The sequence below is a fragment of the Orcinus orca genome, chromosome 20, assembly GCF_937001465.1.
Source record: "Orcinus orca chromosome 20, mOrcOrc1.1, whole genome shotgun sequence".
NCBI lineage: Eukaryota > Metazoa > Chordata > Mammalia > Artiodactyla > Delphinidae > Orcinus > Orcinus orca.
Window position 1 is genome coordinate 50690121 of NC_064578.1, and position 223935 is coordinate 50914055.

At 50.9% G+C, this 223935-nt stretch overlaps 8 protein-coding genes across 26 annotated transcripts; 3 read left to right on the plus strand and 5 right to left on the minus strand.

Moving 5' to 3' along the window:
- The first annotated feature begins 2948 nt into the window (after positions 1-2948).
- Positions 2949-13946, plus strand: C5AR1 (complement C5a receptor 1). The gene is made up of 2 exons (XM_012533572.3): positions 2949-3069; positions 12173-13946. The coding sequence occupies exons 1-2, from the start codon at positions 3067-3069 to the stop codon at positions 13220-13222; spliced, it is 1053 nt and encodes a 350-aa protein (XP_012389026.1). The 5' UTR covers positions 2949-3066; the 3' UTR covers positions 13223-13946.
- Positions 13947-17259: 3313 nt separating this feature from the next.
- On the plus strand, positions 17260-29866 carry C5AR2 (complement C5a receptor 2). 3 transcript variants are annotated; one of them, XM_049703328.1, is made up of 2 exons: positions 17260-17301; positions 27331-29866. In XM_049703328.1, exon 2 carries the CDS (start codon positions 27346-27348, stop codon positions 28357-28359), a length of 1014 nt encoding a protein of 337 aa, XP_049559285.1. In that variant the 5' UTR covers positions 17260-17301; positions 27331-27345; the 3' UTR covers positions 28360-29866. The 3 variants fall into 3 exon arrangements, with proteins under 3 accessions (XP_049559285.1, XP_033286517.1, XP_004271165.1); XM_033430626.2 differs by lacking the exon at positions 17260-17301 and adding an exon at positions 22264-22673; XM_004271117.4 differs by lacking the exon at positions 17260-17301 and adding an exon at positions 24943-25646.
- Positions 29867-31781: 1915 nt separating this feature from the next.
- Positions 31782-63825, plus strand: DHX34 (DExH-box helicase 34). Of its 2 annotated transcripts, XM_049703122.1 has the most exons (18): positions 31853-31905; positions 33087-33342; positions 34721-35703; positions 38125-38436; positions 39893-40147; positions 43048-43150; positions 44122-44339; positions 47525-47699; positions 49040-49233; positions 49945-50046; positions 51813-52055; positions 52316-52489; positions 52849-52966; positions 54172-54278; positions 56555-56836; positions 57625-57801; positions 58017-58155; positions 58885-63825. In XM_049703122.1, the coding sequence occupies exons 3-18, from the start codon at positions 34999-35001 to the stop codon at positions 59016-59018; spliced, it is 3438 nt and encodes a 1145-aa protein (XP_049559079.1). In that variant the 5' UTR covers positions 31853-31905; positions 33087-33342; positions 34721-34998; the 3' UTR covers positions 59019-63825. The 2 variants fall into 2 exon arrangements, with proteins under 2 accessions (XP_004271164.2, XP_049559079.1); XM_004271116.4 differs by lacking the exon at positions 33087-33342 and having other exon boundaries at positions 31782-31905.
- Positions 63826-69589: 5764 nt separating this feature from the next.
- Positions 69590-82907, minus strand: MEIS3 (Meis homeobox 3). Of its 13 annotated transcripts, none has more exons than XM_049703124.1 (13): positions 81842-82907; positions 80115-80427; positions 79826-80007; positions 79447-79606; positions 79301-79351; positions 78084-78134; positions 77754-77903; positions 74858-74969; positions 74523-74695; positions 73512-73588; positions 73214-73272; positions 73024-73110; positions 69590-72671 (listed from the first exon to the last, which is right to left on the minus strand). In XM_049703124.1, the coding sequence occupies exons 2-13, from the start codon at positions 80169-80171 to the stop codon at positions 72622-72624; spliced, it is 1209 nt and encodes a 402-aa protein (XP_049559081.1). In that variant the 5' UTR covers positions 80172-80427; positions 81842-82907; the 3' UTR covers positions 69590-72621. The 13 variants fall into 13 exon arrangements, with proteins under 13 accessions (XP_049559081.1, XP_033286513.2, XP_049559082.1 ...); XM_033430622.2 differs by lacking the exon at positions 80115-80427 and having other exon boundaries at positions 69590-70002; positions 72602-72671; positions 73024-73107; ... (1 more) ...; positions 77754-77852; positions 81842-82903; XM_049703125.1 differs by lacking the exon at positions 81842-82907 and having other exon boundaries at positions 69590-71727; positions 72602-72671; positions 80115-81818.
- A 6790-nt stretch (positions 82908-89697) lies between these two features.
- Positions 89698-125748, minus strand: SLC8A2 (solute carrier family 8 member A2). 3 transcript variants are annotated; one of them, XM_004271112.4, is made up of 10 exons: positions 125531-125748; positions 120467-121160; positions 115296-115960; positions 109081-109503; positions 104416-104519; positions 104250-104267; positions 102822-102946; positions 102420-102519; positions 98066-98344; positions 89698-96189 (listed from the first exon to the last, which is right to left on the minus strand). In XM_004271112.4, the coding sequence occupies exons 2-10, from the start codon at positions 121142-121144 to the stop codon at positions 95813-95815; spliced, it is 2769 nt and encodes a 922-aa protein (XP_004271160.1). In that variant the 5' UTR covers positions 121145-121160; positions 125531-125748; the 3' UTR covers positions 89698-95812. The 3 variants fall into 3 exon arrangements, with proteins under 3 accessions (XP_004271160.1, XP_033286509.1, XP_049558838.1); XM_033430618.2 differs by lacking the exon at positions 98066-98344 and having other exon boundaries at positions 94734-96189; positions 125531-125729; XM_049702881.1 differs by lacking the exons at positions 109081-109503; positions 115296-115960; positions 120467-121160; positions 125531-125748 and adding an exon at positions 105869-106370 and having other exon boundaries at positions 94734-96189.
- A 2001-nt stretch (positions 125749-127749) lies between these two features.
- KPTN (kaptin, actin binding protein) lies at positions 127750-137458 on the minus strand. The gene is made up of 12 exons (XM_004271111.4): positions 134696-137458; positions 134222-134304; positions 134034-134118; positions 133886-133940; positions 132565-132640; positions 132371-132444; positions 132049-132158; positions 131871-131948; positions 131006-131081; positions 130137-130272; positions 129868-130050; positions 127750-128151 (listed from the first exon to the last, which is right to left on the minus strand). Exons 1-12 carry the CDS (start codon positions 134916-134918, stop codon positions 128023-128025), a joined length of 1308 nt encoding a protein of 435 aa, XP_004271159.1. The 5' UTR covers positions 134919-137458; the 3' UTR covers positions 127750-128022.
- A 151-nt stretch (positions 137459-137609) lies between these two features.
- NAPA (NSF attachment protein alpha) lies at positions 137610-163763 on the minus strand. Of its 2 annotated transcripts, none has more exons than XM_004271110.2 (11): positions 163522-163763; positions 152709-152788; positions 149593-149709; positions 144176-144222; positions 142638-142715; positions 142388-142443; positions 142216-142300; positions 141270-141374; positions 140027-140095; positions 139539-139589; positions 137610-138369 (listed from the first exon to the last, which is right to left on the minus strand). In XM_004271110.2, the coding sequence occupies exons 1-11, from the start codon at positions 163617-163619 to the stop codon at positions 138268-138270; spliced, it is 888 nt and encodes a 295-aa protein (XP_004271158.1). In that variant the 5' UTR covers positions 163620-163763; the 3' UTR covers positions 137610-138267. The 2 variants fall into 2 exon arrangements, with proteins under 2 accessions (XP_004271158.1, XP_049558839.1); XM_049702882.1 differs by lacking the exon at positions 163522-163763 and adding an exon at positions 158857-158997.
- Positions 163764-168960: 5197 nt separating this feature from the next.
- ZNF541 (zinc finger protein 541) lies at positions 168961-206356 on the minus strand. Its single transcript, XM_033430617.2, has 16 exons — positions 205254-206356; positions 194609-195013; positions 189826-190069; positions 186295-188167; positions 184467-184525; positions 184101-184260; positions 183776-183943; positions 182571-182895; positions 176752-176815; positions 175994-176136; positions 175485-175588; positions 174175-174250; positions 173532-173620; positions 170130-170270; positions 169772-169947; positions 168961-169654 (listed from the first exon to the last, which is right to left on the minus strand). The coding sequence occupies exons 2-16, from the start codon at positions 194913-194915 to the stop codon at positions 169492-169494; spliced, it is 4092 nt and encodes a 1363-aa protein (XP_033286508.1). The 5' UTR covers positions 194916-195013; positions 205254-206356; the 3' UTR covers positions 168961-169491.
- Between the last annotated feature and the right edge of the window lie 17579 nt (positions 206357-223935).

Here is a 223935-nt window from a genome sequence, read left to right on the forward strand (position 1 = left end):
TTTAATATGTAACAATAACAATAATATATAGTTGACCCTTGAACAACATGGGTTTGAACTGGGCAGATCCACTTACATGCGGGTTTTTTCCCAATAGATATAGTACCTGTACTTTCATTTTACAGATTTTTAAATTAACTAAGTGTGTGGAAAAGTTTGTGTTCGATTAGAGATCACAATATGTGGAATCAAAAGAACTAAAGTTTGAGTCCTGATTCTATCCAAACTGTTTCCACTTCCTGCCCTTGGGTGAGTCATTTATCAATTCCTTTTTGTTTTTGAGACAGAGAGAGCAGTACTAGGATTTTCGACCACATGGGGGTCAGTGCCCCTAACCTCCACTTTCTTCGGGCGTCAACTGTAATTAATAATATATTATACTTAACACAATTTCTCCAAAATTTTATTATTTGAACATGTAATACAATATAAAAATTGTTGAGATGTTTTACAATCTTTGTTTTTTTTTCCAGTAAGTCTTGGAAATCTGGTGTGTGTGTTATACTCAGGGAGGGCACATCTCAAGTGGGACTCACCACATTTCCGTTACTCAGTAGCTGCATGTGGCTGGTGGCTGCTGTATTGAGCCGCCCAGGTCGGGTCTTGAGGAAGAGGATGAAGAGACACCAGCATAAAGGTTGCTAATACTGAGAACGATATATGTACCCCCTCTGCCCTGCAAGTCCATTTCTAGAGAGTTATCTGCAATAAGTCCTCGTACACAGGCACCAGGATGTATGTGCAAGGGTGCTCATGGTGATATGGACAAAAATATTGGAAACAACCTAAAGTTCCACCAATATGGAAGTGATCAAATAAACAGGTTTCAAACTAACAGTGGACTTACGATGCTGTTACAAAAACACGAGGGGCTTAAATGTACTTACAAAAACATTGTTCTGAAAAAATAGTGATAAAAACACATTATTGGAACAATTGATGAAATGTGAATGAGGATGGTGCCTTACATAAGGTGTTGTATCACATTTCCTTTCTGCTTTTACTATCCCAGCCACTTCCTTTTAAATTTGAAATTACATCAACATAAAAAGTTATAAGAATTATTCTGAGAGGCAGTTCATAACTTCGCTAAAGGTCCAGGACATAGAAAATGTTAAGAACTCAAGATTTGAAGGCAATGCACAACTTTGGTCCAAAAATCTTAAAAAAATCAAGCGGGTGTGACCTTGCCTCCTGAGTCTCCCACAGCTCAGGGACCCTCTTTTTTTTTAATTAATTAATTTTTGGCTGCATTGGGTCTTCATTGCTGAGTCCCGGTTTTCTCTACTTGGGGGCGAGCAGGGGCTATTCTTTGTTGTGGTTCGTGGGCTTCTCGTTGCGGTGGCTTATCTTTGTTGCGAAGCACAGGCTCTAGGCGCGTGGGCTCAGTAGTTGTGGCGCTCAGGCTTAGTCACTCCGCGGCATGTGGGATCTTCCCGGACCACGGCTGGAACCTGTGTGCCCTGCATTGGCAGGCGGATTCTTAACCACTGCGCCACCAGGGAAGTGCCTCAGACGCCCTCTTGAGGTCAGAGTTGGTATAACAACCACGCATTCCTACCAGCACCAAATCGCCACAACTAGACCTTCAAAATCCTCCCCGAGGCACGTCCACAACACATGGCTTCATTTAGTAGAACAGAAACTTGCCGAACATCGTGCACTCACATATCCATTCCCAAACACAAACACCACATTTGTAAACGTCTGGGTGAATACACTCCAAACTGCTAATAGGAGTTTCAGAAGGTTAGCAGTCAGGGGATTTTTCCATGCTTTTTTTGGGGGGTGGGGGTGAGGAGGGCATTTCTGGATTGTTCAAATGTTTACAAGGTGCATGGATCATCTTTGCAATAAAAAGAAAGCTAGATCTTCACAAACTGAAGCTTGCTGGAGAAAAATACTATTTGTGGAGGAATGATGTGGGTGGTCTACAGGAGAGTTGCAGACAAGCATGGGAAAAATGAACCTGTTTCTGCACCCGTCGTAATAATCATGCTCATTGTGGTAGACTGAAGAATGGTTCCCAGTGATGTCTGCATCCTAATTCCTGGAACCCAGGGTGTGACTTTATATAGGAAAAAGGACTTTGCAGATAAATTAAGGATCTTGAAATGGGAGATTATCCTGGATTATCTAGGGGGTCCTTAAATGTAATCACAAGGGTCCTTAAATGAGGGAGGCAGAGGGAGATTTGAGACACACAGTAGGAGGGCAGCAGATGTGACCGTAGAGGCAGAGATTGGAGTGATGTGGCCACAAGCCAAGGAATGCTGGCGGAGACCAGAGCTGGAAGAGGCAGGAACAGATTCTGCTCTGGAGCCTATAGAGGAAGTGTGGCCTTGGCGACACTTTGATTTCGGATTTCTGGCCTCTAGAACTGTGAAAGGATACATTTTTGTTGTTTTATGGCGATTTGTTACAGCAGCAATAAGAAACTAAATCAGGTAGAATCCTTCCCTGCCCCAGACTCCAGCGTGTTTCCACAAGAACCCAGAATGGGGCTGGAAAGGATGGTGGTGGCTCTGGGTGTGTGTGTGCCAACTTCAAAACTCTAGGGAGGAAGACGGAACAGTCCCCAAGTGCTGGGCCACCTCCACAGACCTGCTTTGCCTCTCTGGGCCTCAATGGAACCTGGTTGGGAGGCTGGGTCTCACAATCCCTGTTTCCCAGGTTTAAGCCAGTTGGACCCCTGAGATTTTCCACTGCTATCTGGGGCCATAGAAGGAAAGGAAGATATCATCTCAAATGGGGCAAACCAAGGCCTGGAGAGGGGCTGAGCCTAAATGGAGCGTGGGTCTCTTTCCTCTGGCTTCCTCCCTCCTGGGACCTGGAACTTCCTCAGGTTTCGGAGCCCCTGCCTCCTTCCTGTGGCTGGGAGGAGGTGATCAGGTCTCTCTGGGTGTGTGCCCCACGGAAGGAGCCCTAGACCAATGAGAACTCCAGAGGGGAAAGATGGGTCATTTCCTCTCCGCCTCTCTGCAGAGTCACTTGGGGCTTTAAAAACCACAACCCTCAGGCAGGAGGGAAACTTTGATCAGCGGAGAACCTGGGAGAAACCTGAATATGGTGAGTCTTGGTGGGGGGAGTGGGGGGCAGACACCCTCTACCCTTCTGGGCTCCGTCTGCTCTCCCCACTCGCCCCTTCTTGCTACCTCTCCCCCTTTCCTTCCCCCTCCTCCTGGTCCTGGATCTCCAGCCCCCAGCCCCCTCCTTCTCCCCTCTCCCTCATCTCAGACTCTCCCACTCCAGGTCTGAGAGGCAGTTAAAAGTTAGATTGTCAAGGGATTATAGGGCCCACGATTAGCTTCGACTTTTTCTTTTTCTTTCTGTTAAATAGCTCCAAACCCCTAAAGGGTATTCCGTGAAACTCCCTTCCCTCCCCAGAGCTTCAGATTCATTGTAGCTTCCCCCAGAGGCAACGGTGGGCACCAGTTTGTGGTGGATCCTTCTGGAAACAGTCTACAGGTGCTCCAGGGCAGCGTAGGGAACGAAGTAAGGAGCAGTTTGACACGAGGGTCATACTGAAATGGGGTTCAAACCCTGCCTTTCCTGTGTAATAGCGGACGAGACCCGTCTTTCTGAACCTCCTTCTCTTTACCGCGAAGATGGGGATAGTAACCCTACAGAGTGGAATCTACATCGTAGGGTCGTGGAGAGAATTAAATGAGATAATACACAGAAAGCTCTTACAGCAGTGCCTGGCATACAGTTGGCCCTCAATGCTTGTGACATGTCTATCCTTTCTCCCCCACCCACTCTATAAAGGGGAGTCTCTCTCTTTTTTTTTTTTTAAAGGGCTTCAAATGCTTGGCTTTTTAAAATTAATTAATTAATTTATTTTTGGCTGTGTTGGGTCTTCATTTCCGTGCGAGGGCTTTCTCTAGTTGTGGCAAGCGGGGGCCACTCTTCACGGCGGTGCGCGGGCCTCTCACTATCTCGGCCTCTCTTGTTGCGGAGCACAGGCTCCAGACGCGCAGGCTCAGTAGTTGTGGCTCACGGGCTTAGTTGCTCCGCGGCATGTGGGATCTTCCCAGACCAGGGCTCGAACCCGTGTCCCCTGCATTAGCCGGCAGATTCTCAACAACTGCGCCACCAGGGAAGCCCAAGGGAAGTCTCTTTTACACATTGTCCTACGTCTTTTCTTTTTCTTTCATGAATAACATATTATATTATTGCCCAGCATTTATTGAGCGCCTACTGCATGCCAGGCACTGTGCTAGGCACTTGACACTTATGAATTTTGACTTAAACCGTCTGTGAGGAAAGTATCATCCCCATGTACTTCAGGGAAATTGCCTCTTTCCTTTTATCAGCTGTGTGATATGCCAGTGGGAGTTTCCATCTCTTATCAAAGGAGATTTAGGCTGTCCAATACTTTGTCTTTAAAACCAAAATTAGGGAATTCCCTGGTGGTCCAGTGATTAAAACTCGGTGCTTTCACCGCCAAGGGCCGGTGTTAGATCCCTGGTCAGGGAGCTAAGATCCCACAAACCACGTGGCAAAACCAAACCAAACCAAAACGAAACCCAAATTATATCTTTGGACCCACATCTGGGTTTCCAGAACTGCAAATGCTGAATCCAAGGCATGGGCAATTTTTACTTTAACAGATATTGACAAAACTTGTACCAATTTACATTCCTCATCTACAGAGCATGAGAGTATCTACTTGTCTAGACCCCCATCTGCATAGTTATATGGAATTTTTAATTTTTGCCAACCTGAAAGGCAGTTCATTGCATCCTCAGAGGATCTGAAGGCTTGTCTTTTTCTCGTGGCTTTTAAAATGCAAGTGCTTATGTTTCTTCGTGCTCAGGGATGCTGAGTCACAAAGATTGCAAACTCAAGAAGGTAAATCTGAGTCGAGATGCTCGCCTCCACCCTTGTATCCCATGTCTCAGAGGACGCTGTAATGGTTTCAAGTGGTTCTGTGGGTGGATTGTTTAAAGACGTGTGTCCATGTAGGAACAGGGAGAGGGATATTCCGGAAAAAAAAGAAAACTGTGCCTTCTTCGTATTTACTAGCTCTGACAGCATTCCTAAGTGAGTCTGTTGTTTCCACCGTAATGGAGGGGACAGTTGGCAGGACTTTCCTGCTGTGAGGATGGCGAGACTGAAGCCCAGTGAGGGAGGGAAGGGGCTGGGGCAGAGTTTACCACCCACCAGCTGCTTGACTGTAGTCATGTCATGCCTCCTTTTTAAAAAAAATATTTATTTATTATTTATTTATTTAGCTGTGCTGGGTCTTATTTGTGTAATGCATGCAGGATCTAGTTCCCTGACCGGGAATCGAACCCAGGCACCCTGCATTGGGAGCGTGGAGTCTTAACCACGGGACCACCAGGGAAGTCCCCTGTCATGCCTCTTAAGTCTTTCCACTTTTCTTCCTCCCCTGGGCATCACCCCCATCCAAGCCACCATCTTCGCTGGCCTGGGTCCCTGCCCCTGCCTCCTCTCTGGTCCTCTTGCCTCTAGTCTTACCTCCTCACAGCAGCCAGAGGGATCTTTCTAAAGAGAAACTCTCATCTAGTCCCTCCTCAGTTCCAAGACCATCCATGGCTCCCCATTACCCCAGGATAAATACATATCCTTTAACATGGCATCTGTGGCTCCTCCCACCTCGTCTTGGCTACCTGCCAGCCACACTGATGTTCGTTCATTCTTCTGGTGTGTGGACACTCCTCCCTGTTACCTTGTGGCCTTTTGCCTTGAATGCATGCCCCTCACTCCCAATACACTTGAGATCTGGTAGCCTCTCAGAGAGGGCTCTGGAGTTGGACTCCCAGAAGTTCTCTCCTACCTCTGCCACTTGCTAACTGCGAGGACTAGGAAAGGTCTCTTAAGCTCTGTAGCCTCAGTTTTCTCATCTGTAAAATGGGTGTTGCAATGGCAACAATGCTCATAGGGTCGTCCTGTGGATTAAAAGAGATGATACATGGGACTTCCCTGGCGGTCCAGTGGTTAAGACTCCACGCTTCCACTGCAAGGTGCGCAGGTTCAATTCCTAGTTGGGGAACTAAGAACCCGCATGCCACATGGCCTAAATAAATAAATAAATAAGCGAGCTGATACGTGAAAAGGACTTAGAACAGAGCTTGGCAATTCTGAGTTCTTTCCTCGTAAGCATCTTCTTCACCTTGTTCTCCTCCTATTCATTCATGACTCCTCACTGCCACCACCCTAGTGCAAGCCACCACCATCCCTCACCGCAGCTAGACAATCCCAGCCTCCTCTTCTTAGCTTCTGATCAGGAGGCATTTCTCCACACAACAGACAAGGGCTCTTGAAATGAGCCTGTGAACTTAGGAACAATAAGAGTACCCTGCCTTTGGGGTTGTTGTGGCATAAATACTGTGTTTAGGGAATTGACGAACTAACACCTGGGAAGCATGGAGAACAGCGCCCAGCACTTAGGAATCACTTAGGAGCCCCAGACCTGTGCTGTCCGAGACGGTAGTCACCAGCCACATGTGGCTGGTCATTTAATTAAAATGACAGAAAAGTAAAAGTTCAGTTCCCAGACACATCTGCCACATTTCATGCACTCAACAGCCACAGGTTGGAAGGTGCACATCTTGGAAGGTGCACATCTGGAATATTTCCATCAGTACGGAAAATTCTGTTGAACGGTGCTGTGGTTTTATTTCACCAAGACCCTTCTCCTGGTCCCACACCAGGCTGGATTCTCTATGGAACACACTCAGTTACCATCCCTGGGGATTCATTTCTCTCTCCCAGTAGACCATAACCTCTCCAAGGGCAGGTGCCAGGTATGTCAGGAACAAATCCCCTAGCCTGTTAATATTTGTGCAATGAAGAAATATCATTAGAATCTTTCCTAGACTCCTAGAATGGTAGAACCATGAATTCTTCTGTATAGTCTATATAACATCCATTTTGGGGGGAAAGGACGGTGCATTCACTGGTATGGCTCTACATATAAGAAGAACAAAAGCATGTATGGTAAAATCTTCCTTCCAATGCTTGCCTCCAACCCACTACTTCCCCTCCCCAGGGGGAACCACTGTTACAGATTTCCTGTCTGCTTCTGGAACTAGTCTGTGCATACACAAGCAAACACACACACACACATACACACACGGAGAGATAGAATGATAGAGACAGAGGGGAGGGAGCAGGGGGGAAGGAAGGGAGAGAGAGAAAAACTGAGAGAGTGAGAGAGAGAGAGAGGTTCCTCTTTTGTAGGTAGCATGCTTCACACATCGTTCGGTTCTTACTTTTTCTATTTCACCCTAGATCTTGGAGCTCTTTCCACACACATCCTTACGTAAACTTCCTCATTCTTTCGGCGGTTGCATAGTGCTACTTTGCCTGGATTTGCCGTCATTCATTTAGTCAGTCCCCTCTTGCTGGATGCGTCAGCTATTTCTAGTCTTTGTAGTTATGCTGCGATGGCAAACCTTTGCAAGCCTTTTTTATCCGGAGCATCCTAGAAATCACAAAGGGTTAGAGTTAGCATCTTTTTTCTGCACTCGTGAAGTCAGTGAGAGGAAGGGGCCTCGTGAGTTCATTCCAGAAAAGGAATTTTGTCAGCTGATGAGAGGGATAACGGTGAGCGTGAGAGCAGGGGGTGGGGAGGCTCCCCTTTTCGAGGTCTGGCTTATTCTGCAGCTAAGCATGGCCGAGAGCTTGTGAAACGAGCAGGGACAAAAGTTAGCTTCATGTATCATGTCTGAGGTGGACCTTTAAAATATTTAACATCCTGCTAAGGGGCAGAGCCCCCCCTGAGCAGGGTCTGGGGCCTCTTACCATGCCCGGCATTAACCCTGTAGTGATCCGAGCATGGGAACTGGGGGTGGGGGTCCCAAAGTAGAAAGATGGGAGGCCAGGGTTCTGGGAGTGGGGATGGTACAGGTGGGTGGCTCAGGGCAGGGGCTCGTTATCAATGGAAACAATTCAACAATTTTAACTTTTTTGAAACATTTTCACACTTATAGAAAAATTACAAGAATAATACAAAGAACTTCCGTATACTCTTTATCCAGATTCTCCAAGTTTGCTTTGTCCATCTATCATCTATCTATCTATCATCTATCTATCTATCATCTATCTATCATCTATCTATCTATCATCTACTGTCTTTTTTTCCTGAACCAGTTGAGAGTAAGTTGCAGGCATCATGTCCTTTGCCCCCCCAATGTCTCGGTGTCTCCTTCTCAAGAACAAGGACATTCATTTACACGAGCACAGCACAATGATCAATGTCAGGAAATTTACTGTTTGGTGAGATACTATTATCTATATGCAAATGGTGCGATACTAGATCATATTCAAACTTGCTCAATTGTCCAAATAATGCCCTTTAGAGTGAATTTGTTTTTCCTGCTCCAGACTCTGGTCCAGGATGTCACATGACATTGGGTTGTCCTGGCTCTTTCGTCCCCATTCATCTCTTGTCTTTATGACACTGGTATTTTAATTTTAATTGAGTATAATTCACGTAATGTACAATTCACCATTTTATTTATGTATTTATTTATATTAATTTTTATTGGAGTATGGTTGCTTTGCAATGTTGCGTTAGCCTCTACTGCACAACGAAATGAATCAGCCACACACACTAATTCACCATTTTAAAGTGTACCATTCAGTGACATTTAGTACATTCAAGATGTTGTCCCATCACTATCTGTATCTATTTCCAGAACCTTTTAACCGCCCTCAAAAGAAGCCCCGTACCCATTAAGCACTCCCTCCCTGATTCCCTTTCCCCAGTCCCTGGCAATGACTAGCACGTTCCCCGTCTCTATGGATTTGCTTATTCCGGACACCTCATGTAAATGGAAGCATATGATACGTGACCTTTTGTGTCTGACTTCTTCCGCTCAGCATAATGTTTACAAGCTTCATCCACGTTGTAGCTTGCATCAATGCTTCCTCCCTTTTTATGGCTAAATAACATTCCACGGCATGGGTATAGCATACCCGGTTCATCCACTCATCAGCTGACACTGACATTTTCCCTCTGAATAATTGAATCACTGCTATGGCTCTACCAGCAAGTACCCTGGACCATCAGCCCTATTGACCCAGTTGACCTTGGGGTAACATAAAGGAACTAGAAATAAAAAACAGTTGTTCAGAGAAAGATCTGAGCTCTTCAGTAATTGTAAGATCGATAAATAATAAGAGCATTACCATTTCTCGTCTCCCTAGAGTGTACCAGGCATTTTGCCAGGTGCTTAAACATTTTTCATCTTATTTAATCCACGAGCTGGGTGTTTAGTGGGTATCAACCTCAGCCTGCAAATTTAGGTGTCCTAAAAATCCAGCTCTTATTATTATTTTTTATTTATTTACCTTTTTTGCGGTACGCGGGCCTCTCACTGTTGTGGCCTCTCCCGCTGCGGAGCACAGGCTCCGGACGCGCAGGCTCAGCGGCCATGGCTCACGGGCCCAGCCGCTCCGCGGCATGTGGGATCCTCCCAGACCGGGGCACGAACCCGTGTACCCTGCATCGGCAGGCGGACTCTCAACCACTGCGCCACCAGGGAAGCCCTATCCGGTCCATCTTTAAATCTCCCAGGTTGTCTCTAAAGTATCTTCTTTCCCATATGATTATTCCAATTGGATCCAACCAAGGTCTCCATTTTGCCTTTGCTTGATATGCTTCTTAAACCTCTTTTAATCCATGACACTTCCCGTTCCTTCCCCTGCCCCCTTCTTTTAATCTTTTGGCCGCACTGCACGACATGTAGGATCTTATTTCCCCAACCAGGGATTGAACCTGTGCTCCCTGCATTGGCAGCACTGAGTCTTAGCCACTGGACCGCCGGGGAAGTCCCTCCCCTTCCGTTTTAAAAACGCCATTTATTTGTGAGAGTAACAAGACCATTTGTCCTGTAGCGTTTCCTGAGTTCCGATGGGGCTGATTTTGTCCCTGTGGTGTGAGTTAACGTGTTCCTCTTTCCTCTGCTTTTCCTGTAAACTGGTAGTTTTAGATCTAGAATCTTGATTAGATTGACCTTCTTCTTCTTTTTTTTTTTTTTTTGCAAAAATTACTTCATGGGTGGTGCCGTATCCTTTCTACTGCATCACATCAGATAGAGCAAAAGTCTACTTGTCTGTCTTCTCCAGGCGCTGAGGCTGAATGGAGGGTGTGCAGTGCCAGCTCAACCTGTTTATTATAAAGTTCCTGTCTGTTCTTCACCGGATGGTTTTATTAGGTGTTGTTGATTGTCATCCAGATCCATGTTTCCTCGTCTATCATTCCTTCTGCAAGTATTATTTTTAGATTCTTCTCTAAAGAAGGCCCTCCCACATTGACTCTTTTTAATCCCTGAAATAGACTCTGTACAGAAATGGCAGGATAAGTGCTTGATTCATTCCCTTTCCAGAATAAAAATATGACCAATGGGCTTATTTGCTTTTATTACCATTATGAACTCATAGATCTTTATTATTAATGTATTTTATTGCATCACAGTTATTGCTTATTATTACTGTTATTATTATATACGCAAATTGTACCATCTTTTGACTCGTGGGAGCTTTTTCAGGCTGTCTCTTTAATAAGTCCCTCTCATTATTTAACATTTTTTCTTACTTTCTAGTGTGAGATGTTCTGGGCTCATCTTGTATATTTTCTGTCCCAGAACAGGAAACAGCCTTTCTCCAAGGAGCCCTGGTTCCTCTGAATGCCAGGTGGTAATTAAAGACCAGAATCTGTGCACTAAGGTACCCTTTGTTCTTGAACTCATATCCTTCTCTATTCCTTTCATCCCTTCTGCCCTGCCTCTAGCAAGGTACATGTCTATTTCTTATTCTTATTTCTTCTTCTTCCTCTTGCTGCCCCTAAATATCTTCTCTCTGCTCTGAGACTGAGGTTTTGGAAGAACGATAGCTAAAACTGTAGGACGGCTATAGGAGTTAACCAGGAATGAAATGGAGGCATGAAGCAGTAATGGAACTTGCAGAGGGCCACGTAGGCTTCAAGTAGGACAGTCGGGGTTTGGATCCTAGTGTCGTGCCGAGCCACCCTGGTACCCAGGGCAGAAGGACACATGTGTGCCCCTATCTACACTTAGGAAAATATCCTTCCATAGTTTGAACCAAGTAGAAAAACTAAATAAAGCTTTACCAGCCCCCTTCCCAAAACAACCCCTCCTAAAACCCCATGACTATACGTAAAGCCCCACGTGGCTTGAATGTTTGCACGCCATTGTCCACCTGCAAAACCCCACCCAGCTGAGAATGAAAACTGTGGGCTGATCTGCAGGTTCCTCTTGCATAATAATGCAGGGCCATAAAACAAACAAACAACTGCAGCAGGTTGCCTTCATTTAAAATTAGAATTTTTTTGCACTGTGGTTTTTTTCTGCGGGTGGGGGGGTGCATTCACCTTGATTCTTTAAAATATTTCATTAAGATATTGTATATCTTCACTTTGCTGTACACCTGAAACTAACACAACATTGTTAAATTGCCTATACTCCAATGCAAATTTGAAAAAGAAGTAAATGAAAAATTAAATTTAGGGAATAGCTCAGGACTTGGGCTATCAGTTTTGGATTTATGTTCGTATGATTATTAGCTTATTCTCCTGTAAGGATTAAAGTGCAGAATTAACTTTAAAAAAAGATATTATGTATCTTGATGACTGATGCTCCCTGTCTACCCCTGATGCCTGAGTATATGAGGCCCTGTTGAAACACTGCTGACTCTGGGTAGCTGCTCCCAGGCAGAGCACAGAGCTGCCTCAGTGGGTGGGAGGCAGCAAAAGGGGGTGATACTGCTGGTGGTGGTGTTGGTGGGGGAACTACCCGCTCAGTAATATCATCTCAGTGTGTTGGTGACATTAAAGATGTCTAACAAGCAGTGTGTCATGGGTACTGGCCAGAGTCGATAGTGACCACAGTATTGTAGCAGGCCTAGGCTTTAACCATTCGGTTGCTAGACTCTGGGGAAGTCCAGGGACTTCAGGGGGAGGTGGCAGGATGGCACGGAGACCCATTAACGTGGAAGGGTTTTCACTATTTTAATAAGTGGTATGACACCCCAGCTGGCTCTCAGCCCCCAGCATCCCCATTTCCCCGGGAGAAACCTAAGACTTAAAGAAGTGGAGTGATGGGCTTTGAGTAGCTCTGATGGGCCCCCCCGCCACCTGTCTGCAGACTTATACCATCCCTGCTTCTCTGATTCCACCCAGGACTCCATGACTAATAGCACCTCTGATTACTACGATTATAGCAACTGGACCAATAATCCCGACATATTGGTGGATGACTCTTCCCAAAGTCGCAGGCTGCGTATTCCAGATGTGATCGCCCTGGTAATCTTTGCAGTCGTCTTCCTGGTGGGAGTGCCAGGCAACGCCCTGGTGGTCTGTGTGACGGGGTCCGAGGTTAAGCGAACCATCAATGCCATCTGGTTTTTCAACTTGGCGGTGGCTGACCTCCTCTCCTGTCTGGCGCTGCCTGTCTTGTTTGCATCCATTGTCCTGCACAACGAGTGGCCCTTCGGTGATGCTGCCTGTGGAATCCTGCCTTGTCTTATCCTGCTCAACATGTATGCCAGCATCTTGCTTCTGGCCACCATCAGCGCCGACCGCTTCTTGTTGGTGCTTAATCCCATCTGGTGCCAGAACTATCGAGGGGCCCGCATGGCCTGGGCGGCCTGCGGTGTGGCCTGGGCCTTGGCTCTGCTGCTGACCATACCTTCCTTTTTGTATCGTAAGGTCCATGTGGAACACTTCCCATACAAGATGACGTGTGTGCTTGACTATGGTAAGGACGGTTTACGTATAGAGAGGGCCGTGGCCATCATCCGGCTGGTCGTGGGCTTCCTGGGGCCGCTGGTCACACTTACAGTCTGTTACACCTTCCTTCTGATCCGGGCTTGGAGCCGCAGTGCCACCCGTTCCACCAAGACTCTCAAGGTGGTGGTGGCAGTGGTGACCAGCTTTTTTGTCTTTTGGCTGCCCTACCAGGTGACAGGGATGATGCTGTCTTTTTCCCACAAGACAAACTTCAAATTCGTGTCCAGTTTGGATGCCCTGTGTGTCTCCATAGCTTACATCAACTGCTGTATTAACCCCATCATCTACGTGGTCGCTGCCCAGGGCTTTCATACCCGGTTCCTCAAGTCCCTCCCCTCCAGGATCCGGGGTGTGTTGGCCGAAGAGTCCGTGGGCAGGGAGAGCAAGTCCAACACGTTCTCCACGGTGGACACCCCGGCCCTGAAGAGCCAGGAGGTGTAAGGGGAGGCCTCTCTGGCCCCCATCTTTCCGGCGCTCCACCAAACTTCCGGTCCATTCACTTTGCTTATTGGATCTTGGCGAGGTGGGTGGTGGTTGAGTGAATTCGCCTCCATTCCTTCCATCGTTCCCAGACTTGTCCTTCCTCTTCCAGGCGAACCCTTCTCATCACTCCTCATTTCCAAGATTAGCACGTCCTTCTAGGGACCCCCAACCTTTCTTTCCATCCAAGGACTTTGGAAAACAAACAGCAACCAATATACCTGGAGTCCTTCCATAGAACAACACGTTCGTGTGCAGAGAGTGTGAATACATTAGACACGTAGAACCCAGACAAACAGAAACGTTCAAACCTTGAAAAACAGAGTTCTATATTTATTTTATGGAGAGTTGGCAAAAAAAGAAAAATGTAACTGGCATCTCAGAAGTTATTCTTGTTTAGTACAAAGCAAAAGTCCATGGACCTATCTCAGCTTTTAGAATTGAGTTGATTTAAAGAAAAACAGTAAGTCAGTATGTTACTTCACTGGGTTAAAAAAAAAGTACTAAGTAAAAAGATGTTATATAGTTATGGCAAAAAGTAAGCAGTGAGGAAGACACCTAGGGTTGGGAAACATTGGTTGGGCCCCTCGAGGGAATGGGGTCCCAGGGGAATTTGCTGTCTTACATTGTCAACTGCTGTTTTGTTTGCGCTGAAAAAAAAATTAAACATTTTATTTTGACCTCATTTAAATTCTCATGCCGTTGGGTTGTAGGTAGTAAAACGGAGTGACCCTGGGTACCTCTGACCTGTTTCCTGCAATAGGCACATCTTGCAAAATGACATTACGATATCACAACCAAGATGACATGAATACGGTCGAGGCGCAGGTCATTTTCATCACTGCCAGGATCCCTCGTGACACCCCTTTCTAGCCACTCTCACTGCCTTCTACCCTCCCCAGCCTTGTCCCGAACCCTTGGCAACCACGAATCCTCTCTCCATCTCTGTGATTTGGTCCTTTCAAGAATGTTATATCGATAGACTCATACATATATAACATACAAAGCATGTAACCTTTGGACTTTCAAAAAAGCTAGTACACACTAGTTGAAAAATGAAAATAAAAAATAATAAATGTTGAAATATTGTGTTGTTTATAACTGACTTGGAAATATTCCTGCTTAGTGTTTTCTGTGTGTGTCTGTGTGTGTGTCCACATTGGCTAGAAATATTGTACAGACCAACAGAAATATGATTTGAGCCACGTAGGTAGTTTAAAACTTTTTACTAGCCACGTTAAAAATTTAAATGAAAAGGATGAAATAATAGTAATATATTTAATAATGTAATGCAATTATATGTTATATTAACAACAATGATATGAATGCTATATTAATTATATTATAATAATTTATTATGTACTATGTGATTATATGTTACATGAATATCTATGTAGTATATATTATATAATAATTTTGTTTATAATTATATAATATATAAATATGTAATATGACAAAATATATAACATATATCAATACTATATTAATGTATATATGTATGAATATATTATAGTAATATTAGTGCTATTAATATATTTATATATTACTATATATAGAGATATCTAATATAAATTGATAAAATAATAATATAATCAATAATATATTTTGCTTAACTCAATATATTGAAAATATTTTTATTTTGACATGTAATCAGTGTGAAAAATTATTATGAGGTCTTTTACATTCTTTTTTTAATTGAAGTATAGTTAATTTACAATGTTATGTTAGTTTCAAGTGAACAGCAAAGTGATACAGTTATACATATATTTTTTTCAGATTCTTTTCCATTATAGGTTATTACAAGATATTGAGTATAGTTCCCTCCTGTGCTATACAGCAGGTCCTTGTTGTTTATCTATTTTATGTATAGTAGTGTGTATATGTTAATCCCAAACTCCTAATTTATCTATCCCCTCACCCCGCTATCTCCTCTGGTAACCATAAGTTTGCTTTCTACGTCTGTGAGTATTTCTGTTTTGTAAATAAGTTCATTTGTATCATTTTTTTTAGATTCCACATATAAGTGATATCATATGGTATTCGTCTTTCTCTGACTTACTTCACTTAACATGATAATCTCTAGGTCCATCCATGTTGCTGCAAATGGCATCATTTCATTCTTTTTTATGGCTGAGTAATATTCTATTGTATATATGTACCACATCTTCTTCATCCATTCATCTGTCAGTGGACATTTAGGTGGCTTCCATGTCCTGGCTATTGTAAATAGTGCTGTTATGAACATTGGGGTGCATGTGTCTTTTCTAATTAGAGTTCTCTGTGGATATATGCCCGGGAGTGGGATTGCCGGGTCATGTGGTAACCCTATTTTGAGTTTTTTAAAGGAACCTCCATATTGTTCTCCATAGTGGCTGCTACATTTTACATTTTTTTTTTGATACTGTCTTCAGAATCCTGGGTGTGTTACAGTCACAGCATATCTCCATTCAGACTGGCACATTACAAGTGCCCAGGGAGCCACACAGAGCTGGTGGTCCCTGAATCCAACGACCACATAGATATCGACTCCCTCCTTTTTTCAAGAGCTGGCTGGGTCCAGGGAACAGCCTCCAGCATGGGGCGCTGGGCTGGGATTTTGCCTTATTCCGATGGGAAACATAGCTGAATCCTGCTACTACAGTGTTCTCATGTCTGCCTTGGGGACAACTTTTATTTAAAGATGCTGTCTGAGCACCTAGAGTGACAGGTGCTCTGCAGGACTTCCAGAAGAGGTTGTGTGTGGTTTTTGATAGTAAATGTTGGTACCTGTGCAGACCCTCTAGCAGCAAGATCATTGGGGGAAGACCTGAGCCCCAGCTGCCTTCAGGTCTGATACCCTCTGTAAAGATGCTGGCGATCCCTTCTGCCTGGTCAGCCCACATCCTTCCTTCCACCCTCCTCCCAGCTGCTTGGGCCTCCTCCCTGGCTGGTTCCAGGCCGGCTGATTATCCTCTCTCTCAGTGTGATCCTTCCCTGCCTCCTCTGCAGACTTTCTTCCTCTGCCCTGAAATGTTGGCTTTCTAGAGTTCTCTTGAACAGGCTTCCTATTTTGTGACTTCACCCAATACTTTCACAGTTCTCTCTCTCTCTTCAGGGTGTGGACTCCGTACCTACTTTGCCCAAAATGATCTCGGCATCTTCTCCCAAACCTCCCCCTCCCTTTGCATTCCCCAACCCAGGGGGTGCCCTACCGTCCATATAGTCACCCAAGCCTGCACTTGGGACCCATGCTGGACGCCACCCTCTTCCCACCCCATGCCTTTCATGGTCCAAACCCTCCATCCCCTCCCACTTGGATCCCTTCTCCTTCTCCTGTCTGGTCTCCCAGCTGCTTGGTCTGTTTTTAAAAGACCACCTCTATCGCTATTCTACCTTCCTTCAGGGTGCAGCCTCCTCCAGGAAGTCCTCCCTGACTTCCCACCCCTATGTTCCATCTCTGTTCCTGGCCATCCTCTGGCTTTCCTGGTTTGGGCAGTGGGCTGCAGGCAGTAAGGTCTTTCCTTCATGCTGATTTGGAAAGAAGATGCTTCCCAGAAGCTGGGTCCCACAGTGGTCTTCTAGAAACACTTGGAGGCCAACATGTGGGATCCAGGTGTCTTCTTCAAGGCATCCTCAGCCTGGTGTTGATCAGTGCTGCCCAGGAGGGAAGTGGGTTGAAGGGCCAGGCGATTGTGAAATCTGGAGCCTGGGAAATCTGCTAGGTCAACAAGTTCTAAAGAGGAAGTGGTGGGGAAAGGAAGGGAATGATGGGTTTGGCTGAGTTGGCGGTGTTCCTACCTCCGCACCCCCCGCCCCCCGCCAAGTCCCCTGTCACGGCCCCACCTGTTGCTCAGATCTGGCTCCCCAAGGCCTGGTGGGTCAGAGACTCCCGCCCTGCATCTGTGCCATGTGACCTTCCCAAGCACCCCATCTCCAACCTCCAGGATGGTATTACTCCAAATTCTTGTTGTCTGATCGGAATATAATGCAAACCACATGCATGATTTTACATTTTTCAGCAGACAAGCAAGAGACAAGCAAAGAGAAATAAAAAGAATCAGGTAAAATGAATTTTGGTGCTATATTTTATTGAACCAAATGTATTTCAAGCACTGTCATTTCAATGTGTGATTGGTATAAAAAGTTATTGAGAGATTTTGCATTCTTTTTTTTTTTCATGCCAAGTCTTCAAAATCTGGTGTGTATCACAGCATCTTTCATCTCAGATCCAGCTCATTGTTTTCTTCTGGTTCTTATGCAATATATTCTTTTAACTCTCTAATTATAATTTATTAATTATAATAAATCTTTTTTCTTTACCTCTTTGCGCTATTTCTGTTTTCACACAGATTTTTGGTTGTCTTGTTTATTTTCATCTCTGGTTTCAACTTAACATTTTTCCTCCTGTGTCTGCTTACCTTTTTTTTTAAAATTTAATTTAGTTTATTTTTTTATACATCAGGTTCTTATTAGTTATCCATTTTATACATATTAGTGTATACATGTCAATCCCAATCTCCCAATTCATCCCACCCCCACCCCTGTCACTTTCCCCGCTTGGTGTCCATACGTTTGTTCTCTACGTCTGTGTCTCAATTTCTACCCTGCAAACCAGTTCATCTGTATCATTTTTCTAGGTTCCACATATACGCGTTAATATACAATATTTGTTTTTCTATTTCTGGCTTACTTCACTCTGTATGATAGTCTCTAGATCCATCCACGTATCTACAAATGACCCAATTTCTTTCCTTTTTATGGCTGAGTAATATTCCATTGTATATATGTGCCACATCTTCTTTATCCATTTGTCTGTTGACGGGCATTTAGGTTGCTTCCATGACCTGGCTATTGTAAATAGTGCTGCAATGAACGTTGGGGTGCATGTGTCTTTTCGAATTATGGTTTTCTCTGGGTACGTGCCCAGTAGTGGGATTGCTGGGTCATATGGTAGTTCTATTTTTAGTTTTTTAGGAACCTCCATACTGTTCTCCATAGTGACAGTATCAATTTACATTCCCACCAACAGTGCAAGAGGGTTCCCTTTTCTCCACACCCTCTCCAGCATTTGTTGCTTGTAGATTTTCTGATGATGCCCATTCTAGCTGGTGTGAGGTGATACCTCATTGTAGTTGTGATTTGCATTTCTCTAATAATTAGTGATGTTGAGCAGCTTTTCATGTGCTTCTTGGCCATCTGTATGTCTTCTTTGGAGAAATGTCTATTTAGGTCTTCTGCCCATTTTTTGATTGGGTTGTTTGTTTTTTTAATATTGAGCTGCATGAGCGATCCAGCTCATTCTAAATGCTCAGTAGCCTCATGTGGCCAGTGGCTACCATATTGGACAGCTCAGGGCTAGAATATCTTGATTAACGTTCAGATCATCTACAAAATTGTAACATCTAACAGCTGGAGTTTTATTTATTTATTTATTTATTTATTTATTTATTTATTTATTGCAGTATGCGGGCCTCTCACTGTTGTGGCCTCTCCCGTTGTGGAGCACAGGCTCCGGACGCGCAGGCTCAGCGGCCATGGCTCACGGGCCCAGCGGCTCCGCGGCATGTGGGATCTTCCCGGACCGGGGCACGAACCCGTGTCCCCTGCATTGGCAGGCAGACTCTCAACCACTGTGCCACCAGGGAAGCCCTTATTATACTTCTAACACTCGAAGATTCTGGTGTGACATTCTAGAATCCTGTGATTCAAATAGTCTGTGGCTAATGTTGTAGGATCCCTTGGGTCAAATCACCTATGATTCCAACTTTCTGAAAGTCTGTGATGCCAACAATTCAGCCTTCAGAGTCTTTGAACTAGATCAGGCGTTAGCAAGCTCCAGCCTGCGGGCCAAATCCAGCCCACTGCTTGTTTTTGTGAATAAAGTTTTATTGGAACACAGCCATGCCATTCAATCTGTGGCTGCTTTCATTCTAGCAGAGAGATGAATGAACTCTTGACCAGTAAAAACTAAAACATTTACTCTCACTTCTCTCACCGAAAAAGTTTACTCTTGATCTAGATATTCAAAGATTCTAAGATGGATGGTGATTTTGTAGATGCTAATTTGTTGTACTTTGTACTTTACACAAGTTACAGGCACTCTTTTTTATGCATCAGATATCACGTAATAGTATGTATTGTTCAAAAGAGACTGGTTTCCCCATCTTGGCCACTCACTCTCTGGACTTCTAGAATTCCATTAGGCTGCACTCCATGAAATTACCAGGCTTCATCCTGTTTTAGGGTGAGGGGGTATAACGGTTTATTTATTACTTAAAAAAACTTGTAAGATACACATAACATAAAACTCACCATTAGTAGCATTTAGTATATCCACAATGTTGTGCAACTGTCACCACTATGTAACTAGTTCCAGAATATTTTCATCACCCCAAAATAAAGACCCCATTCCCATTAAGCAGTTAATTTCCATTCACATCCTCCCTTCCCCTCAGGCCCTGGCCATCATTAATCTGTTTTCTGTTGCCACGATTTGCCAGACTTCAACCTATTTTGACTCACAAAACTGGCAGTTTCATATGGGTCAATTTAATAACCTTCTAAGGATGTCCTCATTGTAAGTTTCTCCATTGTTGAGGGGCTGGTACTCAGTATCTCTCAGGGTATCTGTAAAACGAATCCCACTCCCCAAAAAGCCCCTCACTTGTTATAACAGCTGTGTCCCTGTCCCCGTTCACAGCATCCCTCAGATCCCCAGGTAAGATCCCCCAGCTCCAGAGACACCAGAAAGCCTTAGCTTCCCAGAATCTGAGAAACATATGCCCGAGACTCAGTGACCGAGGAGTTTAAGATCAAGTGATCTGAGAAACACATCCCTGTAAACTCAAGATCAGAGAAGGTCTGGGACTTCCCTGGCAGTCCAGTGGTTAAGACTTCGCCTTCCAATGCAGGGGGTGCAGGTTCGATCCCTGGACGGGGAGCTAAGATCCCACATGGCTTGCAGCCAAAAAACCAAAACATAAAACAGAAGCAATATTGAAACAAATTCTATAAAGACTTTAAAAATGGTCCAGATCAAAAAGATCAGAGAAAGTTTGAGCTGATAAAAGACAGTGCTTCACTCAACAACCCCCCCCGCCAATGCCTCCCCACCCAATGCTTCTCCCATGTTAGTTTCTCTTTCTGACCAGGGTGGGTTCCCACAGGGGCCTGGGGCTGGTGGGATGTGGGGATGAGGAGGCCCCCCCCCCCCCGAGAACATGGTGGAAGGGGGTGGTCTGGGGCCAGTTTCAGCCAAGACTGGGTCACGCAGAGACACCCCAGCCCACGCTGCGAGTTCTAGTCTCTTGGCACAAAAATAACTTCCTTTACCAACATGAGTTTATTCTCCAAACAACAACAAAAGAAATGATAAATAGGGCTTCCCTGGTGGCCCACTGTTTAAGAATCCTCCTGCCAATGCAGGGGATGTGGGTTCGAGCCCTGGTCCAGGAACATACCACATGCTGCGGAGCAGCTGAGCCTGTGTGCCACAACTACTGAGCCTGCGCTCTAGAGCCCGTGAGCCACAACTACTGAAGCCCGCGTGCCACAACTAGTGAAGCCCGCGTGCCTAGAGCCCGTGCTCTGCAGCAAGAGAAGCCACCACAATGAGAAGCCCACGCACCACAATGAAGAGTAGCTCCCGCTCGCCGCAACTAGAGAAAAGCCCACGCACAGCGACAAAGACCCAATGAAGGCAAAAATAAATAAATAAAATTAAAAAAATAAAAGAAATATATAAATGTGCCCCCTCAACCTCTAAAGCATACACACACAGTGGCGCAAACACCAAAAACCGCTGAATAAAGGGTTCCAAAGTTGGAATAAATAGGGCCACTTCCTCTTGCTAAGTCTGTCTTCCTAAAATGTAAGTTTAAAAAAATTGATAGCATATGCTTTTTATTACTGCTAATTTAACAAACATGTACACAGCATCTCCTGTGTGCCAGGCACTGTTGTGTGTGTTTTACTTTATTATTATTATTTTTAAAGGTGATTTTCCTTCTTTTTTTAAAATTTATTTTATTTTATTTATTTTTATTTTTGGCTGCGTTGGATCTTCGTTGCTGCGCGCGGGCTTTCTTTAGTTGCGGTGAGTGGGGGCTACTCTTGGTTGCGGTGTGCAGGTTTCTCATTGCGGTGGCTTCTCTTGTTGTGGAGCACGGGCTCCAGGCGAGTGGGCTTCAGTAGTTGTGGCACGCAGGCTCAGTAGTTGTGGCGCATGGGCTTAGTTACTCTGCGGCATGTGGGATCTTCCGGACCAGGGCTCGAACCCGCGTCCCCTGCATTGGCAGGCGGATTCTTAACCACTGTGCCACCAGGGAAGCCCTGTTGTGTGTATTTTAAATCTCTTTATCCATTTAATGCCCGTAGCTAAAACGTCTATTTCACAGATGAAGAAGTTGAGGCTCAGAAGGGTTGAGGCCCAGAAACTCATCAGTGGGAAACCTGGAATATGTATCTTCTCTCTGTGGCTCTCAAATCCATGTTCTCAGCCTCCGTGCTATGCTTGGAAGGAGGTTAGAAACCACTATGCCCAAAATCTTCACATTTTATTTATTATTATTATTTAAAAAATTTTTGGCCGCACCGCGCAGCTTGCAGGATCTTAGTTCCCTGACCCGGGATCGAACCCACGCCCTCAGCAGTGAAAGCGCAGAGTCCTAACCACTGGACCACCAGGGAATTCCCCAAATCTTCCCATTTCAAAGAGGGAAAACAGAGGCTCCACAGAATGGATAGGACTTGTTTGTGTTTTATCTGCCTCTGAAGCCTTAGGCCCTGTGCTGGGCACGCTTGGCCTTTTGGTGGAGGCTGTGACTCTGAGCTGTCTCTCTCAGAACATGTGAGGTGGGAGGAATATTGATCTGTCTTCAGGGCTCTGCAGAGGGCAGAAGGGAGGGGCTGGGTGCACAGCTGGAGTCTGGGGCGGGGATGGGGGTAGCAGACAGTGGGGACTTGGTGAGGAAGACCTCAGAGGGCCCTGGAGGGACAGTGAGTCTAGGCCAAGACCCCCAGGCCTTGAAGGTCACACCACATTGTAGATCTGGCTTCCAGGAAGCTGGTGACATTGAGATTGTTGTTGTTGACACTGGGTCAACCCTCCACCCACCCGAGCCCGCTCCAGTCTTGCCTGCTGCCCAGTAATTTTGGGATGTGTGAGTCATGGGAAGAATCCAGGACAAACACACCCTGGGAGTAGAAAAAGGCCATTCCTGTTTTTTGTTGCTTAAGAGCATTGGCTGGGACCTGTGAGGTGACGGTGCCCAGTGGAGTCCCCTAGGAACCCTGGCAAACGGGACCAGCTTGCAGGAATCCACTTACTGCCAGACTCGGGGGAGAGACTGCAGACTTCCCAGGTCCTGCTGTGGGCCTGGATCGTGCTCCCAAGTGGTGTTTGGCCAAACTGGGGACCATTCCTCAAGAGATGGTAAGGATGGAGGGAAGGAGGGAGGGAATGATGGCGTATGCGGGGGTCATTTCCCAATCCTGGCCTTTTATTTTTATTTAAAAATTTTTTTCATTTATTCATTTTTAATCCTGGCCTTTTAGACTCATTATTTTAGAATCTGGGAATCAGAACTAGAATTTCAGGAGTGGAATCTTATTGCCATCACACTGGAATCCACACCAGAATCCCAGACTCTTGGAATTTACTTGGGCAGTACAACAGGAAAAGCCTTTGTCAAATGGTCCCGTCCATGGCCACACTCAGGTGTGTAGGAAAACAGCCCTTCCCAAACCTGCAGCTTCTGGGGAATCCACCAAACATGCCCTTTGACTCAGCGATTCCCCTTCTTAAGAAAGATCCTTTAACTTCATTTTCACATAGAACACACACACAGAAAAGTATGCACATGAGACTTGAGCAGTTCTGCGTATCTCCACAAGCTGAGGACACCCAGGGAATCAGCATCCCGGTTAAAAATAGCCCGAGCGCAGCCCCAGAGTTCCCTCCGCCTGCCCTCACTCCCCATCCCCATCGAATTCTTTTGCCCATTTTTGAACTTGAGGAGAAAGGGATCATTCAGTAAATTCTCCTGTGCGTTTGCCTTTCTGTCCTCAACATCATATTTGTGAAGTCCATCCGCATTCTCGCATGTGGTTTGTTCATTCTCACTGTTATAGAATATTCCGCAATATGTTTATTCATTCTCCTGTGAGTGAATATTTGGATGGTGTCCCATCTTGGGCCACTGGGAACATTCTGGTACATGTTTTTTGGTGAGCATATGCATGCTTCTCTGGGAAGGGGAAAGTTTTCATATATTTGGCTTTAGTAGATGCTCCCCACGGTTTTCCAGGGCAGAAGTTCCAGCCACACTGGCTGATACACAAACACACGTGTGCTAAGAGCATGCACAAGGGCCCTTGTGATCGCAAGGAACTGAAAGAAATCTAAGTGACCCCTTTACTTCTCTGTGCCTCAGTTTCCCTCTTCATTCTTTTTTTTTTTTTTTTTTTTTGCGGGACGCGGGCCTCTCACTGTTGTAGCCTCTCCCGTTGTGGAGCACAGGCTCCGGACGCGCAGGCTCAGCGGCCATGGCTCACGGGCCCAGCCGCTCCGTGGCATGTGGGATCTTCCCGGACCGGGGCACGAACCCGTGTCCCCTGCATCGGCAGGCGAACTCTCAACCACTGCGCCACCAGGGAAGCCCCTAATGACAATATCTTTATTGTTAATTTTCTGGCTGTAAAATGAATTTATTGTTTAAAAATATTAGAAGTTTAGTTACGTACTTTTCTCACAAAATAGTATTTCGTGAATGTATTTTCATGTTAATACATACATCATTACATACTGCGTTAAAAATAAAAATAAAATGATGGTATTTTTTAGCTTCTTCCATTAAAGGCAAAGCTAACTCGTTTTTTCTTCCTTTCTTCCTTCCTTCCTCCCTCCCTCCCTCCCTCCCTTTCCTTCTTTTTTCTGTTGAAGTGTAGTTAACTTACAATGTCGTTTTAGTTTCAAGTGTACAGCAAAGTGAGTCAGTTATACATACATATATATATATTCTTTTCAGATTCTCCCTCTTCATTCTTTTACTCAACAAATAAATATCAACTAAGCACCTGCTGTGTGCCACATGCTACTCCAGGTGCCGGGGACACAGCAGAGCCCGAAGCAGGGAACAGGTGACGCTCTGGAAAATGAGCATAATAATTGTACTTACCTTATAGGGTTGTTCTAAGGGGAATGCCTGGTACATGATAGAAGCTTGATAAATGTCATCTATTATTTGAATGCTTATAAAATAATAATCATGGTAAGTGTTTTATCTATAGGCGTACATATAGAAATATAATTTATTTGGTGTATAAAATAAGAAGAAGATAATAATGCTACCCATGATGATACTTAAATGTCCTTTAGTCTAAGGCTAGTTAATAAGCACAAAACGCCCAGCCCGTGGATTGATTTTGAAGTTATTGTGAAGAAAGGAGTCGGGGTGTCCAGATGGGGAAACAGATCTAAGACATTAAATTGAAAAGATTAAGAGACGGCACAGGGGGTGTTGAACTTTCCCCGACTGAGGTGCTTACACACGAAAAACTCAGATTTGAACCGGATAAGCTGGAAAGGGCGGGGTCTCAGGGTGGAGGGAGAGGGTGTGTGTGTCTCTGTACCGGTGGCTAACACACATCTAATGCTCACAATGGACTGGGCGCCGTGCTCAGCTCTTCACGCCTATTAACTTGAATTCTCGTAACACCCTCCAAGGTGAGTATATTATTTTCATTTTGCAAATGAGGAAGCTGAGGCACAGAGAGGTTCAGTGGCTTGCCCAAGGCCACACAGCTGATGAGGGTTTGAATTTTTAAAACCTGCACACATTTTACTTTAGTGATGAAAATAATATGAAAGCGGAGTGCCAAATTCCAAACACACACACACACACACACACACAATGACTTGGCCCCTTAGCATCTGCTTGGCAGGGAGGAGTGCCCCAACTTCCTCTCTGCCCTTCCTGTTGTATCAACTCCAGCTGGCACTCTGGGCAGCGCAAGTCAGCCCCAAAGAATCAGCAGAGAGCTGCAGGGTCAGGTTACTATGACATCATGGGGACATCACATGGACCGGTCTACCATCTACCAAGTCCTTACTCTGTGCTACGTACTTTATACATATTAACTCTTCAAGGCCTCCCCAAACTGGTGAGGTAGGCTCACCTCCGTAACTCACTTCTCAGATGAGGAAACCTCGAGAGAGAAAGCCAACCGAAACTGCTCACCCAGAGTCACAGAGCCCAGTTCTGCTTAGGGTCACTGGCTGTCCTGCCTTCCGACTCTCCCAAACCTCAGATTTTTGGATGGTGATGTTCTAGGGCCCAGAGCTCCAGAGTGGGACTAACACAGCTTGAAACTCAGGTCTGTTACTTGCCTAGCTGAGTCATCCTCGGTAAGTTCCTTAATTTCTCTGTGCCTCTGTTTTCTCATCTGCAGAATGGGTATAGCAATGGTAGGAAAATTAGAGGTTTGTAATAAGGACTAAACGATATAACATTTAAAGGGGCTTGGAGCAAGGCCTGGCACATAACACAAAGTCTCAATAGATGGTGGCTTATAGTAATAATAATAATAATAATAATAACAGTAGTAATAGTTATGATTATCATTCCTATGATAGACAATGTCACTTCTCTGCCCAGCACCCTCCCATGGCTCCCATCTCGCAGAATAAAAGATACAGAACTTACAATACCTATGTGGCCGCTGATATCTCTGTTTTTACCTCCCATCTACTCCACACTGGTGCCCTTGCTCTTCCTCGAGCATGACCATCATGTGCCCACCTCAGGGCTTTTGCACTGGCTGTTCCCTCTGCCTGGAACTCTCTTCCCCCAGATCCCCACACAGCTCCCTCCCTCACCTCTTTTATGGCTTTGCTCAAATATCACCTTCTCAGAGAGGCCCTCCCTGACCCCTCATTTAAAATTCCAACATAGGAAATTAAAAATTCCCTGTGTGACTTTTGTTTTTCTTTTTGCCGTAGCACTGATCACCTTCTAAAATACTGTGTACTTTGCTTATTTATTCCTGGACTGTCTGACTCCTCCCACCAAGATGTCAGCTCCAAAGGGAGAGAGGTTTTTGTCTGTCTTGGCCCCCCGCTGTGCTTCTAGTGCCTGGACCAGCAACTGTGCTGGAAGGATGGCTGGATGAATGAATAAATGAATTATAGAAATGTCAAAATTTTATTCCTCTCGTTTTCCTAACACAGTCATTACTTTTAAAAATTGCTCTAGCAGGATTCTAGAAATGTTCTGTTCCCCCCTCTGGGTGCCAGTGACACAGATGTGTTGGGGTGCAACTCAGTGGGTGTACCTGCAGATGTGTACGCTTTGCCATCTGCATGCTTTAAAATGATCTAGTTTACATTAAAAAAAAGAAGATGACAACATTGCTTCAGAGGTACATTTTTGTTGCACCAAGATTCGAAAATCCAGATGAAGAAGAACCAAGACAAACACTTTTGCTGTGAAGACATATTGACCTTTTCCCATCCTGATGGCTATTCAGATTCCAATAGTTTAGATTCTAGAATTCCAGGTTACTAACGGGCTAGTGTTCTGACATTTTGATGCTCTAGAACTTCACTGTCCAATAAGGTAGCCACTAGCCACGTGTAGCTATTTAAATCGATTAAAATTAAATAAGATTGAAAATTCAGTTTCTCAGTCACACTGGCTGCCACTTCAGTACTCGGTAGCCACATGTGGCTGACAGTTACTGCACTGGTCAGTAGATACGGAACGTTGTAATATTTTAGAATTCCAAGATGCTAGCAAGCTGATATTCGAGAATTCCAAGATGCTAATAAGCTGATGCTAAGAAGTTGGGGTTCGAACACTGGAATATTTTAGAATTCCAAGATTCTAATGCGCTGGAGTTCTAACGTTGTTCTATTCTGGTTTCCAAGATGCTCATGGGCTGGGACCCCAGCCCAAGTCCCAGCCCATGAGCATCTTGGAATTCCAAGGATCTAGGATCCAGGATCGAGATGCTAGGATCCTAGCATCTAGGATTCCAAGGGCCTGAGAGTTTTTATCTCTGACGTTTCATGCCATTTCTCGCCTGTCCAGGTGTCTGGGGTTTGGATGGAGAACTCTTCTCTCGGCTACGAGTATGGGGATTACGGCGAGATTCCAGATCTCCCTGTGGACTGTGTTGATGACACCTGCGTCTCCATCGAACCCCTCCACGTGGCCCCACTCCTGCTGTATGCCGCCGTCTTCCTGGTGGGGTTGCCAGGCAATGCCATGGTGGCCTGGGTGACCTGGAAAGAGGCCCGCCGGAGGGTCGGTGCCACCTGGTTCCTCCACCTGGCTGTGGCGGACCTACTCTGCTGCTTGTCTCTCCCCATCCTAGCGGTGTCCGTCGCCCACGGGGGCCGTTGGCTGTATGGGGCCGTGGGCTGCCAGGCCCTGCCCGCCGTCATCCTGCTGTCCATGTACGCCAGCGTCCTCCTCCTGGCCACTCTAAGCGCTGACCTTTGCCTGCTGGCCTTTGGGCCCAGCTGGTGGGGTGGAGCTGGGAGGGCATGCAGGGTGCATGTAGCCTGTGGGGCATCCTGGACACTGGCCTTGCTGCTCACTGTGCCCTCAGCCATCTACCGCCGGCTGCGTCAGGAGTATTTCCCACACCGGCTGGAGTGCGTAGTGGACTACGGTGGCTCGACCGTGGCCGAGAACTCAGTGACCGCCACCCGGTTTATTTTCGGCTTCCTGGGGCCGCTGGTGGTCGTGGCCGGCTGCCATGGTGCCCTCCTGTGCTGTACTACCCGACGCCGCTGGCCACTGGGCATGGCCGTTGTGGTAGGGTTTTTTGTCTGCTGGACCCCCTACCACACACTGGGGCTGGTACTCACCTTGGCTGCCCCACACTCTGTGCTCTTGGCCCGGGCCCTGCGGGCTGAACCCTTGGTCGTGGGCCTAGCCCTTGCTCACAGCTGTCTCAATCCCATGCTTTTCCTGTATTTCGGGCGGTCTCAACTCCGAAAGTCTCTGCCAGCTTCATGTCGCTGGGCCCTGAAGGAGTCACAGAGCCATGATGAAAGTGTGGTCAGCAAGAAATCCACTGGCCGAGACCTGGTCTCAGAGGTGGAAGTGTAAGCTAGAGGGAAATTGGTTTGTATCCTCCTATTCCACTTTACAAGACTGGCTTCAGGCATAGCTGGATCCAGGGGCTTAAAGATATTGTCATTTATCCCTTGATTCATTCAACAAATATTCATTATGCCCCCTGCCATGTGCAGTGCAGATATAGGACATTTCCATCATTGCAGGAAATTCTATGGGACAGGGCTGCTCTAGCATCTCACCTGCTCAGATCTTTTAAATCACAGAGCAGTAACACCTTCATGTAGAGTCACTACTCCAGGATAGCACTTTACACATAGTTTCTACTTTAAGGTAATTCTTACAACACCCAGGCAGGCAGGGGGAGATGCTTCTTTTCATAAGCTGAGGCCCAGGGAGAAGAGGTCATTTGCCCAAGATCACACGGCAAGGAAGTTATAGAGTTGAGATTTGACCCCATGTTTACTTGACTCCAGTGCCCATGCTCTTGATCACCAAACTTTTCCTTCATTGCCTTGTTCAAATAATACTTCCTCCAGGAAGCTCTCCCTGATTCATTCCCCTCCCAGGGAGGAAGTAGTGTTCTGTTCTCCAAGTTTCTGGAACAAAAATTCCCAGCTAAACTGTAAATTTCCTAAGGACAACATCTGGGCCAATTTAATTTCTGTCTCTCCTCCACCCATCCCAAGCCTTAAAAAGAGACAAACTGTATTTGTCTACACCTTGTTTTTTTCCCACTAGATTGTGAGCTCTCCACTGGTGGGGATCTCTTTCTTTCTTTTTCTGCCCATTTTAATTTTTTAATTTTTATTTTTTTGTGGGGGGGATCTCTTTCTTGCTATCTTTTTTTTTCTTTATCTGATACAGAGACACTTAGTAGGTCCTCAACAAGACATACTTTATTTTTTGATATTTTATTCAGAACTCTCACACGTGAATTATTAAGACCAAGACTGCCTTGTAGAATGAATTATGTCCTGTGACAATTTATATAACTTCATGAAAAGTTGGGAGAAATCCTGCTGTTAATCCATTAAGGCCAGGTGCCATTTAGGAGAGTTCTTCTTTGATACATTTACAAAGAGTCTTTTCTGTTTTTTGAAATTTATTTTCCTTTCTTATTGCATCAGCCTTATTTTTTGTTAAGAAGAATCAATTTCATGAAAGCTTTCAGATGTATTTCTGTGGAATTTTCCATGGAACTCCCTTAATCATTCAAAATAATCCTGTGGGCTTCCCTGGTGGCACAGTGGTTAAGAATCTGCCTGCCAGTGCAGGAGACATGGGTTTGAGCCCTGGTCCGGGAAGATCCCACGTGCCGCGGAGCAACTAAGCCTGTGTGCCACAACTACTGAGCCTGTGCTCCAGAGCCCACAAGCCACAACTACTGAGTCCATGTGCCACAGCTACTGAAGCCCGTGTGCCTAGGGCCCATGCTCTGCAACAAGAGAAGCCACCGCAATGAGAAGCCTGTGCACCACAGTGAAGAGTAGCCCCCACTCGCCCCAACTAGAGAAAAGCGTGCGTGCAGCCACGAAGACCCAACACGGCCAAAAATAAATAAATAAATTTATTAAAAAAAAGAAAAATCCTGCTTTTTGTTTGTTGTAACTTCCCCCTTTTGTTCTCAAGTTTGTTCCTTTGTTTTTGTTTATTGTTAGCATGGATATATCGAGTTCCTTAGGTTTCCAAAGAACCAGGTCTTAATAGTTTTTCCAAGAACTAGTTTCAAGTTTGCTACTCAATCTCAGTGTTGGTAGTTTGTGATTTTCTTCCTGATTTCATATTTGTTGTTTACTTCTTCCCATTTTCCTTTTTTTAAAAAAAATTGTAGTTCTCTTTTGTACATTTTAAGCAGATGTTAGTCAATTTCTTCCTCTTCTTCTTTTGATAATGACACAAGAATTGGCCTACGTTCAAACTGTTTCCCAAGGGTTTGATAGTTACATGCAACTTCCCACTTGACATCCCAACTCAATGTACAGTAAATAACTCAATATGCTTGCAATGGAACTCTGGATTTTCTCTCTCGGCCATCCTCCTGCATCTTCCCCATCTCGGTTGATGGCAACTCTGTATTTCCAGGAGCTCAGGCCAAGAACTTTGGGGTCATCCTTGCCGTCTCTCTCTCACATTCCATGGCCAATCTGGCAGCCAATCCTGCAGATTCTATCTTAAAATATCCATCTTCTCTGCTAACGTCCTGGTCCAGCCATCTATTGCTTCCTCTCTGGTCCCCTTTTCTCATCTTGATTCGCTATAGTCTGTTCCCCACATGGGAGCCAGAGGATTCTGTTAAAATCTAAGTCATATGGAACTCTGCCCATGGAGCCCATCTCACTCAGATTGGAAGCCAAAGTCCTCACTTTGGTGTGTACGATCTATTCTTTTCCTCTCTCCCTACTATTCCCCGATCCTTCGTCCTGTCACACAAACCTGCTTGCTGGCCCTTGAACCCTCCAAATTTGTGGTCATCTCAGTCTTGGCCTCTGGGGCTTCCTCTACCTAGAACGTCCCCGCCCAGGGATCCCCATGGCTTGCAGCCCCACTATTTTCAGCTCTCTGCTCAAATGCTACTTTCTGGGAGATGTCTTCTCCGTCACTGGGCCAAAGAGCATCACTCCTTGCCCCTTCCCTGCTTTGTTTTTCTCCATAGAGGATGCAGTTCTTCTTGACGGTCTATTTATTTTAATCTATGTGTCTGTCTCCCCCACTGAACTATGAGCTCCTTTGTTTTGTTCATTTCTGTATCCTCAGTGCCTATAACTGATTCCAGAAATGAAGGCTGTACCTCCTTAACTGCAAAGTTATCCAAAGGTACGAGGAGAATGACAGGAAGGATATAAAAATAAAAATGAAAGATCTAACATTTATGAAGTGCCTATATGTACAGTAGTGAAAAAAGTTTATGTACCTTATGTATACTTTTGCATTTATTTTTACCAACAACCTTGAAAAGTAGGTATTATCCAGGCTCAGGGCTGCAATGACTGGCCCATGTAGGACTAAAGAGGACTGACTTTTCTCGTTCATTTAGTCATTCATTCAACAAACACTTAACGACTATCTAATCCCTGTGGTCGTCGCTGGAAAACATAGGACGTCTAAGACAGAAAGCTGGGAAGTTGAGTTGTATTATTCATTAGTGAGTTGATAGGGTGAATTATACATTGATAGAATTATGTATTAATAATTATGAATCATAATAAATAAATAACGGGACTGTTTTAATAGTGTCTGGGCTCCGGCCAGCTTCCTAGTTCGGCTAAAACCCCTGCGTCCGGGCGATCCCCAGATGCAATTTCTAGCACAACGTAGAGCAAGTCTCCACCGTCACGCCCCCACCGAACCCCTAGAGGGCGTAGCGTCACCCGAGGCTCCGCCCTAAGTGAGGCGGGGCCTGAGCGTGCTGTACGCAGGCGCAGAGTGAGTCTTGGGCGCTCGCAGCTGCTCACTGGTTCGAGTCTGCAGTGGGGCGGGGCTGGGCTGTGAGGATGGCGTGCGCAGGCGCAGGACCGGTTTCGGGAGCGTGAGGGATCCTGCGGACCGGAAGTTGAGGCGTTCGCGGCGGCGAACGAGGTGAGGGGGCGGGGCGGCTGCGCAGGGTGGTGGCGGCGGCGGCCGGAGTCCGATTGGGTCCGGGAACATCTTGGGAGCGAGCTGAGGGGGGAGGGAAATCCCGAGATGAGGCAGTGTGTTGGAGGAGGCCGAGCAGCCGGGAGACACAGACCGAGGTGGAGCCTGAGCGTTCCTGAGAGAACCTGAGGGTCAGAGAGCCTGAAAGAAATGGAGGCACGGAAGGAAGCTTCGAGAAACTGAGGGACCGAGAGACAGGGAGGTTGAGAGAGGAGGGAAGCCGAAAACCGGAGAGATCGAGGGCAAGAGGCTGATGGGTCCTACCGAGAGAGGCTTAGAGGGAGTACGAGAGAAACGCGATCGCACCGGGAACTTGGGAAATGGAGGGAAACGTAGAAAGATGAGAGTGGAAACTAAGGTTGCGAGAAAAGTGTGTATATGTGTGTATGATGTATATGTATGCATATAAATATATATGAGTGATTTAGAATAGTACCTGATACATGCGTCAGCCCTAAGTAAATGTTAGCTATTGTTAAAGCTTCAGACAACTGAGTGACAAAATTTTAGGGAGAAATGGAGAGAGATGAGAGAGTCACGATGGAGGAAGAGAGTGATGGAGAGAGACGAAAACGGAGAGTCGGAAAAAAAAATTCAAACAGAAAATGAGACAGTCGGATGGAAAACTGAAGTAGAGTGGCGTCGAATGGAGGAAGACAGCTGGAGAGAAAATCAGACTAAAGAACAGGATCCGAATGGGAGAGCATTAGATAAATGAAAAGAGATGGGACCAGGCAAGGAAAGGGAAGAGAGATGAGGGTGGTGAGCAGGATGGACCAAAAAAGACAAGAGACCTGAAGATGGAGAGCCAGACAGGAGAGAAATAGGGAAGCGGAGAAAACCTCTAAAAGCCTTAAGCCTAGGAAATACAGGCCAAGAGACCGAGAGATGGTCCGAGACACAGTTACAGAGAAACTAGTAGATCCAGGAAGTCGAAAAGGTAGTCTTAAGAGAATGGATTCCTTGAGAGTCATGAGGGTGCTCTCATTCCGGCCCACATGCAAGGACAGGCAGTTAGCAGTCTGGGAGGAACGCTCTCTTCCATCTAATTGTCCTTGTCTTCTTCTGAGAAACACTGGCTCAGCATCACAGCAGTCTTTCAAGGCCTTTTCCTTCCCTTCTAGAACAGGAATTCCTTCTGAAGGCGCTGAGGCATCACGCAGCCCAGGTGTTTACCAGGAAGTGATGTGCACTCCCCACACATCCCCACACATGGCTACTGCTCCTGTGGGAAACAGCTCTGCCAGTTCACAGGTTCTTCAGCTGAAAGCCTCACCTGGCTCTAATAACTGCCAGGGTTGGTCTGGGTCCCTCTGAGGCTACAGAGATGGAACCTCAGAACTCTTCTGTGATGGCCCTCAGAGACTGAAGGCAGAGTAGGTGAAAGCATTGCTAATGAACCAGGGTGTATTGTGGCCATTTGAGTGTCATTTTTTTCCAGGTTATATGCCCGTGGTTCCTCTCACTGGACTTGTATGCCAGTTACCCATTTAGCTTCTCTGTGCCAGGCTAGGTGATAAACATTGCAGTGTTTTGAGATGGGTATTGCCCCCATTTTATAGATGAAGAAAACCTCAAAGGGTTTAATTTGCCAGCGGTCACACATCTGATAAAGCTGCGATTCAAACCCAGATCTGTTTGACCATGAAGTCTTTACCGTGGAAGTCTCGGGACCCTTTTAAGATCATAAACTCTTTGAAGAATCTGAGTGATGGGCTTCGCTCCAGAAAATTGCACATACGCGGGGATGTGCTTTGTTAGTTAGGACTTACGCAGCTAAGAGTCAGAAACCAAACCTTAAGAAAAAGACATTTTCTTGTGTAGCCATGAAGTGGAGGGTTGGCGGGAACTAAGCCTCAGGCATTGAATGATGTTGCCAAGCTTCTCCCCGTCCCTCTTCCACTTCTCTCCTTGTAGTTGCTCGGTGACCATCCTTGTGTGTGCCTCACTGTGCCCACGTGCAGCATTTTCTGTGGGATAGATTTCTAGGAAAGACTATTTAAGAGCTACTACGAACAACTCCCTGTTTATATTGTCCTTGCTTAGCCACAGTAAATAAGCCTTTGTCTCCTAATAACATAGTGTAAATTCCAGGGAAAGGCCCTGATTGGCCCTCCTCAGGCCAATGTGTCCGCTCTTCAGACCAGTCACTGGTTAAAGGGGGAGTAGGGTACAGTGATTGGCCAGGCCTTTGTCACTTGCCCAACCAGTAGGAATTCTCTTCACTTAAAGGCAGTGGGAACCATGTGGATTCCAGGAAGGGCTGCTCTCCAAAGGAAAGTGCATAGGTTTTTCTGAAAAAAAAAAAAAAAAAGAAAAAGAATTGCCGGGCAGGCAAAAACAAAACATACATAATGCAACACTTGCAAAACTGTGCACTTGATTTCAAAGGGTTCCCAGGAGCCCTGAAACTCAGTGGACCACAACTCTCTCATGTTATCACCTCTCAGGACCACGTTCTGCTGTTGACTGGCCACATGACCTACATTCCTTCAGGTCAAACATTCCCTTCTCCGGGGATCCTTCCCTGACTCCCAAGCACAGTCAAGGAAGGCTCCCGCAACCCCCTGGGCTTCCTTTATCACAGCCTCCATCTCGGGATTGTCAGAGTCTGGCGAAATGACCCCCTGTGGGTACTCGGTGTGGTCCTATTCATTGCTGTCCCTCCCCCCATTCCAGTGCTTGCAAAACAGCAGGCTCTCAATAAATGTTTCTAAAAATGAATGAATGTCTTCTGTTCTCTCCCGCAAACATTCAGGGCCCGAAATCCCAGCATGAACTTGTGTCCATCCCAGAGATCACCACAGGAGTCATGAGGTGCCCTGTGTGTCACCAGCTTGACCCAGGCCGCAGGGCGTTTACTCTGCCAGCACCTGCCATGATCCTATCGCACCCCTGAGGAGGAAATTAGCTCTTTGAAGAGAAAGTGCTTCCTTATTGCAGGCACTGGCCTCTCACTGCAGGAGGTGGGGAATATCTGGTCTAGGTGATCAGAACTGAGGCCAGTTTTGTGACAACACTGGGATTAGCCACAGCATGCCGCCTCCCAGAACAAGGGAGGGCAGGGGTCCCCGAGACCGACCCCCGGCTCCCAGTCAGGAAGAGGGCCCGGAGAAATGGGACTGGAATTGTCCAGAGACACGTCGCCTCTTCGAGGACGCCTTCTTCGGTGATGAGGATTATATCCGGCAGGGTTCTGAGGAGTGCCAGAAGTTCTGGACCTTCTTTGAACGCTTGCAGAGATTCCAGAATCTCAAGACCACCAGGAAGGACGAGAAAGACTCTAGGCATCCCAAGCACAGCATCCCGGCACTGGCCGACCTACCTTGCGCTTATGACCCACGCTACCGCATCAACCTCTCCGTCCTTGGCCCCGACACTCGGCGCTCTCGGGGGCTAGGCAGGCGCCTGGCCCCGGAGAGAGTGTCTGAGTTCCGCCAAGCCCTGCTGCACTACCTGGACTTTGGCCAGAAGCAGGCGTTTGGGCGGCTGGCCAAACTGCAGCGTGAGCGCATGGCACTGCCTATCGCCCAGTATGGGGATCGCATCCTGCAGACGCTGAAGGAGCACCAGGTGGTGGTGGTGGCAGGTGACACGGGCTGCGGCAAGTCCACTCAGGTGCCCCAGTACCTGCTGGCCGCTGGCTTCAGCCACGTGGCATGCACCCAGCCCCGGCGAATCGCCTGCATCTCACTGGCGAAGCGGGTCGGCTTTGAGAGCCTCAGTCAGTATGGCTCACAGGTGAGTGGGACAGAACAGGTTTCCAGTTTTTCCCAGTGACCTCGCGGAATAAGTTGGTTGCCCTATGGCAGTATCGTTACGAAAACCCTTACCCTTTGACCCAGCGATGATTCTTGTAGAAATTTATCTATCGATTGGCCTGGAGATGGTCCAAATGACAAAGGCACTAACATTACCCAATATAGCACCTTAACAGTCAAAAATCGGAAATGCCTCCGTGTTCATCAGTCTTTTTCTAGGCAGTCACAAAAAAAGAATGAGGATGCTTCCTACTAATGAGTTCTAGGGTTCTAATCCTGGCTTGACCACTTAAAAATTTTTGTTTTTGAAGTTATCATACTCTCAACACAGAAGAATGCACGTATCATGCGTATATAACTCTGTGAATTTTCATAAGTTGACTGCATTTGTGTAACTAGCATTCAGGTAAAAAAGTCAAACTTACCAGCACCCCAGAAACCTCTTCGTTTCGCCTCCCAGTTACTGCCTTGAGGCCTCAAGAGTCATCACTATTCTTAGGGAGAGATCGTCATTTTAGTGCTAGATTATCAGACCGGTGTTGGTGATAGAATATCACAGATTATTTTCTCCTCTTTTTGTTACTGTTTTGAATATTTATTTATTTGTTTGTTTGTTTTGGCTATGCCGGGTCTTAGTTGCAGCACGCGGGATCTTTTAGTTGCAGCATGCGGACTTCTTAGTCACAGCATGCATGCGGGATCTAGTTCCCCGACCAGGAATTGCACCGGGGCCCTCTGCATTGGGAGCGCAGAGTCTTACCCACTGGACCACCAGGGAAGTCCCTCTTTTTCTTACTTTTTATAAATGGAATCAAAAAGTATGTTCTCTTGCTCACTATTGCCAGTTATGGCCTCTGTTGCTCAATATTAGTTTTGTGAGACTCACCTATAGTATCATCATGTAGATGTACACCATTCATTCACACTGTTGTATGGTATTCCATTGTGAAGGCACCACAGATATTGGTTCCTTTTACTGTTGATGGGCATTGCGGAGAGTTCTAGTTTTAGGCTCTTGTGAATGGTACCACTACGAACATTCTATAACATGCCTTTTGGTGTGTTTTGGTACATATTGCTGTTGGGTATATATCTAATAAGGGTAGGATCACTGGGTCATACCAATACTTGTTATGGTTAATCATTTTCATTTTAGATTTTCCAGTGGGTCTGTAGTGATATCACATTTTAATTTGCATTGTGAGTTTTGTTTTGTTTTGGCTGCGTTGGGTAGTAGTTGTGGCATGCAGGATCTTTGTTGAGGCATGCAGGATCTTTCCTTGTGGTGCGCGGGCTTCTCTCTAGTTGTGGCATGCAGGTTTTTCTCTCTGTAGTTGTGGCGAGAGGGCTTAGTTGCCCTGCGGCATGTGGGATCTTAGTTACCCGACCAGGGATCGAACCCGTGTCCCCTGCATTGGAAGGCGGATTCTTTACCCCTGGAGCACCAGGGAAGTCCCTGCATTGTGAGTTTTAATTTGTGTTTCCTTGATGACTAAGGACATTGAGTGCCTTTTCATGTATGTATTAGCCATTTGGAGATCCTCTTTTGTGAAGTGTCTGTTCAAGTCTTTTTCCCATTTCGCTTTTGTGTTTTCTGTGCTTTTGTTCTTGATTTATCTGTCTTTATAGCATCTGGACATGAGGCCTTTGTAGGATTTATGTATTGTAAATCTTGTCTTCTATTCTGTGAGTTTCCTTTCATTTTCTGAATGGTGTCTTTTGATGATGGTGTCTTTTCATTTAAATACAATACAGTCTGTCATTTTCTTTTTATGGTTGCCACCCTTTGGCTTCTGTGTAAGGAATTTTTGCATACTTTAAGGTCATGAAGATGTTCTGTTTTTTTCTAAAAACCTTTACATTTAGGACTGTAATTCATCTGAAATCTATGTGTGTATGATGTGAGGTAGGGGTTAAGATACATTTCCTCTCAATAACACTTTTTAGCGATTTTACTTTGGATGACTCGTGTCTGTTTCTCCATTTCTGAGGTGAGGGTAACACTAGTGCTTATACTGTGTGGTAGTTGTGAGGATGGAGTGAGTTGACATACATAAAGATTTAAAGTAGTTCCTGGTACATAGAAAGGACTCAAAGAAGGGTTAAGCATTACTATTGTAATTAATTAGTATCATACGTCAGGCTCTGTGCCAAGTGCTTTATGTGCATTAGCACATGTAATTCTCACCGCATCTAGGAGGAAGAAATACGCATCTGTGGGATGGAGTTGCCCAAGTCAACAGCACTAAGTGGCAGAGGTTGCATTTGAACCTAAGCCTGTTGGACTCCAGAGTCTGATGTGGGACATTTGCTCAGATTTTCAATTTGGGGAGGGCGAGGGGCTGTGGCCCAGGCCCAGGTCCTCTCCTGACCACACGTTCCCACTGCCCCCCACTCCCAGGTCGGCTACCAGATCCGTTTTGAGAGCACACGCTCGGCGGCCACCAAGATTGTGTTCCTGACAGTGGGGCTGCTCCTGAGGCAAATCCAGCGGGAGCCCCGCCTGCCGCAGTACCAGGTCCTGATCGTGGATGAGGTCCACGAGCGGCACCTCCACAACGACTTCCTCCTGGGTATCCTCCGGCGCCTGCTGCCCCAGCGACCTGACCTCAAGGTCATCCTCATGTCAGCCACCATCAACATCTCGCTCTTTTCCAGCTGCTTCGGCAGTGCCCCCGTGGTACAGGTGCCCGGGAGGCTCTTCCCCATCACGGTCAGTGCCCCCCTCGCCCCTCCCCAGACTTCCCACCTGGCCTCTGGCCACCCAGGACATGTCCCTTCTCTTCTCTTTTTCTCTGTTTCCCATCTCTTTGATTAATGATGTTCTCTCTCTCTCTCTTTTTTAAAGTTGCTGTTTTTGGAGCGTTTACAGTGTGCTGGATAGAGTGCTAAGTGCTTGTTAGAGGAGACCCCAAAATTTAAAGGCTCAAATAACATAGAAATAAATTTCTCTTATATAACCCAAGCCAGCCAGGTGTGGCTGGTCCAGGCTGATGGGCAGCTCTGTTCTACGTGGTCGTTCAGGGACCCAGGCTCCTCTTTTCTCATTGCTCTCCCATCTCACAGGGCAGGGTTTCTAGACTCAGTGCTTTGGACATTTGGGTCTGGGTAATTCTTGGCTGCCCTGTGCGTCACAGGGTGATTAGCAGTATCTCAGAAGTGGCAGAGCCAGGACTTGAATCCCACTCACAGACAGACATGTCCCTGTGCCCGATAGCTTCTGTTTGCCCTTCCAGATCTCCTTGTCCCTTCCCCACCTTCCTGTCTTCCCTGGGAGGCACAAACGGACCCCTTTCCCCTCTGCCTTCTGGTTGGCCAGTGGGAAAAGGAGAGTCAGCCCCTCCCCTGAGGTCTCCAGTGACCTGTGACCCTCACCCGAAGTCACAGCTCCTTTTCGAGATGTCTCTCCACACAGCTCTCTCCTTTATGTTTTGGTTTTTTTTTTTTTTTTTTTTTGCGGTACGCGGGCCTCTCACTGTTGTGGCCTCTCCTGTTGCGGAGCACAGGCTCCGGACACACAGGCTCAGCGGTCATGGCTCACGGGCCCAGCCGCTGCCCCGGACCGGGGCACAAACCTGTGTCCCCTGCATCGGCAGGAGGACTCTCAACCACTGCGCCACCAGGGAAGCCCTCCTTTATGGTTTTGATAACCACTACTTCCTCTTGTTTTGGGGCCCAAGAATTGATAAGAGCTCTGAGGTTCCTAGCCCCAGGAGATGCACTGTCCCTTGTGGTTTCTGGGTCTAAATGCCCATCAGTCTGTCTTCTAAGTAACCATTAGAAACAGTGAGGTTACTTTCAGAGAAGTGATTTCTAGTGTTTTAATCCCAACTCCACCCCTTAAAATTTTGTTCTTGTTGGAGTTATACTCCAGATACAAAAGAGTACCCATATCACAAGTGTACAGCTCAATTAATTTTCACAAATTAAATACCTGTATAGAGCCAGCACCCAGATTAAAAAACATGAACATTACCAGCACCCCAGAAACCTTCCAGTTACCTTGATACTTCGACCTTTTATTACATCCTCCTCAGATACCGTCTTTGAGTGTGCTGTCTGCTGCCTGACTGATCTGTGTCTTCTCTGTCAGCCTGTGGCCTCCTCGCCCCATTGCTTGGGAGCTGGAGTGACAAGGTATGCTCCTGCCTGGGGCTGTCTCCTCACAGGTTGTGTACCAGCCGCAGGAGGCCGAGCCTACAACATCCAAGTCGGAGAAGCTGGACCCGCGGCCCTTCCTCAGGGTGCTGGAGGCCATTGACAATAAGTACCCACCTGAGGAGCGGGGTGACCTCTTGGTCTTCCTCAGTGGCATGGCGGAGATCAGCGCCGTGCTCGAGGCAGCCCAGACCTACGCCAGCCACACCCAGCGCTGGGCGGTGCTGCCGCTGCACAGTGCCCTCTCTGTGGCCGACCAGGACAAGGTGGCGCATGCAGCCAGGCCACGTGGGGCAGATGGGGGTCTGGGGGGGCTGAGGGCAGCTAATGCAGGACAGATATGACCCCACAAGCCAGGGCTGTGGGCTGCAGAGGGGCTGCTCCCATCTTTGAGTTCCTGATGAGGTGGGAGGCATTGGAGCTGAGCTTTGGAGGACAAGGAGGGTTTGGTTTTTTTTTGTTTTTTTTTTTTTTTGCGGTACGCGGGCCTCTCACTGTTGTGGCCTCTCCCGTTGCGGAGCGCAGGCTCAGCGGCCATGGCTCACGGGCCCAGCCGCTCCGCGGCATGTGGGATCCTCCTGGACCGGGGCACGAACCCGTGTCCCCTGCATCGGCAGGCGGACTGTCAACCACTGCACCACCAGGGAAGCCCCAAACAAGGAGGGTTTTGAGTAGGAGAAGAGGGAGGAAGGCAGTCCAGGTTGGGGGAACCAGCTTGAGCAAAGGCCTGGAGGTGGAAACCTGAGTGGAGTGTGGGGAAAGGTGAAGAGACTGCCTGGTTGGAATGGAAGGGTGCTGGGAGAGAGGCCTTTGGGTCACTGTCTTAGTTATTGATTGCTGTATAACAAATTACCCCCAAACCTAGCAGCACGTTTACTGTTACATGCATTATCTCACATAGTTTCTGTAGATCAGAAATCTGGGAGGAGCTTAGCTGGATGGTTCTGGCTCAGGGTCTCTCATGAGGTTGCAGACAGATGTCAGCTGGGGATGCTCTCATCTGAAGGCTTGACTGGGGCTGGAGGATTATCTTCTCAGGTGGAGCTGGCTGTTGGCTGGGGGCCTCTCTAGGGGGCTGTTTGAGTGTCCTCATGATATGGTGGCTGGCTCTTCCCAAGAGACCAAAGTAGAAGCCACAGCATCTTTTATGACCTAGCTTTGGAAATCACAAACCATCATTTCTACAGTATCTCTTAGTGTTTTTTGGTTTTTGTTTTTAATTTCCAGATAGTAGATAGTTTTATTTTATTTATTTAATTTTAAATTTATTTATTTATTTTTGGCTGCGTTGGGTCTTCATTGCTGCGCACGGGCTTTCTCTAGCTGTGGCGAGTGGGGGCTACTGTTTGTTGCAGTGTGTGGGCTTCTCATTGTGGTGGCTTCTCGTTGTGGAGCATGGGCTGTAGGCACGTGGGCTTCAGTAGCTGTGGCTTGCGGGCTCTAGAGCACAGGCTCAGTAGTTGTGGCGCACAGGCTTAGTTGCTTCACGCCATGTGGGATCTTCCTGGACCAGGGCTCGAACCCGTGTCCCCTGCATTGGCAGGTGGTTTCTTAACCACTGCGCCACCAGGGAAGCCCTATCCCTTAGTTTTTTACCCGGTCTGCCCTGTTCAGGGGGAAGGTACTGGGTGAGGGTGTGGATCCCGGGAGTTGAGACTCCCCCAGGCTGTCCTGGAGGCTGACTACCATAGTCACCTCCAGAAGAATCCCTTCAGGTCAGACTTGGTTGTTTAGTGATTAAGGAAACAAGCTTTGAGCACCTCCTTAGTGCTCCCCTTGCTCCAAGGGGCCCCTTTGGGATACAGTGGGAGCTGAGATATGGTTCTTCCCCTCAAGCTGCTGGTCCACTGAGGGGGGATAGACAAGTAATTGACAATCCCACAAGTGGTAGAGGAGAACTCTGGATACTCTGAGAGCAGAGTCTTGGTGGATTCAGGAAAGGCTTCCTGGAGGAAGGGACTCTGTACGTGGAGACCTGAGAAAGCCCCATTCTAGGAAGGGGGTGAGGAGAAGCGAGTCCCAGCTGAAGCGTGTGGAGCACTGGTTTTGTGCTGGGCAGAGTCCTGAGCTCTGTGCACTCCTTGTCTCTAAGCTTCACAGCCGCCCTGTCTGCCAGGTCCTGTTGTCCCCATTCAATAGATACAGAAACTGAGGCGTAGGCACTTATGCAAAGTCACATAATTGGCAGAGCCAGGCTGTAGAACTTGGTAATTTGGTACCAGAGCCCATACTCTTAACCAGAGGTTGGCAGACTTTCTGTGAAGAGGGCAGATTTTTAGTTTTTATGGGCTCGATGGTCTCTGTCGTAACTACTCTACTATTACAGGTAGAAAGCAGCTGTAGACTGACCTGGTGAGGCTGTGTTCCATTAAAACTTGATTTACAAAAACAGGTGGCAGGGTGGATTTGGCCTGCAGGCTGCAGTTGCTGACAGCCACTCTTAACCACTGTGCTTGGCTGTCTCTTGGGTCCATGAGAAGGGCTTGTGCAAAGGGCCTGGGGTGAGAGAAAGATGGGACAGCTGGGAAACTGCACTCAAAGTGGCTGGGTCCAGACTGTGAAGGGGAAGTCAGGAGAGATGGGACTGGAGAGGTGGGCAGGGTTAGACCACCAGGGACCTTGAAGACCCATTGTGGTGGTGGGCTTTGTCCTGAGGGCACTGGAGGGGGGTCATGGGAAGGTTCTGAGCAAGGTGGTGGGCAGTGCCAGTTTGTGCTTTAGCAGATCCCTCTGCTGCATGTGAAGGCTGGATGGGAGGGGATGAGACTAGAGACCAGGGAGGAAGCTGGAGCGGGATTGGGGTGGGAAAGGAGGGGCGTGGAGCAGGGCAGGGGCTCTGGGTTTGGGGAGGAGGGAGTGAATTCATGAGATGTTCAAGATGATCTGGTGTGGCAGGGTGGGTGAGAAGGGAGGGAACACCCAGGACAGCCCAGGTTCTGGTCCTGGTGATGCAGTAGATGAGGAGCCATCTCTAAGATGGGGGCCCGAGTAGGGAAGGGTTCAGTAGAAGGTGCTGAGGCTGTTTTAGACATATCGCTGTGAGGTGCCCGTGGGACATCCAGGAGGCCACTGGACACATGGGTTAGTGAGTGCCGAGTTAGTTGTGCAGAGGGCCTGGGGTGAGAGAAAGACAAGGCACTGATGCCGCCTCTTCACTATACCCCAGGTGTTCGACGTGGCCCCACCTGGAGTCCGGAAGTGCATCCTCTCCACCAACATCGCTGAAACCTCAGTCACCATTGATGGGATCCGCTTTGTCGTAGATTCTGGTAAGTGCTGCCCCCCAGCTACCTCAAGGATCTGGTGAGAAGTGTGGGGTTTGGAGCTGTGCACATGTAGTGAGGGAACTCTGGACCACAGCAGGGAGGAGGTAGTGTTTAGGGCTGTGTAGCAGTGGCAGCATCTTAATCTTGCTCAGGCCTTCCTAGCTTGCTCCTGCCTCAGGGCCTTTGCACTTACTGTCGTCTCTGCAGAGAGCTGTTTCTCCCCAGATTTTTACACAGCTCACTCCCTCACCTTATTTCAGGACCTGCGCAAATGTCTCCCCATTAGAGAAGCCCACTTGTTCACTTTATCTAAGTGATCTCCTTTCACTGTCACTTCCCTTATGAGGCTTTATTTTTCTTCATAGTATGGGCATTATATTTTATATGTCTTGATCTATTTAAGATCAAGATCTGTTATTGTCTGTCTTCCCAACTAGACTGTTCTCTGGAAAGTCAGCATAGCCTAGTGGCGAGGAGGCACTGGGGCCAGCCTGCAGGTACACTGCCGGCTGTGTGACTCTCAGTGCATCAGTTTGCTCATTTGTAAAATGGCAATCATAACAGCACCTCCCTCAGGTGTTGAGGATTAAAGACGTTAATACATTTGGGGGCTGAGGCTGGAACCTGGCACAGGGTGAATGCTCAGTAAATGTCAGCAGTTATCTTATTGTATTGAATCTGATGCCACTGACGATAAAAGATTCCATAATTTTATGTTGGATGACTGAACCTCTGAGTAAGAAAAGGCTTGAGAAAATAAATGAAAAGATAAATGAATGAGGAAACTAAAGAATACATTAACAAAATGGTAGGGTGGGGCCAAGAGTAAGCTCTCAGTTAGTGTTACTGGAACAAAGGAGTAAGTGAGGGTGTCAGTGAGTGAACGGCTGGGTAGAGGGCCAGGCGCATGGAGGGCCCATGTGGCTCCTGCACACACATTCCCTTCCCTCCCTGCTACCCTCCTGCCCACCCAGGGAAGGTGAAGGAGATGAGCTATGACCCGCAGGCCAAACTGCAGCGGCTGCAGGAGTTCTGGATCAGTCAGGCCAGTGCTGAGCAGCGTAAGGGCCGGGCGGGCCGCACGGGCCCTGGTGTCTGCTTCCGCCTCTATGCCGAATCGGACTACGATGCCTTCGCCCCCTACCCTGTCCCGGAGATTCGGAGGGTCGCCCTGGATGCACTGGTGCTGCAGGTGAGGCAGGGGCTGGTAGGGGACTGCATCCTGAGTGCTGGTGCCAGAGAGGAACCCAGGAGGCATTTAGACATGGTTTCAGGGTCAGGAAGGGCAGGGCTGGCCAGGCCACTGAGTGGAACTCATTCCTTCCAAATGTCAGATCCCGTATTGAGGGGAGAACTGTTCCCCCAAATCCACAGGGTCATGGGAAGAACCTTGTGACTCAGTCACAATGCTTTCAGCTGTAACAGAAAACCCATCAAGAAGTGGCTTTTAAAACCGGGGTTTTGGGCTTCCCTGGTGGCGCAGTGGTTAAGAATCTGCCTGCCAATGCAGGAGACATGGGTTCGAGCCCTGGTCCAGGAAGATCCCATGTACCATGGAGCAACTAAGCCCGTAAGCCACAACTACTGAGCCCGTATGCCACAACTACTGAAACTTGTGCCCCTAGAGCCTGTGCTCCGCAACAAGAGAAGCCACTGCAGTGAGAAGCCCTCGCACCATAACGAAGAGTAGCCCCCGCTCGCTGCAACTAGAGAAAAGCCCGCGCACAGCAACAAAGACCCAACACAGCCAAAAATAAATAAGTAAATTTATTAAAACGAAAACAAACAAAAAAAACCGGGGTTTCTCAGTACATTTTATGTCATGGCTTAGATGTCATTTGCTTAGATTAGGCTGCTGTGACAAATAGACCCACTCACATAACAGCCAACACAGCAGAACGTTAGTCCTTGGGTTGGTGGGCAGCTTCCTTTATTCAGAGACCTGGGCCTTTTTCCTCTCACGGCTCCATCATCTCCCTGGGGCGTCTGCATCATGTGTGTCAGCCAGCGATGGGGAGAGAGCGTGGGACTTACGTTTGGGAGGGTGTGAGGGCCAGGTCCACAGTGTGCTTCCCTTCCACTCACCCTGGCGAGAGCTCGGTTCTGTGGCCACACCTCACTGCAGGGGAGGCTGGGAAGTGTAGTCTCTGTGCTCAGGAAGAAGCAGAAATTGAAAATGGGGAACAGCAGGTGGCATCTGCCTCAGGCTCACACGTGCCCAGGTGAGAGAGAGGCATGAACCAGCCCCCTTTCCTATGGGTGATGCACACTCATTGTTTCTATTCATTTGATTTCCTTTTAAAAAAATGCCAGTTGCGACCCATGTCATGGAGTTCCTGACTCACATAACCTGCTGTTTGAAAAATGCTGACTTGAACAATACAGAAAACGTACCGTTTCACATAACAGGAAACCTTGAGATAGGGAAATTCCAGGCTTGGTTATTTATTTATTTATCTATATCTATCTATCTATCTATCTATCTATCTATATATATATATATTTTTTTTTTTTTTTTTGGTTGTGCCAGGTCTTAGTTGCAGCACTTGGGATGTTTTTTTAGTCGCGGCATGGGAGATCTAGTTCCCCGACCAGGGATTGAACCCGGGCCCCCTGCACTGGGAGCGTGGAGTCTTACCCACTGGACCACCAGGGAAGTCCCCAGGCTTGGTTATTTAAATAGAATGGTGATGTCATAAAGGAACAGGGTTTTTTCTAGCTTTCCAGCCTCAGCTTATCAGCAGCTGTCCTAATAACGATGATGATGATGATGATAAAAAGCACTTACCTCGTACTTCCTGGGTGCTAGCTCTGTTCTAGGTGCCTGAGTTATGTATATGAGTTTTGCTCCTCACACAATCTCTGTGGTAGGTAAACTTATTCCAATTTGTGGATGAGAAACAGGATGCAGAGAGGTTAAGTAGCTTGATCCATGTGGTATGGCTGGTGAGTGGCAGAGCCCGGATTCCATCTGAGGCTGTCAGGCTCCAGAGTGTGCCTCATGAATGCCACCTGGCTCTGGTAGCCACGGGCAGCACCTCCTCCTCCTTTACTGCCTGGCTGCAGAGGCGATGAACTGCCCCTCTTTGTGGGTCTCTTTTTTTTTTTTTGGCCGCGCCGAGCAGCTTCCAGGATCTTACTTCCCCAAGCAGGGATTGAAGCCAGGCCCCCGGCAGTGAAAGTGCAGAGTCCCAACCACTGGCCTGCCAGGGACTTCCCAGTTTGTGGGTCTCATTTTTAAGGCCGTGGGAACCTTTTCCAGAAGCCCCCTGGCTGGTCTCCCATCCTGTCTTGTCAGCAGAACTAGGTCACGTGTTCACTCTGTGACCTGTAATTGTCCGGGGTGGCGGGGTGGCATTGCCCAACTGGATCAGAGCAGTGATTCGCAGTCTCAGCTACACTTTGGAATCACGAGAGTGCTTAAAAAAACAAAAAACAGCCGTGCCTTACCCCTCACCCAGAGCTTCTCATTGAAAGGTCTTTTAATGAGTATTAGTGATCTCCCAGACAACACCATAGCTTAGTGAGCAGGGAGGAAGGTGGTACCACTGGCTGCTGGGTGGATGCCAGAACCTCTGGTGCCCTCCAGATCAGGCCCAGGAGAGCAGGTCACCTTACCCAGAGACTTTGGCGGATCCCCTAGTCTCTCTGAGCCTTGTTCTCACTCTCTCATGGTCATGGGAGCCACCATGCCAGCCCTTCCTTCATCCACTCACCAGGGAGGTGCCGTTTCCCTATGCCATGCCAGGCCTGGTGATGATACATGTTTCACTGCTTTCTCCCCGTGACCTGCTACCCCTCTGGGCCTTTGAATCAGTCGGGATGCTTTGGTCAAAAGTGAGAGAAACCCAACTCAAACTGTTGTTAGCAGAAAAGGGGCTTTTATGGATTTGTGTGTCCATGTTGGGGGGAGGTCTAGCTTAGGAAAAATTAAGGATTTCTCCATCTGCTGTGAATGGGCTAATTTCCAGGCAGTGGAAAAACTAACCACAACAGCTCTGGGCTTCCATCCTGGCCCCTCACAACCAGAGAGGATGCTGGAGCTTCTCTCTCTCAGCTCCAGTCTGCAAAGTCCCAGGGAAGGATTCTGAATGGCCCAGCTCAGGTCATGTGCTCATTCCTTAGTCAGTTGCTCTGACCAGGGGCTGAGAAACCTCAGTTGGTCCAGCTTAGATCATTTGCTCACTCCATGGCCAGGGTGTGGAGAAGAGCTGCTAGGCAGACAGACAGATACTGGCCCTCCTTCCCTGCTTCTGTACAATGAACCTTGACATTGGGCATTTTAACGTATCACAAGTTTGTGATCCCTGAGTCCCCCGGTGTTCCACAGTGGCTCATGTGTTCCCCATTCCTGACAGGGTTTGGTTCTCATTCCAGATGAAGGGCATGAGTGTGGGGGACCCCCGAACCTTTCCCTTCATCGAGCCACCCCCACCAACCAGCTTGGAAACGGCCATCCGCTACCTCCGGGACCAGGGGGCCCTGGACAGCTCAGAGGCCCTCACCCCCATTGGGTCCCTGCTGGCCCAGCTGCCTGTGGACGTCGTGATTGGTGAGGACCCCCCCTTGGGGTGATCACATAGGGTCCTGGGAATGGGTGTGGGACACCACTTGCTCTGAGTGCCCGGGGTCAAGTCTGGTCCTTCTCTGGGCCCTGTCCATTCATTCTCAGGTCCTCTGGGTCAGGTCCTATTCTAGCGCCAGGGAGATAGCAGTAAACAAAACAGACATTTCCCTCCTCTGCACAGCCTGTCCCCAGCTCCACGTGGTACCCCCTCTATTGTGGTTGGATGTCAAAACCGCCTGCCTCTTCCTCTTGCCCATCCTGAGTCACCCCTGCCCCTGCCGAGGAACTTGCTGACCGAGGCATATTTGTCTTGCCCAATTCTCCTGACTTGAGACATTCTGTGTCTACCAACAACCCACGGCCCAGAGAATATTGCTCGCTGAGTTCTACCACCTGGGGCACCACTTCCCAGGGGAGCTTTCTGCCTGCGTCAATGTCGTTAAAGTCCCCATCATTGCGACACGCTGGAGCGTCAGTACGGGCAGCAGCCTGGATACCACCAACCCTGAGGGCCACCCACAGCCATGGAAATGGTTATTTTTGTTTATTTTAGAAGGAAACAGGGCTAGTGCAAGGAGAATCAGATCTGAGAAGAAAGAGAACAGTCTGTGAGCATTTGCTTTGTGTCAGTGGAAGACTTTGTGGCCCTTATTTCATCTTCACCTGGTGAGGGGAGGGCCTCTGGGCGCTCCTGTTGTACAGTTGAGGAAAACGAGGCTCAGAGAAAGGCTGTCACTCGCTCGCCAGGGAGGCACGCCCCAGCCAGGCTGGCACCGTGGGTCCCCAGGCCCTGCGGAGCAGGCGACACAGATGATGCAGTGCTGGGCAGTTCTGGGCCCCAGTGGGGCCCCGGTGGCTCAGTTACCGTTCTTCCTCTGAGCCAGGTGGAGCTCCCAGTGCTTCCCAGGTGAAGCACAGTTCATCCTCACAGCAGGTAGATGCTGCGGTTAACCCATTTCACAGATGGGGAAACAGAGACACAGAGAGGAGGAGGGGCTTGCCTGAGGTGACGGAGCTAAGGGGTTCTGGGACAGCCTTGTTTTACTGCCCTACTTTATCTTATGAGGCTACATGTGTAACAGGAACTTTCTGGAAAGGTAGGCAAGGGGAACAGTGAGGGTGAGTCAGATGTGTGACATGCAGGCCACTGACCTTGGGGCAGGTGGAAACAGTCTTCCATCACATTGGGATCCGATTCTGGGTTTGATTCTGTCCCTCTGGCTCCCGAGGCCCTTTGTGGGTGAGGTGGAGGGTGGGTCAGGGGCCCCAGAGGGCTGGGGACGCTGTCAGGCGCCCAGGAGGCTCAGCGCAGCGTCTGCCCCCAGGGAAGATGCTGATCCTGGGCTCCATGTTCCACCTGGCGGAGCCTGTGCTCACCATCGCCGCTGCCCTCAGCGTCCAGTCGCCCTTCACCCGCGGCGCCCAGAGCAACCCCGAGTGTGTGGCGGCGCGGCGACCCCTGGAGAGTGACCAGGGGGACCCCTTCACGCTCTTCAACGTCTTCAACACCTGGGTGCAGGTGAGGTTGACAGCAGGGTGCCCCCGTCTGGCTGTCGTTCTGCGCGGGGCCAGGGCCTCCCTGCGGCTGTGGCTCCTCCTTGTGCCCCCACCGCCACCCCAGGGACGACCACTGAGCCCTCCGCAGGCCGGGCCTGTCTGGGGAGGACCCTGACTCCACCACTCATGGGACCAGCACGTGCAGAGGCCCCTGCCTGAGGGGGAGCCTGAGGTTTCTAAAGCACTGACGAAAGCCAGTGCCATCTGGAGAAGGTTTAGATGCCTTAGGCTGGGGGCTATATCTTGAGCACACGTTCCCTGACCGGGCCGGGTCCTGTTCTGGGCAGTGCTGGGGACCCAGTGGTGACTAAAACTACCTGGCCCGGCCCTCCTGGGGCTCCCAGCTCAGTGCAGGAGAGAGACTGTCCCTGGACAGTGACCAGCCAGAATGGGCTGTGATGGGGAGTCCAAAGGGGCTGGGAGAGCCCAGAGAGGGTGTCTGACCCCATGTGGTGTCTGGGAGGGCTTCCTGTAGGAGGGGGCAGTGGGGCTGAGACCTGGAAGAAGGAGGAGAGCAGGTGGTGCTGAGGGAGGGCCGGCAGGCCTGCCTGCCATCCTCGCAGAGGCTGGTGTTTGGGCTCACACTGGGTTCGTCTGGGCAGTGGGTCGGCACCCCCATCCCTCCTCCCAGCTGGCCAGGCCCTGACCCTCTGGTGGCCGGACCTCCACCCAGGTGAAATCTGAACGGAGCAGAAACTCTCGCAGGTGGTGCCGCCACCGGGGCATAGAGGAGCATCGGCTGTATGAGATGGCCAACCTGCGGCGCCAGTTCAAGGTGAGGCCCGGGAGGAGGGGTGAGGGCCGGCCTGCCCAGGCAGACAGGGCCAGGAACAGACCTGGCGAGCGGGGGTGGGGGGCGCTGGAGTGGGGTGTGCATGACACCTTCTGCGGCACGGCTTCGCATCCTCTGACAGTCATCAGAGTCCCACCCTACACCCGCCTCCCCTACCGTCACATCACCAGGTGTGGAGTGCGGCCCGGGCAAAGGAGTAGAGATCCAGGAGGGTTTCCTGGAGGGGTGGACAGGGTCACAAGCCGCATCCTCACGAAAAGCCGCCTTCTCTGGAGTGGGGGAGCCGAGCTGGCCGAGTGCCAGCAGGCCGCACGGGGCACCAGATTTGGAGCCGGACATCCCAGCAGTGAATCTGAGCTCTGCCGCTTGCTAGCAGTGCAACCCTGGGGGAGTTACTGGGCCTCTCGGGGCCTCAGCTTCTCACTCTGAAAACAGGGAGGCCAAAAATAGCCCCTGCCTCACAGCGTTCCCATGAAGATTAAATGAGTTAATACACCTAGAGCATTTAGAAGGGCCCGACACCCAGGTGTTCCCATACAAGTGTTTGCAGTTTTCATCGTCATTATGAGGATGTGGTTCGGGCTTCCCTGGTGGTGCAGTGGTTGAGAGTCCGCCTGCCGATGCAGGGGCACGGGTTCGTGCCCCGGTCCGGGAAGATCCCAGACCGCGGAGCGGCTGGGCCCGTGAGCCATGGCCGCTGAGCCTGCGCGTCCGGAGCCTGTGCTCCACAACGGGAGAGGCCACAACAGTGAGAGGCCCGCGTACCGCAAAAAAAAAAAAAAAAATGAAAAAGAGGATGTGGTTCCACAGCTTGCTTGTGTTGTTAATATTCCACGGGCCTCTTTCCATTCGAGCACAGAAAGATCCAGTGCCGAGCACTTCTCCGCGGTCGTGTAGCGTGCCACGGAGCGAAAATAAAAGCCCCTGGGGTAACTGTTCCTCTCGGCTGCGGGAGGGCAGATTGCGGCCCAGAGTGGACGGTCAGCACCAAGGCCTCCCACGCAATCACGGGGGCTCCATGTTGGGGACCACCAACATCCCAGCTGTTCTCGGCATCTCTCAACATGTCTGACTTTCTAAAGAGCGACGGTCCAACCTTTGTTGAGCCCCAGATGCTGAGAAACTAATGAAAAATGTGGGTCCTTTTCTCGCTCTCACTCTGAGTCACATATGATATCCTATCTCTCCTCGTTGGTCGGGGCTCGATGAGAAACAGAAGGTCCAATGCAGTAGGTCCCTGGGAGACTGTTTCCAAAGGCGTAGGCAGTAGGTCTCTAATGTGCATTGGAATCACAGGGAGGGTCCGTGCTATCCAGATTCCTGAGATTCTGATTCAGTCATTCTGGGATGGGGCCCAGGTCTTGGCATTTCTGAGCGTACCCGGAGCCTGGTGACGACTGTGTGCAGAGGAGGCCCCGGGGAGGACCCTGGGTGGTGATGGCCCGGCCTCCTCTCCTCCCTCCTGGCGGCTGGCCCAGGTGTTCCGTTGGCCGATGACAGAGACGGCTCTTTCCTGGAGCAGTCGTGTGCCCGGCACCGTGCAAAGAGTTGTTCTCATACAGCCCTTTCAGCCCTAACAGCCCTAGCAGGGAGGCCCCAGGAAGGTCCCTGTTCTTCATTTGAGGAAAAGTGTGGCTCTAAGGGTGAGGTCTTGTGCCATCAGCAGCAGGCCCCAGACCAGAACGTGCTGCATCCAGAGCACGCTTGGCCTGCCCCGTGTCCCTCACTCGGGCCCCACCCGCCCCCAGGAGCTGTTGGAAGACCACGGGCTGCTGGCCAGGGCCCAGGCCTCGAAGCCGGGGGACAGCTACAGTCGGCTACGGCAGCGTCGGGAGCGCCAGGCGCTCTACCAGCTGAAGCGCCAGCATGAGCAGGGCCAGGGACGCAGGCGCAAGGTGCTGCGGCTCCAGGAGGACCAGGACGGCTGCTCCAGCGATGAGGACCGGGGCGGCGCAGCCTCGCAGGGGGGCGGTGACAACGTGGACATCCAGGTGAGGCGCCGTGGGGCTGACTGGTGCCTGGGGTGGGTGGGGATGGAGTTGATCAGAGCAGGGATGTGGGCTGCCCTGGGGGTCTTATGGGACATGGCCTTGCTCTGGGGTCTGAGAGGACACAGCCCTGCCCTCATTCAGTAGGCAGGTTTCCATGGACAGGGGTCTACAGAAACCCTTGGATCCACAGATTCCAGTACAAGCCCCTGGGGTGGTGGGGAGGGCCCTCAGGAACCCACCTTCCCCCGTGTTGCCACCAGGATGTGAAGTTCAAGCTCCGGCACAACCTGGAACAGCTGCAGGCGGCCGCCAGCTCAGCCCAGGCCCTGACTCGGGACCAGATGGCCCTGCTCAAGCTGGTGCTGGGCCGGGGCCTCTACCCACAGCTTGCCATCCCGGACCCGTTCAACAGTGGCCGCAAGGACTCGGACCAGGTGGGTCTCCTTCCCTCTCCCCGTCCCTGTGTGTGTTTTGTCGTCTGTCACCCCTTCCCAGCACCTGCTCTGTGCTGGGGATACAGCAGTGACTGAAACAGCCCTGGCCATGCCCTTGTGGGGCTGCAGTCTAGTGGCGGGGGCAGGGGATAGACTCGTTCCCAGACAGATGACCAGAGTGGTTGGGGTCGGGATGGGGACCCAGGGGCTGAGGGGGACCTGATTAGCCTTGGAGGAGGTCAGAGAGGGCTTCCTGGAGGAGGAGCCTTCTGAGTTGAGATGAGGAGGAGGGAACCTGGCAGCAGGAAGAGCAAGTCTGAGGGCCTCTGTCACCCAGCGCCCGCCTTTGGCTTCTCCAGATCTTCCACACCGAGACCAAGCAGGGCGCCGTGCTGCACCCCACCTGCATCTTCGCCAACAGCCCTGAGGTGCTGCACACACAGGAACAGGAGGCCAGGGGCAGCGATGGGAGCCGAGGTACCATGAGCCCAGTCGGGGGTTGGGGGAAGCCCTCCATCGGGGACGTGAGGGGCAGGACAGTGACCTCAGGGTGCCCCTCGCCGTCTGGGGTTACCCCCTCGCTCCTCCCCACATTCAGCTTCGCTGGGGCTTCTGACGTGGGACCTGCAGGTCCCAAGAGCCAGACCTGGCTGGTGGCCTTGGCAAGTCCACCCCTTGCTGAGCCTCGCCCTCCCCATGTGGTGCTGGCTGCCCTGAGCCCTGAGCCCGTCCCAAGGCCTGAGGTTTTAGCAATTAGAAGCAGCGCCTGCCGGTAGACCTGTCCCGGGAGCCCCGTGAACTTCAGGGCTTGGTCCTGCCTGGGGGGCTCCCCCAGCCCCAGCGTTCAGGCAGTTGGATCCGGTCTACCTTCTAGTGGGATCCAGGCCACAAAAGTCGCTTCAGCTGAGGCTGCACTCAGGCCAGGCCAGTCCCACCAGGGTGCCCTTCCCCAGGGGCAGGCCCTGCCCTCAGGAGCGGGCTTCACGTCCGCAACGTGAAGGTCTGGTTGTGTGCTCTGCCTGAGCGCTGAGACACAGCTCATCCTTCTGTTTGCAAAGAAAGTAACATACTGTGCTAAAATGGTGAACAGTAATCCCCAAAGGTAAGGTTTATGATTTTAAATACCAAAGATAGAATTTGAGGTCTTCTCTCTAATCTTTAAGTGCTGTAAGTTCCAAGTGAATTTACCCTCTTCCTATTACATTGTTTTACTCCTTTTTGGAAACATTTTGTAAGTTCCAGGCATTCTGCAAGTAGAGAGTGTGTGAGGAACCCTCCGTGTTCTTGCCTAGCTGTAGCTGTCACCATTTTTCCATCCTTGTTTATTCTGTCCCCTTGATTTTTTTTTTCTTTTTGCTGGAGCATGTTAAAGCAGGTCCCAGACATCTTACCCGTTAGTAATAATAATAAAAATCATATTCATAAGGATTGGTTTTTTGCATCACCACAATGCTGTCATCACCCTTAACAAAATTAACAATAGTTCTTAGTGTCACCGCATAGCCAAAATCACATCCAGCCCGGCAGAGTAGTTAAGAATAAGCCACAGGCATTTCACCATGACACACGTGAGCATGTTCTTTGTGTGGACGTGTGAATGGCCCGGGTGGGACAGGCAGCCACTGGGGGATGACGGGTGTGGGGTGTGGCGGGGAGCTGAGCTGTCCCCTCGACCCTTCCAGATGACAAGGACAAGATGAGCAGCAGGCACCAGCTCCTCACCTTCGTCTCCCTGCTGGAGACCAACAAACCGTACCTGGTGAACTGTGTCCGCATCCCCGCTCTGCAGGTGGGTCCTCGCCCCAGCCTCCCTGCCTCCCAACTCCCTGTGCCATGGCTGTGTCGCAGGGCAGGGGGCCCCAGGTGGGCCTGGAGGAGCTGCCCTCCCCCAGGCTGGCTGCTGTCATTCATGACTCACGGAGTGCCTGCCGGGTGCCAGGACCTCTGGAAGGTGCACAAGGCAAGACCCGGTTCCTGCTCCCCAGGAGCTCACATCTGGTGGGGGGAGGGTGGGCAGGAGCACTAAACGCAGTGCAGCACTAACTGATAGGGTAGAGGGCGATAAGCGTTTGGGGAAAATAAAAAGAACGGGTGAGGGGATTGGGGAGGGGTGGGTTGGGGGGCAGGGGAGGGGACAGGTTCTAGTATAGAATGAGGCGATCCGGGTGGGCCTTATTGAGAAGGTGCAGTCAAGTAAAGACCTGAGGGAGGGAGGAAGCCATAGGGATCTCTGTGGGAAGAGTGTCCTGGGCAGAGCGAAGAGCAAGTGCAAAGGCCCTGAGGCACCACGTGCCTGGTGTGGACAGGGAAGAGCTGGAGCAGAGTCAGTGAGGGGGAGCATGGCTGGAGAAGAGGTCAGGGAGGCAGGTGAGACTGGATCCCCCTCCCCGCCACCACCAGAGGGTTCTGAGCAGAGCCGGGACAGGGTCTGACACGGGGCAGAGGCCAGGAGCCCAGCAAGGAGGCGACTGAGGTCGTAGGGCAGAAGCGGATGGTGCTGGAGGCTGAGCATGTGCTCAGATTGCAGATATACGTGCGGATGTGTGTCTGCAGCCAGGAAGGGGGCTTCCTGACAGCAGTAGCTGCCACACCTGTGTGCCCACTGTGGCCACCCTGCGGTTCCAGGCCTGGCCACAAGTCTCACTTTCTAGGAGAGAAGATGGGGCTGGGTGCAGGGGGCAGTGAGGAGGAGGGCGTGTCCCTTGACTAAGCCACACAGTGAGCAAGTGGCTGAGCCTGAACTCAGGGTCACAGGCCACACCTGAGGCCTCCCCCCATCAGGTGGGTGTCCCCGTTACCCCGAGCCCCTCGCTTCCATCCCAGGGAACATAGAGGGAAGAGAGAAACCCTTCCTAGAGCCCTGGGAGATGTTGTTGACGCTGATTTCCACTGGCACCAAGAAAGCGAACTCTGATCTGCTCCGTTATGTCTTCGTTCAAACATGTACTGAGTGGCCACCTGGCACCAGCCGCCAAGTACTCTTCCGGGTGCTGGGAATGCAGTCGTGATCAGAATGGACAAGATTCCCTGTGTTCGCGGGGCTCATGTATAAGTGGGGGAGGCAGATGGTAAAGAGAAGCACAAATGTAAGAGACCCCACCGGATGCTGTACCAGTGCCGGAGGAGGAATGAAGTGGGGTGAGGGCCGGAGTGCTGGTGGTCAGCAGGACCTCGGGACAGAAACACGGCTTTGCTGGCTGAGATGCTGCCTGATATTCAATCCCCCCCGCCCTGCCCCTGCCCCGTAGTTTCTGGCGATGGAGACTTTCAAACGTGCACAAGAGTAGAATAGCACACTGGACTCTCATGTTCTATCACCAGCCCCGCAGACCCTCGGCCCGCGGCGAGCCCTGCCCTGTCCACTCACCCCCGCCCCATCCCACAGGATTTTCCCCAGAGAAAAGTTGAAAGAAGTGTAGAGGGAACACTCAACATTCCCACTCCCCAGTCCTGCAGCTAACATTCGGTCTTTGCTTTATCACCTCTCCACTCGTCAGTCTATTTTAACAGGTGGGCTTTCCTTTGAATTTCTTGATGCATTTTAAAGTAAGTTGCTGACATCAGTACCCTTCACCTGTAAGCACTCCAGCATGCTTCCTGTCAACTAACATTCAGTGTTTGTTTATATATTCTGAGGATAAAAGGTATAGAGAGTGACACGTACACATATTAAGCACGCCATCTGACAAGGTTGACAAAGACACACACGTGTAGCCCCAACCCTAGGAAGACAGAGACGGCCACTGGCCTCCAGCGCAGGCGGTGACTCCCCTGCCCCTGACTTCTTGGAACCTGCTCTGTATTTTACTCTTTAGTCTTCATTAGTCTCTTTCTCCGAGTAGAATTTCAGTTCCGTGGGGCGAGGACTGAGTCCATCTTGTTCACATTGTGTCTCTGGCACCCGGAAGAGTGTCTGGCACAGAGTAGGCGTGTGGTCAGTAGTTGTTGCAGGGCTGGGTGGGTGGGTGAGTGGGGGGTGGGCAGGAGCCCAGCCAGGCGGGGGGCCTCTCTGCGATGGCATCCTCCCCCTCCCGCCACTGCCTGTCCCCGCCCCTTCTCTTCCAGTCCCTCCTGCTGTTCAGCCGGTCCCTGGACACCAGTGGTGACTGTTGCCGTCTGGTGGCCGATGGCTGGCTGGAGCTCCAGCTGGTGGACAGTGAGAGCGCTGTCCGGCTCCTGGCGGCTTCCCTGCGGCTCCGGGCCCACTGGGAAAGCGCCCTGGACCGGCAGCTGGCCCACCAGGCCCGGTGGCGGCTGGAGGACAAAGACGACGAGGAGACAGACCCAGTCAACCGCAAGGAGGTGGCAGCCCTGAGCAGGGAGCTGCTGCAGTTCACGGCGTCCAAGGTACCCGCCTCCTGGGCACCTGCACCCCCTTGGCCAGAGGGGCCATCAGCCATAGGGATGAAAGCTCTGGAAGGCCTGGCTTCCAGCTCATCAATATGCACACATTTGGGGGTTTTCAAACCAGAGAGGTTGATGACAAGCCCAGCGTCACACAGCTGGTAAGGGGGGAGCCAGGGTTTGACCACAGGAGCCATGCCATTAACCCCTGCGGCCCTCATTCAACAGATGTTTATGAATACATGCTGCATGTATGGTGCAGGTTACCCCTCGTTAGCAGTTAAGGGCGTGCAGGGTGTGAGAGGGAAGCTGTAAGGTGTCTGTCTATTCGTGGAGGACAGATGGGAAGAATTCAGACGGAGCAGATTTGAAACTGATCCCCCACCTCTTTAAGTGGCGGGGGATTGAGAATTGCTCCTGAGTCTATTGCTATTACACGTGGATGGGGTGCGACCCAGTGGACCAGGGAAAGGGGAACAGGCTGACGTGCTGGAGGAGAAGGGGCAAGGTGGCCAGACTTGAAGGTCAGACTTAAGGTCTGGTTGTGTTCCCAGCAGTCATAAGGAGAGAAGGGCTCTGGGGAAGGCAGGTGAGATGGGGGATGGGGCATCAGGGAATGTTCTAGACAAGCCTGTGGTAATGAGCATCTGAAACCGTGTTGTGATTGGCTTAAGCAATTAGCCCCCATAACTGAGAAGCCCAGGGGTGGACTTTCGGCACGGCTGGATCCAGGTGCTCCGATCATGTCTGCCTGAGTCTCTCTCCCCTATTTCCTGTCTCTCTTTGTTCAGGTTTCCTACAGCCTCCGGCGGCTCACAGGGCTGGAAATCCAGAACCTCTATGTGGGACCCCAGACCATCACTGCTGCCCCCAGCCTCCCTGGCCTCTTTGGCTGCTCTACCCCGTCCCCCCATCCCACCAAAGGGGGCTACGCAGTCACTGACTTCCTCACCTACAGCTGCCTCACGGTGAGCACGGACCCCACCTTGGCCCCTCATCCTCCTGCCCCTGAAAATGTGACGTCAGTGATTCCCCCCACCCTCTGCCCCCAACTGCACTCCAGCTTAGTGCAGGGATGCAGTTTCAGAAAGGGGCCTGCCAGCCCCGAGGGGTTCTGGGAAGGTCCCAGGCTGGCGGCGGGGGGCGGGGGGGAGCCAGGCCTGACACAGCCTGCCTGTCGCAGAGTGACGCGGACCTGTACAGCGACTGTCTCCGCACCTTCTGGACCTGCCCCCACTGCGACCTGCACATGCCCTTCACGCCCTTGGAGCGCATCGCCCACGAGAGCACCTGCCCCGAGGCCCCACAGGACGGTCCCCCAGGTGAGGCTGGGGCAGTGGCGGCCGGGGCGCCTGTGTTTGCCCAGCTGTCCGTCCAGCCTGTGGTTGTTGACTGTGCGTCTGGGCACTTGCTCGACACTCTGGGGACTCACGACCTCAGCCGTCTGCTCTGGCTGGGGCCACGTGCGGACTCCGTCACAAGGACCCAGAGCCCGGGACCAGGAGGCCCTGCAGCCACCTCATTCTCAGGTCGTGGTGTCTGTCTCTCTTTGGTCTCTGTGTCTCCGCCTGTCTGGTTGGCCTCTGTGTTCCTGTCTGTTTCTCTGTCTCTCTCTTGCCGTGTCTCTTGTTCTTTCTCTGTCCCACAGCTCTCTCTGCCTTGGCCACGTCCATCCTGTTGTCATCCAGGGGACGCTGCAGTGGGCAGGCCCGGGCACAGAGTCTTCTGCGGTGCCCCATGCGCCACCCGCTGGTGCTTGCTGGGGAGATGGCTGTAGGGCCACGTGGTCCCACCCCAGGGCTCTGTTTGTCTCTTTCAGTCTCTGTGTCTCTGCTTGTGTCTTTCTCTGTGTCCCTTTCACCCCCTGGGACACAGAGTAAAGACTCGCCTCTGTGTGTGTATTGATCAAGGAGGGCTTCCTGGAGGACACAGAGCTGGAGTCCCCAGAGGCCAGGAGAGAGCCTAACCCCGCCAGGTTTCTGGGATTTGGGTAGGGGTGAGAGCATGCAATGGAGCGTCCCCCTCACAGCCTCCCATCTCCTCTCCCTTAGGGGCTGAGGAGGCTGCCCCCGAGCCCCTCCAGAAGGCATCCGCCCTGCAGAGGCCCTACCACTGCGAGGCCTGCCAGAAGGACTTTCTGTTCACACCCACGGAGGTGCTGCGGCACAGGAGGCAGCATGTGTGAGCCCAGCCTGTCCTGGACCAGGACCAGGGCCAGGGCCAGGGCTCCCGCCCAAGCCCCCAGCCTAGACGCGGAGCTGTGGTCTGGACCCAGCCCCGCTGGGAGGGAGCATAAATATGTGAATAAAGTCTCACCGATGGAACTTCCCTGGTGGCGCAGTGGTTAAGAATCCGCCTGCTGGGCTTCCCTGGTGGCGCAGTGGTTGAGAGTCCACCTGCCGATGCAGGGGACACGGGTTCGTGCCCCAGTCCGGGAAGATCCCACATGCCGCAGAGTGGCTAGGCCCGTGAGCCATGGCCGCTGAGCCTGCGCATCCAGAGCCTGTGCTCCGCAACGGGAGGGGCCACAACAGTGAGAGGCCCGCGTACCGCAAAAAAAAAAAAAAAAAAAAAAGAATCCGCCTGCCAATGCAGGGAACATGGTTTCGAGCCCTGGTCCAGGAAGATCCCACATGCCGCAGAGCAGCTAAGCCTGTGCAGCACAACTGCTGAGCCTACGCTCTAGAGCCTGCGAGCCACAACTACTGAGCCTGCGAGCCACAACTGCTGAGCCTGCGCTCTGGAGCCCGCGAGCCACAACTGCTGAAGCCCGTACGCCTAGAGCCTGAGCTCCGCAACAAGAGAAGCCACCGCAATGAGAAACCCGCGCACCACAATGAAGAGTAGCCCCCGCTCCCCGCAACTAGAGAAAGCCCACGCGCAGCAAGGAAGACCCAATGCAGCAAAAAAAAAAAAAAAAGTCTCACCGATGGGCTCAGATCTTTAAGCCTGCTCCTGCCCATCCAGAAAGTAGCAGCTGCCTCTTGTTGGTCCTCCTCATGGTCTGGCTCTCATCCCTCCTGCTGCAGCAGGCCATCTGAGATGTTTTGGGGTAGATCCGGGGAGCTAAGGCTGAGCAGGGACCTCAGATTCCAGGTACAGGATCTGATCGCCCCTGGCGACTGCTGTCTCCTGAGTCTGTACTCGTGGCCTCTGCTTTCCCTTGAACCTGAGAGACGCTGCATTGGCCCATGTACATGTGCCACTTTGAGAGTTGGACGGGGTGGGTTCAGTGTTCCTGTGGACCCACAGGCTGCCTGTTCACCAGGGTCGATCTGCTGCGGGGTCCATGGGCAGTCCTCAGCCGTCCCCTCTGGACTCCCTGGCCGCGTCTCCCCTACAGACATGAAAAAGATAGGGAACGCTGTGAACGATGATGATGCCAATGAATTCCATGACTCAGTTGAAATCTGGGTGACAACAGGATAGACGTGGCCAAGGCAGAGACAGCTGCGGGTTAGAGGAAAGAACAAGAGACATAGCAAGAGAGAAACAGAGAAAGGCACAGACTACCAAAGCTCAGTCAAGAAGAAACTGCACAACGCTATGAACTTATTAGGAAATGTAATTCTTAGTTACAAACACAGAGAACAGGCTAGGGTGGGTTCACTGGTGACCTCCAGTAGACGGGGAAGGAGCTCAACAATGGCTCATTCACAGTGTGGAAGGCGACACCTCTGGGCCAGCATTGCCCTAATGAAAAACTTGACTCAGACGACACACAGATGCAAAACTCCTTCCTAAAAGTTTAGCAACTCATATTCAGCAACATATGAAAAGAACGGTAGTACGTCATGGCCAAGGGGCATTTATCCTAGGAATACAAAGTAGGTTTAACATTCGAACGTGAATCAGTGTGATTCACCGTATTAAAAACAGAAAATGCGTTTGACAGATTTTAACAACACCTTGTGGCCTTGGGTAAACCCCCTTGACCTCTCTGCTCCAATATTTCTTTTCTCTGACAAATGAACACAGCTAAACTATTTTCCCCAGAGGTTTCATTTTGATATAGAAATCTTGGGTTTAACTTTATTTAATAATAAAATAAATATAAAAATAAGATAGAAATACAAATATAAAAATAAAATGTAAAATTACTAAACAATTAAAATCAATAAAATAATAAAGATTATTTAAAAGTGCAAGTAATAAAATGGTAATTGAACTTCATCAAAATTAATCTGTTTTGCAAAAGATACTAAGAAAAAGAACAATAAAAAAAAGAATGAAAATGAAAAGGCAAGTATAGACTTGGAGAAAATATTCACTATATATGTATATTTAACAAATACATATATAATAACTACATGTTACAAATATATAAACTATACAAGGAATTCTTTCAAATCAATGACAACTGCTTTATAAGAGGCAAAATACTGAATATAAACTACAAAAAGTAGATAAACGGTTAATAAGCCCATGAAAAAATACTGTCATGGGGATGCAATTAAAACTGCAATAAATATCACAATAAATATCATTAGATATTTATAAATATATGTAAATATCATTAGAATGGCTAACAAAAAATACTGACAATACTAATTCAACATGTGGCACAGTCAGAGCTCACGTATTGCTGGTGGGAGCATTCATCGGTAAAACGACTCTGGAAAAAAATTCAAAGAATCTGCTAAAATCGAACCTGGGCGCGTTCTGTGACCTGGCAGTTCCGCTTGTGGACACACACTCCACAGAAATGCACGTGTGTCCACCAAAAGCCAGGGTGTGTTAGCAGCATTATTCGTAACTGGAACCCAGCCAAATGCCTATTGACAGAAGAATAGTTAAATAATTGTGATGAATTCATGCAATAGAAGGACTAAGCCGCAGCTCCGGCAACATAATGGGGGTGGGGGCAGCATCAGCTGGGCTGCAGGGGGCTGCTCAGGGTTTGTTTCTTGGTCTGGACGCTGGTGGCGCAAGTATGTTTCATTTTCTGGGAAAACTCACCAAACTAATAATGATTTGTGCACTTTTCTGTATATTAAGCTTCAAGAGAAAGTTTTAAAAGGTTGTTGAATGAGTGCCTACCCACTTTGTATTTAGAAAGATCCTGCTAAATGGAAGTTGTACAAATTCCCCTCAAGGAAGATGAAAGTGCCCGTTTCCCCGACAGCCTCGCCAGCAGTGAGCATCATCTTTTTAACCTGGGTCAATCTGATGGGTGAAAAATAATGTCATAACGAGGGTTATTTAAGGCAGTTCAGAACAGCAAAGGCACAGCCCCACCTGGAATTTTTGTGCAGGTATTGGAACAGACATGTTTCCCCAGGTAATTAATGGATAGTAAGAGCTTCTGGAACTGTTAAGGGCCATAGAATTCACCCCTGAGGGGCTGTGACCTCTGGGCCCTCAATTATGACAGATGCCCTGATGGCTGTCTCTGGGCATTTAAAGTTTCCTCCCTTCTTCCACTTATTTCTCTGTTTTTAATACCTTTAGTTAGGAAGTCATTTTCAGGGGCCATAACAGAAAAGGGATAGAGATTTGACAACCAAAAAATGGAAATATTTTGAGAGGGTAGAGTAACCATAAAGCCAAAAGACAAGCAGCAAACTGGGAGAAGTGTCTGTAATATCTGTGATGAAGTTTAAGATCCAAAATATATAAAGAGCTGCTACAAACCAATAAGAAAATGATAAAGAGCCTAGGAAGGACACAGTCAAAAGATTTGAACCCACACAGAAGACGAAATAGAAATGACCTAGAATAATATGCTCAGACTCACTGGCAATCAGGGGAAATTAATGTAAATCAGTACAGCCTGTTTGGAAAGACATTTGGGAGAATCTATCAAATGACCTGTGAAAAATGCCGCTTCCCCTGGACCAGTGATTCCACCTTCAGGAATTTATCCTACAGATACACATATGTCTGGAAATGACGTGTGTAAGGATATTCACACCAGCTTTGTAGGAGCAAAATATGGGAAACAGCGTCAACATCTCTCCATATGGATCTGCTTAAATAAAACCCATCCATATAATTCACCACTTATGCAGCCATGCCAAACAACGAGCAGGCTCTGTATTGATACAAACAATATTTGCAAATTTTACTAAGTGAAAAAAAGCAAGTTGCAGAACCATGTGTGATATCCCAATTTTAAAAAAAATTGACATGTTTCCATATGCTCACATAATTGAATAGAATCACACACCAGATACAATAGATACGCAGCAAACTTGAATGATGGTCATCTCTGTGGAGGGAAGGGCAGGGGATAGGAGGGGTGGGGACAGAAGACAGGAAAGGGTGATTTTTCTTTTTAAATCAAGATTATTGAGGTCTAGTTTACATACAATAAAATGTCAATACATTTTGGCAAACACACCTGTGTAACCACCATCTCAATCAAGACAACATTTTCTTTCTTTTTTTTATTTCATTTTTAAAAAATTTTTATTTTATATTGGAATATAGTTGATTTACAATGTTGTGTTAGTTTCAGGTGTATGGCAAAGTGATTTAATTTTATATATATATATATATCTCCATTCTTTTTCAGATTCTTTTCCCATACAGGTTATTACAGAGTATTAAGTAGAGTGCCCTGTGCTATACAGTAGGTCCTTGTTGGTTATCGTTTTATATGTAGTAGTGTGTATATGTTAATCCCAACCTCCTAATTTATCCCTACCCCCCTCCCCTTTCTCCTTTGGTAACCGTAAGTTTGTTCTAGGTCTGTGAGTCTGTTTTGACACAGAACATTTTCAACACTGCAGAAAGTTTCATGGTTCCCCCCTCTTCGGGTCATTGCCCTAGCCCAGCCTCAGCCCCAGGCAATCACTGATCTGCTCTCTGTCACCATTTATTAGATTTCTCTTTTCTAGAATTTCACATAAATGGAATCATACAGCGTGTCCTTTTTGTGATAATCCAGTGTCTGAATATTCTACAGTCTCTTCATTCTCTAGATGTTTGGGTTGTTTCCAGTGGGGAGCTATTTGTGAAATAAAGTTGCTGTGAACATTCATGTATAAGGTTTTATGTGGATATGTTTTCAATTCTCTTGGGTAAATACCTAGGAGCAGAATTGCTGCCTTAGGTAGGTGTATGTTTATGTTTAAAAGAAACTGCTAAACAGTTTTCCAAAGTGGTTCATCCACTTTACCTTCCCGCTCACAATTCGAAGGTTCCGGTAGATCCACTTTGTGGTTTTTAATTTGCATTTCCCTGATGACTAATGAACTCGGGCATCTTTTCATGTTCTTATTGGCTATTTGGATGGTCTCTTTTGTGAAGCGTCCATTTAAGTGTTTGATCTATTTTCTGTTGAGTTGTCTTTTTCTTCCTGGTTTGTAGGAGTTCTTTATATATTCTGCATTCAAATGCTTGTTGAATGTCTGTACTACCAGTATCTTATTTGTGGCTTGCCTTCCTATTTTAATGATGTCTGCTGACGAACAGGAGTTATTCATCTTATACTTCAGTTTGTCCAGTTTTTCTGTACAATTAGTGTTGTTGTGTCCTGTTAAAGATATCTGACAACTATTTATTGAGCACATGCTATGTCCCGGGCATGACTGCTCTAGGCACTGGGAATGGAAAGTCCAAACTTCACTTCTAGGAGGCTTTCCTCCTAACACTTGCACACATGCGCAGACTGCATGTGGATATTCTGTGCTTCTGCTTGCTACAGCTAGTACCGTTTCTGCAGTACAGTTAGCAGAGGGGGATTTACTGTGATGATAGTGCCGCCGGGGCTTCAGCACCCTCACTTGTTCAGGCCTTTTACAAGACCCTGCACCTAATGTGTTGGTAGTTCTATAGTTTTTCCAAAAGAGGGCCCCTCGAGTACGATCCTCAGGCCCCACAAAACCTGGATCCACCCAATTATATCAGAAAATTGGAAGCCACAAAGACACTCATCAATTGGGTGATGGCTGAATAAGTTATGCCTCGGAGCTCTCCTTGGCTGTAGAAAAAGCAAGCTCTCCACGCAGCACAGAATCATGGTTAAGGGCATGGATTCAGGAGCCAGACAGCCTGGATTCAAATCCCAGCTCTGCTACATACTCATTGTGCAGCCTTGGGCAGGTTACCCAATCTCTCTGGGTGTCAGTTGCTCCATCTGCAAAATGGAGGGTAATGAGAGTTATCTATCTTGCTGGGTTGTTTCAAAGATTAAGTGAATCGATATACGTAAAGTGCTTAGAACGGTGCCTGGCACATAGTAGGCGTTATTTGAGTGTTTGCAGTTACACCATGAGCTGTGGGGGTGAGCAGTGATATCTTGAGATACCATGTAGAAATCTGATGGCACTCTCATCTCTAAAAAGTCTGGCCTTGGACTTCCCTGGTGGCGCAGTGGTTAAGAATCCGCCTGCCAATGCAGGGGACACGGGTTCGAGCCCTGGTCCGGGAAGATCCCACGTGCCGCGGAGCAACTAAGCCCGTGCGCCACAACTACTGAGCCTACGCTCTAGAGCTCACGAGCCACAACTACTGAGCCCGCGCGCCTAGAGCCCGTGCTCTGCAACAAGAGAAGCCACCGCAATGAGAAGCCGGCGCACCGCAATGAAGAGTAGCCCCTGCTCGCAGCGACTAGAGAAAAGCCCGCGCGCAGCAAGGAAGACCCAATGCAGCCAAAAATAAATAAATAAATAAATTTATTTTACAAAATAAAAACTAAAAAGTGTGGCCCTGTTTCCTCATATTCTTTCCCCATGTCCCTGCCTTGGCCTGTCACCCCTGAAACCCACAAGGGAAGCCTTCCTTGTCTCTCCCAGCTTTTGGTGCTTTGCTGGCGATCTTTGGCATTTCTTGGCTTGTAGATACATCACTGCAGTCCTCCGTCTTCACATGGCTGTCTTTTCCTTCTGGCATGTCTGGGCATGTCCAAATGTTCCCTTTTTTTAAAGAACATTTTTATAAGGAACATGTTTACAGTCATATTGGATTAGGGCCCACCCGATGACCTCATCTGAACTTGACCATCTGCTAAGACCCAAATGAGGTCACATTCACAGGTCCTGGAGTTTGGACTTCAGTATATCTCTTTGGGGGACAGAATTCCACTCATAACACCCCTCCTTTATTCCACCCTCCATGTGGCAGCCCGAGGGGCAAAGCACAAACCGACTCTGTCCTTTCTCTGCTCAAAGTTCTTCCAAGATAATGGGATATTATCAGCCCTAAAAAGAAATGAAGCACTGCCATGACACGGATGAACCTTGAAAATACTACGCTGAGTGAAGGAAGGCAGACACAAAAGACCTCGTATTGTATAATTCCGTGTATAAGAAACGTCCAGAACAGGCAAATCCACAGAGCCAGAAAGTGGATGGGTGGTTGCCTGGGGTTTCGGGTTGGGGAGGGGGAATCGGGAGTGACTTTTGGGTGTGATGGAAATGTTCTAGAATTGATTGTGGTGATGAATGCACAACTCTGTGAAGATAAGAAAGTCATTGAACTACACACTTTAAATTGGTGAATTTTATGGTATTTGAATTATATCTCAATAAAACTGCTATCAAACAACTTCCCTGGCTCCCCAGCGCCCTCTGGAGGGATCCCGGCCTCATTGCCCGGCCCCACGTTCTGATGCATCCGCGCGGGATGACCCCACACGGTTGTGGACACGTAACACAAGAGGCTGCAAAGCCACACACAGAAGACACTGCCATGGACACATATAAGGAGGCCCCCAGTTATAAAGACTCACTTTGCCACACGATCCCACCCAGACACACCCCCAGACCGTACCAGGTGGCCCAGTGGTCTCGCCCACCACCCCAGCCAGACACCAAGGTGGTGTCTGTCAGGGATTCTGTCAGCTGTTGAGTATGTTTATCTCAATTGGGCATTCCAGAATTGGGGAAGTTATCACAGGATGGATTCGGGGATGCCCTGGGCCCACGGTGAGACGGACCTGAGTGGAAAAAAAACAGTCATCTGATCTCCATGAGCACCCCGTCTGACTGGTTGGCCACATTGAAGTTTGGGGTCTTTGGGAATCAGCATGAGTTCAGAGCCGGTGTCTGGCAGTCCCCGAAAGGTCTGATTATTTCCTTTTTCCCAGTGCGCAGTGACCCTGGTCAAAGGCCGTAAGTCCCTTTGGGGAAGACCCGTAGAAAGATGAACAGTATGAATTTTGGGCAGTGTACTGGGGTCCTTCCTCGAGGCGACCCGGCCTCCCCTCATTCAAGGGGCCTTGGGTCTGTAACCTGGCTCAAGCCTGGGGATTGATGGAGGGCCCGTGACTCTCTGGTTTTAGGATTCAGGTTAGACTTTGGTTCACTAGACCCAGAACTCTTCCGCGTATGCAGACCAAGCTAGAACTTAGTGGAGAGGACATCTATTTCCCTCCTAGGAGCGCCATGATCAACTCCCAGCGCCTTGGTCTCTTCTGATTGTTGTTTGCGGGTCTGTCCTTTGTGGAGGCCACGCCCACCGCGTGGTGGTGGCCACGCCCACCTGGCCTTCGGCGGCTCAGTGTGCCGCGTCTTAGCCCCTGCCGACCCCGGATCGGATGATCTCACTGCACTTGTTTCCCAGTTCAGGGGCGGCCACCGTGAGGTCTGGTCTGCAGAGAAGAGCGGCCGTGGAGACACAACCAGGCTTTGGACATACGCAAGGTGGTCCCCAGTTATAAAGACCCACTGTCTTGTAGTCATGGACACGCACTCACACGGAGACATACAACCTATGAGGCACAGCGTGACAGCCACAGCCCTTCCTCGGTGACATAAGTCCCATTCAGTAGTAGGCTCGGCGGCGGACACACTCCTGGAGGTGGCCGCTACACCGATGCCCCTCCCCACAATGGCACGTCGACCCCAGCATCCTAAGTCCATGGCCTCAGCAGTCATGCAATTGTCACACACACGCACATGCACCAACCCCGGTGACCACCTGGCCCTGCCATTCAGCCCCACACGGGCCACCCTGCAGACCCATCAGAGTCCCCGCCTCTCTGCCCCTTCCACTCAGCAACACCAACCCACTGCACAGGCAGCCTCACAACTCCAGGTTCAGCTGGTTCCTCACCCCAGGAAGTGGGGGAGGTATTTTTAGTTACAATTAACCTCCCGCCCAGTTTCTCTCCTCCCCCAAGGCACAGCCAATTGATTTAATTAGAGAGGATTAAATGAGAGGTATTTTCAACCAGGTGGGGGAGGGGGAGAGGAGAGCTTCCCCTCCCCCACTTGCCAGTGTCCCTTTGCCAGCCAGGCCAGGTTGCAGGAATACAAAGCCCTCCCCTTGATGTAGACCTCAGGCCTTGGCCCAGCCCTGCCCCCTCCCCCATAACCCTCCCCCACCCGCCTTTAAAAGTGGGGAGAAGAGGTGTCGGAAGTCCTTCTTGCTGTATATCCCTCATCCATCCCACTTCAGTCCCCGGGAGTTTGGGGAGAGACAAACTGTAATCATAGTCACCAAAACAATTTGTAACTCAGAAAACAATCGGTGATATAGGCCCTTTAGAAATCATAGACTCTTAGAATTCTATTTTTAAAAATGAGGGGTTGTGAGGCAAGTGGTTAGCTCACAGCCTGCCTGGGTTCTAATGGGAACAGCCACTCTCCAGCTCTGTGACCCCGGGCGAACGATTTCACTTCTCTGGACCTCAGTTTCCTGATCTGGGAAATGTGGCCAGTGATCATACCTCCTCCTGGGGCTTAGTGGTAAGCGTTTACCAGATTGATAGGTATAAACCTCCTGGAACAGAGCCTGGCACAGCACGAACTAGAGAAAGGGTAAATAAATGTGTAAAAGAGGCACCTGTACTCCCATCCCTACCCTGCTCTGCTTTTTATGACACTGTCAGCTTCTAACAGACTAAATGATGTGCTCATTTATTTGGCCCATCGTGGGTCTTCCCCACTAGGACGTCAGCTCCCCCAGGGCAAGGTCTTGGGTTTGTTCACTCAAGTGCAGGGACGAGCAGAGGGTGCGTGTCCAGGGCATACCCGTGGCCAGGAGGAATGAATGACGAGGTGAAGGCGGCTGAGTCTCAGAACTATGGAATTTCTCCTCTGTTCTCCACCTGTTTCCCAGGCACCTGCTGGGTATAGGGTGCTTGCTGTCTGAGGCCCCAGGTCACCACAGTGACAGAGAGGGACAAACTCCTGCCTTCTGGAAGTGCTGAGGTTCCAGCCAACAATGAATAGGCAAATAAGTGATGGAAAGAATTCCAGGGAGGGGGTGATGGGGGACAGGGAATGAGGTGAGAGAGAGTGGTGGACAGAGCGGGGTGCTTTGGTTTGGCTGTTCCTGTCTTTGCAGAGGTGACCTCTGAGCCAGGAAGGTGTCCCAGGCAAAGGGAACAGCCAGGACGGACACCCCGAAGGGGGACTGAGCTGGTCATTTTCCACAAACAAGGTCAGCCTGCTGGGGTATGTTACCATGTAGCCCAGTCACTCCTGTTGTCCCCACTGCCTGCCAGCAGAGCCCCCTTGCTGACCTGTGGCTGGCCACAGATACACAAGAGAGCCCTTTTGAAGCCACAAGAACTGCCCAGCTCAGCCTACTACATCAACCTGTAGATTAATGTGCTAAAAATTAATTGGCCTTTTGAACCATGAAGCTTTGGTATGGTTTGTTACACAGCAATAGCTAACCGATACATACAGAGGGCCTGAGGAGAGAGCAGGATAAAAAGCATCAATTATTATTATAATTAGTGATTCATGAGCTTCAAACTGATGAGAATTTGAATCATGGAAGAGACCCACGAACTCAGATTGGTGGCCTTTTGTTTTTAAGACTTTATGCTTAAAAAAAAAGGTAGAAGACAACACAAGAGGGGAGTGGGGGAGGGGGAAAGAGGGTGGGCTGGGAGGATGAAGGGAACCTCTCTAAATGTTGGATCTGGGTGACCCTCCTTCCCTGATGGCCCCAGCCCACCCCCAATCCCTTCTCTGTCCTAGGGGTGTGGGGGGGTACCCAGCTGCCATCTTCTGAACTCCCAGGCCCAGGATCTCAGCTCAGGTTCCAGGCAGAGGTGAGGGCAGAAGTGGGGCACAGGGCCTGGAGGCCTTGTCTTTGTCCTTGAGAGACCCTCGAGTGGGTGCTCAGGCCCCTCATGTCCCGGCAGGGCCCCAGGGAGGTAGGCATTGAGTTGGGGGGGCCATAGGAGGTGGGGTCCTGAAGCCAGAGGGCCAGGCGTCGACCAGAAGCAGGTATGAACCTGGCAGTCACAGTCCAGAGGTTGGGGTCTGTGGAAAGGAGAGGAGAGGCCAAGTCAGGAGATGGAGAGGGCGTTTGGACCTACATCAGGCCTTCTGCGCTGTCCCCACCAGCCCCACAGTGAGAGGGACACAGAGAGAGAGACAGAGACAGAGGCAGAGAATCAGAACAGAAATGAAGGGAAAGAGACAGACAGAGAGGAAAAAAAGACAAGGAGACAGTCAAGACAAAGAAAGAGATAAAGATAAGGAGGGCTTCCCTGGTGGCGCAGTGGTTAAGAATCCACCTACCAATGCAGGAGACACGGGTTCGAGCCCTAGTCCGGGAAGATCCCACATACCGCGGGGCAACTAAGCCCGTGTGCCACAACTACTGAGCCTGTGCTCTAGAGCCTGTGAGCCACAACTGCTGAGCCCTCATGTCACAACTACTGAAGCCTGCGCACATAGAGCCTGTGCTCTGCAACGAGAAGCCACCACAATGAGAAGCCCATGCACCGCAACGAAGAGTAGCCCCCACTCGCTGCAACTAGAGAAAGTCAGCGTGCAGCAACAAAGACCCAACATAGCCAAAAATAAATAAATTTAAAAAAAAAAAGATAAGGCGAGAGGGACAGACAGAGCAGGATAGAGAAGAGACATGGAGATAATCAGAGATGGAGATGTGGAAAGAGAAAGAATGAGAGAGACAGAAATAAAGGGAGAGACAAAGAGGAAAAGGCAGGGATTGGGAGAGACAGAAAAGAGTGGGGAGAAAAGGCAGCTTGCTTGGGGAGCAGGATAAGAAGCTCCCTCCATCACTCTTGGTCCCAGAGGTCCCCTGACTCTGGACCAGGGCTCACCTGTCTGCAGTTGGTCAGGGCAGAGCTGAGACCCCCCAGGACCTGCCGGGCACTGAACAAACCTCTCCTCCCAGGCTCAGGCCTCCAGTGCTCTCCAAGCCTAAGCCCTTGCAGGTCTCCACTCTCATATCCCAGCCTTTCTGTGGGTCTTGATTTCATTACTCACCCATTTGACACACCAGCCTCAGCCCAGCCCAGTCCCTTTGTATGTACGTGTGTGTGTAGTGAGGGACTGTCTTATAGCCTTTGCATATACTGTTCCTTCCTCTCCTGTCTCACTCCTCTTATTCTCCTGGTCTCAGCTCCAAAGTGCCCTCCTCCAGGAAGTCCTCCCTGAACACCCCAGCCTAGGCCCGATGCCCCCTCTGGGTTCTTCCAGTTCTTGGGTTCCCTCCTCCCAGCCCTGCCTACTGTAGGTCATTACTGTCTGGGGACAGATCTGTCTCCCCCACTGGACTGTGAGCCTCATGGGCACAGGGCTGGGCTGTCATGGTCACTGCTGTGTCCCCATCACCACCCAGCACAGGGCTGGGCACACAGTTGCTCAGGGAATGTGTATGGAATGAATGAATGAACAGATGCCAAACCGAGGAGTTTGGACCTCATCCAATGGGCACTAGGGAGCCACAGAAGGGTTTTAATCCAAGGAGAGTCAAGATCTGATCTGTGGGGCTTCCCTGGTGGCGCAGTGGTTGAGAGTCCGCCTGCCGATGCAGGGGACACGGGTTCGTGCCCCGGTCCGGGAAGATCCCACATGCCGCAGAGTGGCTGGGCCTGTGAGCCATGGCCGCTGCTTTAGAAACTCCAGGCAGCCTCTCAACCCTGGGCGTTTGCACATGCTGTTCCCTCTGCTTTTCTAAGCTGAGTGAACCTGCACAAGTGAACTCTTCTCTCCGAGCCTCAGTTTTCTTATCTGTAAAATGAAAATAATAAGAGCTTCTCTCTTTTGGGGTTATTGTAAAGACTGAGAAGATACTCTAGACTTAAGACTTGGGAGAGTAAAAGAACGCACCCTGCTACCTTGCCCCCAACCTTCTGCCCAGTGGTCTCCTATTCATCCTTCAATGTCCTACCCAGAAGCCACTTCTTCTATAAAGTCTTCCCTGATATCTCAGAGATAGCTGATGATAGCTGTGTTTTATTGTTTGAACTGTTGGACTAGATTGCCATTGATTTCTAATGTCCACTTCCTCATGAGCCCAGAATCTTCTCAAGAGCTGGACCCTACCTGAGGCATGTCAATGTATGTTTGGAAATGTATGTAATACGTGGATGGGTGGATGAGTGGGTGGGTAGGTAGGTGCGTGAATGCATGGGTAAGTTGACAAGTGGGTGGACATGTGGGTGGGGGGATCAATGTGGAGGTGGGTGAATGAGTGGGTAGCTGTATCTTCTGATGGATGAAGGGTGGTGGATACACACATGGATGGATCCATGGGTAGGCAGGTAGGTAGGTAGGTGGATGAATGCATGAATAGGAGGGTGGTTGTGTGGGTGGATGGATCAGTTTGGAGGTGGATGGATGAGTGGATAGGTGGGTGGATAGATGAATGAATGAGTGGATGAATGTATGTTTGGATGGATGAGGGGGTTGGTGGATGATTGATGGATGGATAAATATATGTATGGGTGAATTGATGGATGGATGGATGAATTGGAGAACCCTCAGTTCAGAGACGCAGGCTGACCCTGCTCTGGGTGGGCTCACTGTTGGAGTCTGGAGGTCTTACGAGGGGTTGAGAATAGCACAATCTCCAACCTAGTGCCCCTAGACCTAGGACACTCACATCTCCCCTGACTCCAGCCTCTATAAATAATGCCACTCTCCTTCTAAGTTCAAACTCATCCCCATTGATCCTGGAAGACAAAAGAGGAGTGTTAGTGGTCTTCACCAGACACCCCCATATGCCCCACTCCCCCTTCCTTCCCCAGGGGACTCCTCTATCAGGACAAACTGAGTCATCCTTTAAGAGGCTGCTGGTCCTTTAAGGAAAAGTGGAGCTTTCCAATGGGTGGTTGAAGCCTGGAAGAAGCAAACTCTGGGAGGAAAGGTGGGGACCAGGAAATCTGCATTTGCATCTTCGACTCCCCTTTTAAGCAAATGAAGCAAGGTATTTTTCAAGAACTTAATCCCAGAAGGTGGAGCACATTGTTTGGAGGAGGGGCCTGGAGTGCTGGGGGTGTGGCTTAGTTAGGGGGCGGGGCTTACCTGGGGGCCTGACAGTCACTTGTGGCTGAGTCTCCGTGTAGGCCCCCATGGGCTGGCCCTCTGGGCTGAAGGCTGCACCCTGCCCTGCTAGGGGAGTTGACAGGTGCAGGCTGAGCCCCAGGATGCCCGGTTCAGGCTTTGATACTTCCCCGGGAACACCAGGCCCTCTCTTCCCACCTTCTCCCTGTACCTGTGCGGTTGGATTGATCGATCATTGGTTGCACGATGCGTCTCCGGGCATTAATGAACCTGGGAGGGGGCCATGGAAACGGAGGAGGGTGCAAAGAGGGAGTAGAAGAGAGGCAGAGATGAATACACAGGGACAGAGAGAGAGCAGGCAAGAGAGGACGGATACAGGGGCGGCAAAGCAGAGGCAGGACGAAGAGAGGCTCCGAGGGGCTTTGGGGCCTCCTTCAGCACCGCGGACAGCGCCCGGCCTCCCACCCCGGGCTGGCCCACGGAGCGCCCAGGCCTCCGGTGTCACTCACCAGTTGTTGACTTGTAGGATGGTGAGCCCCGTGTCCTGGGACAGCTGTTTCTTCTGCTCCTCTGAGGGGTACGGGTGCTGTGGCCACCAGCAAGAGTCACCCTGCTTGCCTGGTTGCCCTCTGATCCCCCAGGCCTGGCCTGCCCAGGTCCCAGGGAGCTGGTGAGCCCAGGCTGAGGCAAGGCCGGGAGAGCTGGCGGCGTGTCTGAGCTTCTCCGTGTTCCCCGGGGCCCAATGGAGGGAGGCAGAGCCAAGCTTCGGGCAATTACACCGGTGGGTGTCCCCCAACCTCTTCCAGCAATTAGAGGCTAATTGGCCAGCTCTCATCAGGGAGGTGGAGCTGGGGGAGGGGGGAACTGGGGGAACTCCACCTCCCTGGGGAAAGGAGGCAAAGCCCAGCACTCTCTGAGTCTGATAGGTCCTTGTGCATGTCTCTCCCTGTCACAATCTCTATCTTTCTCTGTGTCTGTCTGTCTGTCTCTCCCCCAATGTGACTCAGTCTCCCCCTGTGTCTCTCTTGCTCTGACTCAATGCTCTCCATAACTCCTCATCTCTATCTTTGTTTCGGCCTCTCCCTGTCTGTCCTCCTGTCTCCCTGAGGCAGGGTGGTTTGCTGATTAAGGCCAGACTGCCTGCATTTGAACCCACTTCTGGCTGTGAGACCTCTGGGCCTCAGTCTCCTCATCTGCGAAATGGAGCTAACATCGCTGTCCTCATGGGGTATGTTTGGCTGGATGGTGTGGATGACTGATGGGTGGGTGACTGGATGGGAGGGTCTGGGGTGGGGGAGAGGACTGAATGAGTCCAGAGCCCTTAGTGGCACCTGGCACACAGGTAGTGCTCATGGATGTTTGCTCTTGTCAATCCCCATCTGCTTGAGAGTTTCCCTCAATATTTCCCTGCTGCCTCAGTCTCCCGTCTCTGGGTCTCTCTCCGGGCCTCAGTTTCTGTGTAGCCATCCTTCTCCATCTCTCTCTCTGCCCACCCCGCACCAGGGCCCCAGGGCTCTCACCGAGAGGTGCTGGAACAACCAGGCTCTCATGATGTTGGTGGCCACCTTGGGGAAGATCCCTCTCTTCTTGTTCTGCCGGCGCTCGTGGTCCAGCTCTTCGTCCTCTCCCCCAGAACTGGGAGAGGCCACATTTGTGTCTAGTCCATCTCCTGAGCAGGGAGAGGCATGCTGTGCTGTGGACGGGAAAGGTGGGGGACCAGAGGGACCCAGAACTTTCCCCCAAGGCACCACTCCACACCCCAGTCATCCTTGCCCCTCTGGAAGTCCTACCTGCTGTCTAACTTCAATCCTCAGACTGACTCCCACCTTTCCCCTCCACCTCTCAAGCTTCTCACCTTGGTCACTGGAGTTGTCACCACTCTGGGAGGCCAGGCCCCCGCTGGATGGACCCGGGGTCCCCAAATGTACAGACCCGCTGTCTTCTTGGTCTCTAATCCATGTAGTATTCTGGAAAATAAGAGTTGGAAGTCAGTGCCAAGGCTTGGGGTATAATATACTACAGTGGCTAAGACCACGGGCTCTGGAGCTAGGAGCCCTGAGTGTGAAGACTGTGTCTGCCTCTTTCCTGGCTGTGTGTGACCTTGGGCAAGTCACTTCACCTCTCTGTGCCTCAGTTTCCTCCACTGCAAAAATGGAGGACAACCATCCTCACCCCCCTCACAGAGTGTGGTAAGGATTCAGTGAGTTAATTTACGTAAAGGCACACGGCAGTCACTCAGGAAAGATGAGCTTGTACAGATCTCTGGCACCTGATCAGAAATCCGGGGAAGCCAGCGCTCTTTCAAAATTCAAAACTTTTCATATCTTTAGGCAGTGCACACGCCACGTATTTCCTGACACCTCCACAGTGTCTGGGGCGTAACCTCGTCATCAAAGTCATTAACATTTCTGCAGCAAAATGGATGAATATTTAACTAAGTGGAATAAATAAAGGCTGTAAATAGCCTCTCAGTTCAGGTCAGATTTTGCTGCCAAATAAATCTGCACTAAACTTATGGGGAAAAAAACACCAACTTCTAGTTTTCAGAGACTTGGTGGTCTCCAAATTGCAGATCAGGGAGTCGGGGGTTGTATTTTCTTTATCCAAACTCCTACACACTTTGAGGAACTTGACAATGTGTTGAATTCACCCCCTGCCCCAGCTCTGTGTCCCAGGAAGCCTACCCACCTGCATAGATACATCATTTCTTTGTCATTTGGTTTAAGGTTCTTCAGTTGTTGGGAGGCAGACTGGGTGGAAGTGGGGATGGCAAGAGCCGCCTGCTGTTGCTGAGCCCTGGGGTACACCCCTGCCCCTGGTGAATGTCCTAGACCCTGCCCCCTGCTTTGTAATTAGTCCCTCACCCCTGCAAACGGATGCAGCATTTGTGTCCTTCCAGGGCTCAGCCTGCGACACGGCACCTTAGAGCAGCTTTCTCTGGGCTCAGAATATCTGTGTGCAATTTAGAGTTTGAGGGCTTTGGGGATGGGTTGTGTGCAAACGACAGAATCATGAGGTCTGAAGGCTTTTGAGCATTGCTGGAATTGTCACCCTGCCCTTCTGGCATTGGATCTGATCGGATGAGCGTCCATGCCAGTGTACCTGAAGCTGTCCTGAGACTGTCATGCAGCATGTGAGTGTGAATGTGCTTACGTCCGTGCCCGACAAGGCAAGGTTGTCCCTGGAGAAGAGGTGTCACGTGGGCAGAGCTGAGACACGCAGCCGTATTTGAGCGTGGTTGTATCACTCTCTCAACCGGCCAGGTGGCTATACCTGGCAAATGCAAGGCTACGTTTATTTTTCTAAGCTTGTGGCTGTAGTTCTAGGGGTTGGGGTCCTATTTGGGAGACAGTGTGTGGTTATCCTGAGTCCTGCATGAGTGGGCAGGCAGCTCCGTGATTCTTTGGCGGGGGATGATGGCCAGAGGAGTGTGTTGGCAGCTGTGTGAAGATACAGAATATGGCTACGCCTCCGAGGGAGTTGTAACTGGTCAGCACACGCACATGGTGGGCTACTGAGTGGGTGCATAATACGGGCTGTGGGGCAGAGGGTCCCTGAGGCTCATCTGTGACTGCTGTGTGCGCCTGCTCCAGTCTGCGTGGTTGTGGTATGGCCACGTGCCTGTATTTGGGTGTGGGTGTCATGTTGTATAATTGCTGCGTTGATAGCGTGACCACCTTGTGGGTATGGGCCTCACTGGGATCCGCACAGCTGTTGTGTGATTGTTGCCTGGGTGCCTAAGTCTATGAAACTATAGTCTGATTGTATCTGAGACTGAATGAATCTGGGGCCACGTGGCCATTGAGTGGCAAGGTGTGTGCCCACACCTACAGCAGTCCAATTGTTAAGAGGTTAGGGTAGGACTTCCCTGGTGGCGCAGTGGTGAAGAATCTGCCTGCCAATGCAGGGGACACGGGTTCAAGCCCTGGTCTGGGAAGATCCCACATGCCGTGGAGCAACTAAGCCCGTGCGCCACAACTACTGAAGCCCGCGCGCCTAGAGCCCGTGCTCCGCAACAAGAGAAGCCACTGCAGTGAGAAGCCCGTGCACTGCAAGGAAGAGTAGCTCCCGCTCGCCACAACTAGAGAAAGCCTGCATGCAGCAACGAAGACCCAATGCAGCCAAAAATAAAGAAATAAATTTATAAAAAAGAAAAAGAGGTTAGGGTAGCGCGTGTGTGTGTGTGTGTGTGTGTGTGTGTGTGCAGGCACCGTGGCTGCTCTGGGTCTAAGTGTGGCTGTAGCTGAGTTTATGTCGTAGGATCTGGGGCCATTTGGCTCCATCTCCAGCTGGGTGGCTGTTACGTTGTTGAGGTGTGTGTACTGCACACACACACACACACACACACACACTCTCTCTCTCTCTCTCTCTAGAACGGCAGTGTCTCAATCAGGCTGTGTGATCTATGATGCTATTATGCCATTGGGCTGTGAGTGTTTAAGTATGTGGCATATGCTATCACCTTACTGTGAGTGTAATGGGTTTTGTGGCTGTCTGTGAACCTATGTGGGTGTAGCCAAGTCTATGTGTGGCATCTGCAGCTGTTGGGGTGTGTATGCGTCCTGTCATCCAGCTGTATTGCAGTCTGTGTGGCTGTTGCATAGTTGGTGCCTGTCCTGTGGTCAGGCCATGTCTGACTGTGGCTGTCTCAGGCTGTGTGGTGTGTTGTGTGTGCCCTGATACTGGAACCCAGCTCTCTGGGCATGCCTTTGGTTTCAGGGCAATGCCTGTCACCCCATCCTGGGGCCCACCTGATCTGGGAGGCTCGGGCAGGAGGCCGGGTAGTCGTCGAGATCCTCCCTGCAGCCGCCGTCCCGATCCTCGATGACCAGGTCGATGGGCATCTTTCCCTTGAGGCAGGTGATGTAGCGGTGACAGAAGTTGTCGCACAGGTCGTGGACCTGAGGGGGCACCGGGGTACTGGGGGGGCCACCCGGGGGCCAGGGCTGGGGTGTATAGGGATGGGGGTGGCCTTCTGCTCCAACTCTGGTGGGGAGAGAGCCTGAAGGAGGGGTGGAGGGGGCAAGAAGGGAAGGGATGGGGGGCAAGTGAGGGCGTGAGGGGAAGTGAGGAGCACTCACCTTCTCCAGCTCCAGCAGGTGGAAACGGAGCACTTGAATGGCTTGTATCATCTGAAAACAGAGACACAAGAGGGGAGGGAGAGAGGGAGCGAGGGAGCGAGACAGAGAAGAAGGAAGAGGAGAAGGTGAAAAAAGAGAAGAAGGAGGAGGAGAAGAAGAGGAAGAAGGAGAAGGAGAAGAAGGAGAAGGAGGAGAAGAAGGAGGAGGAGGAGGAGGAGAAGGAGGAGAAGAAGGAGAAGGAGGAGAAGGAGAAGGAGGAGGAGGAGAAGGAGAAGAAGAAGGAGAAGGAGAAGGAGAAGAAGATGAAGGGGAGGAGGAAGAAGAAGAGAGAGAAACAGAAAAAGTGCATTGGATGACACAGAAAATAGAGTGCAAAGAGAGACAAAGACAAAACGACAGGGGCAGAGAGAAATAGAGAACAGAGATGGAGACCCAGAATTAAGGAACAAGGGAGTGTGAGATTGAGATCAGAGACAAAGAAAGAGAAGCAAGAGGTGCAAGAGACAGAAGAGGACCCATCACAAGGAGAGTGAGCTAAGGTATGCTCTAATAATAGCACCACATCCTTTGCCTGCTTGCCCTTGGATCCATTTCCCACCCTTCACCTGAAAACTACATTTCCCAGAGTCCTTTGCCAAAGGGTTCAGCCAATAGGAAGCTCTGGTGGGAGCTGGCAAGCAAAAGGAAGGGACAAGTCGGGGTATTTCTCCCTCTCTTTCCCTCTCCTCCTTCTCTTCCCTTTCTCCCTCTTCTCTCTCCTCTCCTCTCTCCTTTACAGCTAACTGCTTTTATTCATTTTGATGTGAGCCCTGTTCTGACTGATAGAACAGCAAACACTTAATGAGTCCCCATTCAGTGCCAGGCATTGTGCTATAGGCTTGACTCTCCTTAACTCATTATACACTCGCAACAGCCCTACAAGATAGAAATTATTACTAGCTACACTTGACAGATGAGGAAAACGGGGCCCAGGGAGCTGGAACTGCTTGCCCTGGTTCTTAGAACTAGTAAGTATAGAGCTGGGATTCGAACTCAGGCCATCGAGTCCCTGTTCTCAAACTCTAGGCTACACTGCATTGCAAATGGGCAACAATTATCACTATTTGAGGATGTGGGCCAGGCGGTCTCCTCTTTGCTCCCACAACCAATCCCAGGGCTATGGAGAGTGGAACAGGAGACCCCCTTGGAGGAGGAGTTGGGGAGGGCCCAGGTCTCACCAGATTGTCCAGCTCCGGGTTGGAGGAGAAGAGAGGCCTCTCGGAGCGGACCTGGGAGAAAGAGAGAGGCCAGGGAGGGCACATCCCGTCTCCTGCCACCCCACTTCACTGGTTCTCCTGGCGCACAGCGGATGGTGGGTGCCCACCTGCTTGGCAAAGGCTGCGATGTCCTCATTGAAGGAATCGGAGGAGCATACATCACTGCCTGGGGGTGTGCCCGGCCCAGTCCCAGCCCCATCACGGGGAGAACACGTGGCCAATTCACATTTCTCAAAGACCAGGGCCAGCAGCGGGAAGAGCGGGTGTCTGGGGAAAGCAGGGGGTGAGAGTTCACGAGGGGAGGGCAGGGGGGCTGGGAAATATGGCGCAACCGGGAGGTGGAGAGGAGACCCAGAGGGAAGAGGTGGAGAGATAGAGACAGAGTGAGACAGAGTCAGAGAAGAGAAACATATCCAGAGAGACAAAGAAACAGGGCGGGGGCACATCCCGAGACCCCATGGAGCCCTCAGCCTTGTCCCCACTCACCCGTAGATCTCATCCTTCTCCCTCCTCAGGCCATCACTATCCAAGCCCAGGGGCGGGGGCTGGGGAGGCCGGTGGGGGCCGTAGGGCCCGGGGGCTCTCGGTGCCGAGGGCACTGCCTCCGAGAAGCCAGCCAGGGCTGCAGTGCTGTCCACGATGCCGGGGTAGTGGGGCAGCTCATCGTACTGGGTGGGGGGAGGTGAGAGGGGAAGAGCCCCAGGGACGTGTCAGCACCAACAAGAAACCTCCCTACCCTCGCACCCAGGAAATGCCCCCTCCTTGCCCCAGTCACCTGCCCTACTGTCCCCAAGTGTCCCAGCCTTGCTCCCTTAGGCCCCCGATGTCCCATGGAGCTGTCTGGGTGGGACTGAAGGCCCTGTCCTCAAGCCTTCCTTTGGACCCATGGACTGTGAAAAATGTCCCGTCAGAGATTCCCAGTGTGTGGGCAGGAGGGTCCAGGGGAGAGAGACTGACCCAGGTCTTGGATCTGAGGGTCAGGGTTGGGGGGGGTCAGGGATTGGCTGGCTGGTAACTGCTAGCTTCTCACAGAGAGTTAGGGGAGAGAGATTCAGAGAGAGGGAGAGAGATGTGAGAGAAGAGAGAGACTGGGAGGGAGATGCAAGAGAAAGACAGAGGGAAGGAGAGATTAGAGGGAGGGAGAGAAATGGTGAGAGAGACAAAAAAGGTGGAGAAAGAGACAAGAGATAAAGAGAGATGTAGAGTCAGAGGGAAGAGCAGAGAGGGAGAGAGACACACACAGGGAGAAGATACAAGAGAAACAGGCAAAGGGAGACAGGGGGCAGAGAGAGAGAGAGAGAGAGAGAGAGAGAGAGAGAGAGAGAGAGGGAGGCAGAGACAGAGACAGAGAAGGGGAGAGAGAGGAGGGGAGAGGAGGGGAGAGAAATCGATTCTCGCTCCTGGGCACTGCCCATCAAAGCAGTTCATTGTTTGTACACAAATGTACGCATACAGTCTCCCCCGCTTCAATTTCATTTCACAGATGAATATGCACGTCTGAGTGCATCTTAACTTGTCACACTCCACTCCCCATGTGGACCCACCAGACACGCGCGCACACACACACAGCCAGAAGCCAGGCGCAGGAATGAATGAGTGGGTGAATGAATCAATGCGTGAGACATTTAGCACAGTGCCTGGCGCACATTCAATAAACACTTGTTGAACCAAAGTATAACCCGGCTCAACCACACCAACGCACTTGTGCCAACAGCCCCAAAGAGAAATCACGCGTGAGATTTCTGTGTCCTGTCATCACAGAAGCACATGCACCGGTGAAGCCAGGGGACCTTTATGTCACCCACGTCCAATCCTTTCCTCGGAGATGAAGAAACTGAGGTTCAAAGAGGCAAAGGGACTGGAGAGGGGGAGGTATCAGTGTTCCTGCCATAGCGGGTGTGTGCACGGAGGGCTCTGAGTGTGTGCACGGAGGGCTCTGAGTGTGTGTGTGTGTCTTTCCTTTTCTCCTAACTTCTCCTGAGCACTGAAGTTAAATCCAACTGCCCCCCCCACCGTCATCGCACATCTCAGGATGTCCTCGAATCCTGCGGTATTCCTGCCCCCCTCCACCCCCAAAGGTGCCTGCTCACCTCTTCGCCTGTCTCTCCAACCCCAGGACAGCGGAAGAGAATCCCTTGGCCCTGCCTGGTGAGACCCACCTCTCCCAGCACTGTCCCCACGCCTAACCCTCTGGAGGACATGGAACAAAAGTAGACCAGGGAGAAGAATAGGGGAGGGACGAAAAAGAAGGGGGGGGGTAGGATAAAGGGCCTGAGATGGAGGGGAGACCAGGGGCAGAGAGGGGAGACTGAGGGGCAGAGAGAGGGGAGACCCGGGGTTAGGAAGAGGGGAGATTCAGGGGCAGCGAGAGGGGAGGCAGAGAAAGAGATGGTGGAGAGAGCGGGATGGGCTGATGGGGGCCAGAGCTCCCCAGGGAGGAGATGGAAGGATGGGGGATGCGACCACCGGCCGGGGCACAGGATCGTCCGCCCTCAGACCTACCCTCCGGGCCATGGGCTGATGCCGGCGGCAGCTCCCGGGTCCCTCCAGGGCCTGGCCGGCGGGGAGGGCGCAGCCAGGGGCAGCGGCCCCAGATGGCCCGAGGGGCCGACGCCAGGGGGTGGGGCAGGAGGCTGGGTGCCCGGCCCCCCCACCCCCACCGCCGTCAGCGGCAGGCGCCGGGCCGTACGGAGGCTCCGAGCATGGACCCCCAGCCTCCTGCCCCCGCGGGGGTCACAGCTAGGGGCTCCTGCCAGCGAGGGCAGGGGCGAGAAGGCGGGGGAGGGCCGCCCGAGGCCCCCTCCCCGGGGCCCCCAGTCCCTCCCCCGGGTCCTGGGAGGATGGAACCAGCCCGAGATCCACAGACCGAGAGGCGGGGGAGAGGGGGGCGCGAGGGGGCCCGGCCCGGGGGGCGGGCGGCGGGCGACGGCTCCCAGCGCGGTGCGGGGTCCCGGCGTTGGCGGGCCGGAGGGATGCTGGCGGCTCCGTCTCTCCCTCTCTCCCCCTCTCCCCCTCTCCCGGTCTCTCCCTCTCTCTGTGGTCACATCCGGAAGTTCCACAGCGGAGATGCTTAACCCACTGTCCGCCGGCGGCTCGGCCGCCGGAGGGGCGGGGCGGGGCGGGGCGGGGCGGGGCGGGAGCGCCCGGAGCCCCTCCCCTCCCGTCGCCCTCCCCACTCCCGGGGGCTGCGGCCGCTCTCGGGGGCGGTTTTTTGGATGGGAGTCTCGCAGCTTCTGGTCTGCCTCGGTCCCCACCCCTCCTGCCTTCCTCTCTCCACGTCGCGCGCTCGGGTCTTCTCCGCCTGTCCCCCTCCCGGCCGCCCCAGGTCCCTGTCTCTCTCTCTCTCTCCCCCCTTTCCTCCTCCTTTCCACCCGACCCCGTCTCTCTCTCTCTCCATCTCCCTGCTTCCATTTTTTCGCTAGGTCTTCGAGTCTCTCTCTCTCCATTTCTTTCTCTCTTTTTCTCTCTGTCTCTGTGTCTCTCTCCCATCCTCTGCTCCCCACAGCTCTGCCCCTCTCCTGGCCGCCCACGCTCCCACTCAGGCCCTCTGATCAGTGCCTCTCCCCCTCCTCCTTCCCCTGTTCTCTCTCTCTCTCTCTCTCTCTGACTGGGAGACAGCTCAGAGGAGAACCAGAGGCTGGAAGTAACCAAACCCTATGATGTACTTTCTCTTCCTTCTCCAGCCCCGCCCCCCCCCAACTTCCCACCCCGGGAGACAGGGACACTTGTGCGCTTGCCTGAAGCCATCTGTGTGTGTGTGTGTGTGTGTGTCCCCAGCTGTGTCTGTCTGTGTGTCTGGTTGTTGGATCATGCCTGGTGTGGGTGTGTTGTTTCTGTTTCTGAATATAGTGGGTGTGTAAGTGGTGTGTGTGCGCACGCATGCGCGCACATGCCTGGAAATACCACTCTGCCCCTCTGCCAATGTTTCACCTTTGCCTTTTGGAAGTTTCTTAGCCTGAAACCCCCTCAACAGCTCTCAGGGAGTTTGTGATGGCATCTCCAAAATTGAGGGTAAACGATGTGCCTGGTTACACATCTGCTGGAGAGCAGGTTCACAGCTTTGACCTGATTCCCGGAGGAGCCTGGGACCCAGGCAGCCTTTGAAACTGGTGTTCTAATGAAAGAAAGATTTCCGCAACAAAAGTGTATTGAGTGCCTACTGTGTGTTGGGTGACGTTCTGGAGATGTAGCAGGGAACAAAAGACAACCGTTCCTGGTCTCCTGGTGCTCACATGCTACTGGGGATGGTGTGGGGGAGAGAGATTTGTCCGGTAAATAAATGTGTAAGTATAAAATCATGCCTGGAGGTGATAAGTGCTCTGAGACGAAGCAGAATAAGGACAGGGGGATGACAAAAGCTGGACAGGGCAAGTTCTCAGAGGAGGTGACATCTGAGCAGAGACCAGAAGGAGGGGAGGGAGGGAGCCACATGGATGTCTGGGGAAGATCATTCCAGGCAGAGGAGTGGCAGGTGCAAAGGCCCTGGGGCAGGAATGTTTTGGAGGCCAGCAAGGGCAGGAGAGGGCATGGGGCTGGGGGGACAGAGGTTGATACCCCTGGGATTCCTTCTCTCACTGGCTTTTCTACAGTAGTGTCTTTAGCCTCTGGTGGCCGCAGATTCCCGAGGGGATGTATAAGTGGGTATCAAGAGGCCTGGGAACTCCCTCAGGTTGCCTGGCAAATTATTGTCTTAGTGCTTTTGTGTTTTTTTTAGGGAGATGGCCCATAGTTTTCATCCTATGATCAAAAAGGATACTTGACCCCCCAAAAGTTACAAACCATCACCCCAGAGTAAGAGCTCCAGAGAGAAATGAGACAGAGATCCAGAGAGAAAGGGACAGAAATTGGAGGAGGGGGCAAAGACCCAGAGAAAGGAGGGCAGAGATGGGAGGGGGAGACAGAGTCGAGAGAGAGAGAGAGAGAGAGAGAGAGAGAGAGAGAGAGAGAGAGAGAGAGAGAGAGAGAGAGAGAGAGAGAGAGAGAGAGAGAGAGAGAGAGAGAGAGAGAGAGAGAGAGAGAGAGAGAGAGAGAGAGAGAGAGAGAGAGAGAGAGAGAGGGAGGGGAGGGAGGAGGGAGGGAGGGGGAGGGAGGGAGGGAGGGAGGGGGAGAGAGAGAGAGAGAGAGAGAGAGAGAAGGGGGTTGAGAGGGCAGGCTGCAAGCCGTACACCCACCCCTGCTGGGCTCTCTAAGGATATGTTTATGACCCTCATAAACAGCTCCACCTCACCCCACCCTGCTGCTCTTACCTCCTCCCAGCTTGTGGACCTTAAGCCAAACCACCCAGGCCAGGCAAGCGGGTGAGAGAGCTGCAGCTACAGCATGACGGACTGAGGTTAGGACAGCAGCGGCACTTCCCAGAGGGAGAGGGCAAGCTGGAGGGCTCTGGCTGAGGGCGAGGATGATGGCCCTGGTCCCCCTCAGGCCTGGGGAAGGCCGTTCCTTGTCCACCCAGGATTCAGCGTCACCTCCAGCCCACACCCCCATCTCTGTCTCTCCCTGGATCGCTTTCTCGACGGTCCTCACTCTCTCTGTCTCATCCAGGATCTCCATCCCTGTCTTTCTCTGTGTCCCTGACTCTTGTCCTCTGACCCCCCCTCGGCACACCACCAACCTTCCTTCCTGGCTATGCCTGGGTCTCCTCCAGGAATCTGGGGTCCAGACCCACCTCAGACCAATTCTTCCTTCCCTAAGCCTCAACCTCCCCGTCAGCTGGATGAGCCTTGGGCCTGAGGAGTGAGGAGTGATGGCGAAATGGTTAAACTGGTAGGTGCCAGGACTCTGGGCACCTTGTCTGAGTCCGGTGTCCTCAAGCCAAAGGGTGCTCCCCCTGAAACTTTCCCACGCACTGTCCCTCGGGTGACGCTGGCCCTTTAAGGCAGGCGGAGGGGCAGGGGAGAGCCTTTAATCACTGCCACACACACCCCGCCCCCCAGATAGGGGTTTTGGGGTTTTGGAGCAGAAAATTTATTTAAATAACTTTTTAATTAAAGAGGCAAAGCTTTTCTGGGTGCACCCCCTCCGCTCCCAGCCGAGGCTTAGGGTGCGGGAGCCACGGGTCTGGGCCCCCAGCCTCTCTTTGGGTCTTGGGGGATGTGTGTTGAGGTCCCCTGGCCCAAGCTGATTCTGAAAACAAGGAGGGTGGCCTGATCTGATGGGGGGGGGCAGGGGGCGGTAAGTGGATGGAGGGGAGGAACCAGCTGTGTCTTAACTGGGTGGCGGCCTTGGTGAAGCCAATGGGGGCAGGGCGGCTGGGGAAAGGCAGAAACAGTGGCGCAAAGAGGGAAAGAAGGAAAGGGGGTCAGACTGAGGCCCAGAGCGAGCCGGACAGAGGAGGGGGTCGGGGGGAGAGGGAGGGAGAGACAGAGGCAGAGAAGACAGGAGACAGAGACCAGAGTTACTCCTTGCATCACTCAGCCCCCAAACAAGGAGGAAGGGCTTGAACTCTTGGGCATAAATCTTTTTAATTAAAGAGAAGAGCAAGGGGAAAGCAGGAGTGTCTGTGAGAGAACCTGCTGGGGAAGGCAAGATACTGGAGGGAGGAGGCAGGAAGCTGGTTTTCTCACTCCTGCTGCCTCCATTCTGTCTGACACACACACAGACACACCCTGGCCCGTCTCTCTCAGACCTCAGGCCTCCTCTGCAGAGCTGGTTTCCCCCAGCCTGGCCACCAACCTCTCAGTGGCTGGGCGGGACCCTGTTGCTCTCTTCGGTCCCCCCACCGGAGCACGGGCCACGGGGGCTGTGCCCACCAGGCAGCGGCGACCCCCAGGGAACCCCAGGGGTCCCCAGGGTCTGTGCTCCGAGGCTGTGGGAGCCGAGGGAGCGAGCGAGGACCAGCTCAGGGCCCCCCATCTTCCCTCGTGGGCCTGCGAGCTCTCCACCTCAGTTTCCTCTCTTTCTCATCAGCTGCGTTCGCCTCGCCCTCCTCCCCTACTCCTAGTCTCTCTCCAAGGGTCTGTGTCTCATGGGTGGGGAAGGTGGATCCTACACGAGGGGGCCTCTGTGTCTCTGTTTCGGTCTTGGGTGTCTGTCTTTCCAGCTGTTTGCCTCATGTGTCTCTCCCTCTGTATTTTTGTCTCTCTATCTCCGTGTCTCTCTTTCCCTGGGCGATCTCTCTGTGTCTCTGTCTCCATCTCTCTCTCTCACTCCCAGTCTCTCCCCTTCTCTTTGTCTCAGGCCTCCCTCCCTCCCCCACCTCCAGTCCGTCCCTGGGGACCTGTGTCTCTGGGCCTTTGTCTCTCCACCTCTCTGCACCCCCATCCCTGTCCAAGCCCTCCTCCACCCGGCTGCCCAGGCCTTTCATAGATGCATCGCACCGAATCCCCAGTTCCTTCCCCTGTGCCTGGCCCGGCCCCAGGAGAAGGAAACGTTTATGCTGGTGGGCCCCCTCTCCTCCGCTCCCGGGCCCGGCCCTCCGCCTGCCGCCCAGGCCCATCCAGCACCAGAGCTGGTGACTCCGGAGGCTCATTTGTCACCCGCTGCCTGCCGCCCCACCAGGCAATCATACCATTAGCCATGGCTGGCCAGAGGCCACCGGGAGGACCGGGCCTGACGCGGGCGGAGGAGGGGCACAGGGCCGCACTCCCCACCCACTTCCCGTCTCTCTGGCCTCTCTCTCCTTTTTCTCTGCATCTGCCTCCCTGTCTCCTTTCTGGGTCTCCCCTCTTCACTCCTCTTGCTGCCTATCCCCGCACCCCCACCCCCATTCCTCTTTCGCTGTGTCCCTCCTTGTCTTGGGTGTGTGTGTGTCTGTCCATCCATCTGTCTGTCTCATGTGTCTCTCCCTCCATCTTTTTCTCTCTCTCTGTCTCCATCTCTCTCTCTCTCTGTCTCTCCCCCCTCCCCCTCCCCATCTCTCTCTATCTCTGGGGACCTCTTTCTCTCCTGTCTGTCTCTGTTGCCCTCCCCCCACCCGATGTTTTGTTCTGGACGCCCTCCCTCCCCTGCTCCCTCCTCTCCTGACCCCAGCTGCCCCTTTTCAATCCATCATCCTAGACGTTTCCTTCCCTCCCCACCCAGGGGGAGAAAATTGCTGGGAGAGGGCAGGGGGAGGAGGACGGGTGCCCTGGGAGGCCCGTCCCTTCTCCCCCCACCGCCAGCCCTGAGTGCCTGGAAGTCCTCCCTAGAGTCTGACTTCAGTCCTCAGGAAGACAGCAGGATGCAGACGAGGTGCCAGGAGCAAGCCCTCCCTGTTCCCTGGAGGGACAAGAAGCTCTGTGCTCCCAGGGGCGAGGCGGGGAGAAGGGGGCTGGGGGGCATGGGGCAAGCGGAGGGGGAGACCTGGGCACCGTTGTGCCTCCCCTCGTTCCTTGGTGCCCACAGATTTTCCCACGGGAACAGGGATGCCCCATTCACACCCCTCTGACCCAATAGCAGTCCCCATGCCGCCACCTGGGACGCCCCCCACTGAATGAAGCGGCCGGGGGTTAGTAAATAAACGCCCCAATTTCTTCACCCTGGGTTGGGCCCCCAAAGAGGGTTCTACAGAGGCCCCAGCAGACCTCGTTGTCTACAGGGGGTGACCTGTGTGTCAACACACCCCTTAATGGTTTCCTTCCCTGTCTCCCCTCCAGTGTTTCCTGGAATCGCCTTCCAAACAAGCCACTTGCTTTGGGCTGACTTCTCTGGAGCCCAGCCTGAGACGGCGGCCAGCCAGGGACATGGAGGATGGGCAGAAAGGGGGGCAAGGCGAGAAGAGACGCACCCCCCCCCGTGACGGTTAATTGTATATGTCCACTTGGCTAGGCTATGGTACCCAGTTGTTTGGTCAAACACCAGCCTAGATGTTGCTGTGAAGGTATTCTGCAGATGAGATTCACACTGAAATCAGTTGACTTTGAGTAAAGCAGGTTATCCTCCATAATGTGGGTGGGCCTCACCCAATCAGCTGAAGGTCTTAAAAGGAAAAGACTGAGGTTCCTTGAGAAAGGGAATTCTGCTTCCAGACTGCCTTCAGATTTTTTTTTTTTTTGGCGGTACGTGGGCCTCTCACTGTTGTGGCCTCTCCCATTGCGGAGCACAGGCTCTGGATGTGCAGGCTCAGCAGCTATGGCTCACGGGCCCAGCCGCTCCGTGGCATGTGGGATCTTCCCGGACCAGGGCACGAACCCGTGTCCCCTGCATCGGCAGGCGGACTCTCAACCACCGCGCCACCAGGGAAGCCCTGCCTTCAGATTTGAGCTGCAACCTCAGTGCTTCCCTGGGTTCCCAGTTTTGGACTTGCCAGACCCCACAATCACCTAAGCCAATTCTTTAAAATAAATCCTTTACTATCTGTCTATCTACCTATCTAACTATCTATACATCCTATTGGTTTCATTTCTCTGGGGAACCCTTACTAATATACTTCCAAAATCTAAATTGCTTAAAAAAAAAAAAAATCTAAATTGCTATGAGCATGTGAGGCATGACAAAGAAATAAAAAGAACATAAGTGTTCAAGATGTAGCATCCTTCGGGGCTTCCCTGGTGGTGCAGTGGTTAAGAATCCATCTGCCAATGCAGGGGACACAGGTTCGAGCCCTGGTCTGGGAAGATCCCACATGCCGCGGAGCAACTAAGCCCGTGCGCCACAACTACTGAGCTTGAGCTCTACAGCCCGTGAGCCACAACTACTGAGCCCAAGTGCCACAACTACTGAAGCCCACGCGCCCAGAGCCCGTGCTCCACAAGAGAAGCCACCGAACGAGAAGCCCGCGCACCGCAACGACGAGTAGCCCCCGCTCGTCACAACTAGAGAAAAGCCCGCGTGCAGCAATGGAGACCCAACGCAGCCAAGGAAAGAAAGAAAGAAAAAGATGTAGCGTCCTGCAGCAGATGAATGGATAAGCAAAATGTGGTATTTTCCTCCAGTGGAGTGTTATTCCTCCATAAAAAGGAATGAAGTTCTGCTCCATGCTACCGCATGGATGGACCTTGAAAACATTAGTCATGCTGAGTGAAAGAAGCCAGTCAAAAGGCACCGCACGTTGTAGGACGCCCGTTACGCGAAACGCCCGGAATGGGCAAAACCATAGAGACAGGAAGCAGGTTAGTGGCTGCCTGGGGGGGGGTGGGGTGCGAATGGGGCGTAACTCCTAACGGGTACGGGGTTTCCTTTAGGGGAGATGAAAAAGGTCTGGAACTAGACAGTGATGATGGTTGCGCCACATCGTGGTGGCACGAAATGCCTCTGAATTGTGCCCTTGAAAATGGTTAACATGGTACATTTTGTGTTATGTGTATTTTACCACAATTTAAAAAAAAGAGTTCAAGATGTAGCGATCCATAGAAACTCGAGACAAGAGGCGGTGGTGAATTAGCTCTAGAGATGGTGTGTTAATTTCCTGCTGCGATTGTAACAAATTAGTGCAGTCTCAGTGACTTAACACAAATTTATTCTCTCACGGTTCTGGAAGCTGAAAGTCCCAAATCAGTCCCAGTTGGCCAAAATCAAGGTGTCCGCAGGGCTGCAATCCCTCCAGAGGCACTAGGGGAGAATCAGTTCCTTGCCTCTTCCGGCTTCTGGGGGCTGTGGCATTCCTTGGCTTGTAGCCACATCGCTCCAATCTTCAAGGCCAGCATCCTCAAATCTCTGCCCCGTCTTCCCATGGCCTCCTCCTCTGCGTGTAGTATGATCTCCTCTTTGCCCCCCTCTTCTAAGGACCCATGTGATCCAGGATCATCTCCCCATCTGAAGATCATTAATGTAATCACACCTGCAAAATCCTGTTTTGTCATATGAGGGAACACATTCACAGTTTCTGGGAATTAGGCTGTGGATATCTTTGGGGGGCTATTATTCAGCCTACCATGAATGGCCACCAACTATTCCTCCCCTCCTTCTAGGGTGCCCTCTCCACCCACCAAGAGGTGGTGTCTATTACCCTGCCCCTTGAATCTTGTGACTTGCTTTGACCCACAGAACATGGCCGACGTGGCCTTACAGCTTCCACGGTGGCTCTCTTGGAACCCAGCCACCATGCTGCAAAGAAGTTGGTCTAGACAACTAGGGGAGGAAGGGGGGCTCCAGGGAGAAGTGAGGTGGCCCAGCCCACAGACAGCGCCCACTGCCAGCCATGAACGAGGGCACCTTGCACATCTGAGCCCCAGCCAAGCCCCAGGATGAATGCAGCCACACGATGACGTCAGCCAACACCACCATCAACACAGAGAATCGTTAAAATCATTGTTTTAACCCACCGAGTTTCAGGGTGGTTTGTTACTCAGAACTAGATAACTGATAACAGAGACACAGACACAGGGGCAGTGGGCAGGGGCCACTGACATTTGGAAACGGAGAGATAAGGTGTGGGGGGCGGAAGATACAGATCAAGGAAGCAAAGCAGAGAAACAGAGGTGGAAGGGTCAAAAAGAGACAGAGACCTCTGGAAAGAGACGGGTCAGGGGAGAGACAGCAGCGCACAGACAAGATGCAAAGAAAGAGAGAAACAGAAATTGTCAAGAAAGACAGGGGCTAAAGAAAAAGAAAAAAGAAAGAAAGACACGGGCTCCTGTCAGCCCCAGCTAAGCTTTCAGCTGACAGCCAGCATCAACTGTCAGCCACGTGAGTGAGTTATCTCACGAGTTAGTGAGTTGCCTTCAGATAACTGTAGGCTCATCCGACAGCTGATTGCAATCGTGAGAGACCCCAAGTCAACCCGTAGAGCCTAAGTCAACTGGAGCCAACCACATAACCATGAGAGACAATAACTTGTCATTTTAAGCCACTAGGTTTTGGATGGTTGTTTTGTAGCAACAGATACCCAGAACAGGATGCATGGAGTGTCACAGAAAGGCAAGCGAGGAAATCGGGGGAGGTTTTAAGCTGAAGATTTAGTTGGAGGAAATCGATTAAGAACTTGGGAAACTGTGAGAAAGATGAAGCAGAGGAAATGTGCATTTCAGAATTTGGGGAAGGTTAGAGGCTCAGGCCTGGATCCCAGAACAGATGATGCAGAGGATCTAGGGCCCCTTTGCATCCATTTCAGTGGTGGTTTCATCCAGTACCCACAATCTGATTGGTTTTTGGAGCACCAGCTCTGTGAGTTCCCTCAAACCTTTTTGCAGAAGAGACTGTTCACTGCCTGATAACCTCCAATTTCCCACGTTTCCTTACAAATTCTCTATGATTTTTAGCATAATGACTCAGAATTAAAACTACTTTTTCTCCAGCTCTTCTTGCAGCTCAGTGTGGCCAGATGATTCAGGTCTGGACACTGAGACGTAGCAGGAATCGTTAAGTGGAACTCCTGGGTCAAAGCCTTACAGAGGACGGTGGATCCGGGACCCGTCCTTCCCTCTCCATCCTTCTGGTTGGAGGATGATGACATGCAGGTGCACCATCCTGGACTAAACAGATGAGGGTCATATTCTAGCTACGTCAGAACAACAAGGTAGAAGCAGGTTCTGTACTGCCCCCCTGCAATCGGGGTGCTATGCCAGACGTGAACTGTTGCATAAGAAATAAACTCTTATCTTATTTAAACCACTATTATTTTGGATCCTTGTTATTCACATCTAAACCCACATCTAACTGCTATTAATAAAAATCTGATTAGGAAGCTCTTACGAGGACTTACATACACCCACCCTCTTCCGGTTCTGGAAATCACCCCCCTTCTATTGCCCAGCAGGCTAGGGGGAGTAAGAGCTCCCCTCCCACCTCTGCTAGCCCCAGGGTGCCCCACCATCCCTTGTCTGTTTCCCTGCACTCTGCACAGCCTCGTTAATATCCCCTTTTACACTTGCCTAAGTCACCCAGTTCGGTGCCATGAGTGTCCTGCTGTGCCTTGCTACAGAGTTCTTGCCCTCACCAGTCCCACTGTGATCACCACCTCTGGCACCCTGTTTGGCGTATGTCCTGCCACTACTGTGTAAGCCTTGGGAGAACAGGGCCCAGAGACATTGTGGTCACTGCAGTGTCCCCAGCACAGCGCCAGACACAGGGCGGGCACCCAATGGAAAAGTGAATTAAAGAAACCCAGGGTCTGGAGAGAGAGGAAGGAATTGGCTAATTCTTGTCCCCTGGGTTTGGTGACTTAGCAACTGGGACTCAGGTGGCAAAGCAGTTCATGGGGAATCTGCATTTCTCTGTCCTTCTGAGGCTGTCTGTTCCAGGAGTGTGTGTGTAAGTAAGTAAGGGGGAAATACTTGGAAAATATAACTATTCCCATCTGTTAAGCTCTTTCTATGTGCCAGGTGTTATTCTAAAAATATATATGTATATATTTAATACAACAATCCTGTGAAACAGGCACTATTAGTTCCTATTATTATTATTATCCCCATTTTCCAGATGAGGGAACTGAAGCACCCAGAAAGTAAATCTTTACGTTATGCTGCATCCCATGACAAATAATTCAAATCACTCCCAAGCCGCCCCTTGGATCGCCTTGCATCCCGGTGAGGATCATGGCATCTGGGGTGGGATGAAGGGGCATTTGTACCGTTCCTTGTCTCGTCCACATCCCAAGCTCTGGAGACGCCCTTCTTGGAAGCTGAGACCTCACTCCTCTCCCTGTCCCCAGACTCACACCTTTCCCCATTCACGTCTGGTAAAATACAAGTGTCCTGGTCCCGTTCTGCACCCTGGATGTCATCCTCTTCCATCTCTGTCCTTCCTCGCTGTGAGACTCGGGGCAAGTTGCTTCACCTCTCTGAGCCTCAGTTTCCTCACTGGTAGAAGGGGGGTACTCCGGGGACTGGCAGGGGACTGGACAAGGCTGTGCCCTGGGAAGCCCAGCACAGTGCCGGCATCGTGGGTGCTCCCTAACTGCTTCAGCCCCCTTGCATTCAGTGCCTTCCTGCTTCACACGTCTCCCCACCTTGCAGGAAAAGCCCTCTCAGGTCCCGTAGCTTCCTCCCTTTCTCTCAAGATTCTCCAAAGCGAGGTCTACGTGCTCTGACTCAGTTTCCCCAACTTCCACCCCCTCCTCACTCTATATCAGCCTGACTTCTGCCCCCACACCCTCCCCCTAACTGCTCACATCAAAACCTAAACCCAAGGGTAGCCCCTAAGTTCTCATCTTCCTCCACCTCTCCATGGCCTTGGGTCCTGTTGACCACACCTTCATTCTGGAAACTTCTCTCGGCTTCAGGTGCCCCAGTCTCCTGCCTTCCCACCCACTTCTCTGGCTCCTTCTCCATCGACAGGTCTCCCACCTTCCACGTGCCCCTTAGATATTGGGGCTCCTCAAGGCACTGCTTTCTTCTCACACTACCCACGCCCCGGGCAGCCCAACCCCTCCTGCGGCTCGGTGACACCTCACTGCCAACAAATCCCAAATCTCTCTCAAGTGCAGCCTCCTCTACTGAGCTCCGGGTGTCCCCTGGCTGTCTCCCCACCCTGACATCTCCTCTGGATGTCCCCCAGGCATCTCACGTTCGGCGTGTACTCACCTGAATCCAGCATATCCTTCAAACCTGTTCTTTCTACTTGCCCCCAACTTGGTCCCCCAAGACCTGGGGAGACCTCACTCTCTGGGCTGGAAACTGTCCACCCCCTCCCAGATCCACTCCCCACTCCCCACTCCCCACGTGCCCACACTCCATTCTTGCTTGCAGGATTCAACCACTTGTAAGACTATGAAAAAGTCATTAACTCACAAGGCTGCACACCTTTACATAGGCTGTTCCCTTTATCTGGACACACACACACACACCCCTCCTCTGAGACAGTTACCTGCTTTCTTTAGGAAACCCGCATCAACCCCGGCTCTCCTACTCAGGCGACTCAGGTCCTTCTCTTCTGCGTTCCCAGGATACCCTATGACGTGGCTGAGGGAATGGGGGCGTGGCTAGGGAAGCTACTGGGTGATGGATGAGGAGCTAGTGCAGCTCGTGGGTAATGAGTGGGGGTGTGGCTAAGGGGAACTGGGCTGATCTTCAGAGTGGCTGGTGCCTGCCGGTGTGTCCTGGCAGATGAGGGGAGAGGGGAGCATGGAAAAACCCAGATTATTTGGTGTATTTCACAGGTGCCCAAATCTCCATCAAAGACTTCATTAGCCCTCCCCTCGTGAATCCCAACTTCCCACGGGGAGGCTGTTTTTCCAGGCAGAATTTCAAAGTTTTATGGCAACTTTTACAGAAATCACAAAGGAAAGAGACAGCGACCGGTGCTGATGAGCTAGGAGTAGAGAAGGCAAGTGGGCAACAGGTCTGGGACGCTGGGGCTGATGCACAGCAGGACGATAGGACGCTAAAAACCTGTGGGAGGAAGAGTGCTACGGGGGTTGCGGGGTCATCCTCAGGGTCCCAAGAAGTGGGCAGCACTCCTCGCACCCCAAGTGTGTCCTTTGGGCAGGAAACATCAACAGTAAGAAAATGCACGTGGCCTACCAACAGATAGGTGGGCTCCAAAGTTAAAAATGCCCCCCCAGGCCCCCGGCCCCAGTCCCACCCTCCCACCCACCCCTGCTCCCCAGCAGGCAGAGATGTGGCAGCATTTGCTGGCTTGTAGCATTGGTCCTCTGGGACCCTCGGTCTCCTCTTCGAGGGTCCTGCCCGGATTGGCTGGCACTGAGGGCAAAATGAGCCTTCTAGATAGTCAGGGGAGATTGGCTGCACTCCCTTGGATTCCTGGCCTCCTCCCCAAAGCCAGTTCTCACGGCTGGGGGAGTCTGCTGCCCTCTCAGTGGAAAAGTCTGTCACCCTTTCCCCAAGTCATGCACCCTCCCACGTCCCCCCTCCCCCAAACACACTATGTACACACACAGCCCCACCCCCCTCCAAGGCGTGGCTGGGCTCTCAGAGGTACTGGAGGCAAGTGAGGGTGCTGGAAGGTGAGAAGTTACAGGTCCACAATGCACCTCCTCCAGCTCTGGAACCCCAAACTTTCCCCTCCCTTCTCCGAGCCTTGAGAATTAGTGTCCTCCCAAGGGCCTGAGTGGAGAAATCAGGGAAGGTGTGCCCCCCTGTGCACATACCCATCTGTTCCTCCCCCATCCCCCGAGGCCCACAGAGCTCCCTGAGGGTTGGGGGAAAGGGCTGAGATCTGTGACCTCCTGGGATGGATCAGCCCCCTTCAAGCCCCCCCCCCGCCCCCGCAGGGCTGAGTTCTGAGGCCCTGGGGCACAGGTCCGTGGAAGTGGTGAGGGGGTCCTCTAGAGGAAGGGGGACTTATGGCATGGAGCAAGGCTGGGTGTCTAGGGAGACACATGGGAGACTCTGTAGAGGATTGCGGATGAGGGAGGGTTCTCTGGGGAGGGGCCTCGAGGTGGAAATTGCTCCAGTAACAAAGCCAGTAACGAACAGGGACGGACTGGCTGGAGATGCACGTAACTGAGGGGGCTGTTCTTCGCAGGAGGACCTGGGGAGGCTCCCGAGGGGAAGGGAGGAGGCTGTAAGTGGGGACCGAGGAGAGGGGTAGATGGCTTCCCAGGAGGAAGGGAGGCCGAGTCCCAGGAGAGGAGGCGAATCTCTGGAGGACAGAGGAGAGCCAGTCCAGCACGGAGGCGGTGGTCTCGAGGGGCAGGCCGAGTCCCTGGGGAGGACCCTAGAAGCCCCGGATGTGGCAGTAAGCCTCCAGGCTGGCGAAGAGGATGTAGAGGAACCAGAGGCCCAGGAAGAGCGCGGTGGTGGCGAGCTTGGGGCCGCGCGGGCCGCCCAGCTCGCCGCCGATGTGCGGCCGGCGCCGGTACAGCAGCACGGCGATCCCCACGAAGGCGAAGACGGTGAAGAGCGTGACGGAGAAAGCCAGCGTGCCGGTGCGCACCTCGAAGGGGCGGCCCTGCACCGCCCAGTACACGGCGGCCACCGACCAGGCCACGCCCAGGCCCAGGAACACGTTCACGGCGTTGGAGCCCGTCACGTTGCCGATGGATGCGTCGGCGCACTGGTCCTGCAGCGCCGCCACCTTGCTGGCGAACGTGTCTGCAGGGGCAGAGACACCGCGGGTCAGGGGGGGCTCCGTGGGCCCCCCACGAGCATCCGCCTGGCTTCGTCAGTCACTTGCTCCCCAGAGACCCACCAGCACCCCGCTGGCCCAAGGATCCAGACTCCTCACCCCAGTGTCGCGCGGGTCTAGCCTCCCACTCCTGGAGTTCTGTGCCCTTGACCCCACCCAGGGGGCAAAGTCGATCGCCATCTCTGTGCCTGCTGGCTACAGGCCCCGCTGCCTGCTTTCTATAGAACGTGTCTACATCCACTGGGATCCACTACCTACTCTCTGGAACTCAGCGCCTCTCTATGGGACCCCCTGCCTGCTTTCTTTGGGATCTGCTGTCTACTTTCTAGGGAACCCACTGCCTGCTTTCTACGGAATTTGTCTGCGTCCGATGGGATCCACTACCTACTCTCTGGAACTCACCGCCTCCCTCAATGGGACCTGCTGCCTGCTTTCTATGGGACCCACTACATGGTTTCTATCAAGTCCTCACCTTATTTCTATGAGACCCCTATCCCATCACCTGTCTCTTCAATGCCCTGCCACCTTCTTTCTATGGAATCCATCGTCTGGTTTCTACCACTTCCCACCGCCTTAGTTCTATGGGACATCCCATTTGTTGCTTTGGGGGAGGATTCAGTTGACATGTTGAATCTATGGGCCCCCCTGCCTAGTTTCTATTATTCCCCACCATTGCTTATGTTCTATGGGGTCTGCTGCTTGCCCTCTACAAGACTTGCTGCCTGCTTTCTGTGGGACTCAGTCTGCTTTCTGTGGGACACACACCCCACCTGATTTTTGTGGAATCCACTCTATTCTATGGGGTTTGCTGCCTGCTTTTGCTGGGAATCACTAGCTGTTTCCCATGAACCCACTGCCTGTGTTTCTACAGGCGCAATTATCCCATTGCCACCTGGGTGGACAAAATAAATGTTAGGCCCCAGCCACGTGGCACCCCTTGCCCGCCCATCAGTTCCCCACTTGGCTTCTGTCAAGCATACGGCTTCGCTTCTCTGGCCTCCACCCATTCCTGAACATCTTGCCAAGACTGCAAGTCTCTGTTGCGGAGGGCAGGCTTCACAGACCCATTCACCAATGGTTGCTTTCTACAGGACCCATCACCTGCTGTCTGGGCCTACAGCGCCACCACCTGGCTGGTGAACACATTGATGTGGAAAAGCAAGGTGTCTGCCTCCACGTGTGGTCTCCTCCCTCCTACAGGAATTTCAGTCTCCTCCACCTGGTTTCTAAGGGACCCTCCCTCAGATTTGGGGGAAAGAGGGGGTCACGTACACTGTAGTCTCTGAGGCCTCACTATCTTATTTCCATGACATCTCCTCCAACATGTGGTTTCTACTCTGACTCTCCTCTTAGTTAAAGCTTTGAGATTCATTGGCCTGGTTCCTATCATGCCCAGCAACAAAGGTCTATGGAATCTTTCATCTGGTTGATTGGCAGGGGGAGGAAAGGGAAAATGAATATCTTGTTTCTGTGGAACTCACTGCATGGTTTCTATGAAGTTCCCACCTTATTTCTATGGGACCCTCCTTCCAACACCTGTCTCTTCAATGTCCTGCCACTTTCTTTCCCTGGAATCCATCGTCTGGTTTCTACCATTTCGCACCATCTTAATTCTATGGGACATTCCACCTGCTTGCTTTGGGGAGGATTCAATTCACATGTTGAATCCATGGGTTCCCTCCGCCTAGTTCCTATCATACCCGCCTGCCTATTTCCAAGGGACCCCACCATATGGGTTCTGTATGATTCCACCACCTTATTTCTGCAGGGCCTTTCTCTTAGGGTCCACCTGCCTGGCTTCTCTGAGACACTCCCCCAACAAGGGGTCTCCTGAGGGGTTACCGGGGATGGAGGTGCCCAGGGCCACGAAGACGACAGCGTTGACAGAGTCCTTGAGGCCAACGGTGCAGCCAAAGTGGGAGGCGAGGTCCCCAATGAGGGCGGTGAGCAGCCCGATGACCAGGATGCAGACACCGAAGCAGGCCCAGCCGTGGCAGTACTCGGTAGGGGGCACGCAGGCGAACAGAACCTTCCAGAACACCGTCAGGAAGTGCATGACGTAGTCAAAGCATGACGGCAGTCGCTCCTCCCGGGACCCGTCCTCCTCCTCCTCCTCGTCCCCTGTGGGCACACGACCCAGCTGGGGCACACACCCATGCCTCCTTCCTCGCCTACAGAGCCCCCCTTTTGTTCAACTTCTAGGCAGCCAGTCCCCAATGAATTGCTTTCCCAGAATCCCTTGCAGCTAAGAGAATGTACGGGCCCAGGTAAAAATATTCATTTTCTCAGAATCATTTGAAGCTAGAGGAGGCCATGTGCCCAGATAAAAATATGCAGTTTCCCAGGATCCCTTCTGCTAGGGGTGGCCATGTCCCTAGCTAAAGATATGCCTTTCCCAGAAGCCTTCACAGCTACTGACAGCCAGGTCTGCAGCTAGAAATATTCAGTTCCTCTGATTCATTGCAGCTGACAGTAGCCACATGCTCAGCTAAAGGTGCTCACTTTCCCAGAACCCCCTGAGGCTAGCAACAGCACTGTCCTCAGATAAAAATATTCACTTTCCCAGAATTCCATGCAGCCAACAGCAGTCAGGTCCTCCGCTAAATACGTGGTTTCCCAGAATACCTTGCAGCAGTGGTCGTGTGATCCAGTCTGGCCATGAGACATAAACAGAGGGTTTCTGGAAAGCTCTAGCTTTCCTGATAGGGGTACTGTTATAGATGTGTTTTCTGAGATTTGTAAAGGATGCATCATCCTTAGAGCTGATTGTGTCACCTACTGTGGCCGAATTTGACCCACTTCTGACCTGCAGTGACTTGTGTAATGGGAAAGTGCAAATGAAATGTCTTCCTACCTCACCTGAAACTCATAAGCAGAAAGCAAGGAATGAGAAGCAATGAACACACTTGCGTGTGCCGCGAATTACATCCGGAAGGATGCTGATTAGAAACATTGTCACCCCTGACCAGCTGCTCACAGCAAGTCAGGAAATAAGAGCCAGGCCAGCCACCAAATCATGAAGCCACTTTCCATGGTCCCACCCAACGGTTCCCTGGAATGTCAGGGAGCATAGGACAGCTGGTGACAGTGGAGGCAGAGAGAGACTGACGGATTTGGGGATTCGGGTCATACATCCCTTGCCCACTTTTCTAGCTCACTTAGCCACTTGGCTTCTTAAAGAAATAAATGGCTGAATTTGTAAATGCTTAACTAAGTGGTTTGTGAGGCTTCTCAGTTCTGCATGTTGCATCACAAAGAAAATGTTTTTGCTGCGACCCCAAGTAAAATGCAGTTGGAAACTAGAACTGGAAACTCAAACGCAACAGGCACTCTGCCCCTTCCTGCTTCCCTGCTTCCTTTCTTCCTGCCTGGAATATGGACACCTGGAGGTACAGCAGCCGTCCTGCAACCATGAGGACAACACCCGGGAATGGGAAAGAGAAATAAAGAAGGGGCCTGGGCCTTTAATGACACTACTGAGCTGCTGCTAACTCTTGATTGCCTCCTACAGACTTTTTTGTTCCGTGAGAAAAAATAAAGTCTGGTGTGCTTAAGCCACTTACGGTCAAGTTTTCTGTTGTTTGCCACTGAACGCATCCCTGATTGACCACACTGAGACATGGCGGAGGTCAGAGCAGGGAGGACACACTCTTGGGAGGGAGGGGGCTGCTATCACTCTGTCTCTTGGGGCTTCTCCCTGCCCTGCTCCAAATCCTGCCTTGGCTCCCACTGCCCTCAGATCCAGGCCCACACTCCTGAGCTTGGCATTCCAGTACCCACAGGCTCTGGCCTCTGCTGCCTTCTCCAGCCTCTCCCATCTAGAGGGAGCCTCACGGGTATGCCTGTGGTTCTGGAGCCGACTCTTTGGTGTCAAACCCTGTGTGATCTTGAATCAGTGTCCTAACCTGTCTGAGCCTCTGAATGTCTATTTGGGAAATGGGAATAATCATCAGACCTGCCTCAAGAGAGGGCTGTGATGACTACACGAGTCAGGCCATATAATGTGCTCTCTATGGGGCCTGGAACATCTCCACTGTGACTGTCATTGTTGCAGGCCCATTCCGGTGCCTGGGGGTGGGGGGGATTCAAAGATGCCTGAAACCAAGTCCAGCCTGCAAAGAACTTTCCATCGGGAGGTAAAGGAAATACAAAATCACCTCTAAGTGCAAGACGGGACACGATTCATCCCCTAAGGAAGCGAGAACCACCCTTCTTCAGCACCTCAGAAAGCTTTGTGCTCACGTGAGGACCCAAAAGGAACAAAGTACAAAATGACCAAGCCCCAACCCAGATACTCGGGATACGTTCATTAAATGAGTTCGTACAGGAAATGGGCTTCAAAGCTGCCTGACACTCAATCTGTCTTCATCGCTGTCATCATCGTGATTATTATTACTGTTATTATTACCATAATGGTTTTATCCTTCCTCTACTACTTCCTCTGATCTAATCGCTTGCTTTCTATAGACCCATGGCCTCCACGACCACCATCTCACACCCACAGTTTCAGTTTCATGCAACCCTCTTACCCTCACTAAGCCCCTAGAGGGACCTCTCTGGCTCCCCACTCTTCTTGAAGCTCAAATTCCTCACCACATCCTCTCAGACCCTGCATGACCCATCTCCTGCCAGTTTTGACAGCCCCAACTCACACCCCATCCCACCCTCTCCCTCTTCCTTCCACAGGCTCTCTCCACTTCCAGGAGTTCCCCTCATTCAAAACATACTCCATGAGGAAAACAAAGAAAAGAAAAGAAAAAAGCTCCGTGGCTCCCCGCTGCACCTAAAATGACACCCAAGCCCTCTCCTGTGGCCTCTAAGGCCTTTGGGGTCTGAACCCTGCTCATCTCTCATGCCTCATCCCATGCCTTTTCTTCATGCCTGAAACCAATCGCCCTCCCTAAATGTGCCATAATCTTGCACATTTCCAGACTCTGGTTTTCCCTCTGCCTGGCTCCCTCCTCCTGGCTAACTCTTATTCCTATTTGAAGACTCAGATCAGAAGACTCCTCCTCCAGGAAGCCCTCCCTGACCTTCATGTTGGGTCAGACACCCGATGTGGTCTCCCATAGCTCCCTGGGGACCCCGTCCCAGTCCTGCCCAATCTGGGTTGTCACTCTCTTGTGACAGGTTGTTTCCCCCACCGGACAGTGAGCTCTGTCAGGACAGGTCCCGAGCTGTCATGATCATTTCTTTGTCCCCAGCAATGGCCCTGTATAGGACCGGGTCCAGAGGATCCTTCAGAAGTAAATGTTGGAAGAATGTGGCTTCAGAGGGAGATGCCACTCCATTTCTATTAGGCCTACAATCTGGTGTCTCTAGGCCTGCTACCGGGTACTCTTCCATCCCTGATGCCTGGTTTCTTTTGATCCCACCGACCAGTTTCTTTCCACCCACAATTCCTCGTGTGTTTTCAGTTCCCACCAGCTTGGCCTCCCTGAAGGAAACCTGATGTTATTCAAGGGACAGAAGTCCTGAGTTCCACCCTGGTCCTTTCTGGATTCCCTGAGGGACTTCAGGCCAGTCCCTCTTATGTCTCTTGGCCTCAGTTTCCCCAATTCCTATCACAGATGGCCAGTGTTGACCTCCAAGATTGTCTGTGAATCCATGTCATCATATATCTGGCCACAGGGGGGCAGTGTGAGCCTGTCTGAGGCCTAAGGGGGTGAGAACCCGCTCAGGTGGGAGAGCTAGGTGCCCTGGAGACTGTCTCCATAGCAACAGAGGAACCCAGGCTGTGTGGAGAGGCCATGCCATTTAACCTGTTTCCACCCTCCAATTACCTGAGGCCAGGAGAAAGCCCGGGCTGGGATCCCACCGCTTCACAGCTCTCCACCTCCGCCCCTGTCTCCACCAACTTTCTGCGTCTCTGTGTCTACCTGCGTCTCTCTCTCTCTGGCCCTCTGCGTCTTCATTTTCTACACCCTTCATGCTTTCTCCGCATCTCTGTCCTTCTATGGGATTCTGTGTGCCTCTCTCTCCTATTTGTACACCTTCCCTATCTTTTCCTTTGTCTTTCTGTATCTGTTTCTTAGTCTTTTTCTTTGAGTATCTCTGTGCCTTTCCTGTCTTCTTTCTCTTCTCTATTGCTCTCTGTCCTTTTCTCCATGTCACTCTTTCCCTCTCCCTTTCAGTTCTCTTCCTCTGTCTCTCCATCCCTCTCTTCTTTCTTCCTCTCTCCTCCCTTCCCACTTACCTGCGCTCACCGTAATTGCCTCTAAAAACTGCTCTCTCCACGAATGGGTCCCAATCACCAAAGCCAAGTTCGTTTTCTTGATGAGTTTATCCACTGTGTTCTGGGGATGAGAGGGTGGGGAGAGACCATGGCCCATGATCACCCCAGGGCAGCTCCATGAGGGGTACTGGGGATGCGGGCTCACACCCCATGCTCAGGGGTCCTCAACCTTCCATATCCCAGTTCTAGCAAGAAGGGACAAGGGAAGCGTGTGCTGTCCATGGTGCTAATGGAGGGACACAGACGTGGCCTCGGACCTTGCTTGCCCTTCCCTTGTGACCCTCATGGTCGATCCCCTCCTGGACTCTCCCCAAGGAAATGACCCAGGCAAGACTCCAGGAAGGTGAGGTCCCAGAAAATCACCTTAAAATCATACGACTCCTCAATGATGACCTCCAGTCGACAGTTTTCCCCAAGAACCGGCTTGCCCATTTCTGCTATCCTCCGAGCCTCTTCCTCCTCAGCCGTCAGTTTCCTGTCCCCATCCCCTGCAGCATGAGGGATGGGAGTTAGACTCCAAGGAGACCTACCTACCTGGGCCTGCGATGCCTTTACTGCCTGTTCCCACTGATAAAGAAAACCCTGTCTTTCCCCAACCTGAGAGCCAGCTCCCATGGGCTGGTCCACGAAGTTCAGTTGGTGGGCTCTGAGGTTCATGTGGTGGGGGCTGTGTGACCTAAGACAATACCTTAGTCTCTCTGTGCCTCAGAGTTCATATCTGTAAAATGGGCACAATAACAGTACCTACCTCATAGGGTGGTTTCCTATTAACTCCTAGTTAAAGGAGTTAATTCATGTGAAGCGCTTAGAAGAGTGCCTGGCTCACAATAACCAAAAACGTTACTTTATTATTATCATTATCATATTATTATCATTACTATCACCACCCTGTGGAAGAGGCCTGGTCTTTATATTCAAGCTCTGAAAACATCCTAGAGTGTGTTTGAGGTGGTGAGGAGACAGGGGGATTCCCGATTTTGGTACAAATCTTGGACCCAGAACCATCTACAGTTGGCTCTGGGCTCATTGACCTCCCCAAAGTATGTTGATCCTTTGCTCCAAGCCCAGCAACAACCCAATCCTAACTCTCATAAGAAAGCCACCCGCCAACCAGGAACAGTCTCAGAAAACTATGCCTGAGTGAGAAATGACTTTTATTGTGTTAAGCTACAGAGATTTAGGGGCCTGTTTGTTATAGTAGCTTGTATCACTTACCTTGACTAATATAATCTTCAGTCTATCCTTAATCTTAACCCCAAACCCCAGTTCTGATCTCAGCTCCAAAACCACTCTGTCACTATCTCCAAGCCCCTGACCCTAGTCCCAACTCTCACCCCAATCTCTGACCTTGGCCCCAACTCTACCCTCAAATTCCTCAAACTCACCTCAAATTCCAACCTTAGCTTTGACCTAAATCTGACCCCAGTTCTAATCAGATCCCACCGCAAACCCAGAAGCCAATCTCCGTCTTAATGCTAGCTTTGACCCAGTTCCTAATACTGACCCCAAATCCCAACCCCAACCCAGTCCTAACCAACCTCAAACCTGATTCCCTCGGACCCACCAGAAACCCAAGCTGGGGACTTGCTGCCCCCCACCATCTTAACTACAACCAAACATGATCTGGGCCTTTAAACTCCTGTCACCCCCCATTCACACATGTTCCACCAAATTTATCGCACCTGCAACCTGCCTCAAACCTGACCTTGAGGAGGAACTTGAGGCACTGACCCCCCCCCAAGACCCTCCCTCCAGTGCCCCCCCCCAAAGGCTGGAAGTAACTCCACTCACCTTGACTGAGTAGCAGAGCTGGGGAGAGACAGAGACAGGGAGAGGGTGAGATCTTCCCTGGGAAGCTCAGGTCCACGAGCTTGAAGGATTGCCCACAACTGAGCCTCCAGGGGTCCCCCCGCCCTGGAGCCCTTACCTCTCCCACAGCCCACCCGTCGCCCCTCACCTGAAATCCCTCGCTTAAGCCACTGCGGCTGGCCCAGCTCGATGAAGAAATTATCCTTCTTCTCATATTCCTCATCATCAACTATCTTCACCTGAAGAGTTTTCCTGAGCAGAGAGGGAGAGCACGCAGCGTAAGACTCCCTCCCCCTGAATCACCAATAACTCGCACGTTAGCCACCCGGTTTCTTGAGCACTCGCTCCATCTCAGGCTCTGGAATCTCATTCAATGTTCACAACAACCCTTGGGGGGAAGGCTCTCTTATTATCCCCATTTTACAGAAACGAGCTCAGAAGCATCTGACGAAGCTGCGTTTGTATTCAGTATCAAGCTGAGGGATCCCGATAAAACCTAGGTTAGATTGGGTGCTTCCTCTGCTCGGAACGTTCACCTGGCTCCCATCTCACCCAGGATAAGAGCCAAAGACCCAAGAATGGCCCCCAAGAACCCCTGCCATCCGGCCCTTGTGCCCTTTCTGGCCTCCCAGCCCTCTCGCCCTCGCTCACTCCCTCCAGCAACGCTGGCCTCCTCGCTGTTCCTTGAACCTACCAGGCCTGCTTGTGCCTCAGGGCCTTTGCACCGGCTGTTCACTCGGTTTCCCCATGCTCACTCCCTCAGCTCCTCCAGCTCTCTGTTCAAACTTTACCTTCTTTCTCAATGAGACCCACTCCCACCGCATTCTTTAATATTGAAATCCATCCCTACCCCTACCCCAGCACGCTTGGCCCCCTTCCCCTGCTCTATGTCTTCCTTGTTCCAGATTATCTTCTAACACACCGTCTAATGTGTTTATTTTGTTTATTGTTTGCCATTTGCCTCTTCACATTAAAATGTAAGTTCCACCAGGGCAGTGATTTTTGTTCATTTATGTTCTTTGCTGTATCCCCAACGCCTAGAACAGGGCCTGGCATATAGTGTGCCCTCCACACTACACACTACACACAACAAACAGTTGTTCGCTCAAAATTTTCAGTCCGGGAGACCCTTGGCTTCCTGCTCCCTGTCCTGACCACATTCGGAGGTGCAACAGAGGGCTAATTGCTTTTCTCTGCATCCCTGCTGCCATGGTAACCAGGACGGTGGGCGGGGGAGAAACAGTCAAAAGTTATCCATCCCTTTCAGGCATACAACCGACCCCGCCTCGATTACGAAGACCCACAACCCCCCAAAGCCCACAGCTCTGCCACTAGCAGCTCTTTCAGCTGTAGGAACCACAAGGCCTGGCCCCAGAACCCAGAAACACAAACACCCAGCCCACGCAGTCACCCAGCAGAGGAAGCACAGCCGGTCACACCGCCCACACCCACGCACCATCATACCCCGCAGCCATTCCCTATGCAGTGGCAAAATCACATGGACCAGATGCCAACTAGCACGACACCCCCTCCGCAGCCTGGGTGACATCACCAACGTGTGAGACCCCTGCTGTGCTTCCATGTAGATTCTCCTTCCTTACATCTCACTCTTTATGCCTCTTGGTGTCTGTTTATTCCCTTCAACGTCTCTGTCTGCATCACAGTCTCTCAATCTTCCTTTGTCTCTCTGCCCATCTGTCAGCCTCTCTGTGTCTCTCTCTCCATCTCTCTGACCTTCTCTGTCTCAGTCTCTCCCCAGCTCTCTGCCTTTCTTTCTGTGTCCTCCTCTCCCCATCTCCGTCTGTCAGTGTCGGAGAGACTGAATGGAACACAATGGGATAGCCAAAGTCAACACCATCTAAGCAAAGGGGTCTCAATCAACAGACCTATCTCAACACACGCACGCACAGGACACAGTGACACCCATGCAAAGACAGACGCACACAAGACGGTCACGTGGAGACATACGCCTACTTCCACCTTCACCCACTCCCAGTCTCAAGATATTTAAAATTTTCTGTGGGTGGAAAACATGGGTGCCCCCCACCTCAGGAGTGGGCTGGGAGCTGTCCGCGGTGCTGAAACACCAGAGCAAGGAGGGGGTCTCCTGACACACAGACAGCTATTGACACGTTGACACACTGACAGGGTGATACACACACACCTCCGACGCTCACTCTCTCGCAGACATGCCGTGATCCTCTGACACGCAGTGACTGACACGCAGTGACACACGCGCCAACTGGCGCCCACACAAGTGTGCCCTCATGGGGCCCAAAAGGAGGAGAAACCCAACTAGCAAGGGACAGCAAGACAGACTCGAGCTACACAAGGGCAGGACCTCCTGAGATCAAAGGAAGCAGCCTTAGGAGTATGGGATTAACGGATACACACCATTAATATATAACATAGATAAACAACAAGGATTTACTGTAGAGCACAAGGAACTATATTCAATATCCTGTAATAATCTATAATGGAAAAGAATCTGAGAAAGAATATATATATATACATATACATGGACCTGAATCACTTAGCTGTACATCTGAAACTAACAACTATAGTTCAAATAAAAACGAATTAATTATTTTTTAAAAAGGAAACAGCCTTCCTCCCCAGCCTGACATTTTGTCGTCCTCACGCCTGCCCTCCTCGTTTCCTGGGCACTCCACTCTAATTTCAGACCCAGTCTCTTTCTTATCCCGTCTCCCATCCTCTCTTGCTGACCCAAACTCTTTTCCCTCTGTAGCATCAGAAGGACCTTTCCTTCCCTGAGTCCCACTGAGTTCCTCTCAGTGAGAAGAACGTCTCTCTTTATCTCCCCTGCGTCTCTCTTCCTTTTACTCTTCCTCCATCCCAGTCTCCCAATCCCGTGTTCCCTCTCTTGATGGGTCTCTGTCACTCAGTTTCTGGCTTCCTTGGTATCCATCTCTAAGTTTGTGTCTTTCTGTCTCTCTCGTGCTCTCTCTCTCTTCTCTGTTTCTCTCTCTGACACTCCCTTACTCTGGCTCTGTCTCTCTTTCGCTAGGTCTCTTCTGTCTCTGGGTGCCTCTCTGTCTGTCTCTCTCTCTTGCATATCTCCCCGACACCCCATCTCTGGGTGTCTCTCTTCCACCTCTGTGTTGATCCTGCCTGGGGCCAGCCCTCCAGCCCAGCTTCTTGGAAGCATCTCTAATTAGCGCCTGCCCGTCAGAGGAAGGATGTGTTTCCCTAAACGCTAATTTCCTGTTCTCCCTCTCCTGAAGCCACAGCTGGAAGCTTGGGCGGGGGTGGGGGACAGAGGGTGTCCCAGCCTGGGGAAGCCATGCGGGGGAGGAGAGGGCCTGTGGGTTTGTGGTGGCAGGCGGGAAGTTGGTTGGAAGCGATAGACTACAAGAAGGACTGGAACAAGTAGAAAGATAACGCCCTCCATCCCCTCGGCCTCTTGGGTGTGAGACATGGGGCCTGGAATGGTGCCCTCAGCCCCCAAGCTAAGTTCTCAACCCAAGTCAGACAGAGAGAGAGATGGAAAGGTATGGAGAGTTCGTGACTGAAATACAACCCGAGTCAGAGAGCTAGCTAGATACTGGGGACAGAGATCTAGAGATTAACAGAAACCCAGAGGGGAGGTGCCAGGAGCGAGAGACGCAGAGACGCAAACGGAGAGATGGAGAGATAGAGCAGTGAGAAGCAGAGCGGGAGGCCTAGCCACAGAAGTGGGGAGGGAAGAGGGAAGGGGAGCGCGGTGGGGGCTCTGCTAGGTGGGAGGAGCGTGGGCGGCAGGAGGAGAGAGACAGACTGGCGTGCGGGGGCGGAAGGGAGCGGGCAAAGGAAGGGAGACACCTTCTTTATCCCAGGCAGGCGGGGGGTGGGGGGCGGGGGGGGAGGAGGAGGGGGAGGGGATGTGAGGCTGCAGGCACACATGGGGGGAACTCGGGCATCTGTGTAAGGGGTGGCCGGGTGTCTGGGCGTGAGAACAGCCCTGACTCTGTGTCTTTGACTTTGTGTGTCCGTATGTGCCGGTGTGCGTGTTGGTTGTGTCTGTGTGTCTACATACTTATTCCTGTGTATCCAGCTCACCTCCCAAGATTCCACCCCACCCTCCCAAATCCCAGCCCTCCAGTTTCCCGTGTGTCTTCCTAGGCCCCCATATTCCTACTCGGCCTCTTCCCAAAGCCTCTCCCACATTCCTCTTAGGTCTCCTGCTATTTCCCCAGGTTCTTCCGCCTACCCAATAGCTTCACCCCTTCCCCCATCCACCTCCTCAGTCTCTGCCCCATCTCCTTAGACCCCCCCCCAATGTCCTTGTCCTTTTCCCTGAGTCCCTACCCAGACCCCACTCGCCCTCCATTTCCACAGACACCTTCCCACCTCGAAAGGAACCTCAGGCCACACTCCTCCATTCTACAAATTAAGCCTTCCACATTCCTCTCCCCAGGCCCCATTCTATTTCCTCTCCTCTCTCCTCACTTGGCCTTTCTTCCTGGTGTCCCACTCTCCTCTCCCCAAACCTGCCCAGTTCTCCCAAGCCCCGCCCACATCCAGTCCCAACACCTTGGCCACGCCCCGTCACTCCAGTCTCCTCCCTCCTCTCCCCTGTCTCACCTCTTCCCTGGGCCCTGCCCCACTTGCCCTGACCTCTCCGTTTCAAGAGCAAGGCTCCATCAAGGCCCCACCCCTTTCCAAGACCACGCCTCTCCTAGGTCCACCCGCTTCTCGACCTCGCCCATCCAGGCCCCGCCCCGCCCGAGCACAGTCCCATCCTGGTCCCGCCCCTCTCGCGGGCCGCGCTCGGTCTGCCCCGGCCGGCTGACTGCCGGACCGGCGCGCTCACATGGTCTCGTCGTCGCCGAACTCGAGCTCGCCGCACGCGTCCTCGTAGTGCACGCCGCCGCCGCGCGCCGTCCCGTCCACTGTGCGGTAGGGGAGGCGCACGGTGCCGCGCGCGCCCGAGCTGCGCACGACGCGCACGTCCACGGTGCCCATGCACTCGCTCACGTGCAGCAGGCGGTCCTGGAAGGAGAAGATGCCCGCGTGGTCGTCGTCCAGGATGGTGACGGTGGCCAGCAGAGGCGCCACCAGCCGCCCCTTGGGCCGCCCGCCGCCGTCAGGCTCGAACATGCCCTGCGCGTCGCCCACGCGCAGGTTCAGCAGCCGCACGAAGAAGTGCTCGTCCTCCTCGAAGATGTCGTCGTCGATGATGCCGATACGCAGCTCCTTCAGTGTCTCGCCCGGCTTGAACACCAGCGTGCCCTCGCTACGGTGGAGGAGAGGGGAAAGAAAGGGGTGAAGGTCGCTCAAAGGCTGTGGGGGAGGTGGGAGGAGTCAGGGGGGCCTCCTAGAGAGAACTTACAAATATAATGGTGGACAGGCATTAAACAAGTAATACTGAGGGGGAATGAGGGTGGGCTTCTCCGGGGCAGGAGATGCAGAGGGAGAACAAGACAGAGTTGGTCCCTCCCAACATCATCATCTGATGATGAAGGTCAGATCAGGGCAGGCTTCATGGGAGAAGATTTAGTGGGCAGGAGAGCTCCAGGCAGAGGGAACAGCACATGCAAAGTCCCAGGGTGGAGAGGGAGCCTGAGTGGTCCACAGCCATGCTTCTCCAACCTCCAGGTGCACACGAATTCCCTGGGGCATCTTGTTAAAAAACCAGATTCTGGTTCAGTAGCACCAGGGTTTCAAGACTCTGCAGTTTTAGTTAGCGCCCAAGGGATGTGAATGGTTCTGGTACATGGACCACGCTTTCAGTAGCAGGGACATAAGGCCCAGAATTGACCTTGCCATGCTTCTCATAAAAAACATTCTGTGCTCCCAGGTATCCCCAAGAGAAAGTCCACACTCCTTAACTTGGCATCATTCAGTCATTCAACATACACTCCCAGAGTAACTGCTGGGCAATGCTGGGAACATGGGAACAGCCCCACGGCAGAGTTGTATCACAGTGACAATTACACATCTAGGGATTTAATTACAGTTCATTCATCCAACAAACGTGTATTGTGCATCTGCTGTGTGCCAGGCACTGTTCTTAGTGTTGGGGAAACAGCAGCAAACCAGATCAGAGAAAAATCCTTGCCCTGGTGGAGCTTCTGTTCCAGTGCAGGAGACGAATAATAAAACATATAATGTCAGGTGGTGATGATGCTCTGGAGAAAATGGAGGAAGGAGGGTAGAGAGTGAGGAGAAGGGGCTGTGTTAGCGTGGCCAGGGAAAGCTTTTCTGAGGAGGTGACATCTGAGCAGAGGCCTGAGGGAGGGAGCCACGTGGAGGATATCTGGGGAAGAGTATTCCTGTAAAGGGAACAGCCAGTGCAAATGTCCTGAGGCAGGAGTGAGCCTGGAGTGTTTGAGGAACACCAGGGAGGCCAGTGTGGCTGCAGCTGAGGGAGCAGGGGGAACAGGGGCAGATGTCATGGGGCCTTGGTGGGCCATGGTGAGGACTTTGGCCTTTACTCCAAGTGAGATGGGAACCCTGGGAGGCCTCCGAGCAGAGGAGGGACGTGAACTGGCTTAGGTTTAAAAGAGCGTCAGTTGTGTGACTCTCTAAAGCACATGCAAGATGTTCTATTATGGGGTGGGGGAGGGAATGAGGCAGGGCCTGAGACAGGGTGAAACTTTGAGGGAACAGGGAATGAGTGGGCTCCTCCTGGCAGGGCTGCAGACATCAGAATGACTCTGGGATGTTAACAGATGTCAAAAGTCTATAATATCCCCCCCATCCCTCTGTGGGAGGGGAAGAGGGACCCCAAGATTCTGGCAGAGGTAGAACTGGATGACAAGATCTGGATGGAGGGAACAAGGCCTCCCTGTTGGGGCAGCCGTCAGCCTAGGGGCGCTATCCATGGTGGCTAAGGCACCCGGCTGGGTGGGCCGACCTGTGCCAGCTGTGGGATCTCCAGGCAGTTAGGATTCTGCAACCCTCTAAGCCTCGGTTTCCTCATCTGTAAAATGGAGGTAATAACCCTGTCTACCTCATGGTAGTGTTATAAGGATTGAGTTAATACAGGGGAAACACTCAACAAAAGTTAGCTAGTGATATTTGCACTAGCGAACTAGTGAATCCTAAAGTAATGGCGTGTTAGAAGTGGACACTTAAGGGATAGTAGAATGTTGGGCTTTTAGCACTATCTTTACGAAACGGTTAACCTGGACATCACCAGTAATGGGACACGTGGGCGTCATGTGCCTCCCGGCACTATGCACCGAGGAGGGCACAGCATCACCTCCACGGAGTCCTGCCAAAGTGCATCACCTGAATCTAACCATGAGAAAATATTAGGTGAACCCAAATTGAGGCTTGTTCTAGTAAGCGGTCTAACGTCTTCAAAAGTGTCAGGGTCATGAAAGTCATGCAAAGGCTGAGGGATCGATCCAGACTGAAGAAGGTGAAAGAGACATGACGACCAAATGCACCATGTGGTTCCAGATTGGATGGGACGAGAGGGAGTGAAGACACAGCCATGAAAGGTGAGACAGGGACAACCGGGGAAATGCAAACATAGACTGTAGATGGGATCATAATATTGATTCAGTATCAAATGTCCTAAGTGTGATCATCGTACTGTGATGATGGAGGAGAATATCATTATTCTTAGCAGATGCACACTTATGTTTATGGGTGAATGGCCATGCTGCCTGCAACTCTAGTAGGGTGCCACAGTTATTAATATTATTATATATTTTTCTAAAACAAACTTATGGTTACCAAAGGGGAAAGGTGGGGGGGAAGGACAAATTAGGAGTTTGGGATTAATATACACTACTATATATAAAGTAGATAATCAACAAGGACCTACTGTATAGCACAGGGAACTCAATATTCTGTCATCACCTATATAGGAAAAGAATCTGAAAAAGAATGGATATATGTATATGTATAACTGAATCACTTTGCTGTACACCCAAAACTAACACAACATTGTAAATCAACTATACTCCAATATAAAATAAAAATTAAAAAATAGAGTAGCATCTCAATAAACATATTATTATATATTAAAGAGAGAGAGTGAATGCACACAGGACAAAATAGGAACAATTGGTGAATCTGGGTGGAGGTTACATGAGGGCTCGCCAGACTATATTTGCAGCCCTTCTGTAGGTGTGAAATTTTTCAAAATAAAAAGTTGGGGAGAATCCGCCTGCCAATGCAGGGGACACGGATTCGAGCCCTGGTCCGGGAAGATCCCACATGCCGCGAAGCAACTAAGCCCGTGCTCCACAACAAGAGAAGCCACCGCAACGAGAAGTCCACGCGCTGCAATGAAGAGTAGCCCTGCTCGCCGCAACTAGAGAAAGCCCGCGCACGGCAACGAAGACCCAATGCAGCCAATAAATAAATAAGTAAATGAAGAAAAAAGAAAGTTGGGGAGAAAAAGAACATGCGGATTTTAGAAACCAGATATCAGAATCATAGAAGGCTAGGTTCACAGGACTCATATTCTAATACTGGGTGCACAAAATCTGAGAAAATGAAAATCTTAGAACCATCAGATCAGAGACTGGTTGGGGTACAGATTAGAATATCAAAATGTGGGAAACCTGGAATCTTAGAATTTTAGACCCTTAGCATGTTAGGATTATAGGGGCTTAAATCTCAGAGTCTTGGAAGAGCTGTGCGGTTTGGGGGCCTCAGAGATCATTATTAATTTGGAGAAACTAAGACCCCCACAGGACCACCATAGCCTAGTGATACCTGTGGGCAAATTAGAAAACGGCTCCCCTTCTTCAAGACACTATTTCCATGAATCTGGAAATTGTCATAATAGACATAGAAATCTACAATGTCCACTATACGAATAGCGCTTTCTTAGATGTGCTGCTCTTGTGCAGTGCACAACCTCAACAACTGTACGTGACAGCCCTGTCTGCCCAGACTGAGGCAGGAACTTACACAAAGAACAGGGGGCAGGGCTAAGCTTGTACTGGAGCCCAGGTGTCCTCCCTCCCAGTCCTGGACCTAAGCTGCCTTGATAAACGATGCCAGGCCTGTGAATATCAACTGCGTTGGGAGAACAGGGATGGGTAGGAAGGTGTCAACTCTTCCTGGCTCTTTGGTTCCACCACTGAACAGCATTTACTCCTTCACTTCAAACATCTTCATGATGTCATTGGCAGGTGAGAAGGGAGCCTCTGATCCCAGCAGGTGACACGTGTACTCACTTCCTTCTGCAAAGGCTTGGGGCTTTGATGGGGGCAATGCAGACCCAGAGGTGTGGGTAGGAGGGGAATGGTGGATAGACTGAGTCACAGCAGGCCCCCAAGTAGTGGATACCTTTTCTTCAGTCGAAGGAGCCTGGAGATGTAGGATGGGCAGAGAGGATGGGGGGAGGAGGTCATGGGTGACCAAAGGGATCCCATGCTACAGGATGATGGAACAAAGATCCATGAACAGTTGTGCTCCACTCAGGGAAGGCTGCGGAGGGGCAGGGTAGGAGAGGTGGATGAGGATGGGCAGGCTAAAGGATCCTGGACTGACTGAGGTGGAGGGAATGACCTACAAATGTCCAAAGCAGTGGAAAGATATGTAGATATCATGGGGCAGAGGGGAGCCTGGGCTACCAAAGGTCTTTGCTGAGGCACAGTGGTGGAACTAAAGATCTGTGAAACAGGGACCTCAAGACCAGAAAGAGAAGAGTTCGCGGATGAGGGGCTGGCTGCTGCATGATGGCAGAACCAAAGATCTGTGAACAGTTCAGCTTCAACTTAGCAGGTGGAACCCATGAAAAGCTCGGCCATCAACACTCTCTCCCATATTCTGCTCTATTTTTCTTCACTGTTCTTACCACTCCCTGATATTTTAATGTATTGAATTATACTTTCTAATGGCCTGTCTTTCCCATGAGAATGTCAGCTGCATTGGGGCAGGGACTTTTATGTCTTTCATTTACTGCTGGTCTCCATTGCCCAGATTCATTTCTGGCACATAGAAGACACACAATAAATGCTATTATTATAGGAAATCATGGGAGACTTGCACATCAGTTAACATAACAAAACATACTGTAAACCTATAATTCCTGAAAGAGTGTGGTATGGACAGAACTACAAATACATAAAGAATTTTGTGGTCCCATGAGAACACAGCAGTTATCTATCTTCTTTACTGTTCTCTGTCGAGCCTCTTAAAAAAACATCTGTCAGATGGATAAACAACAAGGTCTTACTGTATAGCACAGGGAACTATATTCAATATCCTGTGATAAGCCATAATGGAAAAGAATATGAAAAACAATGTATACGTATATATAACTGAGTCACTTTGCTGTACAGCAGAAATTAACACAACATTGCAAATCAACTATATTTCAATAATTTTTTTTAAAAAAGCATCTGGCACCTAGTAGGCGTGCAGTAGGAGTTGCTGAACAAGATCACAGTTCTGCTCAAAGAGGGGTGAGGAGAGGGACTGGGGCAGTGAGACACAGGAGGGTGCAGAGTGGGTAGCTGTATGGTGGAACCAAAGACCCAAAGACAATTTGGACACTGTCTGTCTTCTTATCCCACTTCATTTTCCCCCATCACCTGATGTTTTTATATGTTTCATAGTTTATAACCTTATTGCAACTTGAGGGTAGGGACCTTAGCTGTCTTGTTCACCGGGGTATACACCTGGCATATAGTAGGTGCTCAATAAACATTTTTACTTTAATAATGGTGTGTGGGAGGGTACTTGTTTTACCAGGTGTGATACATATAATGGAGTTATAATAATGAACACAGTGGAGTGTCAAGCACAAGAATGCACAGGTAGAGCATGGACATGGGAGGAGCAGCCTGTGGTAGATGGACAGCCACCGCTGTCTGCCTTGTCCAGCAGCGTTTGCCAAATGCCTAGAACAGTGCCTGGTACAAAGTAAGCTCTCACGAGTGAATGAATGAATACTGCAGGTCTGCCCATAGCAAAGTAAGGATGGGCGCCAGAGGTAGCCAGGAGACTGGGGAGCCTGGAGGCCGCTGGATGGCGGAACCTATGACCTTCGAACGGCCAGCCCTCCCTGCCCAGCCACTCCAGGCGGGCCGGGGAGCACTGCCCGGGACCCACCTGTACTCATAGTCGGAGCCGGCCTTGGCGGAGCCGTCCTCCGTGCGGTAGTCCACGTAGAAGGTGCTGTTGCCCTCGCCGCCTTGGCAGGTGACGGACAGCAGCACGGAGCCACAGTTCTCCAGGCAGTGGTAGAGGCTGGGCTCAAAGAAGATGCGGCTGGCGCCGTCGTCCTCGTCCTCGCCGGGGCCCTCGGCCGAGGTGGCCCTGCGCGAAGCGTCCACCGCGTGTCGCCGCAGCACGTTGCCCGCGCCCGTCATAAGCCGCGTGGCCTGGATGCGGTAGAAGGCGCGGCTCTTCTGCTGGTGCAGCAGCGCGTAGTAGTTGGCAATGCCCACCAGCTGCTCCAGGTCCTTGTCCGGGTGCTTCTGCTTGAGGTCCTTGAGGATCTGGATGACCTCGCGGCGGCTGGCGTCCAGCTCGCGGGCCTCGGCGGGCCCCGGGCCCAGGCCGCCCACCTCGCCCGGCGCCTCGGCGCCCAAGAACGTGCCGTCCAGCTCGATGCTCTTGGGGGGGTCGCCCTCGGCGCCGATGATGATGCCGCTGCGCGGGTCGGTGCGGTAGCGCTTGTACACGTACTTGTAGAAGAGCAGCCGCTTGTCAGCCATCCAGGCGAACACCACGCACACCGGGAAGAAGACGAGGGTCAGCAGCGCCTCCCACACCTGCGGGCGGCCCCGCGGGTCAGGACCGCCGCGCCGGGAGGGGGCGCGTTCGTAGCCGGCCCGCCGCCTCCCGGCGCCTCTCTTCCCAGAGCCCCGTCCCGGCCACCACCCGGCGCTCCCCGCGTCTCTCGCCTGCATCTGTCCGCATCTGGCCTTCTGTCTCTTCCTCTCTCCTGTCTCTCTTCATCTCTGCCTCTCCGCCTTTCTCTTCGTGTCTCTGTCTCTCCCCTTTTCCCTTATCTCCCTCCATCTCTGTCTCTCTCTCTCTCTCTGGCTCTTGTCTCTGCTCCTTCCTGCCTCTCCCCATATCTCGCTCTCTCTGTTTCTCTAGGTCGTTGTCTCTTTCTCTTTCTGCCTCTGTCTCATCCTCTATGTCAGTTGGTTTTTTATCTTTCTCCCTCTGTGTATTCCTTTCTTGTTGCCGCCGTCTCCTTGTCTCTCTTTCATATCTTTTGTAGATACCTACCTCTCTCCCTCATGAAATTCTTCACAGTTTCCCACCCCACCCTTCTTCCCTCTTTATGTCCCCCACCCCTTTCCCCGCCCTTCCTGTCTCTCTCCTGGTCTCATCCATCCATCCATCCATCCATCCATCCACCTTTTGTCACACTGAGAACCACACTTAGCTGCCCCAGTGCCGGGAACCCAGACATCCTAAGCCACCACCAAGCCAGAGACACGTCCCCACCGTGTGGTCCCAGCCCCTGTCCAGGGGCAGAGCTGGTGTCTCTTCTTGCCTCTCTCTCCCTCTATCTTTTCTCTGCCTGCTCCATTTCCCCTCTGCCCCTCCTCACCCGGGATGCCTCCACTTCTCCAAAGCCTACCCATCACCCAGGGTCTGCCCTCTGGTCACCTCCCCAAACTGTCGTATTCCCTCCCCTCCACCCCCCCCACCAGTGAGTACAGCCCTTGCCAGATTCTCCTTCCTTCGGTTTTGTTTGGCCCTTAGGGACAGGACTCTGACTGTAAAAGAAGCCCAAGTTCGGCTCGTTGTCTGACAGCCTCATAAAGCGAGTTCCCGTATTTACATGCTACCACCCCAGAGGGACAAGGCAATGCTGAGTTCAGATCCTGGTTCTAGAAGAGGAGTGCCTGGCCCAGCCTCTTGTCTGTAAAATGGGGACATCCCCAAGACTGAATGAGCTTATGTACCCCTAGCACTTAGCTTTGCTGGTTATTGACACGTGGAAAATACACAAAACATGAAATGACCATTACCATTATTATTATTACTAGCGCTATTATCTTGGGCTCATTGAGGTCTGGGACTCAGTCTGCCTGTGGTCTGGCACAGGTCCAGGCACGTACAGGAAACACCTGACAGTTCGCCTTGAAATATTCATGTAAAGACTCCTATGTTATCTTTCTCATTAAAGATAAGGAAGAAAAGATTAAAGAGTATTTACAAATCAGATGGCCCCAGAGGTATATTTAAAATGAGCCCGGTAGGGGAAGGAACGATCTTTAAGCTCCGACTGCCACAGGCCCTTGTCGCTGTGTTTACTGATGGTTCAGAGGAAAGGCAGGACTTGGAAATGGTACCACACAAAGCCACCAAGCAGGTTTGTGAAAAGAAACTGAATTTTCCACGCAAGCCGTAAAATGAACTCTTGCCTTGTGCTCATTGAACTGGCCACTGTATATGCTGTGGGCGATTCTCTCTTAATCAGAAGAGAGATCTCAAATACCTGAGATCAGCTTTCTTCCCTGCAGGTAAACAAAAGGTGATTCTGATAGACTCACATCTGCTTTCTAGGGCCTCCCCTGCAAATGGGCTCACGGGCTCGCCCACCCTGGGAGGGGAGCGAGACACACCTTCAGGTCTCAGTGGATAGAACGCCCCCAAGAGGGGTTGTCACAGATCTAGGGATATTTATGGGTTGCCACCATAATTGGGGAGGGGGATATGGCCCCAGCCTGGTGACATCCAGCGACTCATGGGACAGTCCCACACAATGCAGAATTGTCCCACGTCCTGCCTGACTTCAGAACCTCCCACTGGACGTTCACGTCAGCGAAAACCCTGCTTATGATAATTGGAGTCTACACTCCATTCTGTTTTATGTCTGTATGAAGTATTTTCCTGTACGGTTTAATGTACGCTGAATATGCCTGATTTCAATCTCATGGCTACTCGCTCCTCTGCTGGTCTCCGTGCATGGGAATGGTTTCTGATTTTTTTTTTCTCTTAAACCCCAACTTGTTCATTATATGTAAGTAGATGCCACCATCTGGCTCTTCGTCATGCTTTTGAAGGTGGTCATGCCCAAGCGTTTACATGTAGAAATGCAGATGGTTCTATTAGATATTACTTTCCTTTATATCACGGTCTGGGCAATATACTGACTTCTGGGAAGCCAACCCGTGTAGGGAAGTTTGTTAACGGGAAGACGAGCTCACATTTACCCTGTCCCAGGCTCGCTGTTCTAAGCCCTTCCACATGTAGCAATTCAACTGATCCTCATGCAGTCCTCTGAAGCTGGTACTAGGATGACCCCCTGATTACAGGTGGGGAAACTGAGGCACAGAGCAGGTAAGGAACCCGCCCAAGGTCATACAGCTAGGAAACAACAGAGATGGGATTTGAACCCAGGCCTCAGGTTCAAGAGTCCAGACACCAAACTCCGAGGCTAGAAAACCTCTCTCCTATTAGCTAAGAATTTCACACCAGCAGAATAAAGGGGATATAAAAAAAATTGTTATAAAAAGGGAGGATTGGATATGAAGAGTCAAGAACCAATGGTCTACTTCAACCCCTTCTATGGTTCAGATGTGTAAACGGAGGTCCAGAGGGTACAGGCTTTGCCTGACATCACACATCATTTCTGGAGAAAACCCAGAGCCAGACCCACCTCTCACTCCTCCAGGTCATCGCCTCTAGGAGGGACGGGCATCATCTTTAGCTCGTGCCCGTTCTTTCGATTATGTCATGAAAACATCCCAAAAGTCTGGTCTCCATTTACTCCTGAAGGGATCCTCCGTAGCCACTTCTCTACCCAGAGCTGTGGCATTTTACACTGTCTTCTCTATGTCTGAGCCAGCTCCTTCTCAGGGGAAATCTCTCCCTCTCCCTATCCCATCCCTATCCCACCTCCCACCCATGGTGTCTAAAATTCCTTTCACAGTTTCGGTGTAAATCCTTGTCAGGGACCACTTGGAGAACCCAAGTCAGAATAGCATCCTTTTTTAATAGTGCCTGAGAATCGTGTGAAGCGTCGTTCTGTAATTTTTGCCATGGCAGCCAGGAAACTCAGCGTTACAGTAGTGAGTCAGTCACAGTAACTCTCTCTCTCCCTTTCTTATCCCAGTTTTCTGGTGCTACCATCTCCCCTTTTCCTCACTGTGGTTTCTAATCCCTCAGATCTGCCTTGATATCATCTGCAAAGAATTTTTATAGCTCTAACTTTAGATCCTTCCTGGAAAGAAACTATAACTGGCAGAACATGACAGATATGCATGAGTATATTATACGCATGTGTGAAGGAATCCTGGTTAGGCTCAAATAAATTATGCACGTGCGTGAGCGAATTAAGCCAGGCCCATGAATACATTATGCAAATGTAGGTGGTGGTCATGGGGGCTGTGGGAAATAAATTGGGCAGATGTTTTAAAGGAAGACTAAGCAGTATGCCCGTTAAGACACTGGGTAAATGAGAGGCAAATGATTATGTGAATGTGGGTGTAAATTATGCATCTGTGGGTCTACATTTTGTCTCACTATTAGAATAAATTATGCAAAGTGGTCTTTGCAGTGGGCTGGGTTTATACCTAGGTTGGATTGGATGTGAGTATGAATTACAGTGAAGTGGCATAAATTATCCTAACATCAGAAATCAATTATTAATAATGAATGAATTATGCAAACCACGACTGCATATCTGGCAAATACAGAGCTAGATTACGCAGATGTGGGCATGGATCTATGCGAAGTCCACGGGTAAACTATGCAAATTGCACCAAGTTGTACCGAGTTACACCAAGTTACCCTAGTTAGCACCGTCAGAAGACACAAGGCTGGATTATGCAAGTGTAACGTGAATTATGCAAATGGGGGATGTCTTACTGCCAAAGTGGAAATAAATTATGCAAAAGGCAGGGAGTATAGGAAAACATGTGTGACCATACCTGGCAAATACCTGGCTCGACTGTCGTATGCATTACACAGATCACTAGGACTCTGCTAGCACATATGGCCCCCCTGTGAGAGTTCTGGATGGGCATATTGCAAAATGGCACCCCATACTGTGCAGATGAGCCCTTTCCAGGACCTGCAGCACCATCCAGATCTGGCTTGGGAGTACCCGCTGGGCTCCAGTCCCAACTTGCCCTCTCTGGCCCAATGCCTTTGTGCAGTGCGTGACCTGTACAACCATACCTGGCGGCCCTCTCAAACGTGAGCATGCATTTCTGCAAATACAGGCATTGACTCTCCAAGCCCGGGGAGCCACCCCTCTGGATTTTGCTGACATACATGCACCAGGGAGATGTCTGTGGGTCCTTGCTCACCTGGACCACACCCGGGGAGAAGACGGCAAGGATGAGATAAAGCCAGACATAGGCGAAGATACTCCAAGAAGCGGTGACGAAGAAGACTCTCAGGTGCTTGATCTTGCGGCTCTCACCGGCCGGGATGACGTAGATGCACACGGCAATGACCACGAACATGTTGAAGGCGGCGCTGCCCACGATGGTGCCCGGACCCAGCTCGCCCGCCTGGAAGTTGTGGCCGCAGACCTCAATAACAGACAGCAGGATCTCAGGGGCCGAGGAGCCCAGGGCCATGAGTGTGAGGTTGGACACAGTCTCATTCCAGATGCGGACGGTGCCCACGCTGGTCTCGCCGTTGGACTTAGTGATAGTGATCTCTTTCTCCTTGGACGTGATGACCTCGATGGATGCCATGAAGCGGTCGGCAATGATGGATACACCCAGGAACATGTAGACCATGGCCACAAAGTAGACCACGGCCCGCGCTGCTTTGTCCCCCAGCGACGGGTCATCGGGCTCCCAAACGGGCAGCAGGACCCCTGGCTGGCAGCGGTTGGAGCCCTGGCAGCCCCCTATGCTGCTGGCATCGCTGTCGTTGGCTGGGGGAGGCGGCAGGGAGGGGGTCGGGGTGGCTGCCCCTGAGCATGGGGGAGTCCCCAGGAGGAGTGCAAACCCCACCAAGGCCAGGGTAGCCATGGAGGGGGTCAGGGTCCTGTGGGGGAGGAGGAAGTCTGGGTGAGGGGAGCAAACCCCTCCCTGTTGCTCAGGAGTCAAGGTTCATTGGGGTCGGAGAATAGGGGAGAAGCTGAGGACTAACAGAGGGAGGAGAGAGACTGGGGGAGCCAAAGAGAGACAGTGATTCAAAGAGACAGGGTCACAAAGAGACACAGAGAGCGCCAGGCAGAGACCAAGAGAGAAAGACACAGAAAGATAAAGACATCATGCACTGCTGATGGGAGTCAAACCACTGCAGGAAACTATAGCTGAACATCAAGCATCGTAGGACTCAGCAATTCCACTCCCAGGTATGTACCCAAGAGAAATAAGTCAAGTGTTCATCAAAAGACACATACAAAAAAATAAATAAATAAAAGACACATACACAAATGTTCACAGCAGCTTCATTTATAATGGCTCCCCTCTTGAAACAACCCAGATGCCTATCAGCAAGAACATGGAGAAGTACATGGCGGAATAGGCACGCAGTGGAATATTATGCAGCACTGAAAAGGGAGCGGGCAACTGATACACCCAACAATGCAGATGAATCTCACAGACATGCCGTGGAAGAGTGAAGTCAGGTGCAAAGAACACAGACTGAATAAGTTAGTGGGAGAGGCAAGGGGCTGGGGGGCCCTCAACTCATTTTGTGATTCCTATGGTTTCCAACTTGGCGTCGGAGGGCTCCTGCTTGGGATTTGGGCTGTGGAAGGTGCTGGGGTGTTTGCCTGTCTGTCTCAGGTAGGGCTGGGGAGGGGCTGCTGGAGGGTCTCTCACTCACATCCTTCCCCGCAATGCTGGCAGGTTTCTGTCTCCAGCATCCCTGGGTCTCTGGCAGGTGCAGGATTCCTTAGAAGCTGTGACATGAGGTCCTAGGTTGGGCTTTTGGACCCCACACTGTGGGTGTGGGGTGAATACTTCTCTTCCTGCCTCTGGTCCTGGGTTCGAGTGGCTATTTCTGTACCTAGGTCTCCTTTAAAAATGCCAATCAGTTCACATTCTCCCCTCTGATCAGAACCCTCCATGGCCCTGGTCTCACTCAGACACCAAAGTCCCCTCCCCGCTTCATAAGGTCTCGCACAATCTGGCCCCCTCATTCCCTCTCTGGCCTCATCTCTCTCTCTCTCTCTCTCTCCCTCCTTCACTTGGCCCCAGCTACACCACCTCCTTGCTGTTCCTCGGGCAAGTTCTTGCTTCAGGGCCTTTGCATCTGCTGTTCCCCCTTCCTGGGACACTGTTCCCCACATATCCGCTCCCTCTTCTCCTTCAGCTCTCCACTCAGATGTCACCTTCCGTGGTCGCTCTGTTTGAAATGACACCATCCCACTTTGGGGAGTCCCCAGCCATTTCACAGATGAGAAGACCAGGGCTCAGAGAGGCGAAATAACTTGCCCAACGTCCCCCAGCACCCATTCTGCAGCTCCCAGTTTCTCTCTCCAAGAGTGGTCCTGACTTCCAGCTCCCCTGCTCCACCCTTGTGTTGTCATGGTAACCCCATAGCCTATAAAATGGAACTGAGAGAGGAAGGCAGGGGTCCTCAGGGCCTCCACCCTCCCCGACCCCTCTCCTGGCCACCAGCCTCAGTTCTCCCGGTAACGTCCATTTCTGTCTGAAAAGTTCTTCTCACGGTCTAACCCACAGCCTGCCCCCAACATACACCCATGTCCTCACGGATTGGGAGCTGGCTCCTTTGGGGGAGGGAGGCAAAATGTTGGCAGAACTTCCCTGAAGAGTGTATGTGTGTGCGTGTGTGTGCGTGCGTGTGTGTGTGTGTGTGTGTGTGTGTGTGTGTGTGTGTGTGTGTGTGTAGGGGGGCAGGGGGCGGGGTGATTCTTAAAGGGCCACCACACAATTAGCCCCCTCGGCAAGGCCCCTAATGATATATCTAATTAGCAGCCCCCTAATTAGCAACGACTTAGGCATAATTACAAACCCACCAGGATCCAAGGCAAAGACTCACGCTCTCTTCTCTCTCCCTCCCCTCCCCCCAGCTTTCAGGAGAAACCAGGTCGACCTGGGAGTCAAGAATTCATCTATAGCATCTCACTCCCTCTCTCAGGGAAGGGCCATGGGCTGGGAAGTCCTCCCTCAAGTCCAACCACCTGTCCCTCCCGCCCCCGTCCTCAAGCCTGGTTTAGTGCCTTTTCCTGCAAAACCTGGTTTCCTCTCCCTGGGGCCTTAGGGAAGAAGGGGGTCAGGGAGAGAAAGCACTAGATAAATATCTGTTAAAGGAAGCACCACGAGGTCTGAGCCCTGTCACTGGGGACAGCTGGGTTCCCTCTTCTCGAGGCTCCTGCCTCTGCCTCTCTCGCTCCATGAGCAGCCCTGAAACCTAATCTGGGTTTAGAATCCAGGGGCGAAAGCATCAGGTGGAGGCCAGGGTGGGACTCTGGAGGGCAGATGGCGGGCACCATCTCCTGGGGCCATCTCTCCCCTCCCTCGTGGGCCGGTGGCCAGCTGGGTCAGCGGTGAGTGCCCCGGTTCTGCCTCACCCACCTCTCGGGGCCTCGGAGACCTCATCTGTAGGGTGGGACTGCAAGCTTGAGCGGGGTGGGGCAGTCAGTCTGGCAGGCCAGGTGGGACCCCCTCCTTCAAGTCTCTCATATCGGTAAGGGGGGTGATGGTTCCTGACTGCGCTCAGCCTGGGCGCAGGGGGTGCCCGCCGCCTGCTCTCGGTGGGGACACGGCCTTCTAAACACGCATGCTTACTGCTCCGGGGTAAGCCAGGCTCTCCTGCCTGCCCACAGTGTCCCAGCCTGGGGATCACACACAGACACACACAGTCTCAGTGTTCAGGCTATGGTACGCCGATGGGTAAACTGAGGTCTGGAGGGGCAAACAGCTTGGCCAAGTCATGCAACTTCAAGTCAGGGGCAGAGAAGAGATGGAACTCAAGGTGTGGGACTCCTAAGCTGGTGCTTGTTTTAACCCACCTGGAATCCCATGTGGGCACTCGGGGACCTCACCCCATCACAGCGTGGGCTACAGACTCAGCCCCACACCTCTCATCTCGCCCGCCTTCTCTGGGGCCCCCTTCCCAACAGAAAAGAAGAGGCTGTATTGGCCTGGGAACTCTAGACTCAGAAGGGCCCTCTCAGAGCCCCCAAGGCGTGGTGGAGAAGCTTTTGAGCTCCAGCCCGACTGGGAGACAGGTCTGGGGCTGGCACACCATGAGATGATGGAGGCGAGACTGCAGGAAGGACTGGCCTGGCCCAGTACCTAGAGCTGTGCCTGGAGCAGGAAAGGTGCTCAGTAACTGTCAAAAGAATGAATGAGTCAAGAAACGGACAAGCGGCAAAAGAGGTATGGAAGTTAGACTGCAGCAGGGACTGGTCCGGTCAGTATGCAGAGGAATGGGGGGTTAGATTGCAGACAGGACTGGTTCAGTCTCCTCTACAAAGGGTACAGGTTAGACTGCAAGAAGGACTGGCCTCAGGATGCCAGAAATAAGGCAGGGGAGAGCAGAGGAGCTCTATCCTCAGGGGAGGGACAGGCGGATGCCAGCCGGGAGGATGGGGGGAGCTCGGCTGAGGAAGAGAGAGGAGTCTGGGGGACTCCGTGCCTCCTGGGGGAGCCCACTCTGCGGCGGCGGCAGGGGGCGGGGCGGGTCTTCTTCCCCCAGGTCTCCCCTTGCCAGGGGCGGAGACAAAGGTGTGTAGGAGGCAGTTAACCAGGGAGAGGAAGCAGAGAGGAAAGAGAGAGACACAGAGACCAGGTCCTAGAGACGGAGATGGAATGAGAAGCAGGGAAGACTGAGGAAGATACACGCGGAGATGGACAGAGACAGAGACACGGGAAAGCTGAGACAGTAGAGACAGAGACAGAGGGAAACACACAGAGATGGCGAAAGAGGAAAGCAGAGAGGAACCAAGGACTTAGAGGCAGAAAGCCGGAACAGACCCAGACACAGAGAGAGACAGACAAGAGTGAGACTGAGGGAGACAGGGAAAGGGACTCGGAGAGGCGTCCAGACTCCGCAGGACAGAGACCCCTGAGAGATGTGGAGACACAGAAAGACGAGACCGACACAGGAAAGCGGGGGCGGAGGTGTAAGCGGAGAACGGGAGTGCGGGTGCTGCCCCAGACAGGGTGGGGTGTTCTCACCCCCTCAGTGCCCAGGAGGCACCCCCTCCCCAGCCCGCCATGCTCCCTGAAGCGCCGGAGGGGTTGAGGATGTTGACGGCTGGTGGCGCCCCTACCGCACGTTAGGGCCCTGGTACCCGCGCCCCGGGATATGCAGCCCCCCATCCCCTATAACGGAGCTCAGCGAGAAGCGGCTCCGGGCTCCTCAAATGCCCCCCTCCACCCACCTGGGGTAACACCATCCTTCCCCCAAGCCCCCCCTAACTGGGGGTCTCTTACCTGCAGCTACAGCCTAGAGCAGGTTCCCTCAGCACTGTATTGGCAGTGGTGGGCGACTCCGCCCGACAGAGGGAGAGAGAGAGGGAGAGAGAGAGAGGGATGAGCTGGGGACTGAGAGGGAGAGCTAGGGAGGAGGGGAGGGAGAGGGGATAGAGGGAGGAGAGGAGAGGAGGAGGGGGGAGGGATTCGGGGGAGGGGGAGTCGGCTAGAGAGGGAGGAGGGGAGGCCGGCGCGGGGAGCCGGGGCGGGGCCTGGAGAGAGGAGGGGCGGGGGATGGGGTGGGGGGAGACGAAGCAGCCCAAGCCTCCCACCCACCCTCTGGGTTCAGCACCACAGGCAAGGGACAGTGGCGGAGGGCGCGCGCGCGCGCGCGCGCGCACACACACACACACACACACACACACACACACACACACTCGCTGATCCATACAAGGGCCAACGAGGCAAAACAGCTACAAATAGTCACAGGCTCCCAGAACTGGGGGGAGGGCAAGAATGTTTTTAGCCAGAGTCAGATGCAAATTCACATGCTGTGCCTGCTGACAAAGCCAGCCAGAAACAACCACAGAGGCACCCATTAATAATAATAACAACAGTTGCCTTTCACAAGGGGCTTCCAGCCCTTACTACGTGCCAGGCATTGTTACACTTTAAAAAAGTGCTTGACACATGTTGACACAACTGACCCTCCTAAAAACCCTGTGAGGTAAACGCTACTAGCCCCATTTTACAGATGGGGAAACTGAGGCACAGAGTGGTAAAGTGTGGCTTCAGGTTCTACCCTTAACTGCTACACTACACACTGTCCCAGACTGAGGGGCTGGCAAGAAGTTAGGCAGCGAGCTGCGAAGGACCGGGCAGGCGCCGGGAACACAAACTCATGAGTCCTGAAATGGTGAACACACACACGTGCACACACTTCACAGACCCAGAACATCACTACTTAAATGCCCCAGATCCCACCCTAGGGCCCCACTCCTGTCCAGGACAGAGGCGATGGAACACTCAGCCTCTGCAGACGGGCAGCAGGAGAGAGACCCTGATGCTGCCCATGGCCCATGCCCATCACCAGTCCTGGCTGGACACCCCCGGGCCCACTGCCAGGAGAGGAAGGAGACGACCCAGCTCTGGCTCCCTGCGATTTCCCACGCTTGGGTTCTGGGAGGTGAGGTGAAGACAGGGGTGGCCAAGAACTGGTGGGCTCCAGCCTCCTGAAGACCCACTGTGGGGCACTGGTAGCTTAGTCTTCACTGTTGGTGCAGATGGTCAGACTGACAGGTGGACTTCCATGGCAGGAGGTAGACAGATGGCTAGAACGACCATGGTGCCTGCCCTCCCCACCCCAGGAAGCAGGGGTCCCACCCAAACCCTGAAGCAGCAAGGTCCCACAGCCAGCCTGGACCCCACTCAGGAATTGCTCCCCCACCCTCCCGACCCGATTCTATTCCTGGCAAGATTTGTTCTGTTGTCCCCGCCCTCCACTGGTCCCTGTGATGTAGGCCTCAATGCCTTCTCCTGGTGCCACGGAAGTGGCCACAGGAGGGGCAATCACTACAGCCACAGGGCAGGGAATTAGCCTTGTCTCCCACTTCCTGGTCCCCCAATCCCCTGGGCTTTTCAACTAGGCCTACCCTTAGCCCTTTCCAGGACAGTGTAGCCTGGGGCTCATCTCAGGACTCCCTAGTTGAGATCTAAATTGATCACTTCTGCTGGGTGTTAACCTTGGCTCTTGGCGCAAGGTGTAACCCTAGTAATTTTTGCTAGGGTCCAACTTCAGTATTATTCACAGGGGGTCTGGCCTCAGACTCCCTGCTACAATTTGACCATGGCTTCCCCACGACAGTCCTTTCCGCCCACATCCTCTCCTCTGAGGCTCAATTTCCTTATCTTCCCACTGAGCCCTGACCTCAGACCCGGAGCTCTCCACTGGGGTCTAACCTCAGTTCACTTGCGGAGGTCTAACCCTACAAACCTTTCCCTTATACTCTACAGTCTTTCCTATGGAGGTTTAACCTCCTACAGTGCCCAACTTCCCTTCTTTCCTCTGAAATCTACACTACAGTCCCACTTCAGTCCGGCGGCTGGGTCTGACCTTGGATCCCCAATCCCCGAAGTCCCCTCCCTCCATTCTTCCGGGTGAGTCCAGCTCCCGACACAAAGCCTGGCAACAACTGTTCCTCATCAAACGTGTGCCGAACAAAAGAATGGAGACGAGTGCAAGTTTGGTTCCTCTGGACACAGAAATAATCACCACGGACCGAGTCTCAAGGGGACAGAGGCGGGGTGGGGTGGGATCATCCCATTTTCAAATGGGGACACAGAGAGGGGAGTGGGGGTCACAGGGCATGCTGGGGCGGAGCCAGAGCAGGACCCACCGCTCCACCACCCTGGGGTGTCTGGGGAGACCAGTGCCTCCTTCAGGATGCTTCCCCCGCCATGAAGAGCTGGAGGCGGGCACCCCAAGGAACCTGGGGTGGGCAGCGGGTGGGTACTCAGGAGGCCGGGGTCTCAGCAGGCCCGGCACCCACCCTGTCCCCCAGCCTCTGTGGTTGACGTCTCCTCTGCTCCACTTGGTGCCGAAGCCGGGTCAGAACCAGCTCCGAGGCCTGGATCAGGCTGTGCTGTGGGGAATGAGAGAGGACGACAGGGCTGAGACAGAGCTGGAAGGTGCAGGTTACACGCTCCCCCCCAACCCCCAGAGGCTGAGAGTGCAGCCACGCTGGGAGGTCTGTGTGTGGGCTTAGAATGGGTCTCTGTGATGGGGTGAAGGTCAGACCCAGGGGGACGGCCTTCAGTGAATTTCCGGTGGAAGGGACAAAGCCCAGCCCCAGATGTGTGGGTCTGAGGTTAGAACTCAGTGGAGGGGACGGGGATGGATCAAAACATACCGGAGATAACACAACAGTAAAACAACTATACCCCAACAAACAAACAAAAAAACATAAAAGAGAGCTCGCATTACATGGGGGTGAGGCTTGACCACCCGAGAGAGGCTGAGGTTAGTCCACAGCAGGGGGAACAAAGGTGAGACACTGGCGGAAAAGGTTAGGCCCACATGACAGAGAAAGAGCACACCAAAGTGGAAAAGAGAGGAGTAAGTCACCACACAAGGGACGGAGCCAGACCCTGGTTGGAGGGTCTGAAGTTAGCCCCTGACAGAAGGGAAGGAAGGGAGATCACAGTGGAATGGCTTGAAAGAGATCACAATGAGGGATGCTGGGAGGCTGAGACCACAGCAGAAGGGAAGCCCCTTCTCCCACAGATGGACCACAGCCCTGTCCACTGTGGTCTAACCTCAGACCTCTCCTCATTCCGTTTTACTCGAGGGTCTAACTTTTGTTCCACGTACTGTGGTTCAACCTCAGACTTTTCCACTGGGGTCCAACCTCTACCTCTATGAGGTCTAACCTGGACCATTCCGCTGATGACTAGACTGAAGGAAAAGGCCCCAGCAAAGCCTGCAGCGGAGACAGTAAGGTTAGACTCCAGTAGAAAGAACCCAGGTTAGACCACATGGGAAAGGAGCCTGGAGTCAGACCAAAGGGAAGGGGTGGGCAAACACCAGATCAGGAAACAGAGGTACATCATAGCTGAAGGGCTGGGGCCAGGCCGTAGTGAAAAGGTCAGAGGTCAGACATATTAGTTGGAGGTTAAACAGCAACGGAAGGCTCCAGGCTGGACGGTGGGCCATTGGAATGGTTGGATATTAAAGCGTAAGGGCGGTTAAGCTGCTGTCGGAGGGTGAGAGGTCAAAGTACAGGAGAAGGCTGGACATTAGACCACAGGTTGTGGGCGTGACCACAGTAGAAAGTTCAGTGGTTAGACCAAAGGGGAAGGGTTTGAGGTTGGACTATGGCAAAAAGCTGGAGAAGGAGGCAAGGTTAGACCACAGGCAGAACGAAGCCGGTCACACAGGCGGAAGAAAGGGTGGCTGCAGTAGGAGGGCCAAGGTTAGGGCGCAGTGGAAGAGTGCAGGTCAGGTCCCGGGGGCAGATCCAGGCTGGGCCACAGGGAAGGGACACGGTCAAAGCAGGTGGAACACAGTAGAGACGTTCGGGAGGCTGAGGGAGGCCAGGGGGCCGGGGGTGACGGATGCTGCGGCTGAGCGCCCTTCACCCCTGGCTGTGAGTGCCCCCAGCACCTCCCTTCTCCTTGACCAATAGGAACCGCCTGCCTCCCCCAAGAGGGGGCCTGCAGCCAATGACCCCCTTGCCCGAAGCGGGGGCCAGGCTCCAGTTTCCAGAGGGATCGGGCCAAGGCCTGACTGCCCCTCTCCCGTGAGAACGTGCCCTCAATAAGGCGGGTGTTAAGGCCCCATCCCAGGGGCCCCTGGCTACCTGCAGGATGTGCACGCCCTTCAGGGAGACCACAGCGAGCTCGCGCAGCCCGTCCCCGGTCAGGTCCACGTGCGCCATGGCCAGCAGGGGGCTAGAGAAGCTCCGCTGCCACAGCAAGTGGAAGCCACACTGGGCCCCGGGGAGCCCGCGCTCTGGGCTGCAGTACTTGTAACAGAGCAGCTCCTGCAGGGGCAGGGGATTGGGGTCACACGGGAAGAGGCAGGAGGCAGAGGACACAGGCCACGGCAGCCCCATCCCTCCAGTCCTACCTGTCCGTAGGTGGCCACCAGGACCTCCGGCCGCCCATCCAAATCGATGTCAGTGACCAGGCCACAGAGGACGCTGTCGAACTGGTCGCTGCCAGGCAGGAGAAGCTGGTCCTCGAGGCCCCGGCTCAGCAGGTCCCTGAGGGTCAGACCACGGTGGGGAGACTGAGGTCGACCGCGGTGCCCGCCACCCTTAGCACCGGACCCTCATGGGTCAGGTCTGGATGTGCTGTTCCTCCTGAAGCCTGGACGCCCTCGTCTCCAAGTTAGACATCCTCATATCCACCAAGGGGAGCTCAAATTGTCTCTGATCTGGACACCCACACTGTCCCCTGGAGGTGGGACCGTCTCGCTCCCAAATGGAAACCCACACCGTTCCTTCTTGTGAGCCCCTTGTCTCCAGTCTGGACACCCACGAGGCCCCCTGAAGGCTCAGAGCTCAGCCCCAGCCACAGCTGGCTCGCACTGGCTCACGGGAGCCGACCGGGAAATTTTCAGAAACTTTGTGAGCGGCTTGGCATCACGTTGGTGGCTCACAATCCCCTGAGGTGGGAGTGTTGACACCACGGAAACGGGCAGATCCTATAAGCCAGGGCTTCTCCCACATGGAGCCTGTGATTAAACACTTGCCAACGTGCTCTGTCCACCTACCCCAGGGGGACTGGACATCTCGGTTCCCACCCGAGGCCTCAGCACATGCCCTACAAGTTCTAGACTTAAACACTCGTGCTTTTCTCTCTGGGACACAGACACCTTTACCTGCCCAGCCCTGAACCACTACACCCAAAGCTTTACTCTCTGTGAATGACAAGGCTAGATCACCGTGCAAAGGCATGGGGTCAGCCCACACGCACGTGCCCCGTGGCCCTCACCGATACACCACCGCTGGTTCCAACATGCTGGCCACCAGCACGCTGTACTCCTCCCGCTGTGGTCTGTCCTCGGTCTCTGGAGAAGGAACGTGAACGGCGGGGGAGGCGTGAGGGGCCAGGTTCCAGGCTCCTCCTCCCTCCTCCCCACCCGTCCATTCCTGAGAGGAACACACGTTAGACCCCTGAGGTTGGGCCACAGGGGGAGGGTTAGAGATTAGACCACGAGCGAATGATGGAGGTCAGATGCCAGGAGGAGGGAGAGGTGTTGGATGACAGTTTAAAAAGTCCAAGGTTAAACCACCAGGTTAGAAGAGACAAAGGTTAGGTGACAGCACAGAAGTCCGTGGTTAGACCACAGTGAGAGCATCAGGGGATAAACCACAGTGGAAGGGGCAGAAGAAAGACCACAGAGGTGAGGCCAAGAGAAACGCCAGAGAAGGACAGACCGCAGTAAGAGGAACAGATCAACATGTGGGGCGAAAGGAGAGACGCCGAGTGGGGGGACGGCGCTGAGTCTGGGAGAAAAGCCTGGACTTGGATGGCAGCAAGAGACAGAGTGAAGAGGCCACAGACAGGGGGTCCGAGGAAGCCACAGTGTGAGCGGTGAAGGTCAGACCACCAAGGGAAAGGCAGAAGTTCAGCTCCAGGGTGAAAGCTCAAATCAGACCACCACAGGGGCAAGTAGCTGGATCTGAAATTCAGGAGCGCCGTGGGGAGGGAATGGGCGCACTGTAGCTCCCGGGCTGGAGCGGGGCACACGGCGGGGAGGGAGGGACGGTGGGGAGCTGGGCATGTGGGGAGAGGGGTACAAATGCGGGTGGAGGATCCGAGCCCGCGGCCTGGCCTCCCCCTGCCCGGAGCTCACCCTCGGGGGCCGAGAGGCTGAACACGATCACTCGGGAGATGGGGCCGTCCTGCAGGATCGTCCAAGTCTGCAGAACCTCTGTGTGGAGGGCGAGGACTCAGGGCCCCGTCCCGAGCACCCGCGCCCCAGTCCGGCCTCGCCCCACACCCCGTGTCTGGGCCCCCGCCCCAGCCATCACCTCGACTCTGCTGGTCTACGTGGGCGACACGGACATAACCGCTCTGACAGCCGAGAGCTGAGAGTCGCCGGGACGTGCCGGGCAGGTTGTGCACGTCAAGCCAGAGGACACTGGGGGTGGACGGGTGGACAGAGGGGCCTGAGGGCCGTCGCCAGGCCCTAGCCTCCACCCCCACCTCCCTAGAAGCATCCACCCCACCCCACCTCCGGGAGAGCCTTGGGCCTCCGCTGGGCCTGACTCTTTAGGGGTCAATTCCCACCACCTGACTTCTCTGAGGCTGACTGCCCCGGTTCCCACTGGCCTCTGTCAGGGCCTCTCCTACCTACTGGTCAGGTTCGTGAGCTCTGGGAAGAGGTTTTCCACGGGCTGTTCTTCAAACTGATGCAGCCCCTCGTTCTGGGGGAACCAAGACCCGCCACGAGCTTGGAGTCAGTGGCCAGCCTCACACACTGCACCCCGTGCCAGCCCATGGTGGCCCCGGCAGGGTTCTGCCCACCAAGCCTCGCCCTGCCTCACCTCCTTGTAGAGATGAATGGCTGGGTCATTCCCACTCAGGAGAAACACGGTCTCCAGTTGATCCCCAACCTGGACCCTGAAAGCATAAAAATCTAGAATGCCAGTGTGGTAGAGTCCGTGTGTTTTAAAATCCTCCTCTTGCAGAAACTCTTGCCTGTGAGAACCCTAACATTCTGGGTTCTAGACACTGGATCCAGAGCTAGGATCTCAGGATGTAGAATTCTAGAAACTAGCCCTCACAGAATCTCAGATTTTAGAACTTTCCAGTCTCAGAATCACAGAAACTCAGCGTTTTCGAACCTTCTGTTTCTAGAGCCCTCACTTGCTAGAATCTTCATTCTGGATGTGGATCCAGGAATGAACATGGAGCTCTAGAATGGGCTGCAGAACCTCAGAACACTAGCACCTCTTTTACCCTAGAACCCCAGTGTTCTAGAAGTTCTGTTTTCTGTCTCCTTTGAAATGCTAGAGCTTCTGGAAATTGCCATCATGGATATTCAGATTTACAGAGTTGGTAGAATACCCAGATCGTAGAACCCAGAACATTAGTATTTTAGAACCTTCAGTTTCTAGAACTCTCATCTGCTAGACCAGAGGTTGGCAAATTATGACCTGCAGGGCAAATCCAAAACCCACGGCCTGTTTTGTGAATAAAGTTTTATTGGAACACAGCCACACCCATTCATTTACACAGTGTCAATGGCTGCCTTCTTGCTACAGTGGCCAACTTGAGTAGTTGTGATAGAGATTATTTGACCCCGAAGCTGCGCCTTAAAAGAAAAAGTTTGCCAACCCCTCTGCTAGAACACTGGTGTTTTGGAATTCAGAGCTCTAGAATGGAATTCTTATACTCTGGGATTCTAGAACATCAGTATTCTAGACGGTCTGTATTCTATCTCCTTGGAATATGACAATGTTAGGGCTTTAATATTACAGAATCTCAGAATCATCAAACTGTAGAACTTTCAAATCTTGGAAACCCAGAGCTTACAACTCTAGAAAAATTGGCATTTCTGGGTCTTGGAATGCCCAAATCTAGATCGTTAGAATTTGAGAATTCTACACATCTGGAGCACAGGAGCTCATTCACTCTCAAATTATCTAGTTCAGGGATAACAAAATGGTAGCCCGTCAGCCAAGTCTGGTCCATGGCTACCTTAAATGCACGATGCTCTAAAAAACAAACTAGTCTGATTGTCTATAGGCAGGTTTGTGGTCTCCAGTTTGCTACAGCCTCCGCCCTCCCAACACACACACACACACACACACACACACACACACACACACACTCCCTATTGTATCACACCTGTGGCTTACTTACTCTGCGTGGCACAGTTGGAAAGGAGTGAACTGGAGCTCCAGGTTCAGGCAGCTCTCTGCAGGGGGAGTACAGGCAGATGGGCACAGGGGACCTGACAGCACCCCCCAACCCCCTTCCTCATCCCTCCTTCCCTCCAGGCCACACTTACGGGCAATGGAGTCCAGGTTGTACTCAGAGCCAGGCTCGTAGTCACAGTAGATGTTAAGGAAGGGGCTGCCCTTGTCCCCTGAATCCTGGGAGAGGAAACTGGCCTCAGGGGAGAGTAGGGGCAGCAAGAGGGATATGGGTCAGACTCAGTAAGGAGGAGAAAATGGGTAGGTGGAGGGCTCTGGGTACCTTGATGAACGTGATCCCCACCACCAGGCCCTGCTTTGGGGGTGACTTGTTGAAGGTGTCGATGGAGACAATCTCTGCGTCCACTGGGAGAGGACAGTTCAAAGTTCACGTTTCAGGCAGACCCGTGACCCCAATATTCCCAATCAACAGTGGGCCCTGACCTCTAGGACTCAGTCATCTCTGACCAGCACAAATTATCATGACCTCTGGGACGGTGTGAGTCCTGATCACCATCACCATCACCATGGTAGCAGGGATCCTGGTTTCTGAGTCTGAGGAATCCTGAACCCTAACTACTTCAGGCCCCTATCAGCCCTGTCCTCTGACCCCAATGCCTCCAGATTACCAGCCTTGACCCCCTTCAATCACCATCACCCTGATCCCATTCTCCCATCCTGGTGACCTGGCTCAGACAGCCTCAGAAGCCTTCTCAGCACTACATTCCAAGCCCCCCAGCCCCATGGCGCCACGCACCGGGAATGTAATTGAACTGCAGCTCCTTGGCCACGGGCCGGATTTTCTGTCGGAGGTCTTGGTAGCGGAAGCCTAGCACCTTGCCTTTAAGTGTGGCGGCCAGCAGCTCCCCGCGCCCACCCGCGCCGCCCGCCAGCCCGTACACATTGCTCTGAGACGAGAAGCGTGTGAAGCTGTCCTCGCGCAGTGGACAAGGCCCCGCGGCCACAGCCGCCTCCCCCATCACGCCCCTCAAACACTGGTCCCCGTAGCCCCCGCGGCTGCCCACTCTACGCCATGGACCGCCGGGCGCCGGCCGGTCGCGCAGACTGATTACGTAGAGAAGCTGTCGACGCTGCCCTTTACTAAGATGGCTGCCAGCCGGGCCGCTTGGGCTTCCCACCAGACTTTGCCTCAATGCGCCTGCGCGCTCCTTCCTGGTCCTTTTCAGGGCCGAGGTGACTGCCGCCCACTGATTAAGGCCTGAAGATGGGAGGTGGTGGCCCCTGCTGTGGGCGGTGCGGAAGACGGAATAAGAAGAACCTTAATGCTCAATATAGCCCTTACGTGCCAGGAACTGTTCTAAGCCTTTACATCTATCAATTTTTAGTTAAAACTCACAGGCAGGCTTGAGGTAGGTACTATGATATGTTTTACCGATGAAAAAACTGAGGCACAGACAGGTAATTTGTCTAAGATCACACAGCTAGAAGCAGCAGTCAGTATTGGAACCCAAACACAAAAGCTCCATAGTTTGTTTTAATCACATCACCTTTAAAATGGTGAAATGCATTCTTCTTACCCCAAGGAAACAGTTCTAGCTATCTATCCTGGCTAATCACCACCACCTTCTTTACTGAAAGCCTACTTTATCAGTCACGTTGGCTGATTAGCTCATTGAATCTTCACAACTACCCTGCTCTGGTTACCCCGCGTTCATTTATTCAGCATTTATTGACCACTGTATGAATTTATCTCCATAAACTGTTGCAACAACTTTGGAAAGAGGTTTATTATCCCAGTTTCTGGAGAATGAAACTGAGGCTCAGGGAGAATAAGTCCCTTGACTGATATGATAGTAAGTGGTGGAGACAGGATGAGGTCTTCTGGGATTCCTGTATATACTTTTTTGTCTCCAGAAGGGCATCAAGGGTTTGGGGACTCTATGTATACCTGTATGTTATTTCCAGAAGACATGAGTTGGCCAGCTGTCCTGGCCACCTTGAGTAATCTTGTGTCACCCCCTTCCATGCAGAAAGAAAACACACACACACACGCACACACACACACTGCAAGATCTGTGAAGGCAGTGACTGGATCTCCCTTGGTCACAGTTAAATCCCCGACGCCTGGCCCACAAGGCCTGACATGGAACGAGCATTTAGTAAGTATGTTAAGAACCCAAAACTATGTACCAGGCCCTTTGCCAAGCACCTGGGACACTGTTGCATAAGAGCCCTGAGAGGAGAGTTCTGAAAGGCAGACTGGATCTGGAGGGTGGTGAAAAGAAAGGAGTTTGTGTCCACTCCAGATCTGGTTATGCTATTTAGTGCTGTAATCCCAGGGTTTGAGCTAGGGCATGGGACACATGAGTAGATACTTGCTGAGTAAATGGGGGTGGGGTCTGGTTCTGCTGCTTCTGAACAATGTTTTCTTCAGGCTTCTTCTACCTCCCTTGGTAACCGCAAAACCACATTCCCTTCATATTTGAGTGAATGAATAAACAAATGGGTTGGAAAGGAAAGAACTGTCCTGTTCAGTGGTTTCCAACCCTAAGTACACATTTGGATCACCTATGGAAAAAAACTCTCCAAAACCAAAAGGGTGGGGAACCTCAATCAAATCACAATTTATCAGAGCGCAACCCAAGCTTGAGCACTTTTAATATGATTTTAAAGCACAGCCAGGGTTGAGAATCACTATTTAGGTCATGGGTGGCACAGATTCTCACACTACTTACTCTTCAGCCTGTGCCAAGGCAGACACTGGTAATCAAACTGAGATCTCAGGAGTCTTAACTGAGCTCTAGGCAGCCATTATCAATCGATTAGAGCTGTGGGAAAAGCTGAAGGGGACAGAGGGGCAGGACAGGGTGTCATAGAGAGGCCACTCTTGACACACACTGAGCCTGAACCTTTCCTGAATTCCTTCCAGGCTCTAGGCTGGAGCAGCTCTCAGAGGAGCTTGCCCTGGTTTCCCAGGCAGCACCTCCTCTGCAGCCCCTGTTCACTTCCTGACATCATGCCACATACTGTGACACTGAGTCTGCAACTGGGCACTGACCCTCCTCCAGCTGTTCCCCTACTCCAAAGTGAGGAGCGCCCTGCCCAGCCCAGTGCCTGGTGGAAGCACAGGCACATCAGACTGTCCACCTGACAGGCAGGCCCACATGCTGGAGTGTGGAGGAGGTGGCTGATTCTTGCCCTCCTTTCCTGGGCAAAGGGCTCCTGCTGTTTCCTCTCCCACTCACCATACCCACTCGGTCCTCCTTGTACTCCGCCCGCCAAAGCCGCTCCCTGCCCCCCTTCAACAGATGGAACAGTGCCACTGGGGCTTTCAGCCCTCCCTGCAGGGAAATACGGACGTGGGGTGTGAGGCTGGAAGACTTGGTGGGCCTCCTCCAACCCTTCTTATCACCGGTGATGCATCCATCCTCCCGCCAGCTCTGGGGGAGGGGCACAGGCACCCATCATCCCAGCTGAGGAAACCAAGGACCAGAAAGCCCAGAGCTCAAAGATCCCAAGCCCATGGCTCCCAAACCCACCAGCCCTGGGCCTCCCTTCTCTAGGCTCTGACCCAGCCCATCCTCCTGGTTAAGCCTGCCCTCTTCTTTCCCAGGAAGCACACCCAGAGCCCAAGGTGGGAGGGCCAGGGAGAGGGGACACAGGCCCTGAAGGGTGAGGAGGGAGCAGAGGTGAGGAGGAAGAGACTCATGCACAAGTGTTGTCTTTTATTTCCTTCCTCAGGCAGCTGCAGCTTCCCACCAACAACACCTCGAAGCGCAGGGTGGAGATGGAGGGGTGGGCATGGGGATGACCCTCGGAGCTCCAGGGCCTGGGACTACCCTGAGAGGTGAGGGCTGCAGGAGGCTGGGAGGCTCCCGTGCTGGCTGGGGGAGGAACCCACCCCCAGCAGTGACAGCAAATCACGGTGGCTACGTGGGCTCAGAGCTCGGCTGGGGGACAAAGGTAGAGAGACAGACACCAACCTCACGACTCAGCTGGTTGGGAGATGGGGGGCCAGATGCTGACCCTGACCCCTGGCAGCACCCACAGCAAATAGGTCTGCATCAATGACTCTGCGTGTCGGGGGGGAGAAGGGTACCTCCGGGGGCTTAAATAAAGGGGCAGGGGGCAAGGGATGCGGCGGGAACAGAGTATGACCGTCTGGCCAGCGGGCCTAGCCTCAGGGGCCCCCGAAGCAGTGCGGAGCCTGCGCCGTGGCTTGCGAGACTCCTTGGCGGGGAGGAGGGAAGGTCTCGCAGCCAACGTCTCGGGCCCCACCTCTCTGGGCTCTTCGCGATCCTCACTGGAGGGCCAGGCTGGGGGAGAGCGGACGGGGCAGGGAGATGGGTGCCAGGGGGCCAGGCGGGCCTAGCGCAGGTCCTCCTCGTCGCCCTGGATCGTCTTCTTGATGCGCAGCAGCATGGTGGTGAGCCACTGGTCCAGCCGGGAGATGGCGTCGTACTCCTTCACCTGTGTGCACCGGGGGACCGGTGTCAGGAGGGGCGGCCCACCCCGCGCCTGGCTCCCGCCCTGTCACCAATCCTAGCCCATGGTCTCTGTTCCCAAGAGCCTCCAGGCGTGTCCCTGTCAGCCTCAGTCCCCGAGGAGGAGCAAGGGGAGGCGTGGGCCCCGACCCAAGCCGGGGCGGCTCCCTTCTGTGTCTTTACTGGCCTGGGCGTGAGGCTTCCCTTGGGGGGAAGAAAGATTTTATGGTTGAAAAAAAAAGTCCAGTTTTCTTGTTTTATGGATGGGAAATTGAGGCCTGGAGACATGACGAAGCGGCGGGATGGACCTGACAAGTTTCGTCTCTGTCATCATTCAGAGGCCTACGATTGGTGATGGGCACCCAGGGAGAGACATGCTTGACAGATACAGTCTGGAAGACATAACGTGGGCCTAAGCTGGATGTAACTGAGCTCCAGAAAGCTCAGAACAGGGTAAGGAAAGGGAGAAACATCTCCATGGGACGGTTCTATCGGGGAAGCTGCTGGAAAGGGGGACCCTCCCAATGCTGCCTCTCCGGCACCCTTTGCTCCTCCTCCCTCCTGCTGTCGGGGAGGGGAGAGGGAATGATGCGACTCATTCCCTCCCTCCCTGCACATCCAGGACCACCCGAAGTGCCTGATGTGAGACAGCCTTAACTGCTCACCCAGGGGGACTCTGAGTGGTACAAAGACCCTGGCCTTCAGGAGCAGACAGATATGGGCTCCAACCCCAGCTCTGGCCCCGAGAGGCCTCAGTGCCATCATCTCTAAAAAGCGGAGAACACTCCCCGCACCTCTTGGGGCTACTTGTGAGGATTCTGCAGCGACTGGAGAAAGGAGTTCATGGCCAGGGGCTGGGACTGGAGATAAAAACGGGTGAAATTGGGCTTCCCTGGTGGCGCAGTGGTCGAGAGTCCGCCTGCCGATGCTAGGGGACACGGGTTCGTACCCCGGTCCGGGAAGATCCCACATGCCGCGGAGCGGCTGGGCCCATGAGCCATGGCCACTGAGCCTGCACGTCTGGAGCCTGTGCTCCGCAACGGGAGAGGCCACAACAGTGAGAGGCCCGCGTACGGCCAAAAAAAAAAAAAAAAAAAAGTGTGAAATTCATGGGACCACATCTGACAAGGGCAGCCACCCCTGCCAGCCACTCACCGCCTCGGTGTAGCTGTCCACGTTCTGTTCCTCGTGGGCGTCTAACAATTTCTGCAAGAGAATGGCAGGTGGGGCTCAGGGGCCCAGGCTGGCCTGAGGCCTGACCTGGATGAGATTCACACGCACACTATCTGGGTGAGTGAAAGTCCGGGGGACTCCCATGCTGACAGGAAGAAAGGGGCTGTGTTCCAGCCCTGCCCTCCGCATCACTAACACAGAACATCACGTGTGCACGCGTGCCCGTCTGCGTGTGAGATCCCGCAGCCTCCCAGCTCTGCCCCCAGCTCCATCGTTGACTGAATCTTACTTGTCTCATCCAGAAACTGGTGACCCAAATGGCAGACGAGGGGGAAACAAAAGACCCTTGAAAAGTACTGTACAAATCTCGGTGATCGTGCTAACCAGAGCCAAGCCTCCAGACTCCCATCCACACGCCCCGCTCCAAGCGCAGACGCAGGAAAGCGCTGGCCTGAGCCCCCGGCACTCACTTTCATCAGCTTGCACTCCCGGGAGTCGGAGAACGCAGGGAATAGCTCCTCATACTTCTGGACAGCGAGCTGAGTGTCGGCGAGGGTGGAGGGGAGGTCGAAGGGGACAAGTTAATAAAGAAGGGCCCTCGGAGCAGCTGGCCCGGCAGCCGAGGGGATCGGGGGCCGCTCTGGCCCCGAGTCAGCTGTCTGCGCCACCCCCCAGCCTCCAGTGACACTGGGCTCTGTGCTTCACGGAGCTGAGCTCAGTGCAAGCCTGGCTGCAGAGACAGCTGCAGGGGACGGGGGGCGGCGGGGGCCTGGGGGAGGGAGGAGGGTTCCCCAGGCCGGTGCTCAGTGCCTCTCCTGCACCCGATCCACCCAGGGTAGGGGCAATGGCAACAACTGCCTGGTACTGCCTCATAACAGCCCATCCTATGTGTCAGGCCTGACGCCGGGCACTTCTCACGTTTAACCCTCACGAGGACCCGGGGAGGGTCAAACGATGGTGACCCTATTTTGAAAGTAGAAAACAGATCCAGAGATGGTAGTGACCTGCTCAGGGCACAGGGGACGTGTTGGGGATCTGAACTGGCCTGACCCCAAAGCCCAAGCTCTCACCTGCCCTGCCGGATGCCGGCAAAGGGAGCAAGGGTGGGGCTCAGACACACCATGTGGCTGAGGATGGGGCAGCTGGAGACGCCAAGAAATCCCAGACGCCAGGAGAACCCAGCTCCTCTCCCTGGCCATTCTCCAACCCCTCACCCAGCCCGGACCCCTCTCTTGCTAAGAAGCCCTGAGAACAAGCGGGTCTGGCATTTAGGCTCTGGTTCAAATCATGACACTGGGAGTCAGAAAGATCTGGAATCCTGGGGCTGCAGTTTACTAGCCATGTGCTTTGAACAAGGGACTCTGGTTTCAGCCTCAGTGTCTTCAACTGTAAAATGGGGCAACCATGGTATCAACCTCATGGGGTGCGGTAAGGACTCAAAAAGTGCTCCCACAAAAGAAAAAGCCTGGCACTGAGCAAGTCGGGAGTTGGAAACTCAAAGGCTACAGGGACTGAGCGAGTGAAATCAGGGATAGAAACAAGCATTTCCTGCTCAAAGGCCGAATGCCAGGGGCCAGACGTGAGTGAGGGGCTTACCCTCCGAAGGGGAAAGAGGTGACTCGGCCTAGTGACAGACACTGTGCTCCAAGGGCAGTCACCCTGTGTGTGGGGGGGTGGGGTAAGCTCTGGGTGGGCCCCTGGGCCTGGGCTCACCTTGGCGTTGAGCATGTCGATGCAGAAGTGGCAGAGAGCCGCCTTGAAGAAGTAGTCCTTGGCGCTGTACTTGAGCAGTGGGCTGTCCATGGCATTGGTCCCCACCTGCAGGCACGAGGAGGCGGGCAGCCAGAGGGCCAGGGTCACTGCCAGGCACTTGGGGGCCAGCTGGGAAGTGGGTTTGTTCCCCAGTGGGGCCCTGTTAACCCAGGACCCTGAGGGCAGGGAGAAGAGAGACCGGCCCTGGGGAAGTCAGCAACCAGTCTGTGAGTGACCGAGGACCAGGGCATGATGGGGAGTGGGGGTGTGGCCACAGGGCTGAGGCCAGGTGTCCGTGGGCTTCCCAAGGCGCCCGCGATGGTGGAGGGAGAGGCGGCCCTGCTGTCAGGCCCGACAGGAGGCTGGCACATCGGTGGGCAGAGGGGTGGCAGGCTGCGGGAACATGAGAGGCGGCGCCCGCCCCGCTCTCCTCCGAGGCCAGCTGCCTGCCTTTCTCCTGGCCAGGCTGAGCCCACCAGGGCGGCCGGCCCCCCCCCACCCCAGCCCTCCCCGCCCAGCAGAGGGGAGCCTGCATACCCAGGGGACACCCCCTCCCGGGCCCCTTCTAGCAGGCTCCTCAGCTGCCTCTGGCTACCCTGGGCCTCGCAATTCTTCCCACTCTCTCCCTGACTCTGGTTCTTCAGAGTTGGCCTCACTCTGGGGCCGCCTGGGAAGCGCCCTGTGAGGAGTGTGGGAAGGGCCCGTCTAGGAAGAGGGCGGTGACACCGCATGGGGTCGTGGGTGGAGAGAGTGTTCAGCCAGGCGGAGCACAGGGTGAGGGCGTGGGGATGACCGAGGGAAGTGCAGAGAATGGGGGGGGAGGGCAGGGCACTGGAGAGGATGAGAGACAGGACGAGGGGCACTGGCAGGCAGGATGGGGCGCCATGCCCGCCCCGCCTGCCCCCACCTGTTCGTAGATGTCAATGGCCTTCTGATACTGCTCCAGCTGTGCCGCGTAACCAGCCACCTTCAGCAGACACTTGTTGGCAGAGCTGAATGGGGCAGAGAGAGGGGAGGGAGGTGGGTGGTAGCAGGGTCTGGGGCCCTCACCGAGGGGCTGGGGCGGGCAGGAGGGGTACCTGTTGGACTCCTCGCCTTTGTAGTAGTCTGCAGACTGCTCATAGTGGGCGATGGCCTGGGGAGACACGGGCGGTGGGGGGAGGGCGAGGGGCCAATGCAGCCTTCATCACCTTTGGGCGCAATATGGCCCGGGACTCACCGGAGCCCTTTACCCAGGCTCTGCCGGTGCCCCGTGCTCCTGTCCTGGTCTCAGAGGACTGGCCTAGGCAGCCCTCCCCGGCCACTGGCCTGGCCCCACCTGCCACTGACCTTCTCGATGTCCACCAGCTCCGTCTCGTAGATCTCAGCAATGGAGATGTGGTGCTTGGCCGCGATGGTGAACCGGCCCTGGGTGAGACGTGGGAAGGAGCCCTCAGGACGAAGGGCGTCCTGAGTGCCCCATCCCAGCTCAACCACACCCCTCCGGGTCCCCGAAGCTGGATCCTCAGCCGCCCCTGGGAGGGGAGGTGTGCAGAAGAAGGTCCCAAGAGACAGAGGGGCACGGGGCTTAAAAGGGAGGCTCTAGCATGAGCGGCCTGGGTCCGAGTGCTGCCCTGACTGGGTGACAGTGGGCATGTCCCTCCACAGAGTCTCCAGGGGACACAGGCAGATGGAGCAACACCGAGGTAACGTTTGCACAGGGACTTGCCAGAAGCTCTGGCCCAAGGAGGCATGTGACAGATGGTCCAGAGAGGCGGAAGGACCAACCCAGAGTCACCTGGTACAGGCTCCCCGCTGCCTAAGAGACAGCCTCCCTCCCGGCCTCCCTGTCCCGTGTGGCCACACAGCCCTTCTCACAGGTCAACCCCTGCTCCAGCTTCCCCTGCAGGCACCCAGGGCTTTCCCCAAGGATGCCTTCCAGCTCCCAGAGGGGCTGAGCACCTCCTACCTGCCTCCACCCGGTGGGGGTCCAGATGCCTGGCCCGCCACTCACACACGAGCCTTGTCCATGGCTACCTCCTTGCTGAGGGTAGCAGGAAGGGGCAAGGCCCTGGGCTCAGCCAGGACTAGTTTTGGGTCTCAGCGACTCCTGTTGGTAGGTGTGGGGCCCTGAGCGAGTCACGCCTCTTGTCTGGGACGCTCTTTCCTGACTGTCAAACGGGATGACAACAGTGCCCACCTCACGGGGCTGCTGTAGGGGAGACTAAACCACCCAGCTCAGAGCATCTGCTTCAAAACATGGCAGCCGCTACCACTGCTGTAACGACACTACTACAGCATGGCCCTGGACCCGGCAGGAGGCAGGGCCCACGCTCCTGCCCAAGGGAGGGGTCTGACAAAGGTAGAGTGCGAAGGGGCAAAAAGTGGAGTTGACAGGAGCCAGGGCCTGGCTTTGGTCCACTGTCCTGGCTCCCTGGCCTCAGGCCAGCAGCCGCCTCTCTGGACCTCATCTGTTGATGGGGATGCTCCCTGGGGCAGGGCAGGGGCTGAGCTGACTCTGGGCCCTGCCTACCCTCCCCAAATCAAATGGGACGCTGGAGGCGGGTGTCTGGGTAAAGGGAAACGCACCGGATACGCGAGGACCCCAACAGCAGTGACGTCTACGAGTGAGGACAACGACGGCCTGTGGGGGGCCAGAGGCAGGACCTGGGGAGGGGCCGCCAGCCCCTGTGACGTGCTGGGAGCTGCCACCAGGAGCCAGGCTGGTGAGGAGCTGCGTGAGGACCCAGCCAGCCCAGCCCGGCTCCGGTGACACCCCTCACCCTGCCAGTCTCCCGCCTGCTCTCAGGGCCGGAGGAGGAGAGGGGAGGCTGGGGCAATATGGTAGGACTTGGAACGGGGTGGACAGGACACGCAGTGACCCTTACCATGTCTGTGTATATCTCAATTGCTCTCATCAAGCAGTTAATGGCCTCTGGGGAGAGAAAAAGGAAGGCAGGGAGGAGAAATGAGAAGGTGAAGTCATTTCAGCAGAGGCCGAGGAGAGGAGGAAGGTGCAGGGCTGCACTGGGAGAGGCCAGGGCTACGCACCTGAGCAGGGAGGGAAGGTGAGGGGATCCCCGAGATGCAGGAAACCTGGTCAGGCTAATCTATTCTGCTGTGACTTGCCGGGCACATGCTTTCAGGGGAGCCCTGCTGATACAGCTGCCCTCTCCCTCGGGCCAACACGACGCCACCACCTTCCCAGCAACCCCTGGGACAGGGCATAGCGAGCTGGTGGCCAGACTCCCGTGGGTGTTTTGGGCCAGACCTGCCAAGGCCCTGCCCTTGAGGATGAGCTGCCGGCAGAGGCGGCAAAGGCTGACATCGGAGGAACGGCCAGGTCCCACCTGGGCTCTGCCACCCTTTCACGGTGGGACCCTGAACCAGCTGCATCCCCTGGCCTCCGTCTGCGGCAGGAGGCGGCTGGGTGCTGTGATGCTGATGCCCCTGCGGTTGGGGTCTCCACTATTCTGCCCACATCCCAGCCTGCAGCAGAGCCCTCTGCACCCTCCTCCGCCTGGCACTGCTGCCTGCTGGCTCCTCAAGCCACAGGTTTCACCGACAAAACACACACACTGGGGTGGCACCTGGGAGGAAGAATTGGGGTACCTTTGTTGTACCACCTTTTGCAAGTTTTTAAATTTGGGAAAGGCATTTTTTTTTTTTTTTGACAAGTTATTTGGAGGATAGAGGGAAGCATGAGTGGGTGGCATTTTCTAGCAGATAGAGATGAGCTCTCGGGTGGATTTTTTTTTAACACCATTTTAATGCATCTCAGGAGGAAAGGGTGTTGGGGGAGATGGAGGGAGACGGACAGAGAACCTGGACAGACCACAGCAGGTGGGCTCTGAGCTGGGGCAAGGTTGAAAATTCACCCCACAGTCCAGCATTTGTAAGCCCCCTGGTCTGCCGCTGGGGTCTCCAAAGTCAGCAGGGCCCACTGGGCTGAGATGCTGCAAAGAAACTGCAGGCCCGGTGTCTGCTCTCAAGGGGCTAATGGTCTCGTCACGCAGGGAGACATGTGAACAGAGGCTCTTAGGCCCAGACCTGTGGCTGGCCCTTCAGGGAGTCCACAAGCGCCCTCCCCAAATTTACAGGCCAAAAGGGGGTGTCTGTGAGCACTACTCTGGGGGAGGGAGGATTGGTAGGTCGGGTCCAATTCTGAAAGCCCCCTCGGGACCCCTAAAATATTCAGAGAGCATACACCACTGGGTCAAGGTTCTGAGGCTGATGGGGGAAGCCTGAGGCAGCAGGGAAGAGAGAAACAAAGCAAAAAGGGGCAGAGAAGGAGAAAAGGGAGAGAACACCACAAACAAATACAGCCTGAAGCAGTGTTACTTTAAAACACACACACAGATTTTGTGACAGAGCATTTCTGGAAGTAACTGACGAGCTGGCAACCCAGTGGTAAGGAGGATAAGGAACCAGGGGTAGGGCTGCAGTGCGTGAGCTGTGCACACCCCACCCTGCTCCATTCTCCACCCAGGGGGCTGGATGCGGCCAGCAGGTCCCCCCTGCAAGCGACTCACAGGCTCCCTCTCCTGGAACGATGGGGCGCACAAGCAGGCACCTATGGGCAGAGTGGCAAAGGTTGCCCGGGTGAGGCTAGCAGCCCTGGAGGGGGAGGCCGGAAGCTCCCCTGGCAGGACAGGCTCCCCTGCAGCGGCCGCCCCGGGCCTGCTGGCACTGGCCTGGAGTGTTGTCAGCAAGACGGCCCTTGCGGTGGCAATAGGGAAAGAAGGCTTACCCGCAGGCAGCAGCATGGAGTCACAAGGTTGAGTCCCCTCGCTCCAGGACAGCTGTCTCTGAAAGCGGCAGGCTGCCAGCTGCCACCCCAGCCAGAGCACTAGCGGATTACCTGCTAACATACTGGCTAAACCAGCTTATCTCCGGTCACCAGGACCCTGGGGGTGAACAGCCCGCGCACCCCGGCACACCTGCCCCCGACCAGCCACCTGCAGAAACTGGGAGCCAGAAAGGGGCTCTGGGAATGATCCAGCCCCAGAAGGTGGGCAGGGAGGGCTGAGGCCCAGAGAGGGGAAGGCGCTGGCTTAGGGAGACAGGTCTCCTCAGTACAAGGGGGCAAATCGCAGAACCCCACGAAGAAGTGGAATGGGTAGAAGGAAGACGCCACGTGTCTGGTACACAGCAGGTATCCAGTGAGGCTGGCAGTGAGGTTGGGGGAGCACATGGGGGAGGGCAAGTGGGGGTCTGGCCACTGCCCTGCCCTGGGTGCACGTGTGCGCACACACGCACCCCTGGGCCCAGCTATCAGGCGGGCAGGGTAAGAGGCCTCCCTGGCCTGAGTCTACCCATAGCAGCCGGCAGTGGCTGAGAACCAATGACAGCTGTGGTCATCACCTGCCCCCTCTGCCCTCAGCCACCAAGGAGGCAGCAGGCCACCCTCGGCCCACACTCAGGGCAGACTCGCAGAGGGAGAGCAGTGACAGGCGCCTAATCGCTTCCTTCCACCCTGGCAGTCCCAGGCACAGGCTCAGCTGCCTGTCGGTGGTGGGGAGGGGGGCGTTTCCAGGACTCCTGTACGAAGTGCTGACACAGGGCGAGGCCTCTGAGGCAGGTGAGGCAAGCAGCGAGGCCCTGGGGAGCTGGCCGCCTGCTTGGGGAAACGCGGCAGTGATCCACATGGGCCCTCCGGCTCTGCTTCACACGGCAAGCAGCGCGGGGTGGAGGCAGGGGGTGTCCAGGCCAGGCTCCCATCTGATGGGAGCCGAGGGCTGCCCCGTACTGGACGTTTATCACACTCAAGGGGCTGTGCTGGGCACGTCTGTGCTTTATCTTACGTGTGGTCTCTGCTTTACCAGACCAGGAAATGGAGACTCAAAAGATTAGGTGTCTCCCCGAGGTCACAGGGGAGCAGGCTCCCCCGGGCCTCAGAGACCACAGTGAGCCCCACCCTCCTTGACTGGGGTGGGCAGTCGAGATGCGGTGGTGCAGGGACGCTGCCGCTCCAACACCGCTCCCGGCTCAGCACCAAAAAGCTGGAGCCCCAGCCGGCACCGCTCCCGGCTCTGCCCACACTAGGCTCTCCCCTGTGCCACAGCGCCTCCTGTTCCCTGAGAGCCACCGCCAGCACCAAATCCACCCCTTCCCACCTCAGCATCCAGGGCAGAGAACCAGGCTCGCTGATCTGATCCCTAGAGAAACCAAGTTGGCCTCTGAGCCCCAAGATGGGCACGTCACCACACCTAACCACTGCTGCCTTCCCACCGACGCCTCAGCCACTCTCCACGCTTCCAGAGGCTAGGCACCGGGCCACACCCCAGACCCGGGCCCTAGCACCCCCCACACACCCTGCAGAGCATTGCTGCTAGCTGAAAAGGCTCAGGTCAAAAGCTGGGGAAGGACGCGACATCACGGTGCCAGGTGGGGCCTGTCCCCCAGAAGCACAGGGGCTTGTTTGAAGAGCAAGTGGCGCTGTGCACATGCCATGAAGCCTGGCCTCAGCTCCCGCCCCAGACATCAGTCCTTCCAGTCACTTCGGAGCAGCAGCTGAACGTCACAGATGCTAGGGCAGCGTCTGCAGGTTGACCAGTTTCCCAGAGAGAAGGCAGGCTGGGGGTGGGGGCCCTCTGCGGGGGACGCACAGACTTCCCTGGGTGATTTGAGCTGAAAACAAACCCAAGGTCACCCTGGGTCATCATCACATCACCACATGGCCCTGTGGCCCAGCGCTGCCAGCCAGGTGCACTTAGCTTTGTGCGGAGCGACGGCGGCCCACCCAGTCACAAGGCCTCCCCTCGGTTCTTGCTGAGCCTGAGCTCACACGTGTGAGACACCCGGCTACACAGGAACCACCCGTCAAGTCTGGGAACAGAGAACAGCTACTTGGTCCACACAGACGCCAAATCCTCCACTGGGAACTAGATGTCCCGATGGCGATAACGAATCCACCACCAATTCCCCAGTGCTGGTGTGTGAACCAGTGCTCACAGATCCTTGGAGAGACCCCCGGGCACTGGTGACAACTGCCCTTTCTTGGGAAGGATAGGCCTTTATCCCAAAGTGATGCATCTCCTTTCTTTTAAAAAAATTAATATTCATATATTTCCCATTCTCTTATGAGTGAATAGTGATAGTAGATGGTCATTTAAAAAAATAAGATTGTTGGGCTTCCCTGGTGGTGCAGTGGTTGAGAGTCCACCTGCCGATGCAGGGGACACGGGTTCGCGCCCCGGTCCGGGAAGATCCCACGTGCCGCGGAGCGGCTGGGCCCGTGAGCCATGGCCGCTGAGCCTGCACGTCCGGAGCCTGTGCTCCGCAACGGGAGAGGCCACAGCAGTGAGAGGCCCGCGTACCGCAAAAAAAAAAAATGAGCTTGTTAAAATTAAAAGTTGGCAACCAATGTCTGGCACCATGATTAAAAAATAAAATTCCGGGGAGACGCAAGTGGGAAATAAATAAATAAATAAATAAATGAAAATAAAATAAAATAAAATAAAATAAAATTCCGGGCTTCCCTGGTGGCACAGTGGTTGAGAGTCCGCCTGCCGATGCAGGGGACATGGGTTCGTGCCCCCGTCCGGGAACATCCCACATGCCGTGGAGCAGCTGGGCCTGTGAGCCATGGCCGCTGAGCCTGTGCGTCCGGAGCCTGTGCTCCGCAACGGGAGAGGCCACAACAGTGAAAGGCCCGCGTACCACAAAAAAAATAAATAAAATTCCAGCTCCACGAAATCCAGAAGTCTGGTACCCACTGGGTTGCGCTTCTACTTCAGAATGAGCCCAGGGGGACAAAAACGGTTTCCTCACAGTGAGTCAGTCCCAAACTGGGCTTCTGTCCCCAGCACGCTCTCATTTTAAGGAACTTGTTCTCTGCAGCTACATCTTTGGGATCGGTTCTCTCTGACCCCATCCCCACCCCCCAGGGGGTAGGGAAGCCAGGTTAGGATAATTTCCGCTCCTTTTTCGGCAGCAACTCCTACCTGGCTGGTCTCTGAACCCCCTCCCACCCCCTCTCGCATGTTAATTCTGACAACAGAACAGACTTTCCTCTCTCCTGGCATGCGGTGGGTCTGAAATGTAACTCCCACTCCCAAATGCTCCCAGGCTCCAGGAGGGGAGGGGAGCGATCAGCTGCAGGCACAGAGCAGAAGGGGAGGCGGAGGCTTGGAGCGCGATGCCAACGCCAGCCGGAAGGGAGCCAATTCTGAAGTTAGAGCGCCAGCGCCTCCGGGCCAGCCTATTGCCTACTATCTTGGGTCGGAAACCTGAGGCCTCCTCTGGGTTGGGGCTCAGCTGGCGCTCTGGGCTGCCAGCTCCAGCAGCCCACAGAGGCCCTCACCTTGGGGGTCGGCTTTCTTGAACGCGTTGCCGGCGTCCACAAAGCAGGTGGCCGCGTCGTGCTTGCTCTGGAGCTGCAGGTGCAGCTGGGCTGCCTGGCAGAAGGCGTTTCCGGCAGCTGGAACAGAAAAGGGGGATCCCCGTCTTAGGGGGGGGCTCCACGTTTTAGGTTGCTCAGACAGGGCCCGGGGAGGTGGTCGAGCTCTCCAGGGGCAGGCAGAGTCGCCGAGAGAGGAAGAGCCTGGCCGGGGTGAGCCGAGGTGCAGGCCTAGACCTCGGGCCTCGACCTCGGGCCTCCTGACCCCAGAGCTGCTGCCCGCATCCCCGGCCCAGGGAAGCCTGGAAACAGCATCCCCGGCAGAGTGCCGGCTGAACCGTGGGATGGGGCTGCTCGGGGGTGCTGGGGAAGAGAGTGGCAATCAGGATACAGTTACCCCAGACCCCCCACTGCTTCTCCCCTTCCAAGACTGACTTCTCCCCGCACGGCCCCCAACCCTTTCAATCTAACTCTCCGGCTCCCCTGCCTCTGTCCACATGCCGGTCCCTCGTCCAGAGTCGCAGCAGGTTGAGTGGCAAGGAGGCCTCACAATGTCCACTCCCCCAGGGGCTTCACGTTCAGAAAGGGAAACAGGACGGAGATGCCACGAACTTGAGAGCGTGGGGACCAATGCCCATGGGTGCAGGGAGGCGGAGACCACACCTGAAGCCCAGGCTGTCCTGTACTCAGCTGCGAACTGCCACCTTCCAGGCGCCCCAAGCCATCCTGTTCCCACGTCTCCGGCTCCTAACCTATCTGACTTGTGGGAGACAGCGGGACCCCTTCTCCTCGAAGGGTAGGGGCTGTGCTAACTGGGAGCTCCAATGGCCAATGCCAGCTCAGTCCTGAGGCCCCTGCCCTTCGTCCTCCTCCAGCTGAGTCCGAATCACAGAATTCCTGAGCTGGAGGAGGACAAGAGGGCCTGGCCCCCATCCTGTACCTACAGAGCAGGAGGCTAGACAAAGCCACCCAGGTTTTCACTATGCATGATTTCTTTCTTGTTTTTAAGGGCTCCAAACTTGAGTGCAGAATTTCCAGAGAAGTAGTATCATTGGGGGAAAAGTTAAAAAAAAAAAAAAAGGCCTAAGAGTTTTGTTTGAATATTTGGGGGAAGGAGGGAGGTGACAAATTTTAGGAGAGAAGCACCATCTATGCGATTGAAAAAGAAATATTCTTTCTCTAATGGTATTGTTACCTTAGGAGCATATAAAAATACACATAGGATCTGGCTCTAGGCATAACACATGCTATGAGAGCTTAGGAAAAAGCTCTTCTAATTTTCAGGACACCAAAAATATTCTCAGAAAACGACAGTCCATTCTGCCCTGTGCCTCCACACCCCGCCTTCACAGCCCCATCCCAGGTTTCGTTTCCTTTGTAGTCGGAAAGTTCCTCCCTGGGTTTCAACAGTCTTTGCTTGATATTCTTGATCCAATCTTGCTGATGTCTGAAGCCATGTTATGAAGTCAGCCCCCAAAGGGCTCGAGCGCTGGCTTTTTGAACCTCTCTTCCAGGCCTGCAGGTAGCTCCCAAACAGATCTTTGGCCCCTTGGACCTCCAGGAGCTCCTCCCTGGACTTTCCTGGCAGTCCAGTGGTTAAGACTCTGAGCTTCCACTGCAGGGGGCACAGGTTCAATCCCTGGTCTGGGAACTGAGATCCCGCATACCGCACCGTGTGGCCGAAAGATTGAAAAAAGAGCCCCTCCCTGCCCACCCACCTCTCCTTGGCGGACGCCACCCAAGCTCCAGCCTTGCCAGGGTCTGACCATACCCCTCCTGGCCAAGTCAGAAGGGCCACTCCGCCCACCAACACAGCCTGTGAGAGTCTCAGGAGGCACGTGACCTGGGATGCCCTCTTCCGGGAAGAGGCCCTTCCAGTATACTATGATACTCTGTGTGTGTGTCTTGCCCCAACTGGAGTGAGAGCACACAGATGGCTGGGGACCTTGTAAGTGCTCCTGAAGTCTGCCAGTCTGTTGACTGGAGTTCTCTAAGGGCTTCCCCTCCCACTCTAGAGGGAGGGGTGCTGCTAATAGGAGTGGGAAATGGAGCTCGCAGCTGCCACTGTGCTGGGCTGACTGCTCTGCGTGGGGACGACTGATCTCAATGAACCCACATGACAGCCCCGCAGGGTCAGGACCGTTCCTTTCCCTGTTGCCGTGCTAAGGAGGAAACAGTTTTGGAGAGGCCAGGTAACCTCCCTGGGGTCACGTGGCCAGCATGAGCTGTGACACAGATCCAAGTCACTCTGGCTCCAAAGGTCAGGAAGCCACATGGGGCAGGTTAAGCCCTCCAGCTCCAGAGTCAGAGTTCTGGTTTCTGAATTCTGCTTCAGTCACTCACTAGTCGTGGCGTGTTGGGCAAAGGGCTGGGCCAAGCCTCAGTTTCCAAATCTGTGAAATGGGGATGTTAATGGTACTGACGCTCATGGTGTTGCTGTGATGATTCAGTTAAATAATGCAAGCTTGGTGCTTAGGAGAGTGCTCAATAAATGGAGCCATGATTAATGTTATTATTGGAACCACTTGAATCATCCCCAGCCCAGAATTCAGACTCTGATGGAAGTATTAGGGAACTGCTTCCACGGAAACCTGAGATTCTTTCTTTCTTTTTTTTTAGTAGAAGTATAGGTGATTTACAATATTGTGTTAGTTTCAGGTGTACAGCACAGTGATTCAATTTTACATATATATATATATTTTTTTCCCATTCTTTTCCATTATAGGTTATTACAAGATATTGAATACAGTTCCCTGTGCTATATAGTAGTAGGTCCTTGTTGCAAACCTGAAATTCTGAATTTAAGGAGAAACCCCTCAAAGAGCTCATAATCTACATGGGTCTATCTGAATTCAATAATCTATCTATCCTTACCCTCTAAGTTCTCATTCCAAGGCCCTGGTTGTAAAATAACCCAGTGGGCTCGGAATGACCAGAGGGCAGGCCCGTGGGCTTGTAAAGCTGGAGATGGCATTGGTGGGGGAGCTGCAAGGCTGAGGCCTCAGCCAGGCCTCTGGGACTGGAAGCTGAGGGGAAAGAGGAGAAAGAGCCATGGAGGCGCTCTAGCAGGGATCACATACCACTCCAGTTTTTGGCCATCTTGAACATGTTTGCTGCTCTGGCGTAGATTTCACATGCTTCCTCTATTTTGGATGAGCCTCTGGGAAAAGGGAAAGGAAAAACAGGTAAGAGAAAGATCTGATCTGGTATCAAAGAGAAAGCAAGCCAGGGCTTCCCTGGGGGTCTGGCGGTTCACTAAGACTGAGCTTCCAATACAGGGGGCACTGGTTCGATCCCTGGTCAGGGAACTAAGATCCCGCATGCTGCACACTGAGGCCCCCCCAGAGAAGGAAAAAGCAAGCCTTCTGCCCCAGCGACAGTGGAGATGTGCCCCTACATCGCCCGCTGGATGGTGGCCCCACCCCAGCATGTCCCCGTGAAGCCAGCTTCCCAAGTCCAGCTACAGCTCAGGCCTCTGCCCGGGCTCAAGGGAGATGGAGCTGGTGGCCCCCAGCCCCCATGCAAAGGCTGGCTAGGCCCTCGCTGGGCAGATCTGGGCTGGACCCTCATTGTGTGTGGGGGGCCCTTCCCAACCACCCCCAGGAGCCCTGCCTCTGACAGTCTCCTCCACTTTCTGCTCAGATGCTCGGTGCTGACCACTGGATCCCAGGCTCTCTGCAAATCCCTTTTCCCCACAAGACTGCAAAGCATTCTGGGGGAAGAGTCCATCCTTGGACACCTTGTCCTTTCCTCAATGCCCTAACCCTGTCCCTTGCACACTGCAGCTGTCCAATGAAGACATCTCAACCCTAAAAGCGTGTTGCTGCCAATTCACGACTAGGCAGATATATAATGATACAGACATATAAAGAAATACTGTTTTTAAATATGTACACCGAAAGTTCCCACTTGTGTTAAAACAAAACAGAAAAAGAGGGTGAGAACAGAAACATACATGTAAACATAGAAGATTTCTGGAAAAATACACACACAAAAAATAGAGTATTTTTCTCTAAGGTGGGGTCTGTAGGACTGGGTGCCAGGTGTGGGAGACAGACTCATATCCCTCGCTAGGACTGTCTGGATTTTAAAATCGTTTGCATATTTCCTATTCGAGAAAAAAGATATGTATATATTTTAAATATTAGCATTTACGTTGGGTTCTGTGATCCAGCAATGATTTACATTCCTAGCAATTTATCCTAAGAAACTAAGCAGAGGGACTTCCCTGGTGGCACAGTGGTTAAGAATCCGCCTGCCAATGCAGGGGACACAGGTTCGAGCCCTGGTCCGGGAAGATCCCACATGCCGCGGAGCAACTAAGCCCGTGTGCCACAACTACTGAGCCTGCACACCTAGAGCCTGTGCTCTGCAACAAAGAGAAGCCCACGCGCAGCAACGAAGACCCAACGCGGCCAAAAATAAAAATATATAAATAAACTAGAAAAAAAAAAAAAAGAAAGAAAAAACAAAGAAACTAAGCAGAGAAGCTACAAGGATGTTCAGCACAAGATTATTTAAAATAGCAAAATAATGGGAATTCCCTGGTGGGCCAGTGGTTAGGACTCGGCGCTTTCACTGCCGGGGCCCAGGTTCAACCCAGGTTGGGGAACTAAGATCCCACAAGCTGTGAGGCTGCCCACCGGCCACCCCCCCCCCCAACCCACAAAAAAAAATAAAGCCACACAAATAAATCATCTTCACTGTCCTAGCCCTCAGCCCTGTGTCAACCGGCCCTGGAACCTTGCCGACACCAGCCACAGAGGGTGAGGGCCTCCGACATAATTCTGGACGCAGTATGGGGAGCACCCCTGCCCTGTGCACTGCTGGTGAGGCAGAGCCAGCGTGCCCACGCTTTGGATGCACATCAGATGTTTGTTATAATAATCAAACCAGAGCCCTGGAGTCACCCTCCCTGGAGATCTCACTCAGCAGGTCTGGGTGGGGCCTGCCATCAAGATCCGTAACAATGGCCTCAGATGATTCAGATGATCAGGCGAATCTGGGAGGGAAAAAGCTGACCTAGACTGACCTCTTGGGAAGCAGCCACCAGTGACTTGTCCCACGTCAGGTAACATCGGAAGGCAATACCCCCAGGGCGGGCTGGCAGGGTGGCTGGGACTGGAATCCTGGCTTCCTGAATCCAAATCGCACCAGGTAAGCTGCTTTAGATGAAAAGTCTCCCCTCTGCCTTCTGGGGCTGTGCTGACACTGCACCCACCCTCTGCTGTCCCCAGAAAGCAGCCCTGAGGGATGTGGTGACACACACCTCCCACACTCCACCCTGCTGGGTTCCCCCATCTTCCCACCCAGCTGCACAAGACGCCTTGGGCCTGGGGCCCCTGTTTGGAGTGAACCCACTCCCGGCCCTGGAGAGGTGAGGAACTTTCACAAGTTTTGGGCAGAAGAGATTTCAGAAGGGTCCCTGGGGGCCAGGCTACAAAACTCCCTGGGGGATCTTCTCTGGAAGGTTCTCTGAAAGGAGTCAGGTGCACTCACAGGCCGAACCACAGATCTGCCCACCCCATGGATCCCCTAGCGCATCCTTCCCTTCCTTGTGGGTGCAATTAAATCCTCTCCAGACCCAGACATTCTCTGAAAAAGCTCAGGTTCCCGGAGGAGCAGAAATGGCCCGTCCCACCACGGAGAGGCCCAAAGCCTGGTGATAACAATGAGCAGAGTCAGCCCCAGCTGGCTTGTCGCAGCTCAGTGCGACGGGGCAGACTCAGAACACAAGGCCTGTCAGCTGCTGGGCTGAAATTCTATGATCCCAGACTAAGCTGGGCCAACCCTGTGCTGGCTCACTGATTCTAACTGCGGGTGGAAAAGCCAGAGGGATTAACATCTGCTCAGGCCTCCAGGCCTGCCTTCTCCTTCCCCTCAAAGCTTGGGTCCTGGCCACTCCCATGACCAGGCGATGACAGGAGAATCTCTGGAGCTCTAGCCTCTTGCTTTAGAGATGGAAGTGGAGTCATCAAAGGGGAAAGTAATATGGCTCAGGTCCCTGGCGAATCCTGAAGGAGAAACCATTCACATAGCCATTTATTCAACTGGGGAGCAAATATCTGAGCATTTATTATGTGCCAAGCACTGCAGGTAACAGTAGCAAACAAAGGAGAAGGGCCTGACCCTCAGTGAACAGGACATCAGCAAGACAACTGCAGAGGGACCGGGGGACGAGGGGCTTCTCTGAATGGGCAGGTCAGGGCAAGCTGCTGTGACTATGTGAGATTTAAGCTTAGTCCCCAGAGATGACGAAGGAGCCATCCATGTGAAGCGGGAAGCACATTCTAGGCAGCAGTCACAGCACGTGCAAAGGCCCTGAGACAGAAACAAACTTGGCCAGTTCAAGGAAGAGAAGGGGACCAGGATGGCTATGGTCCAGGGAGTGGCAGGCATTGAGGCTGGAGAGGTGGACGGGGGACCCCATGCTGGAAGCAAGGAAAAGGGTTTAGGCCCTATAATAAGGAGCGTTCTGCAAAGCAAGAATGGGCAGAAGGAAGAAGAGCCCAGCTCCTCTGCTTTTCCAAGCTGTCTCTGCATGTGATACACCTGCATTGTTTACTACAGGATTTCTCTCCTTGGTCAGGTCACTTCAGGTCACTTATCTAAGAGTGGCCTCCCCGACAAAACCCACAAACTCGCTGAGGGAAAGAAACCAGGCCTCCCTCGGACCCCTGCACAAGGGCCAGAGGGGCTAGCTGGCCCTGCATCTTCTGAAGAGCCCAGGTGGCAGTGCCTGTGATAGCTGACTGCCCCTCCCCCCACCGATCCCCCCAAGCTGCCTCTGCTCCGTCCTTCCCATCACACAGCTCTGAGCCACACTGGGAATAGAGGGAACTGGTTTGGGCCGGGCTGGTGCAGGGCTGTCTATAATTACCCCACTCAGCTTTGCTTTCTCCCCTCCGCAAGGCGGAGGAAGCAGTCTCAGGTCTCCCAGGCACAGCTACCATCCTCCAGTGGCTGCCATATGGAGGGAAGGGGGCGGTGCCAGGCATGCACAGATAGCCTGGTGGGACCCGGGCCAGGGGGTCCGCAGGGCAGAGTCTCAGCCTCCCTCCTTCCTTTCTCCATCCCCTGGGCACTTCCCGGCTCCCAGAAACAAGCCACCCACCCAACCTGCAGTCTCCTGAGGGCCTCAGAAGGCAAGGCAGGTGGAGTAACTCCCATGTTAGGTCCCCGACACTCCCTAAACCCCTGTCCTTCTGCGGCGCCATAGACACCTGCCCTCAGCCCCCTCCTCGGCCTGAAGGTCCCCGGGAAGAATGGACCCAAGGGCCGGTCCGGCCCCGACCTCCTCTCCTTTGCTGTGCATCCTCACGACTCATTACAGTGGCCTGCCAGGTGCCACCTGAAGCAGTACAGAGAACCTCACAGTCACCCTCTAGGTATGACCCTGGCTTACAGAGGAGGAAGCTGGGGCTCACAGTGGTGAAGGGGCTGGCCCAAGCCGATGCTGCCGGGAAGCGGCAGGGCCGGGGAACCTGCCCTGCCTCTTGCTCACCCTGTGATCCAGGAAGCTTCCTTCCCTGTGTCCGAGAGTCTTCTGGAAAAGGAGGGGGCGCACAAGCTCCCTGCCTGCTCCGGCCTCTCCGGTCGATGAAACAGCCAGCGCTGCTCAGGTTTCCCTCATCTGAGGAGGAAATGCTGCTCTCAGCTGGAGCCAGCCTGAGCAGCCGCGAGGCCCCGAGGGAGTCATTAAGCCAGCCCCCCGCTGAGCCCTAGCCCACCTCACGGAGTGGCAGGCTGAAGGTACATCAGAAAACAGAGAGGCCCCTGGCACCGGGAGCAGCGGCCCCCCCAGCCTCGCCCCCCTGCCGACTGCACTGGGGCTGGCAGAGCCAGAGCCGCGGGGTCTCTGGGCATCTCTCGGCCTCTCCTCCTACATCACCCACGAGCGCTAAGCCCCTTGCTGTCCCCTGGCTCTGCGGTGCATCGAGCTCCCGTAGGGCCCCAGGAACGACGGAAGAATCCAGTATTGCACACTAACTGCCCAGCTCTGAAATGCCTGGACGGGCAATGGGGAGAGAGAGAAGGCACTTGGGGGCCGAGAGACCTGGGCTGAGGTCAGCCTTGGGCACTTTGCTAGCTGTGTGGCCTTGGGCTAGTGATCCCTGAGCCTTGGTTTCTTTATCTGTAACAGAGAGACAATGAGCCTGACCTGGGAGGCGTCTCGTGAGGATGAGAAGGCGCAGTACCTGGCACACAGCACAGTGAGGCCCGGAGCAGGCGCTCAAACAGCCGCTATTATATGAAGGAGGAGAAATACACCCCAAGGGCTGCCGGCCACCCGGCAATGGGAATTCTAGAGTCGCTCAGGTGGGTGGAAAAACCGAGGACCACAGTCAGGCAGGCCTGGGCTCCGGTGCTGGCTCGTGGTGCCCCAGCCTCTGCTTCCTCAGCTGTAAGTGGGGCTAAGACACCACAGCCGGCAGGCCTGCTGGAGGCACAAGGAACACCCCCTGCCCCCGCAGGCAGCAGCCAGGAGAGCGCCTGCCACACAGCAGGTGCTCAGCCAACGAGAGCACCACTCGCTTCAGGCTGGCGGAGAGAGCAGGTTCTGGAAATGTTCTCCGTTCGCATCGCAGTGTGGGCTTCATCGCCTTACCTCCAGATTAGCTAAGCGGCGCCCCTCCCCTGGCTTCCACAGAGCCGGGGGCCTCCCACCTGCCCCACCCACTGAACACCACACTGATGGGGCTGGTTCCCGGGCCATCGCCCTCCTGCCCGTGAGCTCAAAGGCAGCGGCCACGCCTCCCACACGGCCCAGCAGGCCTTCCCATGGTTGTTATACGGATGCCCTCTGCAACCCAACAGGATTCCTTCATCCCAGCCAGAGCGCCCAATGGTTCCTATTCTTAAAAGATATTTTGGAAAGACCCTTGCCTCTCAGTAGCCCCACTCCAAACAGGAGTGTCGAAACCTCTGTGTGAGCAGACAGCAGGGTCCCATCCATCAAGAGAGGCAGAACCCTCAGACTGCAGGGAAATGACAGCCGGCTCCCCTGGAAGCCTTGTGTCCCCTCAGGAAAGCCTCCACTCTGAGCCCAGGCAAGAGAGGCTGCGTTTGAAGTTGCGGATCTTGGCAGCTGGCAGGGGACAGCGAGTCACCTCGGTGCCCAGCTCACCGGCACCCCGGGGTCCTGCGTGCTCTGCAGGTGGAGGGTGGTCTGGAAGCCGGCACTCCTCAGCCAAGGGCCCAGGGGGGTCCTGGATGGGGGACACCTACCCGGAGGACCTTGGCCGCAATCTCTGCCTCAGGAAAGCCAGCCTCCAGGGCTCCCAGGGGCTGCTGGTGCCCAAGAGCGGTTCAAGCAGGAACTGTGTCAACATTTGATCTGCAGGCTGCTGTTTGTGCACAGAAAGCACCCCGTTATCTCTAGTTCTCCAGCGCCTCGGGCTCAACTTCCAATCACAATACCCAATACTAATACTGTTGATAATAGTAAGCACTTAATAAGCACTCACCAGGGTCAGGCACCATGCTCGCAGCGCTTCACATGCATAACCTCATTCTCTCCTTAGGACAATCCTACGAAGTAGGTATTACTATGATCTTCAGTTCAAAGAAGAAGAAACTTAGCTAAACACACTGCTATCTGAGTGGAAAGAAGTTTTTATTTTGGATTTGGGGGAAGGGGTCACGGGGAGATGTCAGGGACGAGAAAAAGCACCAGGAACAGAACCACTGTTTGGAATCTGCGCAATCCCGAAGGGGTACAGCGAGAAGTCTGGATCCCTCGGGAGACAGGCAGCAGGAAGGAAGAAAAAGCGCATCTTGCATCTCCCCTCTCCTTTTCCACAACTGCATCGTCTTTGGGAAATCGCCACCTTTCTGCTTCCACAGCAGAAGTCTGGGCTGCTCTCCCATCTCCTGAGCCCTGGCTGGGGAGCTGAGGAGGGGAGGGAAGGTACAGAAGCAGCTCGGATCTGTGAGCCGGCTGGTACAGCCTCCCTCCCAGGCTGCTGGTGCACCAAAGCCCCCTAGTGTCTGGCAGCCCAGAAACAACGAAGAGCAAAGAAGGCCTTAACAGCCAAGGTGACGGGGCTGCCCCCGATCCCAGGCGGGAGCAACGCTTCTTGGCCCTTTTGACATGAACAGAGACCTCTCAGTTTGGGCTGCTGTCATCGCTGAGGTTCCTGAAAGGGGAAGGAGGGGCAAGAGGGACAAGCTGAGCCCCGACACTCCCCGCTCCAGTCCTCGGAAGCCACAGCAGGTTGTGAAACGCTGAACCCCAGCAACCCCGGCTCCAGAAGGAAGGTGTCAGGAGTGGTTCCCGCCCATGAGGCAAGTCCTCTCGGGCTGACCCCTCCGGCAGACAGGCTCTGGTCAGGCGGGTCTCGGTCTCCGTCTGCATCCCTGTCCTGTGCGCTAGCCTTGCACCATGGCAACCGCTCTTGGAGCTGAAGGGTCTGGGATGAATACACCTGCTCTTTCTTTCAGATGTTTGGAGAAAACTGTCACGTGGGTGGGGAAGATGGGGGAATCAGAGGAAGGAAAGCTCCCTAAGACGCCTAGTTAGCCAACATCCTCCCTAAACGCAGTGCCCTGAAATGGATCCGAGCATCAAGGACAAACTTTGTGTGGCAGCAAGAAGGCTTTGGGATCAAACAGGACAGTGTGTGAACGCGATCTCCCACTCACCAGAAAACTGGGCAAATATACCAATATCTCTAAGCCCCCATTTGTCCACCTCCACGGGGATGTCATGAGGACTACATGTGAGGACGCAGGTAAAGCGCCTGGCCCAGGCCGGACTCGGACTCAGAGTGAGCACTTAATAAACGTTATCAGCTATCATTACTGTCACTGTCTTCACTCTCCCCAACACCAGCTGCTGCAGTCCTTTCTACAAGGCAAATGGGAACCCTCCAGCACTGGCCCTACTATGGATTGAATGCTTGGGTCCCCCACCAAAATTCATGTGTTGAAACCTTAACCTCCAAGGTGATGGTATGAGGAGATGGGGCCTTTGTGAGGAGATTAGGTCATGAGGGTGGAGCCCTCATGATTGGGATTAGTGCTCTTATTAAAGAGACCCCAGAGAACTAGTTCACCCCCCCCACCGCCCTTTCCACAATGTGAGAACACAGTGAAACAATAGCTGTCTATGAGGAAGCAGGTCTTCATCAGACACCAAATCTGTCAGCACCATAATCTTGAACTTCTCAGCCTCCAGAACCATGAGAAATAAATTTCTGTTGGTTATCAGCCACCGAGCCTATGGTATTTTGTTACAGCAGCCTGAACAGGCTAAGACAGGCCCCCATTAAAATCCTCAATACTCTCCAACACCTCCTCAAATCCAAGCCCTTTGTCAGAAGACCCTCCAGGACTGGGCCTGGTTCTTGTTCAGTCTCACCCCCTTCTGCCCATTCTACCTTTATGGGCTAACACGGAAGCCCCTGCATTAAACCTTCATCTGGGCCTTGCTCAAACTGTATCCTCTGCCTGAAGCAGTGCTCCCCCGCCAGAGGGTACCCCTGGAACTCCTGTTCATCCTCCCAGATGTAGGTCTCTCCTCTGGGGAGCCATCCCTGTTCCCTTTAGATCTTGGTTCCCCATCATTTCGGGCAGAACCTCCCCTCACACTAGACCTCTGTTCACACAATTCCCTCTGCCTAGAACACCTTCCCCAGCCCCCACTCCCTTAGCATGACCTAGGGTTCCTTGGGGCCCAGCTCACACCTCACCAGAACCTTCCTTCAGCTCATGCAGCTTCCTCTCAGGTCAGGAACCTCCCACAAACGACAGAATCTAGCCCTTAGTCACATTTGACAATTTTGCTTTACTAGTGTTTTAGCAAGCGTTCATCTTGCCTTCCCAACCAGGTGGCAGGTGTTTCAGGGTCTCACTCAGCTGCTCCCTCCAAGCACGGCCCAACAGTACACTAACCCCCAGTCCAAAGGGACCAGACACCAAAAGCCACCCAGGAAAACCATTACCGAAAACTGAGCTCTTAGCCCCACCCCAGAACACTGCACTTGAATTTCTCCCCTTGTGAAGGAAGCAGAAACACACATACCCTCTCCCCACTCTTAGCCTCCAAAATAAAACATTTCTCACCTAATCAATACAGGCCATCAGCCCCGGATGTTTCTCCACACCAGGCAATTCTCAGCCAGGTTACTCAAGTTCTTTCACTAAACATAATCCACCCTCAAATAACAACGAGCAGCTCCCATCTCCTTTCCTGGAAAGAACCCTCCCCCACTTCATTTCTTACCAACCTCCTAACACCATCTCTCCCAATCCCTGGTCCTCCCCGCAAGCCCCTTCCCCAGCCTTCTGGATGACTCTCCCAGCCTCACAGCCCTCCCCAACCTCTGCCTGTCTCTGCTGCCAGGCTCCATGAGGCCCCCTCCTCACAGTTCTTCCTAACTCACTACAAACTCACCCGGCCTACTGCAGCTCTCCTCCCAGGCCGATGAGCAACACAACCCTCCTCAGTCCTCCGCGGCCTTCTTCTCCCTCCACCCGGGGCCTCAAGCCCCCTCCCCTCACCCTATTAAGTCTCCATGGCCCGGAGTTCCGTTCCCAACCTCTTTCATCTCCTCTCTCATCACACCGTTTCTCCCTGCTCTGACCCCCCCCATCCCCACTTCTCCCATCAGACCCCTACCTTGATCCCCACCAGCCCCGTACAGGCTCCACACCTGTTTCCTTCCTGGAAGTAACACTAATGGTAGCTAGCACTCTCAGAGTGATAACCACGTCCCAGGCGCAATTCTAAGCACTTTACTTGCATTCTTATTCTATACTAGGAACAAACCTGAGATAGATTTCACTAAGCTCCCCTGTAACAGGGAAATTAAACAGCTTACCCAAGGTCAGGAAATGGCAGAAACTACTTCAAACCAGGGCTTTTGACACTCCTAAGCCACTAAAATTCCTCAAAGGATGGCCAGCCAAACAACTTTTACGAGCCAACATGAACTTTATGTGAAATGTCTGCCGCACTGCAGGTGTTGGTTCTGTCTCCCAGACCCTTTCAGCAGTATCCTGGGCACGCCACTCTCATCCTACTCACGATGCCCACCCAATCCTTACTCAAGGATCACACAGCAGGCCCTCGGCCCCTTTTGGTTTACTCATCTCCCTCATCTCTCCCTTTTAACCCTCCAGTTCCTAAATCAAGCCTCACCCCACCTTAGTCTCCAGCCTCGCAGTCCAGGCTTCTTCAGAAGCCGTAACTCCATCACCCCAGGGATTCCTCTGCTCAGATCTCAGGGTGTCAGGTCCCCTTACACTACTCAGCCGTGACCAAGGCCATACCCATCCCAGACACCTCACACATCTCAGACTTGGGCTCATCATCCCAGGATCACCTTAGCCCTGCGCCCTGAGCCTGCGTTCACACAAATCCACCGCCCCAGGCCTTGGAAAGGTGAAGCCCTCGGGCAGGGGTCCTCAGTCCCAGGGACCCAAGACGCCCGTCTGGGATCCTTCAAATAGGTTCTCCTAGAGCTCCAAAAGGCTTCTTGACCTGGTTGCCCTCCCAGGTTCCCTCAGTCCCGGCAGGCCAGGTCCCCTTCAAGGCCTGAGACCATACTCCCTCGGCCCAGGTTCTCCACCAGCCCCTTGGCCCATCTTCAACCTGGGTCCCCTTCCTGCCTCCAGATGGTGTCGCCTCGGCCTGGGTGTCCTCAGCCCAGGGCCCTTCTACCATCTGGGACAGACTCTCCTCAAACTATTCTGCCAATGCCACAACCCGGGCACCCTGGCCCTCGGCCGGTGTCACCTCTGCTGCCTTAGACCATGTCACGTAACCCCGCAAGCCGCCCCCACCCCGTCCTCTAGGTTCGAGCCCTTCGTCTCTATCGCCGCCCCGGTCTATGACTCCTCTGTCCTCTCAGTCTAGGTCCCGGCCGTACCCCTCGGCGCGGTTCTTACCCAAAGAGGCCCGAGAAGAAGGACTGTGAGTTCTTCACTTTGCGCTCCGCCTCGGCCAGCAGCGCCATCGCCTCCGCTTCCTTCCCGGAGTTGTCCATGGCGGCCGCAAAGGTACTCAACAAACCGCCCGACCCGGGCCCTCGGAGGACTCAGCTGCGGCCGGGCGGCGGTACACAGGTCAGGACAGCTTAGTGGTCTGCGTTGACGTCGCACCGGCGCGCGCCTCAATGCGGCCCAGAACCACGTGATTCGCACTGGCCAACCAGCGGCGTCGTAGCGCGGCGCGCGCCCCGTCGGCCACGCCCTCGCCAGCCGCCGCGCGCCGCCCCGTGACTCACGGCTTCCAATTGGCGACCCGATGCTTTAACGCATGCGTATGCATCCGCGTACGGCACCCTACTCTCTTCCTGGTGCTACCGGGACAGACCACGTGACTCCGCGTAAGCCAATCGTAGTCCTCACCGCCAAGGACCCGCCTTGAGGTGCTACCTTTCTGGATCCTCCTCCACCAATCAACATCAGCTCTTGGCTCCGTCTGCACTTCCCGGCGGAATTTGGACCGTAGTCAGCTGACCATTGATCCTCACGTGACAGCTCCATGCCGGAAGACACGGCCAATCCACGCCTGGGTTTGACAGTTCCCTTGCGCAGAGTTTAGTCCCCGCCTTCGCTCTTTACCTCCTGACGTTCTCCTTCACTTGGAAAGGCGTAAGTGGTAAGACGGAAAATGGTATCCCCTTTCCTGCGCCCTCTGTCGACCTACGCTGAAATTGGTTTGGGAAGGCCAGTGAAGTAGGCGAACATCATTTTATCGTGCTTTGCTTTCTTGCCTTTCGCAGAAATTACGGTTTTCACAAATTGAAGGTTTGTGGCAACCTTGTGTTGAGCAAGTCTGTCCAAGCTGCGCCATTTCCCAAACAGCGTCGGCTCACTTAATGTCTCACTGTCACGTTTTGGTAATTCTTGCAATACTTTAAAGTTTTTTATTACTATATTTGTTAGGGTGACCTGTGATCGGTGACCTTTGATGTTACTGTTACGACTGGCTAAAGGATCAGATGATGGTTAGCATTTTTTAGCAGTTTTTTTTTTATAATTTCATTTTTGATTTTTTTCTTTGACCCATGAGTTATTTAGAAGAGTGTTATTTAGTTTCCAAATATTTGGAGACTTTTTTTTCTTATTTCTTTTATTTCTTTCTTTTTGGCTGCATTGGGTCTTCATTGCTGCGCGGGCTTTCTCTAGTTGTGGCCAGTGGGGTCTACTCTTTGTTGCGGTGCGTGGGCTTCTCATTGCAGTGGCTCCTCTTATTGCGGAGCATGGGCTCTAGGCTCGCGGGCTTCAGTACTTGTGGCACGCAGGCTCAGTACTTGTGGCTTGCGGGCTCTAGAGCACAGGCTCAGTAGTTGAGGCGCATGAGCTTAGTTGCTCCGCGGCATGTGGGAGCTTCCTGGACCAGGGCTCGAACCTGTGTCCCCCGCATTGACAGGCGGATTCTTAATCACTGCGCCACCAGGGAAGTCTGCAATAAAGTATTATCAAATTAAGATATGTACTTTTTTTTTTTTACACATAATGCTACCCCACACTGAATAGACTATAGTATAGTGTAAACATAACTTATGTGCACTGGGAAAGAAACAAAAAAACTCCTATGACTGGCCTTATTGTGGTGATCTGGAACCGGACCTGCAGTACCTCTGAGGTACGCTGATATTTGAGTGACGGGAGTCAAAACTGAGAGCAGAGGTTCTCTAACTCTGGTTTCAATAAGAAATAGCTGGTGAGACTGTGTTAAAAATTCAGGTTCAAACACACCTAGTGCCCAGATCTTAGTTTTTAATACTGTTCTCCAATAAAAGTAACCAGGGCTCCTTGGATAAATGGCTGGTTCTAGGACTGGGCAGGAAATTATACAGGATGTGCTTAGAGCATCTTGTAGTTCCAGAACAGAAGTCTCTCAGCCTCCATCTCGTTGTCTCTCTCTCTCTCTCTCTCTCTCTCTCTCTCTCTCTTTCTTTCTCTCATACACACACACACACACACACACACACACACACGCACACACAAATGGGGTATGTCAAAGAGACACAAGAGCCAACTGAAAGAGCTCCCAATAGTCAAAGCTGGAACAATTTGAGCAACAAAGTAGCACTGGATAATAACCCAGTCTATAAAATCTCCATGAGGCCATGCTGATGTAAATGAATGACTGAACAAGTAAATAAATGGCCGTGCATAATTCCAAATAATTTATGTGGCTATTCTGCCCTCAAGAAGTTGAAGCATGACTCTTCACACCTTACGCATGAACTGTGCACAGTGACTTCCTTCCACAGATGAGAGGATTGTGGGCGGGGACTAAGTTTACAGTGCAGAAACATGACAAACATTGTCAGCCAGGTGGTGGAGTTTAACATCAACAGTGATAAGTCACACTGATACTGTGTACCCTTAATAACATGTGATGACAGTGGCACTTCACTTCTGCGGTCTTCCTCACCCTCTGATCATGAGAAACGTAAGACAAACCCCAGTTGAGGCACATTCTCCAAAATACCTGACCACGACTTCTCATAACTGTCATCAAAAACAAGGAAAGTCTGAGAAACTGTCACAGCCATAAGGAGCCTAAGGAGATGTGACAACTAAATGTAATGTGGTGTCCTGGGAGGATCCTGGCACAGAAGAGGGACATGAGGTAAAAATTAATGAAATCTGAATGAAGGATGGACTTTAGTTAATAATAATATGGCAATATTGGTTCATTAATTGTAACAAATGTACCATACTAATGTAAGATAACAATAGGGGAAACTGAGTGTGGGGTATATGGAAATTCTCTATACCATCTTCCCAACTTTTATGCATATCTATAAACTATTATTCTAAGAAAGTTTCTTTAAAAAAATTTAAGTTCCAGGGCCCTACCTCCAATAATTCAGATTAGGAAAGTCTGTGGTGGGGTACAGGAATTTGCACTTTTTACAGGACCTCTAGATGATTACGATGCAGATAATTTGGGGTTGAGAAAACACAGTTTTCTGGGGGTGGAGTTTGGCTGGGGGGAGGTAATTCACAAGAAACCTTTGCCCAACTCTCTTCTTACCTTCAGAGATTCTTCTGGACCACCCACTTGTGGTTGCCACTGTATTCTGACCGCAGATAAGATGGGGGTGAGTTTGGATAACCACGAACAGTTTGGGTTCCCTGCCCCTCTAAGCAGCACTATTGTAAAAGTTTCCATTTGTTTAAAGCTGTTAAGTTTCAGCTTAATTTGTTACGCAGCAATAGATAACTAATATACCACCCGACCATGAAGCCAGAGACTTTCATTTCCAGTGTCTCGGGCTTCACTTGTTATGGAGGGCAGGACCCACACAGTGACAGCAACAGCATGAGTGCTTGTTAAGTGGCTCAACAGCATGAGTGCTCAGGTCATACGGGGCACCTGCCAATATCCGATTTACATTTTTCTCATCAACAGATATATGGGGGGCTTCCCTGGTGGTGCAGTGGTTGAGAATCTGCCTGCCAATGCAGGGGACACGGGTTCGAGCCCTGGTCTGGGAAGATCCCACATGCCACGGAGCAACTGGGCCCGTGAGCCACAACGACTGAGCCTGCGCATCTGGAGCTTGTGCTCCGCAACAAGAGAGGCCGCGACAGTGAGAGGCCCGCGCACCGCGATGAAGAGCGGTCCCCGCTCGCCGCAACTAGAGAAAGCCCTCGCACAGAAACGAAGACCCAACACAGCAAAAATTAAAAAAATTTAAAAAGTTAATGGCATTAAAAAAACAAAACAAAACAGATATATGGGGGTAGGCGTTTTCCATCCCAGTTACAGGATGAGAAAACTGAGACTCAAACAGGGAAAATGACTTGCCCAAGGTGGCAAAGAAGGAAGAGCCAGGCCGTAAATTCTGGTTCATCTGATGCCAGAGTCCTTTCCCCAACCACAATGCCCGCACCACTTCAAACTCAACTTCCTCCTCTGCTCCTCCCTCCCCGTCTTTTCAGATTTACTGAGCTGAAAGCTGGCCCTTCTGTGAAGCCTCCTGACACCACCGTTTACCCTGCTCCCCTAGCCAGTCCCTCCGAAGGCAGCACACAGTTATAGGCACAAGCACGCCTTTAAGCCATCAATCCTCTGATGTGTCCCTCTTCCTCATCTCAGTTAATAGCATCTACTCAGTTGCTCAAACCCCAACCTGCCATGCCAACCTCGATCCGTCCTTTTCCTTACCAGCTCTCCCTGTGACGTGTGACCCATCAGCAAGTCTGAATCTACTTCTAACGTGATCCCTAATCCTTGCGCTTCTGGCCTCTTCACTGCTACTCCAGCCCAGGCCACCGTCTCCGCTGAGAGCCTTCCAGCTACTCTCCAGGCTTCCCGTCTCACCGCCCACGGCCCCCACACAGCAGCTAGAGCTTTGAACAGCCTCCCCTGGTTCCCGTGGCAGAGTCTGCGCTTTGCCACACCGTGGCCTGGAAGCGGGTCTCAGCCTCAGCAGCCTCCTCAGTGTGGCTTCCCACCCCCGCGCCATCCACCTACCAGTGTCTGCCACTCCCTGTCACTCCCTTGAACTTGGCCCCCTGCTGTACTTTCCTCATGTCGCTTTGTGGTGGACACAAGGTCTGACTCCCCAGTGGCTATTTCTGCTTCCTCTTCTTTTCCTGGCAAATGGGATTCCAGTTTTGATCGGGTGACAACAAATTTGAGGGAACACACTGGTTCTCCCCAGTCCTGGAACTGGGGAGAACCAGGGGCGGACACAGCTTGTGCCTTTGTCCTGGAGACAAATCTTGAAGGTCCGGGATAACGGTGGCCACTTCCCTTTCCACTGCCAGGGATCAGTTTAGAAAGAGCATGGGCTACAGTTCTGGCTGAGGAGACGTGAGGGGCGTTCTGTTGGGCGCTGCTACAAGCTTTCCTCACTCTTAAAAAGGGGAACAAGGAAGGGAGGGAGCTGCTCTCTGCCCTGCACCCTCTGAAGGTTTGGGTGCTCGGCGTAGAAGAGGGGATTCTTGCTGCTGCTGCAGCCAACTTGCTGACGCTGGCCACTGCTGGCAGGCCTTGACTTCACCGTGGAGCCGCTGGCACCACCACGTGTCCTGAGAGCTTAAACCTACGCTGACGACTCTGTTATTACGGCCAAAAGCATACACACTATAGATATCTAAAGTCGCCTTTTTGCTGATTTATCACTGCTCCCTTCCTGCTCTGTGAGGGGAGGGGCCTTGTCCCTCCATCACTGTGTCCCCATCATGCGGACTGGGCGTTGCCTGGCACAGCTACAGTAGGTGCTTGATAAATGCTGGCTGCGTTAATGTATGAGGCTCCTCCAGGGCAGGGACTCAGTTTACTCGTCACTGTGGCTTCTGGGAGGGGCAGGGGCTCAAAAGCCTTTGCTGGATCAACAGGCAGGGAAGCCGTAAGACAGCTGCTTAAGAACCCAATTTAATAAGATTTACAAGTCGACAATACAAAAAAAAACAATGTATAAGTCATGGCAAGACTAGGGACAGAATTCGAAGGCAGAGAAACTCCCGGTAAGGGGCCCCAACACGGTGGAGATCTGAAGGTATTTCCCACTGATTCTCTACATCTTGGCCTTATCTAACAAATGTAACCAAAGCCTGAAACTGAGGCTAAGATTGAAGAACTACCCAGATCTAACCTTTCCCTCCCCAAGCCTCTCTGCTCTGGAAGGAGTAGAACTGAAAGAAGGTGAGAGGCTATTAACCTAAAGAGAACAGAGCCTCTGCCACAGCTGACAGGGCCTTCACAGCGGTCAGATGACTGTGCGTCCCCTGCCTGCTCGTGGCCTAATGGCTTTCATGTCTGCAAGCTGGGCTGCCCGGTGGGGACAGTGACGGGGCCAGGGAGGCAGAGGGGTGCCTTGGAGTGGCTAAAGGAGACGTGACCGGGATGGAGGTGCCCGTCCCAACTGGCTGCCCGTGCAGATTTCACCGCTGCAGAGGGCTGATGCCAGCTCCTAGCTCGCCCTCCTCCTCCTCCTCCAGCTGGAAGGGCTCCACGGGCCACCTTGCCCTGACGATGGGCTCCACGTGGTCCTGAAGCCGGTGCCGCTTCATGTGGGCATTTCGACTCTTGATCTTGTCAAACACCCTGAGGAGGCACCAGAGGACACAGGGGTCAGAGCAGGGGGAGGCGGGTAGCCCTGAGGGGGGGACCCCAGGGGGCTGAGGGCAGGTGGCGTGGGAGCATCCAGGGAAAGGGCGGTACCTCTCACACTCCCGGCAGGGAAAGAAGCCTTGGCCCTCCCTGCTCCCCGGCAGCTCAGGGGTCCGCTTCGAGCTGGCATTTGGGCTGGAGTTGAGGGTGGACTCCCTCCTGTCAGTCTTTCTCTTTAATTCAGGGATTGGACGGTGGCTGGGTCTATCCCGAGGGCTACGAGTGACCTGCAGAGGTGGCAGAGATGATGAAAGGGTGCTGACTGCCCTGCCGCCCTTCTAAGGGAGAAGCAGGTGTCCAGAGCACAAACGTCGTGGGGTGCAACCCCCCCACCCCCGCCCATCTTGGCTGGGCACTGGGCATCCAGATCCGCACTGAACTCCAGAAGCCCTACCCCGAGACCCTCTACCTTCGCTTTGGTCCTGTCTGCTTCATCCGGCTCTCTCTTGGCCCTCTTTTCCGGCACTGGGGCTCGGCCGCAGTCAGACTTCATCGTTTTTTTCCAGATGTAGTAATACTCAACGCACTGGGCTACAGTTTTTGTCTGGACCTAGTGGAGGAAGACAGAAGCCGGCTAAGGACAGTGCCTCAGGAGCAGCAGTGAGTATGGCCTTGACGCCCTAAATCCCCTCCCCATGGGGCCAGCTGCCACGTTTTGAAAGCCCTCCTGAAACGTCTCTCCCCTACAGCTTGGTATGCTCCTCTGCTACAGGGGACGGAGAATCACAAAGTCCTCCCGGGGATGAAGGAGTTCAGAGAGAAGCCACCAGAGTCAACACCATCTAAGCTCTGCACGCTCTGAGCAACAAGGCTAGCCCAGGAGCGCTTCTCTCCAGGAAAACGCACACAAAGGTACACGCGAGGACGCTCACTGTGACATCACGTGGAGCCACATGTCTACCGACTGGGACTAATTAAAGCAGAGTGTCCTTACGTGGTGGATACCTCATAGCCTTACGCGACAGCTAGGCAGAGCCCTCCAAAAAACTGAAGAGGAAGGAATACTTCGCAACTCATTCCATAAGTTCAACATTTCTCTGACACCAAAGCCAGACAAAGATATTACAAGGAAAGAAAGCTACAGACCAATGTCCCTCATGAACATAGATGAAAAATTTTCAACAAAACTTTAGCGAATAGAATCCAACTCTCTCTCTATATATATATATAAAGGACAATATACCATGACTAAGTGGAGCTCATCCCAGAAATGTGAGGTTGGTTTAACAATCTAAAATCAATGTAATTCATCATATTAAACTTAAAAAAGAGAAATCATATGAGCATCTTGATAGGTGCAGAAAAAGCATTTGATACAATCCAATGTCCATTGCTGATGTAAACTCTCAGCAAAATAGGAATAGAAGGAACTTCTCTTCAACCTGATAAATGATACCTACAAAATCCCTACAGCTAACGGTGGAGTGGTTTTCCCTCAAATATCATGAACAAGACAAGGATTTCCACTCTTACCACTTCTACTCAATACTGTACTGGTGGTTCTAGAGTGCAAAAAGGCAAGAAAAAAAGTAAAGGCATTCAGGTTGGAAAGGAAGAAATAAAAGTGTCTTTATTTGCAGATGATATGACTGTCTATGTAGAAAATCCAGTGGAATCCACAAAAAAGTTACCAAAACTAGTAAGTTAGTTTGGCAACACTTCAGAACACAAGATCAATATAAAAATCAATTTTATTTCTATACATACTAGCAACAAACCATTGGAAACTGAAATAAAAAAGAACTGTTTATAACATCATAAAAAACAGAAGTACTTAGGAATAAATCTGACAAAAAATATGCAACAACTGTACACTAAAAACTTTAAAACATTGCTGAAAAATTAAAGATTTAAATAGAGAGATATACCGTGTTCACGAGTCAGAAGACTCAATATTGTTAAGATAACAACTCTCCCCAGTTGACCTATAGAGTCAAAAACAGTACCAATCAAGTTCCTAGCAGGAATTTTAATTTTGAAATTGACAAGTTATTTCTAAAATTCATAGGGAAATAAAAAGGATCTAGAATACAAAAAATAACTTTGAAAAAGAATAACAAAGTTGAAGGACTAACATTTTCTGATTTCAAGACTTAGAATAAAGCTACAGTAATAAAGACAGTATGGGAAGAGCTTAATAAAAGACAAACAGATCAATGGAACAGAATACAGAGCCCAGAAGTAGATGCATATATATACGGCCAACTGATATTTAACAAAGGTACAAAACCAACTGAGTGGAGAAAGTATGATCTTTCCAACAAAAGGTATTGGAACAATAAATATCCATACGCAAAAAATGAACTCACCTCGTACCCCATACAAAAATAAACTTAAAATGGATCATAAATCTAGAAATAAAACCTAAAACTATAAAACCTCCAGAAGAAAACACAGGGGAAAATCTTTGTGACTTTGGGTTAGGCAAAGATTTCTTAGATACAACACGAAAAGCACAGTCTATAAAAGAGAAACTAATAAGTTATGCTTAATCAAAATTAAAAACTTTTCTTCAAAAGACACTGTTAGGACACTGACAAATTGCATATTGGGAGAAAATATTTCCAAAGCATATATCTGGATAAAGGACTGGTGTTCAGAACAAAATAAGAACTCCTACAACTCAATAAAAACACAGTCACTCCAATAAAAACATAGGCAAAAGATATGAACACACAGCTCACCAGAGAAGGTGCACATATAGCAAAAAAACACAAAGATGCTCAGCATCATTAGTCATTAGAAAAATGGAGTCAGATGCTACTGTACACTCATTAGAATGGCTAAAATTAAAGAGACTGAGCATACCAAGTGTTGACGAGGGTGTGGAGCAACTGAACCTTTCATAACCTGCTGGTGGGAATGGGAAGTGGTACAGCCACTTTGGAAAACAGTTTGGCAGTTTCTTAAAAAGTTAAACATACATCTACTATAACTTACCCTCATTCCCCTCCTAGGTATTTATAATCCCACCCCCATCCCCGCAAAAAAAAAAAAAGAACCCAGTACATGTCCGTACGAAGACTTGTACGTGAGTGTTCAGAGCAGCTTTATCTGTAGTCATCAGTAACTGGAAACCGCCAACAGGTGGATGGTTAAATGAACGGTGGTCCGTCCATACAATGGTATACTCCTCAGCAATAAAGGGATGAACTATGGGTATACACGACAACATGGATGAATCTCAAAATCATTATGTTGAGTGTAAGAAGCCAGACAAAGAAGATCACATGCTGTATGATTATTGCATTTATATAAACCTCTAGAAAATGCAAACTAATTTATAGTGACAGAAAGTAGACAAGAGTTGACTAGGGACCCGGGTGGCAGGAAGGAAGGGTTGCAAAGGGGCAGGAGGGAACTTTTGGGGGTGACAGATATTTTCATTATCTTGATCATGGTGATGGTCTTACAAGTGTATAAATATGTCAAAAACATTAAATCTTACACTTTGATTATGTGCAATTTTGCGTACATCAAGTTAAAAAAAGAGCAAAATAATCAGCAGGATATTAAATATATGATCTCGTCCTTTTTTGAGAAAGTGCATACAGGTGTGTAAAATCCATATGGGCAGTAAATGCCTGTCCGGTTATCAATCAGAAGTAGGATTGTGGGGAGGGGCCTGGAGGGCTTTATTTTGAACATGGGATTCATTTCTGTACTGTTTGGGGTTGTTCAAAGCAATGGCATTTTAGTTGTCAACTGTTCACAGCATGAGCAGAGTATCGCCCCTGACAGGCCCTGCAGTTTTAGCGCCTCGGCCGTGTGAGGGAGCCTTGTCTACACCAGCCTGCCATGCTCGCCTTACCGTCTTGTGTATCAAGTAGAAGTCCTTCTTGTGGGCACAGAACGCCTTCTTAAAGAGCCTCCTCTCTGTGGAGGTCCAGATGTCCGAACCTGTTGGAGAAACAGCCAAGAGGAGGAAGGATGTCTCTCCTTCCGGGACCGCAGCCACGGCTGAAGTGCAGACTCCCCTCCTTTTTCAGGCCACCGAGCGCCAATTATATGCCAAGATTTCTGCTAAGCCCCTTACTTGCTTTACCTCACACAATCCTCACAAAAACCGTAGCAGGTAGGGGCTATGACCTTCCCCACTTGACGGGTGCAGCAACTTGAGGCTTCCGCTGGTTAAGAGACTTGCCAAGTGCAGGCGCGGGCCCCAGGCTGCCTGACTCCAGGGCTGGCGTGCTCAGCTGCGGAACCTGAGCCCGCCCCAACCTGGCACCCCCCTTCTGGCCAGGCAGAGCTCATGAGGGAACCAGTGGAAAGGGGAAGGTTGGATCCAACTAGAGAACAGCACCCACTGAGTCCCCCAGAGAGGATGGGCCCTTCTGGGAGGGCAGGTGCAGGCCCCAAGAGAACTCCTGGAGGCAGAGCTTGCCATGGAAACTGACTGGCTCACAGGGGCCTCAGCCAGGCCAAAACCACGCGGGCAGCCACGCTCCAGTTACCTGTGTAGTGATAGTTGGCGAGAGGGTGAGTCGGTGGCTTCTGGGGTCCTTTCAGTAAGAGGGTCTCCAGGGCAACCTGGAACGAGAGGAGTGGCGGGCAACTCTCTGAGGGAGGGAAGGTGAGGTAGAGGCCCGCCTTCATTCTTTCATTCATTCAGAAAATATGTGCAGCCCTCCCCAAAGCCACCCCTACCCCAGGGCGACTCAAAGTGTGGTCGGTCTGTGGACTGGCCACCAGCTGTGAACCACTTGGGACACATTGCCTACAGCACTAAGTGTACTGTTGAGTGCAGCTGACGTTACCTTTTTCATAGCAAGATTTACTTGAAGGAAACAGTGTGTGGACTTATTCTGGCACAAGCTCCTTATTTCTTCAAGGAGCAGCATTTGGAGTGGCACTGCCCCTGCCCTACCCCATTTTATGGTCCTCATAGCACTAATCATTATCTATCACTTTAAAAAAATGTATTTCATGTGTTCACTCTCCTAAAATGTAAGCCCTGCAAAGAGAGGGCATCTGTCTTGCTCAACAGTGTAACCTCGGTCAGGACTAGCTATGCAATTTGCAGCACCCAGCGCAAAATGGAATCACGGGGCCCTGTGTTCAAAAACTGTTAAGAATTTCAAGATGGTGGCAGCAGAGCATTAAACCAAGAATGGGCCCCTGAGCTGGCCCCAGCCTGATACCATGACATCACCAGGTATCAGGAGGACCCAGTAAATATGTGCTGATTACTCTGCTGAGCACCCACCAAGTGCCAGCCACTGCATCTCAGCTTGAGAAAAAGCACCATATAGCCCTGACTCTTGGGTCTCCAACTCGGGTGACGTGACTTCTTCTCCCACTACACAGAGTTGGACTTCTTTCTTTGCTAAACTTCAGGATTGTGAGGAGGGTCCTTGGAGGAGGCAGAGGCATTTCTGTTGCATCAGAGGTTTTCACACACCATTTTTAATCAAAAAGTTAAAGTTCAGTAAATAAACCAGATTAATGCAGGCCCTGAGTTGCTTCTGCTAGGCACCCCCTCCCCAGTGCCGCTGAGATGAGGTAACGCTGGAGGAACCCTGGTGCTCTGCTGTCACCCCAGATAAATAACTGATTGACCCCGTATGTGTGCATTTCCCCTACATTCACAAGGACACCACCAGTCCCAAAGCGACCAGGGAGAAGGGTGGGTGGCCAGCCTTTGGTTCTCGTGAGCTGCAAAGCCCCAAGTAGAAGGCACGTGTCTTGCGCCTAGAGCCCCTGGCCGTAAGAGAGCAGGGAGCTTCTCACAGCTCCTCTGAGCCCACCCTCGCCTGCACCTCACCTGGATGTTGCCCTGGGCTTCATGCAGGCAGTGCAGAGCGAGCTCCAGGTTGGTGCCCCCGCCCGGCATCACGCTGGAGCAGGCCACATTGCAGAGCTCGGTCACTGTTTCCAGCAGGCAGCCCGGCAACGGGAAGGAGAGGAGGCACAGAGGGTCAGCAAGTGCCAGAGAGGAAACCTCCCCGACAGCACAGGTGGGGCGGGGGGCTCCTGCCACCATCTCCCTCACCTCTCTGTTAAAAGCAGGCTGAGGGAAGGGAGGGACAAGGAGGACGGGCAGAAACCCTGCTCCTGGCACCTGCTCTCGATGGCCTGGCCAGCTACTGGGTGAGAGGAGAGGTGGCGCAAGGGACTGCAGCACAGCAAAGCAGTACTGCGCCGAAGGCCAGCTCTGCCCACCCCACCCCCGCCCGGGGGTCACTGCTTCTTGGTCAAGGTGAGAACTGGGAGGAGAAACCCCTTGGAGATGGAGGAGGGCCCTTGGGAACCTGGCCCCAAAGTCTCAGCCACCTCTATCCTGCGTTTCCGGGTTGGTCATCACATCTCCCCATGGCTTCCAGACCAGAGAAGCTGCATGCTCGTCACTTCCAGCCAGTGATCTGTCCTGGAGCTCTGGGATCTCAGCCTGAAACCGGCTTCCTATGTTGATGTGTCTGAAATGAGGCCACACACACGGACATACAAGACATATGTGTGTGACCAAGATGGGAAATAAAAGAGAGATGTGCGGTGAGCCCTGCTCTCAGGCCACAGCCCTGCTCTGTGGAACCCTTCGGCCATCTCTCAGACACCGGGAGTGCCCATCACCCCAATAGACACGCGCACGTATTCCACAGACCTCTTGCGGGATACTCTCTTCCTTCCTCCAGTTCGCTTCATAGCCAGATTTCTGGCCTCAGGCGTTTGGGGTAGGACAGAGGAGTTATGTGCTGATACCTGGTATGCTTCCACATCCAAGGTAACATCCATCTAGCCACAGCCCATGGCTATAAAAGAGTGTCTCATTGTGGCATCACCAATTCTACCTAGAACCCCAGGGTGCTGGGCATTCTGTCCACAGAGATCCAACTATGGTATGTCTGGACAGAAGGAATATTGGAGAAACACCTGGAAAAATCCACCACTTCTCTCCTAGAGAGGCTCTGGATGTAGACCTGACTTTCCCGGGATGAAGGCTCCCTTGGGAAAAACCGACACTGGAATGCACGGAGGGTAAAAGCATCCCCACTTTGGAAGGACCCTCAGGTTCTAAGTCTGTCCCAACTCACGGTTCAGTGCTGATCTTGGTGTTGTCCTTCACCACACAGATGCCAAAAGAGCCGTCCACGTGATCTGGAAAACACCCAAAGAAGAGCCTCAAGAGGACTGGCTAGAACTGCCCCGCGAGGCCCTTTCTGCCTGCCTTTCCAGAGCAGCTAAAGGCAGGCTCTTCAAGATTGCATGGTATACACATACTACTGTATATAAAATAGATCATCAACAAGGACCTACTGTATAGCACAGGGAACTATACTCAATGCTCTGTAAGAACCTATATGGGAAAAGAATCTAAAAAAGAATAGATATGTGACTATGTATAACGAAATCACTTTGCTGTACACCTGAAACTAACACAACATTGTAAATCAACTATACTCCAATATAAAATTAAAAATTAGGAAAAAAACGATTGCATGGTATGGAGTTTCCTCAAAAGTTAAAAGTAGTAGGGAGGGTGGGAGGGAGGGAGACGCAAGAGGGAAGACATATGGGAACATATGTTTATGTATGACTGATTCACTTTGTTATAAAGCAGAAACTAACACACCATTGTAAAGCAATTATACCCCAATAAAGATGTTAAAAAAAAAAAGTTAAAAGTAGAACTACCATATCCTGCAGCAAACCCACTTCTGGGTATTCATCCAAGAGAACCACAGTCAAGACCTCAAAAGGATATCTGCACTCCCATATTCACTCCAGCACTATTCACAATAGCCAAGATGTGGAGACAACCTAAATGTCCATTGACAGATGAGCACGTAAAGGAAATGTGATATAAACATACAATGAAATACCATTTAGCCTTACAAAAAGGAAATTCTGCAATATGCAACAACATGGATGACCACTGAGGACATTATACTAAGGGAAACAAGCCAGTCACAGAAAGAGAAATACTGCATGACTCCACTTATATAACGTATCTAAAGTGGTTGAATTCACATCGATATAATCAAAGAGTGGAATAGGGGTAACCAGGGGTTGGGGGAGTGGGAAATGGGAGGTTACTCATCAATGGGCATAAAGTTTCAATTAAGCAAGCTCTAGAAATCTGCTGTATAACATTGTACCTATAGTCAACAATACTGTATTGCACACTTAAATATTTGTTAAAAGGGTAGATCACAGATTAACTGTTCACATCACAATAAAATAAAAAGATTGCATGGAAGGGGGATAAGACTTCTGAAAAAGTAGAGTAAGGAACTCGGCAAAACAACAAATTTACTGATAAAAATAATTTAAAAAAAAAAAGAACAGTAAACTAAAGTCTCTGCAAGTTGTCCTAAAGGCATACAGCATTTTAAGAAATACTCATTTAGGAAAATCTACTAAACCTTGGTAAGAACAGTGAGAGTCTGTGGCATGGAGCCATGGCTCACTCCCTTACCCACCTAGCCCCCAGCTCTTTGTAATGGAAGCTCTACCCAGGTAGGTGCAGCCAAGGAGATGGGGGCTGCTTCTTCCCCTGGCTCCCATGCTTAAAGGATTAAAGTAGGATAAAATAAAAATTTCTCATCAAAGAGAAAATGCCATTAAGAGATGGAGATTATTTTTTAAAAAGAAACAAATGTGGACTTCCCTGGCAGTCCAGTGGTTAAGGCTCCGCGCTTCCACTGCAGGGGGCACGGGTTCGATCCCTAGTTGAGGAACTAAGATTCTGCATGCTGTGCGATGCAGCCAAAAAAAAAAAAAAAAAAAAAAAAAAGAACCAAATGGAAATAATTCTGGGGTTAAAAAACTACAATAATCAAAATAAGGCTCAACAGTAGATCTGAGCTGGCAGAAGAAACGATCAGCAAACCTGAAGATAGAACAATGGAGACTATGAAATCTGAAGAACAGAGAGAAAAAAATGTAGGCAAGTGAAGAGAGCCTCAGAGAAATGTGAGATGTCATTAAATGCAACAATATATATGTAGTGGGAGTACCAGAAAGAGGGGAGAAAGGGACAGAATATTTAAAGTATTAATGGCTGAAAATTTCCCAAATTTGATGAAAAACAATATGTATATCCAGCAAACTCTATAAACTCCAAGAAAGGTTAAACACAAAGAGCTCTACATCCAGACATAACATAGGCAAAATGTTGAAAGCAAAAATAAAGATAAGATCTTGAAAGCAAAAAGGGAAAAACAATTTGTTACATACAAGAGCACTACAGTAAGATTAACAGCTAACTTCTTAACAGAAACGATGCAGGTCACAAGGCAATGGGATAATATATTCAAATTACTGAAAGTAAAAAAGGGTCAACCAAGTATCTTATATTCAGCAAATTGTCTTTCAAAAATGAAGGTAAAATAAAGACAGTCCCAGAGAAATAAAAACTGAGAATATCTGTTGCTGGCAGACCTGTCTTACAAGAAATATTAAAGGTGAAATATTATTCAGCCGCAAAAAGGAACAAAATACTGATACATACTGCAACATGGATGAAACCTAAAAACATCATGCTAACTAAAAGGAGGCGTTCATAAAGGACCACATACTGTATGATTCCACTCACATGAAATATGCAGAATAGCCAAATCGATAGAGACAAAGTAGATTAGTCGTTACCCACGGCTGGGGGTGGGGAGGATGGAAAGGAGGGACTGCTGATAAGTACAGGGCTTCTTTTGGGGATGATGAAAATTTCTGAAAACTGATGGTAGTGATGGTTGCACAGCTCTGTGAATATACTAAAAACCATTAAATTATATACTTTAAAGGGATGAATTGTATGGTATGTGAATTATATATCCCTAATAAAAATAAATACTAGAGAAAGTTCTTCAGATTGAAAGCAAATGACATCAGATGGTAACTTGAATTCAAACCAAAAAAAAAAAAAAAAAGCGAAGCACTAGTAAATCTGGGTAACTATAAAACTCAGTATGATTGCCTATTTCTTTTCTTAAGTGCCTTAAAAAACAACTGCATAAAACAATATGTATTGTGGGCCTGTAACATATAGAAATATGATATATGTGACAGTAACTGCACAAGGAGCACAGCTGCATTGGAGTAAAGGAATATCACCTCAGACAGTAACTCAAATCCACAAGAATAAATGAAGAGATCAGAAATGGTAAATAAGAAGGTTAATATAACAACCTCTATAAATCATGCTTGCTTTCCTTTATTCTCTCAGGTTTTTTACACGAAATAAAATTATATAAAGCAGTAAACATGACCAGTAAGGTATTACTGGGTCTCTCACATATAATAGCAAAAGAGTTAGAAGGAATAGAGCTAGATAGGGGCAGTGTTTCTATATTTCATTTTTAATGAGTTATTACACAACCTAACAGATTCTGATAAGACATATATTTTAAGTCCTAGAGCAACCACTAAGAAATGACTAAGAAAAAGTGAAAAATTAAGGAATTAAAATGTTACACTAGAAAATACTTAATACAAAAGAAAGCAGGAAAGGAGGAACAGAGGGAGAAAAAGACATGTAACATATAGAAAATAAAAAGCAAAATGGCAGATGTAAATCCAACCATATCAATATAACATTAAACAAGAATGGATTAAACAAACCAATCAAAAGGCAGAGTTTGTAAGACTGGATTAAAAAAACACATGATCCAACTAATGGTGTCTATAGGTAACATGCTTTATTTTCAAAGACACAAATAGGCTGAAAGTAAAAGAAGAGAAAAATACATACCAAGCAAACAACAACCATAAAAGAGAATGGAATGGCTATACTAATGTCAGGCACATTAGACTTTAAAACAAAAAATATTACTAGAGATAATGATAAAATTATTGTAATAATGACAAATGATATCACAATCACATCATAATGATAAAAGGTCAAGCCATGAGGAAGATGTGACAATTACAAACATATACACACCTAAAAACAGAGCCCCAAAATACACAAAGCAACAAACGACAGAACTGAAGGATGAAATAAAACATTAAAAAATAATAGTTGGAGATTTCAATACTTTCAACAGTGGATAGGGCAACTAGGCAGAAGATGAACAAGGAAATTGAAACTAACTAGACAAAACAGACAAAATACAGCATTCCACCAAACATCAGTAGAATACATTCTTCTCAAATTCACATGGAACATTCTTCAAGACAGACCGTATTCTAGCCCATATAACATGCCTCAATAAATTTTAAATTTTAAAATAAATTTAAGGGAATTCCCTGGCGGTCCAGTCGTTAGGACTCCACGCTTCCACTGCAGGGGGCATGGGTTTGATCCCTGGTGGGGGAACTAAAATCCTGCAAACCGCACAGCACAGCCAAAAAAATAAAAATAAATTGAATAAATTAAATTTAAAAAGAAACAAAGTATGTTCTCTGACCACAAGAGAATTAGATTACAAATCAATAAAAGGCAGCAATTTGGAAAATTCACAAATATGTGAAAATTAAGCAATACATTCCTTAATAATCAGTGTATTAAACAAGAAGTGGAATGATAAATTAGAAAATACTTTAGCTGAATGAATATAAAAACACAACATACTAAAACTTACAAAATGTAGCTAAAGCAATGTTCAGAAGGAAATCTATAGCTGTAAAATGTCTGTATTAAAAAAGAAGAAAAGTCTCAAATCATTTATGGTCAACTGATTTTCCATAAAGGTACCAAGACAGGGCTTCCCTGGTGGTGCAGTGGTTGAGAGTCCGCCTGCCGATGCAGGGGACACAGGTTTGTGCCCCGGTCCGGGAGGATCCCACATGCCGCGGAGCGGCTGGCCCCGTGAGCCATGGCCGCTGAGCCTGCGCGTCTGGAGCCTGTGCTCCGCAACGGGAGAGGCCACAACAGTGAGAGGCCCGCGTACCGCAAAACAAACAAACAAACAAACAAAATAAAACCCCACAATGAGCTACCACTTTACACCCACTAGGATGGTTATAATAAAAAAGACAGATAAGAAGTGTTAGCATGGATGTGGAGAAACTGGAACTTTCATACAACGCTGGTGGAAATTTAAAATGACCCGGCCATTTTGGAAAACAGTCTGGCAGTTCCTTAAACGGTTAAACATAGTTACCCTTCGACCCAGCAATTCCACTCTGAGGTATATACCCAAGAGAAATGAGGACTTATGTCCAACAAAAACTTATACATAAATGTTCTTGACAGCACTATTTGCAATAGCCAAGGGATGAAAACAACCCAAATGCTCGTCAACTGATGAATGGATAAATAAAATGTCGTCTATCCAGAGAATGGAATATCATTCATCCATGAAAAGAAATGAAGCACTGATGCATACTACAACATGGATGAACCTTGAAAACATTATTCTAAGTGAACAAACTAGACACAGAATATCACATATTGTATGATTCCAATTATATGAAATGTCCAGAATAGGGAGACCCATAGAAAAAGTAGGTTGGTAGACGGGTGGTTGCCCAGGGCTGAGGAGTTGGGGGCTACAGGGCCTGTGTGTAACCGCTCGTGGATATAATCTTCTGGGGTGATGAAAATGCTCTAGAATTAGATTGTGGGATGGGTGTACAATCCTAAGAATACACTAAAAAAAACACTGTACACTTTAAATGGGTGATTCATATGGCGTGTGAATTATATCTCAATAAAGCTGTTTAAAAAATTACTCGAAAGGGCAGGCAGAAGGGTGGTTAGGCTAAATGGCGTCTATTTTCTTTCTGGCTACAAAATTATAAGCACCTAGAAGGCTGCTGGTCCCAGATGGTCCTGGGATAGTTCTGAACAGCAACGGGACCCCCAGACCAGACCCAGGCGTAGGCCAGAAAGAATGGCTGGACCAAATTCTACAGGGGGCGGGGGTCTGGCCCCCCGCAGGCCCGTCGTGGGGTGATCAACCTCACTCACCAAGCATGGCGCTGATGAGCCTGTCGGGACGGGCCTGAGCAGATGTGGAACAGAGAGTGTTGAAATACAGTCCAGAGCCCTCCCGGATGGGGCTGAGCATTGGGGGCGGCGTGTAGGGAGGGCACTGGGACAGTCCCTTCAGGAGGCAGTCCACCAGGAACACGGGCGAGCGCAGGCAGCTCTGGCGGCATCCTCCCGGGCCCGGCTCCCCAGACATGGAGGGCGGAGGAGGGATGAGCAGTGCCTTGGGCCGGGGGAGCTTCTTCCGTTTCCTGTGTTGCCTGCTCTCCTTGCTGTCTCTCTCTTCCCCGTCCTTCTCCTGTCCCTGGAGAAGAAGAGACTTCAGAACCACGGGGGTCACCTGAGGCCACCGGCCCCACAGCTCAGTCCTCAAGATGGCCTGAGAGTGGGAAAGGGTACTGACCAGCCAGACGCACACCCAGCAGAGTCCTCAGCGCAGGAAGCCGGGCAGGGCCACCACGCCTGAGCCAGACTCCAGACCCTAAGCCGGGCGACCTCTGACGCTGGAGCCTTCTCAGGCACCCACACCCCCCAAGGAGAGGCCCTCACTCAGACCATTTTGGAAACTCATGTCCGTTGTTAAAGTGACTGGCACTTAAAGTGTGGGGGCCAGACGGGTGCAACAGCATGACAAAAGGAAAACCTGTTCTCCTCAAAATGACAGCAGCTCCTGCGAGACCAACAGTGGGCTCCATGCACCCCGTCCCCGAGTCCAGCATGAACTTCTCCAGGTGGGGTCTTCCAGCACAGGCTGAAGAGACGATGGCTTGAGCTTGCTACACTCTCTCTTACCTCCACGCAATCTCCCCTCCTCTCTGCCCATCTTACCCCTCCTCATCCTCCAGCTCTCAGCTGCAACACCCGCTTCCTCAGGCAGGGTCTCTGGTGCCCCCGGGGCTCCCACAGCTCCCTCTCCCAGCCCGGCCCGTTCTGGGTCGTCAGTGTCCGGGGATGGGTCTATCTACTCCGCTGGGCTGGAAGCCCCAGGAGACGGGGGCAGGCCTGTTGTGGTCGCTGCAGTGTCCCCAGCCCTGCCCAGCACAGGGCCAGACACAAAGGAAGTTCACTGCAGGTTGAATGGATGAATGAACACGCAAACCAAGCTCTTCTGGAGTCAGGATTTGGGGGCTTTTCTCACAGCTCCCACTGGCAGGTGGAAAGCAGCTGGAAGGAAGTGCACCCACCTTGCTCCCCGGGGGATGGTTCGCTGGAGCCACAGGCACCGACACAGGGACCACCAAAGGGGCTGCGGTCATGTTGTCCAAGGACTTCCTGGCTCCCGGGGGACTCTGCCTGTCGCCCTCCGGCCTCAGCACCTGTCTTGGTGGCTTGCAAAACTCCATGCCACACACCTACACACAGAGAAGAGCCAGCCCTTTAAGAGACACAATAGGTAGGGAGCAAGGGGCCCCTCCAGAGCAGCAGAGCCCTGACTCCTGGCCCCCAGCCAGGCTCCCCGCAGGAGGACGGCTCCATCCTGAGATGAATGGCAGCTTCGCGCCCCTTCACCTGCGGCTCCTGCTTCCCTCGAGGTGACGGCCACTGGTCGCTGTGAAAACACATGTGGCTGCTCAGCCCTTTCTCTGTATAAAACATCTGGCTGCAATTCTTGCAGACGTAAGTGCTCCTTGGCTCTGCCCAGTCTGTGGGACCGCCATTGTGCTGGTTACTGTGGGGAAAAAAGGGAGAATGGGACTCTGTCCCCAAACACTGATCCTCTGACAGCTCTGGACGAACCCTAAGAAATGGAGATGATGCCCCCGGTTCTCCATGGCCTGGTGCTCGCCCCTTCAGGAGTGAAGCATCCAGAGCTCGCTCCCCCACAGCCAGCACATCAAAGCCACCAGAGGACTCCCGAGGGGCTTCTGAACTTACCAGCCACCTGCCATGTTCTCCTCCTTCATCGGGTCGGGGAGCCGGTAGATATTTCCACCCTGAAGACGAAAATACATCTGAGTCAACATATCAGAAATGAGATGCAAGAGTGAAAACTATAAGACTTGGAAGAAAACACAGGTGTAATTCTTGGTGACCCTGGAGTAGGCAGTGGTTTCTTGGATGACTCCAAAACCAAACAAAAGACAGAACGTATTGGACTTCATCAAAACTTACAACTTCTGTGCTTCAAAGGACATCATCAAGAAGTGAAAAGACAGAATAAGAGAAAAAAGTTGCAAATCATGTATCTGATAAGGGACTATGTATATTTATGTATCTATAATACATAATGAACTCTCACAGCTCAATAATAAAAACACAACCCAGTTTAAAAATGGGCAAAGACTCTGAATAGACACTTATCCAAAGAGGATACTCAAATGGCCAATAAACAAATTAAAAGGTGCTCAGGATTATTAGCCATCGGGGAAATGCAAATTAAACCATAATAAGATTATCATTTCCCACCCACTAAGGTGGCTGTAATAAAAAGAACCAACTGGACAATAACAAGTGTTGGTGAGGATGCAGAGAAACTGGAGGCCTCATACACTCTGGGTAGGAATATAAAACAGCACAGCTTTTTGGAAAAGTCTGGCACTCCCTCAGATAGAATTACCCTATAGCCCAGCAATTCCCCTCCTAGGTATTTCCCAAGAGAAATGAAAACAGATGTCTAAACAATAATCTGTACACAAATGTTCATGGCAGCGTTATCACAATGGACAAGAAGTGAAAACAACCCAAATATCCATCAGCTGATGAATGGGTAAATAAAATACGGTGTATCCGTACAATGGACAAATTACTTAGCAATAAAAAGGAATGAAGTTCTGATCCATGCTTCAACACAGACGAACTTTGAGAACATCCTGTTACGTGAAAGAAGCAAAAGACACAAAAGGCCACGTAGCGCCATGATTCCAACCACGTGAGGGGCCCAGAAGAGGCAAATCCATGGAGACGGAGCGAAGAGGCACGCTTGCCAGGGGCTGGGAGGGATGGAGAGATTGCAGCTGACAACCAAAGGTGTGGGGTTTCTTTTTGCGGTGATGAAAGGGTTTTGGCAAAGAGTGGCGATGGGTGCATGACCTTGTAAACATACTAAAAACCACTGGATGGTACACTTCACAGTGGTGAATTAGATGGTACGTGAATATTAAAGCTGTTAAAAAAAAAAAAAAAGAGGGGGAGGTAGCTGTGGTGTAACAGGAAGGATGCTGGACCTCGGAACATCACGAAGAGAAGTGGCCGAGCTCTCTGCACCCAGGACCTCGTGGGCACAATGTGGGAGGACCCAAGCTGCTCCACAAGGGCAGACTGGCACCAGGCCTGCAGCAGGGGCCAAGTCGGACCTGTGGACCTGTAATTCACAGCCAGAAAAGACATAGCATTTCACGTATGAATGTCAAGGGCAAAGGAGCTCTGCCTTTACATTCTCTGAAGAAGTGAAGGAGGCAAATCCAAAAGGAAGCGAAAGGCAGAAAGGAAGCAAATAGAAAAAGTTTAGTGAAGAAGCATGACACAAAGTGTCTCTGACAACTCTAAAACCCTGTTCTGTTTTGTGTGTGTGTGTGTTGCAGGGCTGAGGGTGATGGGAGGAACCATCACTTCTCTGGACCTTCATTCCCCCCTCTGTAAACAAACTGCATCTGAGGATTTGCTGAGGTCAAATACAGTGCCTGGACAAGTTAGAAACACGGAAACAGGTAAGGACGAGACTCTGCCTCCTGCACGGTCAGGTCCCGTGAGAGGGCCCTGGTACCTGGCTCCTGTTGAATATCGTCAGCTTGGACTTGGAGTCCCAGGGGCAATCCGCTGGAGGCCCGGCCGATGACGAGAAGGAAGCCATGGCTACCTGGCTTGGAGAAGCCGCACAGCGCATATCCATTTTCACCTTCTCCTTCCGGAAGCCTGAAAAGCGCTGGGCCCTGGAGTTGCCAGAGGAGAGCCTGTAGCCTCCGCCCCGGGAGCAGGCTGGGCCCTTTTCACCTTTTGTGGCCCCGGAAGCCATGCCACTCTCAGCCTGGGCCTGCTTCCCTGGGAGGCGGGCTCTGGATGGCTCCTCCCCTCCTAACTGGGTCTGACGCAGGCCCCCGGGGGAGAAGATGTCCCCCAGGTCCAAGGTCCCTTTCGAGGATCTCAACTGCTTGGCCAGAGAGGAGATGTCTGGGTTCCCAGGCGGGTCCAGGGATGATGCTGTGAGGGCAGGTGGAGCGGCAGCCACTTTTGGTCTTCCCTTTGTATCCTGGCTCACGCTGCTGGGGGAGGCCTCTGTGGGGAAAGCGGGTGTGGATTTTCTCCTGCAGGCTAGGGATCCCTCTGGCTCAGGGTTCACGGGGCCAGCATGGAGAGAGTCAACAGTGGGCGCCATAGGCGGGGGCTGCTGTGGCCACAGCCCCTGCAGTGACTTCAGGGCAACTTGCTTGCCGTCGGGCGTGGGAAGCTTGGAGGAGGCGGCGGTCACCTGGGTGTGGGAGAAGATCCGCTGGGACTTGGTGATCATCTGGAACACCTGCATCTGCTCGTGGCTCACCAGAGACTCCTGAGACTTCAGGAACAGCTGCCGCAAGAGCGGCGTGGCATCCGACGGGAGGCCGCTGGGCTTCAGGCCGTCCTGGGGGCCAGACTCACCAGGGTTCTGCCACGAGAAGGAGTTGCAGTCAAACTTGCTCTTCTTGGAAGCCGAGGAGTCGTCTTCCCCGCTGGTGCCGGCATATCTGGGGTCACCCGAGGCTTCCTCCGGTGCCTTCAGGAGCGTGGGAGGGAAGGGCGGCGTGTCCTCCGGACTGGTGCCCCGGCTGGGTGAGGGCTCCCCCGCAGGGGAGTCGCTGCTGAGCCCGGGGCCAGGCTCGGAGCCCTCCCGGGACGGCACTGCAGAGGGCTTGTGGACAACAAACATGCTGTTTCCTTTGCTCTTAGGGCAGCCCGACAGGTTTCGGAGCCACTGGAAACTGTGGCTTAATGGCTGGGAACTGGTGGGGACAGTCTGGCCACGGAACAGAGGCAGGCAGGTGGGCAGGGGAGTGCCCTCGGGCCAGCCCTCCAGGGATGATGGGGGCTGGAGCAGCGGCAGCTCCGGTTCGGCTGGGTCAGGGCCGCTGTTCTCCGCTGCCCGCGAGTGGACGGCTGTTAACACGTCCGTCGCAGGCTCCTTCCATGGGGGCCAGGGCTCCTCGGGAACCTCAGTGCCCAGGGCTCCTGGGGCCGCCGGGGTGCTGGCTGGGCCGCAGAAGGAGGACCCTGATGAGGGCAGGCAGGAACAGGCCGTGTTACTCCCTTCGCCGCTGTCTGAAGGCCCTCCCGGGGCTGGCCCGGAAGGAGGGATCTTCTGCTGGACGATGCTGTTCATGATACAGCGCAGGAGGTCTCGGTTGGGCAACAGGGAGCTGGGGGATGGGGTTTCCGGGGGCACCAGGGACCACAGGCTTGCGGGTGCGGGCTGGCTGGCCACCTCGTGCGCGTGGGGTGAGTTCCTGCAGGCCTCCTCCTCCGGGGGGGCCTCCTTGAGGATGCACAGGCCGTGCTGGACCTCGTAGTGCCGGCGCAGGGAGCGGTAGTCGCAGTAGCTCTTGCTGCAGCCCTGCTCAGTGCACACAAAGGGCTTGGTCTTCTGGTGGGTGAGCATGTGCCCCGTCCTGGAATCACATGAGGAGGAAGTTAGCGGGTGTCTCGGCGTGGGTCACCCACTGCAGGAACCCAGGCGTGTCCCCAGGGGGCAGCAGCATCGCAACTCAGAAACTGTGCTCAGACCCTATGAGGAAAGACCCCTGCTACAGTCAAAGCCATCTGGAAGGGGGAGCTCTTTCCCTCACCCTTAAGCAAACCCCTAATCTGAGATTAAAAAAATCAGTGGGAGCCAAGTCGGAGTTCCCCAAAGTGGGTTCCTAAGGAACACTAGTCTCCAGAGTTGCTCCCTGAGGACTTGGGCTCAGCTGGCAAATAAGTTTTGAAAAAACACTGTTTACTTCTTGTAGGTTCATAGTAGCCAACTGAAAAGCCACAGAGTAGATAAAGAGATATCTGTTTAAATTTCCATGTCTCTCAAACTCATTTGCCCACAAAACCATTTTTTTAAATAGCCCCTTTTAGCATCCCCAAGAACCAGAGAACCAGAGTTCTGAGAACGCACTTGAGGAAATGCTAACTTGGGGATGATCCTTCCTTGAACAAAGGAGTCTTTGCCTTCCCATAGGATTCCTCTAGACAGCTACCTGGGAGCCCCACAGCAAAAAAAAAACAAAAAAAACCCCACCAAATTTGCCTATAATTTCTGCAAATATAAAAGAATGCAAGTATGTATTATATTTACATCATACTTATATTTACATTAATATATTATAAATATAAACAAATGGGTAAATCACCCTCTGGGTTCCCAACAATCCTACTTCGGATGGTTCTAATTAACGTGGCCCAATAAATAATAAAACCCTTTCCCAAATGTGGACCGTTGGCCTCCATCTGAGGGAAGCAGCAGAGAGGGGATCCGGAGACCCGCTTTCTAGCCCTAACTGTTACCAGTTTGTGACAGGAGTAAATCATTTCCCATTCTTAATGGGGAGAGGGGAGAGGATGAAATGAAAGCGGGATTCATCGAAGCCCTCAGTAAAGGCTGGGCGAGCTGTAAAAATGCAAGGGATCGTCCTCTCCCACTTACAAGTCTCTTCGTTTGAAAGTCTGTCTCTCTTCCCTCAGCAGCAAGAAAAGCTTATCATTTCTAAGACATGAAGAACAAACAGAATTCTGCTCCTAACTCTTATACTGAGATTGCCTTTTAAAGTCAAGTTAAAAAAAAAAATCGAGTTAAAAAAAGGGGGAATTAAAAAGGGAAAAGAAAGAGTGAACACTCCATTGCCATGTTCTAGAAACAGGCATTTCAGAACCCCTCACGCCCTGGTGTTCTCCCAACATATATTCCTCATGGAGTGCATATCTGTTCTGCTCAGACACCTACCAGGGACTCTGAAAATTTCTCTACAGAGTTAGCCCAACTCCCTCTGTGACAAAATTGCCTCTGGAGTGTGTTTTTAAAGCATAAGAGTCCTGTCTGCAAATCGCAGCAGCGCTCTCCTCACTGGAGTGAATTTGGAGGCTGGGGAGGGCGGGCTGTCCGGGACAGTGTAGGCCCTGTGCCCCCAAACACTGGCCGTGGGAGGAGCACAGGTCGCACACACCTGGGACACCCGACGGTGGGGGGCGGTGCAGGTGGATGGGAGGGGATGCAAAAGAACCAGGAACACGCCCAGCCCCCAGCAGCCCCCTAAACAGACGTCCTGACCAGACTCCTACATACAGGTGGTCCTGACGCTTAAAGGCCTTGCTGCAGATTTTGCACACGTGTCTCCTTTCCTGGCTGTGCGTCAGGTAGTGCTTGCTGAGAGAACTGGCACTGCTGAACACCTTCCCACAGAGGCTGCAGTCCAGGAGTGGGTTCTGAGGGGAACTGTGCTGCCGCTTTCCTTTCCTTGTGCTCCCAGACGTGGCCCTGCCTCCTTTGTCAGCCTCTTTGGGCACCTTGAGCACGCCTAGCCCCAGGTCTAGACAGAGGGAGAAAGCACAGGTTATGATATCCGGGGACATCGGAGCCCGGGCGGAAGCACTCTACCACCCTCGGACCAACTTCAGAAGCTGAGTCCAACTCAGGGAATTGGCCAAGAACCCCAACTTCAGCAGCTTCACTCGCAGAGACGACCAGGTTTAGCACCAGGTGAGGGGGAGAAGGGACCCTGGTCAGGCCACCCCTCCAGGGCAGCACCCAATCTTGAAGCCACACTTGGGGGGTAAGGTAAGGGACAGCAACAGTCTGAGCGCTTCCAGGACAGAGTGACACGACAGGCAGGGCTTCATGACGGTAACATCAACAGCACACTTGCAAGTGCTATCCAGAAATGTACAATGCAAAATCTTAGAAAAGTTTAAGTCCTTTCTCCCAGCCAATTCCACTCTGGGTTTTTTAATTAAGGAAATTAACGCAGATCTGTACAAATTAACGGAGATCTTGCAGTTAACTGCAAGTGAGTTAACTGCAGCATTGTTTTTCCTGGTGAAATGTGAGAAACCACCTAATAACTGACACAAGGGCAGGTGGGTGACTGCATTCTGGTCTCAATGGTCTATGGCGCAGGCATTTAAGATAAAACTGTAGGAAAATATCCGATGACGTGAAAGGATGTTCATGCTGTACCACTAAGTGCTGTGCCACTAACAAGAGGACTGTTGAAAAACAGAATGATCTAGTCTTTAAAAGGGAAAAATAAATTTGAATAGAAACAAACAGAATGGGATTGATTGGTAGGATCATGGATCAACTTAATTTTCCTTTTCCTGTATATCTGAATTTTCCATGTTTCTGTACTCCTTGGGTAAATGATAAAAGGTATTTCCACGAATGACGTCATCAGAGGAACAGGTGAAGGGGCTGGGAATGTCCACGTGGGAGAGGGAGACGTCTTCAAGTAGCTGAAGGGACAGGATGTGGAGGAGGGAGCAGGTTGCTTCTGTCTTGCTACAAGGGGCAGAGCTAGATTTGACGAATAAGAGGTAAAGGGAGGGACTTCCCTGGTGGCGCAGTGATTAAGAATCCGCCTGCCAATGCAAGGGACATGGGTTCGAGCCCTGGTCCAGGAAATTCCCAACGTGCCGTGGAGCAACTAAGCCCATGCGCCACAAGTACTGAGCCCGCGTGCCGCATCTACTGAAGCCCACGCGCCCAGAGCCCATGCTCCGCAACAAGAGAAGCCACCTCAATGAGAAGCCCATGAACCGGAACGAAGAGTAGTCCCCGCTTGCTGCAACTAGAGAAAGCCCACATACAACAATGAAGACCAAACGCAGGCAAAAATAAATAAAATTATATTAAAAAGATGTACAAAAAGAAAAGTATAGGGAAGCTGATTTTAAATCACTAGAAACGTAAGGACAGTGGATACAAGAACTAAGAACTCTGCAGGCTTGCTGCTGTGTTCCCAGCTCCTGGGATTCCCATTCTTGTACTCATAGGCACGCAGTAACTGTTGGATGGATGAATCATGGAAGATTTTTCTACCCCTTAAGATGGATTAGACTGCCTCACGCGATAGCAAGTTTAGAAACTGCCCTTCATCTAGGATGCAGCAGAGGCTGGACCCAAGAATCCAACGGGTCAGGGAGTGGATATTGCACCAAAGGACCCCAAATGCTAATTCTCTGTGGCTGAGATGTAGCTTGAGAGACACAGCAGAAAGGAACCTCGACTCTCATCCCAACTCTGTCTCTGGCCATTTGTCACTTAACCTGCCTGGTCTACATCTTCTTCATATGAAAAACTGCTGGGTCGAGGGGTCGAATGATTCTAACAATTTAAATGAGGGAAAATAGGACTCCCATGTGGGAAAGTCCTTGCCTTGCTAACTTACTTTTAAAATGCTCATTAGAGGACTTCCCTGGTGGCACAGTGGATAAGACTCCGCGCTCCCAATGCAGGGGGCCCGGGTTTGATCCCTGGTCAGGGAACTAGATCCCATATGCATGTGGCAACTAAGAGTTCGCATGCCACAACTAAGGAGCCCGCCTGCCGCAACTAACACCCAGTGCAACTAAATAAATAATTAATTCTTTAAAAAAAAAAAAGATGAGTATTTAAAATAAATTAAAAAAATAAAATAAAATGCTCATTAGGACTTCCCTGGTGGCGCAGTGGTTAAGAATCCGCCTGCCAATGCAGGGGACACGGGTTCGAGCCCTGGTCCGGGAAGATCCCACATGCCGCCGAGCAACTAAGCCCGTGCCCCACAGCTACTGAGCCTGCGCTCTAGAGCCTGCGAGCCACAACTACTGAGCCCACGTGCCACAATTACTGAAGCCCATGCACCTAGAGCCTGTGCTCTGCAACGAGAAGTCACCGCGATGAAGAGCCCGCGCACTGCAACAAAGAGTAGCCCCCGCTCGCCACAAATAGAGAAAGCCCGTGTGCAGCAACGAAGACCCAACGCAGCCTAATAAATAAACAGAAGTTTTTCTCTAAAAATAAATAAATAAATAAAATGCTCATTAAAGCAACTGTTAAACGAGAGAACAAAATGTGGTTTAAAAATAATTGGCAGGGGGCTTCCCTGGTGGCGCAGTGGTTGGGAGTCCGCCTGCCGATGCAGGGGACACGGGTTCGTGCCCCGGTCCGGGAAGATCCCACATGCTGTGGAGCGGCTGGGCCCGTGAACCATGGCCGCTGAGCCTGCACGTCCGGAGCCTGTGCTCCGCAACGGGAGAGACCACAACAGTGAGAGGCCCGCATACCGCAAAAAAAGAAAAAAAAAAATTGTCAGGGACACTGAAGAACAGGCACACTGAGTCACTGGCCCGGGAAGCCACTTGCTCTTCCCAGAAAGCGTGTGCACAAGCTCTAAAACTGTTTGTGTTCTCCGACCAGCAAGCCTACAGGGAGGAATATGTGCAAAGAACTCATCCAAGAGAAAACTCAATGGAAAAGTTATTCACAGATCCACTATAACAGTCTATCAGGCAAGAATATGGTCCGACAATACAATGGAATAACCATTACAATGACAACCGAATAGTCTACCTTCATATGAGAAAGCAGACACAGTAAGTTTTAGAAACTTCAAATGAATTAGACACTTAATACATCTCTGCAAAACCATGTGTACCCTAGTGGCTTCACCTACGTTTTTTAAAAAATCCACGTGTGGGAGCCATGGTGGGGATTTTTCTTGTTATTACTTTTCTTTATTTTCTAAGTTTTCTATATAAATATGTATTACTTTTCTAATTAAAAAATATAAGCATATCCATTTGTATGAATCTGAATTAAAGTTAGAGAAGTGTAAAGAGTTAAAATTTAACGTTCAGTGGATTTTTTTTAATAAGGTAACCAAAAAAAAAATCCTCAAGTTTAAAACAAATTAGGAAAAATTGAACTAGATTAATGTTTTGTAACATTCGCTGGGGGACACAGACCCATATGAAAATCTGGTGAAAAATCACAGTTTCTCTGCCCAGCAAAACGCACATGTACTCACCCTAGCAGCATTTTTAGGTAATTTCTGTGGTTCAGCTTGAGAACCTTAATTACTGTAGCCAGGCCTCGCCCAGCATCTGCGATACCAAGGATGTCCTTGGTTTCTAGGATTTCACATTTAGCCATGGTTCCAACACGGGGACAAGGCTAATGGCTTGTCTACATTGTGTGGAGTGCGGGCCTCAGTAGTTTTTCATTCTAGCGAGTATGCAGGACATTTCTTGAGCTGCTGATCCCAATTAACATTGACGTTTGTTCTGCAGGGCTGTACCGGATGTGGCCTTCCACGCGTGTGGTGTGATTATAAATATCAAAGAGCTCTTAGTCAACTCGTCTAAGCAACTTACCCAAGAACCCATGAAGTGGGTTAAAAACAAAAATCAAATCTATCCTATGGCGGAAGTCTGAAGGTAAACCAAAAGGTGATTTAACCAAGGTCTTTGACTATTCCATTAGTTCTCCCTTTGCTCCTCCGCTGTGGAAGAGAAAGACTTAGAACTGCATCAATGGACTGTCGGAAGGTATTCTAACAGTATTGGTAAAAACCACTACCATCTGTCCAGTGCTTCACAGCCTGCAAAGTGCTTTTACTTTCATTTCTTCTTTTGCTTCTTACTGCTGTCACTCTGGGGGGGAAGCAGAGTGGGTATTATTGTCCCCCACTTTACAGATGGAGACAATGAGGCTTAGGTAGGTTATACAACCAAGGAGCAGGTGGACAGGATACTGGGTCATTCTGGACATCTCAGAGGCGAAAGGAGCCTCTGAGATGTGGTGATGGATGGGAAAGTGTCCCATCAACTCAAAGGTCTGCCCACACCACACACGAGATTACGATACCCCCAAACATCCAAGTTTCTCAACGTTATTCCCCAGGATCAGTGTTCAGTTTCCTTGACTAGGAAGTTGGGAACAATTGCCAAGTAGGAAAAAAGTGACTGTTCCCTATTCGCCCGTGGAAGAGAAAAATGTTCTTAACCATTCCGGGTACACTCAACCCCTCACCAGCCACAGGAACTCTCAAACAGCCCGCCAGGCCAGGGACCCGGGTGGACAGCCTCACCTTGTAAGGAAGTCTGAGATTCTGGATCTGCATACTCCTGCAGCAGCTTCATGGAGTCACTGTCCTTCCCTGAATATACAGACAGGGCATCCAAGTTGTCCTCCAGCACCTCGCTGGGCGCATCGGGCATCGGGAGGCTGGGGTCTAGGTCCAAGCAGCTCAGGCCGTCGTATAGCAGGTCTCGTGAGCCGGGCCCCAGATCCCGGTTGAGGGTGTCACTGCATTTGAGCGCCTGGCTCTCGGGAAACGAAGGGAGGTGCATCTCAGATGGAAGGGTGCCCTTGTCCCCCAGGCTGCACTGGTCCATGGCTCTCCACTACCAGGTCTCGGCCAAGAGCTACTCTCTAGACAAGCAAGGCCGTGTAAGGAGTCAAGGAGGAGAGAGCTCTTGGTGGTGTTTAATTCCTGAGAATGAACGAGGAGGAATCACAATTATGAGATGGCAACATGCATGGCGGATAGAGCGTGGACTTGGAATTCAAACACACCTGTATGGGGGTTTTTTTCTTGGCCACTTAACAGCCACATGACCTTGGGCAAGTCACTTAAGCTCCATGAGCCCTAGTTTCCTCATCTCTAAATTGAGCGTAAGAGTACCTCCATCATAAGATTGTTGTAAGGAAAAAGCAACCTAAATGTCCATCAACGGAGGAATGGATAAAGAAGATGTGGTACATATATACAATGGAATATTACTCAGCAGTAAAAAAGAACAAAATAATGCCATTTGCAGCAACATAGATGGACCTAGAGATTGTCATACTGAGTGAAGTAAATCAGAAACAGAAAGACAAATATCATATGCTATCACTTATATGTGGAATCTAAAAAAAAGGGGGGGTACTTATTTATAAACTTATTTATAAAACGGAAGTAGATGAACTTATTTATAAAACGGAAGTAGAATCATGAACTTATTTATAAATGAACTTATTTATAAAACGGAAGTAGAACTTATTTATAAAACGGAAGTAGAACTTATTTATTTATAAAATGAACTTATTTATAAAACGGAAGTAGAATCATGGATGTAGAAAACAAATTTATGGTTACCAGGGGATGGTGTGGGGGAGGGATAAATTGTGAGATTGGGATTGACATACACACTACTATATATAAAACAGATAACTAATAAGAACCTACTGTATAGTACAGGGAACTCTACTCAATACTCTGTAATGGCCTATATGAGAAAAGAATCTCAAAAAAGAGTGGATATATGTATATGTATAACTGAGTCACTTTGCTGTACACCCGAGACTAACACAACATTGTAAATCAACTATACTCCAATAAAAATTTAAAAAAAAAGAAGAAAAAAAAAGATTGTTGTAAGGAATAAATGAAAGGATTTTGGCAACATAGTGGACTAAACTGACCTCTTTCTCCAACTATAAACACACAGAGATATGAGAAAAGACCATTTTTAATACAGAGTCAAGCTCAAGAGACAGGTAAGACCCCAAGTGCCAGCAACAATGAGGAAACTCAAAGCCACAGGTGCGAGCACAAGTTGGCCCAAGGGGAAAGTCAGACTCCAATACAGGGCCTGGAACTGTCATCCAATATGGCGGCCACCAGTCACATGTGGTGATGACACACTTGAAATGTGGCCCCAAATTGAGACCTGCTGTGAGTGTCAAATACACTGGATTTGGAAGACTTAGTACCCCAAATAATTCATTTTCATATTGATTACATGTTCAAATGATAATATTTTGGATCTATTGGCTTAAATATAATACGTTATTAAAATTAATTTCATCTACTTCTTTATTTTTTAATGTGGCTATTTGCAAATTTTAAATTATATACATGGCTCATATTACATTTCTCTTAAAGAGCACTACCCTGGAGGCTGGGACCTGAGGTTGTAACAAACACATGGAAAAGGAAACAGGGACTTGAGTTCACAGGAAAGGGAGACCTGGGACCCTGGAAGAGCCAAGCCATCCACAGGAAAACTAAATAAATGAAAGAAAAACACTGCACACAAGCCTTGAAAAGCATCACAAGAACTAGTTAAAAATAGGATGAGAGACAACAAAACCTAGCAGAGAAAAGAAGAGGACACAAGGGGCAAGGACATGTTTTAAAAGAAACAAATGAAACTTCTAGAAATGAAAGGCTTTTAAATTTAAAACTCACTGGGAGGGTTAAACAGCAGATTAAACAGTGCTGAAGAGACAAATAATGAACGGGCAGAGCAATCTGAAGATAATTCCTCCCCGCCCCAGAATTCAGTGCAGAGAGAGAAACAAATGGAAAATACGAATGAAGAAGCAAATGCAAAAGTCCAACATATGCCTAAAAGGGGTCCTGAAAGGGAAGAGGAGAGGATGGAGAAGACGTGGTATCTTAGAGAGAATGGTGGAGGGATTTCCAGAACTGCGGAAACACAGGACTCCAGACTTAAAGATATGACTCTTGAAGGTATATGGTTAATCATGAACAAGCACTGCAAGGCCAGAGCAGGACAAATAAAAATGAATTCACTCCTCGACACACAAGCAGAACTGCAGAACCCTAAAGACCAAGAGAAAACCCTAAAGACTACCAGGAAGACGAGGCAGGTCATTTACAACTTCTCAACAGAAGCGAGGCTAGAAGACAAGGTCTACCACCACCTGCAGACTCAACGCGCAGGAAAAGCAGTATTCAAGAGTCCACACAGACTTTTCCAGACAAGCCATAAGACTGTACCTTGTAGACTTTGGCTCAAAGACTACTACAGGTTTTGAATCATTTAGTAAAAACAAAAGGAAAGATGAAGATTAACTTCATACTTTAAGTATTCACACTAAAAGAATCTAACCGTAACTGCAAGAGAAAAGGAATAAACTATGTAACATGTAAACTAGTAGAATTTATCCTAAAAAGAAAAAGAGAGAAAAGATTCAAAATATCAAAATCAGAAATTAAAGAAGGGACATCACTCAGGATCTTACAAAATTAAAAGCATTGTAAAGGAATACTATAAACAACTGCATGCCAACAAATTAGGCAACTCAGAGAAAAACGGACAGATTTCTAGAAAGATATAAATTACCAAAACTGACTCGAGGAAACAGACTATCTGAAAAGACCTATAAGGGTAAAAAGCTTGAATTACTAATTTAAAAACTTCCCATTCATGCCAGCATAGAAACAGTGAAAAAAATCTACCTTGCCTGAACTGTGGAAAATAGTAAGGTTTACAGCAACCAAGCAAACACTTATCAAGAGAAAGGTGAAGGAACCGCCCCCCACCACTTCCCCACTCCAGCTCAGCAGTGATTCTGAAGACAGCACCCACCTTCTCTTGTGGGTTCCTGGTGTGGGAGGGAGCAGACAGGACCTTGTTCTCAAAGAACTGAGGCTGTCTGTCCTGACTTGTCAAATAGCTTCTGAAGGTCTAATGAAAAGGTGTTGCCTTTGTGAGTTGCCTTCTGAGTTGTGTCTAACTCAGAACTTGCTCAGAGCAGAGAGTGGCCATGGGGAAGGCATTTGTCAAAAACATTCAAGGCAGTCAACCAGTCACTGCAGCCTGGGGCAAAGGATATTAATTGAGGCCGACAACAGACAGCACTGAAAGCCAGGGAGAAAAGCTGGAGAGTGAGATGCTTTGGGGAACAAGGGCTCTGAAAGAGTTCCACACTGGCACTTTCTTACAAAGCTAAACATAAACAGGGCCTTACCATACCATCCAGCCATCACACTTCTACGTATCCACCCCAATGAGCTGAAAACTTATGTCCATACAAATGTTTATAGCAGCTTTATTCATAACTGCCAAAAACTGGAAGCAACCAAGGTGTCTCTCAATAGAAGAATGGATAAACAAACTGCGGTACATCATATCATGGGATATTATCCAGCAATAAAAAGCAAAGAGCTATTGGACTTCCCTGGTGGCGCAGTGGTTAGGAGTCCGCCTGCCAATGCAGGGGACACGGGTTCGATCCTTGGTCCGGGAAGATCTCACATGTCGCGGAGCAACTAAGCCCGTGCGCCACAACTACTGAGACCGCGTGCCACAACTACTGAAGTCCGCGTGCCTGGAGCCCACGCTCCGCAACAAGAGAAGCCACCGCAATGAGAAGCCCGTGCACCGCAACGAAGGGTAGCCCCCGCTCGCCGCAACTAGGGAAAGCCTGCGCACAGCAGTGAAGACCCAACGTAGTAAGCTGCCTGCTGCATGTTGAAGGCCTGTCCCAACACTCACCCAGATCTCAACTGCAGAGACTGTGAGTTGTTTGATGTGGGGTTTGTTTGTTTGTTTTGCTTGGGACACTTAAGGAAATCTCTGTCAAATCTCAGAAGAGAGACTTCACTGACCACGCATGACAAAAAATACAATCTTTATAAAAATAGCCTAGAGAAGTCACTAAACGAACAAACAATTACAACCCACAGTGGACAACAGCAAAGCCTGGGGTGGAGATGCAGGGGAGAATCTGATTCCCAGAGTTACCATATTATAATATTCAAAATGTCCAGTTTTTCAACAAAAAATTATGACGTATGCAAAGTATGGAGAGGGCCATCCATTTCATATAAATGGCATCAAACAATATGCAGCCTTTTCGGTCTCGCTGCTTTCACTAAGCATAGCATTTTCGAGTTTGATCCTCCCCTTGGGGCACATATCATCACCTTGTTCCCTTTTATGGATGAACACTATTCCACCGTGTGGATAGAACACATTTTCTTCATCCATTCATCTGCTGATGAGTATTTGGGTTGTTTCCATTCTGGGCTATCACGCGTAATTCTGTCCATAGCTAGACATTTAATAAACGCTTGACGACTCACTGATAAATCGAGTGGATCCTAGAATAACTGGAGTTTGGGCTAGTTTCCTAGGCCATAGGTTTCGATTATTTTTAAACCTTTCATGTTGCAATGTAATAGACTAGCTGCAAGCGCAATGTCTGAGTGTCACATTATGTGTCCACCTGTGTATCTGTGTAAGTAGCCTACTGAGGGCGCTCAAATTAAAGTTCAGTGCAGGTCTGAAATCCTGTACCAGAACTCCAGGACCCAAGTGAGTTTCAGAATTCAGAATCTGAGGGATTCAGAAAGGTAAATCAATGCATACGCCACACTGTAAGTAACCGCCAGTGGGTCCAGGGCAGCACCTGGTGACCAAATCATTCTTTCTGCATTGAAACCCTGACAACTCAGACTGAACAGAATAAATAAAGACAGTAAAGAGCAATATGTGAGTTCAGGTATGGCCACAAAGAGGTTTGAGCCACCTCAGCATTTTCAGAGCTTTCGGGGATTCTAAATTGCAGACAAGGGAATGTGGATGACAGAAGTTTATATTTTAAGGCAAAGTGAATTTCTCTGCCAATTCCAAAGTTTCTTCTACAGTGCTGCTATAAAGTGTTCCCAGCACCCCAAGGGGAAAAGAACCCATCTCCTTCACCTCCCAACTATAAAAACAGGCAAATAATATAAAACATAAAGCATTATTTAAAAGTAACATAAAGCAACATATTATAAAGTAAAACTGTAAGCATTTTCTCCTTGTCAGGTATCACACCAAGTGCTCTTCGTGCCTTAATTCACTCACCCCTCACAATGACCCCGAGGTCGGTTCTATCATTACTCCCACTTTGCAGAGAAGAAAAGGGACTCTGAGAGGGTAAATCATTTGTCCACAGTCACACACCTAACAGGTAGTTGAACCAGATCTTAAACCCAGATATTTTGACTTTAGAGCTTGTGTTCTTACCCGCTGCACAATACTGATTCCCTATAATCTGTAGATTGCACTGCACCAATTATACTAGAAAACACAAAAGGTGCCAATGGGGGCAGGGTGGGAGACAGGATTATGTCTTGGGATTTCCCCAACGCTGAATCGCCTTCCTTCCAACATATTCCTACAGTCCATAGAACAAACTGGTCCAGTTACAACCTCAGGCAGGCATGCCAAAAGTCCAAAGGCTGGGCTTTGATATTTACATCCTTTTCCAGATAGTAAAGCAATCCCCCCGCTCAACCAATATCGAACTTGCTCTTGTTCTGTCAACAGATCAATTCAATTCAACAAGTTTTAGCACCTTCTATGCACAGAGCTCCCCGCTAGTCTCTGTAGGGCAGGGTTTCTGGTCCCCTGGAGACATTCCCAAGCGTCCAACTACTCTTTACAAGAATTTTGTAATTTTGTGCTTTCGTTTTGAGAACAATCTAAAACAAGAAAATCTGTATATCTGGGTTATTGGATTACCACTTTATAACCCAGTAATACTACCACTTGGTTTCAATACCCGGGGTTTGTTTATAATTGCTCTAATGCCACTAACGCTGACTAGGGCTACTTTAATTGCTGCAGGCTAATGAGAAGAGGATAGAGGTGGATTTAGCTCATGATAATGCTTTTGGGCTCAACTAAAGACAGCGGACATCATGGTACAAGTGGAGGTTTTGCTGCAGTTCAAACTGAAAAAAGGGATGGGAGATCTGAGATACCACAGAGACTGCTAAACCCAAAAGGGCCCGGTGTGGCAAACAAATACTGCAAAGTATTTGTTTCAAGGAAGCAGTTAAATTCCAGCAAAATAGCATCCCTCCCATTAAATTAATGTTTGTAATTTGAGTTACATTAGTTTGGTTGCTTTGTTTCTATTTGATTGGCAAATTGACTTTGGTTTTATGGTGGCACGAGAGCTGTAAGCTTTAGGAACTTGTGCCTCATTTTATCATCATTTAGGCCTTGTTTAATAGTTTAAAAAACAATTTAAGTCGACACTGGGGATCCAAAGCAATTTTAATTTTTTTTTCTTTTAAAAAAGGCCTATCGGGGCTTCCCTGGTGGAGCAGTGGTTGAGAGTCCGCCTGCCGATGCAGGGGACATGGGTTCGTGCCCTGGTCCGGGAGGATCCCACATGCCACGGAGCGGCTGGGCCCGTGAGCCATGGCCGCTGAGCCTGCGCGTCTGGAGCCTGTGCTCCGCAACGGGAGAGGCCACAGCAGTGAGAGGCCCGCGTACTGCAAAAGAAAAAAAAATAATAATAAAAATTTAAAAATACAAATAAAAAAGGCCTATCATTCCACGACTGGTGGGGTAGGAGGAGAAACAGATTCTCCTGTGAAATGCTACAACCTCTTGGGAAAGTAACCCACCATAGATTCTAGACCGCAGCCATAAATCCACAATTAGGTAAATAATATTTACTGAGGCCTTGTTTGGAGGGAAGGGAGAGAACAATTTCAATATCTACCTGTTCTATAAAAATGTTTTACTCAGCCTGCAGTAAATTTCAATATTTTTCAATTAGTTATCAAGTTGAAAAATCTGTCAGAGTTTTTTTGGACAGAGTATCACTGTCCAAAAGAACTTCCTGTGCTGCTGGAAATGTTCTAAATCTGCATTGTCCAATGATAGCCACTCAGCACATGCAGTTAATGAGCAGCTAGAAATGCAGCTAGTGCAACTGACAAACTAAGTTCTTTATTTTATTTAATTGTAATTAAGTTAGCTACAAGTGGCTTGTGGCTACCACCTGGGACACTGCATTGAAAATAAGGTTGTCCAACTTCTATTTAAAAACCTGGGGGAAAATATCTGATGCTCTGTCAACACTGAGTCCACAAAGCAACAACTGGCTGGAGCTGAGAAGCCACAGCTGCCTTTAGACACAGCAGGCACTCTCCAGTTTGCCACAGTCCTCACCACTCCCTAACCTCTCACACCTGCCCATCCCACTCATCTATATGCCCTGCCCAGCCCCTCAAGACATCCGAATTTATGACACTGATTTGTGCCATTTCCCTTGACCACCTTCTCTTTACTCAGCTTTACCAAATGAAACGCTTCCAAATCAGACTGAAACGCCCCCTCTACTGCAGAGAATACTCCCAACATAACTAAGTCTGAGATTATTTCCCCCTCCTCTGAACTCTGATAAGCACTTGTCTGACAATCCACATAACACTCATCCTGAATGGCTTCAAAATTTAATTATCTTTCAGGTTCTTCTATTTTCCCCCGGACTATAAGCTCTAGGATGACTTTGACTCTGCCTTATGTGTCTATACTTCTTATAGCATCTTATACATCTTATAGCATCTTGCTGGTCACAGAACTCTGATAAAAGAAGGCTCTCAGCATCTCTTTCCTTATGAGTGACAGGATTCCATTGGGCAACCCCTCTTCCTCTTTGAGCAGCCCTAACCTGTTGGTGTGTCAGCTTTGCCACTTCTCCCTCCCCACCAAGAGCCACCTTCTCTTCCTCTCTCTGCATCAGTGTTACCAGGGAGACAGTGATCATGTCTCAGTAACATCAGGTTGTTGGGAGCTGGGAGGTAGGAGAGACTTGCAGCTTTTACCCCGCCGACGCCAATTCTTTCCTTATTTTCCCACTCCAAACGTTGTTGTAAACTACAGGCTTGTTTTGTTTAACCTACACAGTGTTTCTAAAAACTGGATCAAAAAAAAAAAAAGAAAAGAAAAAAAATTGCATCAGATTTCCTGAATACCCCCCCAAAAAAAATCGGATCAGTCACCAACATTTTTTTTCATGGGGAGATTACACCTAGAGATATGAATTTCTGGCTTCTCTTGAAAATGATTAGATTTGATATTCCCGGATAGGTAATAATAGGATAGAGTGAGGGACAATGGCCATCCCTGAATGGGGCAATGGCCTCCAGGTCCCACAGTCCCCACTTACTTCCAGCCTGGCCCCCATAATAACCACCATCATAATACTAAGAATAGCAGCAGACATTTACCAAAGCTTTATCATGTTCCAAGCATTACTGCAATCACTTATATATCACTTCATTTAATTCCCACAACATCCCTTTGAGGCATAAACTATATTATTAACCCTATTTTATGGATGAGGTGAATAAAGTCCACAGAAGTTAAGTAACTTGTCCCAAGTCAAGGTTAGCATTCAACCCTGGGAAGTCTGACTTCAAAGCCCTCACCCTTAACCACTCACTGTGCTGTGATTCCACGCTTGATGCTGGGATTCCTGCCCTATACTCTGCACTTACATCCTTCAGTTGAACAACCAAGGAAAACTCCTCCTCTAGCCATGTAACCAATATATAATTTTAACCATAAGTTTAACTCATTTCCTCTGATCGCTCATTTAAAAAGCAGATATAAAGCTTATGCTGGAAAACAGAACGACATAGAGGAATCAGAAGGCTATGATTGCACTTGCCAGAGAGACTTCTTACATAGAATTAACTAAACGAGGAAAAGAGACATCAAAGTTTCTCACTCCACAAGCTCTTCCTACCAGAAAATGCAGATAATCGTTAAAATCTAGAATAGACATTTTCGTAGTGAGGACAATGAGAGGACCCCTGGGGTCCTCGAGAGTCTTTCAGGGAGTGTGTGAGGTCAAAATTATTTTCATAACAATATTCAGATGTTATCTGCCCTTCCTATTCAGTGAAACTTTCCAGGGGCTACAGGACTTATCTCAAAAGGCTGAATGCAGAAGCAGATATAAGACTCCAGATGACTCTAAAAATGTAAAACGGGACTTCCCTGGTGGCTCAGTGGTTAAGAATCCGCCTAACAATGCAGGGGACATGGGTTCGAGCCCTGGTCGGGGAACATGCCGCAGAGCAATTAAACCCATGAGCCGCAACTACTGAAGCCCATGTGCCTAGAGCCCGTGCTCTGCAAAAAGAGAAGCCACTGCAATGAGAAGCATGTTCATTGCAATGAATTAATTTTTAAAAATTTGTTTAAACTTTTAATACAGCAAATATCAGCAGATACAGTTCACATGCACAAAAATACCCTGAGGTCTTCAATAATTTTTAAGCGTAAAGGGGTCCTAAGATAAAAAAGTCTGAGAACTGCTGCTCTGAAGAGAAAAAGTCCAGCATGTATGCATGGGCCCAAATAGGTGTGTGTATGTGTCTAACCTAAACCCCAAATTCCAAACTTGTGGCCAGTAACATGTTTTGCAAGGTCCCACACCCTGGTGTGGTCTTTAATAAGGTCTTTAAATACTTTAATAATTTAAATTTTAAATATTTAATTATTTATATTTACTTATATTTGAATAAAGGTCTTATATTTAAATATTTATTTAATTTAAATATTTATATTTACTTATATTTAAATAAAGGTCTTATATTTAAATAAAGGTCTTATATTTACTTATATTTAAATAAAGGTCTTTAAATACCTATTAAATTGGTTGTCAACATTTAAAGATCAAAAAGCTTCACATAAAGACAGTGTTCTGGTTTCTTCTGGAAAAAAAAAAAAAGAACGTAAAAGTTCTGGCAACACTGCCCTGACATTTCCACTTGGCCATTTCCACTGGCTGCCATCGCTTAGATGGGGAACACAATCTTAGGTTCGCCACAGTCTGGGCCCTTACCTGCCCATCCCCTGTAGGTATCTAAGTTTCTGAGCTAGAGGGAAAAAAAAAGGGTTTCTTTGCAATAAATGATAAAACATACACCAATCTAATAAATGTCTGCATTCCTACAGAGCAGTCAATATGTACAATAAATAACCCTTTTCCTCATCTGACCTCCCAAAGCAGCAACTTCTAATGGTTTCATCATTGGTACAGAGACACTTGGATTGACGAGAAACCCTTCTGAGAAAGAAAGGAATCCATCTGACAAAGTGGATGTCCTCGGACAAGTGCAAAGGGAGGAAACTCACCAGGAGAAGTGCGAGTGAATGAAAGAATCTCGAGGGAACAGGAGGGCCCAGTTTAGGTCCCACAGGGAAGGGGGTTCAGGTGACAGACCATTAGATATTTCCTCCTGGAATGCTGGATAATAAATTCGGGACACTCATCCAACTTCTTTTGCCCTGAAAGCAGGTGGTGGAAAGGCAGGGGCAGTCAGAACTTGGGTCCCCAAAGAAGCAAGGGCACAGGTGTGAAATTGAGGGAGATTGGCAATTTTTGGAAGAAAGAAGAAAGCAATACTGAACTGGGGAGATCTAGGTCGGAAAAGGGATTTTGTTGTTAAAGGAGTTATTTTTTTCTTTCTTTCCTTATTTTTCCTCCCTTGGGAAGGAACCTGGAGAGCTTTGCTGGGAGAAGCCTAATTGAGGTGGAACTGGTGATGAAAAGGGGTTTTCGATGGTGAGCTGGGGAAGAGGGTTGGAAAAATAAATATTATACCAGAGAGAAAATGGAAGGACTGAGTTGGTTATCAGTGGGAAGATTTTCCAAACAGGGGGACTCTTGGTGGGAAGAAAGAATTTTTGCTGGAAAGTGATCCTCAATGGAGGAGAAATCTGGGAAAGAAAAAATAATTTTTTTGCTAGAGGAAGCTCCTAAAAGGAGGGGAGAGGCGTAATCAAGGAGTCTGGGAGGGCTTTTTGGTTTTGCTGGAAGATCCTAAAAGGAAACAAATCTGGGTCCCCTAAAGGCGTGGGGGGTGTGTCTCTTCAGGAGGAAAGGAGATTTTAGCACCAGGGGCCTAGAAAGCCGAGGGCGAATGCAAGGCCGAGATGCAGAAAGTGCGGAGGTCGGGTAGGGCCCGAGGCGCGAGCTGGGGAGCTGTGAGGGGGCAGTTGGGGCCTGGGGGGACGGGGTAGGAAAGAAAAGTCGGCCAGGGGCCTCTGAGGAGAGTCTTCTCCAAGGGGGAAGGGGCTGCGGGGATGCAGAAGGTGCGTGCGTGACGCGGTGTGAGGGGTGCGTGACGCGGTGCGAGGGGCACCCGCCGCGCCTGCTGCGCCCCTCGAAAGGGAGATTGGGCCCCCCTGAAGAAGAAATATAAACGAATTAAATTTTAAAAGGGGGGAGGGGTTGAAGAATGAGGAAGGGAAGGGAAAGGACGGGGTAGGAAGGAAGGGGAGCGGGGCAAGGGCAGCAGCAACCGGGTTTTACCCGCCCCCGGGGGCTCGCGCGCCGGGCCTCGCGCCTTGCGGGCCTCCCAGCGGCCCCCGCCTCCCCCGCGCAGCCCGCCGGCCGGCCGGGCGCGCACGCGCAGCCGGGCCCGCTCCCGGGGCGCCCCGCACCCGCAGCGCGGGCGCGCGTGCGTGGCCGCGGGCCGCCTCGCACCGCCCGGGCTTCCGGCGCGTGCTGCCCGGCCGCGCATTCTCTGAGGCTATTAGGCCGCCGCCGAAGGGCGGGGCCACGCGAGGGGGCGGGGCTTGGCGTGGTCAGGTGACCGGTGGCGAGCGGGAAAGGAGGCGGTTGGTCGCCATTTTGGGAGGAGGGCGGTTGAAGGCGGGAGAGTGTGAAGGCGCAGCAGGAAAGGAGATGCGGGGGGAGGGGCCGGCCCCCCACGACCCACACACCGAGGCCGAGAGTCGGGCAGCTCCGACCATTGTTCCTTGAGAGCGTCGTTCTGACGCAGCATGGGGAACTCCGGCTCCCCGCGGGCCGCTCTGAGCTGCAGCCTTCCGCGATGGGGGGGGGGGGGGGGGTTGAGAGCAGGGGCCGCCCTCGCAGAATCGTGGGGCCCAGCGAGGCAGTCCCCCGTGCTCCCGAGGGGCCACCGAGGCTTGCCTGGCAGTGGGTTGGGAAGATGTGGGGCTGCAGAAGCACGAAGCGGGACGCGATCTGCGCTGCCTTTCTTTAAGCAAACCCTGAACCATCTGTGGATCAGGCTGTGTCCTGAGCTGTGCTGCCGGACAGAAGGAAACCGGGAGGAGCAATGGCCCGGGGTGGAAGGGGGCGGGGGTTAGGCCAAGAAGTCTGAACTGTGGAACGACTTAGAAGGGGAATTCATTCTTTAGAAATTGCGCACTGAAAACCTGTGGAGATAGCAGATCCGTGGTTGCCTGGGGGCGGGAATGCGTATCGACTAGTAAACTCGAGGGGAACTGATTGGGGTGATGGAAATATTCTGAAAGTGGGTTGTAGCAATGGCTGCACAACGTGGTGACTTTACTAAAAATCGTTGTATTTTACACTTAAAATGGGTGACTTTCATGTAAATTATATCCCAATAAAGGGTTTTGTTTTGTTTTGTTTTGTTTTGCGGTACGCGGGCCTCTCACCGCTGTGGCCTGTCCTGTTGCGGAGCACAGGCTCCGGATGCGCAGGCTCAGCAGCCGTGGCTCACGGGCCCAGCCGCCCCGCGGCATGTGGGATCTTCCCGGACCGGGGCACGAACCCGTGTCCCCTGCATTGGCGGACTCTCAACCACTGCGCCACCAGGGAAGCCCCCCAATAAAGTTTTGATGTTTTAAAATATTGATCCCTGGGGTAGGTAGAGCAGAGAGGAGAGGAAAAGGACTGGCGTAACACTTTTGGATTCCTTCATTCAACAAATATTGTTTATTGAGTTTCCGTTTTGTTCTGAAATACCGCAGTATATGAGTCAAACATCCCTGCTCTGGTTTATGTTCTAGAGCAACACTGTCTGGTAGAAATATAATACAAGTCCCAAGTGCCAGTCACATAATTTTACATTTCCTAGTAGGCATATTTTTTAAAGGTTAAAAAAAAAAGGTGAAATTAACTTTAATAATACAATTTAACCCTAAATGTCATTTCAACAGGTAATCAGTACAAAATTTTTTAATGAGATAATTTACTTTGGGGGAGACTTTAAAATCTGGTGTATATTTTACATTTACAGTACATCTCAGTTCAGACCAGCCACATTTCAAAGGCTTCATAGCCCAATGCAGCTAACGGCTTTGGTACTGAACAGCAAGCAGACCTTTAGTGGGGGACAGGCAAATACATTTAGAATGCAATGTGGTTATCCTTTTTGAAAAATATAAGGAAAGAAGGTAGAGACTGTCAGAGGATGCTACTTTATATAGATCAATAAAAGCCTCTCTGGCAAAGTTACACTGAGCAGAGACTGGAAGGCCATGAGGAAGGGAGCTATAAAAATATCTGGGGGAGGAGCAAGTGCAAAGGCCCTGAGGCAGGAAGATGTGGGATCCATTTGAACAGCAGTGACCAGTGTGGTTAGAACGACGTGAGTAAAGGAAAGCATAAACTAGGGGCAGATTATGTAGGGCCTTGTAGGTTATGCAAAGACAGGGATTAAAAACCTGCCTTCGTTTTAGGAAGGATTCTTCATTTATATAGCAAACACTAAAAAATACTGAGCTTCAGCAGTGCGATCTCTTGGTGGAAGAAATGAGGACCCTGGCCAATGGGTAGATGAGAGTTTAAAGAACAGGACTTAAGCTCCTGAAGGAAACTGACATTTTCCTGTCCTTTGACAAACACTGATCACTTTATGGACAGAGACAAGATCCTTGCAACACATAACACAAAGAAGTAGCATTCAGAAATTATTTTAGAAGACTACAAGTTAATGCAACAGCCCAATAAACAAAAGATATGAAGAGGCACTTCATACAACAGGAAACATAGGAAAAGGGACCTAATTATAGCAAGATTTTAACGCAAATTAAAACCACAGATATTAGGTCACACCCACCAGTTTGGCAAATTTTTACATTTTTTTCTATCACGCAGAGCAAGGGGAACTCACAGTACTGGTCATGGGTAAACTTGGTACAATCACAGTGGAGTACAAATTGAAGATATTGAATAAAATTAAAGATGTGATGTGTCCCATGCCCCAGCAATCCAGGAATTGACGGTAGAGAAACTTGCTCATATGCACTAGGAGATGTGCACAAGAATAGTCATAAGCAGCAAGGTTTGTAATAAACAAAAACAAACAAAAAAACCAACTTGGAGTGGATGATTCTGGAACAGAAAAAGGACATTAGTGGAAAGACTAGTGAAATCTTAAAGACTGAAATTCAATGCAGGGGACTTGGGTTTGAGCCCTGGTCTGGGAGGATCCCACATGCCGCGGAGCAACTAAGCCCGTGTGCCACAACTACTGAACCTGCGCTCTAGAGCCCGCGAGCCACAACTACTGAGCCCACGCGCCACAACTACTGAAGCCCACACACCTAGAGACTGTGCTCCACAACAAGAGAAGCCACCGCAATGAGAAGCCTGTGCGCCGCAACCAAGAGTAGCCCCCGCTCACTACAACTAGAGAAAAGTCCGCGTGCAGCAACGAAGACTCAACGCAGCCAAAAAAAAAAAAAAAATTAAATTCTTGATGAAAGTTAAATTAAAATTCAGTAGTCACATTAAACTTAAATGTTAGTGATTAGATTATACTTTTTTACTAAATTTTGATTAAAATGTAGTAAATAAAATAAACAGTGAATTAAAATTAAATTTTAAATAATTAAATTACATTTTCTGCAGATGATGTTCTACAATTTTAATTCTACAATGAAAGGAATCATGCAACATGTGTGTGAAGGTACCAAACGCAGGGCCTGGTGCATGGGAGATGCTCTGATGGGTGAGTTTCGAGGTAGGACGTGAGCTCAGGCTTAGGAGCTGGGGACGCTAACCTCTTGCCAGAGACCACATGCTGTGGTGGAAGGAGCATGAGCTCTGTAATCAAATATTTATCAGCAGCAGCAGCATCCCTGCCATGTGCCAGGCACTGTTTGAAGCCTTTTACATATATGAACTCACTTGAATCCTTATAAGCACCCTATGAGGCAGATACTATTCTTATCCCCGTTTTCCAGATGAGTAAACTGAGGCACAGAGACACTCACCGAATCAATGGAGGAGTCAGGATCCAAAGACCTGGATTTGAACCCAGCCTAACCCACAAGCTATATGGCCTCAGTCGAACCTCAGTTTCTGCCCCACAGATTGAGGACAGCGACCCACTGCGTGGGAGGTCACAAAGAGAAAATGGGAATACTTGGAAGAAAGCCCTCACTGAATCATAACATATGCTGAACATATGTGAATGATTAAACAGCCAGGAGGGAGGCTGGCAGTCCTGGCAGGGAAAAAGGCAGGAGCAAAGGTACTGAGGCCTCACCTTGAAGGCCTGGCCAGTATGGCTGTGCTGGAAGTTGCTATAGGAGATGGGGAGTGAGGTGTGTTTGTGCCTGAATCCTGGATGCCTCCTGGAGCAGCCTTTTTCCTTCTGGTGCTTAGTGAATGTGCCACTTGGTGGCCACAGGGCAAGGCACTCTTCTGGTAATGCTGGTTCCCATGGGTGGGGGCAGTGTGACTCTGAGGGGGTCAGCTCCTTGGGTCAGGGCCTCCCACCCTGAAGACATGTCCCATTATCTCTGGTGGAGTCTCAGAATTCCCCCCAAACCCCCAGAGAAAACTCATCTCAATTTAGGAAAGTGAAATAGGTTGTAGAACTGGAAAGAACCAGAGATGTCATCTGGTCCAACCCTTTCAATATACGCAGATCAGGAGATTGAGGCCCAGAGAGGGCAAGGGACTTGCCTAAAGTTACACAGCAAGTCAGTGGCAGAAACAGGGCCAGATGCAGCTATCTTGACTCCTGGACCTGTGCTTTTTCCTCTCCCACAGGTTTGTGTATGGGAGTATCTGGGTATTCACATGAATTGAAGAGATGGGAGCAGGGGAGGGGAGCTGCCAGCCATATTGCACTAAAGGAGAATCGGGTGGTGCTTGCCTTGACAATGAACAACAACAACCATGCTATTAAATTTTTTTTAAGTTTGACATTCAGCCATTTTACGGAATAAATGATTCAACCAAGTATTTCCTAAGTCTCTGCTATATCTCCAGTAAGCTAAGCACCAAAGGAGATTATAGACAAAGACCCAAGAAATTGTCCCACCTTGTTAGATCTTAATGTTTGTGTCCCCCCTAAATTCATATGCTGAAACCTAACCCCCAGTGTGATGGTATTAGGAGGTGGGCCTTTGAGATATGATTAGATCATGGGGGTAGAGCCCTCATGAATGGGATTAGTGCCCTTTTAATTTATTTTTTATTAAAAAATTTTTTTTATTGAAGTATAGTTGATTTACAATGTTGTGTTAGTTTCAGGTGTACAACAAAATGATTCAGATATATATATATATATATATATATATATATATATATATATTCTTCTTCAGATTCTTTTCCCTTGTAGGTTATTACAAAATATTGAGTATAGCTCCCTGTGCTATACAGTAGGTCCTTGTTCATTATCTATTTTATATATAGTAGTGTGTATATGTTAATCCCAAACTCCTGATTTATCCGTCTCCTTTCCCCTCTGGTAACCATAAGTTTGTTTTCTATGTCTGTGGGTCTCTTTCTGTTTTGTATATAAGTTCATTTGTATCTTTTTTTGTTTTTTTTGATTCCACATATAAGCAGTATCGTATATTTGTCTTTCTCTGTCTAGCTTACTTCACTTAGTATGATAATCTCTAGGCTCATCCATGTTTGGATGCGATTAGATCATGGGGGTGGAGCCCTCATGAATGGGATTAGTGCCCTTTTAAAAGAGACCCTAGAGAGCTCCCTCACCCCTTCCACCATGCAATGTTATAGCAAAAAAAAAACCCAGCTGTCTATGAGGAAGCAATATCACCAGACATTGAATCTGCCGGCACCATGACCTTGGACTTTCCAGCCTCTAGAACTATGAGAAATACATGTTTATTGTTTATAAGCCACCAGTTTATAGTATACTTGCTATAGCAGCCTGAATGGACTAAGACACACGCTTACCAACTTCACAATTGTCATCAGATAAGGTTGGAGAAGTAAAAAGAGACACATAAAATCATAAAGAACAATGATCAAGGTTAGGATTGGCCATGATTAAAAATAACCCTAGGCAAGGCTTTGCTGTACTCTGCCACACCTCCATCATCTTATAAGTGCATTTTCCCTTCAGTATCTTCTAGATGGACACCATCTCTTTTTATCTTTGAGTCTCCTGCAGTCAAACATTTAACAAATATTGAACACCTGCTCTGTGCCAGAATACCGCAGTAAACAAGCAGACAATCTCCCTGGTCTCATGGAATTTACGTTCTTGTGCAGAAGACAAGCAATAAACAAGGAAAGAGATAACAAGTTAACTCCAAAATGAGATGAGAGCTATGAAAGAAATGAACACGACAGTGTGATAGAAAGGGTCTGGGTGCTTTAGAACCTGGCTATTCAAAGCACGGTACCCAGACCAGCAGCGTCAACAGCTTGTTAGAGATGCAGAAGCTCAGGCCCTATCCCAGACCTCCTAAGGCAGGAGGTCTTGCATTTTAGCAAAATTCCCATGGGATTCATGTGTACCTTGAATTTTGAGAAGAACCGCCTTAGACGCATGATCCACGAAGACTTCTCGGAGGAGGTGGCATTTGAGTTGAGACTTGAAGGTTAAGAGTCAGGTTGTCAAGCAGAGGTCTGGAGCAAGAATTCCAGGCAAAGGGAACTTCAAGTACGAAGGTCATGATACCAAGTATAGGTCTGAGGAGCTCAAAGAGGACCCGTGTGGCTATGGCAAGCAAGTTGGGGATACTGATGAGGTTAAAGAAGTGGATGAGGGCCAACCAGAGCCTGGTGGGCCCTGGGAAGGAGTTTGGATAGCATGTGAAATCAACAGAATCCATTGAAGGGCTATATGCGAAGAGAGACACAATCTGATGGGCATTTACAACAATGTCCCTCTGGGCCTGAGGGACTTCATACTGTGACAACTTAGCTAAGCTGGAACCACATTTCTCAGAATTCCCTTCCATATATGGTCTGGGTTAGGCTTGGCCAGAGGAGAAATCCACACAACGTTAAGATTCATTCAGTGATCTTTATCTAATGTTAATCCATATTCAGATTTCCCAATCATCGTCCAAATATCTCCCCTTAATAATATTAATAGGAATAATATTCCAGGTGACGATTAGAGCTGTCCTAAGGTTGATCATACATAATTGCAAAAAAAAAAAAATCTGTTAGGGGTGGCAAACAGCATCTTCCAATAGTTTCTCCCCTTGGAGTGAGCAAATTTTACACAACCAGCCCTAAACGGAATGGTGTCATGGGAAATGCACGTCTCATGCCTGGAGATTGTGAATGAATTGACAAGCCCGTGACCAGGGCATTGTTTGGTTTGAAAGCTTCCCCAGGTGATCACAGTGTGCAGCCTGGTTTGGGAATCACTGCTGTGGCTGCAGGAAAACCTGCCTGTCTCAGAAGTCAAATCCTCACCGTACTCTCCCTGGGATGTTGGTGGATAAAGCTGCCCCCGTGGTCCTCTCCGCCTCCCACCACTGCCTGACCTGCAGGCAGACCACCTGCTCTTTTCAACAGGTCATGACAGTGCTTCTGATACTGGGATCAGGAAGGTTATCTGGTCACCGAAACTTTGGAAGGCGTGAGAATGCTTAGGAAGCCCAGGCAGAAAGGGAGAGTCAAGGGGTCGGGGGGTGGAGAGGGTGGGGTGCCCAGATTTGCACTCGGAAAAGTGCAGGCATTTGAGGAGAAGTCAATCGGTGAGGACACTGAAAAAGAAGAACCAGAGAAGTGGAAGGAAAACCATGAAAAATTAAGCCCCGGTGAAGCGAAGGGAAAAGTTGCTCTCCAGAAGGAGTGAGGGGTCCACCCTGGCCACCGGTTTCTCCTCTCCATCCCGCTTTCCTGTCCTCACATTCATCCCTTGAATCACTTCCTTCAAGCATCCTCAAAGCCCATGCCCCTCACGATCTGCAGTAGGCACGTGGCCAAACTCTGCCATCTGCCTCTCCAAGCCAGCTGAACGCAGCGAGAGGAAACCACCCAGCCAGCCTGGCATGTTTTACCTGACTCACAGAAATCACAGACCTCAAGGGGGCACAGGGCACTCTCTCTGTGTCTCTGGGGAGCTTGCTTTCGCTCCATCACAATAGGACTGTTTCCTTCCAGGCCTCCCACCCACCCACCCCTGCCATCCACCTGATGGCCATGTCCCATGCTTCTCTGTGCAAACTGAAGCCGTCAGTCGGGAACCCCCTCATTGCCTAGCCCGAGAGCACAAGCCCCCTCATTTTCCCATTGGTTACCAGTCCCCCAACCCTTGGGTTCCATCCTGTTTCTCAAGGACTGAGGTTATTTCCTTTCTTTTTTCTTTTTTACCTTCTTTCCTTCCTTCCACATTTCCTCTTTTGCCGCTGCTTCTACTTCTCCTCCTTCTAATTCTCCTCCTCCTCCCCGCTTCCTGTACAATCTGGCCCCATACCAGCTGCTGCAATCCTTTCTAAAAGGCAGATGGGGACCCTCCACCTCTTGGTGGGAAGAAGGGTCATAGTACTGCGGACATATTTAGCTACTACTGTCTTGTCTAAAGGTGTTTAGGTGGTAACTGTTAGCTCCCTCCGTAGTAAAGGAAACTCTTCTCCTTTGTGAACAGCAATCTGAGATGTGATGCTTTGAGACCGTGTGAGCATCCTGCACCCCACCAACCTTTCCCCAGGGATGTTGGCACCTGGTTCTGCCCTTCACCTGGAACAACGTTTCCCAGCAGTTGACCACGGCAGAGATGATAGCAGCCTGAACTCAAGTAGTCGGAATGGAGATGATCAAAGATGATGACTCTGGGTTTAATTGTAATGAAATCAATCCCTCACTGTGTAACTAATGACTAAGTACGCATCTCCTTTGCTCATTCCGTGAGGATGGGGGCAATGCAGGTCTTGGTCACTGTGTCTCCAGTACCTAAGAGGACCTTCCAGTAACAATAATATAAAAGCACCAGGTAGTGTTCTAGCACTTCACATCCACTCCCTCATTGAGCAAGGAGGGTTGCTGCTATGCCCATTGTACAGATGAGGAAATTAAGGCACAGAGAGGAGACTAACTTGCTCAAGGCACAGAGCCAGTAGGTGGCAGAGCTGGGATATGAACCTGGAGACCTCATTCCAGAGCCTGTACTCTTCAATATCATACTCTCTGGCTTCAGAATGAAGCTGCAGGGCTTCCCTGGTGGCACAGTGGTTAAGAATCTGCCTGCTAATGCAGAGGACACGGGTTCGAGCCCTGGTCTGGGAAGATCCCACATACTGCGGAGCAACTAAGCCCATGCGCCACAACTGCGGGGCCTGCTCTCTACAGCCCACAAGCCACAACTACTGAAGACCACGTGCTTAGAGACCGTGCTCTGCAACAACAGAAGCCACCACAGTGAGAAGCCCGTGCACCACAACGAGGAGTAGTCCCTGCTCGCTGCAACTAGAGAAAGCCCGCGCACAGCAACAAAGACCCAACACAGCCAAAAAAATATAAATAAAATAAATAAATTCAAAAAGAAAGAAAGAAAGAAGCTGCAGTGCCACTACGGAAAACAGTATGGAGGTTCCTCAAAAAACTAAAAATAGAATTGCCATATGTTCCTGCAATCTCTTTCCTGGGCATATATTTGGAGAAAACCATAATTGAGAAGATACATGCACCCCAATGTTCATAGCAGCACTGTTTACAGTAGCCGAGACGTGGAAGCAACCTAAATGTCCATCGACAGATGAATGGATAAAGAAGAGGTGGTATCCATACATATACACGATGGAATACTACTCAGCCATAAAAAGAATAGAATGAAATAATGCCATTTGCAGCAACATGGATGGACCTAAAGGTTATCATACCAAATGAAGTCAGACAGAGAAAGGCAAATACCGTAAGATATCACTTATATGTGGAATCTAAAATATGACACAAATGAACCTATCAACAAAACAGAAACAGACGCACAGACATAGAGAACAGACTTGTGGTCACCAAGGGGGAGGGGGAGTGGGGGACGGAAGGATTGGGAGTTTGGAATTAGCAGATGCAAACTATTATATATGGGATGGATAAACAACAAGACCCTACTGTAGAGCACAGGGAGCTATAGTCAATATCCTGTGATAAACCATAAGAGTTTATCACAAAAGAATGTGAAAAAGAATGTATATATGACTGAATCACTTTGCTGTACAGCAGAAATTAACACAACATTGTAAATCAACAATACTTCAATTAAAAAAAGAAATCCTTTGAGACTATAATAATAAAGATATTCTCCTTAAACAAAACAAAGCAAATAACAGAAGAAGCTGCAGTAAAAATTTATTGAATGAGTTAACACTGCAGGGTGTGGAGAGGATGGGGGGTGGGGAGTTTGGGAAATGTGTTCCAGGTCATTTCAGCTCCCTCTACTTAAAATCCTTTTAAGGGGGATTTTAGTCTTGTTTGCTGGGTTTTTTTCAATGATGGGAAATGTCCAGCCTTCACAGAATGCGTTTTCTGAGCACGAGTCACACTGGGCCAGCCTGGCAGATGGGTCCCTGCTCTGCCATGCCAGGTCCTTTAGGGCACAAGGCTCCAAGATTCCAAAGTGCAGCTCCTTCCATGAAGAAAAAAATTCAAGTGTGTCCTATGTCTGGAGCCACCCAGGATATTCATTTTCCTAACAGAAAAATCCAGATTCACAGGTACTGTCCCTTCCTTACCAAAGTCGTTGAAGTTTCCCTGTGTGGGGTCCAGAAAAGAAGAAAGGGTGTGACAAAGGCAATTTGGCCAAAGCCATCTTTGCGCAGGTGACGTGGGTGGCTGAGGAACCGTGCTTCTCTCCCTTCCACTAGTACCTCTCACCTTATTTCCTGAGATTCAGCAAGATGATCAACTGCTCTGAAATTAAGACCATTGTTCCTTGATTTCATTGATAATAATAGCTCTCAGCTAACACATGGTCCAAGTTTCAAAGCTGTTATTCTTTGACCGTGCCATTCTCTCTTTCTTGAAATGTTAATTCAGCATCCCTGGAAGGGGCATATTTTGTATTATTAGCAGCAAGCTACGAGCTGAATATAGGAATGAGTTTCAAGAGGAAGTTGTTGAGGGAAAGGTGAGAGATAATTTTGGATTTCTTTTGTCATTCAATAAATACTAAAATACTGGGTATTGGGGATGCCCACACGTTTATCCTAGCGCTTAGCCTCTCCTTTGTATCAGTCAGCTACAGCTGTGTAAGAAACCATCTTGAAATTTAGTAGCTTAAAACAACAACTTTTTCTTTTTTTCTCATGTGTATTTGGGTCGTCTAGACAGTTCTGCTAATCTGGGCCAGGCTTGGCTGACCTTGGCTGGTTTCACTCGTGAATCTGCCATCATCCTCTGGCAGGTTAACTAGAGGCTGGCTGATTTCGAATTACTTCAGCTGGGATGCCTCAATTCTTCTTTACCTCTCCCTCACATCCCTCCAGCAAGCTAGCCCAGGCAGGTTCTCATGGCAAAGGTGGAGAAGAAGAGAGAGAAGTGAAATACTCTGAGCCTCTTAAGGCTTAGCCTTGGAATTTGTACACTCCTGCTGTATTCTACTGGCTAAAGCAAGTTGTAAATGTCAGTTCAGGGGATGGGAAAAGAGACTCCATGTCTCTTTTTTTTAATTTTTAAAAAATATTTATTTATTTATTTTGGCCCTCCTGGGTCTTAATTGCAGCATGCAGCATGTTTAGTTGTGGCATGCATTTGGGATCTAGTTCCCCCATCAGGGATCGGACCCGGGCCCCCCCGCATTGGGAGCGCGAAGTCCTACCCACTGGACGTCAAGGGAAGTCCCAAGAGACTCCATGTCTTGATGGGAGGAGCTGTGAAAGCACACTGCAAAGCGCCCGGATAAAGGGAGGGGTGGAGAAGGGCAGCCTCAAGGCAGGGAAGAGAGGTCTTTCTTATTTCTGCTTCTCCCATGAGCCAGCGAAAGTCTGATTCCCATTGTCCACAGTTGCACAGTCCTGTGTTCTGACTTACCTTCACTTCTTTCTGTGAGTCCCTTAGGTCTCTTTTGGGGCAGCTCTATCCCATTCCTTACTCTCCAAGCCCCCAACTCCACCACCACCCAACATTGGAGGCTGATGAATCCCCCTCCTACTTCAGGATAGGGCTGATTCCAGCTTTCCTGGCTTTTGTTTATTTCTTCCATCTCCTGTGAGGAAGTGTTTGTTCTCGAATGCTCATGAGGGAAGGGTTCAACCTGGACTCCTCCCACTTTCTCAGATCCACCCCCTGCCCCTGGCCCCGAGTTAGTCACCCTTCTACCTCCCTCTGAGTCAGTCCTCTTGTTTCCATCCCCACATTTCCACCCCAGTCCAGGCCCCACCATTATTTCTTGCCCTAGACTAACAACAACCATACACACAGGCATGGTGGAGGATGGTGTCTGGTTTTTGATCCTGGTTCTGCTGTTGATCAGCTGGGTGACCTCAGGGAACTGACTTTGCCTCTCTGTGCTTCAGTTTCCTCCTGCTGTAGACTGAATGTATATTTCCCCCCAGCCCTCAAACTCTATATGTTGAAACCTAATCCCCAATGTGATGGTATTTGTAGATGGGGCCTTTAAGAGGTGATTAGGTCATGAGGGTGGCATTCTCATGTATGAGATTAGTTCCCTTAGAAAAGAGACCCCAGAGAGCTCCCTCACCCTTTCTGCCATGCAAGGACTTGCAAGAAGATGGCTGTCTGTGAACCAGGAAGCACCTTGATCTTGGACTTCCCAGCCTCTAGAACAGTAAGAAATAAATTTCTGTTGTTTATAAGCTACCCAGTCTATGGTATTGTGTTCCAGCAGCCCGAACAGACTAAAATACCTCTTCTATAAGACACCTCACTTCTATAGATGTATAGTGATGATAATAGTATCTGCTTATAAGGTTGTTTGCTGTAAGGATCCGAAAAGCAACCTCATCTGAAGATCTGAAGCACTTGGGACTGTTCTGGTCCTGGAAATTGACAGGGATAAATGGCGATGATAGGATGGGGTTGGGGGGATTGATTCCATCCGATGTGCTAGGTCTGTGCTCAGTATGTCACTGGTCCTCCCAGTGAGCCTAGGGGTTAGTTCCGTTTTCCCGATGAGACAACTGAGGCTCAGAGAGCCTCAAGGTCACGGTTGCCCAAGGTCACGGTTACTGAATAATTGGGCCACGATTGGAACTGAGATCCATCTGATTCCTAAGTTTCTCTTTCTGACTGTGAGCACCAGCTTCTCCCTTGTCTCCCCGCTTCCCCTCTGACCCCCCCAGTCTCTGCTCCTCAGTCAGCCAAAGGGAGGCAAGGAAGGGGTAAAGCTAATCAAGTCTGCTGAAGATTTTTCAGCAACATGAATCAGCCCAATGCATGATCCAAGACTGGATCCTGTACTGGCGAAAACATGGCTCTAAAGGACATTACTGAAGGGAAGCGAGAGATTTGAAGTTGTGGATTAAACAACAGTATTACTGTATCAGTGTTACATTTCCTGATTTTGATAACTGTCCTGGGGTTTTTGAAGAGAATGTCTTTGTTCTGTAGCTCCATGCTGAAGTATTTACAGGGATCAAGGGACAGGATGTCTGCCGTTGCCTCTCAAATGTTCAGAAAAGAGTGAGATAAAACACATGTGGTTAAATGTTATTGGCTGATGAACCTAGGAGAATGGAGTTCTTTTTACTCTTCTTGTTTGAGAAGAGTAAACTGTGAAAGAGTTTTCTGTAGTTTGATCTTATTTCGGGTGAAAAACAAATCAGCAAAAACACACTCTTCATTCTGCTCCTCAGTAGGTGTCATGAGAAAGGAAAATCTATGTCCACACAGACACTTGTACACGAAGGTTCAAAGCAGCATTATTCACAGCAACCAAAAAGCAGAAACAACCCAAGTGTCTATCAACTCATGAATGGATAAACCCAATGTGGTGTATCCCAACAGTAGAAATATTTTTTTATGGAAGTATAGTTGATTTACAATGTTGTGTCAGTTCCAGGTGCACAGCAAAGTGATTCAGTTATCTATCTATCTATCTATCTATCTATCTATCTATCTATCTATATCCTTTTCCGTCATAGGTTATTACAAGATATTGAATATAGTTCCTTGTGCTATACAGTAGGACCTTGTTGTTTATCTATTTTATGTTTAAAAATTTTTTTATTGCAGTATAGTTGATTTACAATATTATGTTACTTTCTGCTGGACAGAAAAGTGAATCAGTTATACATATATCCACTCTTTTTAAGATTCTTTTCCCATATAGGTCATTACAGAGTACTGAGTAGAGTTCCCTGTGCTATACAGTAGGCCTTTATTGGTTATCTATTTTATATATAGTAGTGTGTATGTATCAGTCCCAATCTCCCAATTTATCCCTCTCCCCCCTTGTAACCATAAGATTGTTTTCTACATCTGCGACCCTATTTGTGTTTTGTGAATAAGTTCATTTGTACCAGTTTTTTAGATTCCACATATAAGCAATATCATATGATATTTGTCCTTCTCTGTCTGACTTAATTCACTCAGTATGACAATCTCTAGGTCCATCCATGTTGCTGCAAATGGCATTATTTCATTCTTTTTTATGGCTGAGTAATATTCCATTGTATATATGTACCACATCTTCTTTATTCATTCCTCTGTCAATGGACATTTAGGTTGCTTCCATGTCCTGGCTATTGTAAACAGTGCTGCAATGAACATTGGGGTGTATGTATCTTTTCGAATTACAGTTTTCTCTGGACATATGCCCAGGAGTGGGATTGCTGGATCATATGGTAGCTCTATTTTTAGTTTTTTATGGAACTGCCATACTGTTCTCCATAGTGGTTGTACCAATTTACATTTCCACCAAGAGTGTAGAAGGATTCCCTTTTCTCCACACCCTCTCCAACATTTATTATTTGTAGACTTTTTAACGTCAGCCATTCTGACCAGTGTGAAGTGATACCTCATTGTAGTTGTTTTTTTTCTTTTTTTGGCTGCACCATGTGGCATGTGAGATCTTAGTTCCCCAACCAGGGATCGAAACTACACCCCCTGCAGTGAAAGTGTGGAGTCTTAACCACTGGACTGCCAGGAAAGTCCCCTACCTCACTGTAGTTATGATTTGTATTTCGCTAATAACGAGCAAGGTTGAGCATCATTTCATGTGCCTATTGGCCATATGTATGTCTTCTTTGGAGAAATGTCTATTTAGGCCTTCTGTCCATTTTTTGATTGGGTTGTTTGTTTTTTTTGGTTATCAAGTTGTATGAGCTATTTGTATATTTTGGAAATTAAGTTCTTGTCAGTTGCATCATTTACAAATATTTTCTCCCAATCCATAGGTTGTCTTTTTGTTTTGTTTATGGTTTCCTTTGCTGTGCAAAAGCTCATAAGTTTGATTAGGTTCCATTTGTTTATTTTTGCTTTTATTTCTATTGCCTTGGGAGACCCAACAGTGGAATATTATTCAGCCATAAAAAGGAATGAAGTTCTGATTCATGCTACAGCATGGGTGAACTTTGAAAACATTATGCTGGGGATTCCCCGGCAGTCCAATAGTTAGGACTCTGCGCTCTCACTGCCAAGGGCCTGGGATCAATCCCTGGTTGGGGAACTAAGATCCCACAAGCCATGAGGGGTGACCAGAAAGAAAACGTTATGCTAAGTTAAAGAAGCCAGACACAGAGGCCATATATTGTAGGGTTCCATGTATATGAAATGTCCGGAATAGACAAATCCATAGAGATAGGGTCGGTGGGGAGGGGGAAATAGGAAGGACTGCTAATGGTACAGGGCTTCTTGTTGGGGTGATGAAAACGTTCTGGAACTAGATAGTGGTGACGGTTGCACAGCCTTGTGAATATACAATAAACCGTGGAATGGTCCACTTTACACGAGTAAGTTTTATGGTCTGTGAATTGCATAGCAATTAAAAGTAATCACGGGTGGTCAAGATGGTGGCGCCCAGGCGGGCCGCGCCGAGGTGAGCTGGAGCTGGGCCCGGAGAGGGGTCAGTCAGCCACGCCCAGGACTTGGACCCCGGGCTCGTCTCCCGTCTCCCGGGGAGCGGCGGGTGGGGAAAATGTACCAGCGTGTATGCCTACTGGGACCACGTTTTCCAGAACAGTTAAGCCCAGTGTCAACTATGCTGTCCCACCTTCCTCGACATCTGCAGATATTTATTTGAATTTTGTTGAATTGTTCTCATCAATATTCCAGAAATGACGTCTGCTGAAGGAGAACATGTTCTAGCAATGAAATCTTCAAAAGACTCCTGCCGCTGCTCTGTGACTGCGACCCCCAGGTCGTCTTTGGAAGTTTCTAAGGCCTCCTGAGTAGAGGCTGGAACATGGAAGGAGTCGAGAGGCAAAGGAATCCCAACATCACCTGTAATTTTCTGAAACTGGAGGGAAAGACAAAAGACAAGACAAAAATTCAGTGATGAACAAAGCCAACCATTAAAAAGTAGAGTTCAAAACTTAAAAAAAAAAAAAAAAAGTAATCACGACCAGTGACAACAAAGCCTTCAATGACTGTGTATGGCTTTTGGGATCAAACCCCAAATCCCTGGTGTAAGGTCACCCAGTCCCTGAGCCTCTCTCAGCCAAGCTCTCAAGACTCCAGCAGCCCAACCTGCCTTCCTTCCCTGCCGCTGCCACCTCTGGGGCTTTGCATCGGCCCTTCCCCTCCACGCCTGTCTGACTAACTCGATTTATCTTGCAAGTTTTAGCTTACAATTGACTTCCTTCAGGAAGGTGTCCCTTAATCCCCAGAGTCTGGGTCACCGGGTTCCCAAAGTAGCATTTGGGATGATTTCCAGGTGACATTTTAATTGCTATGCATTTATTTTAAAGCACGTTGGGGAAAAAAGGAACTGGCCCTTCACACCTGTGATTTCATGACTATTGTTCCCTGGGATCAGCCTAAGGTAGCCCCAGGGGGACCCATCAAAGGAAGAAAAAAAGTTGGTTGAAAGAACAAATTTTATTTTATTTTATTGAAGTATAGTTGATTTACAATGTTGTGTTGATTTCTACTGTACAGCAAAGTGATTTGGTGATACATATATATTTTTTCATATTCTTTTCCATTATGGTTTATCACAGGATACTGAATATAGTTCCCTGTGCTATACAGGAGGACCTTGTTGTTTATGAGAGAACACATTTTCAAGGTACAGACAATAGAGGCAATACTTGGCAAGAGTTGTGAAATAGACTTTTAGGAATAATAGAAGTGGAGAAACCCCGGGGGGCTGAGTTAACTCCACCTGACCTCCCATAGCAGCCGTCAGGCTAATATCTGTCACACTGCGAAATGATTTGTTTTCTGTCTGTCTCCCGCTCTAGGGTGTGAGTCCCATGAAGGCAGGGCTGGGCCTGGCTCTTCCCCACCGTGTCCGCAGCACTGCCCATGCAGGGCGGGGCACGGAGCAGGTGCTCAGAGAGGGTGTGCTGAATAAACTGAGGCCAAGCTGTTCTGGACTGTGGACTACCCCCAAGGGCACTAGGGAGCCTTAGGAGGGCTTCAATCAGGGGAGTGTCAAGGTTGATCTGTGCTTTAGAAATTCCAGCCTCCCTTTCTACTTTGGACCTGGAAAATCCACATTCCTCCCCGTCTGACCTTTCCTATCAGACTCCTCTTTACCCTTCTCCTCCTCCAGGAAGCCTTCCTGAACTGCAGGCTGGGTCAGGTGCCTGCTCTGGGCTTCCACAACCCCCCACTTCCCCCATCCCAGCCCTGTCTACCCTGGGGGTGGGTCTGTATCCTCCAGAGACTTGTGAGATCTCCACAAGTTCTGCCCTAGGCTCTCAGGAACCACTCCAGAGCAGGTGCGTTGACTGGACCTCTCTCCAC

Bases quoted from the DNA above. Each gene is read 5' to 3' on its own strand.
- KPTN (XM_004271111.4), bottom strand. From the start codon at position 134,918: ATGGGGGAGGCGGCTGTGGCCGCGGGGCCTTGTCCACTGCGCGAGGAC. The intron at 132,159-132,370 runs GTAGGAGAGGCC...GTCCACCCCCAG, and splicing joins CTCACGAACCTGACCAGTAG to TGTCCTCTGGCTTGACGTGC. The intron at 128,152-129,867 runs GTAGCCAGGGGC...CATTCCCCACAG, and splicing joins AGGGCGTGCACATCCTGCAG to CACAGCCTGATCCAGGCCTC.
- SLC8A2 (XM_004271112.4), bottom strand. From the start codon at position 121,144: ATGGCTACCCTGGCCTTGGTGGGGTTTGCACTCCTCCTGGGGACTCCC. The intron at 102,520-102,821 runs GTGATTTTCTGG...TCTCATCCCCAG, and splicing joins AGGAGTCGTATGATTTTAAG to AACACAGTGGATAAACTCAT. The intron at 96,190-98,065 runs GTAACCCCTCAG...CTGCCCCTGCAG, and splicing joins CCTGGGCACCTCCATCCCCG to ACACGTTCGCCAGCAAGGTG.
- ZNF541 (XM_033430617.2), bottom strand. From the start codon at position 194,915: ATGGACCAGTGCAGCCTGGGGGACAAGGGCACCCTTCCATCTGAGATG. The intron at 176,816-182,570 runs GTGAGTGAGGTT...GGTGTTTTCCAG, and splicing joins GCTCATCAGCGCCATGCTTG to ATCACGTGGACGGCTCTTTT. The intron at 175,589-175,993 runs GTGGCTGAGACT...TGCTGGAAACAG, and splicing joins CCCGGAAACGCAGGATAGAG to TGACCGAGCTCTGCAATGTG.
- NAPA (XM_049702882.1), bottom strand. From the start codon at position 158,960: ATGTTGACACAGTTCCTGCTTGAACCGCTCTTGGGCACCAGCAGCCCC. The intron at 152,789-158,856 runs GTAGGTGTCCCC...CCCTTTTCCCAG, and splicing joins TTGCGGCCAAGGTCCTCCGG to AGGCTCATCCAAAATAGAGG. The intron at 149,710-152,708 runs GTATGTGATCCC...TTTCTGTTCCAG, and splicing joins GATGGCCAAAAACTGGAGTG to CTGCCGGAAACGCCTTCTGC.
- DHX34 (XM_004271116.4), top strand. From the start codon at position 34,999: ATGCCGCCTCCCAGAACAAGGGAGGGCAGGGGTCCCCGAGACCGACCC. The intron at 35,704-38,124 runs GTGAGTGGGACA...CCCCACTCCCAG, and splicing joins TCAGTCAGTATGGCTCACAG to GTCGGCTACCAGATCCGTTT. The intron at 54,279-56,554 runs GTGGGTCCTCGC...CTTCTCTTCCAG, and splicing joins TCCGCATCCCCGCTCTGCAG to TCCCTCCTGCTGTTCAGCCG.
- MEIS3 (XM_049703124.1), bottom strand. From the start codon at position 80,171: ATGGGACATCGGGGGCCTAAGGGAGCAAGGCTGGGACACTTGGGGACA. The intron at 79,352-79,446 runs GTGGGCACCCAC...TCTTTCTCCCAG, and splicing joins TCGCAGCCTTTGCCAAGCAG to GTCCGCTCCGAGAGGCCTCT. The intron at 72,672-73,023 runs GTAAGCCCCGCC...TTTGTCTTCCAG, and splicing joins AGTGACTGTCAGGCCCCCAG to GATCAATGGGGATGAGTTTG.